The sequence below is a fragment of the Pseudonaja textilis genome, chromosome 1 (assembly GCF_049901715.1).
Source record: "Pseudonaja textilis isolate UNSWEBS1 chromosome 1, rPseTex1.2, whole genome shotgun sequence".
In the NCBI taxonomy this organism is placed as follows: domain Eukaryota; kingdom Metazoa; phylum Chordata; class Lepidosauria; order Squamata; family Elapidae; genus Pseudonaja; species Pseudonaja textilis.
Window position 1 is genome coordinate 239,353,314 of NC_141990.1, and position 274,851 is coordinate 239,628,164.

The 274,851-nt window shown below is 38.9% G+C and overlaps 3 protein-coding genes and 1 long non-coding RNA gene across 5 annotated transcripts; 2 read left to right on the forward strand and 2 right to left on the reverse strand.

Moving 5' to 3' along the window:
* Positions 1-63,003: 63,003 nt before the first annotated feature.
* Positions 63,004-215,395, reverse strand: INSC (INSC spindle orientation adaptor protein). Of its 2 annotated transcripts, none has more exons than XM_087921051.1 (13): positions 215,180-215,395; positions 162,732-162,802; positions 132,450-132,795; positions 129,380-129,432; positions 128,815-128,938; positions 127,010-127,123; positions 118,766-118,891; positions 91,648-91,819; positions 82,777-82,955; positions 68,854-68,920; positions 67,589-67,744; positions 66,586-66,662; positions 63,004-63,281 (listed from the first exon to the last, which is right to left on the reverse strand). In XM_087921051.1, the coding sequence occupies exons 2-13, from the start codon at positions 162,758-162,760 to the stop codon at positions 63,153-63,155; spliced, it is 1,572 nt and encodes a 523-aa protein (XP_087777177.1). In that variant the 5' UTR covers positions 162,761-162,802; positions 215,180-215,395; the 3' UTR covers positions 63,004-63,152. The 2 variants fall into 2 exon arrangements, with proteins under 2 accessions (XP_087777177.1, XP_087777178.1); XM_087921052.1 differs by having other exon boundaries at positions 118,766-118,887; positions 127,006-127,123; positions 215,180-215,317.
* A 29,211-nt stretch (positions 215,396-244,606) lies between these two features.
* On the reverse strand, positions 244,607-250,867 carry LOC113440362 (calcitonin-like). The gene is given in 5 exon segments (XM_026706742.2): positions 244,607-247,095; positions 247,097-247,271; positions 248,299-248,430; positions 249,165-249,262; positions 250,735-250,867. Coding segments are annotated over 4 exon segments (417 nt in total). The 5' UTR covers positions 249,251-249,262; positions 250,735-250,867; the 3' UTR covers positions 244,607-247,071.
* LOC148128122 (uncharacterized) lies at positions 248,577-252,479 on the forward strand. Its single transcript, XR_015740896.1, has 3 exons — positions 248,577-249,438; positions 249,601-249,832; positions 251,948-252,479. It is a non-coding gene; the product is annotated as an uncharacterized LOC148128122 (long non-coding RNA).
* A 7,389-nt stretch (positions 252,480-259,868) lies between these two features.
* Positions 259,869-269,608, forward strand: CYP2R1 (cytochrome P450 family 2 subfamily R member 1). Its single transcript, XM_026706491.2, has 5 exons — positions 259,869-260,221; positions 261,649-261,790; positions 263,406-264,038; positions 265,635-265,964; positions 267,896-269,608. The coding sequence occupies exons 1-5, from the start codon at positions 260,009-260,011 to the stop codon at positions 268,072-268,074; spliced, it is 1,497 nt and encodes a 498-aa protein (XP_026562276.1). The 5' UTR covers positions 259,869-260,008; the 3' UTR covers positions 268,075-269,608.
* Positions 269,609-274,851: the final 5,243 nt, after the last annotated feature.

Consider the following 274,851-nt stretch of genomic DNA (forward strand, 5'->3'; position numbering starts at 1 on the left):
TCCTTTTCAAATAGGTATCATGCTTCTATGGGAACAGTTATAAATTTTACGTAGTTACTTCCCCCCCCATTTCACTTATATTTTAAAACAATATGTAATTAAAATGTTCCCATTCCTTCTTAATTCAATTCTCTCATATTTCATTTCATTTATTTTGTTCAAGAAAAAAAAGGTTTACTGAATTACATTGAATATTTTACCCCATTTTATAATCATATGTTATTCCAATTTTCTAACATTATTTCTAATACAAATACAACAATACAGTCTTATGTACCTTTGTAAAATCTCTTTTTCAGTTATATTTTACCCATTATCTCTAAATAAATCCTGTTTCTTTACATCTTGTTTCAAACCTTTGTAGCTTCTCTTCCCTTCCTTCCTCCCTTGCTTCTTCACTCTGCCCTTTTTACCCCCTTGTCTCTCCATCTCCATTTCCCTCTTCTGTATTCCTCTTTTCTGTTGCTTTCTGACATTATATCCACTTTTCACCTTATTTTCCCTTTTTTGGTCGTGTTTTTAGATCTTAAATTCTCCATTCTCTTTCCCCACTTTCCCCTTTCTTCCCCAGATAAAGTTACTTGTTCATTAAAGATGGCTTCTTCTTTGTCCAATCTTCTTGTTCTTGTAGTTTCTCATATGTAGAAATTGCCATTTTTTAAAAATGAAAAACGGAGCCAAAAGTGCCCTTCCCTTCTTGTTCCTCTTCTTTATATTTTTTAAATTCCATTTTCAGTTCATCTACAAGTGATGCCATTGTAAAAAAAAATTTAAACAACCACCCAAGTGTTTTTAATCATTGAAATATAATTTCCAAAAGTCCCAGAGTCACCAAGCAGTCCAAATACACACAAGCTGTTTCATTTAACACTTTCTTCTTTTTTCACATTCTCTTCCTGGGGCTACAATTCAGTTACAAAGTTCCAATTAAAATGTATCTTTTAGAAGTCTTGTTACAATTTAACTTTAGATTCTTTTAAATTCCAAGCAGTCTCCTCCAGCCAAATCTTACTCTTATTCTTTTCCTCTCCCTTCCCACTTACAGTGAAAAAAAGTTTTTTCAGTGATCACAAATCTTTATTGTCCCCTTGGCTTTAATTTTCCAGTTTAATTACCTGCTGATGCCAAAGCGGGTTTTTCTGATTTCTCATTCATCTGCTGTCACCCTAAGGAAGGAGAGTGAGAAAAAACAAACTTTCCCTTTTCACTTTCATTCGCTGCTTCGGGATCTTCTTTGGGAGTAATTATCATTTTTTTAAATTTAAATTCCAGGGTATCTTGAATGTTATTTCTTATCCCGGTCAGCCAAAACTTTCACTTCTTAGCTTCCTCCTGCACATTCTTTTCCGGATGAGTGCTTCTTTGTGGCACCATTTCTGACCGCCGCTCTACTGCGTTTGGAAAAGGGAGTTAAGCCAGCTGAGGAGGGGAGGTGCAGCTCCCCTCAAGCCCTGCTGGGTCTCCCCTTCAATTAAATCACAATACAATTTACTTAGTTACACTTGGAATAGCAAATTATACCTAACAAAAACCATTTCCCTTTTTAGAAATTCTGTGTACATTTCCAATTGGTGCTATTCTCTCTCTCTCTCCCTCTCCCTCTCTCCCTCTCTCTCTCCCTCTCTCTCCCTCCCTTCCTCCTTTCTATATATTTTGGATAAGGGAGATGAAACAACATATTCTTCATGTCATTATATTGTAGTTTGAGTAAAATAGAAGAACCAGTTCTCCTAGTGGCTTAACAAGGTTAAAAAAAATCCCTTTCACCCAAATGATAAATGCAAAGGATAGAATTTAAAAACCTTTTAAAAATTCAGTAAAGAGTGGGTATTAAAATAAATTACCCAAAAAGAAGAATTGCATCAATTAAAAGAAATTTCAAAATCTCACAAGTACAATATCTCAAGTACCTTAAATTTACTTCCCTACGCAATATTGATCATCCTCTTCATTATTTTCATTCTTCCTTCATTTGTTTGATGTGGGCTGAATGTATGTGCCTCCAACTTGGCCTAATTGTTTATTTGGCAAACAAAACTACATCTGTATAAAACTGTTTTATGTCAAAGGTACATTTCTTAAATTCATATTGGTTTTTCACAAGGAAAGGAGGAGGTTAGGTCTAGTGTATCAAATATTTGCCTTTCACTTGGCTTCTGATGCTTATCATACATGTTTATAAAATACATTTCAAGTATCATTTTCACCATATTGGTAGCATGACATAGTAAATGTGGTAGAATAACAAGTAATATTTATGGAAAAGTTAAACTTTGCTTAAGGTTGATTCCTTGTACCTCAATATGATTATGACCCATGTCTAAGGCTTCAGTCCTATTTTTTTTACCTACATAGTAGTAAATCTCATTGAACTAAATGGAGCTTACAACTCAGTTCATACATTAGACTTTATGGCAACTGTGGAATAGTTTGTTTGAGAAATTACAACCAATTAGTTTATACTGCATGTGTGTTTCTGTGTGCATCTATGTAGTACTGTCTGTATCTCTGTGTATATAAATATCAGACATCTTTAAAATTCAGAACTCAGTAGCCTTGATAAAGTCTTGTAAAAATGTTTTCTTTTTATCCTCAGCCTCTCATCTGAAGCATATTTTTTAATTATGCATCATCACCCATATATAAATTCATTTATGTATATTAATTTTTGCTCCACTTAGCAGAGTGGTCATTTAATTAAATGTCTTCAGTTGTTTTAATGAAATAGAAGGGAGGGGCATGATAGGAAATTTGAGTTTAAATCGACTCTTCTAATGTTGTACATTTAAGCATACTATTTGTTGCCTTTATTTCAGCCCATTTGTAATACTGATACGAGGGCATATGTGAGTGTGAAATTAAAAAGTAATATCCTTTTCTAAAGCCTCTAGACTGTTTAGCAGATTTTTAAATGAAATCAAAATTATACAGATTTTTCATTCTGATAATTTTACCAATTCACTAATTCTTTCATCTTTACAGGTCATTGAACAGTTTCCCATTAATGAGAAGTAGTTAAGGAGAAATTTCACAGATTTTTTTTTCTTCACTTCCCCCCATTTTTTGAAAAATGTTGCATATCAGTTGCAAATTAGAAAGAACTTGTTCCATTTATGGTACATTTATTTAAAATAATCGAAAGCGTGAGATCTGGCAGAACACTATGTGCAATGACACTTTAAAACAAATTACCATTTATTTATAAGGAAGAAATAGACTTTTTAAAAGCACACAGACTGCATTTCATTATTAATGGTGTTCTCCATGCAAAACTGTTTTTTTTTCCTAGTGAAGATACTGCTAGGAAAAGGAAAAACACGTAAAATGTTGTAGGAAAGACTGGAAGAGAACAGAATTTGCACAGACAGTACTTCTGAAAGAAACTATCCAAAATTGTTACAGAAGGTGACAAAACTCAAAGGCTGCATTCACATACTGAAATTACTTAGTTTCCACCCTTAATTGAAGAGTCACCATTTACATTTTATTTTCTACATCTGCCCGTCATTCTAACTAATCACTTCATCTCAAAATAGAAAGAGATGCTCTCATAAAACATCCCTGCTCCCTATTCACCCTCTAGCAGCCAGTCTAATATATTTGTGCATGTAGCAAAAGGCTGTCCAAATTAATCATGGTTTTCTTACCCCTTCATATACTGCAACCTAATTTAATCCAGAAGTCATTTAACACACACACCCCAATAAAAAAAACCCTAATCACTGTATTCGATAGGTAACTAGAAAAGTCAGTTTGATACCATTCCAGTTATATACCATTCTAAAGATGCTTTTGCTTTAGTTTGACTTTTTAAAAGTGGCATCTTAGCAAAGGAAATCATACTAGAAGATGTTCTTGTACAAAAGAAACATGCATTCATCCCACACAATCATTATTTTTCCTTTTTTATTTCCTAGTGCCACTTCTAAAAGTAGTACCTACTAAGATGAATATTTCAGAAATAATTGTAGCTAGGATTGAGGCACTCAGATAAATTGTAGTGCTGTTAAAACATGATAATCATCTATAATTCCAATATCTTTTTTTCACATGTTCAATTCCTAAACTAGGTGCTTCCTGTCCTATTTCCCTTCAATTAAGAATTTTGCATTTGTTGCTCTGATTAATCATTTTTTTAATTATTTTAATTATTTGTTTAATTATTTTAACCCATTTCTAAAATCAGTCAGAAAATTAAAATATATTTTAATGCTGCTACTATCTTTAGACTAGACTAGACTAGGTTTAGGAAAAAGTTTTGTGGTGCCTCACTTGGTTATCTGAGTGCACACTAAGAGCAAGAAAAGAGAAAAATGGAGAGAAGTCTAGGAAAAGAAATAAAGCACATCAAGATATAGTAGGAGTGAAACATCTGGAAGGGGTGAATATTGGTTCCAAGGGCTCATATTGAGATCAACCATAAAAGCCTAAATTTAAACATCAAGCAATTATGAAATATCACACGTTACTTACATATAGCCATTACAAATCTATCTGTTGTTTATTTGTTTATTTTTATATACTGCAGTCCCATATGACCCTGAACACTTTAAAGCGTAACCATTAAAGCATCCATATTCAGCATTAAAACAATAAGAAGCATTGAAAGCGTATGAAATAAATAAATGAATAACTCTAAAATAAATAAGGCCTTTTTCAAATGATAACATTTGCTTAGCTCTACCATTTCAAGTGTTCCGAGATTATTAGCAAATCTCCCAGATTCTGACTGTCAAATTAGAATAGCAGCATTCATAGGTGGAGGGTCAAAAAAAAGTTAACATAGTAGTTGCAGCAGTGTGTCCATTTGTCTCACTTACATCAGTCCTTTTAGGTAGACCATACAATAAATCAATCCAGCAGGAAGGCTAAGATTACCTTTATTGAAATTGGCTATAACAGAATCCTGCAAGTCTAATTGTGTTGTTATCTCCTTTCCTTTTTAATAGGTGAATGAATTAAGGAGTTTTTTTTCTGACTGCTTCCTAATGTCATCTGTCTGTGGTGAACTTACATGATGTTTATCCCTTGTCAACTTGGCAACAGTTCTTTCATATCTCTGCCAAGTTTATTTTCCTTATTTTCTACACTTATAGTTGGATTTGAACTTCATCTGGACTTGATCAAGGACTTTATGAAAAGTTTGAAGATTTTATTTTACAACCCATCCACTACAAACAGCTTTAATTTGTCATTATGAGTCCCTTAATTATGACCTTCATCATTGCTATCACCACTACCAGCCGAAACTTGATCTAGTAAATCACATTCTTGGTCAGATATATAGTTAGAATCTAGAAATCTCTTTCTTCAGTCAAAGGGGATGTCATTTGCAGAAGGGATTGTGCAGAAGGACATCACAAAAGGAAGAGCATTTGATAAAGGCCACCTTATCTAACTGGAACCTGCTGTGAATGCATGCCTAGAAATACTAGATCCAACTCACATGTTTTTGTAATATTTATCAGTTACCAAGTTTCTTCAATTTTCATCCATCCATCCATCTATCTATCTGTCTGTCTGTCTGCCTGTCCATCTGTCTATCATCTGCAATAACTGGAGAAATAATTGCATGTGATAAACCAATTCATTTGAAAAGTATTTGCTTTAATAATGAATAAATAATAAAATAGTGTCTTTAATAGCAATAGCAAACTTATATACTGCTCCACAGTGCTTTACAGCACTTTCTTAATGGTTTACAATGTCAGCATTTTGCCCTCAACAATCTGGATACTCATGTTAATGACTTTAGAAGGATGGAAGGCTAAGTTAACCATGAGCCCCATCAGGATTGAGTTTTCCTGCAATACTACATTCTAACCACTGAGCCACCTGGGATCTTATAATATTGTCTGATAGAACATAAAGAAAAAAGAATCAGTTTAGTGTCATAAATAAGGCAGCAATCTAGAAGTCAGGTGTCCTGCCTTAGGCATGAGGCCAACTGAGTGACCTTGGTCTAGGAAGAAGGCAATGGCCAACCACTTCTGAAATGGCAAGAAAATTGCAAGGACTCATCCAGACAATCCCCAAGAGTCAAAACTGAATCAAAGGCACTAATGCACAGAGAGAGAGAGAGAGAGAGAGAGAGAGAGAGAGAGAGAGAGAGAGAGAGAGAGAAGTTCAATTCAAATCAATTCAAACAGATTTTTAGGAGTTGGGACCAATTAAAAGGGAATGAGATGTTTCTTTCCTTGTCCCTGTGAACACCTTATTGTGAGGCCCCAAGAAGATTGTGCACCCAACAATCTAACCTTGAAAATGAAGTCCACTGTAAAGACATAATATTTTGTATGCTGAAATTGTACATTTAAAATGCATCTATATGATTGTCAATTTATGTACATACAGTATATAGATAGCCATTTCTAAAATAAGCTTTGTTTCAAAATAAGTTATTTTAAGCCATTCAACATGCTACATATTTGGAGAAATGCAAACTCCATTGGATAGCTGTGATTCAGATCACACAATAACCCAGAAGATTTGTTCTGAATAAAACTTGCAAACAGGACATCTCTCAAAGACTTCTGTTGAGGATGATCTGTGCCTTCATCTTCCAGGAGCAATTCCTGATGCAACTTGGAATTCCTGCAGTCATAATTCTTATCAGTGTAGATTGAGAAGAGCACCAAAAAAAAAAAAAAGGACTCTGGAGTCAAGTTCACACAACCCTTTTGCCCCTGCCCAAAGACAGCCCACTAATCATGTCTAGAGAATGTCTAAGTGCTAGTGCCTGTCTTTCATTGCTGACCATCTACTGAAGCAGGGCAAGTTTAGTTTTTCCTTTTCTCTCACCTCCAGATACAGTTTTTAGTTTTTCCTTTTCTCTCACCTCCAGATACAGTATAGGACAACATACCATGCATTGATGAGCCTAGGAGAGGTCTAAAATGAAATGTTCCTACCATTAATTTTGGATTGTAGTTGATTCTGCTGATAGGACTTTCATCTAGTCTCTAGTTTTCAAACATGATTTTGCAGTGAGGCAATCGAACCTGGCTTTTGTACTCATTTTATTTTTTAACACATTATAAAGCAATCATGATGACTTACAATGTTGGTTCCTGCTGTAGTTGTTCAGCAGATCACCGTGGAGTTGGTAAGCATGACATCACCTAACCACAACTCATGATTTCCTGCCAGCTTCCCACTGACTATGCTTGCCAGAAGCTAGCTGTGAAGATTGCAAATGGCAACTAGGTGACCACAGGACATGGTGAATATCATAAATATACAAATCGCAGTCATGTGACTGTAGGGACATTGTGAATGCTGCAACTTTGAGGACCAATTGTAAGTCTTATTTGTCAGAAAGCGAGGACTATAATGGATCTGTCATTTTAAAACGCTAAGCCAAGTTTTGCTTTTTTTTTCTTTGCGTTTTATTCTCTTTTGTGTTTTTTTCCTTTTTCCTTTTTTCTTCTCCTCTCTTTTAAATTTGTCTTTTATTTATGTTTTTTAAATAAAAGTTATAAATAAAATGTGTGACCAAGTTAAGAGTGTAGAACCCTGAAATTGGCTAGAGTATCCATGGTTTAGGGCTGTGATGGTGAACCTATGGCACGTATGCCAGTAGTGGCATGCAGAGCCATCTCTCTTGGCACACGAGCCATCACCTGTTGCTCTTTCAGTTTCCAGCGCATGCATGCATGCCAGTCAGCTGGTCTTCATGCATGCAGAAGAGCCAGAAACAGGAAGAACAGCTCCCCGGCACACATGCGCATACTGAGAAGCTAAGCTTTCAGTTTCTGGCACACATGCATGCCGGACAGCTGGTCTTTGTGCATGTATGTGTGCCAAAAACTGAAAGACCAAGTGGCCAGTGCATATGTGCACACCCAAAACCAGAAGCTCAGCTTCCCGGCATGCACATGTGAGAGAGCATGTTTCCAGCACTCCTGCATGCACATACTCCCGTTTCAGCACTCGGGACCAAACAAATTTGCCAACACTGGCCTACAGATAGTTTATAGTTTCCGCACAATCCGCACAGCTAAAGTCCTTTTTTATACTCCAGATGTTCAACAGTACTTACCCAGTGATTGCTCAAATACAACCAGATGGCAGCCAAAAGATACCACTCCCTAAAAACTTTAACTAGCTGACACTTAGTGGTCAACAGATCAACCAGGAGAGGTAAGGCACTGGATTATTCATACATAAAGCTGAAGAAGTGAGAAACTGAGAAAACAGAAGATTTCTCCATTCTAATTAGAGTTCCCCACTCCTCAGATTTTAATCTTGTGTGTGTAGGTCCCAAGCAATAAGATTGCAATTTATTTAATCCCATGTAGAAACATCTGCAGAGGGAGGGATTTGTATGACACCTCACTGCACTTCATTGCATCTGCAGAAGGGGACCCTTTTTACATGTGGGTATGATGTAAAAAGGAGCAAGGTTTCAATCACTTGGTCATAGCAGCCATTTTCACACCGTTGAACCATTCTACAGGTACTGATTTCTCTGTTCCATCAGCTAAACTTTGAAATAAAGCACAAGGTTCTGAAAATATTTCAGTTCAGTCACTTTTACTGAGGTCTACTGAGGTACTTCCTTACGTGTTTAGCACTAGCGCAATAGCAATAGCACTTAGATTTATATACGGCTTCATAGTGTTCTACAGCACTCTCTAAAAGACTTAAAGAAGTCAACATATTGCCTTCAACACTCTGGATCCTCATTTTACTGACTTCAGAAGGATGGAAGGCTGAGACAACTATGATCCAGTCAGGATTGAACTCCTGGCAGTGGGCAGAGTCAGCCTGCAATCCTGCATTCTAATCACTGCACCACCATGGCTGTGTTTATCTATAAATATCAACTTACTTTATTTATGATAAGAATGGCATCTGGAGCACCAGATCAGGAAACTTTTATAAAACTGAATAGATTTGGTTCTTTTTCAAAGTTATTAGGCTTTCAATAGTTCACTTTTAAAAAAAAAACCTTGTGATTCAGCTTATGAAAAGGCAAATGTGAAAAAGTTAACTTAAATTTGAAGACAGGAATCCTTATGAATGTATTCGTATAGCATTATCTGGCCTTTTTTTCCCAAAGATGTCTAACTTTCAAACCTACAAATAAATGATAGAAGAGATTGTATATTCTATAAGCTACTGCAAATAGCACTAGAGCATCATCTAGTGACAGGAAACCAATACATTACAGCCTATTTATATAGGGAAACAGAAGTTTCAACTTTTGCCTAGGTTATGAAATCATCATCCTGTTAAAAAAAACTTTGTCTGTTGGTCATATTGCATATTAACCAATTAATTACATTTTCATACAAAATCCAATGAATTGTTCTTTAGAATATCTAAAGCTACCTTTATATTATCTTAGAATAGGAATGATGCACCATGCACATTGCCTCCAACTTTTCAAAAGTTGTTTAATTTTTACTTTCTCTGCTCCTTTTTTTTTCATCCTTCTAGTACTTTCTTTCTGTTAAGGAGAAATAAACTCAGAATGAAGGAATGGTGGACATTTTAATTTATGGAAGTCATTTCCCACATATTGGTGGACACAAGCTACTCAGACTGCTTTAAAATGGTACTATACACACTGACGCAAAACAGGTTTTTAATTAATCAGGAAAGCAAAGTGGAATTTTTAGAAGCAGAGACATATTCTCCTGAATACCTTCAGGATAGTACAATGCTACAATTTCATGAAAACCAATTTTCTGGTCCTCAATTGAAGGAATTCTTTGATAAGGAAGGAAATTCATCTTATCTAGAACTTTATTTCAGGAAACTAATAGAAGAAAACAAAATCAAGGACTGGGCCACCTCTAATTTCTTTCTGTATAATCTACAACATAATGTGACTATGTTTTGTGATCATAATAAATTTAAGGAGGCATGCTCGGTCTTCGTAATGCCACCATTAGTGCACATTATGGGAAGAATAACTACACAAAGCATGTTTTCAAATTCTATCTTCTGATTTTTAAAGCTAACAGCAGCTGCATCTACCACTCATGATCACAGATTCGGGAAAAATGAACTGTATATTGGCCTTGTCTTGGTTTTCTTGGTGAAAAGCACATTCCTGAAGCTGCTATGTGCTTTCAAAGTCCAGGGTCTGATGTTTTCCTGGAATGATTGCTTTTGAGGTGTTTTGACTGCTTTGTAACAGAAGAAAACACATGCACTGTTTCATGATGTAAGAATCATCTTTGTAGAGTTCTGTTGTCACCAAATGGTTTGAAAAGACACATGGCATCCCAAGTGTAACAGATAGCTGCCTCTCAAGGGGGAACAATTGTTCATTCATCTGGACCAAGTGACATTCTTTATGCAAGAATAACTCCTGATTAAAGAGTGAGTTTTAATGGAAACTAATTAGGCAACCTCTTTAGCCTGGGCATAATGATCAAATGAGCTGTCACCTAGTACCTGATACAATGATCTCACTTGGTACAAGATTTTATTCCTTAGCAATTACACTCCCACATTGCACTCCATGTGTTTATTGCCTGAAGCACACATGTCAAATTAAAGAGCAGCTTATGCACCTGATATTTAATTATTGCCTAGCACTACAGACAACTGGGAAACGTCAAAGCGAGCAGTCCTCCATAGGAGCTACTCAAACTAATGTCTTCTTTGGCAAATTGAAAAAAAGAAGAACCCTAGAGATAAAATATGTATGAACAATTAAGTTGTCTCCCAATATCATGGTTACAAAATATCCCTTCCCAAATCTGGAATAATTTATGATTGTGACAAAGACAAATGGTTCTGTCATGGCAGAGGCCTGGGCAACAAATAGCTCTTTGTTTTATATCAAAATGTAATCAAAGCCTAGTTAAAGACTTTTTACAAAATGAAGCCATGTCAGAGTTATTTCTGTCTCGGTTGTATGATTTCAAAATTATGGGATTAAGATTATTGCTCTGGGCACAGAGGAATACCTAAGTAAGGCAAGGAAACTTCATGTGCCAGTAAAGATATTTTGGCAAATTATGCCTAGCAGATTACCTTAAAAACACCCTAGCTAATTTAGAAGGGTTCCCAAATTCCTTCAGTCAATTCACTGCTTTGATTCTAATTGTAATACCAGAGAGAGAGAAAAACAGAGAAAATGCCAAGGCATTTCCAAGAAAATGCATAGCTATTAATAGGAAAGGAAGCTTTTAAAACACTGCTGAGGAAAAGGAGAAAGATGAGAAATATCCAAGGATGCCAGTTTAGGGATATATTTTTTTAACGCTTCTTTTTATAAAAAAAGAAAAAAAGGTGTAATCTGTGAAACTTGTCCTTTAGTGTTTTGCTCTGTAGTGGAACTTCATCCAATGAAGAATCTGTTGGTTTCCTGGAAGTAAGAAAGTTGTAGGAGTGTGTTGTCTCGGACACATCCTACTCCAAATAAAGGAATTTAATTAACCATCATCTTAATTGCTCAGTCTAATACTAAAAAGGCTTAATAAGAGTGCTTTTGTATTTACAAAACTGCACAGCTTGTGAAAGAACCCTCAAAACATTTGGCAGGAATCCCAGTTGAGGTATGACTGCCTAGATCCTCTAATGACTACAACATGTAAACAAGTGTTTTGTTTCAAATGATAATCATTAACTTCCAGTGTCAGACTTATCCCACAAGGTTTTGTTCACTGCTTCACCAGACTGCTTTACAAAGGCATCTGGGGCTAAGGGAGAAAGAGAGAGGGAATACTGCAGAGTGTAAAACACACACACATACATAACACAAACCCTTTGGAGTGCTAAAAAAGGATGTCACTCTTAAACTGAAGCGGCACCAGGTAAAGGGAACATGTCCTGAGGTAAACTTTCCAAGATAAGGAGTAAGTTTCCTCAAAAATCCCAACCATCTGAGAAAACCGTCTCAGCACAATGTAGACAATTGTGTCATGGGCTCCAGCATTTCTGGGTTACACTTTTTTAAATCAGGGTTGAGATGCTGAACTGAAGTCAGATCTTATTTTAAGCTATAAAAGGAGAGAAATTACCATGCAATTAGTTTTCTTCAAACATGACAACTGTTTGAAAGATTTGTGTCTCTAAGCTGTAGAATTTTTTTATTATTTATTTTGGTAAATGAAAAGGGGAAAGCAGAGGGTAAGTGAGTGAGGCTGCATGAAAAGTGTGCTGTGTTGCATCCAAGTCAGAAGGAAGATGCCTGCGAGAACAGGCATATTGGCAGAATCTTTATTGTTAACTAATGATCAAAAAGCAAAAACTATATTTAGAAATTTGCCACCTGTAGATTAATACTTTTGTTATGAAATACTTAAAGTTAATCATGACTGTCTGCATTAAACTCAAGGATGAAATTTAGAGTATTTCCACCAAATGCTTCAGAATATTTTATAATATCAGATGAACATTTACTTTATTAGAAGTTAAAAGTGCTTCTTCTGTGTTTTCTCCTCCACCTAACTAGATGTTGATTTTTTAAAAAAATCTAATTTTGCACTTCTATGTGGAAGATCCTATGTAATAAACTGGAATTATTTTTCACAATCTAAACCTTCTTTTTCTTCTCGAATTTGGCAACTTTAAGATGTGTGGATTTCAAACCCAGAATGGTGGGGGACAATAAGTTTAACTAACAGACCTGGAACCGTATATTTAATTTGATTACGATTGAAATTCAGAAGACCTTCATTAAGTAATCTGGATTAAAGTGGCTTGAGAATTCTCTTCAGTGATTTTTCTATTCAATAAAAGAGTTAATTTGTATTCCTGATGGTATGATTCCTTGGAATTAGAGTGATAGAGGAGGAAGGCAAGAAAAAATGCTGGATCAGGCTTTTTAAAAATATATTGAAAGAGCTTAATCTAAAAAAAATCTGTAATTGTTAAAATACCATTTTGATGCAATTTCTGTGCTTCTACATGCATAGGGATATAGTAGATCCATCTCCTGTGGCTGCACTGAATGTGATCCCTAAACTTTCCCACATAGTCCTTACAGTCCTTAGAGACTCCCAAGTTGCTGCCAAAATCCATTCTTTTACAAAGAAAAGCAATCTTTTTAGCTTGATTCAGGAATAAAAGAGTAGATAAGCGTACCCCTTTCACATTGTTTGCCTTTTTGGGTAGCTAGTAGAACAGCTAAAGTGGGTGATACACTGCTAGTTAAGATGAGATTTCAGAGAAGACAAAAATAGTTTATTATGTAGACTAAGATTATTAAACAATGACATAAGACAGTGAGAGAACAGGAAGTAGAAATACAATGAATCCTGAAGGCTTTAACTCACAATTAATTCTACAGGCACACACACAACTGGTAGAATATAATAGAACTAAAGATACAAAAAAAAACCTTGATCAATCCATAATATAAATGTTAATAATGCACCTGGGCATTTATTCACACCTAATTCCTTATTTTCATTTCTTTCTGATTTTTTTGGATGAGGGGCCTGTGCTTATTTGGCAATACCCAGTCTGAGAAGAGATTAGGATAACAAAAGATCAAAGATAAAACTAAGTTTTGCCATCTGCTTTGAAAGTTTACAAGGAAGAGAATTTTCCCACTCCTGTTTAGCTCATAATCTGTGTTTCCTGAGCTCAATTTATTAACATTTTCATATCTGTACAATTTGCGGAAGGGGTTTCTTTCTATCTGTGCACATACAATAAACTTTTTCTTCTAACTGAGCAACAAACCAATCCAGCCTACTTGATGTAACTTAATCAATAATTAATTATTACTCTGAAGAAAAGAAAAGATTAATATTTATATTTATATCAGATGTCAAATTATTAATTATACTAATTATTAATGTAATGCAGTGAGAGAGAGAGAAAAAGAGAGAAGTCAGCAAGCGAGAGCAAATAATTCAGTATTAGGCATGACTAATTCAAAATACTTTTGTTTTGCACTTTAAATGTATGTCCTCGTTGATATTGTATAATTTTTAGAAAGTTTACTTTGTAGGCACTTATATGTGTCTAAGTGATTTTTACCTTATAAAAATATAGTCAAAATCATAAGGAGGCAAAAAAAAAAGATTACATCACATATTGCTCCTTATGTAAGTATAAATATTTGGAAAATGTAATTCTCAGTACACATAGGTCATTTTAACTATAGAATTGGCCTGACCTAACTTGGTGGAGCTGTAGAAGATAAGAGAATTCATACTTTTTAGCCTGATGCAGTCCTTGATTATTTGTTTTGTTTTCTGTTCCATTTTGAATTGATTTATTTATTTGGACCACACATGCTAAGTTGCCAACTTGATAAAACCTGTATAATAGGTGCCTGTGAGTTCTTACAAAATTTAGTTTTGTTTAGTGTACTTCAAGTTTAGTGTACCTACAGCTAAGAAAGATCCAAGAACTAGCAATATTTGACAATTAAATAGGTTTGTGGAAGTAGGGCAGAAACTGCAAACTGAAGGCTTAAACATAACATTTACTTTATAATGTATCTCATTAACATATCTGTATACATTTACATAAACACAGTTTCCATTATTTCAATGAGCATGGAATTATACTGCAATTAATAACTATTGATATTTAGAAAAAAAAAGGTTAATTATTTTAAAGAAAAAACAAAATCAATGTATTTTTTTGTCACTCTGCTTTTTATAAAATAATTCATTTTCTTCCACAATTAAAATGAAAGTTTCTAAAAGTATTTCAACCAGTCAATATGCAATCAGAGTTGTTATGACACATTTTAATTCCCTGGTAGTACAATTGTGCACAGAAGATTATTTGGAAAGATAACAAAAAGGTGCATACACCCTTCTTTCTCTCTTTCTTTTAATCTGAAAACTCTCCCCAAAAGCAGATCGAATTTCAGTCTAAATATTCCACAAATCTCAACAAATAAATCAAGTATACCATACTGTTCGATTATTTTAGAGGATTTGTTCTATTACTATAGCATACTACAGGGGAAAAAAGTCCTAACACATTTCAATTTTTATTTTAAAATGTGGCCTGTGTGTTTGTGTGTGTATGTGTTAGTACACATTTGATGAGGAAACCAGATTTAAAAGGACACATTATTTTTTTTGTTTTAAATCTACCTCAGTTAACAGTCTTCTAACTATATTTTTATTCAAAGTGATTACCACTAGGCTTTGACTTTCAACACATGCTTGTTAAAAAACTTATTGAACAAAAGTCCCTGTAATATTAGCATGATATTAAACGGCCTAATTAATTACACGACTGTGGCACAACTCAATAAAAGTAATAAAAATAGACAGACGTATCATAGGAGCATGAAAACATTTTGGCTCAGGCTAACTAATCATTAAAAAAAAGCTCATGGCTAAATGAGACAGAGGTGTTCTTTATCATAATCATTAAAAACATATTTTTTAAAAGCAGACAACTGTTTGAACTAGTGTCTCAGTCTATTGCGCTGCAATTTTTTCCTAATGTTTTTCAGTCTTATTTCATTCCCAGTGCATAAAATGAAGCCATTGTCTTAATACTAAATTCTCTGATTGTCTGGCACCCCCCAATGGTAACAATCAGAAATGCAGACAGAAATTGCTGTGTACCCCCCCCCCCCACACACACACACAAGAAAAAACACAGTTTTTACCAGAATTATAGATAATTGCCCTGAATATTTAAAGCATATTGCTGATTTCATTTCTGTTAAACCAAGTAGATTTATTTTTAGCTCAGTTTTTACAGAGTTTCAGCAAGGTTTCGGGGTTCATATAAATTAAAGCACCAATATTTGCCATAGTTGCTTTCTTCCCATAAACTACAACCAAACACTCATGAGCTTTTTCTAATGGCTGGAGGTCAAAGAGATGATTGCAGAGAAATATAGGTGAACATCTTATGCTCAAAAGAAATAATACTAAGCACAAAGCACTGTGCTCAAATTCATTATTAGATGTGAACAGGGGCAGGCAGTATTTAAAGCAAATAGAAGAAATTTAAAATATCAGTGAGTGGAAGGGAGAGGACATTGCTTGGGGTCACAAAAAAATCTAGCAAAGATGAAAAAACTGTTTTGTACCATATTTCTTCCCATAGAAGATTTCCCCTCCATGAACTTTAAGTGGAATTACTAGAGGGTGCAACCATGTCCACAATTACTCATATCCTGCCAGTTCATACTAGCCAGACTGAGTGAGGCTGTGTAATTTAACTTATACCTTGTCCTATGTTTAGTATTATCCAATGACATCAAGGAATGAAGTGATGGAGAGAGGGACACAATCTTGCGAAGTCAAATTTCTCCTGTCCCGTTCCTGCCCTATTGTTAGAATGCTCCATTATAAATGAACTACTATTCTTTCCTACCACCCAAAAGGATTTCCTTATCATCTTTATTCCTACCATCACCATTTGAAAAAAGATCAGATTGGCTCTGATGCTGCTAGAGATACTTTAACAAAGACAAGATATTTTACTTTCAACATTTTATTCTCTTTATTCTACTTAGTCGTCTACTTTTTTTCCTTTTAAATAAAATTTATTTTTCTCAGTCCTAAATAAGCAATCACTACCTGCTAAAGTATTTGTTTGCTGACTGTCCTTTTATTTCTTTCATATAAATTATTAATTACCACATTAATTATTCGAGCTTGTCTTTCCTACATTGTCCTTTCCTTCACTGTTATGCTCTTAGATTTTAGATTGCAAAATGTCATTTATTTGTAAGGGGCTTTTTAGCATGAATATGTACTATTAAAATACTTAATGCTGTTCTTAACACTACTCCTAACTTGTAATATTACTAAAGAGAAAAATTAAGCTATTATTATTACCTATTATTTTAAAAAGGGAAAGATAGACAAATTTCAAGAGATGTACAGATGGATTAATGGTGGGACCTTATCCAGACAGTGAAGGCCATTGCTATAAGTGGATGATTATTTAAAATAATAGCTCTATTAATTCAAATAATTTCTTATTTAAGTAATCCATTTCCATTTCCAATCACTGGAAAAATATTTTAATTCTGCATATCTCTAAATGTCTTCTGAAAATCTTTTTATTGACCCTGTATCTTTTTTTCAGAAGAACTGGTTAATTAAAATAATCTTTTATAGTGATACTTTATACTTATTTTAAAAATCACTGCACATTTTAACATTTTCTACCCTGCAATTCCATTTAATTAGTTTTTAAAACTGTGCTGAGAATCCCAAGCCAATACATTTCAACTTTCATTTTTCCATTTCATTTTTTTTAAAACAAGAGAACAGTTTTCCCTTGTAGACTGAAATGTATTTATTTTATTTTTTTTAAAAAAAGGTTTAATATTCATTGATTGTGGATGTCTGCAGAGAAAGCACCGGGGAGGGAACTAATGGCAACATATATGCAATTACGGGTTGGTGTGCTTATTGTCACTACAAATTCTGTTTGTTACAAATTCTGCTCTCACTAATATTTGTATATATCCTTTATTTACCTTGAATATTTATTTATTGTTATTATTTTTATTCTTTGTTTCGGTTTGTAATGTAAGTCAGGCAAAACCTAAAATAAAGGGAGGGGGGAACCCTCTCAGTTAAGTTAGACAAAGAATACACCGTTTTCCTTTCATTTTTTTACAATACATGTAAACTAATTCTTGTAGAGAAAACTGGAACTAAAAAGTACAGTAGTCCAAATTCTCGTTCACCCATATATTTTTTTATTTCTTGTCTTTGTCCCAAAGATACTTTTTCAAGAGGCAACTGGACTTTATTTGTTTTCCCTTGAAAGCGTTTTGCTTCTCGTCCAAGAAGCTTCTTTAGTTCTGAAGAAGTTTCTTCAGTTCTGAAGGAAAAACATCATTAAGGAAAAACAAAGAAAGTCCAGCTGCCTCTTGAAAAAGCACCTTTTCTCATGACCTGAATGACCAAGAATCTCCATAGACATTTCTTGGCTTTGTTCCTACAACACAGGAAGCCAAATTCAGCATTAACTAATTTTTTATGTAAACCATAATGGCTTAGATCAATCTTAAGTTTTACAAGAAATTGGGCTTTACACTTCCAATGCGAATTAATCTGAAAGATCTTGTAAAATGCCACAATATCTCCCATGTGATCTGATATCCATATGATGCTAACGAGAAAGTCCATATAGGATTATGGATTTGGAACAGGTCACAACTAATGCACAGATTCCTATGCACAAATTCCTACTACTTTTCCATACCAGCAAACTCAAGATTGTATATTGCAAATGCCTCAATATACACTCCCAATTGTATAGAACTGGATGTGAGGGAAGCAATTAAAATTGAATCCAGTCATTCAGTCCCCTCTGAGCCCCCTGTTCCTGCCTCCATCATTCTTAGCCTGGCCTACCACTAATATTGACAACAAATTCTGCTTTTGCAAGATAGGGCCTTTATGGTGAAAAACTACTGCAGGAGTTTATATCTCTTCTTATAAATCTCAAAGAGGTTTGCAACTACCCTTAATAAAAATGCAATCATAAAATCAACAAATGTAGGAAATTAACTCTTTGTTTTTTACAAAAAAAATCATTAAAAATTATTCACTCAGCTTTAAAGGAAGAGGCAATTGTCAACAAGCATGAAACTGCTCTGATAAAAGCTGCTCCTAATTTCAGAGGGGAGATTTAGCAGTATGCTGGGGGCCACCCCAAAAAGAGACCTCTTGTGAATAATTGCAAGATGTTTTTTGCCATCTCAGCTCATGCACCCAGACATTCCCTGATGATCTTAGAAATGGATGAGGTCTGTAATGGTAAAGAGAATCTGTCAGATTCCCTTGTTCCAAGTTGTTTAGCATTAATGGAATTGAGACAGGTCCCATCCTTATTAGAGATTTTATTTGAGGCATTAGATTATTTTATGCTGCTACATATATGTCTTATAGGATCATTTTGGTGGAACGGCCACCATGCACATTTGCAAATAAATAAATATAGCATGTAATTGGCTTCATATATTGTGCTAGGCCAAAGCTAAAGTCAAGCAAACTATATTACGTTTAATGTGATAGATGAACCAGTCCACTGAGTATAGTAGCAAATGGCAATTTGCATTTGTGAATCAACTATCACAGATTTATCACCTTCGATAGACCAGAACAAAGATAATGCTTTTGAAAAAGATATTTGGTGTCGCACTTGGGTAGATGTTCGCCATGACATATATCCTTGGAATCAAAAATAGCTTTGCGGTTATCTCCTCCTCCTCACTATATCTGCAATGCAAACAGTATAATGTTAATTCACCTACTCCAGATTTCTCCTTGCCTGCTCTGATTCATTGGTTGTTAGGTAGAGGTGGAAGGGAGTTTGCCCTGAACATAGAATGTAGACTAGGTGATGCAATAGATACATAGTGATGGGGAAAGAAAAGAAGGGCATATAGAGGCTGCTCTTTTGACACCAGTCATGTGCTCTCTGTAATTTTTATTCCATCAAGAGTGATCTGACTGAGTGAGGGGTATGCATTTTGAAGAAGGCTGAACACTTATTATTAGAATAAAGCATTATTTAGGCACCTTGCAGAATGGTAGGGAGATGGCACTGTATTTTGACAGAAAAACAATGTAAACATGCAATTGCCTTCAAATGTCAACACTTGGGGGTGTAGGAAGAAGGCATAGTGCATAGAGGAAGAGTGCAGAAAAAAAGAGTATGCAGGATCTGAAGTAGAACTGGGAATAAATTCTATTCCATCTCTACTACCCACTCTGAGTCTGTCCACCGCCTGATTCAGTTGCTGTTTCAGAATTCCAGTCAAGATTTGTTGTTCAGTTGCTAAGTTGTATCGGGCTCTTTGTGATTCAATGGATACCCCCACCCCCACCCCCAGTCCTCCAATGTCTCCCTGAGTCTGCCCAAATTCATGCCCACTGTGCTGATGACACTATCTAAACATCTCGCCCTCTGTTGCCCCCTTCTCCTTTTGCCTTCAATCTTTCCCAAAATCAGGGTCTATTCCAGTGAGTTCTCTCTTCTCATTTGGTGGCCAAAATACTTCAGGTTCAGTTTCAGTATCTATCCTTCCAAAGAAAAGGCAGGGTTGATTTCCTTTAGGTTTGACTGATTTTATTTCCTTGTAGTCCAAGGGACTCTTAAGAGCCTTCTCCAACACCGCAATTCAAAAGCAGTCAAGATTTAGTTCCTACTTCCTAGATATGTTCATCTAATTTTCTGGGAAGTTTCATCCTAATTCATGCCTATGTCAAGGATGTCTGGGAGCAGCTGTGATCAATACAGATATTTTCTCCATATGCTTCTCCTCTGGATTTAGATCACAAGCAGTTGGAAAGTAATGTTTAATTGTCATTGTGAAACATTCAGAATGAAGGACAATATTTGGAGCTGTATTTATCCATGGCAATTAAATCACAGGAAAATCTGGTAATGTGCTCCAACTTCTAACTTTTTAATAGACTGAGCTTCTTGAACCTTTATAAAAACTGACAAAGTGTTTCTTTACATCCATCAGACTTGCTGTCTGTCAATTTTCCCAGAGAAATGGTTTGTTGTTTAATAGGCAGACATTTTGCTATTCTGTTGTCATAGCTAAGGCAAATTAATCAATTATGGAGGATGGACTGTTTAGAAAGCTTATTGCAATCCATCTTGAATCAAGTAGATTAGAAGCCCAAATTATAGTACCTAGCAAATGTGGCAAATCACTTTTAGAGAGATGACCAAAGCCCAAGATAGAAATCAAGAGTGAATTGACAATTCCAGGGAGACATTGGGAAAAGACAGTTGCCAACTTCACTATGCCATCTTTTCCTGTACCCGCTTAAATCTTCTGATATCATTTATAATACAATGTATTTAATTTACTAACACAAGGAAGATTAGAAAGTATATGCTTCGCCCTACATGAACTTTATTTGTTGGATAGTCCTGAAATGTTAGTATCATCAAGATCAGCATCCCCATCATTCCCAAATAAATATTCTGGGAATCAAAGTCCTACTTTGGAGGGTCCTCTCAACTTGAATGTCCTTGATTCTGTTTACTGAACCACAGTGGTGCAATGGTTAGAATGCAGTACTGCAGGCTATTTCTGCTGCCTGCCAGCTGCCTGCAATTTGACAGTTTGAATCTGACCAGGCTCAAGATTGACTCAGCCTTCCATCCTTCTGAGGTCAGTAAAATGAGAACGCAGATTGTTGGGGGCAATACGCTAACTCTGTAAACCACTTAGAGAGAGCTATAAAGCCCTGCAAAGTGATATGTAAGTCTAAATGCTATGCCAGTGTTGGCAATCCTTTTCGGCACTGAGGAGCGCCGGAAACGTGAAGATCAGCTCTCTGGCACGCGTGCACGGGAGTGCTGGAAACTGGAAGAGCTGGATGTGCTTGGAAGCTGAGCTTCCAGTTTCTGGCATGTGCATGCACGCCGGCCACCTGGTCTTTATGTGTACATGCACATTCCAGAAACCACATGCACGCCGGAAAGCTGCTCTTCCAGTTTCCAGTGCTCCCGCGCATGTAAAGACCAGCTGCCCAGAGTGCATGTGCATGCCAGAATCCAGAAGAACAACAGGCGATGGCTGGTGTACCCAGAAAGATGGCTCTGCATGCCACTTCAAGCACATGTGCCATAGGTTCGCCATCACAGTGCTATGCTATTTAGGTCAATAGCTACTTGGCTATTGACCTAAATCTGGCATCCATTTCTTTATAACATGCATGCTTATACTAGACTCATGGAGTCATCAGGGTAATTCTGGATACATATTTAGAGACATCCAAAAGAACACTGTGATAACCATGAAGAGGAGAATCCCACTTCTATTTTAATGAAACCCTATTAGTTTGTTCTCAGATGCAATCAACTCTTATCATGTTACATGCTGATGTTGCAAGCAAAAAAATTAGCTTTAATTATAATACCCTCAGGATCCCTAAGCATGGATCTGGTTTCTCTTGCATGAGCTAGAGGACAAACAAATACAAAGTGCATACATTAAAGTATGCAATGAGTAAGAAATTAATACACTATATATTCTGTATGCAAATTTTCAGATTGTAGCTAATTATAGTGTTGGAAAGCAGAACTCTGATACTCTGCTATGATGCCCTTTCCTCTGGGAATATGAAGTAAAAAAAGGCTTTTCTTTGTTAACAGAAAAAAATATGAATTAATTCATATTGCATAAAATGAATTTCACATTCTTTGTGTTGAATTTTTTTCCCTTGGAATGAATGTGTGCGTGTTTGTGTGTGTGAATGTGTGTGTGTCTATATATGTATATATATCAGTCCCCATAAGTATGATTAAAATTAGATTATAGCACTCTCGCTGAAAAGCAACTCCAAAGATGTCACCAGCATAAAAAGAACAAAGGGTATCAGATGTTTTCACTGTATTCCCCCTTCCCCCAACAAGTTTTATGGTAACAAACTGTTAATAAATTCAGTGTGTTTTGTTACAACTTTCATGGTATTCAAAAATGATCATAGTTCAGTAGACAGCTGCATAGAAACAAAGCTTTGACAATATCTCGTTGAGCCTATTTTTACTGCTAATAACAGCCACTGTATTGTTGGGCTACTGTATATCTGTATGTATTTCATGGCTGAGATCCAACCAGCCTCATTTGCAAGTGGAAAACATTTCCATGTATACCAGGCAGAGAGAAAAGATGCCAATTCTGTTTTCCAGCTGCATCTTCTCATCCTATGTTGAATGCTGCTCTTGAATGTCCCAACCTTCCAGAACAGTATAGGGGGATATCTGAGTCTACAGGGAGAAGGAAGAACCAAGAACACCATAGGAAAAGGATTCCAACTCACATTTTCAGACTACAATGCTCTTTAGCTCATTTTTCCCTAAACCTGATGCCTTCTAGTTTTGGTCAGTTTCAGCATCCACAATTCCCAGATAACCTGGCCCGGAATAACAGAGTTGAGAGAGAACTTGGAGGTGTTTTAGTCCAGCCCCCTGCTCAAGCAGGAGAACCAGGGGTGGGATTCTACCAGTTTGCACCTATTTGTTAGAACCAGTTGTTAACATTCTAGGCAGTTCGGAGAACCGGTTGCTAGAAGAAATTACTGGCCTAATCCTGTAAGGAAGGCAGGAAGGAAACATTCTAGCGTTGCTTACAGAAACTGCCTCTCCGTTAACCCTTATTACATTCTTGGCAGGACTAGACTTCCTGTCTCAGGAACGTCTCTGGAGTATTTTTTTTCTTCCTTTGCTGGTACTTTGCTTGTGTGGAGTGACCATTCAAAGTTACAATGGCACTGAAAAAAGTGATTTATGACCATTTTTCACACTTAGGACTGTTACAGCATCCCCACAGTCATGAGAGGCCGGGCCACACCCAGCCAATAACATGATCACCAAGCCACGCCCACCAACTAAGCCACGCCCACAGAACCAGTTGTTAAAAAATTTGAATCCCACCCCTGAGGAAACCCTATACCATTTCAGATAAATAATTGTCCAAACTTTTCTTAAAAACCTCCAGTGTTGGAACCCTCATCACTTCTGGAGACAAGTTGTTCCACTGATTAATTAGTTCCAGTTTGTGGAAGGGAAAAAATCTGTATTAGGGAAGAATCTCCAAAATTGAGGGCATTTGTTTAGAATTGCCCTGTAGTTTATCTTATGTTTTCATCTCTTTCAACCTACAATATTAGTCATACAGATTAAAATTATTAAAGATAATCTATAATGGTTCTAACAAGTGAAATTACTTGAAATGAAAACAGCTATAATTAAATAAAAGATTTTTTCATACAGTAAGTGAGGAAACTAAATGATATTGAGAAAATGCTTAAGATCTCTCCAAATTTTTTAAAAATATTTCCATGAAAAGAAAGTTTTAATTTCATGTTCTACGTAGAATGTTGTCAGTATTCCCAATGCAATTGGATAGGAATGTGCACAAATACTATTTTCATTTTGCTACTTCATTTATTATCATTATTAAAACTTTAATTAAATCCTATTTATTTCCTTATTTATTGTTCAACTTGGTTAATCACATTTTTATGTCCCTTCCTTATTTAATACCCTTATTACAATACCTTGTCACATCTGATTATGGTACCTATTCCTGGTTTCTAAGATTTTATTTAACCCAAGTGTCTTGATTTTTCTGTGCTTGCAGGGCACTCTGGAACAAAATGATATTATTGGTATCCATCATTTTGTCTTTTTTGAATGCTCCTATATAATTTCAGATATTCTGAAGAAAAAAAATAATATGGCAGCAATTAGTAACACAAAAATCCACAATGTCTGTTTTTGAATTAACTGATTAAAATCTGCTTGGATTTGGATTTGACATATGTTATTTTATGGGTTTTTTTAATGAAATAATATGGAATTCCAAATATGCGGGCTAAATTAATTTTTTAATTCATATGAAATTTTCATTTAGTTTCCATCTATAGCTTGTTTTAGAGAAAACTAAGTAGAGGAGAGAAATGTGTTGCATATTTAATGTTTTGTAGTACTTTTAAGCTGCTTTCTTTCAGCATAATGTGTTTTCTTTTCTACTATTGTCCTAATATTTTTATAGTAAGCAATTCCAATGCAAGTTGTAGCATGAAAGTACAAAATTAAGTACCAGGAGTATTTAAGTAAGATGGAAGAGGAGGGCTCTCTCTTTGCTACGGAATATATTTAATAAATAAAATAGAAAAGCTTCCAAGTGACTTTCTGTTTTCAGATTTACCAATATGGAGATAACAAACAACTATTCATTCTTTCAAATTCTTTTAGTTAGAAAGGTGTGTGTGTGTGTGTATGAATAATACACTCCCAGTGTGTGTGTATGAATAAATAAAACATATGACTAGGGCTTTCTAAATATAAGACAAAAGAATTCTGGAAGTTCAGCTTTAGTTTCAACTCTTTATCTATGGAGTCACAGATTTTTCATGTTTGCTATCCATATTTTTTGGTGCCAGAGTGACACCATCAGATAAGTGTGATATAAAACAGGCCTTTTCTGTTGAAGAAGACCTATAGTGGAGGGAGAGGTGTTGTTATAAAAATGCCTCTCCCTCCATAATGGATTTGCTATCTCCAAACTTAAGACGAATTCTGCTAGTTTAAACTTTATCACTTTTACAGTGATTAAAGAACCAGCTGTGCACTAAAGTTATTTTGTACCTTATTATAAGCAAATTGCCTTTCGATAATGGATAACTTGACTTATTTGTTTCTTACCTGCCACCCAACCCTGGCATCTTGTTAGATGCTTTGTATTAAATACAGATACGCATATGCTGGGAAAGAACTATTTTACCATTCTGTACATTTTCTTCTTCACATTAGGAATTGCTAATAATATTCTCTATGTAAGTAGTGTACAAAAAGTTTATTTCACTGATACTGAGCTAGTCATATATATCATTTAATGAAGTCTAATTACTTTTCTAAAAAAAAATCAAACACCTATTATAAATAATGTTAAGGTTTAAAAGAGTGGCAACTCCAGTAGGAATTGCTTTATTGGAATGTACTAATTACTTTTTAAAAAATTGGCCTTAATTGGGAATTACATTTGTGGTGTTTTTTTTTTTAAAGAAAGCTTGAACAGGAGGTGGAAATGTGGTATCTTATGAGCCTCTCTATTGTTTAGGATCACTTATTATTGTCCCACAAACGATGAAGCATTGCATATTGTGCTTAACTGTCACCAGACATTTTTTAAATGTAGAAGTGCTCAACAGCTAATCAAATATGGCTACAGACAGCAATATCAAGTCAGCCTCAACCTATAGTGCCATTGCCCAAAGGCAATGGTCAGACATCTTGGATGTGGAAATGGATATAAGAAATAATCAGGAACATAATGCTCATGGCATTCAATTCCACTTAGCCTGAGGCTTCTAAAAATATAGGGGAGATTCGAGCTGATTAGGGACATAGTATGAAGATATGAATTGCCAAAGAGAGTAAAGTTTTGACATGTGAATTACATTTTAAATAAACAAGACTGATTTGTTGTTCTTTTCACCTGAGGCCAACAGACTGTTATAGGAATTGTTATTTTGGGGGAGAAGTATTTTTACACATTATAAATCCATCTCCCTCTATCTGCTTCTCCATGTAGACACAACTATTGGCAGTCTGTATTAATCTGGTTTAATTGGGATGGAATTACAGTAATAGCATGTAAACAACTTCTTCTCAGCAGCAGCAGTTAATTGAAGATATTCCCATATTCCTTAAATCAATGCAGTTCGAAGCAAAATATCTTCAGGGGGAGAAAAAAAGTCAAGATGGTAACTGCAACACTGGTCTTATTTTTATGAGGGTCTATTTCTAGAATTATCAATATGTTCTACAGAATAATCTGTTTATTAGGATAATTGCCATTATGGGTAGCAAGAGAGGTACATCTGTCTAGATTTGGACAACAGCACATATGAAAGCTAAATTCCTTTTTATGCCTTCCCTTTAATGAGAATTTAATAAACAGTCATGCAAAGGCCAACTGTCATTTTTTTGCTTGTGCCAAAGCAAAATCAAAACTAGTCTATTCTTTTAGGTTGTTCTTTAGTTTTGTTTTGTAGTAGTTGAAATATTTTTTAAATAATTTGGGAAGACTTTTAAATCCTAAATAGAATACACATCTGAAATAAATAAATGAAAGAACTGATAATGGTAAATTGATAACACTTGTGATATTAATAACATACTACTATTATAGAAATTGCTAGAGATTTGGATTTCCCATTTGTGAGAAGTCAGGCTAGTCTTAAAGATTTATACTGATTGGGAATAAATCCAGCCAAAAATGAAGACTAAAGCACCACTATTTTGAAGATCAATGGCATGAAAAGAACTATTTCTGACAAAACGGTTTAATGATCAAAGTTGCAGGAGGAGTGTGTGGTTTTCACTTTATGGACACTTGGCTACATTTGGGAGCAGAGCACTGTGGGTTCTATTTTTAGATATGCATCTACTCTACACAAACGAAAATCTGATCTTGTTTTATTTTTTACTAAGATTGAATATTTCACGGCACAATATTAGCCTCTATATGCCACAGACAGAAACAGCAGAAATTTAATGACAGAATACCAAACAATCTGTCCAGAATAGTACATTGCAAATACTGCTAGCATCCAACATATCTGTTTTACTGATTAAAATAACGAATGCCTTGACTTTCCATCTTAAAACACAGGCATATCACATAAAAAAATAATTCATAATTACTTGTAATCCTATGCATAATTGTATGGAATATGTTAAACTCCGAGAACAAATTTCCTAGGATTGCATTGCAAAATAATATTAAAAATCATAACAACTATTAAAAACAATATTATTAAAGCAAAATTAAATAATTTGACTAATAATCATATCAGTCATCTGGTATGATGTCTCTATCTATCTATCTATCTATCTATCTATCTATCTATCTCTATCTATCTATCTATCTAAGAACCTTGGTGACGCAGTGGTTAGAGTCAATGGTGGTATTCAATTTTTTTACTACTGGTTCTGTGGGTGTGGCTTGGTGGGCCTGGCAAGGAAAAGATACTGTAAAATACCCAGTCAGAGGTGGTATTTGCCAGTTCCCCAAACTACTCAAAATTTCCACTACCGGTTCTCCAGAACTGGGCAGAATCTGCTGAATACCACCTCTGGTTAGAGTGCTGTACTGCAGGCCACTTCTGCTGACTATCAGCTGCCTGCAATTTGGCAGTTCAGACTCAGCCTTCCATCCTTCTGAGGTGGATAAAATGAAGACCAAGGGTGAGATTCAAATTTCTTAACAATCGGTTCTGTGGATGTGGCCTAATTTGTGGGCATGGCTTGGTGGTTATGTGACTCAGTGGGCATGGCTTGCATGTAAATATTATAAATATTTAATTGCTCACAGAATTGCTCACAGAATCACAGATTATTTTATATATATATATATAATTAGTTTACACAAAATCACAGATTAATTTAGAGATCTATCTGAAATAGGCTACCTGAGTCTGTCACATAAAATTTGCTTGCAAGCAAACTCATAAATATTATAAATATTTATCTAGGACAGGGGTCTCCAACCTTTTGGACCTCAGGGACCACCAAACTCATAATTTTAAATCCCAGGGACCACTAAACGGATCTGTGGGCATGGCCTAATCTGTGGATGTGGCTTGGTGGTCATGTGACTGCCTGAATATGGCTTGTATGTAAATATTATAAATATTTATATAAATATTGAATTTTTTTATAAAAAATAGCAACTTTTACCCAAAAGCAGGCAAAGCAGGCAGGCAGATTGAATTGCTCACAGAATCACAGATTATTTTATATATATATATATATATATATATATATATATATATATATATATATATATATATATAATTAGTTTACACAGAATCACAGATTAATTTAGAGATCTATCTGCAATCAGCTACCTGAGTCTGCACTGAAAAGCTTCAGTCCTAAGGAAGGTTCGGATCTGCTTTTAGATTAGGTAGAAAGCAAGAAATCCAAGGATAGCAACTTACCAAACCAGGCAAGTTGGATGGCTCGCATGCCAGGTAAAAAGTGAGCGGGCAGGGAGGGGAGGGACCAGCCAGTGGAGTGATTTGCTGATTCTCTGAACTGCCGACAATCATGTGTGCAGCGTTTGCAAGAAATCATCAGCTGTGCCGCCTGGACAGCTGACAAATGCTGCACTCAGGTGTGCAGCGTTTGAAAATCCTCTTGTTTCCTGCTTTTTCAAGCTCAGCTGTGCTGCGCAAAGCAGCTGAGGAGGGAAAAGCAAGGAATAAAGGACAGCCTAGAGCCCAGGCAGGTGGGTGGGCCAAACACTGAACTGGTTCGGTGTCAGCTGCTCTTCACAGCTACAGGTTCTATAGAACTGGGCCGAACTGGTAGCATCCCACCCCTGATGAGGACCCAGATTGTTGGGGAACAATATGCTGACTCTGTAAAATCACTTAGAGAGGGCTGGAAAGTACTATAAAGCTGTATATAAGTCTATGTGCTATTGCTATCTATCATCTATCTATTATCATCTATACTTATCTATCATCATCAACTGTACAGGATTAGACAAACTAGAAAAATGTAAATAAATTATTTGGGATACAAGTTAAGGAATGGAAAACAATATATATGTTCACTGATGCACTGAACAACTAGCTATGTGAAAAAAGCAAAAAATACAGAAAGTTTAGTAAAATGAACCCAGAGAATTGGCAAAGAAAGAAAAAGCCCTGCCAGGTAAAGATATTGTTCTCGTGGAAAAATATAAATCTAGGCATATCAAAGTTGGATCTAAATAGTATCCAAAAAAAAATCAAAATACAATAACACGTCAGGGTTGGATCCAGGGTTGTGTGCCTTCCTTATGACTTCTGCTACTTTTTTTCAAGCTTAGAAAATAACAATTATATTGTGTGACAGTTTAATTAATTGAAGAGAAGTTTCTGTAATGTGTTCCTTTTAATTTAATGTTCAAGTCTAGCATCAGAGTGGAACAATGGAAGGATTGTCAAGTAAATTTTCAAACTTTTATCATGGAGTGATTGCTGTCTTCCATAATGGATCACAGGCAATGCACAGAATATGTTTGCCGTGCAACATTTACTCTAAGATGCTGAAATCCTAAATTTCAATCATTCTATCACTAAATCTAAAAGTTACTGAGGTGAGATGGATAATGTAGAAATTTATTAAACAAAGAGATAAATAAACTCTTAGGGCAGAGGTGGTATTCAGTAGGTTTTGACCAGTTCTGGAGAACTGGTAGTGGAAATTTTGAGTAGATTGGAGAACCAGCAAATACTTCCTCTGACTGGAGATTTTGCAGTATTTTTCCCCTGCCATGCCCACCAAGCCACACCCACAGAACCGGTAGTAAAAAAAATTGAATCCCACCACCTAGGGGGAGGAAGACACTGGTAGAATATTTAGCTAACTCTTCTCTTGAAAATACTTGATGTCTGATGTCATAGTTGAAGTTATAACTAAAATAAAAAGCCATCAAATCCTGATGTTGAGGTATTCAGATTTTGTGCCATCAAAATATAGATATTTCATTTTGAAATTGTAACCTGGTTTTATATTAAGTTCCATTCTAAGAGATACTTGTTCATTATTTTATGAATGATATCAATATATAAAAATGTCTGAAGAATCATTTAGATTGTTTTGCTTTTGTGGTGGTGTTTCATCTTTTTTGGCAATTAATGTCAAGTTTTAGACTATTGTGTTATGATGCATAGATGTTGGCCTTTATGTTGTGGTGTGAGTGTTCATAGCTTGTAGATCCTGACTCACAGCAAATCATTATGCTCAACATACTCAGTTCCATACAACTCAATGATCCTGCAAGTATTGTATGGAATACTACATATTTTGGAAGATATCATAGAATGAAATAATTACATTTTAGGTAGTAATCAGAGTCTTTTTTAAATGGCAATGAGACAGAATTTTTTATTGATATAGTACATTCTACAAATTAGGAAAAATACACCTTGTGAATGGCTAGAATCTTTGAAAGGTATACACCATGGATACATAAAATTATACCTTTGCTTCAAGTTCTTCTTCCATCTTTTGATGGATATGAAGTGCTAGATGAAAGAAAATATGGAAATGAATAAAATGAAAGAAAATGTGAAAAGGGGTATTTTAGCTTTCTTTTTTAACTGGGCAGCTAGATGAATTGTATCATCTCTTTTTTCCCCTAAAATTCACTATGAAGATGCAAATTGGGTTTGGACCCATTTTCTCATGTGACTTCCCCAATAAAAAACAACTCTAGAGCTTCCATTATGAGAAGAAAGATGGGGAACATCAAACTCTAAGCCTCTGGAGTGCTACAGGGCTCAACTTTCTCCCTACTCCTATTTAACATCCATATAAATGCAGTGGGTGAGGTTATCTTTCAGCAGTGAAGTTTATCAGTATGCTGATGATTCATTTGTACGTCTCTGGCCAACCAAGTGATGCTGTCAAAGTGCTTTCCCAGTTTGTGGAGGTTGTACAAGTCTGGATGAGAAGGAATTGGCTTCAACTAAACCATGACAAAACTGAATATCTCTGGGTTTTAAGGATACCTTTGATATGGAACAGCTTTTCCCCAGGGACAGGGACAACCCCAATTGTATTAGCCTTTCAGAAGGCTGTGAAAACCTGGTTATTTTCCCTGCCATTGGGGCTAGGCTGTTGGGAGCTCTGCATGGATGTACAGCATAGGTGTTTTATGTTCTTAATGAGAGGGTCTCAACGTTTTATTGCTGTTGATAAGCTTGCCACTCTGAGGTTTTTTTTTAATAGAGAGGTAGTCTTACAAATCTGTTGTAATAAGGCTAACGACACATGCCAAACTAATCAGAATTTCTGTGCCTTCGAAATTTGTGCAGGAAGGATATTGCAAGAAGTGTCACTTTCACAAAGCCAATGACAACTGCTGAAAACTTCTCATCTGGGATGTTCTAGAATATGGGCCTTTCTGCCACCTGATCATACTGTATCAGCTCCAGAATTTTCAGCCCATCGTTATCAGATGGAAGATCCTAAACAAAAGTCTTCTTAGAAGGTTCCATAATGGTGGAATGGTGGGAAACAAAAGGAACTTTTTCGCTGATCTCCCTTTTCTGTAGTGTCCCAGGGTTGTGTTTGACCTCGGGGGCAGGGGATGGCCCGGGGGGGACAGCTTGATGTCACTAATCTTGTGGGTACCTCTGGTGGCCCAAACACTCAGCCAGCAAAAATGGGCTCCTGAGCTCTGTTTTCAGTTGCAATGGTCTCCTGCAACTCTCTGCCAGTAAAAACAGAGCTTGGGAGAGCTGTGTGTGATTCTCCTGAGCTCTGTTTTCTCTGGCAGAGGAATCATGGGCTGGTCCTTGATTGATTCCAGGGCAGGACCACGGGCCAGATCTAAGCACCTCATGGGCTGGATCTGGCCCCTGGGCCTTCAGTTTGACACCCCTGCTTTACAAGGAGGAGAAATCTACAAGTTTATTTTCTTTTGTTCTCTGCTGATGGGAAATCCTGACTGGACCATACCCCTCATCCTCTCTTGGCAATTTCTGTGCAGATTCCACATTGAAGGTAGCTTTAATTTGTTTCCTGAAAAATCTCATAATCTGACAGGTAAGTTGGGTAGGTTACTCAAGACAGTAGCATGGGTTGGTGCTCTCCAGAAGCCTTTAGACTCCAACTTACTCCTTCTCAGTCAGTATAGCCTGGCTGAGGATGAGCATCTGGTTGAGGATTCACAATGACTGCTTGAAAATATCAGAACTCCAAAGGAAACACCCATGACTACATCATAGTCTTTCTTACCAAGTATTTCATATGTAAACCTTAATTTGCTTGGCATCCTGTTTGGGCTTTCACTTTGTTTCTTTGTGGTTCCTTTCTTAACTATCATTTTTCAATTTTCTGTCCCCAATGCTGGTTTAACTGGAGTTTCCCCTTCTTTTCTGGCTTTTCTTTGTGGAAAATATTTAGTGCTGCTATGCAGAAAATCAAAGAGAATTGCTCCCACTGTAACTATACTGGTATTGTAGATGAATGTGGCTATTATATTTAGACACCACAGTATGCAGCTGCCTCCTGAATCCACTTCATTAGAACATTCTGTTCTTTTTTAGTTTCCACAGAGCAGATTCTGGGTTTGGAAGGATATCATAATCCAGTACAGCAATACCTTATTATTTAGTCAAAGGAACAGGGGTGCAGGAGGGAGCAGCAAACAGGACATCCAAGATGTACTGTTCTAATCAACTGACAAGATCAATTATAATCTTAATGTATAATTAATAGGAGTATTTTACAAATGATAGACAGTTTTCCCTACTTTCCAATCAGTCCATATCATTTCCATTTTATTTAGCTCTATAGATTTCTTTCTAAATAGTGAACGTGGTTATTTAAATGTTTACTGTTATTTATTTTAAAATTATCATAGTCATTTACATCAAGAATTTTAAAAGCAGATGAATTATTGATTTGATTATTTGTCGGGACAATCCTACCTATTTTTTCCATAGTAAGTACATGTCTATGGAGATTCTCAGTCATCCAAGTCATGGCTGTCCCAAAGGTGGTTTTTCAAGAGTCAACTGGACTTTCTGGTTTTCTTTGAAGACATTTTGCTTCTCATTCAAGAAGGTTCTTCAGCTCTGACTGGATGATGGGGAATGGAAGAATTAGTAAATAAGTAAAAAATATCTGAAATATTCAAAACTATTGAGTTTATGCTGGTGCAACATTTATGAGGAAATAACATCTATCCCTTGATTTAGTCTGAACAAAAAAGGTTGCCAGTTTCCCCTTTCTTCTTTTAAATAATGAGAATATGGAGTCCAACTATGAGAATGATAAAAGGCTATTTCATGTCGAAGATGGACATGGCTCTTAGACCTCCAGCCATTTATCCCCTCCCCCACTCCACATTCCTAGCATTAGGAAACAAGGGATCTTTCCTCAAACCAGAGGGTTATCCAAGATAAGACTTTGCAATCCAAATTTCAACAGATGCTTCATACTTGAAGGAAGATATAGTGTACATATTCACAAATATTATACTAAATGTTTTTTCAAGGATCAACTAATGCAATTATAATCTTGGAAATCTTGATCTGCTGCCAAAAGAACCAATTTTTAGCAGCAGAGGCTCCATACCTTCTACACATAGCCAATTGTATGAAGGATTCAGCACAAAGCTCATTTCAGTAGATGTTGCATCTTGGCAAAAATAGATCTTCTGCTATGTCAAGTAGACCACCAAACATAGACAAAGTACCTGCTACATCAGATCAAGAAGGCTGAATAGTCCAAGGATCAGTTACTCTTAAGAAGCCTATAATTAAGGGATGAGGGCAATAATGAGGATAAATAAACCAGATTAAAGAGGAGGACTGGATATTTTAAAAAATCAGCAAGAATATCAGTAGGTACTGATCTTTTAGTTTGTTCCTATGGAGGGTAGGACACTTGATCTCTAGACAGAAGCAAAAAGGAACTTTACTTCCATCTAGTGGCTGTTTTGGCTGCTGTAGCTCCATCTGGTTGCCTGTGGAGTTTCTTCAACGTACCTTAACAGAGGGTGATATCTGAAACACCTCCGGGAAAGTGGAATCAGTTTTAATACTGCTATGACGAAAAGTTCCCCTGTAAAAGAGGGTTTTTTTTATCTTATTCTCAGAGATTTGAGGGTGTGTCTTTTTAATTGCTGCTGTTAATGTTTTTAAATTTGCATTGGAGGAAGAGGTAGAGGATGCTACTGCTAAGAGGTAGAAGATGCTATATACTGGTATGTTTTTCCATCCATTGAAGCCTCCTTGGATGCTTTTCCCAGAAAAACAAAATGAATTCCTATATAAAGATTTCCTTTAGGATTCATTTGAAGGCTGCAAAGCCAAGGGGGCTATACACACTGCTAGATTATAGGGTGAAGGAGAATATACAGAAGAACACACATGTACATATAGACCTCTTACTTCATACCCAATATAGTATTTCACAATAAATAAGGAAAGCATGCTAAGCAAACCATTCCAGCTTGTGGTTTCCATTCCTTATGGCCAACTCTTTGATGAGTATTCAATTTAGATGTGTTGCTGAATGAAACTCTTCTCATCCCTTGATTGCTAGGGCTGTTGACTGATCTGACTTGTCCAGATGAGATACCCCTTTCATATACATTTCTTCCAGAGCTACATGCTTGGTGAAAAAGGACAGCAATCCCAACCACATGGAGTGTGCCATTCTTCAAGATTCATCTGTTGGAGAACAGCAACAGCTTGGCCTTAAAGCTAAAAATGGTCCAATTAACATTTTATTTCCAGGTTTAAACCAACACGGCTCCCTAAATGAAAATGATTTTCTATATGAAAAACAACAAATAGATTTCTATATGAAAGACAACAAACCCCATGCATGTTTACCGAGGACTATGAATGCCATAGCATGTTGTAACTCAGTTGTTCTAACATGTAAAGTGCAAGAGTAGTGATTGTCTTCTAATAACTTCTTTTGCTTATTGGTAGTCATGTGTTCCTTTTGCTTCTTCCTGTCCTGGAAACCATCTCCTGCCTTGGCAATGCCTTCTGATTGCTAGGTTCAGGCTACAGATCTGTTTGCAATATCTTTGAAGTTAAGATACTTAAGATGTTCAGATGAAGTTTTAACTGCAAGGCAGTCATTAATTTTTAGTTGTTTAGCAGCCTTTGGAGCCTGAACATTTTAGGGCTAAATCTCTGCTTCTTATTTTTACCCTTAATAGAAGAGAATTGCATACTCTCTTCAGGCAAGTGAAGGAATAAATGATTGTCTATATGAAAATAGGACAACACAATGCTATATATGTTTATTGAAAACTAAATTCTATGGCATTTTGTAACTTAGGAGGTGTGGCATGCCTCTAGGATCATACTCAAGAATACTACTAACTGTGACAGGCTGATGAAGAAATACATATAGATAGCAAAATCATAATATTATTACAGAAGGAAAACATATTTTCTAGTTATAAATCACTTACCCAGGTGGTGAGCACCAGTAGCTGTTTCTTCAGTTCCTTGTTTTTCTTAAATTAAAGTTAGGTAGTAAACTTATATCCCACACTTTACAGAGGATCATGTCAGTGGAATGTCTCATGGGAATCCAACAATAACTTTTCTACATTGGTGCCAGCTGTTCTTTATGAAGAACACACACTGTGATTTTAAACTAAATAAATCGTTCCACATCTGGTCAGCAAAAAAAAACAAAAAACCCAAACACTTTTTTTTCACAAGCTCAACCTTTTTACTATGCAACAAAATCTTTTAAGCATATGACTTTTAATAAATTAATACATTCATTGTTTGGAGCTGTGCAAAGTGACATAAAAGCACAATGAAGCTTAATTAGACCTGTTCTGTGAAAGTTAATTTGTCAAACCCGGAAGCATAGTTCAGAGATAAATGCTAATATTTGAAAGTCAAATTAAAGTTGAAAAGGTTAGTAATAACAGTTAATTAACTCTTGTTTTGTTTTTGTCACAAAAACTTGAACCAACTGAAATATCGCTTGGTTCATCTTTAACATTTTGGACCACAAAGATAAAATTCAAAGCTTTGAGAGAAGTCTTTGATGTTGGTATTCTCCATAGATTAGATATTATTTTAAGATCTCTTTGTTTAAAAATTCATTTTTATTATCCCTGCATGAAATACATGGCAATTCCCCAAATAACCAACCATCAGGGCAATTAACATCTTCGATCGACACCATATTCCTGATAATTAATACAGACTTTGTATCTTCCCCGCGATAGCTCCAAGGGTTTGATTTTTTTCAGAGCAACTGTTCATTTACAGCATCAGTTTCCTCCTAATGAAAATGGATTGTGAAACTTTAATGAACAAGACTTTGCTGTCATTATAATAAAGACTTTGAAAAAACATGCAGACCTACATAACAAGCTCCTGACACAACACATGCAGCTACAGTCTATCAAGCCAATTAAGTCATACAATGAATATTTACATGGTGTGCATTTTTCTCTGACAATATGACATAAGATAAACTCATAAAAGTGAGTGTTCCATTCCACTTTGACATCTTCTGACATTACAGTTTAATGAACTAGCTCTGTAGAATGATGAGCTTTAACATACTGTGTCTTTGTTTTCTCCCTGTGGTAAACAATTCCCTTTTTTCATTCTAAGGCAGAAAATTCCATTTTCAGACAGGATGTCTTAGCTTGTTACAAAGGAGAAAACAAACTCAACAACAATGGGATGTTCCTACCTACTATTCAGCATCTGTCTCTAGTAACAGGTATTTATAAAATCAAGTAATTACAGAAGACAACTGCCACTGTTTGTAGTCATATTACCAACAAGGCTATTTATTCATTGGCTCAGTGTAAAATAAACCATTGATTTGTTCCAAGGCAGACAACTCCAGTGGGAAATGCTTTTTATCAGCAACATTGCAGAAAGTTATGATAGCAGCTTTGTAATCTTTGTCTTCCCATTCTGTTTAAGATCATTTTGTGGAGTGTTCTTCAGAAAATATCATTTGCCCATGTGTGTGGTAAGAAATGTAATGGGAAACTGGCCACAAAACAATCCTGCATCTGAATCTATCCATATTTGCATGTAGCCAGTATAATTTTCTGATCTGTGTGACTGTAATGCTTGTTTTTCCTTCTCTGATGTTTCTATTACCATAGTGTAATGCAATCCACACAGTTAATTGTTCCATTTGTTAAAAAAAAATAAAGGAAATGTACACTGTCATGTCTATTTTGATGCTGGGTTTTTGAAAGCTAAAAATAATGTCATGCTACAAATAAATAAATTTGAAGATGCAGCGTTCTCATTTGCTAGAGGAGAAATTGAACACAGACATGAAAAGTTAAAAGTTTATAAAAAGTGAACCATTTCTACACCCAGGAATATTTCTTTACAAATTTTAAAGAGGAAGAACAAGGAACATGTATTTTCTGGGCCCCAAAGGGTAGAAAAACATTGCTGTAAGGGTAATATCATAGGAAGGGGAGAAATTGCATGCTTTTATTTTTAAGGTCATATGAAGTAATTGCAATTTTTGAGATTTGATAGAGCAAACTATTTTAAAACATAAAAATGACATTCTTAACAGTGAATTAGTGCTTAATGGCCTCTTCTAGATATGGTGGGACTTGTATTTATAGAGAGGAAAGTCACATTTTGTTTCTTATGTTATCAGATTTCTAAAGAAATCTGCTGTTTCTTATCTGATTAATGGCAGAAGTAGCATATAGAAATATATATAGGACTCATCAATTCTAAAGAGCTTATTAAATATATCATGTATTTAGTACATGTATTTATTTACTTAATCAAATTTATTTAGGCAACCCAGTTGATGCACAACAAATGGATAAAACCAGGGATAGGATGCTACTGGTTTGGCCCGGTTCAATAGAACTGGTAGTTCCAAAGAGCAGCTGACACTGAACCTGTTCACTGCAATAACCGTCTGGTCGTCTGTTTGGCCCACCTTCATGCCTGGGCTCTAGGCTGTCCTTTATCCTATGCTTTTATCTCTTCAGCTGATTTGCACAGCACTGCCGAGTGCTGCTTGTCAGCTGGAGAAGGCAAATGCTCGCCAGAGCAATGCAATATATATATATATATATATATATATATATATATATATATATATATATATATATATATATATATATATATATATATATATATGTATATGTGTGTGTGTGTGTGTGTGTGTGTGTGTGTGTGTGTGTGTGTGTGTGTGTGTTGTGGCTCCGATGCCTGAGCCTGCATTGTTAAAGGAAGAGGACTCGGAAGATGAGGAGGAGGAATTGGGAATGCCTTCCTCCCCAGGATTTTCCTCTTCGGCAATGCCTTCCTCCCTGATAATACCTCAGGTTTCAGCAGATAACTGAGAGGGACAGCTTGAGACTAATCAGGAGGAGGAGGGCATATCAGAGCAGCCTCTAACAGGGAATCAAGTAGACGAATGGTGGCTTGATCCGAGGCAGTGTCACAGGAAGAAGTGTGAGCTGCAACGCAGGAGGCGTGGGCAAATCAGAGAGTGAGCTGAGTTATTGAGACACACCCCACAGGGGATAAAAGTGGGTATGTTTTCTCTGGAAATTACTTTTTGGTCAGACTTCAGTGTGTTTTGAAAGCTTTCGTGATTAATTCTTTTGGTTATCTTGTTGGACTTGGCAGACAGCATTTGTTATACTGCCAAGAACATTATCTGTATAAAGGAATTAACTCTGTAAATACTGAATTTTCTTGCCTGCCCGTTTTTGTCGGAGTTTGAACTTTTCAGCTTCCTTGGAAAGGTGAGACATAACATATCTATATCTATATCTATATAGATATAGATATAGATATAGATATTCTTAAGTTTTCTATATCTATAGATATATAAATAGATATAGATATTCTTAAGTTTTCTATATCGATAGATAGATATAGATATAGATATAGATATAGATATAGATATAGATATAGATATAGATATAGATATAGATATAGATATAGATATAGATATAGATATAGATATAGATATAGATATAGATATAGATGGATCTTTGGTTATTTGGGTTTTCTCTCGCGTAAAATTGGAAGACAGAGAACAAGAGAACAGCAAAGCCTTCCTCCCATATATAAAAGGCACTACAGACAAAATCAGCAAGATCCTCCAAAAGCACAACATTAAAACAGCATTCTGCAAAAACAGAAAAATATCCACCATCCTAAGAAACCCCAAAGACAAAATTGAGTTAGAAAACCAAGGAGTATACAAAAACCCTTGCACTGCCTGCCCCACCACAAACATCAGACAAACTAACAGAAGAATAAGTGCACGCATTGAAGAACACAAGAACTCAGTCAAAGAAGAAGAACCGAGCTCTTCCCTGGTCCAACACCTCAAAGCCACAGGACATAAGATTGACTTTAAAAATACCAGAACTATTGCCAAAACCAAACACTTCAACAACAGAATAATCAGAGAAGCCATAGAGATAGAAAAACGCCCACACAGCATAAATAAATGAGATGACACCTCCCACCTACCAGCCATTTGGAAACCCGCCCTCATGAACAGACGAGTACCTAATATGAAGAATGACACCAGACTCACACCCACGAGAGCCACACAAGATGCTACCACCACACTTCCACATAGAAAGCAGTCTCACACCAACACAGAAGATGAGACACGACCACGGACCAGAAGCCATATCGCAGCTGCATCACTACCCACTTCAAACCCCTCTGACCCATACATGAAGTGAACTGATGCCCATCATGAAGATGCAGCATGACCACGAATGCAAAGCCAAACAGCAGGATCACAGCTCACCAGCTCAAATCCCCCAGCAACTAAGGCTAACTTGAGCACAACCAAGCCCCCACCTGAACAGAACACACCCCCAGCCAATCAGAACATAGCTAACCCCCCAACCAATCAGAACACAGCCAAACCCCCAACCAATGAGAACACACCCCCACCCAATCAGAACACAGCCAAGCCCCCACCCAATCAAGTCACACCCCCACTAGCAGTTAAAAGGAAGAAGCAGCTGCAAGCTCACATTACTCTGAGAAGCACAGAGCTGAAGACACAAGCCTGAAGATGATGAATGAGACGAAATGTCGCCTAGATACTTCCAATTTTATGTGGGAGAAAACCCGAATAACCAAAGATCCACATACAAATACCCACGAGAACCTCAGAAAACATATATACACATACATACATACATACATACATACATACATACATACATGGATCTTTGGTTATTCCGGTTTTCTCTTGCATAAAATTGGAAGTATCTAGCCAAGATACTTCCAACTTTACACGGGAGAAAACCCGAAGAACCAAAGATCCACATACAAATACCTGCTCACCCCCTACAAATACTCACTTAAAAGTAAGTATTATAAAATCAGAGGAAAAAAAAACGTAGGCTTTTAATCCCTAGAGGGAATAAAGATAGTCAGCTCAGAGATGGTATTCTGTCCTCTATAATTACTGACTGAATGTATAAAGGCAGATAGATAACTCCACAAAGCATCCATACAAAGTCTTTCATCAGACATCCTCAATATAACTTACAATTACGGAGATTCATCTCAATGTCCAACTCTTTGCATAGCTGACTTTCTGGTGTAAAAGGATGGTAATATTTTATCCCTTTCATCCCATATCGTAGGAGCAGGGGTAGAGATGCTAGCACGATGTTGGGTTCAGACAAGAGTGAAGGAACCTCCCCCAAGGGTCAATTCAGTGACCAATCAGGATTACAGATGTGGCCACATGACATGGACGGCATTTCTCGGATACCTTAACTACATTTACCATGATGCATTCCCAATTCCTAACTAACTATCCCACTTCCCATTAACTATAAACTGTCTGGACAGCACAGATGGAGCCCTCTAAGTATGTCTCTGGTTTCCTGGAAGCTTCAGGCCTGATAACCAGGTCTTAAGAGCTTTCCATAATATCAAAAAGGATGGCGCTAATTTAATATCAGGGAAAAGTATGTCTCCTGGGACCTACCACATGTAGATCCTTAGCTAATGGTACCCACTGAGTGGCTTTTCTGGCAGATCTAATGGAGTATGTTTAAGTAACTGGGGAGAGTTAGCCCAGTCCCATGCCAATCAGGGCTTTGTAAGCCAAAACCAGCATCTTAAATTGGACTCAGAAGCAAACATGTGCTGTTCTAGGAGTGCACATGCTGCATTCTATACCAGCTGAAGCTTCTGGAATAGATACTGTTCAAGGGCAGCCTACAACAATGCATTGCAACAGTCCAATCTGGAAGTGACTAGGACATGAGGCTGTGAGGCAAGCCTACTGATCCATGGACAGCCACAACTGGCACACAAGATTGATTGACTGATTGATTGATTGATTGATAGCATTTATTGGCTACTCATCTTACCTCAGGGTACCTCTGTAAGATGAAGCTGTGCAAAGGCCCTCCTAACCATGGTTGCCACCTGTTCATCAAGCAAGAAGAAAGGATTTTTGACATCTGCAGCCTTGATAAGCATCTCCTCAGGTCCCTTCCCAAAGTCATTAATAAAAATTAATAATAAATAAATAAAACATTGAACAGCATATGAAAACAGTTATGTGGCACCTCGCTACATATTTCTTTACAACATATGACTTGTAAAAATTCAAAAGACCGTTGGGAAAGCAACTAACTTGCAAGCTTTCTCATAATCAATGAAAAGGTCTTCTTCACTGCATTATAGAAATCCCCTTGGAAAGAAATTCAGGGAGCTCCACTCTATTCTATGCATCAACATCTTCATATAAAAAGAGCAGACCAGTAGCGTGTTGCTACTTTCATTATTTTGACCCTCTCCCTTCCTCCACTTCAACTCTAAAAGTGCATCTCCAAAAACTGGTCCACAACAAACATCCAACTAGAGTTGGATTTCTAATTCAAAAATTAAAAATGGAACTTCTATCTTTTAAAACCACAAGAAACCTCTCCAAAGTCTCTCCATCTTGGTGAAATCTTAACCTAATTGGCATCTTCCACTTTCATCAATATTTTTACAATTTCACTCAAGTTTTGCCTTATAAGAATGATACTAGGGCAGAGTGTCAGAGCTTGCCACATTTGGGCATGAGGAAGGGAAGATGAACTATTTTCTGAACTACTGGTGTATCACACAACTGACCAGCTAACAAAAAAGATATTAGGTTCTTTGTAGTCTCTAGAGCAGTGGTGGTTAATCTTTTTGGGCTCCTGTGCCAAAAATTTTGCGTGTGCTTGCGTGCTTACATGCCAGCACCCAAAAGGCAATGCACGCACGCCCCCACCCCCTGCACGTGCGCATACAATCCCCCCTCTGCCCCTTACCTGCACTGTGCCTCACAGCTGATTTTCGGCTGGTTTGAGGCCTTTTTCGGCTTCCCAGAGGCTTGAAAAAAACCCTCTGCAGGCTTTGCTTGGTATTATAGGAAGTGATGAAACAGGCCTATTATTCATCCTGCAAAGCCTGCAGAGGGTTTTTTCAAGCCTCTGGGAGGCTGAAAAAGGCCTCAAACCAGCCAAAAAAATTGGCTGTGAGGCGCAAGCATGTGCAGTGAGGTAAGTTTGCCTGCGGCTCGCATGCTGGCACCAATGGCTCTGCATGCCATAGGTCATGGCTTCTCTAGAGCCATCATGGCTCTAGAGAAGGGTAGGAATTTCAAAGATTCCATGTGATAATATCATTTATTAAATACCACTACTGTAGACAATTTTATTTCTGGAATTTGAAAATAAATAAATTATTTATTTATTGTTTATTTGCCACCTATCTAACTGTGGGGATACTCTAGATGGTTTACAACAATAAAAACAGAGGAATGAAAAGAAGTGTAAACATGAAGTAGCAAAATTATGAAACAATAAAATAAACATTGAAAATATAGTAATTTGAGATTTAAAGATGGTTAGGGGAAGCAGAGATGCAGGGAGAGTGAAATGGAATCTGCTCTCAACCCAGGCGGATTTCACCCTGAGGATAGGATATTCCAGAGGGCAGATGCTGTAGCAGAAAAGGCTCTTCTTCTGGATTATCTATCCGGAGATCTTCTACCCAGGTTCTCTGATTGATGGTATCTGAAGTAAACCCCTTTGTCAGCACAAGAAGGGTAGGCCTGACCAAGCAGGTTGAGAAGATTCATCAGGTAGCCTGGATCCATGCCATTAAGGGCTTTAAAGATCATAACCAACACCTTGAACTGCACTCAAAAGCAGACCATCAGCCAGTGAAATTTTAGGAGCAGAGGAGGCCTTCACTGTCACACTTTATACCAGCTGAGGCTTCCAAATGGCTTTCAGGGATAGTCCCATGTAGAGCAGAGGTGATATTCAGCAGGTTCTGACCAGTTCTGGAGAACCGGTAGTGGAAATTTTGAGTAGTTTGGAATACCACCTCTGACTGGCCCTGCCCCCATCGATTCTCCTCCTCCCAGGTCCCAGCTGATCGGCTGGGTCTTCTTTTGTTGCCTTGCACAGGAGAACAGAGCTGGAAAGCAATTCAGTGGAGTGGGGAGGAAATGGGATTTTGCAGTATCCTTCCCCTGGAGTGGGGTAGGAATGGAGATTTTATAGTAGAGAGCACTCTACAATGTAGTTTAAAAGATAGGTGACTAAGGCTTGAGTGACTGAGCACAGAGAGTCCAAATCCAGGAAATTCGCCGTTGGTGAACAAACTGAAGCTTACAAAGGTCCACCACCTGCTCTTTGAGCAGAAGTCGCAAGTCTAGGAACACTCTCAAGCTACAGAATAGTACAACTCCATCCAGAAATAAGTATGACAAAAACTTGGATCTTGAGGTTCCTTGCATCCAGAATGACTATCCCTGTTTTTAATATTTAATGGGATTATTGAAATATTAGTTATACTATTTATTAATAAATAACAACATTATTTATTGCAGTCTCTCTTCTAACTAACTCTAACTTGTTCTAATTCAAAATTCCAAGTCCTTCAAGAAAGAACAATTGTTAGACCAGGGATAGGAAGCTATTTGAAAGAGTATTTGTCACTTGAGAATAATGATAACCTCACATGTTTAGTCAGATAATGCTTGGCTATCAATAATATCAAGCAGCCACAAATGCTCAGACTTTAAGCTAGAGGAAAATCAACCAATCCGTAATTCTTTACTTCTTTATTGTCCTGATTCTAGTGTTTCTGAATCATTTGCTATGATACAAGCATAGCAAATGATCAGTGAAAACTCTGTGCATGACTCTGGAAGAACTTCAGTTGTCAAGGAGATTAAAATCATAAAAGATCATTCAAGTTGCTATCTAGGGCAGGGGTCTCCAACCTTTTGGACCTCAAGGACCACCAAACTCATAATTTTAAATCCCAGGGACCACTAATCGGTTCTGTGGGCATGGCCTAATCTGTGGGTGTGGCTTGGTGGTCATGTGACTGGCTGAGCATGGCTTGTATGTAAATATTATAAATATTTATATAAATATTGAATTTTTTTTATAAAAAATAGCAACTTTTACCCAAAATCAGGCAAAGCAGGCAGGCAGATTGAGTTGCTCACAGAATCACAGATTCATTCAGAGATCTATCTATCTGCCATTGGCTAGCTCAGTCTGTCACATAAAATTTCCTTGCAAGCAAACTCACAAAATTAAGTCACAACATACCATGTATGTAAATATTGAATTTTTTTATTAAAAAAGAGCAACTTTTACCCAAAATCAGGCAAAGTAGGCAGGCAGATTGAGTTGCTCACAGAATCATTCAGTGATCTATCTATCTGCCATCGGCTAGTTCAGTCTCTCAAATTTGCTTACCATGAGTCTGCACTGAATAATAGAACCTTCAATCCTAAGGGAGGTTCGTTCGGCTGTGCTTAAAAGCAGAGCTGAAGATCTAAAGACTAGCTAGAAAGCAAGAAATCCAACCATTTTCTACTTCCTAGCTAATCTAAATCTTCTGGAACAGCAGAGCACATGATGGTCGGAAAAAAGGAAAAATAACAATTTAGAAGTCAAGTTTGCCAGGTAAGGAGTAAGTGGACGGGGAGGGTTCCCGCAGGCCATGTGGGCAGCACAGCATTGTGTTTCATTGCTTTGTGGGGGTGCTCTCTTTGTGGCCCACCAAAATTTTCTCATGGCCCTTCCGTGGGCTGTGGCCCACCGGTTGGCAATCGCTGATCTAGGGTACCTAGGGAGATTCAGTGCACTTTGTTGTACATGCTGTGCACTCACACACAAATGCAGTTTTCAGTCCAATGTCTTAAAATTAAAATTTAACAGCTTTCTATCCAGAACTCAGGACAATAGTCCTTGACTTACAACCATCCATTTAGTGACTGTTCAAAATTACAAGGGCACTGAAAAAAGGGACATGATTGTTTTTCACACTGACGACCATTGCAGTATCCTCATGGTCACATGATCAAAATTTGGATGGTTGGCAACTGGCATGTACTTATGTCAGTTGCAATGTTTCGGGGTCATGTGATCACCTTTTGTGAACTTCTGAGAAGCAAAGTCAATGGGCAAGCCAGATTCACTTTACAACCGTGGTGCTAACTTAGCAACTGCAGTGATTCACTTAACCGCTGTGGCAAGGAAGGTCATAAAATGGGGTAAAACTCACTTAAGACCTGCATTGCTTAGCAACTGAAATTTCGGGCTCAATTGTGGTTGTAAATTGAGGTCTACCTTTATTGAAGTGCCAGGCATTAAACTGTCAGCAGTTCGATAGCTTACACCTTCCAGACTACTTTCTTTAAAATAAACACATCAACATTGCTCACATCTATGAAACATCGCTTTCAATGCAGAAAGTGTTAATCGATGGATTTACTTTGGCATTAATGTCGGCCATGAAATTTAGATTAACAGAGGCATAAAGACCGTTATACGCACATATTTTAGAACTGACATCAGCTTCTCCAGAGAGACTGAATGACTCCCCGAAAACACAATTATATAGTAAAAGAAATCAGTAGTTTGCTGATTGTATTTGCTATTACTGGGAAATTACCATGGGTCTAACAGAGTTTGTTGCCTCCTTATTTCACATTTTATTTTGTAAATGTTATTAAAGTGAGATGGCTAAATGATTAGAAGAGCAGACAAATCTCATTGCTGCTGAGAGCCCAGGTTTCTGTAAGTACCTAAAAGACAGTGACTGTCCATTCCCCTCAACAGCCCACCTATGTCTGTGGAGGATATTCCACCTCCTTCTCTGAAACCTGATGCAGAACAACTCTTGAATTGTCATCTCTGCTTAAAGATTTCTCAAGGGGCAACTCCCCAAAACAATGCAAAATGCCCTATGCTGAAGGAGAAGGAGGAGGAAGAAGAAAGTCATCTGAGTTAGAGAGTACTACATGCCAAACTATCCACTGTATTGGTGTTGTGTCCCTTACAGGAACAATGTACTGTATGGTCAAAATGGAGGTAGTGTTCTAGGGCAATTATACTTCTTTTTTCCCCATTCATTAAAAAAAAAAACCCAAATACCACTCAACTTCCCTACTCTCTGCAAACAATTTTGCAAAACAAAAATGCTGTTCCTGATACTACTAGCACTTGAATAAGTTTAGATAATTGGAGTCTACAAGCCATTTTTCCAAGCATGGGCTGATACCAGGTACCATTGTTTTTCAGAATCATATCTGCTTCAATCCAAATCAATGAAAATTACAAAGCACAGAGGCTAAAATTTAATTCATTTTTCACAATTTTTTTTGTTTACTTCTTATATTTTATATAGCGGTTACCTCCAAATGGCTTGAGGTAGTTTGCATAAAAACATAGCAACAATAAAATCACTAAATACTTTCCCAAGAAAACTATCATAGAAATGAATAAATAAATAATCCAATTAGCATATGGATAGCATATCAGTCAAAACACCTGTGAAAAAGTATTTAATGACTACAATTGATTCACTAAGTATCTTGGTCACTAAACAAACCACATTAGAGAGAGAGAGAGAGAGAGAAAGAGATGCTACAAAAATCACTGGTTGCTGCCATCTTAATAAATTTCCCTCATTTTACTAAACCAGACCCATTCTGTGTCCATTTTTGCCTCCTCATGGGGCACAGAGATTGTTTAATCAAGCTATCTCTTCCTGAGCTACTTTTCTCTGCAGCACATGAATCTTTATTACTATTTATTACCGTCATAAGTGCAATTGCTAAACAAGAACTTTCTGAGTTCCTGACAGCAGCAAGTCTGTTGATTTAGATCTGTGGAAGGAAGCTTTGGAAATGGGATGACTTAATACAGCCAACTTCCTGTGGCAAACTCATTGAAGCCAACTTGCCATGGGTGAACCTGCCACCACCAACCTGTAGCAAGATAACTCATTGTGGGACAATTTAACAATTCTATTTAATTATTTAAAATAAATAAAAGTATTTTAATTTTTGCCATTCACATTTCATTCTGTCCTTCCTTTTGCGTCATTTCTTTAATGATTCTATTCCACCATTTCTTTGGTATTAGTGTAATTCTTGTCCTGCAGTAAGTTGTCCTGTTGCAAGATCACCGTGGCGAATTGACTGTGGTGAGTTGGCTGTGGCAGGTTGATCATGATGAGCTGGCTGTGCTGAATTGTCATAGACCCAGAGTCTTTTTCAAAGGGTTGGCATCATAATGAGTGAGAAGGTTTGTTTCTAAGTCCCAGATCTCTTAAAGAGAGAGATTTGGAGCATCATCTCCTGTGTTGACCGTATACAGTAAGTAGATTCAATTTGCAAAAGATGGTCTTCAAAATAGCTGGGTGCCCAACTATGTAGTCATGACCATGGTCATGCAGCATGAATTTTGGAACATTAGCTTCTTGTATATAGCTTTGATATTCTAAAAATAAGAATTTAAGAACTTTGAGAATTGCATGATCCATTTCATGGTACTATAGAGGAATGTGCATGTTGTAAATTAGTCTTCCCCTTCCCATATTTCTGGATTCGTAGAAGAAGGAGAAGTTTGAAATGTTTTAATATAGTATTTCCATATTGATGTTTACCTCAAAGGCAATGTATGTATGATAGCATGTATATATATTCTTATTAGTTAATTGTATTTTTAATAAACCCAGAGTAACAGCTCTTTGTCTAGATTATAAAGCTACAAAGAAAAGAGTGTCGTAAAAGATTAAGTTATATAATAAAGCAATGAACACTTATTGACTTTAATAGCATACATTAAATGATAAACAATAACGACAAATGAAAATCCCACTGGAACAACATGTTATGTAAGATTAGGTTGGCCCAGACTCTGCAGAAAGTATCAAAGATGTCGCTGTGTTCCCACACATGGGATCCAGGAATATATATTTTTTCCCAATTTTACTGAGTTTCAACAATAAATAAAGAATAAAATTTAAAAGGAATAGAAAGGAAGAATCAGGGAGGAAGAAAAGCAAAACATAAAAAAGAGAAAAAATTTCTGATTTTTTTTTATACAGTTACTAACATAAAATATATTAACCTCTTGCTCTAAAATTCACAACAGAACACAATACTTGTACAATCTAGAAATATAATTCAATACAGGACAGCAAAGTATGGTATAGTCCTAATTGTCAAATCCCAAAATTAAAGTTTTGTTTCTTTTGGTTTCCAGCTAAAAGTCCAAAAATGGTTTCCACATACAAACAAAGCTAGACAAAGTTTTTTCTTTAATCAAAGTAGTCAATTTCACCATATCAGCTAACTCCATTAGTTTCACCATCCTCAGTTTTGGGAATGTATAGCTCCTTCCACCTCTCTGCATATAAAACTTTTGCCACTGTTGTCATATATAGAAACAGAATCTGAGCTTTTCCCCCAAGTTGTTGAGCCATCAAATCTAAAAGAAAAACCTCTAGTTTCAATTGTACCCTTGTTTTAAGAATTATCTGAATTAAAGTATATATCTGATTCCAATATCTTTTTAGCTTTCTTAGATTTCCACCAGAGGTTGATAAATACCTTGGCATACCCTTATACACCTTTGGCAACTTATCATATGTGAAATATAAATTAACTTCAACTTATAAAAATTCTCTTTCAAATTGTAATTCAGTATGAATTTCAATTTACTTTACGTATTTCCCATTGGTCAAGCATTATATTATATCCAACTTTTCCCATTTAATCACACAATCTTGACAAATCTTCCATATTAATTTTTAATAAGTTTATACAACTTAGCAATAATATGCCAAGTTATTTTGTAATAAATAAATGCAAAACATTGAGAAGTATAACTCTGCTTCTCCAATTCTTCTCTTGTTTTTAATTTAGGATGACCTCCAAAATAAGTCAGTAAGTCAGCATAGATCAGCCAAGTATACGTAACTATCATTTCTCTTCTAAAAATGCTTCTTGGGGTAATAGCCAAAGAGTAATTTGGACAGTCAGTCTTTCTTTATAATTGCTCCAGATCTTCAAAATGGCATACCTAACAAAATATTTTGAAAATCCCATATGTAGCTATACCACCCAAATCTCAAATCATGCCCTTCCAACTCCAATAATTTCTTATTTCTCACAATCACCCACTCTTTCATTCATACCAGACATTTATAAACTTTTTTTTCAACTATTCATCATTTTTTTCCAGAGGAACTTCCTGTCTCTTGTTCACATTTCAGTAGAAAGCAGTATTTCTGGATCCAGTCAGTTTCACATTACCTGTTAAAGTGTCACATCCCTAAATCTTTAAGATCATTGACAGCTTGCCTCTGGGCAACTTTTCATAAATGAAGCTAAGGAAAAAGAGGTGATCATTTGTATATGAAGGATAGCCTCTCCCAGTGATTTCACATACATGTTAAACTGAATGGGAGATAAAAGTGAGCTTTGAATAACCCTTAGTAAAATTGGCACGTATTGTTAGCAAGATTTAAGTTTAGTTCAAAGGAGTCTTTGTCTTTTTAGACCCATAATCCTCCAGCTCTTCCTTTTGGAAATGACCAGCCAAACAGGAATGAAAGTGCCGCAAAACTACCCCAATTCCCCAAAAGACTGCCAGTTGAAAAGAAAGCATGATTGATAATATGGAAAGTCCAATAAAAACAATGTTTTGCTGTCTCATTCTTTCTAATTACAGAAGTAGTCTTTGTCCAAGAGACCATCTAACCCAAAACTCGTCTTAAAGCAGACTGAATTGAATCTAAGAAATTAATTTCATCAAACTGTTTCAGGGATTAGTCTTCTCCTTTTTCTTTCATGAACACTGAAAACCCATAAATACAGGTTTCCTAAAATGGCAGCACTTGGTCCTTTGCATTTTAATGGACTTTGGGGCCTTCAACACAATGATGATCTATTCACTCATGTATGTTCTGCTAACTGAAATACAGCGACTGAACTGGGGGTGATCTTGAAATGTTTTATTAGAGCCCTTTTAAGCATTCATCCAAACACAAGGAAGCTTCAAATTATGTAGAGAATTGCTCCACCCCTTTTCCATCTCCCTTCTTCACATATTCAGTGAACAAAGCCGAAACCATTTGCTTGAGTGTGATTCTGACTGAGGATTATAATGGTGTGTGAATATGCAAGTATTAACTTCCTTCAGAACCTGGAGAAAAACTACAGGGCTCTATGTACACAGCTTGTTGTCTAGTTTAAAACCCTCTATGAGTGAATATTTTAAAAAGACTACTGCCACTATGCTCGATAGTGAAATTTCCTCTGATTCCAATAGATCATTCCATCCTGGTGATCTTCATCTCCTATCCAGATGTTTGGGAGAATATCTGTAGGTACTGATCTACAAAGCTTCTTACTTCTTTGATCTTAGCAAAAGCTCTTGTATGTTTAGTTGATAAGCTAGTTACAGCATTTTCATTTCCACTGTTTGCAGAACAAATTGCCTATACCCAGAGGAGTAACATTTATAAAATATATATAAGTTCCATCTGAAAAGATACAATTGAGTTCAAAGCAAAGTCTATGAAGGTAGAAATCCTCTTCAGGATCAGCAGGAAATGCAGGCATTGATTTGTATGAGAACATGCAGATATTGTTGAACTTTTTTTTGTGACATGAACAATCAGTGTTAGCTGATCAAATTATATTGATGGGTGGATAAAAACAAAATAGAAAAAAAGTACGTCAGCCCTGCATACAGGTGGCCCCATAGATCTGAAGCAAAATATTGAAATACCTGACTACAGGAGCAAAATTAATTCACAGGATTAAAGCATATTAGCATAAGTAAAACAACCTGTTATGTCAGAAGTTTTCTGATGCTCAATAATAGTGAAGCAGTTCTCATTCTGAATAAGATGTAGCGCTCGAGCCTGCAATCTGTTTCACATCACATATTCTCATGCCAGAGATTCCCCTTTAGAAGATGTATCACTCATATGGAAAATGTGTATTTTTAGAACTACATTTAGGATGAGTAAATGCAGATGGCTAAATAATATAGAGCAGTTATTTCATGAACCCCCGTGACATATTTTCCAAAAGGAGTCACGTAGAATCCTATGACCAGGTCTAAACATATAAAATAAAGACAAGTATACACAAAGGCAGGGGAGGAGAAATCAAGCCAATGCACTGTTTCCTATTACTTTCTCTGCCTTGAAAATGCCACAAAGCTCATCTCACATTTCTTTCCATGTACCAAATCACAAGAAATGCATGGTTTTCTCAACTGTTTACACTTCTCTGCCATGTATTTGACATGGTGTCATACATGGAGCTCCACTGCATGTCACATTCCTAGGCTGGGATGAAGAAAAAATATTGTGGACAAGAATTGTTGCCAGCAATTTCAAATTTCCAACATCCCAACCTAATCTGCAACAGAGTTCCACAACATCTGAGTCCTATGAGTCTGAGTTCACATGCTTACTAGTGCAGAGACCTTCTATTTACTTAAGATCCTAACCACTGACGAAACAGGGGACCTTAGAAAGTCCTGTTCAATCCCCACATGGCAGCTATTGCATAGAGAAAGTGCCAGATATTTCTAAAAAGGTTGGTCCAAAGGTTGGCACTGACATAAAAAGTTAGCATGAAAACTTCCTCTGTCAAACACCCTTGCCTCCAGAAAGAATAGAATAGAATGGAATGGAATGGAATGGAATGGAATAGAATAGAATAGAATAGAATAGAATAGAATAGAATAGAATAGAATAACAGAGTTGGAAGGGACCTTGGAGGTCTTCTAGTCCACCCCCCTGCTTAGGCAGGGAGCACTATATTATGTCAGACAAATGATTATCCAATCTCTTAAAAACTTCCAGTGTTGGAGCATTCACAACTTCTGGAGGCAAGTTGTTCCACTGATTAATTGTTCTAACTGTCAGGAAATTTCTCCTTAGTTCTTAGTTGCTTCTCTCCTTAATTAGTTTCCACCCATTGCGTCTTGTCCTGCCCTCAGGTGCTTTGGAGAATACCTTGACTCCCTCTTCTTTGGAGCAGCCTCTGAGATATTGGATAGAGAAGCAGGAAGCCAAGTGTGAATTCCACATAGCCATCAAGTAGGTAGGGCAAAATTTAGTCAGGGATGAATACTTAGGTGGGGGGGACATTTTTCATGATTTGTTATTAATAAAGTGTCCTGTGAATAAAACTTCCTTCCTAGTAACTATATGCCCATGTGTAGTGGGATTTCCTGGGGAACTCTTACTAATTACTAGCCAGGGGTAAGCTTGCTTCAAAATAATTGAAGGCCAAGTTAACCTATTATTAATAACCACTACAATCAATTACATTTTTTATCAACTACCCTGATGTCTTCCTCCTCCTTCCCCTTTTATCACTTAATTTGGATAAGCACTATCTTTTCCACCAAAAATATTAAGGGGGGAAAAAAAACTCTGAAAGCATACAGTTTACCTGGATTCTATATTCTTAGTGGTATAAAATATTGTATTTCTCCTTATTTTGAACTAGTTGTCTCTAAACTGATATTGATGCAGATAGCATCTGGAATGGGGGCAAAATGATACACAGAAAAAGGCCTAGGAAGCCATTTCTAGCAAGTACCTGTTTGGACATCAGACTAGATGTAATCCAAAAAGATTTTTAGCAAGTTGACTAGTACATGTAAAATGAAATATTTTAAATATCCAGCAGATGTCACCACGTCTCTTCTGTTAAGTAGGTCTAGATGATTTAAAGGAAAGAAGGAAAGCAGTCCTACATTATATTGTAAGGAGTTTTTAAATATATATATTTTAAAAGGTTGGGGAAGGAAAAACATGTGTCTTTGATATGCAGATGATCTCTAACTGAAACCACTATGGAAATAGGTAAAGTGAGAGCCATTAAACTGAGATTGAGTCCTGATTAAATACAGTACTGTGTACTGAGTACTACTGAGAGTGAGTATTATTGCTCTTCTCCAAAGTTGTTGAAGCACAGATAGAGTTTTCTTAGATTTATCTCTGAAACTTGAAGGTAATTATGAGACAGACCTCTGGGAATTTCACTGCAATTGTTAATTATGCCAAGTAGAAATAAGCAAATTTAAATCTGACTTAAATACATGTTAACTTTTTCCCACGATTAGTTTCCATTTCAAAAGAGCCTTTATGTCTTGTCATATTTATTTCTTCTAATATAAGCAATTTTGTCAGGTAATTCTATCAGCTTATTCATTTTCATATATTGGCCCAAATAAACTTTGCCTTATACAGGCCATTTTGGATCATTATGGATAACTTTGTGTTATTCTGACCCAAAGCAATAGGCAAAGAAATGGAGCACTTTGGATTTTTATTAACCCAACTTTATACATTTGGTGGAAGCATGCAATAGTAATGTTATAATATTGAGACAACAGATTAAAGATGTTGGTATCTAATTATACCTGGCATCACTTCTCAACACATTCACTTTCTTTAAGCTCGCTATGTATTTAAATCAAATTATAATCACTAATTATAGGAGACCATTTTCATTAACTTGACTTGGTGCCCTTCTTTATTGCTCTCCTAGCAGAGATATACAAAACTTTCTCATTTGAGCTACAGTTTTGCTCATGCAGTAGGACAAAGAAGTTATCAAAAATGTTATACATGTTTTATTATATTCTCTAGTTTTATGCTGGCACATAATCAGAGTAAATAACTGCAGATTTTAGCAAATTTCCTGGTCATTCTGGCTAATTTTTCTTACAATGTTTACTTTTAGATGTATATGAAGTAACACTCAATTATTCTAACAGTAGCTACATTCTGCTATATACTATGTAAAATGTGCAGCTGGTGAACCAATTGAATTTAATTAATTTATTAATGAATTTAATTTTCTTAAATTAATTAATCTTATTTTTATGATTGGTTCTCTCTTGTACATATGTAGCCTGTTTATAGTATTGAATTTTATTATATACCATTTAATGATACAGATTTGTTTCTTCAATTCACTAAAAAGAAGGGAGAAAGAAGAAACACTCTGAATTAACTCCTCCCCAATCCTGGAGAAAACTCCTCTTGGTTAGTTCTTGTGAAAGAATGATGACTTTTCCCAGAGTGAACTGCTGTCTTTCAGAGCCTTTGAATTAAGAATTATTTTCAAAGCCTGGTACAAAACAAAAGTTGTCTTCCTCTTGATCTCTCCAAGCAGTTTATTAAGGAATAAGGATGGTACTGCAGGGACGCAATGCAAGCAATGTAGAGAAAATGAGCTAATTATTAACCTCAGAGCTTCCAGAAATAAGTAGGCAATATTGTTTTTTAATGAAATCCAAGAGCAGAAGGAAGACAAAGCAAATGGGAACTTTCGTCTGATCGAAGTTATTATTTTCCTGGATTGATTGTTATACACATTTTTTTAAGAAACCAAGAACCATCCATCATGAATAAACTGAAAGCAAAGAAGATGTCTCTTACAAAAGTTGAGGACACGATGGCTCTCAAATGGGCAAGGACAGTAAACCGTGGTGAGGAGCAACGGTACACTGAGAAGGTCAAAGGTCTCCAGAAAGCTATGACTCGCAGCTGCCTCGAAGTGGACCGAGAAAAAGCAGCCCTTCTCAAGTTCCAGAAGAAAGTTCAGATATCTACAGGGCACCTTGGTGAAGGCTGTCCAAGAGCACATATGAAAAAAAGTTGCCTATCGAAATAATTCACTATTCATTAGGTGATATTGCTTGCTCTGGAATTTATATTCACTCTTTGAGATCTTTGGCATCTGGAAGACTTTAATTCTGATACTTAAAGTACAGAAAAGTAGGGCTGTATTTTGCAAACAATAGTTCTGAGATATAGCCTCATTTGGTAAGTTTTGTCTTGGAAATTAATCTCTGACTGAGTTTTTTTTAATTAGAGTAACTGTGAAAGCAGGCAGAAAAAAACTAATAATTATAACTGCAATTTAAAGTTTGGTCTGGATTGTGTATTTTGTGTACATCTATAAAAAGGGCACATTTTTAAAAAATGGTTTTGGAGACTTGGTACAGTTCAAGACTCAAATAATATTTAAAACAAAAGAAATGCTGAAAACTACATTAACATTTTAAACTTTTTTTTTTCTATAAAAGGTACTCTGATCTTCCCAGTAAGCAACAAGGAATAGAAGCAAATAAATTCACAGCTTGTGGTCACCAACATTCAGAAGAAATATTATTGAAATTTCAGACATATAAATATTGACTAGAAAAAAGGAGACAAAATAAACTGTAAGAAAATGGAACTTTCTCAGTGTAAAAACTTTTCAAATTTCACTTCATAATTCTTTTGGGGCTCAGGGCTCATTCTAAGCTCATTCTAAGTGGATGTGCATGGCGTTGTATGGTATCAGCCAGCCACTTCAGAACAGTAATTTGAACATTACACTGAAAAAAAGAGGAGCTGAGGCAGAAAATAAAAATCAAAGTATTAATCCCTACTGGCTTGGTAGAGTATAACAAAGGAGGTGTTTCTGGGCTTTTTGCTTCTTAATGCCAGAAAATCAGCACCACCAACATCTTGCAGAAAAGAGCCCTCCTGCTGGTTGTACCACTGGACTGACAGTAAGGTCGCAAACTTCCCACACCTTTCAATGTAGGTGTATGCTAATGCTCTAAAGCAGGGTGTCAAATTTGATTTCATTGAGGACCGCATCAGAGTTGTGCATCCACATACAGCCCTCCCGAGCTCTGTTTTTGCTGGCAGAAGGTTGCAGGAAGCCATCCCAGCCAAAAATGGAGATTGGGAGCCCATTTTCGCTGGCAGAGGCACTGTGGGGCGGTCCTTCACTGTTTCCAGGACATCCCCAGATCTAAGCACCCCGCAGGCCGGTTCTGGCTCCTGGGCCTTGAGTTTGACACCCATACTCTAAAGCTTCTAGTTTGTAAATAAATTCTTTCCTTCTTTCTTTTTGGTAATGGCTGTTTTTGCCCGGAAAAATTGACAAACTGCGTGGAAATAAAGGATTTGATTCAGTTCCATAACACACCTAGACAAAGCAAATTTGCAGCACTTCTTTGCGTTACTAAGGATATTTTATTGAAATCTGTTCCCATGCTTTTTCAAATATTAAGATACATATGGGCAAATTATGTTGTTCTTTAATAACATGTTTTTTGTATATACATTTCAATTACATCTCGCGATTCTGTTTTAATGTCCATAATTTTCAATCTTGAAAATAGCATTTAAGTATCAGTTTAATTGTGACCAGTTCATTTGTTGCTAGTGACCAGGCCCATGACAGTTAACTTGGCTGGATCCAAGTTAATTATTTATAAATATCTTATACTTCAGAACAAACTCATCATTTATTCTTTCATTTGATTATTTCATTCTTACACACAGTTTTTGTTCTAATAGTTTCTCATCAATACAACACAATGCTTTTCTCCCAAATATTTGCAGCATTATAATTAAATTATAGTAGAATTTGAAGAAGAATTTTGATACTCTAAGCCAAATCCAGAGTTAGGAATACTCGGTGTACTCTAGCAGAGATAACTGAATGCAATGCAATTTTATCTCTAATTGTGAAAACTTTTTTTTCAATTTTAAACTTTAAAAGATGGTCTGATGCATCATATGGTCCAATTCATCATAAAAAAATAGGTAGGGATAGGTAGGAAACAACCAGAGAAAAGATCCTCTCAATAGTACCTTCCATGTACATTATTTTGTCCAAAGAAATTCACCTGGGCTAATATTGACATTAATTCAAAGCAAAGGAAGCTTAATTTTCTTTTTCATATACTTGTCTGTTTTCTCAAGGAATCAGTAAAGGGTAGTAGACAAATATTTAAAATAAATAGATCATTAACTCAGGGAGGGAGGGAAGGAAGGAGAGAGGAAGGGATTAATTCACATACAAAAAATGGGGGAACTAACAATATGTGCAGCCTCTTCCATAGAGGAAAATCAAACAAATGAGACTTTTGTAGGAAAATTGGACATAAAAGGGGAAAATTGACCAAATAAATCCAGTCTTGTTATATATTTCAAGTGATATACATAAAACAAGGATTGATTAGTTATGTTCTGTACATTGCGAACTCTGATCACTACTTGGAAGAATTGGCCACTGGATTAGTTCTGATGATTCTAACCTTTGTTGTGGGTATCTTCTACCTTTCATAAATCTAAATATTTGCTTTTTTTTCCCTTTCTGGTATCTTCCTGTAGCTTGCTTTTTGTAGATTTTGTGACCTGGTTTGGCATCTTCAGAATTCTAGAACCCTGGGCTATACTCATTTTGACAGGTTAATGCAGAAGTAACAACAGACTCTAATAAACTTAATAAAGTGATCCTATCATTTGGATGGTTTTAAATTATCAGGGGATAGCTATCTTATGTAACTCATGCACTGGTGGAAATAGTGTTACATTAGTGTTCTATACGCAACATTTGGCCTTATATATCAAATTTATAATTTTTTTAAAAAAAATTGATGGAATTACTTCTTGATAATATAGTAATGTATGATGCTTATATTAAAAACAACCTGACTGAAAAAAAACTGTTCAAATTGTTAATTCCAAACTGAAATGCCAAAATGATTTGACATATTTAGTTGAATCAAGTGCCTTCATAATGAGTGGAAACTTTGATATGCTTCTGGTATGTATATACACAGACATTCTCATCAACTTGAATATATCTTCAAATAAAATCTGCTTCATTTGACAATTGAAGTTGATGAAGTGAATTAGCTCAACTTGACTCAGAACTGAATCACAAATTTGAATAGAATTAATTGGCTCTGAAATGAAATGCAAATGGAAATAAAATCCAGAGGTTTCTTACAGACATCAGAAAGTGATAAACAGGGGTTCAAGAAAATGACAAACCACTTGGTTTATCAGCTTTCACTACTGTCTTTTTGGACAATCAAGTTATTGAGTGATTTATGTTGTTATCTGAGTATATATAGGATTCAGTGCAGTTTTTTAAAAGATGTGAATCCAAAAGAATACCCCAAGGACAACTGATGTCTTAACAACCACATCAGCCCTTCTCGCAAAAATTGTACAATATCCATTAAAAAGTTGAAGATGTATCTCATAAATGTATTTATCTTTCATTTTTTAAAATGATGTTGCAAGTGATATATGATGACAACCGTCATAAATCTTAGAAGATGAGGGCCTTTTTGTTTCGAAGTTGTAATGGGCAGATATAGTCATTCTCCCATCTCATGGAGAAAATCTATATCAAAGTTTCTCAACCTGGGCAACAATCAACATGGCTGGCTGGGGAATTCTGAGAGTTGAAGTCCATTCAAGTTGCTTAAAGTTGTTAAGGTTGAAAAATACTATATGGTCACTAAGAGTTGATGGCTTATAATTAATCATTCTCACATCAGCTTTTACTATGTTAGGCAATATAAGAAACCTACACTGGGAATCTTAGATCGGTAGTCTATGGATAGCAAGGGATAATGATTAAATCCCTTTTTCATTTTTTAAAATTAGAAATCATAAAAGTTTGTAGATTTCCTATAAGGGAGACATTGACTTGAAACTTGTTCAAAATGGCTGATATTGGTTAGAGACAACCCTGTCATATTCATTATGCCTGTTATCACATGTAAGTGATAATTAGACCTCTCAAATTTTCACCACTATCAGTTTTTCCTGGTACATAATTCTGATTCAGGCTATTCATAAACAAAAGTGAAGGCTTAATTTGGCAAACTTTGATAGAACAAATTTTGAATGCAACAGACAAAAAATTTCTTTTTTATTCCATGTTAGTATTACCACATCTGCAGTCAGAAAGCCAGCAACAAATTAGTTTCAGACTCTGATTTACAGACTTAAGGTATATCCATAGATACCCCTTTCTAACATCAACTCCCCCAAAACAAATAATGACTTTCAACAGTTGAAGCGTGCTTTAATATGGATCAACATTTTTAAAGAGAACTTTACTCAGTTTTCATTTACAACTCCAATAGCATACCATTGCCTTGGTGGGGGGCCATTATGATGGCGTCCATTCTCTCTCATCATCTTTCAAGGCAAATTAAAATTTGGACAGATCCCAGAAGCAGGCTGTTTGAAGTATGATCTGCTGACACTAGTCTCACAGCAGGAGACCTTACAAATGCCCCACGCTTTGATGGAAGCTTTCTCCTAGATACATTAGTTAATAAATAGACGTAAACAGCCACATACCTCAAAGTTTTTCCAAGAAAAAAAATCTGATTAAATGAGAATAAATGCTATACTGAATGTGTTGTATTAAGATCTTAAATTTGGATCCATTGGAATAATACTCCAGGATCAATTTCACCACATAATTTGCTCTGCAGATAGTCTATGTCTGTACGGTAATTCCTGCTTCTCGTTATGTCTGTTAAGAATATCAGTAGCAAGTTTTGTGCCTTGAGGTAATGAATATGGCAAAGACCAGGGAAGGTGACATAAGGAGAAGGTGAATTTGTTACCGGAATGCGTTGATATTGAAATAGAATAGAATAGCGTAGTTCTGCCCTCTTGATATAGATTATTCATGTTCCATTGTGGACAGAATTTTTAAGCATAAAAGGAATAGCATGCAATCGCCATTTTTTTATACTGGTCATTGAATGTTACATAGTACAATATGTTATTGCACACAGATAAAACTATATTTAAAAAAATAATGAAACATCTCATGGCACCTTAAAAATGGAAAAATGGTCCTGGCATAAGATTTGTATGTGTTTTTTTTTTTTCTAAATCACACAAATGAAATTCCTTGGCTGATGGGGTCTGTAGTAGGCAGGATTGACTAGTATAAGTATAACTATATTATTACATTACTAAAAGGCATGTTCTTTGTGGACTTGTCTAGTTCCAAATATAGACTTAACTACAGATCTTCACTGTAATTGCAGGACATGTTAGGAATTCATCTGGATGAATTAATGACTTTCCTGAGTACTTCTGGCTGCCTCAAGAGCTAAATATCTATTTCCAGTCCTAGAACACCAATCCCTGAAGCTTTATGTTTGGATCTAAAATTGGAGATTGGGAGAAGTCCTTTTCCATGCTGCAGATCAGTTAAATCAGTATTAAACCATGGATTTTCTATGCAATGCAATTAATGCAAATTAATTCAATGCGGTTAATAATACTGGAGATGGCCAAATGTAAATAGTACACATAAATGCTAAGACCCCCCAAAAAGGATTAGTTTTCAACCTTACAGTGTGGTGTTTAAATGCTTACAGGCTTGTTCCATGATTATATGTGTATAAGGCTATCAGAATCATGTTAGACTATTTCTGGCAAAGATGTGCCTCAGAAAACAAGAAGTCAGCTAGGAGTTGCCTGGCGATTTGCCACAAGCCTTTGAATCACTGACCTTGAAATGACACTCCTTTTCATGCTTCAGTTCCACTCATCCTCAGTGGTGCTGAATATATGAGCTGTGGGTTGACCATGAGGCTTTTCATTAAAGTTGCCTGGCAATTCCACCAAAGTCAACAAGGCCAGAGGAGATCTTGCAAGGAACTTTTGATTTTCATCATGTGTTCTATCATCCTCTGGAAAACTATCATTACTGCACACACACAGCTTGACTCTTCTTTTTTAGATGAAACCTTGCATTTGCAATTATAAAATTAATCTCTGAATATTAAAAACTGTCCAAAGGTAACCTTTAAAGGTTGCCACTGACTTAAAAGTAAGCACTGAATTTTGCCTATACAATTTTGATTTCTCTTTATTTGTGGAGATTAAAATATTTGGATAAACCAACCTGTGTTGCAATTATATTAAGTTGTTCTTTTCAAAAGCATAATAAATGCTCTTCTTAAATGTATTAATTTGCTTTAGTTCAAATATCAAATCATAAGTATAAATATCAGATATGCTACTACAGTATCTGATTGTTTGAAATCAAGCTACAAATAAAAAGCAATTTATACAAATTCATTTTAAAAAAACTAAAGGAATCTTATAATGCTGAACACTGTGCCAAAGAATAACATATATGTGTATGCATATAGATACATTTTCTTGTAAAAGAAAAACTAGTTTTTTGGTCCTACATATTTTAGAGGGTTTTTTGTGTCTCTATTGCTGTATATAATGCTAATATCTGTCCTATTAATTCCAATTTAAATCTTTCCTATTAATTCCAATTATTTTTTTAATATCTTCATCTACTAGCTTAATTTGGTACATGACTTAGCTAATTCAGCAAAAATTAATAATTCCATATGTAATTCTGTATTTTTCTTGATTGTGCATTTCCTGCAGGTGATTTTTCTTTATTACAAAGTAATCATTATCTAATATATTATTGTTGGGTGCAGAGTGTTCAAGAAATTAACAGGTGCATTTTTATATAGATTTTCATAGCTTTAAGCCAAATTACAAAATTCTTAAATATATAGATTTTGGTGCACATCTATATTGGAGGAGTAGCAAAAGTAAACAACCTGATGTTGTCCAGATGGTTTGCATTTAAATACTCTTTATCTTATCTTATTTATCTTATCAGTTGCAACAGTATGGCTAATGGCAAAAAACTGGGAATTGCACCTTGAGATCCAAACGTATCTGCATCCTCAACTAGTTAAAATGTTAAAAAATCAGACATGTACATAGAAAATCATCTTCCATTCATACTTGCATCCTGCATTTGCTGCAAATATGTAGCTTGTACAGTTTGAGTTAGGAATTCATAACAGAAGGTTTGTTATTCAATCCCCTTTGCCCTCCCTCCAAATGTTGCTTACCACTCTATCAGGCAGAATGATTGTATGTTGTGGGATCCAAAGGTGCTTTTTCAAGAGGCAACTGGACTTTCTCTTTTTTTCTTTGAAGATGTTTCGCTTCTCATCCAAGAAGCTTCTTCAGCTCTGACTGGATGGTGGGAAATTAATCCACCATCTAGTCAGAACTGAAAAAGCCTCTTGGATGAGAAGCAAAATGTCTTCAAAGAAAAACAAGAAAGTCCTTCTGCCCCATGAAAAAGCACCTCTGGGACCCTCCATGACCTGGACGACTGAAATTCTCCATAGATGTATATTGTAGGACTACTTTAAATCTGATTGAAGGAACAGTGCCTCAGCTTTAAAAGCGTCATCTCAAACTCCTATCAAAATGGATAACTATTCTTTGCTTTATCAGGACTGATAATATAAGACCATGGAAAAACCATGGAAAGTTCGGAAGGCATTGCTTCAGTATGGCTTGGCCAAGATAAAGCTTTGGTATATACCTGAGGTTACCCAGGTTTATGTTGCAACCTGAAAGGGCACTTTGATGAGCCTTTGCATATCCTAATGTGCACCCTGCAATCACATTAGCCATTAATTCTAAAATAATATTCTACTTGAGGAAATTCAACTGAATTCATGGTATATACCATAAAGTACCACTTCGCACCATGCTATGTGAACCTGTTCCTTGTTTATATATTAGTTTTCTATTTTCTCTACAAATATTCCAACAATTTTCCACAGTTGGCAAGGTCCCAAAAGATATTTAAAAAGATGTATGAAATCTGTTTATAGCCCCACAGTTATGTGTTACCAATCCCTTTGCATACCTTCCATCTCTTAATCACCCTGCTGTTTCCACCCCAAAAGTAAGTCACTGGTGGCTAATATCAAATTATGAGTGGGGAATGACTGTGGAATGGATCTATCTCCCATTCTGTATAATTTACTTATTATTTTATTTAAATTATTATATTTATAGTGTGCAAACCTAGAAGAGGTAGAAACAATTTTTCATAGGGATCAGAAATGTGAGGTGGCATTTTTTTTTTCTATGTTAGCTCTTTATAATAAATTAATCATAAGCAGTCAATCAGTTACCAATCATGAATAACATTAATAATAAAGTTACATTTGTTTAAACAAAACTTTCTTCCATATTGGTACAAAGCAGGAAGGAATCCACGAGCCTGGGCTTCACCAACTGCTGGAAATCTGATTCTTGAAGACCATCAGGGCTCATCACAGCTAACCGGCGTAAAGCTGCCTATGAGAAAATGTGATGACACTTTAAAAAAAATTAATGTTAATTAGAATGAACCCTGCTTTAGACAATGTTATATAAATCTGAAAACAGAGTCATATTCTGAAGTTCAATGAAAGTTCCTTGTGCTGTTTACCTCCCAGTGAAGGCTAAACTCATCATTACTCCTCCATTATTTTACAGCCAGTATATTTAAGAACCCTGTAAAGTAACTTCAGCCTATCCTTCACTTGGGTTGCGTTGATTATGTGTCAGCATTGTCTACATCAAGGGTGTCACTCAATTTCACTGAGGGGCACATTAGGGTTGTGTTTGATCTCAGAGGGCCAGGTGGGCATGGCAGAGTGGGTGTGGCCAGCTCGATATCACTCATGTCGGGGGCGCCTGTGGTGGCCTGAGCACTCTGCCAGTGACAGCTTCCTGCAACCCTCTGACAGCAAAAATGGAGCTTGGGAGGACTAGATTGTTTCCAGAGAAACCTGCAGGCCAGATCTAAGCACTCCTTGGTCTGGATCTGGCCCACAGGCCTTGTGTTTGACACCCCTGATCTACAGCAACAATTCTATACTTCAAACTCCTTGGCTTAATGATGGAATGGAAAATATCTTGTTCTCAGTAAACAAACAAGCAAACAAATTGAATAATTCTAAGAAAGAAGTATAATGGCTCCGGATTAACGAGCGGCTATGTCCCTGTGAGGTTTGAAACTGTGGAGCATGTCCCTTTATATTGCCCTATGTATAACGCAGACAGATCTAAGTTACTGTCTCTCCTTGAAACAGACCCTTCTAGACCCAATGTTAGTAATTTGTTCTTATATTGTCTAGGGGATGGCTCCTCATATATCATTTCTTTGGTTTCCAAATTTCCTTTAAGAGCTGTAACCATCAGAGGAGAACGCTGTAATTCCCCTTAGTCAAGTTTTTGGTGACCAATTGTTCATGATTAATTTTCCCATGTTCTTCTTTTGTTGCACTTGTGTTTTGGTCTGTGACCGCAAATAAAGGATGATGATGATGATGATGATGATGATGATGATGATGATGAAAGAAGTATAATTTCAAAATTTAAGCCATGTTAAATAAAGATGCTCCATGCCCCAAACCCCCAATGCCCTTTCTAGGAGAAGACAGTTTTGTTTCTAGAGACTTTGTGCCAATGAAGGATTCTAAAGGTGAATCATGGATTTATAATGCGACTTTAGGCAAGCAAATTAAGATAACAATTATTTGTGTGCAGTTATTAACATATAACTGCTTCTATTTGGACGGATGTCTGCAAGTTTATTGTTACAAATAATAAATCATCTGATTTCCAGCCATGTGGAGACAAAAAAATTGAAAGCAAATCTCTTTTGCAGAAACAAATATTGCTTACTTCTCTTCATTAAAATAAGGCAGCTGTTACAGTGATTATTTTACCATATTAAATAGGACATATTAGACAGGACAAGGATCTCCAAACTTAGCCACTTCTGGACTTCAACTCCCAGAATTCCCCAGCCAGTTATGCTTGCTGGGAAATTCTGGGAGTTGAAGTCCACATGTCTTAAAGGTTTGAAGACCCTGGAGAAAGGAAGTTGCTGAAGGCTAGATATCCCATGTAGCAATCTGATAAAATATATTTTCATTGACAAGAAAACAATCCCAGACTATTAAGCTTTAAGAATTTAACTTGGAAACGTCCATTGCTGGTAATCTCCTGAAGACATATGCATTTAGCATTGTTTAAAATTGACCAGTTTTAAGGACAGAAAAGAGCCAGATCACAATAAATTTTGTGGATGAAACTTATCAATACATAGGATGTCAAATGTGCTCAAAACATTATTATATGATGTTATGAAATATATGTTTGCTTTATTGGTAACCACAATAAAGTGTATTTTCTCTCTTTTATATTTATATGCCCTTGTGGAATATAACTGAAGAGAAGGGGATCAATAGACAGAGGAATAACTTTTACTGACAAATACTCCTGCAACAGCTGACAATATGGAACTGAATATACCGTGTTTCTCCAAAAATACAGCCTCCACCAATAGGAAGGCCCAGCATGATTTCTAGGCATGAGGTGAAATTAAGCCCCGCCCCCCCAAAATTAGGCCTACTTAATCCATGCGTTTCCCTGCTATTTCTCCTATCATTCATTAAAACTACACGAGGTGAAGAGAAATGGGGGGAAGGGAGAAAACTTGCCTTTAGGAGCACCTTGCAGGTAGCCTAGGCTAGAATACTCCAATCTACTACCAATAGAACATTGGCCGATAGAAGCTCCCTGAAGGCAGAGTCACCAGCCACTTCTATCAGCCCACGCGCACTCCCCTCACCACGAAGCCATTTCTATCAGCCAATGGAAGCTCCCCATAGGCAGAGTCACCAGCTGCTTCTATCGGCTGTTAGAAGTGGCCTCAGGGTAAGCACCCACGCACACTTCCCTCGCCACAAAGCCATTTCTATCGGCCGATGGAAGCTCCCCAAAGGCAGTCACCAGCCGCTTCTATTGGCTGGTAGAAGTGGCTTCGTGGCAAGGGGAGTGCACGTGGGGCACTCCTGTCAGGAGCACTCCGCGGGCAGCAACACCTCATCCTGAAGCAGCTGGTGACTTCGGGGAGCTTCCATCAGCTGATAGAAACGGCTTCGTGGTGAGGGGACTGTGCATGGGCGCTCACCCTGAGGCCACTTCTACCAGCTAATAGAAACGGCTGGTGACTCTGCCTTTGGGGAACTTCCATTAGCCAATAGAAATGGCTTCATGGTGAGGGGAGTGCATGTGGGCGCTCGCTGCAAGGGCCTTTCTACTGGCCAATTGATTTCCTCCCCCATGCATACCCCCACTTAGAATGCCCCGTGCGCACTCACCTCTCTACGACGACGCTTCTACTGGCTGATAGAAGTGGCTGGTGACTCTGCCTTCAGGAAGCTTCCATCAGCCGATAGAAGCAGCCTTGTGGAGAGGTAAGTGCGCATGAGGCACTCTAGGTTGGGGTGCGTGTGGGGGAGGAAATTAAGTCACCCCCAAAAGACATCCTAGCTGTTTTTTCGAGGCTCAAAAAAAAAAAAATAAGACCCGGCCTTATTTTATGAGAAACACGGTATTACTTTTCAGATTAAACTCTGTTCCTGTCTGTTGCAGATCTGATCTGTATAGCTGAGGGAATCTTCTCAATAGTGAGGGATGTGAATCAGAAGGGTGAAATCTGGCAAGATTAGCTCTCCTACCCTTCCAGTCAACAGGAATATTTGATCATGAATGTCTCACCAGCAGAATAAAGAAAAGAAAAGAGGGAGCAATTAGATGTCCTTACCAGACAAGCAACAAGAACAGAATCACTGTTAGTTCTTTCACCTGGAGACCTGCAAAGTTGTATGAGACGCGGAATACCTAAAAATGATTTGAAAAGAACAATTGATCAACAATTTATTCTGTGTGGCGTATTTTCTACATTTATCCATTTCAGTCAAAATGTTGTAATGCCATAAAAGGTGATGCTAAAAATACAGAAAAGAAAAAACCCAGTTCTTTTTACATAACACAAATGATAAACATTAAGAGAATTCATACTTTTCTTTGCAAAGCCAGTGAGTGAATCTTTACCCAGGCATATCAGTCTTAGTTTATTCAATGATGAATGCCATTTTAAGGGATTCCTTTTTTCCTTTATTTAGAAGAATCCCATTCACATCTTTGAAAGCTAGTACTAAGTTTTCTGTGAACAATATTGTATCATTTTGTTGGGCATCTATGTTAGCATGCACAAGTGCATTGTCATGAGCAACAAAAAAGGTTCATATAGGTAGTCCTCAAAGTTAAAAGGATCTCCCCAGAATTGCTTACGATGGCTGACCCTAATCCTAATTGTTTTTTAGGTGCTTGGCAATTGGCTGTATTTTGGTCATTTGCAGCATCCAGTAGTCATGTGACCAGATTTTACAGGGTTTTGTTGAAAAATGGGATTTATTATCTACAAAACCAATCCACAGCAAACAATTTGGTCATTTAATGACCACCACCAAAAAAAGATTGTAAAATTGGGTTGGCCACAGGACAACTTTATGACTGTCACAACTTACAACTGTAATGGAAAAGCTCTATTACAGTCATAAATCAAGGATTATCTGTACTGCTAAATGAACTCCAAGCTGCCAGTTGGGGCAATCATTGATTGATCCGTAAAACAGAAATCTTTTTAAAAATGAATGACCAGTATTGGAAAATAGACTGGTTCTTAGTTGACATGCAATGGAGAAAAATAGCATTCAGCCAACACTAGGCTAAATATCCCAGCACCAAATCATTTAAATACATACAATTGAGTTTTATGGCTGAATTAGCTACTTCAGGATCACGACTAAGCCGGGCAAGTGTCACTGCGGCTTTTTGTTGAACTTGTTCACAAGCAGCTCTTTCGGGTGAATTCCCAAATGGTGCTTTTTCAGACAGCATTTCCATTAAAACTTGAATACCTACAAAAGCATAAAATATTGCTGTTAATTATCCAAGAACATATTAAAAACAATTGTTGGTACAAAAGTTATAGTTGAAGATGAAGCAACATATAAACCAACCCAACATGATTGCAGGGGACAAAACAAAACCCCAAATATCCTCAATGCTGCTCTTTCAAATTTTGCCTAAAAGTACAATCTCCCATCATTATTCCAAGTATAAAAAGGAGAAGTGGTAATTTTAAGGAAGTAACTTACTTAAACAAAATTGATTTAGCTGCTTCTATTGCCAATCCTTTGCTATGGGATGAAAATGACGTCATCATTTCCCATTTAGGAAAGGATGACCTCCATCACTAATGTCACAAGCCAGAGGTGGAAAACATCCACCAATAGCATGGATGACAGTTCTGACAAATGGCTAGAACTTCAGTGTAATTATTTGACAGACCTCATTCCCTCCTTCACCTGCCATTTCTCCTGCCACACGATCATTTCTTATATGCTAGAAGAGAAGACAGGCAAAGGGGAGATACAGTTCTTTACTGGAGCTGACCCCTGGTTGGAAACCTGGATAAGCCCTAGTTGCTGACAATCCAACAAGAGCAAGCTGCTTCTCTTTGCCATTTCATCAGACAACAATTACAGAGATGGCCAACTGTTGTCAAAGCAACTTTTGGGTGTAAGAGAGCACTCCAGAAGAATGTTAAATCTATATTCAAAAACAGCTTGAATGACAGCATATGAGGAATTCTACAGTGGAGCAGTACGAAAGAAATGGCTCTCTCTGATTCTTCACAGACACATTTCCCAAAATAAGGAGGTATGACAATATCAGCCCTCCATATCTGAAATAGAAAAAAGCCATGATTTTGAAATTGCAGAGTCCTGGCTGTAGGTATTTCAGAAAGAAAAAGACATAAACTTGAATTCTTACACATTTTTGGTCAGGATTCTGAGATTTGGAGAGGTAAAAATGCAGAATTTTGTCTCAAACCCTGATAAATTTAGATCTTTCGTAATCCTGGTGTGTAGTGTTACATTAAATGCTGTTTAGCCGAAGGATGCTATTTCGTTTTTGTTTTCATATGTGTAAATCTTTTGTGTGTTTGTCAAAACATACATACCATTTTGTTGGATTATTTCTGAAGCACACTGGTCCAGCACAGACAGGTTTGCTAATACTGTTACAATCTAAATTTAAAAAGGCAATAGTTTGAAATTTTACATTATACAACTGTTATTATAATGATTTATAAATCATTGATCAGCTACTTGGAAAAATGACTCCTTCACTTAGACCCATTGTTCCTATTGCCATCGTACAAAAGCTCCTGTTCTTATTGTGATTTCCCCATAGCCTGTAATTGTGCAAGTATGATGGGCCTCTGTTGGACACAAATTCAGGAAATCATTGTATCAAAAGGTTTCATGAAGCTACATAATATTTTATTTTAAAGACTGTAGGCAGGGACAGGCAACCAAAATCCTGTATGGTGGTCTTCTTTTCGGGCCCATGTTTTCCCCAGCATTTCACTGGGAAATCTGCAGGCAAAAAATGGTTGAATCTTAACACAAATATAAAAATCTCAGGCTGGGAAATGCGAGGCACCTATCTTGTGTAAAGACACTTTTTAAAGGATGGCAAAATCTGTGTAACCCACTTTAGTGACATACTATAACTGCATCATTGTTATACTTTCTGCAGCTCTCAAAGACTAAAAATATTAATAATAGCAGAACAACTGTAAAAATAGTGGCCTTGGTTCCCAAAAGTATTCCAATCCTATGTTGGAAGCTGAATTTTGTTTTATTTTCCTCAGCTTAAATTTTGTAATACTCACACCAGAGATTTCTGCAGAGGAGGTAGAGATATGTCAACATACCAGTTTCAATTATGCAATCATCATTTTAACTTTGTTTATCCTATTTAGGTGCTCCTGGTTCATATAACCCTTTCAGCATGAGCAACATATAAATATGAAAAAAAAAAATCTACCCAACTGAAGAAATTACTGCATTTTTATTTCTTTTGTTTTTAGTGGTTGGACAAGATATCCTGTTGCATAAGTTAGAAGACATTCTTATCAGAAACCTTTTTGAATAAAAAGGAAGATATCATCTTTTTCTGATATCTCTTCAACTTCTTCCACTTCCCCCTAAACTAGCTTCCTATTGAGGAATCTTGTGAAACACCTGGAATATGCATAGACTCTAGAGAAGACAAAGAGGATTGGAAAACTGTTGTCCTTTCTGCTTACATTCATGGAGACCTTTCTTGAAAAATCTGCCAGGACTAGAAGAACAATACTAATCCAAATGTCTATGGAGATTTTCAGTCATCCAGATCATGGTTGTCCCAAAGGTACTTTTTTTTTTCAAGAGGCAATTGGACTTTCTGGTTTTTCTTTGAAGACGTTTCCCTTCTCATCCAAGAAGCTTCTTCAGCTCTGACTGGATGGTGGGGAATGTAAGGATTTATACTCCTTGCAGACAACTGGACATTTGCATTCTTTTAGCAGGTCGTTAAGGTCACCTGGAGGTTTACGGTCACCTGAGTGGTGCAAATTGGTGTGGAGCCTTCTTGGAACTGTTGAAAGGACTGTGTTGTAGATTGGAGATAGATGATATTGTATTCCTCCCCCTCTGTTGAAAGAGGGCTGTTCAATTCAATAAAAGAATGCAAATGTCCAGCTGTCTGCAAGGAATATAAATCCTTCCTTTCTGCCCGATCCAGTCAGAGCTGAAGAAGCTTCTTGGATGAGAAGGGAAACGTCTTCAAAGAAAAAACAGAAAGCCCAGTTGCCTCTTGAAAAAAAGCCCCTTTGGGACAATACTAACCCAAAAAACCAGAGAATGTGGAGTTCTGGAATTTTTTTTTTTTTTTGCAGCGCCCACTGCTTTAGCACATTAAATAAATGATGAATAGTGTTACAAAGGCATGATTTATACATTCAAAAAGGTAAGACCTTATACATTATCAAATGGAAATAAATACAGATATGCTGCTGTAGGAAAACTCTCACAAAATGTCTACGGGGATTCTTACTAATCCACGTCATGGTTGTCCCAAAAGTGTTTTTTCAAGAGGCAACTGGTTGTTCTTGTTTTTCTTTGAAGATGTTTTGCTTCTCATCCAAGATTTATTTATTTATTTATTTCTCAATTACTTACAAAATAATAGGTATAAACATAAACATGAGTAAGAATACAGCAAATAGGTACGAATAAATGGGGACAATAGGACAGGAACGGTAGGCACGATGATGCACTTATGCACGCCCCTTACAGACCTCTTAGGAATGGGGTGAGGTCAGTAGTGGATAGTTTGAGGTTAAAGAAGTGGGGGTTTGAGGATGTAACAACAGTCAGGTAGCGCATTCCAGGCCTTGACCACCCTGTTGCTGAAGTCGTTCTTTCTGCAATCGAGTTTGAAGCGGTTTACATTGAGTTTGTATCTGTTGTGTGCTCTTGTATTGTTGCGGTTGAAGCTGAAGTAGTCACTGACTGGTAGGACATTGTAGCAGATAATTTTATGTGCTACACTTAAGTCCAACTGTAGGTGGCATAGTTCAAGGTTGTCCAAGCCCAAAATCTCAAACCTGGTGATATTCTGTTGCAAGCAGAGGAGTGTAGTACTCTTCTCGTGAAATACTTCTGGACTCGCTCAATTGTATTAATGTCCAATATACAGTGTGGATTCCAGACTGAAGAGCTGTATTCGAGTATTGGTCTAGCAAAGGTTTTGTATGCCCTAAATAGCAATTCAAGATTTCCAGAGGAGAAGCTTTGTAAGATTAGATTTACAACTTTAATGCCTTTTTGGCAATGTTGTTACAGTGAGCTCTGGCGCTTAGGTTGTTAGGTATGAGAATGGTAGAATTTATATTTATGTTAAATTATTAAATTCTACCATTCCCCACCATCCAGTCAGAGCTAAAAAAGCTTCTTGGTTGAGAAGCAAAATGTCTTCAAAGAAAAACAAGAAAGTCCAATTGCCTCTTGAAAAAGCACCTTTGGGATATTCACAAGATGGAAACAATTCTGTAAAGCCAGAATCTATTTTTTGGAGTGAAACCAAACCAGACTCAGTAATAGATACAAGACACCAAAGACAAGTTGTCTTCCCTTTGGCTTCCTTTTCCCATTTCCTCCTTCCTAGGACTGAGGGAAATATATACCTGATGTATCAAAAGTCAGGCCCATAGACTAATACCAATATGTTTTATTAGTTAATTGTTCTTTATTTTTCCAGAAAAGTTGTTACTGCACTTAGGGAAGTTCAAAAGTGTCTCAGTACTATAAATAACTTAAATAGTTGTTTATTTTATCTACATTAGCCCATTTCTTTTTCCTGATAAAATCTATTATTATTCATATATGAAATATGTAGCTTGTCTTTCTTTCACCAAGTAACTTGATTTCCATGGCAGATCATTCCTCTTATTTTCCTTAGATCAAAAACTGTAATGAGAAAATGATTTTCCGAAGTAATCCAGTGATTCCTGTGGATGGACTTGAATATATGTGGCTCTGGTCCTACTTTAACATGACTATACTACTTGTCCCAAATTTTCTTTTTTTCAGTCTGTGTGTATACACCTTTGGGTCAGTTTTTGACTACGTTGACTGGTTCCTGAAGTTTTCTTGGCAAGTTTTCTTGAAAGTGATTTGCCCTCCCTTGCTTCCTACTTCTGAGAGACAAGGATTGGCCCAAAGTCACCCAGCAGGTTCTCTGCTAAGGTGTGACTACACTGGCTCCTCATCAGTCTAACTCATTCTTTAATTGAAACTACCAATATGAGATATGATAGTCTCCTGTGTCCAAATATTCCATAATAAATTACTTGGCAATCCTAGACTTGCCTATTGTTCCAATTTCAAAATACCTTGATCTAGGAATCCACTTTACTCTCAATTAATTTCTTAGAATTTTCTTTTATCATTTTGTTGGAATGTTTAAGCAGCATTCATTGTGTTTAAGGGTCATTAGGGGTTTCTTTGTCAGTCACGGTACATTCAAAAGCCTCTGATTAATCTATTCTTTGCACTTTGAAATGTTCTGATTCATTTGGGGTTGGGCTTTTCTGAGAAACAAATAAGCAATGACAATACAATAGGTCTACAAGAATAATTTTAGTGAACGATAAGCAGAAGTCTAAGCTTTTAGTAACCAGGTCTCCAAGCAACCATATTATAAGATTTAGTGCCCAGAATAAAGAAAAACCCACAATGTCTTTTCTGCAACAAGAAGACAGAGGATTGCAGAGGTTTATTCTGTTTCTAGCTGATACTGCACATAAAAAGATTATATTTCAAAGAATTTGCAAAGAAGGAGCAAGCAGCTATGGCATGGAGAAAATTAAGGAAAAGAGCAGAAATAAAGCAGAGATATGAGAAGCACAAGAGAGGGAAGAGATATGAGAAAAGCATTTGAAAATGAGAAAAAGGTGCTTTTTTTCCCCCATAGAAGCACACTTCTTCAGAAAACTGAAGAAAAAGTCTTAAATATGGGAAATAACAACTGAGCAGAATTGAAAATGATGAGATTTAGGGTCTCTGAGAGAGAGAAAATGAGAAAAGCAAAAGACAGTTGAGGAAAGCATTTGAAAATTGAAAAAGTAATGGAATTTTCTTTCATCATTACAATCTCACTTTTTAAAGAACTATCCTAGTTTCCTGGTGGTCAGCACAATACACAGCAGAGTACTATATTAATTAATTAATATTCACAAGAAAATAGTTTTTGTGCACTTTTATTATGATTGCTGACATGAGGAGAAAAAAATCAACCCTAAAACAAAAATTATCGCACCATTTTATTAGGTGGCAAAGTACATAAACATGAAAGTGCCAATATTTGTTCATGATGATCTAGATATGCTATGAAACACATTCATATATTTTTTGCTGCGGTGTCTTTTATTTCATTTGATGGTAGAGATTTGCTTTGTTGAAACTTGATTACCAAAGACTATGAGGGATCATTATTTGCATCTAGAAATAGCTGAACTTTGCTGCCATAGTTCCATTAGAGAGGGAGGCATTCAATTAACTGCTTTTATCGATGCAATGGATTCTGTCAACAAAGCAGGGAGAGGGGAATTCCCCCTTCCTCTACTGCTCCTCTTGAACTCTGCAAATGCTGTGTGAGTGGAAGAGAATAGTTCAGGGATGAAGAGAAGGGAAATTCCTACAGCACAAAGAAAAATCCAGTCCTGGCATTAGATTTATCCGAGAAAGACAAAGCTTTCTTTTTAAGGAGGGGGGGAAAAAATCATGCATTTGTTTAATGACCTTTCCCCACAGCAAATAAAGATAGGGAAAAGATGATTTTGCTAAAGGTTGTTATTGTGAAGTCGTGTCCCACTCTTTGCAACCCCGTGGACCATAGCACGCTAGGCTTCCCTGTGCTCGCCTGTCTCCCAGAGTCTGCCCAAACTCCTGCCCCACTGCTTCGATGATGCTATCTAACCACCTCATCTTCTGTTGCCCCCTTCTCCTTTTGCCTTCCATCTTTCTCAAAATCAGGGTCTTTTCCAATGAGTCCTCTTTGCTCATGTGGTGGTTTCCCATTTGAGTTTGAGTTTCAGTATCTGTCCTTCCAAAGAACAGTCAGGGTTGAACTTGATCTCCTTTATGATTGACTGATTTTATCTCCTTGCAGTCCAAGGGACTCTCAACAATCTTCCTCTCCAAGATCACTAAAGATGTCTAAGGATAAAATAATCAAATTCTACTTAATTATTCTTTGAAGAGTCCTCTGTGAAACGGCATGTATATGAAAATATGAAAAAATGAAGAGTCAATTCTTATGTCTGGAAGCTTCTTACATGTTTGTAAACAAAACAATTGATTGCATCTAAAGATACAAACAATTGATATGCCACATTAATTAGGATAAAAAGGTTGGTTCTACATTGCTAGGTTTGGTAAAAGCCAAGTTTCCAAACTCTTTCCTACATTTATTTTTATACCCATTATGAACTAGTGTGCCACTTTTTAATTTCTTAAGTATTTTTCAGAAATGTAATTACACAATTCATCATCTTCAGCTTTGTTAACAGAGACAAACTGATTACCTCATTTCTTACTCTGCTCCTAAAGTTGTTCTTTAAATGCAAGGCCAGTCACTTTGTAAATGACTGTCACACATGCCAGGATATATTATTATGCAAAGCATTCAAGAGAAATAACAAAAAAAGAACTTCAGCCATGCAGTGACGTTTGCAAAACAAAACTAAGCAAAAAAAGAAAAAGAAAAGAATTGTTTCTGGATACAATTCAAGCTCTTAAGTCTCCAAATGCCATATATTGATTGAGAGCTGAAATAAATAAGGGATTGTTAATCAAGATGCTGACTCTTATATGAATAAAAAAATTTATGGAAAACCCAGGGAAAACCCACCACCATATTCTCTCTCTCTTTCTCACTCTCTCTCTCCCTCCCCCTCTCCCTCCCTCCCTCTTTCTCACACACACACATCATCATGCAGAAATCCACAAAATGATTTAGTATATGAAATAGAAAATAATTGTTTCCTACCCTACTGCAATGCCACTTCCTGAGCACAGGTGCCACTATCCATCTTACCAAGGAGAAGCAATAGGAAGAAGCAACATGATTCTGACAAAACACTTCAGGTTACATTAAAATCTCAGCTGACAGTTTCAATAAAAAGAAAGGGCTTCTGCATATAGTTCTCTTGGGTAATGGATTGCTTATAAGAGGTGGAAAAAGCAATGCTAAGGAAGAACTGCAGTTACTTCTTTTTACTAGGAGTAGGAGGTACACCTTGCTTGAACAAGCAGCTTGAAATAATGGCTTCATTCAAGGTATTGTCCTAGTTGCAGGTCTGTATAAGGGCCCATAGAAATTAATTGACTTCACTTCATCCAAGGTTGGGGAACCTGTGGACTTCAAATGTCTTTGAACAATAGCTCATCACTATCAAGTTGACTGCTGATAGAAAGGAATTCCATCTGTACTTGGATGAAGGGTATTTAATGTAATGATTCTGTTGTAGGACCCGAATCAGAAATAGAAACAGTTTGTAGCTCAAATTGTAGATTTGTCCTTCCTAGGTGTTCTGTACAGACATTTGCATACTCGAAATCCGGCAGCCCGGATTGGCTAAAGCGCACGGCCACCGGATTGGCTGAGTGCGCGGCACTGATTGGTCGTTTGGAATCGACCGCGATTGGCTGAGCCGATCGCGGGCGATTCAAAACGACCCGATTGGCCGCAGCACTCAGCAGAAAGTGCTTTTAAGCCGCGCTTCTTCCCCACTTTCCCCACTTGTGTTTTACCCTAATAAATGAGCTGAACCAAGTCACTGACTCGCGTCCTTTGTTCGTATGAGATATACGACACTGGCGACGAGGATGGGATTTTAAAACAAGTCCCACACCGCACGTGGCCCACGGAACCGCAACCGGCAGCATGGCCAGCGGCAACGTGCCACCCGCTCCCTTCAACCAAGCTACAGAAGATTGGGAATCGTACATAGACCGATTCCTCATGTTCCTAGAGAGCAGCAACCTCAAGGACGCGAACGGGCAGAGGAAAAGGGCCGTCTTCCTCACACACTGCGGGCCCGCAGTGTTTAAAATGGCAAAAGCCCTCGCCAAGCCGCTCGACGTAAAGGCCATGGACTGGGCTGATCTCGAACCGCTGCTGAGGAGCCACTACGCACCCGCCGTGCCCACCCTCATCCGCCGGCACGAATTCTACCGCCGCGATCAGAAGCAAGGGGAGAGCGTCAGCAACTTTGTGGCCGACCTCAGAGACCTCGGGGGCCTGTGCGGGTTCACCGATCTCGATGAAGCCCTGCGGGACCGCGTCATCCTCGGCCTCCGGGACCCCGTCCTGCAAAGCCGGATCATGGCAAAGGGTGACATCTCCCTCGCCGACGCCCTTGCCGAAGCCACCGCAGCAGAAGCGACCCGGAAATCAGCGGCCCAATTGCGGCAAGCCGGCACCGCAGAGCGACCCGCCATGACCGAAGCGACCGCAACCCCCGAGAACCAGTCCGGATTCGACCATCGAGCAGCCGCCTCCACACATCACGGCGATCTCGAATCCCCCTCCGACTCAGAAGATGACGAGGAGGACATCCACCGACTGCAGACGGGATGCGACCGGCGCGAACAACGGAACTGAAAATCAAAGTTCCAATGCGCCGGCTGCGGCGGCAAACACCCGCGGTCGGAATGCCGGTTCTTTGATGCCATATGCCGGCATTGCGACAAGCGGGGCCACATCGCCAAGGTCTGCCGTTTCAAACGGAACCACAGCCCCCGCCACCAAGACGGCAGCCCACGGAGGTGCGACAATACCAGACGCGACAACACCCCCCAAGGAACCGCAACTGGGATAGCGAGAGCCGTTGGAGCCGGGAAGCGAGGAGCCGCCGTTTCAACAAAAACCGCCAGCGCGAGAACGCACCAGACGGTCATCGTTGGCCATTCCTCCAACTGGGATGGCCGGAAGGTCCACGTGGAGGTCGCCATCGAAGACCGCCCTGCAAAATGGAAGTCGACTCCGGATCTTACCTATCCATGGTCGCGTGGCGGGAAATTAAGCGGCTAGTACCCTCCATGAAACGGCACGAGCTGGAGAGCCAGAAGCTCATCCTCAAAGACTACCAGGGAATCGCATCCCGTGGTAGGGACCGGGCATTTCAAGGTCACATTTAAAGGGCGCACCGAAATACTACCCCTAACCATCGTCGAGCGAGACCGCCCCAGCCTCCTGGGACTTCAATGGTTCGCGCCGTTGGGACTAGAAGTGACCGGCACCAACCACGTCGCCGAGGCGGACTGGGAGGAGCAGCTCGTGCGCGAGTTCCAAGAGGTCTTCAACGGAAACCTAGGCAAGTACCGGGGCCCCCAATATCGTTCAGCCTTGACCCCACCATTGCCCCTATCCGCCTCAAACCCCGGCGAGTGCCTTTTGCCCTCCGCCCCAAAATCGATGAGCAACTAAATAAGCTCATCGAGCAGGGAGTCCTCGAGCCAACGGAACATGCCCGATGGGAGACCCCTATAGTCACCCCGATAAAGCCAGATGGGTCGGTGAGAATCTGCGGGGACTATAAGGCCACCCTGAACCGTGCGCTACAACAAAGCGCCTACCCCGTCCCAGTAGTGCAACACCTTCTACACTCACTGGGGGGGGGCAGGGTTTTCGCCAAACTCGACCTGGCCCAAGCCTATCAGCAACTGCCAGTCGACGAGGAAACCGCAGAAGCGCAGACTATAGTCACACACCGAGGGGCATTCCGCTGCAAGAGGCTCCAATTCGGAGTCAGTGTAGCCCCGGGGGTATTTCAAAGCCTAATGGAGAGGCTCCTCCGGGGCATAAAAGGGGTAGTAACCTATTTTGACGACGTGCTGGTAGCCGCGGCCGACCAGAAACAATTGGAGGGCCGCCTAAGGGAAGTACTGCAAAGATTCCAGGACTAAAAGTGCAGGACTAAAAGTTAAGAGGGAGAAATGCCAACTGCGCACGGCACGGGTCGAATTCCTGGGGTACCTACTAGACTAGCACGGAATCCACCCCACCGAGGGCAAAATAAAAGCCGTCAAAGAAGCCCCGAAACCCAGAAACAAAACTGAGTTACAAGCATTCCTGGGGTTGATTAATTTCTACAATGTTTTCCTGCCCCAAAAGGCGACTGTGGCGGAACCGTTGCATAGGCTGCTCAACAAGGCAGCCACCTGGACGTGGGGGAGACGAGAAGAGGACGCTTTCAACAAAACCAAGGACCTTCTCACATCAGACGCTGTCCTCATCCAGTACAGCGAGACACTCCCCATCACGGTAACGTGCGACGCATCACCCTTCGGCGTAGGGGCCATCCTCAGCCACACCCTCGCCGACCGGAAAGAAGCACCCATCGCCTTTTTCTCAAGGACCCTTTCAAAACCCGAAAGAAACTACAGCCAATTGGACAAAGAGGCTCTAGCAATCGTTGCAGCCGTAAAGAAATTCCACGAATACCTTTACGGCAGGACCTTCTCCATAATCACGGACCACAAACCGCTGCTGGGAATACTGGCAGGAGACCGGGCCACCCCAATCATACTCTCCCCAAGGATGACAAGGTGGTCCGAATTTCTCGCCGCCTACAATTACCGGCTAATCCACCGCCCCGGTAAGTCAATCCCGCGCTGGATGCCCTCAGCCGCACACCATTGCCCACCCTGGACGCTGACCCAGCACCCACCACATCCACCCTGAGCATCGAGACCTTACCTAACCTACTCGTGACCGCGTCAGACATTGCCCTAGCAACCAATAAAGACAAACGCCTGGCGCAGGTCTTAAGATGGGTGGGAAAAGGGTGGCCGGAGAAGGACGTGGACAACGAGTTCAAAGCTTACCGGAACCGACAAACTGAGCTATCAATGCAGAAAGGCTGTCTACTGTGGGGGGACAGAGTCATAGTCCCAGAAAAATTGCAAAAAGAAGTCCTGAGCATGCTGCACAAAGGGCACCCTGGCATCGTTAGGACAAAAGCCCTGGCCAGAAGTCACGCCTGGTGGCCAGGGATGGACAAGGAGATCGAAGCCTGGGTGGCCTCCTGCAAACAGTGCCAGGAATCAAGACCAAACCCCCCCACTGCCCCGATCCTGGAATGGGAAACCCCTCGGGGGCCATGGTCCCGGATCCACGTAGATTTCGCGGGACCAACCAGAGGACACACCTTCCTGGTAACCGTAGACGCTTACTCCAACTGGCTGGAGGTAAGCAACATGAAGACAACTACCACAGACGCCGTCATCAGAGAACTCAGCAAGCTCTTCGCAACCCACGGCCTTCCCGATGTCATCGTGTCAGACAACGGCCCCCAGTTCACCGCACTACCCTTCGAGAAATTCTTGGCAGAACGAGGGATCTGACACGCATTAACGGCACCAGTGCACCCGGCGGCGAACGGAAGGGCGGAGAAAATGGTCCAATTCACAAAAAAGACCATCCAAAAAATCGAAACCGGGGACATACAAGACAAAATAAACCGGATGCTACTAATTCAGCACATAACCCCGAGCACTACGACGAACAAGAGCCCAGCGGAGCTACTAATGGGGAGGAAATTGCGATCACCGCTCGACCGCTTGCACCCCACATACAACCCGGAAAGACCCCCTGACTCCACCAGCAAACGCAGAACATTCGCACCGGGAGACAGGGTCTACGCAAAAAACCTTACCGGGGACCCCCTCTGGATACCGGCAACGATCACCCAAGCAACAGGCCCACACTGTACCGCCTTCAAACTACCGACGGACGAGCGTGGAAACGCCACATCGACCAATTGAGATCAAGAACCACCACGGGAAATACAACCGACACGCAAACACCAGACACTGAAAGGAACCGGCAAAACACCAACCAAGAGGGGAGGGAAGGCCCCAAAGAACAAAAAGAACAAACCCACCCAAAAAGAAACCAGCAGTACTCACCACCTGAAGAACCAGAGAGCGACCCACTCGAAGCCTCACCTGGAAGGAGCAGCCGAGCCAGCTCAACCGGCCCCGGAAGCCCGAGCGGGAGCAGCCAAGCCAGCTCAACCAGCCCGGAAAAGCCGAGCGGGAGCGGCGAAGCCAGCAGCTCGACCAACCCGGGAGACCAGGAGGGAGCCGCGGCGAGAGGCCTGACTCTGGCGGTTCCATCAACGGACCGAATCCCACCGAACCGGCCGACAGCCAGAGACAACTTGACCAGCGCAAGTCCAGTCGGAAAAACGGAGCCGCCTACTTGTACGGGACTTTGTCCTTCCAAACCAAGAGGGGGTGTTCTGTACAGACATTTGCATACTCGAAATCCGGCAGCCCGGATTGGCTAAAGCGCCGCGGCCACCGGATTGGCTGAGTGCGCGGCACTGATTGGTCGTTTGGAATCGACCGCGATTGGCTGAGCCGATCGCGGGCGATTCAAAATGACCCGATTGGCCGCAGCACTCAGCAGAAAGTGCTTTTAAGCCGCGCTTCTTCCCCACTTTCCCCACTTGTGTTTTACCCTAATAAATGAGCTGAACCAAGTCACTGACTCGCGTCCTTTGTTCGTATGAGATATACGACACTAGGTTGCTGCTTGGTTCCTGGCTCCATAAAGTGCCTTCTTTGTTTTTATAAGTTCTGGGTGATTGGTTGGACAAATCACAGTGCTATTGAATCACATGACTGAATCACAAGGCTGGTTGATTTACAAGACTGTCTCAGAACCAGAGTATGAACCAATTAGGAAGCAGACCATCTGAACCCCTAATCAATGAGCTGCACTAGCTGAATTTCACATGTCACAATAACCAGTCAAAAAGTCACAAGACCAGAACCAGTCTTGTGAATCAACCAGCCTTGTGATTCAGTTGGTCTTGTGATTAAATCAGCCCTGTGATTCAACCAGTCACCAAATCAACTGGCCACCTAGGACCTATATAAAGAAACAAGACACTTCACCCCAAAACCATCCTGCTGAAGATATTACCTAATTTTGGAATGAAACATCTGGGTGCCAAGCAGCAAGCTCGGAAGACAAAACTCTGCCTATATAGTAACAGCTTACTAAGTAAATCTGAACAATAAAAATAAATATACAAAATAGCATTTCTAGGGAACTTTGTATTATTATGGATTTTTTTCCTTAACAGGTCAAACATTAGCAGATTTTTAGAAGACTAGCAGGTTTTCCTTCTGTCTGGCATTTGGGATTATCCTTCATGGAATTGTGATAGAAAACTAGGTTCTGATACAGAGTGCTTGAGTTTTAATACCTCAAAGTTTTAAATGCTATAATAAATGAATAAATGCAAGGGAGAACAGTTTAGAAAGAAAAAGCAAAGAAATATATGTAAAATTAATTTAAATCCAAACATTTTTTGCTTGTGGATTAAAGTGAGAAGTTAGCCATCTGATTTAACCATCATAAAGTGCTACCTGAAATTAATATGATTTTTTTTTAGATTTTAACACAGCCAGCGATGACGTAACAAAAGGAGCAAAACCAAAATAGTATATTTTCTTTTAGAAAAATGTTTATTTATTTATCATCTTTGCAGGACCAGCACTATTTTTGAGAAATACTGAATAACTTCTGGTCTCAATTAAATTATGCCTCTTCCATTTTTGGCATGATGACTCATTGGATAAAAATGTCATTTCTATCTACTTGCTCTTTTAATCATTCCTAATTTACAGTATATTTGGAGCTTGGCATAGCCAATCCATCCATTTTACTGAATGGGGCGATTTGGTTAATCAAAGAGAACACTTTCTATTTAAAAATATTGTTAGCAATAAAGGCTACCAGAATCATATATACTCTCCACTTTCTCACAGAACAGATTATTCCACATATTATTCTATGTGGTACCATTGTGAACAGGGTTTACATGAGTTCCCACAAAGGGGACTTAGAAGAAAGAGAAATTTCTTAAATTTTTGCACAGCATATATTCTATGCCATATTTTTGGTTACACTGACCACCAAGAGGCGTCATATTATCAGTTTGATCCTTACTGGGAATTTCTCCCATATCTTACTCCCAATAAGGATGAAAACTGGTATTATTTTAATTATTCTTAAGTTGATTTATTTTCCTTCCTAGGCCATAACCTTTCAAACTAATAGCATCATGGCATTATATAAAGCTGTTTACCTCTAAATAGATTTCCAGAATGGTTACTAAAGCTATTACATCATCATAAGTGAAGCTGTTACCCCACAAAGCTGGCTTTGTATGAGAACATCTTTAATAAATGCTACAATAAGAAGAAAAAGCCATGAAAGAGAATTCCAAACTCCGAGGACATCAGCATTAAACAGATCTTAATGATAAGTTAATGAATAGGACAACAAGATGAAGCTGTTATTTCAAATTTTGGGTGTTCAGAAGATTTTGTCTATTAAATCCAAAGTCAGCTACACCAAGATCCATTAAATCAGGAGTATTCTGGACTCTTTCCCACATCTATATATTTTTTCCTTATACTATGACAGCCATTCATGTTAAGTTGTCTGGACAAACATTAAATATGCTTACCTGATCTCGAGAATAGGGACTATCTACTTTCTGTTTGTCAGAACAAGCTGCAATAAGAATCTTCATTGCACCCAGCTGAAGCAACATCTCACAGGCCTTTGAGTCCAAAAATGTAATATTGGCAAGTGCAGCTGAAGCCAATAGGAAAACTTCCCCTGAGGCAGCCTCTTGGCACAGTTCTAGGCATTAGAAAACCCAATTAAAATATTAAATTAAAACCAGTTCATTTATTTAACAGAATAACAGTCAGAGTTAGAAGGAACCTTGGAGAGCTTCTAGTCCAAACCCCACTCAAGCAATAAACCCTATACCATTTCAGAAAAATGGTTGTCCATTCTCTTCCTAAAAGCCTCCAGTGACCCACAATGTCTGGAGGCCATTGATTAATAGTTCTGTCAGAAAAATTTTCCTTAGTTCTAGGTTGGTTCTCTCCTTGATTAGTTTCCTTATATGTTTTGTTCGCTTGCATGTTTTAAAACATTTTATAGATGGGAATGAAGATCCTTGAACAGCTGTTTATTTCAAGTAAAAATGCATGATACAAATGTGGTTGTAGCATAGAGTCTGGTTGTAGATATAGATTTTGGTTGCTAGATAAAATGTAACTGAATATACAGATAAATAAAACCAATTGGTTCACAAAAATACGTAATTTTGCAGTGTATCTTGCTATCATTACAGCTATATATTTGATCTAAGGCTGTGCTATACAACTTTTCCCTTCCTGCTTAAAACCTCTTAAAATGCTGCAGACAGAGTTGTTATTATAATTTTCTAAGTGTCTTTTAATTTCTGTACACATCTATTTTAACTAAGGTCTGACTCACCCAGCAATTTGATTTGTCTGTGGTTCTGGGAATAAGTAAATAAGAACAGTAATTAAATTACTTAGCTATAAATATTATAGAGAAATTAAAGATTTATTACAGGAAAGATTCCCTATTGCAGTCTCTTCTTTCTAAATATGCTTAGGTATAGCTGGACCTGAATGTCTAAAGCAGATGCTTTAATGCTAACAACAGATAACTCTCTACTTCTTAATCATAATTCTAATAGCAGAACCTCCTGATCCAATATGACAGTAAGTCAGGTGCTTAAACCATGACTGTTTTCCTAGTTTGAAATATAAAGACAGATGAACAATTAGGATGCATTGTGGAACTTCTTAAGCAACTTCAACATTATTTTCTTCCCTGATTATTTCTTCTATATTTTGGTACAGGTTTTTTTTCCTCAAGTAAAACATTTCAGGTAAAAGCCTTTGGGTCTTATCTATTGCCTATTTCTTTTTATCATAAATAAATGGTGATTCAGCTTGATTGATAGGTCCTAGATTTCCACATCGATGAGATCTTTTTAGCATAGCATTCTTAATAAATATAGACAGGGATAGTCTATAGCTACTTATAGAACTGCTATGCAATGGAGAGAATATATTTAGATTTCAGCAAGGCATTCAACAAAGTAGACCACAACCTACTTCTTAGTAAGCTAGAAAAAAAGTGGAATAGATAGCACCAACACTAGATGGATTCGCTGGCAAACCATACTCAATGAGTAGTCCTTAATGGGTCTCAGTCTACATGGAGGGAAGTAAGCAGTGGGGTGCCACAAGGTTCTGTCTTAGGCCCAGTACTCTTCAATATCTTCATGAACGATTTAGATGAGGGAAGAGAAGGGGAACTTACCAAATTTGCAGATGATACTAAGCTGGCAGGAATAGCTAACACCCAAGAAGATAGGTTCAAGATCCAGATGGATCTTGACAGACTGGAACACTGGGCTATATCTAACAAAATGAAATTCAATGTAGAGAAAAGTAAAGTCCTACACTTAGGCAAGAAAAACCAAAAGTACACGTATAGACTGGGTGAAACCAGGCTCAATAGCAGTAACTGGGAGAGGGATCTTGGAGTCTTAGTGGACAATCAGCTAAATATGAGCCAGCAGTGTGCAGCAGCCGCCAAAAAAGCTAATGCACTCCTAAATTGTATTAACAGAGGGACACAATCAAGATCAAGGGAAGTACTAATACCACTCTATAAAGCCTTAGTAAGACCACACCTAGAATACTGCATCCAGTTTTGTTCACCACATCATAAAAAAGATGTTGAGACTGTAGAAAAAGTACAGAGACAACCAGGATGATTAGGGGACTGGAGGCTAAAACATACAACAAATGCTTGGAGGAACTGGGCTTGGCTAGCCTAGTAAAGAGAAGGACCAGGGGAGACATTTATTTTTATTTTTATTTATTTATTTATTTGTCAATTGTTTACGAGATAAGTAAAAGTGTATACATAATGATGAATACATGAAATGAGTACATATAAGAAAAATAAAAGAAAAATAAAAGAAACAATAGGACAGGGACGGTAGGCACGTTGGTGCGCTTATGCACACCCCCTACAGACCTCTTAGGAAAGGGGTGAGGTCAATAGTAGACAGTCTAAGGTTAAAGTTTTTGGGGTTTGGGGAAGAAACTACAGAGTCGGGTAGAGTATTCCAGACATTGACCACTCTGTTGCTAAAGTCGTATTTCCTGCAGTCAAGCTTGGTGCGGTTAACCTTGAGTTTGTATCTGTTGTGTGCTCTTGTGTTGTTATGGTTGAAGCTGAAGTATTCATTGACAGGTAGGACATTGCAATGTATGATTTTATATACCATGCTTAAATCAGACCGAAGACGGCGTAATTCAAGGTTTTCTAGTTCTAGAATTTCAAGTCTGGTGGCATAAGGTATTCTACAACGAGTAGAGGAGTGGAGAACTCTTCTTGTGAAATATTTCTGGACTTTCTCAATTGTGCTAATATCAGATACGTAATGTGGGTTCCAGACTGATGAGCTGTATTCGAGTATTGGTCTAGCAAATGTTTTGTATGCTCTAGTTAGTAGTGTGATATTACCAGAGAAAAAGCTACGTAAGATTAGGTTAACAACTCTTAATGCCTTTTTGGCTATGTAGTTGCAGTGGGCACTAGCACTTAGATCATTAGAGGTGAGTATTCCAAGGTCCTTTACAGAGCTTGGATCATCAACAAGATCTTGACTATTCAGCTTGTATTTTATTTTCTGATTTTTTTTTGATAATGGTCTTCCAATATCTGAGGGGCTGCCCCAGGGAGGAAGGGGTCAAGTGATTTTCTAAAGCACTTGTAGGCCAAACAAGGCATAATGGATGGAAACTGAACAAGGAGAGATTTAACCTGGAAATAAGCAGAAACTTTCTGACAGTGAGAACAATCAACCAATGGAACAGCTTGCCCTCGGAAGTTGTGGAAACGCCATCACTTGAGACTTTCAAGAAGAGATTGGACTGCCATTCGTCAGAAATGGTGTAAGGTCTCCCACTTGGGTGGGGGGTTGGACTAGATGATCTACAAGGTCCCTTCCAACTCTGATTATCTGAATCCATGAGGTATTTCAGTTATTTTTTTCAGCATTCCACCAGGATGCTGAAAATTTTAATATTTAATGGGTGGGACATTTTAATGTTAATATATTTGTTATTTGTTGTTGTATGCTTATTATTATTATTATTTTCTATATGTTGTTTGGTTGTTGTTTTTTTGTATTTGATTATTTTTCTTCTATTTTGTATTTTAAATTTGGGCATAAATAAAAAAAATATTTTTTAAAAAACAATATTTTCATTCCTGTTGATTTCATCTATATTTCAGCAGGTTTTTTTTCCCCCAGGTAAAACGTGGCCTTTAACATAAGCAAACAAAACTGAAACTTTCTTCCTATCTATAGACAGGAAGTATCCACTGGGTGGCAATTTTTGCCAGAAAGTGTGCCACCAATTTTGTGGCATCCTTAATAACATTTATGTGATACAGACTGCAACACTATAGAACACAGGTGTCCAGTTGCTGTCATTTGACATATCATTACGTTTTTTCCCTTTGCCAAACTGGGGTGGGTGTGGCCTGCATGTGATGCATTCAGCCCACGGGCCAACAGTTTGACACCCCTGCTATAGAGGATATCTAGAAGCCAAGAGGAATTGAAATGATTTAAATTCATTTGAGAGCAGAAACTAATGTCCACCATGAGAAAAAAAAAAAGAAAGAAAGATCTAACCTCCCAATTTCACTTGTAACAATCATATAATTTCATTTCCTCCAATTTTGGAACTCCATTATTTTGAGAGAGAGAAAGGGGAGCTGGCAAAGCATGTGGGTGGCTGATGTAGTGTCAAAATCCAAACATAGGGCAAGCTTTCCACAGAAGAAAAAGTGACTTTGGACTTGATGTACTGTACATACAATCTGTTTCCAACCAGTTTTAACAGAAAAAAATATAGGTCTTAAAAGTGAGTTCCAGCACCAACTTAGATCTTCAAAGCTACACTGTGCTTCTCATCTAAATCTTTATATCATAGGGGTCAATTGGGCCTTCTTAAGAACACAATCTCAGAATTGGGATGCCAACACCAAGAGTACCTTATCTCAGGTAATTTACACCGTGACCATTTCTACTGTTTGAATCCTGGATAGGGCTTCTTATTTAATCAGAAACTATTATTTGTTTAATTTATTTGCCACCTATCACACCATGGGGCTAGTCTAGCTGGCTTACAATAATAAAAAGAAAGTCAACGAAAGGAGTGCAAACAAAGGTAAAATAATAGTACAATAAAATAAACAATGAAAAAGGAATACAGCGAGAAAACATCATTATGATAACCAAAAAGATAGTGGGGTGGAGATATTATCCATGTTATTATATATGGAATACATATAGGAGTATATGAAACACTATAGGAAGGAAGGAAGGAAGGAAGGAAGGAAGGAAGGAAGGAAGGAAGGAAGGAAGGAAGGAAGGAAGGAAGGAAGGAAGGAAGGAAGGAAGGAAGGAAGGAAGGAAGAGGCATCATATCACTTTTGCTCTGAATCCAGTATCTCTAAGAAAGAGGCATCACAGCTAAAGATACGCTGTGTATGTATAGTCTAGTAAAAAGAAGGACTAGGAGCAACACAATAACAGTGTTCCAAAATTTGAGGGGCTGCCACAAAGAAGACAGGGTCAACATGTAAACAAGCTAAATACACTACTAACATGGGCAGCATCCTGCCCACACGCTTTTATCTTTCTTGGTGACTTCAATCTACCTCATATTGACTGGACCCTAAATGAATGTACAACTGAACCCATACACGCAACCTTCTACAATGCTGTTACAAATCTGGGACTGGAACAACTAGTAACCAACAACACTAGACTAAACAACTGCCTCGATCTCATCTTCTGCAATAGTTTGAATTCAATTTACGGAATACAAACTAAAGAACCCTTTTCCAGCAGTGACCACAATATGATTGACTTTTGTCTCAACATACGCGCACACAAAAATCATCACAATGATGTAATTCCCAATTATAACTTCAAAAAAGGCAGCTATGATCTTATAGACAACGATCTCTCATCCCTTGATTGGCAATCTCTATTCACTGGATGCAATACTGTTGAAGACCATTACAACATATTTTTACTTGAAGTCAAAAGAGTCATAAAACTATATGTACCAACAACAACTCCCAAAACAAAAACAAAACACAGATTACCCATAACAATAAGGAAACTTCAATCCAAAAAGAGATCACTCTGGCAGAAAAACAAATCTGGTCACGTTGCCAATTTCAAAAGCCGATACAAAAATTTATGCCACCACATAAAGACTGAATGCACCAATTATCACATTAAACAAAAGGAAAACCTTCTATGCACCAATTCTACCCGCGCTTTTTACAATTTTGTAAACAACAAACTAAAAGAAACAAGGTCCTGATAGGACCTAATGGTAAAGACTGCAACAATGACACCATTAAAGCGAACCTCTTTAACACATTCTTCGGCTCTGTATTTGTAAACAGCAATGGATCATGCCCAGTATTTCCTAGTCGAACCACAGACAACTACAATGATCTAATACGTATTGATTTTACAGAAGGCAATGTTGAAAAAGCGCTATGCAATCTAAAACCATCTCTATCTATTGGACCGGATGGAATATGTGCCTACTTCTTTAAAAAGCTATCCACTGCCATAGATGAACCTCTAAGCATAATCTTTGAAAAATCTTTCAGGACCAGCTCCTTGCCTAACCTATGGTCATGAGCCATGGTCATCCCCATCTTCAAAAAGGGAGACCCCAGCCTAGTTGAAAATTACAGACCAATTTCCTTATGTTGCGTCACTTGTAAAGTCATGGAATCAATTATTAACCAATCCATTATCCTCCACTTAGAGACAAACAACCTACTCTCCAATAAACAATTTGGTTTCAGGAAAAAAACTATCCTGTAATCTTCAACTCTTACACTGCAAAAACATATGGACTACACAACTCGATCAGGGCAAAGCAATCAACACAATCTACATAGACTTCTCTAAAGCCTTTGATTCAGCGGTACACGACAAACTACTCCTAAAACTAAAATCTTATGGTATCTCTGGACAACTGCATAACTGGATAGAAGCATTCCTGTCAAACAGACAACAAATGGTCAAAATTGGGAGCATCCTATCAAATTCTGTACCTTTCAATAGTGGTGTCCCCCAAGGCAGTGTTCTAGGACCAACTCTCTTCATACTCTACATAAATAACCTCTGTGATCATATTAAGAGCAATTACGTTTTTTCGCTGATGATGTAAAGCTGTTCAATATCACAGACAATACTGCTACCCTTCAAAAAGATCTTGACTATGTATCAGAATGGTCAAACAAATGGCAACTTCAAATCTCAACAAATAAATGCTCTGTCTTACATATTGGCAAAAAAAATCAGAAAATAAAATACAAGCTGAATAGTCAAGATCTTGTTGATGATCCAAGCTCTGTAAAGGACCTTGGAATACTCATCTCTAATGATCTAAGTGCTAGAGCCCACTGTAACTACATAGCCAAAAAGGCATTAAGAGTTGTTAACCTAATCCTACATAGCTTTTTCTCTGGTAATATCACACTACTAACTGGAGCATACAAAACATTTGCTAGACCAATACTCGAATACAGCTCATCGGTCTGGAACCCACATTACGTATCTGATATTAGTTGAGAAAGTCCAGAAATATTTCACAAGAAGAGTTCTCCACTCCTCTACTCGTTGTAGAATACCTTATGCCACCAGACTTGAAATTCTAGACCTAGAAAACCTTGAATTACACCGTCTTCGGTCTGATCTAAGTATGGTATATAAAATCATACATTGCAATGACTTACCTGTCAATGAATACTTCAGCTTTAACCATAACAACACAAGTGCAGACAATAGATACAAACTCAAGGTTAACCGCACCAAACTTGATTGCAGGAAATACGACTTCAGCAACAAAGTGGTCAATGTCTGGAATACTCTACCTGACTCTCTGGTTTCTTCCCCAAACCCCAAAAACTTTAACCTTAGACTGTCTACTCTTGACCTCACCCCTTTCCTAAGTGGTCTGTAGGGGGCGTGCATAAGCGCACCAACGTGCCTACCGTCTCTGTCCTGTTGTTTCTTTTATTTTTCTTAAATGTACCCATTTCATGTATTCATAACTATGTATATACTTATACCTATTATCTTGTAAGCAATTGAGAAATCAAATAAATAAATAAAATAAATAAATCTATTTTCCAAAGTATCAGAAGGCAAGAAAAGAAACAATGGACAGAACTAGTCAAGGAGAGAAGCAACTTAATGGTTTCCTAATGGTGAGAACAATTTTACAGTGGAAGGGCTTGTCTTCAGAAGTTGTGGGTGCTCCATCACTGGAAGCTTTTAAGAAGAGACTGGACAGCCACTGGAATGGTATAAGAGTTTCCTGCTTGAGCTGGGAGTTGGACCAGAAGAACTCCAAGCCAGGGGTGGGATTCAATTTTTTTAACAACTGGTTCTATGGGTGTGGCTAAGTTGGTGGGTGTAGCTTGGTGGTCATGTTATTGGCTGGGCGTGGCCAACTCAATATTACTCACAGCGAGGCTCGCATCTCCTCGCCTGGCCTCTCATGACTGTGGGAATACTGCAACAGTTGTAAGTGTGAAAAACGGTCATAAGTCACTTTTTTTAGTGCCATTGTAACTTTGAATGGTCACTCCACACAAGCAAAGTACCAGCAAAGGAGGGGGAAAAAAACTCCAGAGAAGTTCCTGACACAGAAGTCTAGTCCTGCCAAGAATGTAATAAGGTTAATGAAGAGGCAGTTTCTGTAAGCAACCCCAGAATGTTTCCTTCCTGCCTTCCTTATAGGATTAGGCCAGTAATTTCTTCTAACAACCGGTTCTCCGAACTGCTTAGAATATTAACAACTGGTTCTAGTGAATAGGTGCGAACCGGTAGAATCCGACCCCTGATCCAAGGTCTCTTCCAACTCTGTTATTCTGTTAAGATAGAAGCTAAGGAACAATGAAAAAAGGACTTTGATTAAGAACAGTTCTTCACCCCTTTCCTAAGCAATCTGAGATTAGAATATTTGAAAATTCTCCCAATCAGTAGAAATATTCCTGCTAAGATCAGCATGTCAATTGAGGAAGGCTCTCTAAAACAAAAATATAGAAAACTGACAGCAGAAAAAGGCCCTTTGAGGGTTTTTCCTTCTTGTTGTTTTCTTTTTAATTTATTATTTTTAACTTTTTGTTTTTATCAGATGATAGACATGTGTTTATCACAAGCATGTTTAAACTCAATTGCATGTTTAAACTCAATTAACTGACCCAGAATAGGAAGGGGAGGGAATGAAAAAGCGAGAAAAATGATGTGAGTTGAAAGAACAATTACACGATTAACATATCACACATAGCATGTGGTAATTAGTCTAAAAATTTCCAAAGCCTTCTGCACCTTAACAACATTCAAACATGAAGTTTTCATGGATATACATACGGAGAAGCCCGGTGACAATTTCTTCCATGTTCTCCAGAAAGCTGTTGAGATGCTGAGTGAAAGTGAGCTGAGGAGATGTGATCTGGGCTATTACTGCAGCTGCTTCAGCATGAGTAGCTTGGGAATGTATACTATCTGTAAGAATGTCAGCCAAACATAATATTCCATCAACCTAAGGAGAGAAGGTGGTGAAAAAAAAAATAATGGAGCGTAGTTTGACAAAGCAACCATGAGATGACAAATGTTATAAGGAACAATCTGAGTTGAAGGTAGCAGTCCTATTTGAAAGCTAGTCAAATAACATCATATAAAACCCCTATTTTTTTAATCTATCCCTGTGTAAGGTGTACTAAAAATGGACATGTACAGTCAAGACTCTTGGTTATAGGAGTGGATACATAAGTAAACAACATTCACGGTCTTTTAATCGGAGTTTACCTCTCAGTGGTACTGAAATGTTGTGAATGGCGGTAATGCATGCTTATTCTATTAATTGTAGCACTATGGGACAGACAGCATGGATTGCCTTTTTGAATGATCTCCATTAGGAGAGGGACAAGGGTAATATGTCTGTCCTTGCTCTTCTTAACTTTTTGGCAGCTTTTGATATCATCAACCATGAATGGGCTCAGTGAGTAGAGAGTGGGCAGCATAGTACTGATTCACTTTCTTTCTATGAGGCCAATCATCAGCCCTACTATGTGGACTCCTGCAGAGTTCAATACTCTCTATGTAACATCTATAAGGAGCCACTGGATGAGATCATCCATTACCATGGAGTGAAATTCAATCAGTGTACTGATGATACCAACTTATACATCTCTGCCCTTGGCAAATTATGATATCTTGTCACAGTGTCCACTAATTATGATGGTCTGGATGAGGAACAATAGGCTTCAGCTGAATCCTGACAAGACAGAGTAGCTCTGGATTTTAGGGCCTTCTGGATTGGAGTTTTAACATCTTTGATACTAGATGGAGTTGTGTTACCCCTAGATAGACTGTGCACAATCTGGGTTCTCCACCCCCAAATTCATAACTCCTGCTTGAGAAGCAGTAAGTAGTGACTAGGCAGGCCTTTGAAGTGCTTCATGCTGTGTGCCAACTGCATCCTTCTTGGACCATAAGACAGTCACTCACTGTCATTCATGCCCTGGTCATCTCCATAATGGATTACTATAGCTCATTCTATAAGTGGCTACTCCTAAAGAGCATCCAGAAGCTTCAGTGGTGAGAATACAACTATATAGACAATTATGTGTTCCCTAGCATAGCACACATTACACCTCTGCTCCAGGGGTGAAATTCAACCACCTTGGCCCACCTCAGGAGAGGTGGTAGGGACGATTTGAATAGGTAAAAAATCACCCCAATCGCCCCTGGTTGTTATTATTATTATACCAAACCATACCCACAGCCAAGTCCACAGAGCCGGTCAGGAAAATTTTTGAATTTCACCCCTGCTCTGTTCCTCAAGTTGCATTGGCTGATGGTTTGATTCTGGGTGCAATTCAAGACACCAATTTGAAGTTTAAAATCTTATGTGGCTTGGAACTAGATTATTTAAGGGAAATATTAAGGGAAATATTTCAGGTCAAGTAGAAGAGTTAAGCTTTAAGTTCTGCCTCTTAAGGAGTACTATCTGTTGGGAATCCAGGACATGCACTTTTTCTTCTGTGCCCCCAACCTCTGGGACATCATTCCCGCCTAAGGTGGGGATTAGCCCCATACCTGCTAGCCTTTCAGAAAACCCTGAAACTGAGGTTTTTTTCCTCCAAGGATCATTTGTATGAAGTTAAAGCACTGTTCTTCTTCTATTATGGGGAAAACTTCGGGATTTTCATGCCTCTCATACCTTTATTTTTTTTATTTTCGCTTTTATTTTTGGTTGATGTGTCCTGAATTGTTATATAGTTTTAATTGTTGTTACATTTATAAGGGGCAAAAATCACATTTTGTGAGATGAGGCACTGTATAAATTTGCTAAATAAATAAAATATCCAAAATGTCAGTATTCTCTCTAAAATTAAATTATAGAGAGCAGTTTTCCTCCTGAGGATATCAAAAAATATTACCTAATACTTTTATCTATTATCATAATTTTCTATTATCACATTTCTGTTATCAAATGTATTGGGTTGTTCATCATAAAGTATTCAATTCATGTGTTCAAATGTCTTCAGTTCTTGTTAATACTTAATGCTGATGCCTTAAGTGATCTATTTAAAGCTTTTCTGGCTCTCGCTTTTATTATTCATTAATAAGCCATGCCAAATTACCTTACCTATCCCCATCTGGATATAAATTAATATATTTGATTTTCTGTTATCCATAACAGCATTTTATGAAAAGTGCTATCAAGTTCACAAAAATAAATGCTATTATCTTAGAAATAATTATGATTATAGCAAGGATAAATATAACACAGGCCTATTTATTTTATAGAACACAATGTTTGGCGTGTACTATTCAGAAATGAAAGTTATGTACCCAATGTCCATTTTTTTGGACAAGATGTCATCATTGATCCATATTTCTCTAATCAAAGGAAAAGTAACTATACGCTGAGTCTGAGGGAAGGGTCAAAGATGTCATTAGTCACAAGTTTCTGCATACCCGTAAGAGATCTAAGCCCACCTTCATTGCATTGACTCTTATCTACCTCCAATTTGCTTTGACCGTTAGTAGCTCAGATTCTTCTAGAGAGTTTAAGCCTGCAATAAATCTTTATACTCATTTGAACTGCCGGAATCTCCTGATTTCCCTGGCATGTGACAGGAATCATTTGCATAACTCACTTTAGTACAGGGAATATATTTCTTCTGCTTGAACAATATGATTACAAGTCAATATAAATATTTATATTTAAAGCAGTATTTCAATGTGTATTTTCTAAAAAAAAAATTCACTATCAAAATATCAGATTTTAAAATATTTTAACCCTTTTTTTGAAGTTAAACACTGTAGAAATGCTTAGGGTGTGAACAAGGCCACAAATACAAAGTTCAAACTTCATATGAGTTTGATCAACATGGTTGATATCAGAACTTGTCAAGACAGAATTTCTCTATTGGTTTGCAAACGGCATTTAGTTTGAATGTTTTGCTTGAACAGGTTGACATCTTCATACTTACATCGTGGTTTTGCCCAGTTTTGACTGAAAAAAATGTCAGTTACAGGTAGTCCTTGACTTTCGACCATAATTGAATCCCAAATTACTGTTGTTTAGTGTGTTTTGTCCTATGATGCAGATCCTGTTGTGATTCACAACAAAATAGCATAGTGGGTTTAACTCTTCTTACGCAAAGATAAGTCATGTCTATGAAGATTCGCAATCATCCGGGTCATGGTTGACCCAAAGGTGCTTTTTCCAAAAGGCAACAGGACTTTCTTGTTTTTTTCCTTTGAAAATATTTCACTTCTTATCCAAGATGCATCATCAGTTCTAACCAAAGAAGTGAGAACTGAACTGAAGTTAGAATTGAAGAAGCTTCTTGGATGAGAAGTGAAATGTTTTCAAAGGAAAAAAACAAGGCAGTCCAGTTGCCTTTTGGAAAAAGCACCTTTGGACCAAAGATAAGCCATATCTCCTCTGATCATCTTCAGTCTATGCCATTTATTGTTTTACTGCTTCACAATATAAAACTGGAATGTTGTTTACTTTCAGATCTTTTTTACAGTGAATTCCTGCCCTTGATTAGGAGTAAGTTATTAGAAATAGAAGAACGAAATAAAGGCAAATATCTTAGATTTGGAGGATATGACTGAATTTTGAAAATGAAACTACATGAATTTACATGGTTTGCCAGAAACAAAACACTGTGGGTTTTGGAAGTGTTTCATACTATACTGAGACAAGACCCCTATACTCCTCTCACAAACATTTTTTCCTCTCCCTTATCTGCAATAAACCCAGGTGTGCTTTACACAGTTTGGGCCTGATGCAGAAGTATGTGCAAGTGTGTGGGAGGGGGAAAAAACTTTTCAGGTTACACCATTTATAAGTGTCCAATAATAAATTTAAAAAGGACAGGGGAACAATCTAATAAAAGCACTTTAACATCCCAAAAGAAAGTGCTGTTCCAAGCATTTATATAATTAGCTTTCACACTGAAAGGAACTTTGGAATGTTGCCCTGCTTTCTGCTTAATTCTGGAGAAGTAATCAGCTAAAATGTCAAACATGTTCAATATCTTGGCAATACAAGATAATGGGGTCAGCTAGATAATGCAAACAAAAGAATTCTATGAATGCAGCATAATACAAGAGAGATTTTGCATTTGAGGAATACTTGAGTGGTGAAATCATAACTGTAAAGTTTAAGACTTTCCAGTTAAGGAAATTGCTTGATAAAATTTGTCAGGTGTAGCCAGTTGGTGGACAATCTTCTTAGGCATCAATGCAATAATTCACTTTTCTAAGCAGCGATTAGGTCTCTTGCAGTCTTAGTCCCTTTATCTGAAAAAAAGTACTTGTCAGATGTTATATTTCATATAGGCACAATGCCACAGTAATGATGCTGCACACACAAAAGGTTCATTTGACCTAATAGTTTGACATTTGTCAGTCCAATGGGCTTTTGCCCATTGGACTGACAGATATGAAAGTCAAAGTTTTGAGAACATGTCACATTTCTCAAGATAAGGGCACTGAATCATAAAATTCCGATCGAGTAGGAGCAAACTGTTGAAAATTTCATGTCATTCTTCTAACTATTTCCCAAACCTATGTAAACTTCAACTCCCACAATTCTCCAGTGAGCACAATTGATTTGAGAATTCTGAAGTCCGCATATCATGAAGGCTAACCAGGTTAGGAAACCTTGTTCTAGGATTTTCCTATGATCCCCAGTTTAATTTTATAGATTTTTTTTTCAGCAAGTGAGCACACCTCCAAAGTAATACCTGTAGTTCCTAAAGAATCTGTGTGGTATGTAGATGTTGCTAGGAGGTTTTGTATCTTGTTTCATTTTTGTTTGTTTGTTTTGCTTATTAACTTCCATTTAATTTTCTGTAGCTTTAAATCAGGAAGTTTGAAAGAGTTGGTCAGGGGAAGTAAATTGGTGGTCTTAACCAATTAGATAGATATAGATTCAGGGGTGTCAAACTCAAGGGCCAGGTCTGGCCCATGATGTGGTTAGATCTGCCCCATGCGGCTGCCCTGGAAACAGCAACGGACCAGCCTGGCCAGGCCGGCCAGGCACTGATTTAAACTTTGATCTAAACTTTGATCTAAACTTTGGTGATGACCATCCGGGCTGGAACACAGTTAGCCTTATATCTGCTGGGCCACCCTGGAGTGGTGTCCCCACACCCTGGTGTGGGGACACCACTCCCTGGGTGCATGCTGGAGATAATGGATCCACCCACTACCCGGGGCACCACAGGTGCACCCAAAGTGAGCAAAGTTGAGCTGGCCATGTCCATCCCAGCAACACTCACCCAATTGGCTGTGACTACCAGACCACACCTACCCCAGCTATGCCCACCAGCCCTCCCCCCAGGTAACCACAAGCCTGATGCAGCCCTCAGTGAAATCGAGTTTGACATCCCTGGTGTAGATTATAGACTTTAGAGTCTTAAATGTAGATGATAGAACTTTAGATAGAGCTAGATAGAACCTTGGAGAAGGGAATTTATAAAGATCATATCCTTTTTAATAGTCAATAATCAAACACACTGAAACCTGGCCCTAGAAAGGAGAAATTTCCTTTCAGTTAGTCAGTGAAATTATTTACCTCCAGAAGTTGTGGGTGCTCCAACTGTGAAGTTTTTAAGAAGAGCTTGGACAATTATTTGTCTAAAATTAGGGATGCAGAAACATATTCATATTGATTCATATTGAGTGTTACAGTTGATTTTTGAACTGCACGGTGGAGTTGCACTACAAGAGGTCAATGGGCAGCACAAAGAATTGCCAGTCCTAGAGTGGAATTAAATTTGATTAAATTTTCATTTTACTGAAGACAGTTTACTCTTTGTGTATTTATTAATTTCCTCTGGTCAATTAATAATTATTCTTTGGATATCAATCTTTGGAGAGATGTGGGGCTGCCTTTACTACATTGGGGGAGACATTAATCTTTAGGCAGTTTTGAAGTCATCTCCTCTCTTTAAGATGGAGGCAGTTAGCTGAAGATAGAGGTGGATGTGCTTTCTTGAAACTTCAAGAAAGCTTGGAAGATCTTTCAGGCTAACTGCAGAAGCATAGGTTAATGTCAAAGCCAGGAGGACTTTTTCCCCAACTTCGACTGGTAGGCATATAGCCCTAACTTGAAATGACGAGCCTGGTCTGAATTATCCATGCACTCAGTTCCTGTTATTTGATTGTATAATAGTATTATAAAAATAAAATAAAGTTAAGACTGCTTTTAGAAATAGCATAGAGATCATAGCTGACTGAGTATATATGGGAATGAAATAGTCAGAGCCAACCAGATCTTTTCTGCAATAATAATATCCCCAAATTTCCATAGTGCTTCACAACTTTAATAAATTTTACCCTGCTCTCCTTGTTGTCAGCTCTCCCATAACACAGCCTAATATATTCATGCAAACACAGATAAAGCCCTATCAGCAGGACCAGAACCCATCACGTACCCACACAATATCGCATTATTTACAATTGTACAAGATAAGAAAAAAGATAATCTAATGTATGATGTGCATGGGGGTAAATGGAGGAGACAGAAGGTCTAAACACCAGAGTAATTTAAAAGTTACTGCCTTGAAACAAAATAAAGAATTATAATGTATAATAATATATTCTGAAGATGCGGGGGAAAGGGATGGGAAAGAAATAGAGAGTAGTAGAAAGTTAGATAAATGCACCAACTGAAGAATGATCACAAATAAATCAATTGATCATTCACAGGAAAGAATGTCTTTAAGAGAACCTGTATAATAAGGAGGTATGATGATGTTATCTGTAATTTTATCTATTCTCTCCTGCGCCCTCTCTCTCCCTCTCTCCCTGCCTCCCTCCCCCCTCTCTCTCTCTCTCACACACACACACTATCTATCTATCTATCTATCTACTTACCTATCTTTCTCTCTGTGTACCTATCTATAATTTATCTATCTAACATCCATCTATCCAACAATCATACCTCCATCTCCTACACTTTTGCCAAAGGCTGAGAAAGGGGCAAAATCCCACAATTTGATATGAGTACATACCAATACCACTCTGTCTCCCCATTTTGCCATAGTATTATATAAATGCTAAAAGGTATCATTTCATTCATCCATTCACCCCTGTTTAGGGGCCTAAGGACTTAGTTTCAAGCCTGTATTTGAAGGCAAAACTCTATGGAAGTGTTTGAATCATAAAGCTGACTATAGTCAATGACAGGGTGAATCAAAGATACCTGTCCCATCTCAGATGTGGGAGTAAGAAACCACTAGTGATTTCCATTCAACAACTTCTAACTAGCTTATATAGTGCCATTGCGATAGTGCCTTTTGCCCAACATGTACTAGTATAACCTACTATTGCTCAATGCAATAATTGCATCCAATCTTTAATTAAAATTCTCAGATGAGAGAGGCAAGTTGTTACATGTCATGCCCCCAGGCTATTCCTCCCTCCCTTCTTAGGAAGCCATGGAAATGCCACAAGAACACATTTGTCAGTGGCACTCAGGCTATTTTCCTCTACCTCCCTTTTTATTTTAAACTTTGGGCAGTTACACAATATTGGTCTTGATCAGTATTTAGATGGAGAAGAAGCAGGATGAATCCTGGTGTTACTTAATGGCAAAACAATTCCCCTTCCTCAAATACTGTAATCTGCTTCCCTAATTTTAATGAGTATCGGTAAAGGGGGCATGCATAACCGCACCAACGTGCCTACCATCCCTGTCCTGTTGTTTTTTATTTTTCTTATATGTATCCATTTTATGTATTCATAACTATGTTTATTCTTATACCTAGTATCTTGTAAGCGATTGACAAATCAAATAAATAAATAAAAATAAATAAAGGCTTCCTGACTGTGCACAAAATTCCTTGGCAGTTCAGATGCTGTCAGACCTAGAAAACAGGCCAAACTAAGAAACCAACGCTATATATGTCTAAAACTACTTTCATTAAAACCGCACTACTAAGAGAATCTTACAAGTCTGGATGTGCTTCCCCCTTCCTCACTTTGTCTGTATGTATGGAAAGGGGTTGCTGAGATGTTTTCTCAAATTTATTTATTGCATCAGACCTGAGTTCCACTTATCTAACCATTGTCTTGGGAGTGACTCTTCCTCCTGTTCTTCAAGGCATTGCTTATGTCCTCAATAGATACCCATAATGAGAAGATGGCTTAAATTATCAGGCCTCTATATCCATTGGCAGAATTCAAGGATAGAAACTGTCAGGCAATCTATGGAGATTCTCAGTCATCCAGGTCATGGTTATCTCAAAGGTGCTTTTTCAAAAGGCAATTGGACTTTGTTTGTTTTTTTGAAAATGTTTTTTCCTTCAGAACTGAAGAAGCTTCTTGGATAAAACATCTTCAAAGAAAAACAAAGAAAGTCCAGTTGCCTTCTGAAAAAAATATCTTTGTCAGGCAACTAGTAATAATGGGTTTTAAGCCCAAGATGAATACAAGCAGGGGTGGGATTCAATTTTTTTAACATACGGTTCTGTGGGCATGGCTTAGTTGGTGGGTGTGTCTCAGTGGTCATGTGACTGGGTTGGCGTGGCCAACTCAATGTAGTCACGTCAAGAGGCGCTTCTCCTCGCCCGGCTTCTCATGACAGTGGGGATGCTGCAGTGGTTGTGAGTGTCAAAAACGGTCATAAGTCATTTTTTTCAGAGCCATTGTAACTTTGAATGGTCACTAAATGAACTGTTGTAAGTCAAGGATTACCTGTACAAAAATACAAAAAGCTTCTTTGCTTGCAAAAAGCTGCCCTAAATACCAATCACTAGATTAAAAATACCTGCAAGCCGGAGTTACAAATCAGGTAGGGTGCCAGAGCACCTTGAGGGATTAAAATAGTTAAAATGCAATGATAACTATCAGCAGCTAACTCTTGTTCATAAAGTGAAATCCTTTAGCAGAGAGGTCATTTAAGCTCTCCAGAAAGAGCACACCCAAGAAAAGCAATCCTTAGATCCTTTTGCATCACTTAAAGATACCAGCTAGTCTCACTCACCTCACAAGATATCCTAAGGAAATCATTCAGATTTAAGGAAAGGTCACATGCCCCACAGAAAGGCAGTAAAAAATTCAGTGCCAAGCTTGCATCCTGCCTCTTGGAAGTGCACCCCAAAAGGACAGTGCCACATACCACTAAAGCAGTAAAGGAAGATCCCCTCCCCAGATTAGAAAAAGAAACCATGAGGCAGGAAAAAATTCAAACACAATGCAAATTGTTAAATCACAATAATAGCTGTTGCTTGTTAAACCAATTACCAGAACAAACAGACACAAGAACTAGTCAGAGTTCTCAACCCAGTTTCTTTTCAGGAACAGAAAGCAACCCTTCCCCTTTAAGGAAAAAAAATCTCCTTGGAGACAGTAAGTCTAGGCATACTGCCAAGAATGTAATAATAGGTGGAAAAAAACAAAAGGTTCTGGGAACTGCTTAGAAAGTTAACAAGGGGTTCTGTAGAACCGGTCAGAACTGGTAGAATTCCAGCCCTGAATACAAGCCAGTTTTCACATAATTCTCATTTTTATTGTCTCTCAGGGATTGAAATGTTTCTCTGTCTGTGTGTGTGTTTGTGTGTGTGTGTGTATCCATGTGCACATGGTAACTTATGCTCCTTAAATTTAGATGTGTTCACTATAAACATATCTTTTAATATTTCAATTTTAGATAAAACTGTTGATCATTGTTTAATGTCTGATACTTAGAAGTTAGAAAAAATATTCCATTAGCTGATTATAAGATTTTACTTATGACAGGGCTGTCTTAACAGCATTATGGGCCCTGGGCAAAGCAGTGTACTGGGGCCTCTATGACAACTGCTCACAGGAATAAAAATATAAATGGTCAATAAAATTAAACCTATATTTGCATGCTAGTATTAAAAAAATGCAGTAAAATGTATTAAATACGTTGCTGTATTTATATGACACGAGGTGCATTAAAGGGTTAACATATACAGATTAGCATGGGGCCCCTATGCTTCTGGGGCCCATGGGCAATTGCCTATCAGGCCCATGCATTAAGACAGCCCTGATTTATGAACATTATCAGTGATAAATCTTGTTTTATGCCATCAGAAAAAAAAAGTGTATGTCACATCAAGAGATATACTTATCTGTGCATCTAAAGGGCTCTTTTAGAAAATGTGGTATTTCGTGATGTGGAAGAAACAAGCCGCAGGATCTAATACTAACTTTAATTTAACTTGAAAATTATTCAGGGATTATAATTCTGCATATACTCATAAGCAAAGATTGAGTTTCCTTTAATGTTAAATTTTAAAATTCCAAATTTAAAGAAACTTACGAATGGAATATTTCACATTTCCTAAATTGTATTGTTTTTATTGATTGCTTTTATTTTGGGGATTTGTTATTACTGTTGTAACTGACTTAATTATAATAATTGCTTTTAAAGTGCCAAACAGATATATTCTTATCCTTATATACTTCTTAATTCAATGCTAATAATAGAGGAACATTTTTCTTTTCTCTTAACATTTTGAAAATTCTTATCTAATCTTTACAGTATGTAAATCCTTCTTTAGTTCTTTTTATTCTTTTTTTCTCCTCTGGTTGTATTCTTAAGTATATTTAAAAATGAAATAATGTCTAAAAATTCAGAAGAGAAATGGGGGGGTGGAAATGCAATGATCAGTACTGCATCCCACTCAGTTCAGTACTGAAAAGTTAATAGCAATATTCCTGTATCTCTTGTTTTCAATTGTCACTGTCATTGCTTGCTTCTCCATTTAATTCTACCTTGGGGAAAAAGGTTATTTCCTCCGTCACATTTTTTTTAGGAGGGAGGCTAATAAATCTTTGTCTTCTCTTTGTCCTAGGGCCACCCCCTCACCATAGAGCATGCAAGTGAGAGTTCTTGATGTTCTAGGAACCTGGTTATTTACTCGCAGATGTTTCATTATCCAACTAGATAACATCATCAATTTGACTCCGTTCAAGTTTTTTGTCTGTTTATATGCAGAAACTTACCCTGACAGTTTTGGTGGGAGTCTGGTTTTTTTCTTGGTAGTTCCTTAATTAGTTCCTTGCTGGACATCCTATTCATTGTTGGAACAGACAATCCTTGGCTCTGTTTTTATAGTACCCTCATAATATTGTTAATTAGCTGTATATTAAGAACAATTGTTGCAGCTCTCATAACCACTGGATGTCACTATTATACAGTCCTACAGTTTTCGATGCATTATACTGAGTTTTGGGATTGTTCTCTCTGAAACCTTAATCTCTGCTCTGAGAGTATATTAACTAGAATTAATGAACTGAAAAGATTTTTCATGAAGACATAAGACTTACATTTTGCATAATATGGGAGATAATGGAAAACATTGATTAATAGAATGTAGTCCCTTATTTTCTTTGGAGCAGAGCACTGTAATAAGCTTTCCTGCTGATTTAGGTCAAATAAATATATTTAAATGTTCTGACCACACTAGGGGGAAAAAAGAAAAGAATTTGGTACAGAATGTCGTTAAGAAAATACCCTTTTTTGTGTGTTATTCTTTAGTCTGAAAAAAGGGTTTTATTGTTCTACCAAGGATACTCATACTAATAACTTTAAAACCATCTTAAGGATAAAGACAATTATGTAATAATTTCAAACTAATATGAAGGTGATTAATTGCGTGTTTGTGTGCTATTACTTGCATGTTTTATTGTCTATAATTCATCACAGTTCTGAATTACACACCAGATTTAATTGCAGTAGTATAAAAACAAAATAAATCATTTAAAATATTAAAACTAATTATAAAAATAAAACGGGAAAAGAGTGTGATATAGTGATTAAGGTGTTGGACAAGCAGTGGAAAGACTGACTCAGTGCTAGTTTATTGTTAATTTATTTCATGCTTATATACCATCATACCTTTCAGGGTAAGCAAAGTTATTCAAAACACTGAAAAAGAATAAGTAGTAGGAAACAAAAGAATTTAGAAGCAGGCAGTAAGAGAAAATGACAGTTATTAAATCTAGTTTAGATAAACATAATTCAATACACCACTTCATAAGTTCTCTTACTATCTAACCTCTTTTTTCTACCATTTCCATAAATTCTTAAAGATTACTTTTCAAAGGAGTTTTCCAGTTCTCTGTTTTTCTTCACCTCCTTCAATTCAATACATTCACTTTTCCTTCATATATTTGTTTTGCAGTTGAAACCTCATTTGTATATATTTCTTTTATGCTGCTTAATCCACATTCGTTCATCAGCTTTTAATTCTCATCTTTATTATTCTTTGTAAATTACACTAAGTTCCTTTGAGAAGGAAAGTAGTATAGCAATAAACAGCAATGACAGCCTATCAAGAGCATTGGTGGCACAGTGATTAGGATGCAGTATTGCAGGCTAACTCTGCCCATAGACAGTAGTTCAATCCTGATGGGGCTCAAGGTTGACTCAGCCTTCTATCCTTCTGAGGTCAGTAAAATGACGACCAGATTGTTGGGGTAAATATGCTTAGTTGTGCCCATAATGTGTTATGGAGTAGTATTAGTGTAATTAATAGTCTAAGTGCTATTGCTATTGCCATCTGACTCCAAAAAGAAACAAGGGGAATGTTCACGTTTGATCTTAAAATAATGCTGCCACTTATACCTGCAGGCAGTCTTCAAAGACCTTGGGACAAACTTAAAATTTTAAAAATCAAAATGAGAATTTTAACTTGAGGTTGTTTGTTAATGTGATATACATCTCACCTGAACCCTAGTTGACCTTGCCTGACTTAAAAAAATCTTAGGATTTGAACACAAAACACTAGAATATTAAGAACTGTAGAATAAATTAGGAAGTAATAAATATCTTGAAAGAAGAACATGCCAAACTAATTCAATATTTTTATTTATTGATTAAATTTATATGCCATGCACCTCACCCTGGAAATGTGGGAATTCATGTGGCCACAGTCACTGTTGAGTGCACTATGAACAATTTGTCATTCTTTTGGTAGCATCACATACCTGGAAGTTTTGAGAAAGAAGAAAGCAACAGCCAGATGCCTTTAGCTGCTGGTAGATGCTTTGGTGCTAGCAGTTCACAACCACTATTAATTGCAGTAAGTTTAATTGGGGTTCCTTTCCACATCTAGAGTAGCTTCAAGGCTTGCACTTTCCTTTTGCATCCTATTCTTTTTTAAAAAAAATATTGATAAATTACTAAGTCAGCAGCAAGGTTTGTAACAGGAGATAAAGCCAGCGTGTCAGCAAGTCTACTTCATTATAGTAGTGTGTTTGGCTCCCATACAGAATACACTTCAACGAAGAGATTTTGTGCCAATTACCCTGCTTTTTTCTTTATGAACCATTTCAATCAGCCCTGAAACATATTGGCGGCGGCTGGCCAATGCCTGTAAAGATCTGTGATACGCAAGCTCAGGGAGAGCTATACAAGTCTACCCTGTTAAACAATTATAAATCTGTGGATATATGTACACCACTGCAGTCTAAACTATTAGAATAGCTTTAAATGTACATTTACTGCAGCTTTGTTCACACATTACTGAGCTCAGTCATACATTGCATATGGCAGGAGCGTGGTCTTTTTTGCCACAATACTTGTGTTCTGTCTTAAATCTGCAATATGGAGAGAAAGAGTAAACCTTTAGACATCAACAGTAATTTCTGTACAAAACTGGGATTCCTTGTGCAACTGGAGAACTACATGTGTGTAGCATGCAATGCACAGGGGGCAGTGTATATCATGATACAGCCCACCACACAGAGGAAATTTAAAGGACAACAGACAATGTCTGTTTGGGTTTAACATTTAGAGATACATCTTTGGTGGGACAGGAATTTAAGGCACAAACTGAGCTCATTTGAGCCAAATAGCAAGGAAATTATGCTAAGGTAATTTTCTATATAAACAAATGAATCGACATGTGATGATTATATCTGGTTATATACTTTTACTTTATTTAAAGTTAAATGTAATTTATTTTTTAATAATATTAAAAATATTATTTTGATTTTATAAATATTTCAATTCACGGATAAATGACCCCAAGCAGTTCAGAAACTTTCAACACACAAATAAGCAAAACCCTGTTGTGTTTTGGGGTAAGAATATCTAAGCATTGATACAAAGCGATCTATTCCCCTAATTGTCCTTATCTCTTTCAGTTTTCTCTTCTAGTTACGAAAGAGGGATGGGGTGATAGAGATGCTACTGCTGTAAATCTCTTTATTGATTTTCATTAAATACTGCCCTGACTTTGAAAGCTGAGCAAGCTTTTCTTTTCTCTTAAAAAAAACATCTGTTCGCTTCTCAGGTGGATTATCTAGAGTGCAATAAAACAACATTATCATTAGTCTCACTGGAGATGATTTCTCAGGTACTGATTTTGAATCATTTGTCAAATGGGTGCCTGCCTTTCCCTTTGTCTGTCTTTATAAATCCTTAAATAAAACCCAAAGCATTGTCAAGGGATGGTAAGCCTGCTCTCATTCACAAGGGTACATTGTGTCATTCCATAGTACTGGACTTCTGAACATTATGTTTAATGACATATATATAATCTTTAGCATCAGGAAAAATTAACCCCCAGTGTAAAAAAAAAAAAATAGAATTCTCATGAACTTGCGGGTTTTTTTTCCATATCCCACAATCTGTCCAAATATAGTTCCCCAAAATGGGATTCAGGGAAAAGAGAGTTTCATAACAGCCTGCCCAAGGATACACCCCCTTTTAGGAGTGAGGGCTACATTTGGGTCTTTGAATGGGGAAATGTAGGTGGTATCACAACTTGATTAAAGTAACCTTTATATTGAATTAAAATTACCTGTGGCTATATAAGCACTTCCAATATATTGATTTTCCTCTTCACTTACATTAAATATCGCAATGCAGTGGCTAAGCTTCAGAGTGATTCTAGAAGCTATATCCAAAACTTTCAGGGCTAGGTGTGTCACAAGCTGGCCTTGCCCTACCCCGTTTAAAGGAGCAAATGTCACAATATGTCACAATAAAGTAATGCTGCAAGTTTGACACCCCTGCTTTAGAGAATGTACATTCCATCTTATAATAGAGTTGGAAGGGACCTTGGAGGTCTTCTAGTCCAACCCCTATACCACTTCAGACAGATGGTTGTCCAGTCACTTTTTGAAAAACTCCAGTGATGGAGCAACCACAGCTTCTGAAGGCAAATTATTTCATTGGTTGATTGCTCTAACCATTCGGAATTTTCTCCTTAGTTGCCATCCATTGTTTCTTGCCTTGCCTTTTGGTCCTTTGGCAAATAGTTTGATCTCCTATCTTTGTAGGAGCCCCCCAACTATTGGAACACTGCAATCGTATCTCCCTCAGTCCTTCTTTTCATTAGATTAGATATACCCAATTCAGATGGTGGTATTCAGCAGGTTCTGACCAGTTCTGGAGAACTGCTAGCGGAAATCTTGAGTAATTCAAAGAACCTGCAAATACCACCTCTGGCTGGAGATTTTACAGTATTCTTCCCCTGCCACGCCCACCAAGCCATGCCCACAGAACCGGTAGTAAAAAAATTTGAATCCCACCACTGACCCAATTCCTGTCACCATTCTTGGTATATTTTAGCCTCCATCCCCCTAATCATTTGAAATAATTTTTGAATGGCTATAGGCCAATCAAGAAAAAAAACTATACTAAATTGTCTGATTAAGGTTGCACAAGAATTTAAACAGTTTGAATTAGAAAAAAACAGGTTTGAACACAGCTAAAAAGTAATTATGAAATGCATATTTTGTGCCTTCAAAAAAGTTTTGATATCGGGCTACTGACAAGTTCATGCCATTTTCTTAGGAAAGGTTTTGGAAACAGTCTTCCTGTGTCTTTTTTCTAGGTCTAAGAGAATAACCCTAAGTCATCCAGTTGCCTTTGTGCTTAAGGCAGACTAGAACTCACTGCCTTCAGTTTTTAGTCCTGACTACAATGCCAACTGGGAGTCACTCTTAGGAGTGAGCATAAAAGCCTAAGGTATATTGTTCATTCACAGTAAAACTAATGATGAGAATTTCAGAAGCTTTTCAACAACTTAATAACAGCAAATAAGAAAACCAATATATCAAAATGTAAAAGTTATAAGAAGGGGGTGAGAGTTCTGATGTCATCAGAAGTGAACAAAAATCACCAGAGTGACCTTGAGTACAAAGTTTATAAATAGTACAGAATCAACATAAGGAAGCAGTGAAACATTCACTTGAGACTTTCAAGAAGAGATTGAACTGCCATTTGTCAGAAATGGTGTAAGATGTCCTGCTTGGGCGGTGGGTGGTGGACTAGATGACTTACAAGGTCCCTTCCAACACTGTTAATCTGTTCATCTATTGCTCCTCTTCTTTCTCCTCCTGCCACCATGTAAAGTGTCAGCGTGTCTAATGATTGTCACACTGTATCACACCGATACCCACAATTATAGTGGGTATCGTTATACCCACTTTGCAGAATTGTTGGTTTTGCTTTGCAGAACCTGGTGGGTGCCTTTTTAAGGGCCCCAGAGATGAATCTGTCTGCCTATTGAATATGATGCTATGTTCCATGAAGAAGTCAAGTTCAAATGTTCAAGCAAGGAGGATCTCAGAGACATTTAACTTTTCAGTCAAGGGTGAACATTTGCCATTTCCCTCGTAAGATTTCTCCTTTGCGTGCTTGCTCAGTTTCTCCATGGATGAAGTACAGTGTGAAGAGAATGACAATATCAAGTCAGAATGCAATGCATACCTTTGCATGCCAGGAAATTGAGGGAATGGAGGCTGGATACATACTCCCGCACAAACACAAAATATGGTAAATAGATCAGAAATGCATGCCAAAAATCACAGGTATGCGAAGCTGCTAATTGAAGATGACTTCTGGTTTATAATTATCACCTGTAGATATATGAAACTGGATAATGGGACCACCTGTGGTCTTTTTTAAACTAATTATAACAAATATTAAATTATAGCAATATAATTTAATCAGGCATTATAATCAGGCATTCATTCTTCACATGGTACATTTTTAACTGAAATTCATCAGTCATGAAATATAAAGTACTCTCAATTTGGATATGCTGTAATTCCAAACATTCATTTCATAAAGTTGTCCAAGCTCTTTGTGCGATGTCTGTTTTTCCAGTTATAAACATCTGTGCATGTAATAAATGTATTTTTCATTGTATCATATTTCTGTAACAAAAAGATCTGTTGAAGTATTTTCACCAAAATCTTTCAGCTTTATTCCAAGTTAGAAGGATAAAATCTAAAATCCACAGAATCAATGTCTAAGGCCAATCAGTTGTGAAAATGTAGAAATGAACTTCCAGACTATTTAAAGTTCAATAAATCATCACCCCACTATCTGTCAGTGCTAATTCATTGAACAACTTTGGGGAAAGCAGCAGTAGGTAAAGCCATGAAGCTGGAATTTTCACATCATGTCTTTATACCACACATACTCATTCAGTTCTTAAATAGAGTTGTTACATTCTCTTCGTGAAATGTGGTCATTTTAGATCTGTCAGTCTCACTCTTCATTTGCAATTATAATCTATTATTGAATAAAAGAAACGGTGTGATTCATTAACCAGATGTAGATAGTTATAAGAGTGGATGGTTATCGGTCTGAGATGTTCCAGACTTCATGAATATGATCGTGGCAAAATAAAAGAAAGACTTCATTGTAGGGTAATATAACTGACTATTCTTTGTAATATTCTTAGCTTCAGTAGAGAGCAGAGATGATCCTCAGCCATTCCTTATAAAGTGTTATGTGATGATACAAGGTCAACAGAAGCAGTTTGTCAAACTCGGGATATATGACATTGCTTTATTTTTAAAATGGGTTTTAGCAAAAATGTATGCCTGCTCATCAACATGTGTTCTGCAGGCAGCCTGAATTAAATGCAACGATATAATATTTAAATATAGTAATACGATATTGCTAAAAAGCTTTCCTGTTTAATTAATTGGAAAATAAAGCCAACTATAGCTCAGACTTTAAGAGATTTTTCTCAAAACAAATATCCAAGTTGTTTAAAAGGACTTTTTGCATAAAAAGTTCCGGCCTTGAAATAAGCTTCTAAGGAGCTATGTTCAGGAGAATCAGAATCAAGAGCCACCACTGGGAAAGTTCTGTCTTTCAGAGCAACTGAATTTGCTTCAGCTAAGGATTTTAAGAAATGACAGCATCTCAAAGGATCGAATGGATATATGCCTCCAAAGGCAATCTTTTAATTATATGATTTTAAGCTATTAAGAGTTTCATTGGCAGAAAAAAAACTACATGTAAATTATGCAAATAAAGGCAAATATATGTACCCCAGGCTAGAGAGAAGTTCCCTGAAGATGGGCACTAGCATGAGTCCAAAAGCTCGAAAGACAAAATCTCTGGTCCCAGATTGGCTCCTACTAAACTAGATCCTACATGCAAACTAGATCTAGAAACTGACAGTACAGGAAGGCCTCAACTTATGACCTTTCGTTTAGGCTGTTGATAATTCAGCATTCCTGTTGACTGATGAGGGGCCTGTTTCCCAGGTTTCAATCACTCCCCTGGCTGTTTTTGTGTCTGCTCATCCAAGAATCTTAGTAGCTGCAAAATTAAATGTGTGTCCTTGTTCATTGCAATGTGAGGCTACTAATGAGGTTGGGTCTCCTTGTCTGACCACTCACTTAGGTTCTTACAATTTGGATTACATTGCAAGTATCCCTCACCCCCAGGGTTGGGATTCAAATTTTTTAACAACTGGTTCTGTGGGTGTGGCTTGGTGGTCATGTAACTGGGTAGATATGGCTTGGTGGTCATGTTATTGGCCAACTCAATATCACTCACATCGAGGCACGCATCTCTTTGCCTGGCCTCTCATGACTGTGGGGATGCTGCAACAGATGTAAGTGTGAAAAATGGTCATAAGTCACTTTTTTCAGTGCCATTGTAACTTTGAATGGTCACTCCACACAAGCAAAGTACCAGCAAAGGATGGAAAAAAACTCCAGAGAAGTTCCTGACACAGAAGTCTAGTTCTGCCAAGAATGTAATAAGGGTTAACGGAGAGGCAGTTTCTGTAAGCAACACCAGAATGTTTCCTTCCTCTCTTCCTTATAGGATTAGGCCAATAATTTCTTCTCACAACCGATTCTCCGAACTGCTTAGAATGTTAACAACTGGTTCTAGCAAATAGGTGCAAACTGGTAGAAACCCACCCCTGCTCACCCCCCAAGCGATCTTTACAATGCATAATTTGTCCTTTCCCCAGTCTCAGTTGTGGTCATATAAAGGTCTACTTCACATTGCTATAAAGATGTGGTACATAGTTTTATCTGGTTTTATTTGAGCTGAATTTCCTGGGAGCCTAATCAGTGATGGGATTCAATTTTTTTTTTACTACCGGTTCTGTGGGCGTGGTTTGGTGGGCATGGCAGGGGAAGGATACTGTAAAATCTCCAGTCAGAGGTGGTATTTGCCAGTTCTCCGAACTCAAAGTTTCTGCTACCGGTTCTCCAGAACTGGTCAGAACCTGCCGAATACTACCACTGAGCCTAATCCATATTCTTCATTATATTTTAAGCAAATAGACCTTGCCCAGTCTTAATATTAGGAAAGTTGTTTGCAAAAAAAAAATGTTCACAATGGTAAAATGCTGCCTCTTCCTTACTTATAAGTTCCAGAGAAGTAGTTTTATTTAATGCATTGTCTGCTATGACGCAAAGCATAGGTGTTAATTTATATTGCTGCAACTTATACTCAGTACTGGCATGGTACTGCATTCCTCTCACTCTAATTAAACATTATCCCTGAGTAAGAAATTTTCAGTTGAACCCTTCTGGCAACAGCCAGCATTTGCTGTGGCTCTCTAATGCTCTGGACAGATGCTCTCATTTTAATAACAGAGCAATCTGCTTGTCTGCATCCCATCTGTCTGAAAGCATTATAGTCAGAGTACTACATCCTTCAGACCAATTTTGCTAACTTCTATTATAGCTGCTTTCTCAGAATATGAAAGAGGTTAGGGATGCAAGCTGCTTAACTATTTTTTTCTTCTTCTCTTGTATTCCAATCTTACCATTGCCAAGGCCTTTCATACTTATTTAAAGCTGTGAATCTTTTCTGAAGTGGGCCTTTTCTAAAGTCTGTGTATTACAGCTGAAGCCAATATGATAACCACAAAGTGTGCTGTTCAGAACATTAAATGGGCAAATGTAATGTTGAAATGCACCAATATGAAAAATTGGGGGAGGAGGTGTTTTAACTATTGTGAACTTGATATTCCTAGGTCCAGCATTTTACTGTTAAGCTAGATAATGCCTTGTATTAATCATGACCAGACCAAGGTAACAGATAATAGATTTACATGGACAGTACACAACTGTCTGTTTCTTGAGCTTCTCCTTCCTCCAGAATTCAATGTAAGCATACATGGCCAAGCCATTCCAATTTTAGTCTCACAACAATCTGGTAAGATAAATTGGTACAGTCTTCCCTTCAGGTCAGCTTTATCTGAAGAGTTCCTTGATTGGGGAGACAAATCATGAGGAAACATGATTATTATAATAGTAACACCTATACATCCAACATGAAGAAACATTTTTCTACTATTCTCCAAAGTATTTTGAGGTATTCAATAAAAAATAGGCAGCTTACACCTGGAAGTTTTGAAACTTTAACCATCTCCCCATAACTTCAACATAGAAATACAGGTAGCCCTCCGCTTAAGACCACAACTGAGCCCAAAATGTATGTTGCTAAGTGAGAAATTTGTTAAGTGAGTTTTGCCTCATTTTATGACTTTTCTCACCACATTTGTTAAGTGAATCACTGCAGTTCTTAAATAGTAACATGGCTGTTAAGTGAATCTGGCTTCCCCATTGACTTTGCTTGTCAAAAGGTTGCAAAACGGAATCACATGCCATGAGACACTGCAGTCATCATAAATGTGAGTCAGTTGTCAAGCAACTGAATGTAAATCATATGACTATGAGGATGCTGCAACAGTCATAAGTGTGAAAAATGGGTCATTTCACTGTTTTCAGTGCCATTGTAACTTTGAACGGCCATGAAGAGAACTGTGGTAAGTCAAGGACTAACTATGTTATTAGAATTGTACCAGAAAGGTGATTTTTTCCCCCCCATTATCAGAATATGATTTGATATTGGATATATCTCGCAACTCTAAAATCTGTTTGCTTCACATTCAGCTGTGCCTTTAATTGAGGTAACTTGACAAGTAGGGATTTCAGAAAATCGGTTTCATTTCTCAAAGGCACAGGCACACATGCTCGGTTTCCACTGATCCCTTTCATTTCTTCTAAGTAGGTTGAAAGCACTGCAATTACGATGAAAAATAACAAAGCAAGAGTTTTTCATTATTTCAACACTGTTATTGACTCAGAAAGACTTGCTTTTATCATGTGAGAAACATGTGAGAAATATGTTGCTTTTATTTTCTGCAACAAAGTGTGAGTCCCAATTACCGCAATGCAGCATTAAATATCCCACTAGGATATTAAATATCCCACTGCCTTATCCAATGAAATGATGTTGGTATAAGCATTCTTAACTTAGACAACTAATTGATAACAAAATCATTTTGATTGGCTGATAATTGCATTACTTTGCCACCAAACAACTTCAGTTATCATGATGTCATCTGTCCTTTAAAACAGTTGCTGTTGTTGTTGTTTAAAAAAATCTAATGTGCTGCAGGTAGTCCTCAACTTAAGACCACAACTGAGCCAACAATTTATGTTGCTAATAAGAAATTTGCTAAATGAGTTTTGTCTCATTTTATAACTTTTCTTGCCACATTTGTTAAGCAAATCACTGCAGTTGTTAAGTGAAACTGGCTTCCCCATTGACTTGGCTTGTCAGAAGGTCACAAAAGGGATTGCATCACTCCGGGACACTGCAACTGTCATAAATGTGAGTTAATTGCTAATTGTCTGAATTTTGCTCACGCAACAATCAATCACTGCTGCAATGGTCGTAAGTGTGAAAAAAGGTCATAAATCACTTTTTTCAGTGTTGTTGTAACTTTGAACAGTCACTAAATGAACTGTTGTAAGTCAATAAATGTAATAAATAAATGCTGAAATAAGTTGGTTCCTCATATTCAACACTGGGGAATGTCTGTGTAGACACTACATCTGCTCATTTGAGGACTAAAATATGCTGCAGGCAGTGGTGGGATTCTTCCGGTTCGGACTGGTTCATGCGAACCGATAGTTCCAGTGAGCATTTGGCCCCGCCCACCCACCCCCTGTGCTTTATTTCCTGGTTTTTTTTAGCACAGCTGATTCACGCGACAGAGCATTTTGCTGCACCTCAGCTGTTTTAGTCACTTTGTACTGCAGTAGAAGGTAAGTATTAGACTGTAAAATGGGATTTTTTAAATGCAGAGCAGGTGTGTGAAGTGTGTGTTTGGAACGCGAAGCAAGCGCTCACCGAACCACTTGTTACACCAGTTAATCGCACCCCTGGCTGCAGGCCCTTTCATACAAGCCCCATTCCCAATATTCCTGTGAACAGGGTGGCTTTTTTTCCTTATTTTTACCTATTTTATATAAAATAAGTTTAGAGACCTATTTGTGTGAACACATCTACAAATCTCCATGTTGTCAGAATTATTGCCTAATCAGAGTTCTCAGATGCAGGGATTTGATTGCCTTCAACTGAACATGGTTGCAGCTCTCTTCAGTTCCTCACATACTAGGTAAAGACAGCGTCAGCCCCTTGCTTAGAGCTAGTTTTGTTTTTCCATGTAAAACAGGAGAGACAAGAACAATCATTCTTCCTCTGCATAACTTATCTTATTAGAAATACAAAGCCTATGGATTGCCAAGTTAAAATGTGATTGTCTTGTTTGTGGTCAACCATATTTTAACCTGGCAATCTGTCTGTGGGGCTAAGGTAGGGTTCCGTACATCTAGCTGTTTGATATAGAGAATTGTTTTAATTTAGCAAACCACAGTTACAGAAGTAAGAGCTGGTTGGGGCCAGGTGGTTAATGTATGGAAATCAGGAGATTGTGAATTCCAATTCTGCCTTAGGCCCAAAACCAGCTTTAGACTTTGGACCAGCCTCTCACTCTCAGCTTCAGGAAAGAAGCAGTGGCAAATGACTTCTGAAAATCTTGCCATGAGTCAATACTGACTCAAAGTCATTCTCTCTCCACTCCCTACCCACCCGCCCCCCAAAATTGTTACAGAAAATAAGTAAAATTCATGATTTAAAAAAATACTTCTTTTCCCTGGACACTTGATGTCTAGAGGTACCAAGTATTGAAACTGGATCTATCAGAGTACAAAGTATGTATTCTACTGAATCCCGCCCACCTGCCCCACAGTGGTGTTTATTAATGTAGCCTAACCAATATTTTTTTCTCTTCACTGCTGATGCACTTGATTTACTTTATATGCCTCAGAAAAACATTTATGAGCATTGTACAGGATAATATAAAACATACTAAATATATAGAACAAACGTGTCAGCAAAGCAAAAATTAATATAAAACACGAAAATCAAAGCAACAATCAAATAGAAAAACTAATACCACACTACTAGAAGCAAAAGATTGCATTTTAAGTACTAAAAACACTAAAGCTACACACCTAAAAACAAACCCTAGTGCCTATCAACTATTATATGCAGGTATCAGATGATCTTTACTTGGAAGAACATTTTGAAGCCTGGGAAATGCCACCCCAAAACAGTCCTCTGTCTTGTTTCCACCCTCGGTGTACATTTGTAAATAACCATAAAGCAGAATTTATATCTTAAATTAAACTACAAACCATAGAAACAAAAACTAAAACCAAGCGGGGGGGGGAGAACTAGCATCTCAACCCTCCCTTTCCTCAACAACTATCTACAAACTCCCAACACTCTCCCCAGATAAACAGTCAGGTCTTCATGGCCTTCCACAAGGAGGAGGGGAGGGGGAGGGGTGGGCTTCAAAAATTTCAGCAACCAGGTCTCTCCCCGGTTGTTGGGTTGGTGTGGCCATGGTGGGCATAACCTAGTTGGGCATTTTTGTCTTCCCCGAGCCTCTGCCCAGGTCCTGCACTTACCTCACATCCAAAACAGGTCACGTGGAGACTCCTGGGAGTGGAGGGGCAGGGTGGGGTGGACAGGGACAGCCAGGGGTGGGATTTGATGGTTCTCCAAACTGGACATAACATTAACTAGTTTCTCCTGAGTCTGGGGGGAACCCGTAGCAGCCCACTCCTGGGGAGGATGCTGCAGTGGGGGGTTATCAGGAACACAAAGGTGAATGGTTGTTTCTCTTCTGCTATTGTTTCCTTCAGAAACAAAAATGAGGATGGAGAAGGAAGGGAGGCAGTTAGAAAGCAGAGAGTGCCCAAATCAGATTTTCATGACAAATGATTACCAAAGAATTACAAGAACTATAGGTAATCCTTGACTTACAACAGTTCATTTAGTGACCATTCAAAGTTGTAACGGCACTGGAAAAAGTGACATGGACGTTTTTCAGTTACCATCTTTGTAATAGCCCCATGGTCATGTGATCAAAATTCAGATGTTTAGCAACTGTCTGATATTTATGACCATTGCTGTGTCCCAAGGTCATGCAATCCCCTTCTGGGATTTTCTGACAAGCAAAGTCAATGGGGAAGCCAGATTCACTTAACAACTGTGGCAAGAAAGATTGTTAGATGGGGCAAAACTCACTTAGCAAATGTCTCATTTAACAACAGAAATTTGGGGCTTAATTGTGATCATAAGTTGAGGACTATAGTAGAATCATTTACATAACATTACACACATTTCATTATTTACTTTCCATTCTATCAGTTAGTCCTGCTGCAGCTCAGATTCCTAAAATATTATCAACGCATCTTTATAAATCCTTTCATAGGTTACAAGTATAGACAAGAAGGAAAAACTGAGAAATCTCATCCGGTGATTTTCTAAATGTGTGTAAATATGGGAGGGGGAAGGAATTTCCTTTGAAAATTGGCTTGTACTTTGGTTAAAAAGATGTTCGGTCCCTCATCTTTTCTTCCATCCTAACTATTTAATTATAAAGCACATCATTGTAAAGTAGAAATGAAGTAATATTGTTTTGTTGAAGAGACTCATTGTTCAAATACAAGAAGTGTTTTATTATGTATGAAGAATATGATGATTTAGTGAGTGATTGGTAGCCTTTGTTTTCCATTGTTCAAAAATGTATTTCTGAAGAGTTGAACTCTATCAACAACTCAAATGAAAAATGGGGATAACGACATGCTTCAGAGTTTGTCAAGTATCTACCACTCAGAGTTAAAATTAGCTTTTGTAAAAGAAAAAAAAAAGCAGCTTTTCCTGATACTCAGTTGTTATATTTGACTCACAGTGAGTATAAATCTACATATATGGTCAATTTTATGGTGATGAGGTGATATGCCATCTCTTTACCATACAAAGTGACATTTCGGAGATGACCAGAAAAGGACCTGAACCCATATAAAACACTCAACATTTCAGTGAGTTTTTTCTTTCTGAATGCATAAATTTCTCGACAAAATAAACTAACAAATTCATACATTGTAATTTCATATACTTTTTTTCAGACACTCTGCATTTACTTTATGCCAATGCATGGTAAACAACTTACTATTACAGGCAACTCAAGCATACCATTCTAACAGGAAGTTATAAATTATGAAAGTGTTGAGTGTTCAGAAAATAGAATTTATTATCTTCACTTAAACTAAACACGGGAGAGCAAAAACTGGTAATTCACAATTTCAGTTTTGAAGGTAGCCCAGATAGTTGAGAGTACCTGAACTCTTGTTACCTCAAGACCAAGTTCCATCAATGGACGGGGAAAGCTTCGAGATACTTCATGTTTAGAGTCCTCAGAATCACTTATTACAACTCATATGCCATTGGCAATGGACAGCTCTTAAGCAAATGCATGTAGATGTGCAAAAGGCAAGGGAATGTTCAATTAGTACTTACCTATACATGAAATGCTTACTAGGCTCTTGTCTTTTTAGTTACTTTTGCTTAAAAATAATTGGATATTGAAATGCTGCTGAACTATACATCTTTAATACCATATTTATTTTCAAAATGGTTGAAGGCTCCATCCACAGTATACCCCATAGCTATTTCTACCAGTAGAAAATAAATATTTAGGTTGGTTGCAGTTCATACTTGAGAATGCACTCATTTGCTCAGGAAATAAAGGAAAAAAGGAAAGTTAGTTAAGTGGTGACTAACTAGCGGGATTAAACTATGGAGTAGGATCGAGGTGTTCGTGCACCTTGTATTTCTGGGAAGAAAGCTGGGTTAGAAATAAACTGGAAATAATCTCAGGAATATTTATGACCACATATAAACTATGACAGGAACAATTAAACTAATACCACACAGAATACAGGAAACACCCTCTCTCTTGAATCTTATGCTATTGTATTCTGCTATGACAAAAATGAAGGGAAACTTTATAAACCTGCATAGAGGAATCATCATACACAGCAGGATTATATATGGTGCTTAGAATCTGCAGGCACAAACTCGTATCCCAATGAACAGGTTGTTCCCAGTCATTAAACTAAATGGCAAGTTTCATATTGATTTCCTTGGGGCAATATTTGCAACATTAACCCAGCCCATTTGCTGAGAAATAAACCTGAAGTATTGTTTTAAAATATATCACCACCACTAACATATTTGTGAAAAACTCCACTGGATAATCAACAACACATCCCAAACAACATCTAAAAAGCCACATACAACAGGCCCTATAAATATCACACAGAGAACAGCATACACTCTGCTAGAGAGAAGTTCCCTGAAGATGGGCTCTAGCATGAGTCTGAAAGCTCGGAAGTCAAAACCTCTGGTCCCAGTGACTGACTGAGACTGGATCCTGCAATCAATATTTGTCATCAGTGAACGTTTGGGTCGCACGACGCAGCATGCGTTAGCAATCTGCTAAGGACAGCACATTGTTTTTACAGACACAAGAGATGGAGGTGATACCTTTTCCAGCTGTTGAATTCCTTCTTCCACACAGCATACTGAGGCTAGTGTCCGGAGTATTTGAGGATATAGGCATCTGAAGCAATCTTGACGGCAGATTTTAAGCAAGGCAACAATACCTCCTTCCTATAAGCAAAAAAAAAATTCAGTAAATAAGTTGAATTAAGACTACAAGTGAAGAAGAAGAAGAAGAAGAAGAAGAAGAAGAAGAAGAAGAAGAAGAAGAAGAAGAAGAAGAAGAAGAAGAAGAAGAAGAAGAAGAAGAAGAAGAAGAAGAAGAAGAAGAAGAAGAAGAAGAAGAAGAAGAAGAAGAAGAAGAAGAAGAAGAAGAAGAAGAAGAAGAAGACATCGCAACAATACAAGTGGCTCAATAAAAGAAGCCATGTTTTAGAACAGGGGTGTCAAACTCAAGGCCCGGGGACCAGATCCGGCCTGCAGGGTGCATAAATCTGGCCCGGAGGCCTGCACTGGAAATAGTGAAGGACCAGCCCACAGTGCCTCTGTCAGTGAAAGGGGAGTTCAGGAGAGCCACAGCCAGAGGCTGTCACAGCCAAAAATGGGGTGCAGGCAGGCCACGTGCAGTCTCCTTGAGCTCTGTTTTTGCTGGCAGAGGGCTGCAGGAGGCTGTCACAGCTGAAAACAGAGGCCTGGCAAGCCATCCTAGCCAAAAACAGAGCTTTGATGTGTGACATTGAACTGGCCATGCCCACTCTGGTCACAGCCCTCTGGGCCCCTGAGATCAAACAGAACCCTGATGCAGCCCTCAATGAAACTGAGTTTGACACCTCTGTTCTAGAATTAGGTTCCAGTACAGTCCCTGTGTGCTCCAACTTCTGTATCAAAATGCCCGAACAGGCTTTCTAATTGCCTTTTTTTAAAAAGCATTTTAATTAAAAATAAAGGACATCTAGCATTCTGCAAAACAAAGAAACATCCTCATGCATAATTTTTATTTCCAGGAATGTTTCTGGACTACAGGTAAACACCAGAAGCATTTTTAGAAAATAAAATGGTGGTTGGCTGTGACTCAGTACTTGTTTGGCCGTGTGCCTCAAGTTCAGGGGAAAAAATAGTAATAGAAAGCAACTAAGAGATTATATGAAGTGATGGAGAATTACTTCACTATTTTGCCTTCTGCTAAATAGGCATTTTGTAATTGGTTGTACCCATAAGTAGCCATAAAATGGTCTCCAAATTCCAAATGTGTAGATTATTCCAAAAACACCAGTCACTGAAGGAGAAACCAGGCAGCCATTTATTTTGTGTGTGTTTGTGTGCGTGTGTGTGTGTGTGTGTGTGTGTGTGTGTGTGTGTGTGTGTGTGTGTGTTTGATGCAGTGTTTTAAGTGGTTCCATCCAACTCCATCATTTTATTATTGCCCTTTTAGTAGTTCCTGATAAACACCTATCACATCACAGGAACTAAACCATGATGAAAGTTAACCATGCAGGCAAAGTGCTTAACATTGTCCAGGCCAGTTCTTTGTATAGTGACTGTCTGCATAGACCCAGTTCACAATTTATCCAGCAATTAGGTTCTCATCTGTTAAACAAATATTAGTTCCAGTCCTTAAAGTTTGCATCCTAGTATACTGGAAACATAGCTGCTTATCATAGCTTTATCACAAAATATAATTAAACAGTTTCTAGTAACTTGAATTTCTCTAAATTGAATGTCTCTAAATTGATGCTAAAACCGAATGCTCTCTAGAGGACATTGTTTTATTAGTCCTCAAGAAAAGCAAACAACAGAAAAGGAGAGAGAGGTGGGGGGGAGGGGTACCCCAGCTGGGTTTGTGGCAGGACTAGAATTTACTGTCTCCAGGTTTCTAATCCGGTGTGCCCTAACTATTAAACCAATTGGTTGTCTTCATTTCTTTCTTCCACCTATAAAGTCTATGTGCCTCTTTGCCAAATGGTGGCACATTTATTCCTTCCAAACTCCATCGCAATATCTTGGCTGTGTATGTAGCACTCAGCAGTGATTCCATTTCAGTTTTTTTTTGCCATATAGCATCCATGTAAAGCAGGGCTGTCAAACTCGCGGCCCATGGGCCGGTTGCGTCATGCGCTGGCCACACCCACACCTGGTTTAGCAAAGGTGGGGAAAGTCCCAATACATCACATGTTATTTCTAGGCACTTGATTATCTAATCATATATCATGGAGTGGAATGGATTCTTATAATCAATGCAAACTACATTCAGGTTGGTCTTCCTTTTCTTGCAGTTTTCCAAAATCATCTTTTTAATTAAAAGCTGATCTGATCTTTTGTATTATTATTATTTTAAAATCTAGCTTATAACACTGATGTTCCCAGGTAGTCTTTCCTTCAAAAACGAATTAGATCCAATCCATTCTAATCTCCAAGCCAATCTCTGGCAATATACAAGTCTGAAGGTTCAATACAAGAATTGGCTGGTATAGAAATAATCTTAAATCTGCTTAGCCCTACAGAAAGTTTATTACTGACTAGATGGGAATTATTTGCAGATAAATGTAATTAGGATTTTAACCGGAATGGTTTTGTGAAATAATCCTTTTCCATTTATTAATATGGCTACAAAGCAATTCAGAAAGCTTTTATTGGCACAAATACAACCAAAAATGTGAATGAAATTCTATTGATTTCTGGAATTAATACCATAAGCAAAGACTTTATTTTCAAATCACTCACTCTTGAAGTCACTGCAATTGGGCGCTATTTGTAATGGCAAAAGAACATTGATTGTTATAAACATTGATACATATAAAAATAGCTTGATGGTTCTTTTTATGCCACTGTTAATCTTGAAAAATGGAAACAATAGATTATTTAGTGCCTTCAGTCAATCGTTATTCCTGATGATGACTACATAGACAAATAATTTGGAGATTTTTCAGAAGTGCCATTGCCTTCTTCCTAGGTCTGAGAGAAAGTCACTGGAGTCCAGCTGGCTTTGTGCCTACAAACTTAAGTCTTTTGGTTTCTGGCCTGGGGCCTTTAACCAAACTGCCTCTCTATTATTTATTAAGATAATTTATATCTTGCCCTTTCAGAATAAAAATCTTCCCAAAGGAGATTTAAAACAATGAGCATTGAAGAATCTGTTTGCCAGGAGAGACATTATTTTTAATAACTTTCTATTCTGGGAGAAAGCAAATATCTGAGTAACCAACTCATCACTACTGGAAAGTGAGAGGGCACCATACTGCACTGGCACTGCAAACCATGTTCTAGGCCACAGTAGAACTGTGCTTTCTTTCTTCTGATCTGCCTCCACCAAGAACAAGTCTGAAGATTTCAAACAAACATTTGTTTGGCAAATAAAGAAGCTTGAATAACTATCTTTGCAATAATGTTAAGAGAGCCAGTCAACTATACCAGTAGCCAGGGGTGGGTGGCTGGGGTTCTCAGAGGTTCGGAAGAGCCCCTAGCTAAGATTCTGTACAGTTTGGAGAACCCCAAAATCCCACTCCTGGCCCACTCCACCCCACCCCTCCCAGGAGTCCACAAACAGCCCCTTTTGGATGTAAGTAAGTGCTGGATGTACACAGAGGCTCGGAGAGGGCGAAAAACAGGCCTCCTGGAAGTTCGGGAAGGCCAAAAATGGGCCCATTTCCAGCTTCCAAGGAGCCTCCGGAGCCCAGGAAGACCATTTTCGCCCTCCTGGAGGCTCAAGGAAAGCCTCCGGAGCCCGGGGAGGGTAAAAACGCCCCCCCATGGTACAGGAGGCTGACTAGGTCACACCCACCATGGCCACGCCCGCCCAGCAACCAGGCAGAGAATCCTTTGCTAAAATTTTTGAAGCCCACCCCTGCCAGAAGCCCTTTCAAGTGCACTATGTACAGCCAAGTTCATAATTTTAATTTTGTTTAAGAGAGATAAACTCTTCATTCATGGGTAGGAAGTAAGGATAAACATAATTGTTTCATCCCTCTTCATCCTAATCCTCACTGTTCTTTACATGTAGAAAATAAATTAAGTGTATAATCCTCTTGCAATCATCATAATGTTGGAAAGTTGGTATAATCCAGTAAAGGGTTATTATCCCTGCTTTTTTTTTACTTCTTTCTGCAAAAAAAGATAAAACAGTTGCAGATGTTTTAATACTTCTCTATTATAGCCTAAGGAAATTTTTCCCCAGATAATCTCTTTCAATTTCAAAGTGGCTCAAACTAAATTCAATCTTGGCCTTGGTGTTTGCTGATTAGATTAGCTTTTTGTTACAGAAATGGCTAGTATTTACTAAGTGTGTAAAAGTAAAAGGTTGAGACTATAATTGTTGTATTTTACTGTGCTGAAAAAAGTTGGAAGTCAATGCTTTTTTTTCTTTTCTCCTTCACTCTACACTTCTTTTTCCCCTTCCTATTTCCCTACTACCTTTACTTTCATGAGAGAAGGTGAATATATGTGTCCCAGGATAAATGTTGCAGAATCCAATCTGGGTTGGTCACCAGGACCAGAGATTTTGTCTTCTGAGTTTTTGGACTCATGCTGAAGAGAAGTACACACTCTGCTAGGGAGAAGTTATCTGAAGATGGGCTCCAGTACGAGTCGGAAAAGTTCAAAAGAAAAAAATCTCTGCTCCTGGTGACCAACCCAGATTGGAACCTTTATTTTCATTTATATTTTATACTATTAACTAGCTCAATACCCGTGCTTCACTACGAAACTATGTGGTTGGGCTTAGATTTTGGGGAGGAAAATAAGGGGGGCGGGATTCTGCCTCTGCCTATCAGCATCCATCGTTATCCATCTGACTAGAATCCTGTCAGTGTGTGAGAGAGTTGAGGGCTGTTTGGAAACAATATTTGCTGTGTGAGGAAGGAGACAGCAAGGAGCTTGGGCGTGGCTTTGCTCAACTGTTCTGTACTAAAGCTGGTTGCTACTGTGAAACTAAAACTGAAACTGAAACTCCTCTCCTCCGCTTGTGTTTTGCATTTGGAACAGATTTCTTTTCAGGTGGGGAGGTGTAGTAGAACCCCTTAGCATCAGAGCATGAATATACGAAATACTAATGCTCTTTGGATCATTTCAAAAAATCCTTTCTTAGTGAACACCTGGAAGCTAAGAGGAACATACGTACCAAATTTCAAGTTTGTAGGCTTTATGGTTCTGGAAATTTTGTGATGATGCGTGAGTGGTATTTCGCTTTTATATATAAAGATTATCTTAATAAAAAATAAAAAATATCAAATTCAATCTGGGTTTACAAACTGAGTTATGCTCTTTTGAATCTCACTTTCCCAATACTGTGCCAATCAAATGGCAGTTTTAAAGAAAGTAGGTTATGTGGACATAAAGTTTAAAGATGAGAAGAAGCTGGACCTTTTCATAAACCTAAGCCAAAATTTATTGGGAAAAATAAATTGCTTAACATTTTAAAGACTTCTTCTTCTCAGGCTTTAAAAAGGTTGCTGGAAAAGCAGGCATAATAAAGAGGACTTTTAACTATCAGACTAAGAAGGATTTTGATAGTGACCTATTCAATTTCTTTTATTAAACACCATTGATTTTCACACTGTTGCCTGTAATAAAAGACAAATAAATTTATTTGTGCCTCTCTGTGAAAGAAAATAAGTTAATTTCATTTATTTACAATCTATATTTGATCAGCCATGCTTGGTTTGGAAAATATCTTAGATATATAGGCATTCATAAGGCCAGCTTTCACTTTTTTAAAAAATAAATGATTTTGGGAAAAGAATTGTTGGCGATATAAATCATATCCTAAAGAATCATTGTGGGTATTAGAGAGTACTTTGACCTTTCCTGTGATAAAAGCTAAATAAATTTAACAAAGAATTTAGAAGATAAGAATCCATTCTTAATTTTTCTCATTTGTGATCTCAAGGCTTTCGCCATTTTGTTATATTACATTGGTTCTTTAAAATGAACTAATATGTAAATCAGGGGTCCCCAACCACCGGTCCGCGGACCGGTACCGGTCCATGGATCATTTGGGACCGGGCCGCCTACTTTGCTTTGGCGCCATCTTATTCTGACACATCTCACCGACACGCGGCTACAGGCTACTCAGGTGAGCAGCAGGAAAAGGGAGCTGGGCAGCCACAGACCAGCTGTCTCTCTGTCTGATGGCCTCGGCCTCCCAGCACGCTTGGTCCTCCACCCACGGGCTTCCCCAGCCCCTTGCCAAGCGGGTTTTCTACCCCAGCCCAGCAGGGCCCTTGCTGCCTTCCCCTCGCCTGGCTGGCTGGGCTCCTTGGGCATCCCGGCTGCCTCATGCCGAGAAGTGTGCTGCCAGGCGGGGGCCACGCGGCGCAGGGCAACACTCCACCGCCCAGCCCTGGCAAGGGAAAGCAGCGGGCGTTCCCCGGGCGGCAGCCGTCTCTCCATCTGACAGCCTTGGCCGAATCTTCCAGCGCACTTGGATCCCACTAGAATGGGTGAAGACAAAATATTTGGGCTGTAGATATTTTGGAAGAAGGGGAATGTGTGGGGATGAGTGGGAAAGTGTAGCTATCTGTTTAACATTTTTAAAGTGAACAGCGGTGTTTCTCAATTTTAAGAAGTCCGGAATGCTGTCTGGGTAATTTTGGGAGTTGAAGTCCACATAATCTTAAAATTGCTGGAGTTGAAAACACTGGATAGGCAAAGGGTTTCTTTGCACTTACATATGTTTAGTGCAATCCCTACTATGTATATATGACAAATCTTTAAAATGTGTGGACTTGGACTCTCTGAATTCCCCACACACCTTACAATTTTTGAGATTATGGAAAGCTGAAGACCATATGAGAGATCGAACCCATCCTAAATTTAAAATCTGAATTGCAGATTACTACCTTACAAAACGCTTTTGGAGAAAACATATATGTTGCCAAACATATATTTTTGTTTGATCATGATCAACTGAATCATGATGACTTTATTGGAGTCTAGTCTTGCATTTATACACATTTTTAGTAATCCTCCAACATTGGTTAATTTTGGTGAGTTGATAGTGTAATAGTAAATAAAATAAAAAATAAAAATAAATAAATAAATAAATAAATAAATAAATAAATAATTTAAAAATAAATAAATAAATAAAAACCCCTAACCGGTCCTTGAAAAAGTGTTTCTGCATGAAACTGGTCCCTGGTACAAAAAAGGTTGGGGACACTGATGTAAAGAATGAGTAAATGTTATAATGCACCTACAAGAGCTAAGGAACAAAACAGCAGTCGATTTGAGCAAGTCTTTGTCAACAACTTTAATTTCTCTTCCCTCTTTGGGGAGCTAACTTGTTTCTCCAATTCAGCTTTTCCACTAGAAGTTCTCTTATTTAGGCTGCTTTTATTGAACAAATTCTTCTATCGTACCTGTTCCAAATAAACTAAGAGAAAAATCTTAGATGTGCAGTGCAAAGTCACATTTAAAATATTACAACTTCTTTTTGCCTGAATGGAAGTATCAAAATGAGGGTTGATATTTTCACTAAAACAGGAATTATTTTTTTAGCCCCAATTATGTTATTGAGTGTAGAAACAGGTAATAAAATTAGAGCTATGTTTGGGTACAATATTCCTCCTTTTCTGTAGTCCACATGTTCTCTACAAAGATGGGGGGTGGCATTTTGACCCACATTCTCATAAATGAATACCCACATCAAAATAACTTACCTTATGTCCGGCCAGAACGTGAAAATAACATTTAAAGTAGCACAGTATTTAAACAAAATGATTCGATTGAGATCTGCATATGTGGGATTGATTGGAGTAGATTGCAAGGGCGACTCCAAAATATAAAGTTATTATATTTTATCTATATCTTAAATTATTGTACATTATTACAATTTTATTTTGGATTGTATTTTATTACTATTTCATCTTAAATTGTATTTTGCCTAGATTCCATTTTAAATTGTATTTTATCAAGTTCCCTTTTAAATAGTATTTTATCAAATTTCATTTTGAATTGCTTTTATTAAATTTTAGTAACAAATTGTTGCTGGAACTTTGCACTTTGGTATGGCCCAAGGGCTAATCAATAAAGACTTATTCTATTCATAATCGCTGATGAAAAATGAAAAGATGGAGAGATGGGGAATGTACGTTTTGAGATAAAATGCCATCAATGCGGTAGTAATTCTTAAATTTTAAGAACAACAGCCTATATGATGTTGATTATTTTCTCTGGAAAGAAAAATCTACATTTTAATGTTCGGCGGGGAGTGATAAGACATTACGAAAAGAGCCCTCCCCCCACATCTGGATCTCAACAAATAATTGTTCTAGAATCATCCCAAGGGTAACTTGCCTTGGCAATGATGCGACACAAATGGGATCCTTCCTGAGTAAGGCTGAATAAGTTGCTTACAGCTGATTCTACAGAGTAGAGGTTATCTGATGAATCTATTTCTTTCACCAAGTTCTGTGTAATAAACCACAAACAGAGACAAAAAGAAATAATTGTTAAACTTTGCTCTTAGGGTATTTAGAGAGTGAAGCAGACTGAACTGACATTCAAACTGGAAAGGAAAATACTGCTCTTCTTCAAGTACTAAATTCAGAGTACCAACTTTCATAAAGAAGCAACTTTATTAGGACATGTATCTGGAAAGGCATGGAGTATATTCCAGAATTCAGAATGTTTTCTGAATAATGTCAAAAGTATGATTAAATATTCCTTAGCTCTATAGATGTGCCAGACCCATTACATATATCTATTGAAGGGCATTTTTACTGTCTTTTTTCATCTCTCATCCTTTTTCCTCCCCAAATCTTCCAACGATACTCACCGTTGGTGTTCTTAGTCATCATTACGGTTAGCTTCTCAAGACATGGGTAACTTCTCTTTTCTCCCTTAACCAAAGCTGTTTTTTGCTGCTCTAACCCCAGACTGTTAAACTGGAAAATTGCTAGCTCCTTTGAGGTGGGGAAAGAAAAGAAAAGACTCTCCTTTTTCTATGTTGTACTTCCTTCTTCTCTCAGAAGCACCCCTTATTAGGAAATATTGCTGAGCTTTCTAATCCTCTATGGTTCCCCTTCAATGTTGTCTGTATTGGTTCCCAAGACAATTCAGTGTCTGGGATGCTTCAAAGGACAATCTGGGCTAAGACTACTTGTTGCCTCACTATCTTACAACTTTGGATTTCTTGCTTCTTCCTCCTTTTCTTGCCTTCTTCTAACAGCCTTTTCCTTCCTCTCTCCCAACCCTCACCATTTTTTCTAGTCAGCCATTAGTATTATGCCTTTTGAGTCTCAAATGTTAACAACTCTCCCAGGTAATCAGGTCCCTCCCTTTTCTATCTACCTGCAGAATGTGTAAGACCTGAAGCAGATACCTTTGTGGCCTCCAACCAGATTCCAACAAAATCAAAACAAAAAGAAGAGGGGAGCAAATCATTTTGGAATCGTTCAGCATTGAGGAGTGAGCAAACCTCACTCCTTACTAGCACTGATGTTGTGCTACTTAGTTTGGATAATGAAACATCTGCAAAAAAGACAATCAAACTCAGAGAGCATTAAGGACCCCTCATTTCAATCCTGAGTCACAAATATTCTCCTCTAAGAGTGGTGTAGTGGCTAGAATGCAGTATTGCAGACTGACTCTGCCCATAGCCAGACGTTCAATCCTGACCGGCTCAAGGTTAACTCGGCCTTCCATCCTTCCAAAGTTGGTAAAATGAGGACCCAGATTGTTAGGGGCAATATGCTGACACCCACTTAAAGAGTGCTGCAAAGCACTATGATATATAAGTCTAACTGCTACTGCTAAGTGCTATTATTGTTCAGAATTGTTGCCAAGAAAACCGCATGGCTATATTCATATTGTCACTAGGAGTTAACCTGGATGGAAAGAAGATTTTACTTTTATGTGTTTATCTAAAACATTTTCTGTGCTCCAGTAGTTACTCTAACATTTGACTTACAGAACAAATAGTTTTCTGTTGACACTGTAGAGTAGGTTTATGTAGAGAATGTTTATATTTGCAGTCTTAGTATTTTCCTAGTATGAAAGACAATAGATATGTCTCAAAATACTTCATGATATCTTGAGAGATATAAATAGAAGTATTGCCAAAATATATTTTTGCTACCAAAAAGAAAAAAATTACCAACCTTTATTTCATATGTTAGAGCTAGTTCTACCAATTGAGCAAAATACTGTGCCACTGTGGTCAGCGCATCATTAATACAAGATTTCATTGATTTTAATATTTGTTCATCTTCAATCTGTATGCACCTAGAAGGAAATGTTTAAAACAAGTATCGGTCAGTGGCACTGTAATTTATAAAACAAGATCTATTCAAGATGCTACACTAAATAGCAGCTCTATAGTATCTATATAAAGGTAAATTAAAATTCACAATTAATATGATTGCCACCATTTGTGAATCAACAATATATAAAAATCCCCTGGGATTTTCCATTCTTTTCTATTAAATACATACTTTTCCGCAAAACACATATTGAATCCCTATCACAACATTAACTATTAATCCAAAGAGGAGACTTATGTTAATTAGACCTGGTAAAAGTTAGGCTTTCTCTGCAAGTGGAAGAGGCCTATTGGTTTCAAATCTATCATAATATTATAGCTCCTCGACCCATTATGGATGTCCGCAATTTTTAATATAGGTTTGCTAAGATAAAAGTACACAAATCAATAATGTTTAATATTACCTTTCAGTAACTGTTGTAAGCTCTGAGCATTTTTCCACTAGCATTTTTTCATACTGCAAAAGATAGAAATAGAAATGTGTTGCATTAAATTATTTGAAAAAGAATCAAAGTATGAGCTTTATTTTCAGACACATGTTATGAACTCAATCCCAGTTCATGAAAGTAACATGGATAAGCAAAACATAAATGGCAATGGCAGGATGGGCTGAGAATGGAGGATCAGCTCCTTATTCTGGTGGGCAGGGATGGATATCAACAGCTCTGAAGAAACATAAATGCCTTCCAGGTTCATTCTATGTGGGGTTCTGCTTTTCCCTTCCCTTTTGATATCAAATAATAACGAGGAATGAACTACGTGGGATGTCTCTCATTCTCCCACATCTAATCCTGTTTTAGGATATTGACCAGGGTGGGAATGGGGAATTAACTTGTTTGTGATCGCTAAATATTATTCCAATATTCAGAAACATCAGTTGCACCTAGAAATTATACCTTTGTGGAATTGGGAGGGGAGAATTTTATTTTATTTTATTTATTTATTTCTTTTTTCTTTCCTTTCTTTTTCTTTCACTCTCTTTTTTTGTAGGTGGTTAGAGAGGAATTACCTGATTGCTAAATTCATGTAATACCCATTCTTCTGAAAAGTACGCAGAGTAGCTAATTAAAATAAACAAAAGCAAAATTCCATTAAAAACGTGATTTCAATATTCATTTGAAATCCAGGATAGATTAGCATATCCAGGCTGATGTTCTGGATCACAGCACCGACAACTCCTCTGTCAATATTAGGATCACGTTGCTATGTAAATACAAGATGCTATTTTTTCTAGTATTCCTGATATCCAAACTGCTCATAAACATATAGGAGCTTGATCTGGATTGGGATCACAGCTAATCGTTTTCCAAGTTCTCATATTTCTTTTTAAAAGAAAGTCATACTTTCTTTTAAAGTATGTTTTAAAAGTACAGTTTCTTTTACAGTAAAGTTTTAAAAAGTGCATAGCTGCACTTTTTCATTATGAAATTCTATTGAGTGATCTTATTGAAATGAGCAGGTAAGTGCAAAGATAGCAAAGGCTGTATTAAGGTTTCCTGTTCTTATATTGGCAATCTTACTTTAGAACATAAAGGATTAGCAACCATGTAAGAAAAGTAGAATGCACCATAGAAGAATAACACATTTTATACTTTGCAAAAATTGCATCCAAAGCAAAAAGGAATTATAGCATAAAGAGAAGGACCATAGACCCAATATAAAAGTCTATGGCTTACATATAGAAAATCCAGGTTTATTTCTTGCCATCTCCAGCTCAATGGTTCAAGCAACAGATTATGGTTTATTTTAATTATTTATTTCTTATTTATTTATTTAGCACATGGCAAATACATGGATTTATAGTGGTTCAAATGTTAATGTCCAGTCCACACAGCCACTCAAGGACAAGGTGGTCTATGTTGAAAAAATCAGACATTGGGCAGGTGTAAGCTCTTGATGGACATTCGGACACAATGTGATGGATATTTTGTCGAGGAGCACCACAGTCACACTGAGGAGTAGAGACAAGATGCCATTTAAACAAATGAGTCCTGGCAGACAACATATTGGGTATGGATCCTGTTCAGAGTTGACCAATGCTGGCAAGGAAGGTCAAAACCTGGCACCTTTTGTGTAGGGCAAGGGTCTTCAAACTTGACAAGTTTAAGATTTGTGGACTTCAACTCCCAGAATTCCTGAGCCAACATGGCTAGAGGAGGAATTCTGGGGGTTGAAGTCCACAAGTCTTAAAGCTGTCAAGTTTGAAGACCCTTGGTATAGAGTAATCTATGTAACTGCCTGTATCTGGGCGTTCAGCAGCCCATTTGTCTTTCCACAGTGAGTTGATGTCCAAGTTGTTAGACAGCTGTTGAGCAAGTGCCAGAGAGGGCTTCCTGGGTTTAAGCCTGCCAATTGATAGAAGAGGAAGATCAGCGTGCACAGGAAGAAGTAGGTTTCTCATAATTTTATTGTACTCCTTCACTAAGGCTTCCTGCCTTTGTAGAGCTGGTGGTGTAATGTGGCTCAAGACAGGGAGCCAGCAAGTAGGAGTAGATTATGATAGACTATGGGGAAGTCCTTTGAACCAAGTTCCTGATGGGTAGATGCCAATCAAAGCATGCAAATTGAGCTAGCTTTTTTAAACAAAATATAATTGATTTCATTTCTAAGACCTCACCCCCACCAACTTACTCTGAATGGTTTACAAGAAGATTGTAAATCTTCAGTAAGGAAAGAACTCAAAATTCTCTAGCAATAAAAGTACTGTTGGAAGAAATATCCATCTGGGTTCAGTTCAGCTGATTGGAAAGATGGTTTATTGGTGGACAGGACCATATGGGTTTGAAATCCTGGTGCAGCTGAATACATGGGGTTGAGAGGGGGAGATATTTATACCCTCTGTTGGGCCTTGGCCTTGAGCTTCCTGTTCCTGTGGCAAGACCATGTATTCTATTGGCTGTAGTCAGACTCCCATGTGGAGTCATGTTTGTCTAAATCAAGTTTGGTGGAACCTTGGGCTGATGTAATATCTCCAGGTGCCATGTGGTGAGCTCTGCTGATAGATAATCCTATTATGTCCTGGGGGTGAAGGTCTTTTGCCTTGTAGATAGGATGGTACCAAAATATCTGCTGGAGGCAAGGAGCTGAGGCTCTGTCTCCAAGAGCATGTTTCTCAATTTCTCATCCAGGAAAATATAATATTCTGCCTTTTTAATATTTCCTAAAATATTTCACTCTTCTAGGAGAGGGGTGGTTACTAACTTCTTATAATATTATGCCAGACATAAACTGCAATAATTATTATGTTCATAGAATCTGACCTGGTACAAAGCTGCTTCAGAAGCTTCTTATCAAAACAATGGTTCTGACATGATTATATACTGTACATTATGCACACACATAAACACCGACATATTCTTTCCAGTTCCATGGAGTTCTAGACTTCCTTGTTTTTAAAAGTAGTTTTTTTTAAATGTTTATCTAGACTGTTAAGTAATAGTTTCATAATACTACCTGTTCCTAGATTGATTTTACCTGATGCATTTCTTCCCAAGAAATCTTTGTGAGTATATTATATTCATTGATCATTGATCGGACTTGACAATTGACCCGGACTGTCATGCTGTGCACCCTCTGCCATCTATTCTTCTCCAATTTTTGAACAATCCTGGTCAGCTCAGTACTTATAATCCAAGCTCTTTTCAGCAACAACTGCAAGTTGTCACAGGCACCATGTTGTGATGAAACAGGAAATTCACCATGCGCATCTTCTTCCAGACTGATTGGCTTAGACTGAAGAATGCACATGCATTCACTATCAGTCATAAGCTTCAAGTCCTCCATCCAGCGTTGGACTGAGTCCATCTGAATTAAATGCATACTAAAGATAGGGGGAGAAAAGAAACACTTTTAGCAAAATAATATTTAGCCAATTATATTTCTGTTATACTGTATTTGAGAGAAAGAGCAACATGGCATGGTTCTTCACATCAAGTCTATTTGTGTTTCAGCTAAAACATCTGGTTCAGTCGTGGGATTCAAATTTTTTTACTACTGGTTCTATGGGCGTGGTTTGGTGGGCGTGGCAGGGGAAGGATACTGTAAAATCTCCAGTCAGAGATAGTATTTGTCGGTTCTCCGAACTACTCAAAATTTCCGCTACCAGTTCTCCAGAACTGGCCAGAACCTGCTGAATCCTACCTCTGATCTGGTTGCCTACTGATAGAAATAAATTTGGTGGATATTTGGTGCAATCTATTCCACCAATAATTATGAAGGCATGTGCAGAAAGTCATGAGTTGATTTTCATATGCATGGATACGAAGTTTCAGAGAGTTTCAGCGCATACTCTCTTTTGAGCACAGCATTCTATATCAACTCATCTCAATTCATTTCAAAGATAGGACACAAATACAGTGGTGAGTGACGCTCACAGGTTCATTCCAGATAATAGTCTCCAAATGTTTGAGGACTATTCTGTTCAATTTGCTGAATAAAAGCAAGTATATATTACAATGGGTTAACATGTAGAGTTTTTCTTCATTCTATTTTTGTTTGTATTAATTTTCACTCTTTAACTTTCAGTGAAATTATATGTACAATACAATCCTCCTTGACTTCATTTCTTCTGCATCGTAGCCTCCATCCTCCTCTGACACTACCCCAGGAGGAGGAATGGAGCCACTGAAATCCTGATAACCTATTTTAAGGAGAAAAGGCTATTTTCTTATCCTTCAGCATAAAGTTTAAGATAAACAAATAACAAAAAGTTGTATTTCTGCCCAGCTAATCTACTGATTTATTTAGAGAAGCACAGAAAATTGAATTCAGCCATAGTCCAGTTTATTATTAGCTAATATGATTAAAGGTCATTTAATGCTGTGATTCTGTAAGCTGACCAAAGACATTAGTCATGTTACTGGAAGGGAGGGAGCTAACAATTATGCAAGACCATTTCTTTCCCTGCTAAAAACAAAAGGCAGCTGTTAAAATATTTCTTGTATGCTGATATGAAATGAAAGGAATGAAATGGTTATAAATGGAAATTAGGATTTTTTTTTTCAGTTTGGAGATGGTGAAACTATTTGCTAAGAAATTTTTTTGTTGTTGTTGAACTATAACCACATACAACACAGCAGATGAATATAGCATTCTATGGATATAATTTGACATTTGTCTGAATCAAATGAGACAATGTGGTCAAAAGCATCCACAAAATTCCCCCCCTCCCGCCAGCATATTCTAAGTAAGCTCTGCTAAAACACAAATACTACTCCTGAGTTGGGAAGTTGATTCTTCTCTCCCAGGGATTTTTAAAGCAGAATCTCTTCCAGAATTTATTCTCATCAAACAAATATCAAATCTTTCACCAGCAGGGGGAACTCTGTGGAGTGATAACCTTTCCTTCAGGGATATCAAATGGGGGGGGGGGATACCTCCCCAGCTGTAATCTTTTTACAGCTTTAACTTATATCATTAGGAAATGGTATACCGATATAGTATGGATAATATAACAAAGGTAGAGTGCTATCATCAGATGGTTTGAAGCTATTGATCTCAAGGGGGATGACTCCCTCAGTATCTTGTTTAAACAACCCCACTCTCCCTTATCTTTTGGCAAATACCCTCACTGTAATTTACCTTGACATAAAGATTAATACAGTAGTTCAATCCACATTTGAGATTTTTGAGAAGAGATTGGATAACCATTTGTCTGAAATTGTGCAGTTTCCTGCCTGAGCAGAGGGTTGGACTAGAAAACCTCCAGGGTCCCTTCCAACTCTGTTATTCCCTCCCTCTCTTCCAGGCTGCTCCTCTCAGCTTCTGTTCCTCTTGGCCCTTCAGGATTCATTCCCAGCCAAATCCTCTGACCAATTCTCTCAGAAGTGAAACTTCTGATCTCTTAGGTTTTACCTGAACTGAACAGACTACCAACAGCCCAGAATCCTTTGCAGGAAGTTTTGTGCCTTCTCTCTTTACCTTTTGCTCAGGAGTAGTCTTTCTGCCAATGGAACTTCTTGCCTTACTGATCCAAACCTCTTTCTTCTATCCCTCTCTCCCTTGCCACACCCATAGTTGCAGCCTTATGACCTAGTACCCTGTCTCCTCCCTGTGCTACTTTTTGTTTTGCTCAATTCATTATCTTTAGGAACCAGTTAAACTATAACCAGAAGGCAACAGGTCTAGGTAAAGATTCCTCACCCTCTCTCCTCAAATTCTGTTTCTCTATTTACTTGTCATCTCCGTAAACTCCATTTTCTTCATCCTTCAGTTTAACTAATCTATTTTTTATCCTTTCCTGTCTTGCACCAACTACACAGCAACCATGGGGTTGTACATGCAATTTTCCTACTTACAATACAGCTTTTACAACACTCTTGAAAAGGTTGACCTCCAATCTTGCCCCCTCTGTCAAAATATTGGTGGGTTTGTTTTACTTTTATAAAATGCTCTTGTTTAACCTCCAAATGGGTTGACTTAGGGATTTATTGCTATGTTTCTAAGTATTCTAGATTTAGAATCCAAGTTAGCCTTCATATGAAACTGACAGTTGCAGGGTTGCACTTAAATAAGATGAGTTGTACACAAAAATAGTGATACACGGTTTAAGGTGCATTCAAATACTTCTTATCACATGCACATCATGTATTTTAATCCAGACCTGGTGATGGAAAGGCTCATGTTTGTTGATGCAACAAGATCCAATACAGCTCTAGCTGGGAGAAGCTGATGGATGGTCATATTCCCTAAATCCTATAATCTCAATAACTCATCTTATTGAATCCCCAAAGCAGATTTGAGGGAATGAACAAGGGCCTACAAGGGGAAGGGTGTTGGTGAATATTGCCTTCCCGGTTCCTCTAGCAAATTAGTATTTCACCCATATCCAGCTTGAATTGTGTGTGTGTGTTTGTGTAAGAGAGGGAGGAAGAACACAGATGCCCAAAATAAAGACTGAATTTCACTAGTAAATTTATATTTCCCATATATAATATAGCTTCCCTAGCTGTAATTCATACTTCCAGTTGGAATCTTAAGCACTTTTAGAATTCTGCTATTCAGAGCATACACCGTTTTTTAAAAATCTCATTAAAAAAAAGCTACAACTTCATAGCTTAAGGCCTAACTATATTTTATATTACTGCCTTAAAATTAAAATCAATATATGAACTAGCAGTCAGAAACCTTACAAGGGTAGAATGCCTATGATTGTTAGAAGTGTTATGCTAGCAATCATTCTGAGCCCAATCTGACAGCAGTAAAAAGAGCACTGCCATTATTTTCCCTGCAGTAGTGCTCTGGACTTAGAACCTAATTAGGTTTCATTAAGCAAAAATGAAAGTACTCATATTTAAAAATAGCATGGAAAGAGAGGGGGGAAGGGAGGTAGATGGAGAGAGGGGGAGAGGAAGGGGGGAGGGAAGGAAAGAAGGAGTGAGGGAGAGAAGGAAGGAAGGATGGGGAGAGAGGGAGAGAAAGAAGGAAGGAAGGAAGGAAGGAAGGAAGGAAGGAAGGAAGGAAGGAAGGAAGGAAGGAAGAAAGAAAGAAAGAAAGAAAGAAAGAAAGAAAGAAAGAAAGAAAGAAAGAAAGAAAGAAAGAAAGAAAGAAAGAAAAGATTCAATTTTCATATAAAATAATGCTGGTACATTATTGATGGATTTGCACCTTAAATTTTAAAAAATTATTATGATTTTCTTGTCATTTTACATGACCACATCATATGAGGCAGTGAACCATCACATTTTTACATCTTCAATGTAGAGAAGCTAATGTCCATCCTTTTAAATGCATTATTTGAAGAGTCAAACACACTCTAAATACAACTTTTGATGAACCAACTTTAACTTGGTAACTTCAGATCTACAGATATAGGAAGTGTACATTTTAATAATAAAACAATATTGTAATAATAATATATTTATAATCAATCTTCCCTTTCATTTATAACAAAGCTGATATTGTGAGGTAAATTTGATTTGGATATAATTCCAAAGTGCATATCAGCAAGAATATGTTCAGTTTCCATTGACAGATGCCGAGATACATTTAAAATATAACTTTCCTAGCCAATCCTGAGATCTATATGTATTATGCTGTAGAACAGTCTTTAAAAATTTCTATTGTATGCCAAGTAATTCATTCCAAAACAATTTAGTTAACAAAGTAAATTATATATCTAAACAAAGGCAGTAGTTTTCTAGTTGAATTGAAGTATTATTGCTTTTGGCTGTAAATAATTCCTATGTATTGTCCTTTTGTAATATTTAGATTACCACTCTGAAAATAAAAATATAAATATGTTTTAAAATATATAGCATGAAATTCAAATTAAGTTAAAGAGATGGATTGAAATAAATTAGCTAAAGACTTCTTTTATTTAAATATGAAAAAACTACTAGACCAATTTTCTGGTTGTTCAATCTATATATATAAAAAAGTGGAAAAGCACTCATGCGTCATCACAAAATCTCCAGAACCGTAAAGCCTACAAACTTGAAATTTGGCATGTATATTCCTCTTGGCTTCTAGGTGCTCACTAAGAAAGGATTTTTCAAAATGACCATCACAGCATTAGTATTTCATATATTATTATTAACACATTCTGATGCTAAGGAGCTCTACTCCCCCTCCCCACCTGAAGAGAAATGTATTCCAAATGCAAAACACAAGTGGAGGAGAGGAGTTTCAGTTTTAATTTCACAGCACCAAGCAGCTTTAGTACAGAACAGTTGAGCTAAGCCACGCCCAAGCTCCTTGCTGTCTCCTTCTTGTTCACACAGTAAATACTGTTTCCAAACAGTCCCCAACTCTCTCACACACTGACAGGACTCTAGCCAGATGGATACCGATGGATGCTGGTAGGCAGAGGCAGAATTCCCCCCCACTTTTTTTTTCTTCTCCAAAACCTAAGCCCAACCACATAGTTTCAAAGCAAAGCATGGGTATCGAGCTAGTTTAAGAATATAATTCTTTTTTAAAAAAAATAGCTATAGTTTTAAAGTAAGGATAAAACTGGTAGGTCTTAAGACCAATTTTAGGTTTCCACCTTTAATCCAGTTATATCATATAAAAGTATGATATATGTATATAACTGTTAGACTGCTGAAAACATCATAACCTATTATGTTATTAATTAAGACTGAACTTTTCATTAAGGACAACAGCATTAAATCAGGTTATGAGTAATGTCTCAGTTCTAAATGGTGTTTAGTTTATGCCTTTAATCACATAGACTGCAATGCTACATTGACTTTTCTGGGAGCAGAATTCAATGGAATTTACTGATTAAACTCATAAAAAGTGCACAGTCAGGAAATAGGCAGATATATGAGGCAGTAATAATATCTTTTCTCCCTAGTATAATGCTATTGCTTCCTCTAATTCTTATTCCCATTATTTTTAATGGATCGCTAACAGATCCTGCCAATTAAATGGTTAGAGGGTTTTTTCCGCCTGTGACCATACAATTTGTACTGTGATCTTTTATTTGTACAAATCCAAGATGCACTGTATCTCAACTGATCTATTATTTTTTCTTTAAAAGATGCTAGAACATCATTTCCTAGTTATTCATTTATACAGCATTTTCATTTATATTTTGGTATGCTTGACAGTTTTAAATTCACAAATATTTAAGTGACAAAGTCTCATGCTTTCACAGAACTTTCATGCAGTGCTTAGAGCACCAATGAAAAAGATTTCCAAAGCTGCAGTTAATATTAAAAGCCTGGAACTACATTCATTTAAAAAAACATACTATCTCTATGTGTGCCATTTTTCATATATTTGATTTATTGTGTGTGCATCTTAAGCTATAGAAAAAATAGAAAAACATTTCCATTATGGTGTGTGATTGATAGAAAAAGAGAATGATAATCTTCCCTTCAAAGAATTCAGTGTCATATTCAGCCCTTATTCTTTCTTCATAACAACTAAAATAATATATTTTCCTTCAAAAAAGGAAATTGAATTTTAAACAGAATTAAAGTATTGTACTGTATTTCCATTAGCCATAAGCACATACAGTGTTCCGGGGGGCGGGGGGGGTGGGCTTTGGTTTTTGTGCACAAACATCAGAGCTGGTATTCAGCAGGATCTGACCAGTTCTGGAGAACCGGTAGCAGAAATTTTGAGTAATTTGGAGAACTGGCAAATACCACCTCTGGTTGGCCCTGCCCCCATCTATTCTCTGCCTCCTGAGTTCCAGCTGATCGGCTGGGTCTTCTTTTGTTGCCCTGCACAGGAGAACGGAGCTGGAAAGCAGGTTAGTGGGGTGGGGAGGGAATGAGGATTTTTGCAGTATCCTTCCCCTGTCATACCCACCAATCCACACCCATCAGAATCAGTAGTAAAAAAAATTGAATCCCACCAGTGATGCACATATACAAGTGCCTTTTAATCAGTTTTGGACAAGTTCCTGCAATATTCCTAACAAGGGTTTTAGGAAGTGGTTTGCCTTTAAAAAAAACCAAACAAACTAATAGTAGACAATGTATTTGTGCATTGAGACCAGAGGCACCATGGACAGGAGAATTCAAATCTGCAAGAGAATAGGCATAGCATCCCCATATAATTCTGCTTATTAGGTGCCCACCATTTTTCATATTTTTACCCACTCTGTGGACTTTGCTGAATGAGGGATGCATTTCTTCAAGGTTAATTCATTCAGGGCCATATGGTAGGAAGAGAACAGATGGTTTTAGAGTCTAAAATAAGTAGAAATGCTTATTTTCACTAATGCCCTTTTTTCCCTTCTCCTACAAGAGATAAAACACTTGATGTATCCTGCTAGCTTTGGAAATGGAAAAATTAGGTTGGATTTTCTCCATTTGCCAATATTTCTTGAGTAAGTTATTTCCACTACATTATATCCGGTGGAGTTCAACCTCAAAAGATCTTTACACTTACAATATAAGAAGGCAGGTATCTTAAATTATTTCCATTATCTTTGTTTGATCACTGTAAAATTGTCCTTTCATTTTAACCCAGTACTGCAAAAGTTCTCCCAGATACCCAGTATGACTTTGGCACTATTGCAATTATGATCTCAGACCAAGAAAAGAGAAGTCTCTACAGCCATTAATGGAACTTTTAGATACAATATCCCATTTGCCTTTCAGTGTCACCATACTCAAAGCCTCTGGATGCACATTATTTATTTGCAGTTATTGGAAAAGACACTTAAGAATTCCATGGACAGATAAGAAAACAAACAAATGGGTCATCAAACAAATCAACCCAGAGTCAAGGCACAAATGACCAGGCTCAAATTATCCCACTTCAAATATATTATGCAAACATGTAGCTCTCTGGAAAAGAGTCTATTGCTAAGAAAGGAGAAAATAGGATCACCAGGAATAATAGCAATAGCACTTAGACTTACATACTACTTCACAGTGCTTTACAGCCCTCTTTAAGTGGTTTACAGAGTCAGCCTATTGTCCCCAACAATCTGGGTCGTCATTTTACCCACCTCAGAAGGAGAGAAGGCTGAGTCAGTCTTGAGCCTTGTGAGAATTGAATTGCCAAATTGCAGGCAGCAGGCAGGCAGCAGAAGTAGCCTGCAGTACTGCATTCTAACCACTGCGCCACTGCGGCTCAGCAAGATAGACAGACTCATTTACAGTAATGATGAGTGTACCATTGGAAGACCTGTAGGACCAGGTTAAGAACAGATTGTCACAGAGAGAAAAACCTAGTTATATGGTTGTGAGTCAGCATTGACCTGATGGCTCATAATTAATCTAAATTTATTTACATTGTCTATATTAAGTAGTATATAGTTAGGTGGCCATAATAAATTCAAATAAATGAAATTAAATTAAAAAAACAGTACTGGAGGTTGGTTTATTGATTAAACATTTTTCGTTTTCTAATCATTGAATGCTTCACCCTGCACACAAGGATGTTCATAGAATCAATTCAATCAAAACTCCTGTAGGCAAATTTCCAAAATAAGTCATTTGCATATGATTATTATTTTTTTTTGCATGCTTATATTTATAACTTGGTTTTTGTGCGAACCAACTGCTGCAGGTATGAGTCAAAGGATAAACTGCTAATATGTGCTTTTTGCCAAAATGAAAAGATTCCTTTGCCTAAAGTGCTTCAAAATATGTAGGCTAAGTTTATTCTGGAGAGCAGATGTAGTAGCATTGCTACTCCATCAATCTCACTTGGCTCCGCTGGTTTGTTTAGCATTGTGTGCAAAGAAGGAGCTTTATTTTCAACTAAGGTTCATTTAGATTCCTTCCAACATTACCCTGACAGGGTAAACCAAGAAGGAAAACTTGAGCTTGTTCACAACAAACCAGCATTCTTCAGAACTCTGACTTAACATGATATAAGACCTCAATTTATCCGTGCTGTGTAGGAATGTGAAGATCAGTGAAAATCCTGGATATTTTAACAGATTTCTGTTCCCAGAAGCTTTTTTATTACTTTTCTTGAAAAGTGAACATACATTTGCTAATTCAGAATGGTGTTTCATTCCAGAAAGTGTGGCAAAAAAAAAGATCAGCCTTTAAAAATGCATGTATTGCTATGCACATAGCATGCTTTGGCTATGAAAAGAAAAGCCAAGAGGCCCAAGTATATTTTCAAAAGTAAATGAGATTTATTTTAATGGAAAAACAAACACAAGCAAGAGTTTATTCCTGCAAGCGTTTATCTTCCACTGGGACTGGGAAATCTAAGGCTACTCACTACATCATCGGTAGAGAAATTCTATTACAACAAGGGTATGCCAGTCTATCTCCTTTCTGTCTTTTTGCTGTGCTCATTTGTCAATCAGGACTGTCTTCTTAAAGCCATTTACTCTGTTTCTCTCTTTTTACCTTTTATCCACACAACCAGACCTGTCTGTGTCCCAAATCCCTCTATAGAATAGAATAGAATAGAATAGAATAGAATAGAATAGAATAGAATAGAATAGAATAGAATAGAATAGAATAGAATTTTTTATTGGCCAAGTGTGATTGGACACACAAGGAATTTGTCTTTGTTAGATCTGGGAGGACGGTTCAAGAACGGAGGCAAGACTCAGATAGCAACAACAGCTCTTTATTTGTGACTTCAGATCTGAGCAACTAACCCCAGCCGCAGCAGCCCCTTATATAGGGCTGGCTGCAGCTAGGCAGCCAATGAAGGCGATTTGAGTTTGCCGCTCTTGACAGGGCCAATCGCGGCAGCCTGTTTACTGGCCAATCGCATCAGTCTATGGCGACCAATCACGATCAGTTATCAGCAGGCCAATCAGATTTGCAGGCTACGAGCCTGCTAGTCTGGAACACCCCTCCCCTCTCGGTTCTGTTTAAGGGGTGGAGTAATATAGTCTCGCAGGTAGGCAAGTCTTCGCACCTGTCTGCCTGACTTACACAATTCCGCTTGACCCTGTTCAAACCCGGGTTCAGATGGACTTCTTGCTGTATCAAACAGGAACGGTGAACCGGTGCCATGGTTAGGGCTCTCCTCTGGTGCCCCCGGAGTGATAGAGTCCTCAGCCTCGCTGTTACTGCCATGGCTCCCGGGGCTCGCTGAACCTGCCTGGTCACTGCTTCTTGGCGAAGCGTTTGACTGTCCAGTCTCAGCTGCAGCTGGTGAGTGTTGCCAACCATGGTGCGGTGATCTCAGTGTTAGCTCAGAATAAACAGGTGTTGGTTCTAATTCTGAGTTCACTGCTTCCACTCCCCCCCTAGTGTCAAAATTAGGGTCAGGGTTGGAAGATGTGGTTAGTCTGGAGCGCAGTTGGTCAATATGGCGTTTCCATGCTCTGCCATCAGTGGTGAGTAGACGGTAGGAGCAGGGACCCGTAACTTGAGTTACTTGGGCAGGAATCCAAAGGGGATCCCCAGAAAAAATTTTTGCGAAAACAAGGTCTCCTACCTTGAAAACACGGTGCTTGCTGCTGGAACCCAGGGGCTTTTCCGGGGTGTAGGCAGGGTGCAAACGATCTAGAGGCGATCTGAGTTTCCTGGCCATCAGGAGTTCAGCTGGGCTCTTGTTGGTCGTGCTGTTTGGTGTGATGTGTTGTAGGAGCAGCATTCTAGTGACTTTGTCGTGGATGTTGCCTTGATCCATTTTCTGCAGGGTTTTCTTTGTAAACTGAACCATTCGTTCAGCCCGGCCATTCGCCGCAGGATGAGCAGGCGATGTGAGTGCGTGTCGGATGCCCCATTCCGCTAAATACTGTTCAAAGGCTAAGGCAGTAAATTGGGGGCCATTGTCAGAGACCAGGACATCTGGTAACCCGTGTGTGGCGAAGAGTCTGTTCAGTTTTTTAATGACCACCTCAGTAGTGGTTGCTTTCATTTTATTGACCTCAAGCCAGTTAGAATACGCATCTACAGTTATTAAGAAAGTGTGGCCTCTCGTAGGTCCCGCAAAGTCAATATGAATGTGAGACCAAGGACCCCTGGGTGTTTCCCATTCTGCTGGTGGGGCTTTAGGTGGAGCTGAGTGGTTTTCCTAGCATTTGTTACAAGAGGCGACCCAGGTTTCGATTTGTTTGTCCATACCTGGCCACCAGGCATAACTTCTTGCCAGCGCTTTCATATGCACGATGCCCAGGTGTCCATCGTGTAGCATTTGCAAGACCCCTTGTTGTAACTTAGTTGGTACAACAACTCTGTCTCCCCACAAAATGCACCCCTTTTGTGAAAAAAGTTCCGTTTGTCTGTTTTTAAACGGCTTAAACATTTCCTTAGTGCCGTAATCTGGCCATCCCCTCTCCACCCAGCCAAGAACTCATGCCAAACAAGAGTCTTTTTTGGTTTCAAAGGCGATGTCTTGGGCCGTTAGTGGAGGCGATGGCATTGTCTCTATTTGCAGTACCGGGAGTGTGGGAGCTGGGTCTTCCTGTGGCTCAGGTAACGGTGAGCGGCTCAATGCATCTGCGTGGGGAATAGATTTCCCCGGGCGATACTTTAATTGATAGTCGTAGGCAGTGAGAAATTCTGACCATCGCGTCATTCTGGGGGAGAGAATGTGTGGAGTAGGTTTGTCGCCCACCAGGATCCCAAGTAGTGGCTTATGATCCGTTATAATAGAAAATGGTCTCCCATAAACATATTCATGAAATCTTTTAATTGCAGAGACAATAGCAAGGGCTTCCTTATCTAATTGGCTATAGTTTCTTTCTGTTTTTGATAGAGTTCGTGAAAAAAATGCAATTGGTGCTTCTGAGCCGTTTGGTAGGACGTGGCTCAGGATGGCTCCCACCCCAAATGGTGAGGCATCACACGTGACAGTCAAAGGTAGTGTCTCGTTATACTGAATTAGTACTGCCTTTGAGGTAAGGAGGTCTTTTACTTGCTGGAAAGCGTGTTCCTCCCGACGTCCCCAAATCCAGGATGCCCTTTTATTGAGTAGTCTATGAAGGGGCTCAGCAACAGTCACCTTCTGGGGTAGGAAGATGTTATAAAAGTTAATAAGTCCCAGGAAGGCTTGGAGGTCGGTTTTGTTTTTGGGTCTTGGGGCGTTTTTGATAGCTGCCAATTTTTTTTCTGTGGGGTGGATTCCTTGCTTGTCAAGGAGGTAGCCAAGAAACTCCACCCTTTCTGTGCAAAGCTGGCACTTTTCCTTCTTAACCTTGAGGCCAGCGTTTTTGAACCTCTGTAGGACTGTTCTGAGGCGTTTTTCTAATTGGTTTTTTGTGGGTGCTGCTATTAATACATCATCAAAATAGGGTACGACCCCTTTTATCCCTTGTAATAGTCTCTCCATCAGGCTTTGAAAGATGCCTGGGGCTACGCTTACACCAAACTGGAGCCTGTTGCATTTGAATGCACCACGATGTGTGACTATAGTTTGGGCTTCTGCAGTCTCGGGATCAACTGGCAGCTGTTGATACGCTTGGGCCAGATCTAATTTTGCGAATATTTTGCCACCCCCAAGTGAATGCAGGAGATGTTGAACAACTGGTACTGGGTAGGCGCTCTGCTGTAGCGCGTGATTGAGGGTGGCCTTGTAGTCACCGCAGATTCTTATGGACCCGTCAGGCTTTATGGGGGTGACAATTGGTGTCTCCCATCGGGCGTGGTCAATAGGTTCTAACACGCCTTGCGCAATTAATTTGTCCAGTTGTGTTGGGTATATGAATACTCCAACTGGTTTGGGTTGAATAAATATGTAAACCTAGGATTAAGTGCTATGTAGCTTTAAGCACAAGAAACTGCAATGTCATTGTGGGTGCAGTTGCAGGCAGCCATATAGGTAGGAGGGGAAACGTAATAGCCCCGGCTTCTGGATGCAACTGTATGAGCCCGGCTTCTGGATGCAACTGTCTGAGTCTGGCTTCTGGATGCAACTGTCTGAGTCCGGCTTCTGGATGCAACTGTCTGAGTCCGGCTTCTGCATGCACCTGGTTACTGTTCCAGGTCTGTTGCCTACTGTGTTTTGTGAACATCTATCTGCTTTTGGAGGCTACTGTGCCAGATACCATTTCACCTGAACACAAGGACTGTTTGTTTGGTGAGCTGTGGATTCAGCATTGTATTTGAGAGAAAGGTATCTTAAGAAGAAGATATACAAGCAGATAAAGACATTGTATTTACTGTTTAATGGACTTGATAACTGGATTGATATACTGGATACTGACATATGGACTGAATGACTATTCTTAATCTCTGTATGAATTAAATACCTATTTAAACCACAAACAGTGTTTTTGTCTCAAGTGTGTGTATACTCTAGGGCCCAGCCTCTCTCTCATTTGGCTGCCTGGCTTGACTGCTGCTGCACACTCTGCTAAGGGGTTTATCCCCAAACACTAACATTGGTTATGGGCCCAGCAGTGTGCACAGTCTAGCTAACCAGGATATACCAGTGAGAGTTTGGTCAAGAGTTACACATTACTGTAAGTACAAACTGTTTGTTAAATAGTTATTTTTCTGCAGAGCAATGGCACAAATAAATTTGCCAAGTCTGTCCATGATATCCAGACTAGATGGAACAAACTATGTTTCATGGTCAATGAAGTGTAGTTTACTTCTACGAAGAGAAGGTTTGTGGGACATAATTACAAACCCACCAGATGTATCAAACTTAGATCCCAACGATGAAGAGGATTATAAACTGATACAGGACTATGAAAGAAAGAATGAGCAGGCTTTGTGCATCATAGGTCTCACCCTGTCTGACCAGCAACTCATTCATATCCGAGGGGTGGAAAATGCTGCAGAATGCTGGGATAATCTCAAAAGGATTTATGTTCGAGACAGTGTAGGAGCTCATATCAATCTTACACGGAAGCTGTTTAGAACACATCTTGAGATAAATGGAGACATGTTAACTCATTTAAACTGTATGAAAAGCATTTTTCAAGAATTGCAAGAAAAAGAGCTTATATTTAATGAGTTGCAACAAGTATACATCATATTGTCTTCATTGGATCGAAGCTATGATGATTTTGTGACTGCATTAGAGGTATTGCCTAAAGACAGTTTATCAGTAACTGAGATAACCGGCAGGCTATTAGAGGAAGCCACAAGAAGGAGTGAACATGACCAGCTGAGGGAAGATAAGCCTAATAAGGAAGTGAAATTATCTTCAAAGCCTAAGAGAAACCAGCTGTGTAAGGTAAAGCACCAGGAAGAAGAGAAGTTATCTTCGCATACACAATTAAAAAGTGTTTTAATTGTGGAGGCAGAGGACATTTGGCAAGATTCTGCAGGAAAGGAAAAAGCCAGAATGTAAAGAAGCCAAAGAAATCCTTTAAACTGGCCATGTTTAGCAATTGTGATATGAAGAATAATAAGTGCATACTGGAAAAAGATAACAAAAAGGTAACTGCAGCTTTAAATGGAGCATTATATGTCTTGCATGACAGTAAGAAAGGGGAGGCACAAACTGTATTTAATAATATCAAGCCTCATGATGAATGTATCCATTTATTGCATAGACGTTTGGGGCATGTGAATTTTAAAATGCTAAAACGCACAGTAGAGTTATCTGAAGGGATAAGGTTAAAGCCCTGTGATAAGTATTTGCGTTGTAATGTCTGTTGTGAAGATAAGAGTAAAATAATGCCTGCAAATAGGCTAAATGGTTTCAAAACTAAAGAACCTTTAGAAGTAGTATTTGCAGACATTATAGGTCCAAAGAAACCCAGTATGGGGGGTGCTCGATATATACTGAGCATTATGGATCATTACTCTAGATATGGGTTTTGCTACTTAATGAAAAGCAAAACTGAAACATATCAACATTTCTTCAACTGGTTAAAATTTGCTGAAAGAAAAACCAAACGGCAACTTATAACCCTGGTGACAGATAATGGTACGGAATTTGTTGATAGCAAATTCCAGAGTAGATTAAAGGCAGCTGGAATAGCTCATAAGACATCTGCACCATACAGACCACAGCACAATGCATTTATTGAAAGGCGAGGCCAAACATTGCAGGCAATGACCCGTACTATGTTAACTGATTCTGGGTTACCTGATTCTTTGTGGGGGGAGGCAACAATGTGTGCTAATCATTTATTAAACAATGTTGTTAACTCAACCACTGGTGAAATACCATTCACCATGTGGCATGGCAGGAAGCCTGATTTGAGTTACCTGCACACATTTGGTGCACCAGCATGGGTGCATATCCCTACACAACTCAGGCATAAAGGGCAACATAGAGCTAAACAATTTTTCTTCGTTGGTTATCAAGCTAACCATAGGGCATATAGATTTTGGGAGAAAGGCACATCTAAGGTGTTATGTAGTGCTAATGCCCAATTTCTAGAGTACGTAGGATGGGATAAGTTAGAGCAGGATAACAATAACGAAGTGATTATTGAATCATACAGAAATCCCATTAAGTATCCCTGTAACTTTAAAAATAAAGTAAAGAGTGAAGTACAGAAAGAGATAGTGCCGATAGAAGAAGAAAAGGAAGAAATAGCTCAGCAAGATGAGGAAAAGGACCAGGTAGTAACTCAACCAAGCCCAGTAATTCCCAGAAGGACTACACGTATATCTAGACCGCCTGATAGATACCAGGCTAACACAGTGTGCCAGGTAAATAGAGTGCCATCTACTGTGGATGAGATAAAAAGATATCCTTCTAAAGAGAAAGAAAAATGGTATGCAGCAATTAATAAAGAATTGAAGTCTCTAAAGGATATGAAGGTGTATGAAAACGTGAGATTACCTAGTAATGAAAAACCCATTGGCTGCAGATGGATTTTTAAAATAAAAACTGATAAGGATGGAAATACGATCCATAAGGCAAGGTTAGTAGCCCAAGGCTTTAGACAAAGTGCAAAGGACTATGATGAAGTATTTGCACCTAGTCTTAAAGCAGCAACTTTAAGGGTAGCATTAGTGTGGGCAGCAAGCAAGCAATATATAGTTAACCATTTAGATGTGGAAACTGCTTACTTGCATGCTCCACTAAGACATACTGTGTATATGAAAAGGCCTAATGGATTTAAAGGAGACAATAATAATGATAATGATTGTTGGTTGTTAAAGAAGAGCCTTTATGGTCTTAAACAATCGGGCTATGAATGGAACCAGTATATTGTGAAGGAACTGACCAATATAGGATATAAAGCTGGTTTAGCTGACCCATGTCTATTTAAGAGAGAAAAGAATGGGAAGGTATCATTATTATTATTGTTTACTGATGATATTGCTCTGATAACTAAGACTAATGATGAAGCAAATGAAATAATATCATCATTAGCCAAGAAGGTAAAAATCAAGCAATTAGGGGAGATAAAGAGATATCTAGGATTAAATATATTGAAAACACAGAAAGGGTTTAGGATATCTCAGGAAGATAAGATATCTAAATTGCTAATAGATTATAAGATGGAACTTTGTAAGCCTGCAAAGACTCCAATGAGTCAGGATATTTGCAAAATGGATACTCAAAGTCCCAAATGTGATAAGGAACTATATCAATCTTTGATTGGTAGCTTATCATATATTAGCAATTGGTCAAGGCCAGATATTGCTTTTAGTATTAATCAGCTGGCACGACACAATAATGATCCGCTTCAATGTCACTGGATAGCATTGAAAAGAATCTTAAGATATCTTAAAGGAACATTACACCATGCACTGTATTTAGAACCAAAAGGTGATCTCATATTGAGTGCTTATGCGGATGCTAGTTTTGCAGCAGAAAGAGATACTAGAAAGTCGACTTCAGGAATAGCCATAATGCTGGGTAAGACATTAATTGGCTGGAAGTCAATAAGGCAACAGCACATAAGTTTGTCTACTATGGAGGCAGAATTCTCCTGTTTATCATTTTTGTGTACTGAGTTGATCATGTACAAACAAATGTTGAATGATATGGGTATGACTGTACATTACCCTATAGTTGTACATGAAGATAATCAGGCAGTAATTCAAATGGCCACTAATATTGCAGTTAAAACGAGAAGTAAACATACAGATTTGAGGTATCTTAATGTAAGAGAATCTGTACAGAGTAAATTGATACAGCTGGAATACTGTATGTCGGAGGACAATGTAGCTGATCATTTTACTAAAGCCCAAGGTGCCATTAAGCATCTACAGAGTTGTCAAAAATATGGGTTTAGAATGTAAAGGTTATATATTTATGTCACCCAAAAGGGGAGAATGTTGGGTATATGAATACTCCAACTGGTTTGGGTTGAATAAATATGTAAACCTAGGATTAAGTGCTATGTAGCTTTAAGCACAAGAAACTGCAATGTCATTGTGGGTGCGGTTGCAGGCAGCCATATAGGTAGGAGGGGAAACGTAATAGCCCCGGCTTCTGGATGCAACTGTATGAGCCCGGCTTCTGGATGCAACTGTCTGAGTCCGGCTTCTGGATGCAACTGTCTGAGTCCGGCTTCTGGATGCAACTGTCTGAGTCCGGCTTCTGCATGCACCTGGTTACTGTTCCAGGTCTGTTGCCTACTGTGTTTTGTGAACGTCTATCTGCTTTTGGAGGCTACTGTGCCAGATACCATTTCACCTGAACACAAGGACTGTTTGTTTGGTGAGCTGTGGATTCAGCATTGTATTTGAGAGAAAGGTATCTTAAGAAGAAGATATACAAGCAGATAAAGACATTGTATTTACTGTTTAATGGACTTGATAACTGGATTGATATACTGGATACTGACATATGGACTGAATGACTATTCTTAATCTCTGTATGAATTAAATACCTATTTAAACCACAAACAGTGTTTTTGTCTCAAGTGTGTGTATACTCTAGGGCCCAGCCTCTCTCTCATTTGGCTGCCTGGCTTGACTGCTGCTGCACACTCTGCTAAGGGGTTTATCCCCAAACACTAACAAGTTGCTCGTCAATTTTGGATTTGAGAGCAAAGGGAACTCGGCGTGGCTTTAGGCGAATGGGTGCAATGTCGGGGCGAAGATTAAATGAAATAGGGGACCCCTTGTACTTGCCTAGGCTTTCATTGAACACTTCTCGGAAGTCGTGGACGAGAGCCGCCTCCCAGTCATTGTCTTCAGTATGATGGATGCCAGCCATTCCAATTCCTAATGGCGCGAACCACTGAAGGCCCAATAGACTTGGCCGGTCTCGGTCTACGATGGTGAGTGGTAGAATTGCCTTATGTCCCTTGAACGAGACCTGCACATGGCGGGTACCTGCAACTGGAATCCGGTTGCCTTGATAGTCTTTCAGTATGAGTCTCTGACTGCTGAGGTCTTGGCGTCGGATGTTGGGGATTAGCTGCTTGAGTGTTCTCCAGGATACCATGGATAATGATGACCCAGAGTCGACTTCCATGTTGCACGGTTTGTTTTCAATGGTGACCTCTACTCAGATCTTTTTAGCGTCAAGTGATGAAGCGTGTCCGATGGTGATGGTTTGATGAGCCTCCTCTCGTCTGGGGGCATCGTTAAACCTTTGGGGTCTGCTGTACCGGTTCCACTGGTTGCTAGGGCGGTCCCTCTGCGTGGTGGCATTGCCATCATTTCTCTTTGGGCTGCTTCCTCTCCGTCTGGGGCTGGAATTTCTCTTGTTTCTGCATACCTTCGCAATGTGTCCCCGTTTCTCGCAAAAATGGCATATGGTGTCTAAGAATCTGCATTCGGATCGGAGATGGTTTCCCCCGCATCCGGCGCATTGGTAGTTGGATTTGTGACCCCGCTGGTCCCGTTGCTCACGTTCTGACCAGAGCCTGTGGACTTCTTCTTCCTCGCTGTCAGAGGATGACTCGACATCTTCGTGATGGGTGGTCGATGTGTACTTGTCTGAAGGTTTCCCAGCATCGTTGGTGGGTTGGCGGTTGGTCCCGCTGGTTCGCCGCATTCGTGCTGCCAATTTACGAGTGGCTTCGGCTGCTGTGGCATCTGCTATGGCATCTGCAAGCGAGATGTCTTCCTTGGCCATGATCTTGCTCTGGACGGTTGGGTCTCTGAGGCCAAGGACGATGTGATCTCTCATGGCTTCTTCGAGGTTGGCGAAGCCACACAAACCGCCCAGGTTCCTCAGGTCTGCCACACAATCCCCAATGCTCTCACCTTCACGTTGGTCCCTCTGGTAGAACTCATGTCTACGAATGAGAGTTGGCACGGCTGGGGCGTAATGTTTGCGCAGGATGGGAGCAAGGGTGTCCCAATCCATTGTTTTAACTTCAGCTGGCTTGGCTAAGGCTTTAGCCATCTTAAAAATGGCTGGTCCACAATGGGTTAGAAAAACGGCTCATTTCTTGCTGGGCGTGGCATCTTTGAGGTTGTTGGACTCCAGGAACATTTGAAATCTGTCCATATACGAGTCCCAGTCTTCTCTAGCTGGATCGAATGGTGCGGGTGGTATAGCGCTGCTGGCCATGTCGCCGTCGTTGCGCTCTGTCAGCCACGTGCTCCTTCAGCTAGCTCAATTCAATAGCTTTCGTTGCCTCCACATCCCATCCTCGTCACCAGTGTTAGATCTGGGAGGACCGTTCAAGAATGGAGGCAAGACTCAGATAGCAACAACAGCTCTTTATTTGTGACTTCAGATCTGAGCAACTAACCCCAGCCGCAGCAGCCCTTTATATAGGGCTGGCTGCGGCTAGGCAGCCAATGAAGGCGATTTGAGTTTGCCGCTCTTGGCAGGGCCAATCGCTGCAGCCCGTTTACTGGCCAATCGCATCAGTCTATGGCGACCAATCACGATCGGTTATCAGCGGGCCAATCAGATTTGCAGGCTACGAGCCTGCTAGTCCGGAACAGTCTTGGTGTAAATACTCTCAGTATACATAAAGGAAAAGATGTTTGATCTATTTGATCATCATGTGTCCTGTGTCAATTTACCTATGATTTATTTTATTATTCACCTTCTTCACTATGTGTATCCCTCTTCTTGCCTATTTAGGCAGGCAGAAAAGTGCCCAGAGTGTACAAAACTATAATCTCCATAAATTTATGGATTCTTGCCATATGCTTAGCATGTGCCATACACCTATATTTTGCAATTAGCATTAGAGAGACAGCATAAAAACAAACTGATTTTTATTAGTTCATGAAGCTGCCCTCTGCTATGCTCATTTTTAAAAGTCTTCCTGTCAGAGGAAGAGGAGGCTCCAAATCACACACAAAAAAATAGTTTCTTACTGATTTTTCCCCTATGGGAAGGGGCCATAAAATGCCCAGGTCTAATCTAACCTGATGATTAATTTTATTTAAAGAAAAGAAATACAGTTTATAAGTATTAATGATTCTTGCAAGCTCTTAGTAGGCTTACCCACAAGATTACTTACCAGTTCCAATCAGATGCTCTAATACAGGAGTGTCAAGCTTGTTTTTTATTGAGGGCCAAATGAGGGTTGTATTTGACTTCAGAGAGCCCTGGAGTGGGCGTGGCCAGGGTGGGCGTGGCCAGTTCAACATCACTCATGTCAGGGGCACCTGTGGTGGCCCAAGTGCTCTTCCAGGGAAAACAGGCTCCTGAGCTCTGTTTTCAGTTGCAATGGCCTCTTGCAACTCTCTTCCAGCGAAAACAGAGCTCAGAGGGCCACCTGCAGCCCTCATGAGTTCCATTTTCACTGGCAGAGGCACCACAGGCCACCCTCCCTTGTTTCCAGGGTAGCCCCAGATCTAAGCACCCTGCGGGCCGAATCTGGGCCCCGGGCCTTGAGTTTGATACCCCTGCTCTAATATAAAAGTAGTGTTTTTCTTCTGAGAAAACAAAAGGTAGACTCCCACCTGGACAATCCATGGTGTACAGAGGCCATGTGGCCAGGGGAGTAGTTTACTGAGCTACAGTTGTGCTAGAAATCAGTCTGAGCTGTCAGACTGCACCACTTTCAGCAAGCTGAAGAGTTTGGCCCATTGAATCTCATTCTGCACTATAGGAATTAGCAGAAGAAAACACATGGAGGAAATGCAGGTTGAGCCAGCTGACATAAGGCCTGAATCAGCCCAGCAATACCTCACAAGTTAAGAAGAGCAAATGAAGTCAAGTTGTCTACTTGAATGAAAGAAGCGTGAATCAGCAAATTAGCTCATTTAGATGCCAGGGCTATATAAATGTAATGATGGCTTAACTAGCTCTTTCTACCCCCTTACCTGCCTTCATCTCTACCAGTATGCTGCTTTTGATTGATTGATTGATTGATTGATTGATTGATTAAATTTATATGCTGCCCATCTCACTGTCAAGCAATTCTGAGTGGTTTACCACACTGCAAAAGCAAATACAAAGTTGAAATATTAAAAGATTTAAGTATTAAAATGAGCAGATTAAATAAGTAAAAAACCAAAATACAATATGGAGAAGGTGGGATCTTCCTCCTAGCTCACTAACCATTTCCAGCATGGAACACCACCCCCCAAAAAACCTTAGGCCAAATGGCAGAAGCAGGTTTCGGGACTCTTTCAGAAGGCCAAGAGTGTAGGTGTGGATCTCACCTTGTGAGGTATGATGTTCTAGAACAGGGATGTCAAACTCATATTGTCACGGTGGCATCATGGGATGTATCGGGACTTTTCCCCCCTTCGCTAAACTGGCATGGGCGTGACCAGCACATGACGCATCCAGCCCATGGGCCGGGAGTTTGACAGCTCTGTTTTAGAAGGTGGGAGCCAAATGGTCTTCTCCTGCAGCCTGCCAGTCAGAATGCCTTGACCAATGGGGCCAATGTCCCTTCTCCTGGAATGAGAGGGGAGAGTCAATCCCATTGTGGTGAGATAGTTCCTCGGGTATCTTGGACCCACGCCATGCAGGGGTTTCAAGGTGATAACCAACACTTTGAATTTCTTAGAGTATTTGGCTAAGCCTGAAATTTGACCACTCTTGGATCATTTTTTCTCTAAAGTATCTTAAAAATAAGCTTTCATATTTTCATTCTCTAAATGAAAGTTTGCATCTGGAAATATGTTTGTTATTACTGTTCAAGATTTATGACTGTAACAAATTCATAGAGTTAGTATCAGAAATTGGCTCTGTTAATTGTACAAAACAAATTAGCACAACTAGGCTATTGGGGAACCACCCCTTCAGTCTGGTACCTGGGCTTGTTGCCCGCTCTTCAGTGATGCTGTGGCTGCCAGAAAGCCTGCTAGAAACTACAACTACTTTTTCCTCTCCCCTTCCCCACTTTTTAAGGGGGGAAAATCCCAATTTAAACCTAGAAGCTATGGTGCCTTGGCTTGATTCATATAATTGAGATTCGCTATAGTGTTTTGGTAGCCCTTCCTAAAGCTCCTACTGCCCAGAACCTTATACCTCACTTCTTGCCCACACATAATATTCTTTTAAAGTTCATTCCACCATAGAATGTAACATGGTAGAGATATGGCTTCTTAATGCAGTCATATTTTTCACCTCTCCTTTCCATTTGGATGGTCAGAGGTATAGGATTTCTGTAATCTGACATACAAATCACACACACACAAATGCAGTTTCTCAGACTACAGGTAGTGGGTGTTGATAGCTAAAGCATCTGGAAGGATTTGTACTAAAGGAAGTGCTTTCACAAATCCCGAGAGGTATCAGTTATTTTATATTCCATTTATGGCAGATCGGAAACAGAGCAAATGGAGTGACATTGCTGAAGGGAAATTCCTTGGAAAAGAGATTTCCCTTCAGCAATGTCACTCCATTTCTCCTATCCCAGATATACATTTGCCCAACATACACAAAGCAGCTAAATAATATTGAAGTCAATAGACACAAGTTGACTTTCTTATTTCTCAAGAGAAGGCAAGCTTTTGTTTCTACTCACTTCCTTCTGTAGAAGTTCCATTAAAAACTAAGCTTAATAAAATGATTAAGCTGATATAATATACAACCCAGTGAATATGACTTGTCTCCAAATATCTCAATCAGCCATTATTGGCATGCCAGTACCTTGCTTCAGCCGTTGTGGGTTCAATATCAAAATAACAACACAATATGACATTATAGGGATATTGTACGGGACATTGAAACCTTTGTGAATTCTATATTGGATGGGTAGGCAGCGTGCATAGAAAGACTTCACTGCCCCCATTATATTAAAGACATATTAAGTTGCTTATTCCTCCAGAGCCCATCCCTGCAACCACGCAGATGGAGTACCAAGCAGAGGTTGCTCTTCCATTGTCTTGTCTTATGAAGGTTTGCTCAACATCAAGCCAGAACTGCACACCAGCATAGACAGTTTTAGACCCTGCATTTAATTAACTTAGGTACCAAGCTTATTATTTTTAACTTCAATTTTTAATACTGTCCACTTGCCAATGATTCCTGGCAGTTTTTTTTTTAACAGCGCTATTGTGAAAGGAATTATCTATTGTTAAAGTAAAAAAGAATAAAAAAAACTGAAGAAGAATAAGGAGGAGGAGTCCTGTTGCTGGTACATCAGCTCACCTGGACTCAATATACCCATGTCACCATGTGATATGGACTGTCAGTGCTGCCTTCAGATACCTACAATGTCAAATCTCAACTGGAAGACATTTTTATTTTTGTTTCATCACCTATTGTTCCCCAAGAGATTATTGGTAGGGTTTTGAGCAATATTTTCAGTCCCTCAAAACAGAGCTTCAGACTCACAATTCAGCAATAGCATTATTTTTTAAAAAAATAAAAAAAACAGCAGTTGTCAAGATCCTGAGGCTTCTTGGGATGCTTAGGGCAGCAATAGTGATGGGTCATTTTTTGCCATCATTGGATTCTGCTTTTTACATAAAATGAAAAAGTCTTCTGGAAATTGAGGTTCCAGCTGAAAAGTATAGATAAGGATTTTAAAAAGTAAATAACTTCACTACTGCTACCTCATGTAGATGTAACATAGGTCCAATGGCAATCCTCTGAACATAAAATAGGTCCTCTTATTACATATTTTTCTTCATGATGCTATTTTTTTTCCTTAAATACTTTCCAAGGCTGAAAACGTTGAGTCCCTTACATCTACAACAGGGGTGTCAAACTCGATTTCATTGAGGGCTGCATCAGGGTTGTATTTGATCTTGGGGGCTGGGATGGGCATGGCTGCAGTGGACTCGTGTCGAGGATGCCTGTGGTGGCCTGAGCACTCTGCCAGAGAAAATGGATGCCCAAGCTCTGTTTTGGCTGCAAATGCCTCCTGCAACTCTCTGCCAGTGAAAACGGAGTTTGGGAGGAACACACTCAGCCCTTCCAAGCTCCATTTTCACCAGCAGAGGCACTGCAGGCCAGTCCTTTGATGTTTCCAGGGCCAGATCTAAGCACCTCACAGGCTGGATCTGGCCCCTAGGCCTTGAGTTTGACACCCCGATCTACAGCATACTACAGTAACTGATCCACTTAGATGTCACACATACTTCAGTACAGTGATGCTTTAATCAAAAAAAATGGAAGCCATTCTAAGACAGTGTTCTTAATGCCAGAGGTTAAACAGATATTAATGTAGGACAATAGTTTTAAACAGCTTTCTTATATAGATAAATTATCTTTCAAGCAAACTGGAAAACTATTTGAGGCTATAAATATGCATGAGCATATAAACAGATTGTTCTTTTTCACAGCTTTGTCCAAACTTTGAAACTAACAAAGAAAAGGAAAACAATGGGACAAAAGGAGGAAAGATTATAGTAAGTTTAGTGTGCTATATGGAGAAGGAGGAAATCTGAATTCATTTCTGACTTGCCCTATATTTTCCTCTAGGTTTCTGTCAGCTCACAAAGAGCCACATATTTTGAACTGGACAATCACCACTCTGCAGCTCAAATTAGATGAATCAATTAATGAGTCATTTCTCTTGGTTCCTTCCTGATGTTTTCAGTGATAGTGTACTCCTTACTGCATCATTTATGTTATTCTGTTGTCAATTTAAGAATTTCACTTTTCTCAAGTTTCTCATTTAATTTCTAAGCTGACTTTTTTCTTTTTTACTCAGTCTTACCTAGACCTGTTTCTGTTGTATGTATTTATTTAATGTCAAAATATTGCCTTCCAAATCAATAAAGATTCAGAGTGTTCTATATAGCGAAAGGAGAGGATTCATGATTCAGCTTCAGATCCTCAGGAAATACTATATGTCAATTAGTTTTGCAAAAGAAAAAAGAATTGCTAACTAATAGTACAAAAAAGAATTGCTAACTAATAGTACAAAAAAGTCATCTTGCAATGTTAACCCACTCCTTAAATATTAAATGCTACGGCTTTTTAAAGCAAGTTCCCAGTACTATATGCAATCTGTTGGGATATATTTGTTTACAAGATTTGTATAGCAGCCCATCTTAGAACCACAACACAACCCTATAATTATATAAAACTGACATCATACAGACAATAAAAGCCAAAAATGAAATAGAAATAAAGAAACTGGCACTGCAATCCAACTTCTTGGTTGCAGCCAACCGTTTTGTCTTCCAACTCCAACTTCATCCTATCACTTGGGGAAAGAGTTAGCCCTTTACAGCTTTTCAGAAAGTAAAGAAATGCACATTTTTATAAAACATACATACAAATCTATTCAATAACTAAATAAAAAAAGCATTAAACTAATAGATTAAACATTTGCTTTAAAAAAATCACTTCCAGCCAATATGATTTAACTTTTAAAAAATTAAAGTTCAGAGGAAGAGAGAGATTGTAATTGCACTCAATCACTAAGATATATTATCTGTTTATTTAATGGCAACTCATCTTTCCCCTAGTGACTGACACAAAAAGCACTCAACAATAAAAGTAACATTTTATAAAATGCATTAAAACTCTGAAATGTAGCTGTGAAACAAAATATACCCATCCAACAAACCAGCTCATCCATCAAAACCCTGATTGAATAACGACTGACTAAATGGCTGAACGAGAGACTGAATAATTTTGAAATAATTTTTATATTGCTCTTCAGAAAAGGAGCCCCGGGAGGTGTCTAAAGAGATAGGAGCCTCACCTAGACAGAGAGTTCAAAAGATAAGAAACAGCCACTTCACCAGATAAAATTTCTACAAGAGAAGAACATCTCAGCATTCCACTTGTGCTTAATTCCCATTACACAGAAATGTTTTCTTGTTGAGCCACTGATTTGATATTAAGTGGTTCCACTATCATAGTGGAATAATCAGACTTTTCTTTCTTTTCTTTTCTTTTCTTTGTCCATACCAAGGAATTTTAAGAGTAAATGAGATTTTACAAGAGAGGTTGGTGATCTCATTGTTCCATGCAATCAGGTTGTAGGGCTGAATATTGGAAGTGTAATGAATTTATGTGTTCATAAACTCAGCATGCATAACAGAATTCCTGTTATTCGAACAGCTGTTACTAAGATTTTTTAATATACAGAATGCATCTCTTTCCCCGTGTAGTCCAATTGTGATGCTGCTCATACATATTGTTCATTTTCCTTCACCCAACTAGCAAATAATGCCTTTGTTTTCCTAATTATACCACTTACACAAAACGGGTTGTGTGTCATGCTTGTGAGTGATCAACATAGACACCAATAGCTTTGTTCTACTTTCTAACTATAACCTTTCACAGAGTTTCTTTTTTTAAAAAAATTATTTGGGTTTTCACACAAAAAACATAATACAAATAAAACATCTTTTTTTTTAAAATAGCATGGTTACACTTCTTCATACAGACACAAACTCAATTTCATGCTCACTTTTATGTTCTATTCCATATCTTATTACTGTTTTACATTTTCTACATAGTTTTTCTCCTCTCTTAATTTTCTCAATTTTATTTTAATCATCTCAATTCAAATCATTATATTTATACTTTTGTCTGTCCTGTTTCAATTTCATATTTTCTTTTCTCGTTAAACAAATTTTATCCTGTAGTTACTAATTGGAGTATGACACCTTTATATCTTTTAATTTTATCCATTCAACTCTTATTTAAGCTTCAGTATATACCTTGAAGTTATAACATTCAATATAATACATAACTTCCAATCGAATTCTGCTTGGTACATTCTTAAAATACACACTATACTTAAAAAGTGATTATAAATATATGTAATTAAAACACTCATTAAATTCCAATTCAGTTCTATCATTAATATTCATTAAAGTCTTAACATCTTTAACATTTCTTTTCAATTAAATATCATACTTCCTTGGGAACACTTATAAGTTTTCTGTAATTAATTTTTTCCCCTATTTCTCTTCCCTTATATTTTATAAAGCATTAAATAATTAAAATGTTCCCATCCTTTCCTAATTCAATTCTCTCATTCATTTTATTTCATTTATTTATTAACAAACATTTCACTAAATTACAATAACTATTTTATCCATCATTTTAATCATACATTGTTTCATATTTTCTAAAATTATTTCTATTTCTAATATAACAATATGATCTTATGTACCTTTGCAGAATCCCTTTTTCAATTAAATTTTCACCCATTATCTCTAAATAGGCCCTGTTTCTCCATATCTTGTTTCTGTCCTTTATAACTTCTTTTCCTTTCCTTCTTCCCTCTCTTCTTCTCCCTCCCCTTTTTACCCCCTTGTCTCTCTACTTCTAATTCTCTCTTCTGTATTCCCCTCTTCTGTTGCTTTCTAATATTATACTTATTTTTCAAACTATTCTTCCTTTTCTTGGTTGTTTTTTCAAATCTTAAACTTTTCATTCTCTCTCCCCCCTTTTCCTTTTTTCCCGCACATAGAATTACTTGTTCATTAAAGATGGCTTCTTCTTTGTCCCAGTCTTCTTGTTCTGCAGGCATTTCTTGTTCTTTCTCATAGTTCCAGATCTCCATTTCTAAGAATTGAAATACAAAGCCAAAAGAACCTCTTCCTTGTGCATCTTCTTTGTGCTTTTTAAGTTCCATTTTCAGTTCATCTAAAAGTAGTGCCATTTTAAACACTTTTAAACATCCACCCGATTGATTTTAGTCATTCAAATGCAATAACCAAAACTCCAGAGATCAACAAATAATCCAAATACTCCCAAGCTGTTTCTTCATGCTTCTTTCTTCCACTTTCTCTTCCTGGGGTTCTACTATTTTGTTGCCAAGTTTCAGTTAAAATGTATCTTTTAGAAGTCTTGTTGAGGTTTTATTGTCAATTCCTTTTAATTCCAGGCAGTTTCGTCCCTTTTTTCCAGATCCTGCCCTTTTATTATTTTTCTCTCCTTTCCTGCTTTTAAAAGCTTTTAAGTATCCAGAAGTCTTTATTATCCCTTTGACATTTTATTTTCAGCTTAAATGCCTATTGGTGTCAAAGTGGATTTTTTTTTTTCAATTTCTTATTTAAATCTCTTAGCTGTCAGTATAGGAAAAGGGGGAGAAGAAAAAAAAACCAAATCCTTTCCCTTTTCTCTCTCCTTCACTGCTTCAAAGTCTTCTTTGGGAACAATGTTCCTTTTTTTTAGTTTAAACTCCAGGGTACCTTAGTTGTTGCTTTTGCAGTTTAACCCGGTCAACCAAAACTTTCTCTTCTTATCTTCCTCCTGCACATTCTTTTCCGGTCGAGATCTTCTTTGAGGTGGCTATTTCTGACCACCGTTGCAACCGCCTTTGTGAAAGGGAGTAATGCCCAGCTGAGGAGGAGAGATGTGGCTCTCCTCAACCCTGCTGGCAGTCTCCCCCCTCTTCACCACCTCTATGGGTTGGCTTAGCCCTGAAACCAGCCAGCTCGGGGTGCTCCAGCAGTGAGCACGGATCAAAACCGCGCACGATCACGGTTTCAGTCTGTCTGTGAAGAGGCTCAGACCGGAAGTCCCACAGAGTTTCTTTTTCCCTCTGGAAATGTACATTTTTTCATTCGGAATAGAATCATATGCAATTAGTCCAGTCTTTTTTTTTTTTAAAGGTATTCATCTACACTTTCATTTCCACACAATTTATTGTCTATTGTTCATATCATCACTGTATAAGTCCAATATATTAGATTTTATTACAAGGAGTTGATTTCTTCTGTTATGTTTATTAGCTAGACACCAATTATAATTTATAGTTTTGGCAACAAAGGCACTAGACACTGTTGAGGTAATTCCCCGTTAGGAGAATGAGCGCATACAGGGAGACGTAGTGAGAGTGGTGAAGAATAACACACAAACACCACACAAATACACTGTACAGTAAATGTAGGTTTTTACTTCCAATAAATGTTTAAGCACAGTCCAAGATAAGCAGTCCAAGTCATTCACAGATAAAGCAGTCAGTGTTCAGTTCAGGGATAATCCAAATATCAAAGTCCAGTCTCAAAAATCAGTTCGGTAACAGACTTACATCAACGATCAGTAACAGTCGTTTAGGAGGAACGGCAACACTCTCCAACAGAAGAAACAGAGACTCACTGAGACTAAACAACCCAGGTTTCTGGCTCCATTTTATGGCCTTTTGAGGAACCACACCCAATTACACGTTTAGCATTCCCTTAAAGAGACAGTATTAAAATGTCTATCCTGGTTTATATATTTTCCAACCCAACTATTAGGTGACTTACATCCCTAACAGACACAATAATTATTTGAGCCAAGAGTGGACAGATTGCAGTGGGATATATTGTACATATAATAAATGAATCATCATATTTGGAATGAGAAACATAAGGAATTAAAAATGAACCACAGCCAGAGGGGGTATTCAGCAGGTTCCAACCAGTTCTGGAGAACCAGTAGCGGAAATTTTGAGTAGTTTGGAATTCTACCTCTCACTGGCCCTACCCCATCTATTCTCTGCCTCCTGAGCCCCAGGTGATCGGCCGGGTCTTTTGTTGCCCTGCACAGGAGAATGGAGCTGGAAAGCAGGTTAGTGGGGTGGGGAGAGAATGGAGATTTTACAGTATCCTTCCCCTGCCACGTCCACCAAGCACACCATGCCTACCAAGCCATACCCACAGAACTGGTAGTAAAAAAATTTGAATCCCACCACTGACCGCAGCCTGTAAAGCAAGAATTAAGAATTCGTACCCAGTGCAACTAGTGCTTTATTTGAAGAAAACACATCAAGCTTTGGAAGAGGATCATTTTAGGAGCAGAGAGGATGCTTCATATAAAGAATGCCAAGTAGAGTCACATGCCTCTCTAGGTGCAATTCAGGAAAGATTCTATCTGAATCTCAGGAAGACATTACTTGCCAGAATATAAAATAGTAAACTAAGCAGTTTGATAGTTGATGGGCTATCAACTCAATTTTCCTTTTGGTCAATTTCCCCTTTAATTGGGCAGGAGTTTGATTTCCAATTTCTGCAACAGGGTTTTTAATTCAGCAAAGAACATTCTATATGAAAATCCATTCATATTTTTATGTAGATTTCTTCTACTTGATTGCCTTTCTATTTGCAGTTTTGTAAGAGTAACCATTTTGAGTAAACTTTCCTTTATGCATGTTTTATCCTTATTGTCTCCCATCATCTGTACTTTATATATGTTCACTGTTGTGCATTTTAAGATTATGAATAAACATACATCTCAAGAAATGGGGAATGCAGGGTATTTATCTGTAACACTTACCGTTGAACTGCCAAAGCAAGGAAAGCCATGATTATCTCAGCTTTTTTGCATGCATCCTCACAGTCCAAAGCCTGAAAAGCAAAGAAACTATTAAAATTATAATTCCGAAACTTTGACTAAAGGATGATTTTATTTTGCTTGTTTTTTAAAGAATGAACCTGACAAGCAAGAACCAGAGTTCCTAGGCGACAGAGAACTATATATCAGTATAGACCAGGTGTCTTCCAAGCGCATCGAAAGAACATCAAGTACCCACTTTACTAGGTAGGAAGAAATTCCCTAAAATTTAAACCCTGCATCACAGACCTATATAAGGGTTTTGATTTCTGTAGACAGTCTTCTGTATATGGCATCATCCTTGTCTTCAACAAAAAGATGAATCATACTGAGTTGTATCTGAGGGCCTTTTGCCCAATAAGCTTATTCCTGATTAAGAGGTTAAATTCAAAGGTAGTATTCATCAGGTTCTGACCAGTTCTGGAGAACCAGTAGCAGAAATTTTTAGTAGTTCAGACAACTGGCCAATACCACCTCTGACTGGCTCTGCTCCCATCTATTCTCTGCCTCCTGAGTCCCAGCTGATTGGCTGGGTCTTCTTTTGTTGCCCTGCACAGGAGAACGGAGCTGGAAAACAGGTTAGTGGGGTGGGGAGGGAATGGAGATTTTACAGTATCCTTCCCCTGCCACGCCCACAAAGCCATGCCATGTCCACAGAGCCATGCCCACAGAACCGGTAGTAAAAAAATTTGAATCCCACCATTGGTTAAATTATCTGAAGAGACAAGATTTGACTGACAAGTGGATTATAACCAACAAACACTTGATTAAAGTATGACTTATTTTTCATAAGAAAAGAAATTCCAACCTGTAACATAGTTACAATAAATATATATTAACATGTAAAAAAAAATTCCCAACACAAATCTTGGAAGAGTGTTCTTACAAACATTTTCCTTGCTTCGCTCCAAAATCTGCAAGTAAAAAGCCAAAAGTGTTGTCCAATCTACTTAGTCATTTCACTTATAACTCACAAAATAATATTTCTTTGGAAATGCTCTTTCCTGCAAGTAAATTCAGGAAAGAGCATTTCCAAAGAAATATTATTTTGTGAGTTATAAGTGAAATGACTAAGTAAATTGGACAACACTTTTGGCTTATTTATTAAGCTATGTATTTCTAACAACAACAACAGGAATATTAGAAATTGAATGTAATGGTGCCAACTGAATCTAAGCGGCTCTTGTGGTTTAAATTCACATTAGTAAACACTTTGCCAGTCCCATTTCATAATACAGCTAGAAATTTTTATAAAAAGTAATTAAGATTTTCCAGATACGCCATTTTGATAAAATAATACTTCCAATTGGAAAACAAAAACATATTTTTTCACCTTTATAGCTTTGCTTTTCTCCTCTCATAAAAACAAGAAAATGTAATACTTGGATTTTGTTTTTAAAACCAATCATAAATCATATACCCCCCCAAAAATCTTTTTTTTTTCAAATAATTAGTTTTTTCAAAATAAAAAGGAAGGAAAACTGTTTTCATATGCTTTGTATTTGTAGATGTAGGCCCTCTTTAAAATGCTCAAATATAACCAAAAAAATATTTTGGAAAGACTCTTAGCTACACAAGAAGATCTGCACAGATATAGAACCAGCTTCTGTATGTTGGATAAGAGACCACACAGAAAGAAGAAGCCTGATAATGTTCTGGAAGTCTCTAAAGACTTGGTTATGTCATTGGTTATGAACTCCCTAAGAGTTTCCGCCCTTCATCCTCTTTCTCTTGTACATGCTATCTAAACTATGTTGTCTCTTGGTCCTTTGGCACTACTAGAAATCTGTTCTGATTTAAGAGATCTTTTAAATCTAAAAGATGTAAGCTTTATGTAAAGAGAAACCCCCATTTTGGATGTAGTAATGTAGAACTGCAGTCTAGAAATAGTTTTGAAATTGAATGTAAAAAAACAAATCTGTCATAAAATTTAAGAAAGGAATCAGAATCCTTATAATAAGATGCATAGATTATCCTCACAGCAGTTAGCACACACAGGACAAGGCAGGGGAAAGTTACAACCACTGGATGGCTCTTTAATAACTACAATAAATGTTCTCTTAATTCTGCACTACAATACTGAACCACTACATGATAATATAATTTTTTTTATATAAAGAGTTCTGAGCACCATGAACACAGGAGAATGAGGTACATGCCAATCTTGCAAATCTTCTAGTGGAATCATCAGAATTATGGTTATGGAATGCAGATTATAATCAATCAATACTCTATACTGTTTAATGTCTTTTCAAGTTTCAAATGAATTTTTTCAATAATACGATGCCTTGGATTACCGGCAACATTTTCTAAGTAACCAGTAGCCAGTTTGGTCTAGTGGTTAAAGCACCAGGCTTGAAAGCAGGAGACTCAAATCTTGCCTTAGTCATGAAAGCCACCTGGGCGACTTTGGGCCACTCATTCTCTCTCAGCCCAACCCAACCTCATAGGGCTATTGTTGTGGAGAAAATAGGAAGAAAGTGTGTTGGATATGTTCTTACCGCCTTGAGTAATTTGAGTAAAAATAAATTGAAAACATTTTACTCTTATATGAGTTTACAAGTCTATATTTGCAATGGACATATAGTCAAATGGTCAGTTGATAATAAATTACTAGAGAGCTGCAATAACATATTGCTAACTTTGTCTTCATTAGATTACAGGGTTTGAAGAATCTTAAAGAATAGGTGCTGCAGGTTTAAATTACATAATAGCTGTCACTGTAATGCTTTTCCTCAGAATTATGAAAATGTTTTGTGAAGTAGAAGGAGACATTTGGTTTCTGTCTTTGTTATATCCAGGATCCCATTTCACTTGGTCAACCACACAGTACACCACCATTAAATATTATACAGGAGCATAGGACTGATCTCTGGCTAGAAGTTCTGATCCTATCCCAAGGCTCAGTTTGAAATCTTCAGGAAAAAGGATAGATCTAATGAAGTGATAAAGGGCATCTGGGGGAAATGAAGGATATCATGAAGAGTAATCTCTCAGTTTGCTTTCTTGGAAGTGATTATGTTGTAAAAGCAACACTTATCCTGGCAGTACCCACAGTGTGCTCCCAAGATTTCAAATGTGCCTGTCACCCAAAAAGGGAATTTTGGACCAAGTCTGAGTACTGTCTGTCTGTCTGTCTGTCTGTCTCTGTCTCTGTCTCTGTCTCTGTCTCTGTCTCTCTCTCTCTCTCTCTCTCACACACACACACACACACACGCATATAAATGTGCACACAAATAACACATATTTGAAGAGATGGAAAAATAAACAACAAAGAATCAACTTAAAGATCAATAAATTTGTCAAAGGTTTTGAGGATTTTATCATCTGTAGCCTTGAAAATCTCATAATTGGGATAGTTTATTTAGGATTTTAAAAAGATGAAAAATACTGGTTTAATTCCAAGCCCAGATTGCAATTACCAAAGGCATCTGAGAGTATGACCTGGTAAACATTGGTGGCATTTCACATTATTTGCAAGCTGTCACAACTATTCCTCATCTTTCAATCGATTAAACCAGATTATTCCTTTTAACATTGCCCAGAACTTCAAAGCCAGCATCAGCCCTATAGGAAAACTCTGATACTCTGGAAATACATAACACAAGACAGACACATGGAAAAGTCTTAAAAATTATGTCTCTCAAGAGAATAAACAAGATGTTTTTTTTACCCAGAAATACTGTTCCAAAAATATTACTTTAATTTTCCCATGCTCTTTTTATTCAGTGTAAAAGATGGAAGGAGAAAACAGAATGAAAGTATAGAGGGAAGAAATAACATCACTAAAAGGCTAAACATAGGTGTATGTTAATAGGGGAAAGAAAATTACAGTAGGTGGGAAAAGTTACCATCCTCTGCTAAGTGTTAAAATTTATAACTGGAAAATAAAAGAACTACAGTTAGTTCTCAACTTACAACAGTTCATTTAGTGACAGACAGTTTAAAGTTACAATGGCACTGAAAAAAGTGACTTTTTCACACTTAAGGCCATTGCAGCATCCCCATGGTCACATGATGTACATTCAGATGGGTGACAACTGACTCACATTTATGACAATTGCAGTATCCCAAGGTCATGTGATCCCCTTTTGCGACCTTCTCATAAGTGAAGACAAGTGAGGACTACCTGTACATTCAGAGCACCAATTTTAATGACAAATTCAGCACAGCTTAAATGGAAAAATGAGCTGGTTGCGCTAAGAACCTCAAAAAATATTTGTGATGACCCGCGGCGTGGCACAAAGGCAGCACAGCCACATAACTAAGAAAAGTCCCTTTAACCTTTGTCCCTGATATCCAGTTACCTTCGGCTGGAAAAAAAAACCCTCCCAAGAACAGTCTTTAAGTAGAGGAAATTCAATCCAAAAACAAAGTACATATAAACTGTAAATAAAAATCCACACAAACCATATTGCAGCAATTAACTGGACAGGGCAGGATAAGGAATTGCAGATTTCAAAGGCCAACAAAACACTCACAGTTGGGAACATGCCAAGAACCCAGATAAGCCTCAACAAAACAAGATAATACACAATTTGTTTCCAACAAGTTGCTCTGTGCACACTCCCTTTTTAAACACTGTGTTCCCAGCTGCAGCTAATGAAGGGAATCAGGGCCCTTTCCTCCCCCATGAGCCTCACAACTCACATTGCTCCCTTCTCCGTTCCTCCCTGCGTGTCCTAGGATGAAGAAGGGGTGGTCCTGGATCTTCCTCTGAATTTCCTCTGCCTTGCTCTGCCTCTCCCCTGCTCTGCCCAGTCAGACTGTGCCCTTCCCCAGTTTCTTCCACAGCCAACGGAGCCATACTCCTGCTCCCTGTCAGCTGCTCAGCCTCCCACATGGAATCAGATTCAGATTTAGGGGCAAGACAATATTTTTCTTCACTAGCCACTTTTTAAAGAACCTATTACACATTTTAAACTGAAAAATGCAAATAAGAGAAGAGATGGTGAATACCTTGGAAAAGTAAATGTCTCTCCTGCCTCCTTCAGTTTCAGTTTTAATTTGACATAAGATGGCCAGTCATGCAGTAGCTCAAATATATTTCTTACAAATAATCTCTATTATGTGTGATCCTAGGAGCAGCCTATTTTTTTTGTCCCTTCTAAGGAAAAATTCCAAGTTATTGAAGACTTTTACCATTTGACATTTATTTATTTTTGTGGACTCTAAAATGTGAATATGTACTGAGATACTACAGAAAGAAGTAGAGTACGACTCTTTCATCTTTAATAATTGAGCAAGAGCCAGGCTGACTGGAGATTCTAATTACTCGTGCCCAACACCAAAATCTTTCAATGGTTGAAGGAGGGTTGATCTTACTATATTGAAAGATTGGGTAGTAATTAATGCAAGATAGTTTTGCATACAGTCTGAAATTAGATAATTTACAAGGCCAGATGTCCAGGCTGTTTAGCTACCTTGCTTCCCTCTACTTTTTACCCAGAGAATTTAGCCTATATTGATCAACACAAGCTCTGCCTGCAGACACTTCAGGGTGGAGGGAGATAATTAAATTAAGGGGATCTAAAACACAGGTATAGTTATAAACACCATTATTGTATTCATTAAAAACAAAACAGGTGAGGGGAGAGAAATGTCACATTTATGTGATTTTTTTTCTTTTTTTTCTTTTTTTTTTTTTGCAGACTGATTATGTAATTTACAAGAAAGGGGACTTCGAGCTTTAAGTGCTTATGGGCTTTATTCAGCTTGCTGTATTGATGGTCCCATTAAGATTATTCCATTTTAGACCCTTGAACGCATTAAAGCCATGACTTACTCACATCCATTTGGCTAATGATACCCTATTCCTCTGAAAGTAAATGACAGCTATTTACAGTAAATTATTCAATTAGCTGGAGAGAGAAGTGCTGTGTTCGTTTTATATTGTTTGACGTAGCAAAAACAGAAGTGTGCAAGTATGCAGGTGGGGCATTTTAATCTTACAGAACCAATTGTTTAATCTACAACCCGAAAGTAAATAAATATACTCCCACATGTAGGTGTCAGCATCCAATTACCATAGCAAAGAGAGTGGGGGATGCTGAAGTTTATTTGCAATTTAATGCTAACCACAGGCGATACAATCCTCTTCCCTTGTTATGGCTAACAAAATAAACAGACTCCCATCCCATTCACTGGCCATTACAGAATTATAAACACATTTTAAAATGCCATAATGAAAGTGAAATAAAATACAAAAGCATGCAGTAGAAAATGAATTGTTTTCTTTCCAATGCAAAGATCTGATATAATTTGTTTGGGACATGGTGCCATGCCTACCAAGTCACGCCCACCAAGCCACACCATGCCCACCAAGCCACACCCACAGAACTGGTAGTAAAAAAATGTGATTACCACCACTGACAAAGTGGTCATTGGCCCATCCCACCAAATCCATCAGGGGATGTTCTAAAGGAAACAGTATCATCTGATGGGACCCAGAAGGTCGACTTTGTCTGTTATGGGGCATGTTTTCTGAGATCCAGATGGCTCCCAACCTGCTGGCCTTTTATCATAGTTTGAAAACTTAGCCTTGGCATGTGGCCATATCTTTGCGCACATTCAAGCATTGCTGTCTGAGTCGAATGCCTCACTTTATTCTTCAAACCAAATCCCTTCACATTGATTGGCTACTGTTCAGAAGCAGAAGGGTTCTCTCACTTATAATAATGTTTGCTGCCCCATAGTGCTTTAATCTCTGTTGCAGCTGATATTGGGAAATAAACATCTCTACAGAATAGTGGGTGTAATATTTGTCTGACATGCAAATTCTCAATAGTACAAAGTTGGGCAGAGATGATAGATAGATAGATAGATAGATAGATAGATAGATAGATAGATAGATAGATAGATAGATAGATAGATAGAATTTAATATTTTTCTTTTCATGAGCTACCTACCTTCTCACTGGGCTTTTTTATTTTAATAAGTTGGTTAGACCACTATTCCACCATTTTTTTCAGAAAGAAAGAAACAAAAATAGTAATTACATTTTTAAGTACTTACTGCCATATTATGAATCTGACTTTCTACATATCAGATAAACATTATAACAATTACTGAGAATTGTTTTAATAATAGCTGCAACAGAACTTATTGAGCTACATTGGGAAGATATAAGAAACATGGTTTTGTTTTAAAATCTATTTTACATGCAGTCTCTTGACAATGAGTTCAAAGGCATGATGATGATGATGATGATGATGATGATGATGATGATGATGATGGTGATATCTATTCAGTTGTATCCCCCTCTTGGCAATTCAATGGACCAGGATCGCAACATCTTCCAATCTTGCACTGCTTCTTTGAATTTTTCTATGCTCTGGCTGGTAACAGTTTCGATGGAGAGGTGGGCTGGTTGTGAGCATGCGCGCTTTGGGGCTGCAACACAGCTTCAAACAGGCAGCTAATCAACTCAGACTCCGGTGAGCACAAGCTCCAGTGAGTATAACAGGGCGGCACGGAACTCACCTGGGCAGCCCGGGTTGGGGGGAAAGTTAGGAAATTTAGGGAAAGCATAACACAAGGGCAGGTGGGTGGGCCCAGCCAGAGATCACAGCAAGCCCACCACTGCTTTGATGGTGTCTAACCATCATGTTCTTGAGTGGCCTGGTTTCCTTCTACCACTAACTCTTCCCAACGTAATTATTTTTCTCCAGTGAATTCCCCCGCATGACATGGCCAAAATAAGTGGATGCAGTTTTGTGATTTTCCCTTCTAGTGACATATCTGGTGTTATGCATTCCAGTACTTCCTTGTTGGGGTCCAAGGAATATGAAGGAGTCTTCTCCAGCTCAAATGAGTTGATTTTTTTTCCTGTCTTGCTTATTTAAGGTCCAGCTTTCACAACATAGGTAGCTATGGGGAACACAATAGAGCAGATTGAGCTACATTTGTTTGTCAGGCTGATGTCCTTTCTTTTCCATATTTGTCTCACGTTTATCATCTCTGTGCAACCCAGTGCAATCTGATGTTTTATTTCTGTGCTGCATTTACTGCTTTGAGCGACCTGCACCCCTAGGAAAGTGAATTTTTCCAATCATTCTCTTTCTTCACCATCAATTTTTATTTTGATGTTTCCATTCCTTGTATTCCTTGGGTGGCATATACATTTAATAAATAAAACAGTAATAATTTTACCATAATAATAAAACCTCACATGTCAAATAGCATTAAAACAGTCGGTTAGTGGGAATATGTTTTTTTCTAATTTGAAAATTTCTCAAGTTTATTCTTATGTTAACTGTTATAGGACAGATATCATATTTACACAGTCAGATTAATTGTCTTGTGCAGTGCCAATAGAGGCAGCTTCTATATTGTTGAATACATTTTGGAGGCAGCAATTTATAAGCATTAGAGAAAGTGTTTAATAGCAACTTTCTAGTCCTATTCACAGTTACTAGGATGAAAGCAACACTGACCCAAATGAGCCTTTGTTAATCCTGGAGAGGGTCAATCCTATGCAGCTGTGGGTCACAAGATGAGGTCAGGTGGATGGATGGCTCTTCCGATAAGAAAGAATGCCATTCACAAGAAAGGGAAGATTTTATTCCTCTTCTCCAGTGCTATGAGAATCACATTTGTCTCTCACAGCTAGGACACTTATGGAAGAAGTTCAACCTGTACTTTTTTCCCTTTAGTGTTGCATCACACACATTCATTGGCTTTGATGTTACCAGGGAGAGAAGGGTTACCTCTAGCCTCCCTGTTCAATTAGATAAATAATATTTGGCATTTAGCCAGATATCAAGAGAACATCTTTTGGCCCTGAGAGAATGCACGTAAGACTGCATTGTGCACGCAAAAAATAGGTAACACAAAACAGTTTCTTTCCACAGCATTATTTGAAAGCCCGTAGAGCTCCTGTAAAAGTAATATATTATATGTTTAGCTATGGTAATCAATTTTTTTTCAACTTTGAGGAATTAAAAGCAGCTAGTCACATTTTTGGTGCAAACAAGAATGATGCACCAAACTGGGATACATATATTTCCAGCTGTTAAGGAGATTCTTAGATTTTCCCTTGCTCTGTACTGATGCTTTAAATAAGTCTAGTAATGTTCTCCCAAAGAATCTAATTTTCAGTTGAGACAATCCCACCAAAATGACTGAATGTAACTAGCAATCCTATGTTTTATATTAGCAATGTATAATTCCCGGTGGGATTAATTTAAACAAAAATTGGACATCTGAGCCGCAGATCCACAGTGATATGTTTTTAAAACATTTCTATTTATTTTAGTGTTCATATTGATCATGGATTATAGATTCACTGTCATGCACTATTATTTCTTACATTTTATTTATCATGTTAAAATTTATAGAGCTGAAGAAACATTTTCATATGGGAGAAAATGAATCCAATGCAGAACACTTTTTAAAAAATTCTTTAAAATTCTGTTTTATTTAACAAATTGTTATTTACTAGTGAAACTAAGAACAAACATGGCAGGGGTCCTATTGCTTCCTAATCAGAGTTCACTCATTGGCTTTGCCTATCACAGTGACATTTTCCAGTGAGCTCCTCAGTCTAATTTGCTAATTGACTAGTTCTTACGGAGTCTGAATACCAATAAAAACAGACCAAATCAGATTAATAGAAAAGACAAGATGTGAAGAGAACCTGGACATTAAAATGCACTAAAGAGTAAGTCACAGTCTTTGCTAGAGAAATGGTACTTTACAAATTGACTGTCTTCTACATCAGAGTTTCTCAATGTCATTACCTTTAAAATATATGGACTTCAACGCCCAAAATTCACCAGCCAACATGGAGAATTCTGGGACTTAAAGTCAATATATCTTAAAGTTGCCAAGGTTGAGAAACACTGCTAAACGTGATGTGGAGATCTTCATCTGAGCCTACAAAATGTTTGGAGAATCATCTTGGAAGGAAGTCACTGCGTAAAAAACATCTTGGGTCTTATTCTACTCTGTTCAACAAATGACCACAAAAGGTTTTTATCATGAAGTTATACTTGTTCATAGGGTTTTATGGGGAATATGGTAGTTGTAACTATAATGAAAATGATTTTGAAAGTCAAGGTGAAGAGCAGTGGTGGTATTCAAATATTTTTACTACCGGTTCTGTGAGCGTGGCTTGTTGGCTGTGGTGTGGCGTGGTGGGTGTGGTGTGGCTTGGTGGGTATGGCTTGGTGGACGTGGCTGGGGAAAGATATTGCAAAATCTCCATTTCCACCCCACTCCAGGAGAAGGAAACTGTAAAATCCCCATTCCCTCCCCACCCCATTAACCTCCTTTCCAGCTCAGTTATCCTGTGCAGGGCAACAAAAGAAGACCCAGCTGATCAGCTGGAACTCAGGAAGCAGTGAATAGATGGGGGCAGGGCCAACCAGAGGTGGTATTTACCGGTTCTCCGAACTACCAAAATTTCTGCTACCAGTTCTCCAGAACCTAAAAGAACTGGCTGAATACCACCTCCGGTGAAGAGATGCAACCCATGGAATGTTCAGAAAAGAGGTGGAGGAGACCACCATTGCTTAACAGCCACAGGAAAAAGCTTTGGAAAGATCTGCCTTAATTGAGCAGGCTGTAAAAAGAAATAGTATTTTCACACTTGCAAGATTCTGTTAATACAGCCTTATAATAAAGTAGAATTAACTGATTTGATCAAGTTTCCTGTCTGATTCAACTTGGAGGTTGATAGTAACACTCTCAATAGTAACACTCTCACTTCCCCCCCGCTTTAAAAAAAAATAAATGCATTAAATAGAAAAATATTAGCTATCCACTTGGGATATGTAGCAGGGTAGCATTATTATTTCTCTGCTTATGTGACTTATATCCTTCAACACTACTTTTCAGGAGAGGTTTTTCTAACAAGAGCAACAAAGTAGAGAAGGCTGAAAGAGAATGACTGGGCCATTAGGACCCCCTGTTTGGAAGTATCTAACAACAATGTCTTGCTCTGTAAAGCAATCTGGACAAATTCACTCAGGCTGGCATTTGTTCAAATCAAAGGCTGCCAAGAGTTTCAACATTCAGGTCAGAAAGAGTGAGGAATGGCCAGGAATTTCTGTCATGGTAAAAACGAACAAATGGGAACATGAGATGAAGAACCAGGGTCTTTTGGCCCCTAGGGTTTTAAGGGAACCAAGCCAGGAGGCCTCCAAAGCAAAGTGCTTAGTTATTTGCATATTATTTGTTCCTTTGTCATTTGATTTTTTTCCAGAGAGGGCTGAATAAGTCTATCAATTTAACTGCAGTTACAGTAAACTCAGACTTTTCCAAAATTGATGTTTTCCATTCAAAATAGTCTATTTTGAGTTTAGGAGGGCTATAAAAATTGCAATATAGACAAACAAATCAACAAATGCGTATATATGTTCTACCAGCATAAGAGTTTGGATCCAAATCATTTGCAAGGCCGCAATCTGTCCTCAACTATCTTCAGAGAGCCTCTGTAACTTCTTCCCTTAGAAATTCTGCATTAATTTCATTTGTAACATTAATCAATGAAGAGTCTAGTGGCTGTTTAGAGAAAAACAAATATATTATGGGGAAGCTTTTGTGGACTCAGTCTATTTCATCAGATACTTGAACTGTCACCTTGAGATAAGAGTAGATCTGTCCTTATACCCAGTTGGTGGAGGGGGACTATAAACAGTGGAAATGAAATGCAGAAGCTACAGAAAGTGAGAATTAGCTTATTCCAATGGTTACTTCAATAAAACAGGACTTGAGTATGATTACCATCTGCATTAATCAAGTCACCTCTAAAATTTGCCTGTGTCCTATTTGTATCACACTTCAATCATGACCATATAAAGCCTCTGCCAGATTTAGTGTGACAGATTTACAGCAACAAAACAAAATGGCTAAATGCAGATAATGCCACTTACAACTTTTTAAATAAGCCAGTAATTTGTACCCATGCTACCTAATTTCAAAAGTCCCTGTAAGCAATAAACTCAAACCCCTAGCAGTCTACTTTCTGAGAGGGGATGAAATGCATGAGAATGAGAGACAGGCAAGAACAGAATGGAGTCCCACTTACTTCTGAACTCTGTCCCTGCCCTCATCAGCTCCAGACTTCACTGGGCATTGGTTGCACCTACCCTATGTGACCCTCACTAGATTACTTTGAGAGAACGTGATCCTCAGAAGAAAATAGGCTGCTACATGAATGGAAGGCCATAATTACCAAGAAGAAATAAAGGGTGTAACAAAGACATCACTGCTTAAATACAGCTCGGCTACAAACCAAAGCAAATTCTTCTAATTTTGTTTCATGTACCAGCAACCAATATGTCTCCTAAAATGTATTCTTAAAGCAAGTGGCAGAATTTAGCAGGACTGGACTGAGCTTTAAAAAGTTAATTGATCACTGAGAAAACCCAAACTAGATTATTTTTTTTAAAAAAGCCTAAAGAAAGAAGAGTAAACTATATTGCTACCAAAAAAAAACCCACATGAAAGTATCCAAGAGAAACACTCATTTCAAAGAAGCATTTACCAATGTAAATTTTTACTTAATCTCCTCTAGTATTTTACATGAGCACATGTAGAAATTCCCCATATTATTTCATACCTGCCAGTTGTAACCCTAGCTCAGAAATAAGATTGCCATAATTAGTGGTTAATATTCAACATTAACACAAGAAATATACATATCACACATTCCTAAGAACTCTTTTCTCTTTCTAAAACTGAGCACATTCTTCCTATTATTTATTACATATTAGCTATGTTTTATTAACATTGCAGAAGGAATAAGGAGTCCCTCAAATTATAGCCTGTAAATGTTGCTGCTACAAATGTTGTTTTAAGAGAAGTAAAATTCTGTCTTTTAACCTAGCAGATTCCTTTTAAAAGGTGAAAATAGTGTTGAACTGTAAATTTAGCATTATCAGTAATTAGTAGCAAGAGTATGGTTTATTGTATCATTTATTAATTGATTAGTCTTGCAACCATATCAATAAAATAAAATAAAACTAAAAACTAAAATACATAATTTGGATTAAACAGATACGAGAAAATACAGTGATAAAATCCTTATGTGGTAATACAAAGAGTCAGCAATCAGATAAGTGCATCACCTTTACAGGGAACCCCAATTAATTGAATGTATTGAGACCTTAGCTTAACTGCCTTGATTATAAACTCAGCAGTTCTGCTTACAGTACATATATTAGAGCTCAGGAGGAAATAAGGTAATCTATAGTTCAAATCCCAGTGGCTTTTCTTTCCAGTAGGGATGATCAGTAGCTGAATCTATGAAGGGTATGTCATGGGCAATCAAACAAAACTTGAGTAATATTTTTGATGGCTGGTGCACCACATACAGGTAGTTGTCAACTTATGATCACAATTGAGCCCAAAATCTCTGTTGCTGAGTTTTGCCCCCTTTTACAACCTTTCTTGCCACAGTTTTTAAGAGAATCACTGCAGTTGTTAAGTTAGTAACCCAGTTGTTAAGTGAATCTGGCTTCCCTCACTGACTTTGCTTGCCAGAAGGTCTCAAAAAAGTGATCTCATGACCCCAGGAACATCTATCATAAATATTAGCCAGTTACCAAGACTCTGTGATGACCCGGGGCGTGGCACAAAGGCAACACAGTCAGATAAGAAAGTTACCCAACCCACAACTCTGCATCCAACCCCACCCCATCCAATCCAACATCACTCAAAACTAAGCACGCATGGCCTAACTACCTCAGTTCCAACCACAACTGGCCTTAAATGCAAGCTACTTAATGCAAGAAACCTTGTAAATAAAATACCTGAATTTCTCCTCTTACTCAATACGGCTAAATTCAACATTATATTTGAAGAAGGAGAAGGAGAAGGAGAAGGAGGAGAAGGAGAAGGAGAAGGAGAAGGAGAAGGAGAAGAAGAAGAAGAAGAAGAAGAAGAAGAAGAAGAAGAAGAAGAAGAAGAAGAAGAAGAAGAAGAAGAAGAAGAAGAAGAAGAAGAAGAAGAAGAAGAAGAAGAAGAAGAAGAAGAAGAAGAAGAAGAAGAAGAAGAAGAACTTTATTGCCATTGTACAAGTACAATTGTGGATGCACCCCATTTGTCTGTGAAACATGGCTCAAGGCATCTCTCCCTGACTCCATTACCACAGTAATAGACTATCATGTTTACCAATCAGATCGTGAAATCTGTAGAGGAGGCGGTGTTGCTATCTTCTATAAAAAGTCCCTACATCTAAAAAACATCCAAGTTATCCAGGAGCTTGCTATTCCTGAGACCATCATCTGTGAACTGTCCTTAAATATCACATTTTGATTCTTACTATGTTACAGAGCACCTGATTATGACATCGAACATGCAAACAAGCTAAATACACTACTAACATGGGCAGTATCCTGCCCACACGCTTTTATCTTTCTTGGAGACTTCAATCTACCTCATATTAACTGGACTCTTAACAAATGTACAACTGAACCCACACATGCAACCTTCTACAATGCAGTAATAAATCTGGGACTAGAACAACTAGTAACGAACAACACTAGACTTAACAACTGCCTTGATCTCATCCTCTGCAATAGTTTGAATTCAATTTATGGAATACAAATTAAAGAACCCTTTTCCAACAGTGACCACAACATGATTGACTTTTGTATCAATATACATCCACACAAAAATCATCACAATGATGGAATCCCCAATTATAACTTCAAAAAAGGCAACTATGATCTTATAAACAACAATCTCTCATCCCTTGATTGGCAATTTCTATTCACTGCATGCAAAACTATAGAAGACCATTACAACATATTTTTACTTGAAGTCAAAAGAGTCATCAAACTATATGTATCCAACAACAACCCCCCAAAACCGGAAAAATCAAATTACCCATAACAATAAGGAAGCTTCAATCCCAAAAGAAATCACTTTGGCAGAAAAACAAATCTGGTCACGTTGCCAACTTCAAAAGCCGATACAATAATTTATGCCACCACATAAATACTGAATGCACCAATTATCACATTAAACAAGAAGAAAACCTTCTATGCACCAATTCTACCTGCACTTTCTACAATTTTGTAAACAACAAACTAAAAGAGTCAAGGTCCATCTCACCCCTGAAAGGACCTAATGGTAAAGACTGCAACGACGACACTATTAAAGCCAACCTCTTTAACACATTCTTTGGCTCAGTATTTGTAAACAGCAATGGATCATGCCCAGTATTTCCTAGTCGAACCACAGACAGCTACAATGATCTAATACCTATCGATTTTACAGAAGACAATGTTGAAAAAGCACTACGCAATCTAAAACCATCTCTACCTATTGGACCAGATGGAATATGTGCCTACTTCTTATAAAAGCTATCCACTGCCATAGCCGAACCTTTAAGCATAATCTTTGAAAAAACTTTCAAAACTTTGCCAAACCTTTGGTCACCTAGAACTACACTGCCTTCAGTCTGATCTAAGTATAGTATATAAAATCATACATTGCAATTTCCTACCTGTCAATGAATATTTCAACTTCAACCATAACAACACAAGAGCAAACAATAGATACAAACTCAAGGTTAATCGCACCAAACTTGATTGCAGGAAATACGACTTCAGCAACAGAGTGGTCAATGTCTGGAATACTCTACTTGACTCTGTGGATTCTTTCCCAAACCCCAAAAACTTTAACCTTAGTCTGTCTACTACTGACCTCACCCCTTTCCAAAGAGGTCTGTAGGGGGCGTGCCTACCATCCCTGTCCTATTGTTTCTTTTATTTTTTTAAATTTTTCTTATATGTATCCATGTATTCATAACTATGTTTTTTAGTTATACCTATTATCTTGTAAGCAATTGACAAAAATAAATAAATAAATAAAGACAAATAAAAAAATAAATCCCTTTATTAGCTCCTACTTTGCCCCCAATGTTCTGGTTACCTTCTGGCTGGAAAAAAAAACTCTCCCAGGAACAGCCTTTGGCTGCAGAGAATCAAGTCCAAAACGTGGTCAAAAAAACTGTCACTATAATCCAATCAAGGCAAAATGAGGTAATTAGTCTGGCAGGGCAGGAGCAAGAATTCCAGATGTGAAGGTATGGCAATAACACAACACAGTTGGGAAGACACCAGGAACACAGATAATCAAAGTCAACACAAGATAAACTCACGTTTGCTCCCAGCAGCTGCTGCACTCAGCTTGCATCTCTTTTAAACTCTCATTCTCAGCTCTGGCTAATGAAGGGAATCAGGGCCCTCCCCTTTAAGCCACATAATTCACATTGCTCTCTTCTCCGTTCCTTCCTGTGTGCCCTAGGATGAAGGGGGGTGGGCCTGGTTCATCCTCTGAATTCCCTCTCCCTTATTCTACTGTTCCCTGCTCTGCCCAGCCAGACTTTGCCCTTCCCCAGTTTCCTCCACAGCCAATAGAGCCACACTCCCACTCCCTGTCAGCTGTTCATCTTCCTCCTCAGATTCAGACTCTGACAGGGGCACAACAGACTCTAAATTTTGATTGTGTGACCATGGGGATACTGCAATGATCATAAGGGTAAACAAATAGTCATAAGTCACTTTTTCAGTGCTATTGTAACTTGAGGAGTAAGTTGTAAGTTGAGGACTAGCTGTATGCATGTCTTTCCATGATATGGCAAGTGGTGGAAGAAATGTTGAAATAATTATTACAGGAGACATCTGGTTAAGCTGGTTAGCTGCCCAAAGTCAATGGGCAGTTTCTAAATTTGATAGATAAATAAAAAAGTTATTGTTATGTCCTGAGGACTCATGGAGTTCTCACTCAGGTCCACTCACTTGTGTGGGCGTTATTCCCCCATTCCCATTGGTCAGTTCTCCCCAGCAGCCAGCTATAAAAGCAGGCTGCGGGGTCCAACTGACTGCTGATTGCTGCGAGCCAGTTCCAGGCTTGGCAAGCACGGTCAGCCCTTTATTTGTAAATAAAGTACTGTTGCACTCATGCTCTGGTTCAGCCTCTCATTGCTCAAACTTAACACTGGCGACGAAGGTGGGATGGCTACCAGAAGCACCTTGCAACCGCTGAGTCACTAGCCACCGATCTACAGCCCAGAGAGAGCGATCGGCTGGTAACAAGGGAAACGCTGATCCGCAGCCAGAGAGAGCGGTCAGCTAGCGAAACGAGCGATCAAAAAGAGCAAACGCAGATCCGCAGCCAGAGAAAGCGGTCTGAGTCAAATAGTTAGAAGCGTCTGTAGCCGCTTGTTAGCCTCGCTACGGGAAAGTGAGCGCTGCGAGCCGCAGCCGCTCTGCATTTGTGCGAAATTCAAACGGGTGTCATTTGAATTTCGAGCCAGTAGGAATCACAGCACAGCGCTGTAGAGAGTCACTAACGCCCACTTTTGGCGCGAATCAAGACACCTCCAACGGCTAGCAGCCAACGTGGTAACCCAGAGAGAGAGAAAGAGAGGGTAGCGAAAAAACCTCTCCAGAGCTGATATCACTAGTAACTCACGGCGTTCGTAGTCCCAGAGAGATTTCTCCCGCAGGTAGCCCAGCCGTTCCAGCACCATGAGTTCCAATCCAGTATTCCCGGCGTTTAAACCAGACGAAGAGAAGTGGGAATCGTATAAGAACCGTTTCAATCATTACATCGATGCGGTCGGCCTGTCGGATGCGGGAGAGCATCGGAAAAATCCTATTTCCTAATCTACTGCGGAGCCACCGTTTACGATACCGCTGCAGCACTCGTGGCGCCGAGAGAATTAAAAACGTTCCGTGGTCCGAGTTGCTTGAGATCCTCACAAACCACTACGCCCCAGGCCTTCACAAATCGCCAGGAGGTTCACGTTCCGAATGAGGAAGCAATCTAGTAAGGAGACCATCAACCAATATATGGCCGCCTCAGAACAGCAGCCCTGCACTGCGGGTTTGGAACATACCTGGAGGACATGCTCCTCGATCAATTGGTTTGTGGGGTCAAGGATCTCAACCTACAGAGGCGACTGCTAGCTAAAAAAAGACCTCAACCTCGCGCAAGCGGTAGAGGAGGCCCTAGCAGCCGAGCTAGCTACGAACTCAGCCACCGAAATTCAGGGCCCAAGCGCCAAGCTAGCAGCGTTCCCAGTCCATTCCGAAGAGGTGGAAGCGGAGGAAGGCCACAACGATGAGAACGATGTCCATCGCCTCACCAATGACAGACGGTCGCAGGTAGGGGCCAAACAAGAATACACCGGTCCACCCAAGCACATCACCCTGTGCCTAGCCTGTGGGGATCACATCAAAGGGCCACCTGCAAGTTTAAAGGAGCCGTTTGCAACAACTGCCATAAGAGGGGGCACATTAGAGTCTGCCAAGCCCCCAAAGTGCTGCACAAAGACCCCGTCCTCGCACTCGGGACCACAGAGGCAAGTATTAAACTGTCGCACGCACCGCCTTGCCAGGCGTACTTGCCACTCTGTTAGTAAAATTTCTCTCTCCGTTTCCCTAGAAGGTAAACCGTGCCACATGGAGGTTGACACAGGGTCAGCGCTCTCAATAATCTCGTGGAACACCCTCAAGAGACTCCACCCCAGCCTATCTACTACCCGGCTTCAGAGATGCCAGTTCGGTCTGAAGGACTACCAGGGAAGGCCATTCCCGTGATCGGCAGAGGCAAGTTCTTTGTCAGTTTTAGAGCTTTTAAAGGCCACCTACCTCTAGTGGTAGTTAATGGCAATCTACCCACCTTATTGGGGCTCGATTGGTTTCCCACCTCGGCCTAGGGTTAACAGGAGTCCATGCTGTCTCAACCTCAGACACTGACTCCTTATTCGCTGACTACGCAGATGTGTTCAGCGAGGAGCTGGGGTGTTATAATGGAACCCCCTCTCGTTCACCGTTGACCCCCAGGCAGTCCCAATCAGATTAAAACCACGTAGAGTTCCATTTGCTATTCGACCAAAACTAGACGCTGAATTGGATAAACTACTAAAACAAGGGGTCATTGAGCCAACAGATTTCGCCAAGTGGGAGACGCCCATTGTCACACCCCTCAAAAAGATGGTAGCCTGAGAATTTGCTCGGACTACAAGACAACAATCAATAAATATTTACAAGTTAGCGCCTATCCCGTGCCCGTCATTCAGCACTTATTGCACACATTCAAACCGGGCAGTATTTTTGCTAAATTGGACATGTCTCAAGCATATCAACAGTTCCCTGTTGATAACCAAACAGCAGAACTTCAGACCATCGTCACTCACAGGGGTGCCTTCCGATGCAAGCGTCTCCAATTTGGCGTAAGTGTTGCCCGGGTATTTTTCAATCCCTCATGGAGCGGATTTTACAGGGCCTCCCTGGTGTAGTACCCTACTTCCGACATCTTGGTCTCGGCCAGGGACAGACCCCAACTCTTCCAGAGAGTGCGAGCAGTGTTAGAGAGGTTCAGACAGCATGGCCTCAAGTTAAAAAAAGAAAAATGCGCCATTGCCACTAGACAGGTGGACTTTCTGGGTTATAAAATTGACGCCTCTGGCATTCACCCCTGGAGTCCAAGGTCAGGGCGATCCACGAAGCTCCCACACCGACCTCCAAAACGGAGCTACAAGCTTTCTTGGGACTCCTAAACTTTTATGCATCCTTTTTGCCCCATAAAGCCTCAGTAGCCGAACCCCTACACAGATTACTAGACAAAAAGTCACCGTGGCACTGGGGGCACAAAGAAGACCAGGCGTTTAACGCCGTCAAATCACTACTTACGCCAGAGGCAGTGCTCATCCAGTTCGACCCCAACCTTCCTTTAGTACTGGCAGCAGACGCATCCCCTTTTGGAATTGGGGCGGTCCTTAGTCACCGACTTCGCCAATGGCGCCGAGGCCCCCATCGCCTTTTTCTCCAGGACGCTCTCGGCCACGGAGCGAAATTACAGCCAAATAGACAAGGAAGCCCTAGCAGCTGTTGCAGCCGTGAAAAAGTTTCACAAATTCCTTTTGGCCACTTCTTGAACTGGTCACCGACCATAAGCCCCTCCTGGGCCTACTGGCGGCGACAAACAGACACCTCAAGTCCTCTCCCCTCGGATGACAAGGTGGACGCTTTTCCTAGCGGCCTACTCATACAAACTTATCCACTGCCCGGGCAAAACTCTATCCCACGCTGACGCACTCAGTCGCTGCCCCTTACCCGCTCCAGCTGAAGACCCAGCTCCTGTCAATGCCATTTTGAAATCACCCAGTTGGACCTGCCCATCACCGCCCTTGACATCGCCGCCAAAACCAAGGCAGACCAAACGCTCGCCCAGGTGCTCGACTGGGTGAGGAGGGGTGGCCGGGAGGCAATGTTGATAACAAATTCGCACCCTTTAAGACTCGCATGCAGGAGCTGTCCAGTTTGCAGGGTTGTCTACTGTGGGGCACTCGAGTGATCATTCCAACCTCGCTGCGTACCCGAGTCCTGGAGGCGTTGCACGAGGACACCCGGCATTGTGAGAATGAAGGCGTTGGCACGCAGCTACGTGTGGTGGCCGGGTCTAGACGAGGACATTGTCAATTGGGTAAGTTCCTGCAGCATTTGCCAGGAATCCCGTCCTGCTCCCCCATCGCCACCCCTACCAGATGGGAGAGCGCCAGCGCCCTTGGTCTAGAATCCATATCGATCTGGCGGCCCGTGCATGGAAAGATGTTCCTAGTGGTCGTGGACGCTTATTCCAAGTGGATAGACGTGGCGCAGCTATCCACGACCACCACACTAGCAATCACCAACGTGTTAACGCGCCTGTTCGTTACCCATGGACTACCCGACTCCTTGGTCTCCGATAATGGCCCACAGTTCGCATCAGTAGTATTCAGCCGTTTTGCAGCCAACCTAGGCATTCGCCACATTTTCACAGCCCCATTTCACCCTGCGAGTAATGGGTTGGCTGAAAGGGCCGTCAGGACCACCAAAGAGGCCCTCGCTAGGTTTGGCAGAGATGACTGGCACCACAAACTCTCACGGTTCCTGATGAGCCAGCACTCAACCCCTGTGCAGTCACCAATAAGTCCCCAGCGGAACTTCTGATGGGCCGGCGCCTGAGGACTGTATTAGATAGGCTGCACCCACAATACTGCCCTGACTCTCCCCTCGCTTCCACTTCGGGGTTAGACATTTTATGTTACAGGAGCCGATATTCGCAAGGAATTTCGCTGGGGACCCACTTTGGATTCCGGCGAGGTCATCGCCGTCACCGGGCCGAGATCGTATAGAGTCAGGCTGGAGGATGGTCGCATCTGGAGGAGACACATAGACCAACTCAGAAGGCGCCTCAGCAACCTCGCAAACAAGAATCCAGAGTCTCCAGTCGAAGGGGAACCATCCCATCCGCCACCCAGCCCCATCGCACCCAGTGACCAGCCTGCGCCAGCGGTCGCCCGGTCAGCCCAAACCCGGACAACAGCGCCCAGAGAGTTGATCAACCGGATCCAACCCACGAGAGTTTGACTCCAGAAACCAACCCGGTGGTTCCCGAGGATGCCCAGTCCAGAGAGAGTGTTGGCGACACTATGCCAGCTCAACCGTCACAGACTGATACCGAACAGTCAGACAATGTTCCCGAGTTGCGCCGCTCCGGCGCCAACACAAACCCCCATCTACCTCAAGGACTATGCGTGTTCGCATCTGGGGGAAGGGGTGTTATGTCCTGAGGACTCATGGAGTTCTCACTCAGGTCCACTCACTTGTGTGGGCGTTATTCCCCCATTCCCATTGGTCAGTTCTCCCCAGCAGCCAGCTATAAAAGCAGGCTGCGGGGTCCAACTGGCTGCTGATTGCTGCGAGCCAGTTCCAGGCTTGGCAAGCACGGTCAGCCCTTTATTTGTAAATAAAGTACTGTTGCACTCATGCTCTGGTTCAGCCTCTCATTGCTCAAACTTAACAGTTATCTTGCACTATTGAAGTATAGATAGGATGGAAAAATGAGAGGCAGAAGCAGGCGGTAGGCATTTCTACTCAGAAGTATGTCCATTCTCAGGACAGAAAGTTGAATTTTGAGCATTACTTCTGCTTCGCGACAGTTTCTTTTTGTTTTAAGCCAAGGAAGAAAAATATCAATAATCATTACTTTTAACAGAGGTGGGGAACTATGGCCTCTTTGTGACTTGTGGACTTTAACTCCCAGAATTCCTGAGCTCAGGAATTCTGGGAGTTGAAGTCCACAAGTCATAAAAGGGCCATAGTTCCCCACCTCTGACTTATAAGATTAGTTTCTGCCAACAAAGCTTCCCAAAAAGATGATGATGAGGGAATTCTAATCATATCACTTGCAGACATCAAATTTATTCAGTTTACTCTCCTATCTTTTGGTGTTTTTTTTCTTTTGGGATCCTTGCCTGAATGATTGGGCTTAAGGACATTTATGTGAGACATGGTTTAGTACTGGGCGAACAATGGAATGAACACAGTCTTGTACCACATCCCTTCTTCACCCCTCCCTTTCCTCTTCCTTCAATTCTTTGCCCATTTTGTTATTTCCTGCTCTGGCACAACCCAAAGCTTGACATGGCATCTAAGCATTTTTGCCTCCAGAAAAGTTCACCGGTTTTAATACTGTAGCATGACAAACCATGGCCTGTTGTCCAATTGGAAAGTGAAGGCAGAAAACCTGTACCATAGGACAGCCGGAAAGAGGCAAATCCATCTTTTACCCCAGGCCTATTCACTTGGGGCAATGCCTAATTTTGGATTATGTACCAGTATCAATATTTAAATCCTCATATTCAAGAAAGTTGCTGAGAGGGGTTTTTTTTTAAGGAAAATTGGCTACTTTATTTAAAATATTAGGATATGTGGTTCCTTACAATCAAACATTTCAGCCAACACCTTGCAAATCACCAACTGGAAAATACAGTCTCTCTCTGAGTTATGTTCCCATCCATTAGTTCAAGTAAAGTTTTTTATATCAGTAGTTATTGTCCAAATAATATTACAAAGCAGGGAAGTTATGAAAGCTTTCATATGGTTACCATTACCAAGGAAACCATTTCCTTATACTAAATAGTTCCATTTATTTGTCCCATTATATTCTAATCTTAGGAAGGTGTTATTAGAAAGGAAATTCTATCAGATTAGAAGCAAAACTTTCCTATTCACTTTTATATTACTTTTAAATCTCTTTTTTTTTTTGGACCCCAAAGCATAAGTAGGATTGCCAGCTTATTATATAATTGTTTACCCCCCAGCACAAAGAAGCAATTTAACAAGCGTAGGCTATCAGTCTTAGCTGCACAGATTTCAATGATACTTGGATAGAGAAAACTTGTTGTAAGCAAAACTTTACAGTTAAATATCCATGCTCAATTACCCTGCTTGAAGAATTTTGCAGTGTGGTGTAAATCCCCAGTGAAGGTGATTATGGAACTCTGCCACTACTAGACCTCCAAATATTGGAGATGAGAAGGATGAGCCTAAGCTAGAATGTTGCTTGCTACAAAGGACCGTTAAAGGTAAAGATAAAGTTTCCCCCATCCAGTCGTTGTGTCCAATTCTAGGGGATGGGGCTCCAAGATCATTACACATAGAATAAAGCTCCATCCAGAAAGTATGATCACAATTGTCTGAATGCGCCAAGAAAAAGCCGCATCCATGCCTTTTGGGCTAACTAATCTACTCATTAGATGAGTAGATTAGTTAAATGGCTTAGGCAGTGGCATCTGAATATAGATCTTTTTAACACTCATATTTTATTTTATTTTAATCTAGGTGTAATTTTAATAGATATATTGCAAGCTAAAGTATATGCCATACAATCAATCAATCAATCAATCAATCAATCAATTTACTCATACTGCCTCTACAAGGGGTACCAAATGAGTTGGAGCTTTTGGTATCTCATTGTTGCCCAGAGTTTTACAGGCTAGATCCAAGCATTCTAAGCAAGCAAAGCATCTGCTGTCATGCCAAAATTACTAAGGAAATGTACTGCATTACAGTCAGAAGAGTAATGTTGTCAATCAAATACTTATACTATTTACTGGACTTCAGTTGGATTGACACATTATATTGCCCTGATTTGTTTAAACAATGGTTTTATCAAATAAATCACATTGATTGGGTTGCCACACTAAGTCATAAGTGGTTTACCAATTATAGGAACTGAGCTAAAATCAAACCACAATAATGGCTTAATGTGTGGTATGGATCCTTTTATTCTGACAAACTGTGATGCCAAATTATTGTGTACTCTTCTAATAGGAACTAAAGCCAGTGAACAAAAAGCAAACTGCTAAGAGAATATTTCCTCAGCAAATTTGCATGTCAGCATTTTTGGCCCAATACCTCAGCACCAAAAAAGTATATCAACCTAGCTGTCAAAATGAAAACATCATAACCAGATGATGTAATTCTGTTGACTAATTTATTCAGGATGAGTAAAGGTCTTCATTAATATAAATTTTCTGGATGAGAGGTTTTCTTGACAGAATGTATGAGGGATGGGTTTTCAAGAAATAATCATGGAGAAACATCCAGTCTGCTTTTTTTTAAAAAAAGAGGAAAGTAAGTACTTGTGTTGTGAATCATGTATGTATGAATCAATGGTGGAATTCAAATTTTTTTACTACTGGTTTTGTGGGCATGGTTTGGTAGGCGTGGCAGGGGAAGGATACTGTAAAATCCCCATTTCCTCCACACTCCACTAACCTGCTTTCCAGCTCCATTCTCCTATGCAGGGCAACAAAAGAAGACCCAAATGATCAGCTGGGACTTGGGAGGCAGAGAATAGATGGGGGCGGGGCCAGTCAGAGGTGGTATTCCAAACTACTCAAAATTTCCACTACCGGTTCTCTGAATTACTCAAAATTTCCACTACCAGTTCTCCAGAACTGGTCAGAACCTGATGAATACCACCTCTGTTATGAATGCATGTATGTATGCGTGAAGTGTGTAATAATTATATTCCCTTTCTTTTCTTCAGTTTTGGAAAGAAATAGAAACAACATAAATACTTGAACAGCGTATCTGCTTAGGAAGCTTCCATAGCCAGTAGCATAAGCAATGAGTTTCTCAAGTATAAAACAGCAATAAAGATGGCCAAAAATAAACCATTGATGAATACTGTTGTGCAGTGCAGCTCAGATCTATTGAAGCAAAGTTCTCAAGGGAAAGAAAGACATGTTCCTGTGAGGTCCTAATCATGTATCTTCAAAAGCAATGTAGCATGGCAAAATGACAGACAATTTTCTTGTCTTTTATTAAGTTTATATACCTCTCCAATCATTAACTCTAAGAGTTTAGATACCCTATTCTATAAAACCAGATTTGAAAAATATAGAAAAATCAAACCAGAAACAGAGATTCTATAATGAAATGTAGTGTGGATTCTCAGAAAAGAAGAAGTGTATTCCAGAGATGGATAGAGTTCAGATAGTTTGTGTGTGAAAAAGAGGGTGAAGACAACCCTTCCTTAATGGTTCTCAGAGTATATGATAGGTGCAGATAGTGGAATGCTTCAGTTTGGCAAGATTCTGTATATAGATGTGGAACAAGAAAGAAACCTGCTTGGAATAATCACGTGTCTTTTTGGTCTTTGGTCAGATTCCAGTGTTTTGCCACAGCCATAAACAAAGTCAAAACTGAATGCTGTGTTCCAAGGGCAATGGTTCATAATATGTTCCCAAGATCTGCTGGAAAAGCCAGGAGTTAATTTCATTTCAAAAGCCCAATATATTTGGAATGCAGCTTCAAGGGAGGAGAAAACAGCTGAAAGGAACTGCCTCAGAAGTCCTGGAGGTGACACAATCTAAGTGAAGGACCTGAAGGGAGCTTTTTCACTTGCTCTCATTGTACAGGCAGAAACAATTGGAAGAAGGAGATTCCAAAGGCAGTCATGACTTTAAAGAAGACAGCTCCTTGATATGCACTTTGAAGCAAAGTGATAACCAATACAGGTCTTAAAATAGAGGGGTTACATTTACATAATGTGCACATAACTGCTTAAGCCACTGCATTCTGGACTTTGGGTACTGATGCCCTAAACACAGCCCAACAATGGTGTCCAGCAAATTATTTGTAAACAGTGCACAAAGTGATACTTTTGGTTCCATAAAACCTCTCCCAATTTCTTCCTTCCATTCTTCCTTCTTAATCCAATTATATCTTTCACATTTAGCATTAGTGACATTAGGACAGAATATAAACAGCAATGAATAATTTATTAGAAGTCTGGCTTAGTTGAAATGCTTCCACAGTGACAATAGGACATTATATTAGAAAATGTGTCATTATTGTTATTGTTTAAAATATTGATTACTTTAGGCAACTTTCACCATTTGTGAAGCACTAGAATTTCTGAAAGAGTTCAATTTTTCAAGTGTTGTGAGCATTATGGTTGTAAAAAGAAGTTGTGTAGCATATCCAGGAGTTCTCAGCACTTAAGTTCCAGATAATGCATTACTAACTTGTCACCATCTTGAACAGGTTTCCCCTGCTGCTTTTCAGAAATCTCTAGCATATTTCATATCAGTTCTAGAAAAAGTCTGGAAGGTAACAGATTACTCTTCCATATATTAAACTTGCCTCTTCAACTATATTTGTAGGATTGCCCATTGGGAATGGCACAGGATCTCACATCCCAGAAAGTCCATGGGCAGCTCTATCATAATGTCATAAGCCAGTGTAAATCAACCTTTCTCTTCCATTTCAACATGCATAAATAAAACACTATAATAGATAGGATCTCAGAAATACGTAAGTATAGGTAGAATTTGTATAACGTAATATACACAAAAAAATAAAGGGAACACTTAAACAACACAATGTAACTCCAAGTCAATCACACTTCTGTGAAATCAAACTGTCCACTTAGGTAGCAACACTGATTGACAATCAATTTCACATGCTGTTGTGCAAATGGAATAGACAACAGGTGGACAGCATAGGCAGTTAGCAAGACATCTGCAATAAAGGAGTAGTTCTGCAGGTGGTGACCACAGACCACTTCTCAGTTCCTATGCTTTCTGGCTGATGGTTGGGTCACTTTTGAATGCTGGTGGTGCTGTCACTCTAGTGGTAGCATGAGACAGAGTCACACAAGGGCCTCAGGTAGTGCAGCTCATCCAGGCTGGCACATCAATGTGAGCTGTGGCAAGAAAGTTTGCTGTGTCTGTCAGCATAGTGTCCAGAGCATGGAGGTGCTACCAGGAGACAGGCCAGTACATCAGGAGACCTGGAGGAGGCTGTAGGAGAGCAACAACCCAGCATCAGGACCGCTACCTCCGCCTTTGGGACAGGAGGGACAGGAGGAGCACTGCCAGAGCCCTGCAAAATGACCTCCAGCGGGCCACAAATGTGCATGTGGCTGCTCAAACAGTTAGAAACAGACTCCATGAGGGTGGTATGAGGGCCCGACATCCACAGGTGGGGGTTGTGCTTACAGCCCAACACCATGCAGGACATTTGGCATTTGCCAGAGAACACCAAGATTGGCAAATTTGCCACTGGCATCCTGTGCTCTTCATAGATGAAAGCAGGTTCACACTGAGCATATGTGACAGACGTGACAGGGTCTGGAGACGCCGTGGAGAACGTTCTGCTACCTGCAACATCCTCCAGCATGACCGGTTTGACAGTGGGTCAGCAATGGTGTGGGGTGGCATTTCTTTAGGGGGCCGCACAGCCCTCCGTATGCTCGCCAGAGGTAGCCTGACTGCCATTAGGTACCGAGATAAGATCCTCAGACCCCTTGTGAGACCATATGCTGGTGCGGTTGGTCCTGGGTTCCTCCTAATGCAAGACAATGCTAGACCTCATGTGGTTGGAGTGTGTCAGCAGTTCCTGCAAGACAAAGGCATTGATGCTATGGATTGGCCCGCCTGTTCCCCAGACCTGAATCCAACTGAGCACATCTGGGACATCATGTCTCGCTCCATCCACCAACGCCACATTGCACCACAGATTGTCCAGGAGTTGGGGGGGTGCTTTAGTCCAGGTGTGGGAGGAGATCCCTCAGGAGACCATCCGCCACCTCATCAAGAGCATGCCCAGGCATTGTAGGGAGGTCATACAGACATGTGGAGGCCACACATACACTACTGAGCCTCATTTCTGACTTGTTTTAAGGACATTACATCAAAGTTGGATTAGCCTGTAGTGTTTTTTTTCACTTTAATTTTGAGTGTAACTCCAAATCCAGACCCCCATGGGTTGCTAAATTTGATTTCCATTGATAATTTTTGTGTGATTTTGTTGTCAGCACATTAAACTATGTAATGAACAAAGTATTTAATACGAATATTTCATTCATTCAGATCTAGGATGTCTTATTTTTGTGTTCCCTTTTGTTTTTTTGAGCAGTGTATCAGTAGTTCAAGGTTACATAAGAGATACTCATGCAGGCAATAAAAATGGAATATAATCTAAAAATAGCTATGAGTAGTACTATGAAAGCACTTTAAAACAATTTAATTACTATTGAAAATCTGCTTATATCAGACAAAAAAGTTGGTGACGGTCCTGACCAAAATCCAATCCAAATTCCTAGTTGAAGGAAAGAACCAGAGGCACAAATGTTATGCAGAATCACTGGAAGTCAGGTGACACATACAATTAAAAATTCAATCAATTAATTAATTTAATTAATTAAATGTGGTTATTCCATCACACCCAATCAATCAGGGTTAAACCTAGGAATTAAAAATTAGAATTTAGTTAGAACCCAGGAATTTGGTAGATGAGGGTGAAAAATATTAAGCAACCATTAATGGCACTCCAAATTTCTAGGTTGCAATTTGCTGCATAGCCTAGAGTGCTCAATTTAAAACTGAAGTATAGTTTTTTCTGAAACAGAACAAACTAAATAAAATATAGATCCATATATTTACTGTGACTGCACAAACTCTAATATCATTCAAGTTCCAGAGCAGCAGTAAAAGTCATTTACCCAAGGCTGAAGAAATCTCCTTAATCAATATTTCAAATTAAAACATATTTACAAAAATCCATTGCTGAATTAAGACAGTAAGTTATTGGTCAATCTGACGTTTGCTATTTTAAAACATCCAACTTTGGCCTAAACATTTTTCTGGTTTTGCTTAGCACTTTCAGAGATAAAAAATCGTTTTGTGTGACAAGCTCGGCTCCTGGTTTTAAGGAACAAAATTGTGAACAATGCAATAGTATCATGATTGCACTGAGAAGACAAATACTGCAGCACCCCTGAGTCCTATAAATTATATTATTGAGTGGAATAGATGTACTCTACCTATATGAGTATTCATATGTATCAAAGCCCCATTCACATAAACTTCAGTCAAATAGAATAGAGCTGGAAGAGACCTTGGAGGTCTTGTGGTCCAGCCCCTTCTCAAGCAGGACACCTATATCCAAGAGGATTTGTTCTTAAAGCCAAATTGTCTTCAAAAAAGGCAACTTGATTTTAGCAAAAACCCATCTTCCTCCAGGATGTCAAATGTTACTACTTGTTTGCTTGGTTGGTTTTACTCTCTATTACTCTGTAGGTAACTGAAGATGGTGAACGCATATAATGTTCCTTCCCCTTATTTTCCCCACAATAACTCTGTGAAATGGATTGAGCAGAGATAAAGTGACTGGCCCAAAATCACCAAGCTGGCTTCCATGCCTAAGGCAGGAATAGTCTTCTGGTTTTAGGCCAGCACCTTTACCACCATTTGAGAATATCCATCCATATTTTGATATTTTTAGGTCTAAAATTGACCTAAGATTAGAATCTTTCCAGATGACGAGAACTTTTTATGTCAGACACACCTACTCAGAATATACAGTGTCCACAAATCAAAAATAAATGTCTAGCATTAAGATTACATATTTGCAACCATAATGACGGGGTCATTGGTGGGTCATTTTGCAGAATTTCTGGTTGGAATTTAAACAACTGCAGAGCTAGCATATTGTATCCCTTGCCTAATACTACTCCTGCTATGGTGTTATATTCGTTACATATTGTTATTGTTATATATTGTTATATATATATTTAGATACTAGAGAGCAGAAATGGGATCCGACCGGTATAACTACCGGTTCTGTTGCTCTGCGTCACACGCACATGCCCGAGTCGTGTGAGTCGTGCAAGTGCAATTTATGACCTGCTAAGCTGCCCGGACACCTGAGCAGCGCTGCATGCAGGTGCACAGTAGTTGGAAAATCTCCTTTTTCCTGCTTTTTCAACCTCATCTGTGCTGCGCAAAGAAACTGCAGTTGAAAAGGCAAGAAATAAAGGACAGGTAAGAGCCCGGGCAGGCGGGTGCACCAACAACAGCAGACACAGAACTGGTTCTCTGTCTGCTTCTCTTCAGAGCTACCGGTTCTGTAGAGCCAAACAGAACTGGTAGAACCCCACCCCTGCTAGAGAGGTGTTTAAAAGTTGCGTCCTGGAGTATTCACAGTACATTGAAGGATTAAGAAGGATTTCAATCCCCAGTTCATAGATACTTAGATTTTGTGAATCAAGGACTGACTCATAGCACATGGAAGATGGCTCTTAACCTCAGCTCTACACAGGGAATCTGTGCCCTGGCCCTGCCATTACCAACACATGGGGATAGTTTATAGATGGAGGCTATAATCCAGTATTCAGCAGGTTCTGACCAGTTCTCAAGAGCCAGTAGCAGAAATTTTGAGTAGTTCAGAGAACTGGCAAATACCACCTCTGACTGGAAATTTTACAGTATCCTTCCCTGCCATGCCCACCAAGCCACGTCCACAGAACCAGTAGTAAAAAAAATTTGAATCCCAGCACTGTTTGGCTGCAATCATGGAACTGAGTCTTCAGGTAAAATGCAAGAACCAACCACAAGATTTTAGCTGATACATGTACAATTGAACAGACCGCTACAGGGGTGTGCAAATCTGTAGCTAGGGCAATAGCACAGTATAATCAGTTGAATCAAGCCCTTGAAGCATTGAAAAAAAGAGACCTTGAACATTCTATGTATAGATCACTAGATTTGAGAGAGGCTTCCTGAATCTTCTGAATTAATAGGCTCTTTTCAGAGTACTGGGCAACAGTGAACAGAATCACTGGGCTGCAAAAATTCAGACAACCATAAATGTGCAGCAAAGAGGGGAGGGGGTTATATGTCTTTGCTTCCAGCTAATAATCATCTGGATTTTGCAGCCTCAACAAACCCAGATTATTTTTTTCTTGTGGCCTGTCTATGTCTCACTGGGCCAGCTTGCTTCTATTGCCTCTGCTAACTAAGCAAATGAACAAACATCAAAGATTGCCAGCATACTACAACCCTGGCAGCTGAGTTCTACCACAATGAATGGGTGTTTCCCAAGAAGTGCCAATCCTGCCAACCCTTCTGGCATCAAAAAAAAATCTAGTTTCAATAGCAGCAAATGAATGGATTTTTTTTCCCAGTGCCATGCCAAACCTGGCACCCTAGAAAAGCAAGTAGAAAAATAAGAGCTTATTTTTAAACAGTTTTTAAAGCATTTGTTGTTCAGCTGGAATAGCACACTTTCTGCATCAGTTGAAGACAATTGAGGCTCCTTGCTGACAGTTCAGAAACTTTGCACCATTGAGTTGCTTCTCTTCCTTGTTGACGCCAGTTAGACTTTTACAAAAATGTTGTCCAGACTGGGATGCTTTGGCAGCATGTTGCCAAATGTCAGGACTACCAGCTTCTAGGGCCCCTGACTGGGACAATTGCATGATGCAATGTCTCCTCAACTTTCTAGGCAAGGATCTTTCTAGAAATATAGACATACACTCTCTTCCTCTCTCTGGCATGTCTGAAGATGTGTAGGTGTATAACTGTAGAAACCCATAAAATATATGTATGCAAAATTACATTAGATGTATGCATACTGTATAAAGTTGAAGCATCAAAATGTACATATTTTCAGGCACAGCAGCCAGTTTTAAAATTTCCCTCCTTACATTTCTGTAGTTTTTCCACAAGATCTGCTGCTGCTACTGCTTTTGTTATTGATATTTCAATTATCATAATTTATTTATTTAGTATGGCATTTATAGTGGTTCACATGTTAATGTCCAGCCTACCCAGTCACTCAAGGACAGGGTCACATTGAAAAAAACAGACATTGGGCAAGTGTAAGCTCTCGATGGACATTCAGACACAATGTGATGGATATTTTGTCACACTGAGGGGTACAGACAAGACCCCACTTAAACAATGAGTCCTGGCAGATACCATGTTGGGTATGTATCCTGTTCAGAGTTGACCAATGCTGGTGAGGAAGGTCAAAACCTGGCACCTTTTGTGTAGGGTCATCTATGTAACAGCCTGTATCTGGACATTCAGCAGTCCATTTGGCTTTTAAGTTGTTAGACAGCTGTTGAGTGAGTGCCAGAGAGGGCTTCCTGGATTTAAGCCTGCCAGTTGACAGATGAGGAAGATCAGCATGCACAGGAAGAAGAGGGTTTCTCATAATTTTGTTGTACTCCTTCAGTAAGGCTTCTTACCTTCGTAGAGCTGGTGGTACAATGTGTCTGAAGACAGGGAGCCAGCAAGTAGGAGTTGTTTTTATGCAACCACTTATGATCCTCATTGGATCATTATAATGATTATAATACTTGTCTGATATGCAGAATATCTTTGGAGGAAATTCCACCAGAAGCATTTTTTAATATTTATCCTTTCCTGGGCGGCTGAATTTTTCACTGAGTTTTTGTCAAAATCTATTTGTGTATCTATATAGTAATAAAATGAATACTTCTTCCAAAGCTGGGCTGATAAGGTGAAGGGGCATTCCTGCCTCAACCCAGCAGCTTGTCTGGGAGAAAGTAAAGGATAGCAGGCAAACTAATCAGCAGCAATACACCAGACAACACAAACCAGAAATCTCTATTTTCACAGAAAAGCAGAAAAACTCTTCTTTCAGAGCAGAAAAATACAGAAGAAGCTGTATTTGTGGTGGACTGTGAGCAGAAGACATGAATGTCCATTTTCTGGGTTAAATGAGCCTAAGTTAAAATAAGTGCTTTTGAATTTTTGAATATTTCAAAAGTTACCAGCAATCTGAAACTTTTCAAGAGAGTCAGCTGAAATTTAATGGCTGAGGGCTTCCTATCTGTGTTACATTCATCCCATTCTCCCTAAAAAATAAACCAGCTGTAGATACTGTGATGCTTCTTCGCCTATGGATGTGCACATGTTTAAAAACCAATCTCAAAGCAGCTCGAATCAGTTCGGCCACACAAACAAGCAAAGCTCCATCTGCGGGATACAGGCATATGAAACCACACCCTCTCTGGTCCGTGGAAAAACTTCTCTCCACGGAACCAGTCCCTGGTTCCTAAAAGGTTTGGGACCGCTGGTATAACTCTTGCCTCATCCCCTTTTCTTTACCCCTCTCTCTTAAGATCTCTTTGTCCTTAATGCTCAAATTGAGGCAGGATTTTGTCACTCTCTTATACACTGGATAAAGGCACTCCCTGAGAAAAGGATAAGAGGACAGCAGATACACTCAAGGAATAACGTATAGCAAAATGATCCAGGCAATCATCCAAGATACTGCAAGTGTGATTGTGAGACCTGGGTGGTGAAAACAGAGATTGTATAGGAATAACTGCAATTATTCTCAAGGTAAAGATAGCACTATATTTTGTTCTTCTATTCATTTTAGTATGTGCCAAAATTCTTGCATCCTTTTCATATTGGAGTGTGTGTCCATTAAGGCTCTCCTGAGAATTATTATCAAAAACCAAGGAAGTAACTCCAAAGGAGAATACATGGTGCAGTTTTCTTTCTCCACTTTTTAGTGTATAAAATAGTTCTACATGATGGCTTCTTAGCTTAACCTTAGTGTGCCATAACATTCATCTTTCTCCTAGGTGAACAGTTATATCCTGTTGCAAGAGAGTCTCCAGGCTGCATAAAATAAGGTCAGCATGCTTGAGTAATCTCAGGCTTTGGTTGTGCTTGTACAATATTAGCCCTTTTACTATAACTGGTTTATATTGTGTTTCCCCATAAGCAGCTCTGTCTCCTCACCCAGAGGACTTTGCATTTTCCCACTTAAAATAATGATCTGGCCATTGTTCCAGCTTGTCGAGATCCTCCTAAATCGTTGTCCCTTGAGGTGTTTACTATCCTGTCTGTGTCATTTCCAAATCTGATAACCATCCAAATCATAACTATGACTTACAGCATATTTCCTTCAACAGATCCCTGTGATGCACCACTCAATACTTATTTCCAGCTTGAAGTGCACCCATTGATTTAAATGAAATCAGTGGTTCATCTATCTGGTGGTTGCATAACCCAGCCCGCATGTTACCAGGGAAAGTAGAGAAAACTGGATCTAATGGCAGGTTTTATTGAATGCTTTACTGAGATCAAAGCATACCATGAGTACCATATTCCCATGTCCAACTAAACTGGTCCCTTGATCAGACTGATCGTGTATATCTTACTCTTGATAAACCCATGCTTGCTTTTGCCAAGCAATGCATTCTTTCATCAGTGCTCAACACCATCTGTTCTACAGTTCTGCCTGGTATCATCATGAGAAATGAATAATGATTTAGCCATTTGCCAGAGCCAGTGAGGTCTCATAAAAAGCTGTTAGCATATGGTCTCATTGTATTTTACAGATCCAAGGTCATCAGGCATTTCCATTTCACTGCATGCTTAATGCTATTTGCTTGCTAACTATTTAAACATCCAATTAGTGAGTATCTGAGTTCCATTTGGACAATTATTATTTATAGAGATTGACAAAAAAAATTAAGAAAATACGTACCAAATGATCCAGGTGGAAGTTGTATCTAACAGAAAGAGGTCCAGACATAAAATCACCTGCAGCACTTGCCTATTAACCACATCTTCAAAACAATAAAATGTAAGAAAGTCAATTCTAGTGTTCTGTTCTCATTGTGTCCCCCACCAGATAAAAGCCCATAAGTAGGGCATGAATCACCCTAACATGTCTTATGTCCGTACTTCCAAGCAAAAGTGCATGGTCAAACAAGTCAAGAGCATCAACATACAAGACAATTACAATAAGGAGAGTCCAACCCAGAATTCCAAATATATTTAGCATTATTGTTAAATCCAGAGTATTAAGCATACAATTCAAGATCAAGCTAAACCTTAGAAGCATATTGACCTTGGTATATAATAGAGCAAATGCAAACGACATTGTTTACAGCATTGTTTGGGTTGTTCCAAGGGAACCTTTTTGATTGTGTGAAAAAAGTACTTTAAACATATTGAAGGAATTGCAATTACCCTATTCATATAAAGGTCATTCAGCGAGTATTGTAGGCCCAATTGGCAAAAAAAAGCTCAGGACCATATTGGTTGGAAACATGCAGAGGAGACGTTCATCCTGCAGTCGCTATAGCTAAAATGATGATGGTGATGATGATGATGATGATGATGATGATGATGTCATGATATGATATGATATGATATATGATATGAATATAAATGTTTGTTACACTACATTACATTGTTAATTTTTCCAAAAATCATATTATCTGTCAAAAATAGAACAGGGATGTCTTATTCTCACTTATTTCTAAAAACTTTTAGTAAATCTGAAAATGGAATTATGGAAAAAATGAGTCTTCAAAGCATAAGAGTTATAGAGCCTTTTTTGGCACACAGTTACCATATGTAAATGGTACTAAAATCCAGTATGCAAAATCATTCCTAGAGGAAACAATTTTATTCATAAAATAATTGCCTTAACGGCTTTTCATGAGATTAGACTAAATACAGCTAGTGTTTATATCTTCGAGCACATTCAGCTGAATATTGTACATCAATTAATGGTACAATCTAATAATTACATTGCTGTTATTCTGTTTGCAATTATTTTTGTGGCTTTTAAGTATTAGCTGTAATTGCACCTAACAAGATTCTTATTGCAGTAAGAAAGCTATCATCATTATTGGTATCATTTAGAAGAAAGATTGAAGGGAAACAGTTTTAGATAAAGAAAAACAACCTTAAAAAGTATGAAAATAATGTTGTTATACTAGCTTAGATAAGTATTGATTTCAGAGGGTACATAGGCTAACAAATTTATTTTCAAATTGACTAATGGAAAGTTAATTAATTATTGTCATTTATTTAATCAATTCAATGTACTTAAATTGTTGACTTCTTTAAAATAATTATTTTTAGGACAATAATGTGGCTCATGAGATAAAACAATGTAAACAATACATGCCAAATTTACTCAAACCCTGTGACAGGAATAGCATAGACATTCTACCCATCCATCTTTCCAAAGTGTAAAAACAACAAAACTAGTGCTATAACAAGTGCACTAACAAGTGCTATAAAAACAAAGCTTATAAGAAGGTTATACAGAGGAGAAGGAATGCTTAGCCCTCTTGTAGTCTATAACTTCTTTCCAATAAAGAGCACAGTGGTTAATATGGCTAGGACATAGATTGGAGGTTAGCAAGCCTCTGTTTGAGACCTGGATGAGCTTCTGTCTCTTGCTTCAGCTCCTTGATGGGGTCATGAAACGAGTCCCCACAGACAACCCTCAGGCAACAGTGGTGTCACTGGCTAATCCTTTCAATCTGGAAGCACCTCAATGTCTCTGACATGAATGGTATGGAGGACTTTTTAAGACTACCCAATTGCCAAGTGATTCTGAGTGCCTTGCAGAGGGTTTATAAGAAAAGATATGAAAAAGTAAGTATTACAACAATTCATGCGATCATGTTGGAGACCAAGACAATCCAAATACAGTGGAACCTCTGGTCACAAATGCTTCTGACCACGACCAAATTGGGTTCTGACCAAAAAATTAACAATTTTTTTCGTGGCCAATTTCCCCTTCCATGCCTTTTTTTTTTTATAAGCACCAAATTTCCAAAATTAAGTTTGGGTCACGACCAAATTGGGTTGCAACCAAAGTTATGGAATGAATTATGGTCGTGACCAGAGGTTCTACTGTACACACCATTTAGCAGGTTCTCTGCTGATCCAGCCTAGCAGCTGTGGAAAACTGGATCTTTCAAGTCCTCTGAAAAGAGTAGAGCTATATGAAGTTCAGGATGGATGATCTTTCTCACACATACCCACAGTCACACAATCACTTTTCTCTTATTTCTTGTTGTTATTCTTTTAAAAATATATTTTAAATGGTTTATCCTTGAGAGCTACATGGAAATCATCACAATATCTTTTTTACCATGCTATTTATTCAGTCCCTTTAAAACATCACAGAAAAGAGATCCCTAATTATGTTTTGAAACATTGTAATGTGAAATGTGTGAGTACGATCCCCTTCCTGGATTTGCATCCAATGGGACAAGGGAAGAATTTCTCTCCTGTCAACAGGTTCCTTACCTGAGAGGGCAGGGGTGGAATCCGACCAGTGTAACTACCGGTTCGGTGGCTACATGTCATGCACACATGCGTGCTTCATGCATATGTGCGCCTGACATGTACTGGGTGCGCATGCAATTAACAAACTGCTGAACTACCCAGTCAGCTGAGCAGCGCTGCGCGTGGGCGTGCAGCATTTGAAAAAGCACTTTTTTCCTGTTTTTTTCAACCACAGCTGTGCTGCGCAAAACAGCTGAGGTTGAAAAATCATGAAATAAAGGTCAGGTAAGAGCCCGGGCGGGCAGGTGGGCCAAAACAGCAGCAGACACAGAACCAGTTCTGTGTCTGCTGCTCTTCAGAGCTACCGGTTCTACAGAGCCGGACAGATCCGGTAGCATCCCACCCCTGTGAGAAGGGCTTCAGAAAGCAGGTGAAGTCACCTGGGCCTTGGGTTAAGGGGAGAAAGAAAATAACGATATCACATGATTGTATCAACACATACAACCACAGTTTCTTCCAGAAAAGAATAACACCAGGCTTTTGAACCTTGCATGCACATAGGAATACATCTTTACTCTACTTAAACCTTAAAATGGTACTTATGATCAGTACATGAAAAAGAATCTTACTACATCCTGTAGTTTTTTTATTAAAGTGAAAAGAAAAATAGTGTTGAATGTGAAAGAAATGGAAGTGTGGTTAAAGATAAAGTGGGGGAGGGGACCCTGATACTTCAAAATTATAGGCCTATGTCTGCCAGCACTCGGCTCAATAAAAAAGAAACCCCCGAGAAAACTGCCTTCCACAAACAAACAAACAAACAGCACCTAATCTAGTATTTTCTTCCAGAACAATCCTCTTACATGGTACAGACAAAGTCTTACAACTTTACAAGCATTAGGGCTTACATCATGCATCGCAATCGGACAAAGCATGAGTATTCCTCCGATCATATGGCAGTACAGGCCACTAAATAAGAAATGAGAAATATCTTACATAATTATAATTTCAGGGTATTCCAGTCCAAGGCATTAAATCCATTTTGTCTGTTGTCCAGTCAAAAGAGAGCCAAAGCCATCTTCCCGTCAGAAGAATAATGAGGATAAGGCAAACATATTTTCTAACATTAACCGTTGGAACATTTGTTCTCTGCTTGGTGTAAAGTAACAGCAAGCTGATTAGACCTGATAGTGATCCTCCCTAGAGGATTCCAATGAACAACTCACAAAAGGAGCAGGTCAGAAAACTAGGGAAGTAAATGATGAGGCAGAGAAAGAGATGAAAAGGAGGGTTTTAATAGCCTCATCTGCTAGACTTGCCATGATAAAATATGAGGGTTTCTTCTTTCTTTTCTAATATTTTATCTGTTTAAAATATAACAGTTTCATTGGGTAATTGGCTGCAGATTCACACTTTCTGAACAGTCCTATCAACCTAAATTATGAGTAGAAAAATGTTTAACCAATATGTGCTATTTTTTAAGTGTCTTAATATTTTTTAAGTGTTTTAATATCTCTTTCTCTCCCTCTCTGTTTCCTTTTTTTCATACAGTTTAGAAACCTTTTTGAAACTGCTTGGGATTGTGTGAATTATTGATATCATATAAAAGCCCAGAATGGACTATCCTCTCCTAAATATTCCTCTAAGACAGCCTGGTCACTTCTCTAATAGCTGTGCTAGCTCTGAAACCACCATAAGGTATATTATCAAGACTTTCTCTAGTCTACATGTATAATGTATATCCAGATCTCCTCTAGAAGATTGAAACCTTGCTGAACCTGTCAGAAATAAAGGTGTAATTAAACACCTACACACATAAGAATGCCTCATTTGCTTTGGAGATGTTTATGGAAGAATTTCAATAATAATCTCTAAAAGCCTGATAAGAACTCCCTTTGCAGAAGCCACACTAATGCTGAGGTTTGACCTAACAGTTATTATATTTACATGTCTCCTTTTTACAAAAACCAGAACTGAAAGCAGTTAATGATAAAAAAAAATGCACATTTAAAATATTGCACATATGGGTTTTGCTAAATAAACTTGAAAAGGAATTATAGGCTAAACAATCCTGCAATTATTTTATCCACTTCTTTTTAAAAAAAAGCATTTTGTCAATTTCTTCCCAATATTCTGATAAAATGGATAATTTTAGCAATAAATGCCCTTTTTGTTAGACAATCTGCTGTTTAATCTAAAGGGCAGCAGCCTGGGACCTTCCAGATGTTTAGACCACTGCCCTTTTCTGCCTCTCAGACACAAAGGATTGTGAGAGTCACCAACTCAAACAGCCAGAGGGCTCCTAACAAACAAGCTTATTCTGTTTTCAAGGCCACATTCAGCCTCCTGTAAAGTCCTGAGATTCACACTCTTAGAAACAGATGAGGCTGGTGTAGGGGTGGGATCCTAATGGCATAATAACCGGGTTCGGTCAGTGTGCGCATGTGCGCAGTACTTGTAAATCAACTTTTCCTGCAATGAATAACCTTCTCCTGCTGATGCAAGGCACTCAGCTGTGCTGTGCAAAGCAACTTAGGTTGCTTTAGCAGGGAATAAAGGACAGCCTAGAGCCCAGGAGGGCGGGTGGGCCTAAATAAAGACAAAAAGATCTTTGGAGCGAATCGGTTTGGTGTCAGCTGCTCTTTGGAGCTACCGGTTCTATAGAACCCAGCCAAACCAGTAGAATCCCACCCCTGAGCTAGTGGAAGAGTGGGAGAGACGGTGAAGATACAACCTGATGTGTGATTATCTATTTCTCTGCATCTGATTGGGTTCCACCACATCTGAGTCCATTACCCTAACCTTCCATTCCCACTTTTTTATTTTGCTACTTTATTTAATAATACTAATTATATTCATATCTCATGTTAATTACACTTAAGAATTGGGTGTTTTCCATGTTAGAGAAGTTTGGCATTGTTTATCACAATGCACAATGCCTTCTTTAAAAGCAAGGAATCGATATATTATTATTATTATTATTATTATTATTATTATTATTATTATTATTATTATTATTATTATTATTATTAGACATTCTCCCAACTACAGCAAGACATTTTCATCAATCAGTCATTATTAATCACTAATAAATAATTGGATAATTGATGTTTAAACTATTTCTGTCCTGGCCTTCATCTTCCAGGGAAGCCTTCAATAGTAACTGCATCTCTTTCTTTAAGCTGCTTCTCTTTCCTTAAACTGCACAACTGGAAGACAATTTAGAGGGGGCTATGAATGCTTAGCTCTGATGCCTGAGAAAGAGCATTTTGCAACCTGTCCATCTCTGTTGCGATGTATGTCATCTGCAGTTAGTGATGTCATCTCTAATTTCTGTATCAGAACTCCTAGAGTCTGATCAGTCTTTCAAATCAGAGACAGAAGAAATATGTCTGTGTAACACATGCTACATTGCCCCAGTAACGGGTATGAGTTCCATTTACTGCTCTTCCCACAGATAAATTTCAAAAGTCACATATGAACAACCTGTTCTCACATACTATAAATATCCTCAAAGTTTATTATCTGCTAAGCCAGCAAGTAAAGTCGAGCTATTAGAACCGTTCCACATTTGTTATGTGTTGCACTTTGCTTCCTGTTGAAATTATGGGGGGGAGGGGATTTCTCTGAACAGAGGACAGCCTATATCCATGGACATAGGCTTTTATTATACAGGTTAACGTATGTAGCTATGGAAACCTACAATGGAATGTTTTTCCGCAATCTCAAATAAGTGAAATCTCAATTCTACTTTTGTTACCAACATCTGCACATTTCAGGATCTCAAAGGCTCTACTGTCTTCCATTTCAAAATTCAAAAATTTCATAGCATGATTCATTGCCATTATTGTACAACCTACTCCCTAGAACTCAAACAATATAGCAAGTGTTCCTCATAAAATTATGTCGTTGTCTAGTAAGAAGCCAAATTATGCAATCAAGACAAGATGCAAACAAAATTTATACTAGTAGACAAGAAAGGGCGGAGATATTTTAACGTAATCTTTTGAATTTTATCGTAAAGCTGATGGATTAGTACCACTCACTCTCAATTTATTGGTAAAAAGCAGAATAATATAGATAAGATTAATGCCAGAGCATATTTGTTTAGTATAATTTAGTTGTACTCTTAAGCTTCTAATAGATTATAGTTGGCGGGGGCGGGGGGCTGAAATTATACCCTAGCAGCAATTGCAATACTGGCAAAAAAGTCATAAAGCCAAATCAATTTCCAGAATGAATGATCAAGGTTGAAGTGAACAAGAGGGTATATTTGGAAAACACCACTTATCTGGATCCATTTCAACTGGGCTTTCAGCCAGCATGTAGAATTGAGACTGAATGTTAGGTGACCTGTATTTAGAAACAAAAGGGAATGGTGTAGCCCTATTAATTCTCCAATATCTCATTGTCACTTCCAAATGCCATTGATCATCCTGGACTACAGTCATCACACACATCCCCCTCTTTCTTTTTTTCAGTTCCCAGAGCATGCAACATTATAATGCCAAAATTTAGCAATGGTCATGTAAAAATAACATTACTTTATTGGCCAATTTTCTATATTTTTGTAGGAAAAGAACAACAATATTATTTAATTTGCTTTTTAACTGTAGTATGTTTATTAAACTTACTTGGTTTTTAAAAACACTCCCAACCTCCCAAATGGGGAGAAAAACCCAAGTTTAATTTGTGTTCCCTTTAATAACATTATCACGTTAGGACATGTCAAATTTTTCAACTTTCCATTTCCGAACACTAGGGGTGTTCAAAAATTGTGACATGCCTTAGGAATTGTAAAGGTATTGTTATGTCCCTGGACCTTGAAGAAGTTCCCACCCAGGTCCGTTCACGCTGCAGGGGCGGCTGCCCCTTCTCATTGGCTGGGTTTCCCCAGCAGCCTGCTATAAAAGCAGGCTGCTGGGTCCAGCCCTTTCGCTGTTCGCTGCGAGCCAGTTCCAGGCTGAGCAAGCACGTTCAGTCCTTGTAAATAAACCTTGTTGCACTAAGCCCTGGTTCAGCCTCTTATTTCCCATACTTAATACTGGCGACGAGGGTGGGATGGCTACCAGAGGCAAGCTGCAACGCTGAATCACTAAAACGCTGATCTGCAGCCCAGAGAGAGAGCGATCAGCCAAAATAAGGGCAAACGCTGACCGCAACCCAGAGAGAGCGATCAGCCCGAAATGAGAACGAACGCTGATCCGCAGCCCAGAGAGAGAGCGATCAGCCAAAATAAGGGCAAACGCTGACCGCAACCCAGAGAGAGCGATCAGCCCGAAATGAGAACGAACGCTGATCCGCAACCCAGAGAGAAAGCGATCAGCAAACAAGCTAGTGAAAGTGAGAAGCGCCTGTAGCCGCTCGTTAGCATAAGCTACAGAGGAAGTGTAGCGCTGCGAGCCGCAGCCGCTCGTGCCGTTTAGGCGCGAAATTCAAACAGCTGTCAGCTGAGTCACATTCAAATACAACACAGCGTTGTATTACGAAATCGCTAACACCCACACAGGCGCGAATTTCAAAAACGCTGCCAATGACCGTTGCAGTCTAAACACCTTCTGATCCCCAGAGAGAGAGAAGGGAATTGCGAAATTTCCCCAGAGCTGAAGTCACTTGCCTAGCACAGGCACTAAACCTCTACTGCTACCCCAGAGAGAGAGAGCACTTGCCTAGCACAGGCACTAAACCTCTACTGCTACCCAGAGAGAGAGCATTTTCCCCAACAGGTTAACCAGTAGACCCACAACATGAACTCCAATCCAGCCTTCCCAGCGTTCAAGCCGGATGAGGAGAAGTGGGAATCATACAAGAATCGGTTTAATCATTACATCGACGCCATCGGATTGGCTGATGCAGGGAACACCGAAAGAAAGCATATTTCCTGACCTACTGTGGAGCCATCGTCTTCGATACTGCCACAGCTCTTGTGGCTCCACGTGAGTTAAAGAATGTCCCCTGGACAGAACTGTTAGAAATCCTTACTAACCACTATTCTCCTAGACCTTCACAGATTGCAAGATGCTTCACCTTCAGAATGAGGAAGCAGGGGGACAAAGAGAGCATCAATCAGTACATGGCTGCTCTCAGGACTGCAGCACTCCATTGTGGGTTTGGCAGCTATCTCGATGACATGCTCCTAGACCAGCTGGTCTGCGGGGTCAAGGACCTGCACCTACAAAGACGGCTGCTTGCCAAAAAAGACCTTAACCTCGCTCAAGCCATCGAGGAAGCCCTGGCAGAGGAGCTGGCATCTCATTCAGCCACCGAGATCCAAGGTCCTGTCACCAAGCAAACAGCAGTTCCCGTCCACTCAGAAGAGGTGGTCAACGAGGAAGACCCAAATGACGAGGCCGACATTCACCGCCTCACAAACGCCAGGCGCCCACAGGTAGGAACCAGACAAGATAACACCGGGCCATCCAAGCACATCACCCTGTGCCTTTCCTGTGGTGGACCTCACCTGAGGACCACATGCAAATTCAAAGGAGCCACTTGCAACAACTGCCATAAGAAGGGGCACATTGCAAGAGTATGCCAAGCCTCACACAACGCAGCACAAAGGGCATCTTCATTCGCACATGCCGGGCCCCAAAGGCAAGTATTAAACTGTCGCACACACCTCCGCGCTAATCACACTTGCTATTCTATTAGTAAAATCTCTCTTTCCGTCTTGTTAGAAGGTAAACCTTGCAACATGGAGGTTGACACGGGGTCAGCGCTCTCCATTATTTCCTGGAACACCCTCAAGGAACTTCAACCCAGCCTATCAAGAAACCGACTCCAGAAGTGCCAGCTTAGCCTAAAGGACTGCCAGGGGAAGACCATTCCTGTAATCGGCAGAGGCAAGTTTTTTGTTAATTTTAAAACCTTTAAGGGCCACCTACCTCTAGTGGTAGTGAGCGGCAACCTCCCTACATTTTTGGGACTTGATTGGTTTCCCCACCTCGGTTTAGGGCTAACAGGAGTCCATGCTACCTCAACCTCTGACACGGACTCCCTGTTTGCTGATTACGCAGACGTATTCAGTGATGAGTTAGGGTGTTATAACGGCACCCCTATCTCATTTTCAGTCGATCCCCAGGCAGTCCCAATTCGGTTAAAACCTCGTGGAGTTCCATTCGCCATTCGGCCTAAATTAAACCTTGAATTAGATAAATTACTAAAACAAGGGATCCTGGAGCCTACAGACTTCGCCAAATGGGAGACGCCCATCGTCACACCCCTCAAAAAAGATGGTAGCCTGAGAATTTGCTCAGACTACAAGACCACAATCAATAAATTCTTGCAAGTTAGCGCTTACCCAGTACCCGTCATTCAGCATTTATTACATACTTTTGAACCTGGCACTATCTTTGCCAAATTGGACATGTCTCAAGCATATCAACAGTTCCCTGTTGATGACCAAACGGCAGAACTTCAGACCATTGTCACCCACAGGGTGCCTTCCGGTGCAAGCGTCTCCAGTTTGGCGTAAGTGTTGCCCCAGGCATTTTTCAATCCCTCATGGAGCGGATTTTACAGGGCCTTCCTGGAGTAGTACCCTACTTCGATGACATCTTAGTCTCGGCCAGGAACAGACCCCAACTCTTCCAGAGAGTTCGAGCAGTCCTAGAGAGGTTCAGGCAGCATGGCCTCAAGTTAAAAAAAGAAAAAATGTGCCATTGCCACTAGACAGGTGGACTTTCTGGGTTATAAAATTGACGCCTCAGGCATTCACCCCTGGAGTCCAAGGTTAAGGCAATACACGAGGCACCCACTCCAACCTCCAAAGCGGAACTGCAGGCCTTTTTGGGGCTCTTGAACTTTACGCGGTCGTTCCTGCCTCATAAAGCCTCTGTGGCAGAACCCCTCCATAGACTTCTGGATAAAAAAATGGTTTGGCATTGGGGACACAAAGAAGACTCCGCTTTCCGCGCAGTCAAGTCGCTACTCACATCAGAGGCAGTGCTTATCCAGTTTGACCCCAACCTTCCATTAGTACTGGCAGCAGACGCATCTCCCTTCGGAATTGGGGCAGTCTTAAGCCACAGGCTCCCCAACGGCTCCGAGGCCCCTATCGCTTTTTTTTCCAGGACGCTCTCTGCAACAGAGCGCAATTACAGTCAGATCGATAAAGAAGCCTTGGCAGCTGTTGCAGCGGTGAAGAAATTTCACGAATTTCTCTTTGGCCACTTTTTCGAGCTAGTCACGGACCACAAACCGCTCTTAGGGTTACTAGCAGGTGACAAGCAGACCCCTCAAATTCTGTCCCCAGAATGACCAGATGGACCCTTTTCCTAGCAGCATACTCGTATAGACTCGTGCACCGCCCAGGTAAAACATTGTCCCACGCAGACGCCCTCAGCCGCTGCCCCCTGCCTGCCCCAGCTGAAGACCCTGCCCCGGTCAACGCCATTTTTGAAGTCACCCAACTGGACCTCCCAATCACTGCCCTTGATATTGCCTATAAATCCAAAGCGGACAAAACGATCGCCCAGGTACTGGACTGGGTGAGGAGGGGGTGGCCGGGCAGTGACATTGAAGCTAAATTCACTCCATTTAAGACCCGCTTACAGGAACTGTCGAGCTTACAGGGCTGCCTGCTGTGGGGCACTCGAGTGGTCATCCCGACATCTCTGCGTACCCGAGTGCTGGAGGCGTTGCACGAGGCCACCCGGGCATCGTCAGAATGAAGGTGTTGGCGCGGCTACATTTGGTGGCCCGGCCTCGATGAGGACATCAACAAATGGGTAAGCTCCTGCCATCCCTGCCAGGTTTCCGTCCATCTCCTCCAATTGCCACCCCCACCAAGTGGGAAAGTGCCAACGCACCCTGGTCCAGGATTCACATCGATCTCGCGGGCCCATTGCATGGCAAAATGTTCCTCGTGGTCGTAGACTCTTACTCAAAGTGGATTGATGTGGCACAACTATCCACGACCACTTCACAAGCAGTCATCAAGGCATTGACTCGCCTATTCGTTACGCACGGTCTACCAGACTCCATTGTTTCCGACAATGGTCCCCAATTCGCGCCAACCAAATTCAGTCGCTTACGGCCAACCTGGGCATTCGTCACATCTTCACGGCCCCCTTTCATCCTGCCAGTAACGGGCTGGCAGAGAGAGCTGTTAGGACCACTAAAGAAGCCCTGGCCAGGTTCAACAAGGAAGACTGGCACCACAAACTATCCTGTTTCCTGTTGAGCCAGCATTCAACCCCTTGCACGGTAACCAACAAGTCCCCGGCCGAGCTTCTGATGGGCAGACGCCTGCGAACTGTATTGGACAGGCTTCACCCACATTACTGCCCTGACTCTCCTCTCGCTTCCACATCGGGGAGTAGGCATTTTGTCTTGCAGGAACCCGTGTTCGCGAGAAACTTCGCTGGCGACCCATTGTGGATCCCGGGAGAAATCGTAGCCATCACAGGACCCAGATCATACCGGGTTAAGCTGGAAGATGGCCGGGTCTGGAGACGACATCTGGACCAGCTTCGGAGACACCAGGGCACCCTCGTCAGCCGCGACTCGTGGGCACAGACCGGTGAGAGTCCGCTGCAACTACCTCACAGCAACATCTACCCCGATGACCTGCTAACACCTTCAGCCGGACCAGAGAATCCAAATGCTGACTGCGGCGACCTAGCGTCCAACCCATCCGAGCCAGACGGCGTGAGGACACTCCCAGCGTCCAGCCCTTCTAGCCCCGGGCCTGCTCCGACCGAGGGTGGTACTCGGGACTCATCATCGAGCCAACAGTCACCGACGGACTCTGATCTACCAAACAGCACACCAGAGTTGCGCCGCTCTGGACGTCAGCACAAACCTCCCGTATACCTCAAGGACTATGCGTGTTCGCATCTGGGGGGAAGGGGTGTTATGTCCCTGGACCTTGAAGAAGTTCCCACCCAGGTCCGTTCACGCTGCAGAGGCGGCTGCCCCTTCTCATTGGCTGGGTTTCCCCAGCAGCCTGCTATAAAAGCAGGCTGCTGGGTCCAGCCCTTTCGCTGTTCGCTGCGAGCCAGTTCCAGGCTGAGCAAGCACGTTCAGTCCTTGTAAATAAACCTTGTTGCACTAAGCCCTGGTTCAGCCTCTTATTTCCCATACTTAATAGGTATCTTGGTTACTTTAATATAATTTAGATATGCTTGGTAAATAAGTACATAAATATCATAACTTTTCAGACCAGCAATTCCCCAGCAAACAATTCAGACCACCAATTCTCCAGTACCATCAAAGAAGAACATTGTTCTGTGTGCAGTGAGCTGGGTGGAAGATATCATTATCATTTCACTCCAGAGAAAGGCTCAAAAACAGGAAAACCTGCTCAAGTGATTGCAGATAATCTGGTGTATTTCATGAAGAAGAAAGGCATTGACAAAAGCTTGAAGGCCTTTGGAGGAGATTCTACAAATGTTAATAATTGGACAAAAAGCAATGGGTGGAAACTAATCAAGGAGAGAAGCAACTTAGAACCAAGGAGAAATTTTTCTGACAGTTAGAACAATTAATCAGTGGAACAACTTGTCTCCAGAAATTGTAAATGCTCCAACAGTGGAAGTTTTTAAGAAGAGATTGGATAACCATTTGTCTGAAATGCTATAGGGTTTCCTGCCTAAGCAGGGGGTCCCTTCCAACTCTGTTATTCTAATACTGGCTATGAAGGTAGTGCCATGCACTGGGTAGAGGTCACAACATCCACTCTACTGGAGCTGATCGATTGGTCTGAAGGTGTACATGGAGCCACCTTTGACGTGCAAACTGACTACAGCAGAAATAAAGAAGTTCATTGACAAAACAGTGCAAGTACCACAGTGCAGGGGTGGGATTCTACCAGTTCACACCTATTCGCTAGAACCATTTGTTAACATTCTAAGCAGTTCAGAGAACCGGTTGTTAGAAGAAATGACTGGCCTAATCCTGTACGGAAGGCAGGAAGGAAACATTCTGGTGTTGCTTACAGAAACTGCCTCTCCATTAACCCTTATTACATTCTTGGCAGGACTAGACTTCCTGTCTCAGGAACATCTCTGGAGTTATTTTTCCCTCTTTTGCTGGTACTTTGCTTGTGTGGAGTGACCATTCAAAGTTACAATGTCATTGAAAAAAGTGACTTATGACCATTTTTCACACTTATGACTGTTGCAGCATCCCTACAGTCATGAAAGGTCAGGAGAGGAGATGCATGTCTCGATGTGAGTGATATTGAGTTGGCCACGCCCAGCCAATAACATGACCACCAAGCCATGTCCACCCAGTCACATGACCACCAAGCCGCACCCACCAGCTAAGCCACACCCACAGAACTGGTTGTTTAAAAAAATTGAATCCCACCCCTGCCACAGTGGCCCTGTCATGCCCAATCAATAGAGAGAGGTGTGAAACAGGTCACAGAGATAGCAGAGTGTATACACATGAGAAATGTGAGAGTTATATCAGAGGCCAAGAAGCAAGTTGGCAGCTGATGTCGAAGAATGAATCAAAACAAGATTTGATGAAACTCGCTTAAACATTTTTATAACTCAGATAATTGCTTTCTGATGTTAGTTTATGATTGCATGGATTATGTTTTGCTCAGCTAGATAAGACTTGTGCAAGAAAAAAAACTTCAATTTTTGTAGTACAAGATGTAATTTTAATAAGAATAAGTTAACAGTATTTGTGGAGTATAAGATCAGATGTGGATTTATCATACCAAGCTAAATGTTCTGCAATGGCAAAAATAACAGCAGATTTGTGTATAATCATATTTTTAGAACCTTCACACTGAAAAACAACTGCAAAAAATATTTTTTTACCCCATTAAATGACACGCCCTATTATCACATGACCACAGCATCATAAGAACTTTTGAAATAGTGAAGCCTTTGACTTAAAAAGAATTTCCACCAATAATGTTCAAGAAGCATTAGGGCAAATTATCTAGAGTATGATGTCACTAGTATGCTAACAACATTTGGCTCTATACTGTTTTGCCATTTAGTTGCATACCACAGTTAGAGATTAAGTTTGATAATGGGCTGGATGAGTATATGCAAGGTTACATTGCATCTAGCTCGCGTAGGAATAAGGTTGGTCAGGAAGAAGCCAGACCAGTTTTAGCCTATTCTAGATTAGGATTTCACTTCTACTGAAAAAACAGTGCACTTTTGGCAGCACTTCCTAAAGTTCAGCTACCTTTGAACTTCGAGAAACAGCCAAGAGATATATTTCCATCACTGAATCTGATGGTTTTGCTGCAAGCATTAAGAAGCAAGATGAACCTAACAACATACTGCATGTCTATAGCTTAATGACATGATCAGACTAGTGCAACGTGCTTTATTTGAAATAATCCTTCAAGAGAATTCAAAGGCTTCAACTGATGTTGAACCGCTAGTTACCACATGATCACTGGAATATATTGAAAAATCACAAAGAGCTGCCAGTTATTTTCCAGGCACAGTTCATGAGATGGAATGTGCACCTGCAGCAGCAGACAGGGAAGGTTTTGCCAATTCAGAGCTTTCCCAGAAAGAGACCCCATTCAAGAGACTTTGCAACCCCGAGTTGGGTAAAGGAGAAGGAAGAAGATCACGGTAGCCACACCTTAGAATCTTTGAAGATGTATCTAGTAGCTTAGAAAATTGGAACTTTAGTCTGGCAAGATTCTGTCCAAAAGCAAATAGAGGATTGGACTCAGTTGGATCTCACCATCTTTTCTCTGCACTTGATCCTGACAGTTCAAGATTATGTTTAAATCTCTGAAGTTCTACAGAATTGATTTTTGCCACACTTTAAAGAAAACCTTTTTAGCTGAGATTCATATCTTATTACATTTATTACAGATAACTCAGTTGGAATCTCAAATGATACTGACCATTGCCTCAGGTAACAGATAGGACATGATCACACATGCATATTTGTTCTTGACTACCCCTTGGTGCCACACAGTTCTTCACCATACTCTAGACCCATGATGGAGAACCTATGGCAGACGTGACACAGGTGGCACACAGAGCCATTTGTGATGGCACACGAGCTATAGGCAAACTTACCTCACTGCAGTGCCTCACAACTGTTTTTCAGAGGGTTTGAGGCCTTTTACGGCCTCCCAAAGGCTTGAGGAAGGCTTCTGCAGGCTTCTGCAGACTTTGCAGGCCAAAAACTAGCCCCGTTTTGTCACTTCCTATTTTTCCAAAAATACTGGAAGTATTGAAATGGGGCTAGTTTTCGGCCTGCAAAGCCTGCAAAAGCCTGCAGAAGCCTTCCTCAAGTCTTTGGGAGGCCAAAAAAGGCCTCAAACCTGCCCAAAATCAGCTGTGAAGTGCAGTGCAGGTAAGAGGGCAGCGGGGTGGTGGGAGGGATGCGGATTGCACGCACATGTGTAGGAGGTGTGGGGGGGATGCTCATTGCCTTGTGGGCATGAGTGCAAGCATGCGCACAATTTTTGGCACAGGAGCCCAAAAAGTTTAGCCACCACTGCTCTAGACATATCCAAATTAGGGCAATAGAGATCTCACCATCAGCTGGGCATTCTAGCCAAGGTTGGTTCTCTGCCGACCACACCTCTGAAAATCTGGTACCAGGTTTTCTGCTACTCCTCAGGAAAACCAAGCCCTTGCCATCTTGCCATAGTTTTTTTGAGCAGATAGCATCACTAGGTGAGTAAAGGAGGGAAAAGGATTGAATGAAATAATCATCTTGGATGGGAAGAATGGAAGGGGTGTTTTTCCCCTTGAACAACAGAGGGGCAAATTACCTAGGGAGGAATTAAAACAGAAAGGCTGAACAAAGCAAAAATTAAAACAAAATAGACATTCAATATTTTGGTCAGGACTTGGGTCGAGTACTTTCTCATTTTCCTTCTTTAAAAACACTTCTGTAGACTCAAGAATGGATGTCTGAATAGAACTAGAAAGAAAAAGAACTGGATGTTATCTGAAGTTCTGAAAATGTAACTCCCACAATCAGCATTTTTAAGTTTCTCTTTTCTAGGGAATTAGCTGCATGGAATTTTAAACACTTATTTGGGAAAAAAAGATAGGTACTTGATTATAATTAGCTTCTTTTCTGTTAAGAATTTCTTAGAGAAATAGTGTCAAACTATTATCAAATTATAAGTAGGCTCAAATGACCCCGCTTACTTTTCTGATCATCTGGTGCTGAAAGATGAAGCACGGCAAAGAGATAAGATGGTGGCTGAATCGTACAAAATTCTCTAAATATATAAATATATATGTGATTTGTATAGGATATTCCTTTTTGTTTCCGCACATGCCTATCTTATTTTCACACATACAATTCGAAACTGTCTGTCACCATACACATGGTGGCATTTCCGACCTAACACATAACCTGTTCACATGTTCACATTTCTGCATTATCTTCAGTTGGTCAGAATATAAACTCAGTTCTGTACATATGAGTAAGATGACTCTGACAGTTATTTGCTTATGTGAAAAATAAATAAAGCATACTGCTGTTTGATTCTTTGACTCCTTCATAAGAATTTACCACATATGGTATTTCAAAACCAATTTTTTTTCTGTTGTCAATGAAGTTATAAGGAAATACATGTCAAAACAAGCAGATTTAAATGCCTTTATCAAAAAGACACCCAAATACAGAAAAATCAAATTACAAATGCTTTTGAAAAATCAAATGACCATCTATTCCAATACTGATAAGTATTTAGAAAGGCAGAAAGGGGCAGAAGTGGTTTGTAATATTGCAAATCTTTTCAAAATCAGCATTTTGAAAAGATTGTTAACATTAACTGAATTTTTCAGTATATTTGTACATTTTTATCAGGAAGTTTTGTATTAAATCTTACAATAGCAAAATACAGCTGTTGCTGATCTTTTAATCCTTTTCTTTTAATCCATCTTTTTAATTCTGCAGCTCATCTGGAAAAAAACCTGTGTTTTCTTTGCCCTCCTAATGATTCAATTAGCTTTATGAGGCTTTTTATGCCACTGGAGCCCAGGCAGATATTGACACTGTACGGAGCAATTGTAAAGTAAAAGACTCTAGAGAATCCTTAATCAAAACTTTTCACAGCAAGACTTATAACTCATTTCTGCTCTTTGGCTCTACTTAAGAGTATGTTATTGACAAAGCTGAGGAACGGTAGAAAGATACACTTTTAGAAAAGCAGCCGTAATCCAGAATTGCAATTTTATAGCCAAATTACTAAAGGATGTTTGTAAGTTTTCCAGCTGTACATTTTTTCAAGAAAACCAAATAAGAAAATGCTCACCCAACTAAGAAAAGGCTGGTGTGTTCCACAAGTACGGGAAAGCCCAAACAATCGAATGATAAGTTAGAAAAACTCAAGCAGAAGCAACAGATGAAAGCAGCCACAGGGCAGGATAAACCCCCTTCTTCGGACACTTGCTTGAAGATTCTTGAAGACTAAATGCAGGGTATTTTAAAAGAAATGGCTTTCGGTAAAGGCTACATCCTCCTGTCAATCAAACACTGCATAGTTTCTCCTAGGCATGAATCCAAAAAGACGTGGAATCGTTCTATTTTTGTCTCCCATTGCAGTGGAAACATTTTTACAGATTTGTGGCAAGGGCTTGAATTTTTAGGGTGGTCAGTTAGAGGAGGAGAAATGTAATTAAAAGCTCGGGTAAGGTTAAGCCAACTGAGGGAAAAAGGACAGAACATATTTTTAAAGAGCAAGATAAGTAAAAATGCAAGTTCTTTTCAATAGCCAATAGAAAGGATGGACTTCATTGCTAAGAAAAGAAGTCTGTTATGAGATACTTGTATAATCTGTTATTGTAGCTATAATCCCAAGATATATAGAACTGTCATATAAATCTTAAATTTCAATTTGTTTAAAATTATATTCTTGGCAAACTTACATACACAGAGTAAGAGATCATGTTATAGGTGAGTCTTTATGAACATATTATTTTGTCTTTTTTTCTAATCTCTGTCTTTAAAACATTAAAACTTTTATATCTTTGCAATGTATTATGTATGGGAAGAAGGCATTGGGAAATGTTCAGAACTAATGAAACAGAATCTGATCAGTAGTAGTTTGTCTACCACCATTTGTCTAGTGTGCTAAATTCCTGGACTTGGAAAATGAAATGCAAATACACAGGAATGCTTCTTCCATTAATATCATCACCCTTTATATTCTTATACAACAGGAAGAGTGATCCTTTACTTTATTGGACTGTAATTCCCTGATTCTTTTCTAGTCCTACAAAATATGTTTTCCAACTACATGAAGCTAAAGTTTTCCTGCTGAACATCACTTGACAATTAAGGTCCAAAAAAAAAAAAATGCCCATCAAATGTCCTATCCATCTGGGCCTATGCCAAGTGGCAGGATTTTGGAAGCTCTGATTATCTGTCATTCTTTCATGATGTTTTATCTACAAAAGGACTCATCATTTTTACTGAGTCCTAACAAATACTGTGGGACTAATTCATTACTTCTGCAATAAATAGCTATTATTATTGGAAGCTCAGAAGTAATTTAGTTTCTCTGCAAAGACACTTGACATTACTTTAAATGAATTTTAGAGTTCACTTAAAAATGAAGGCAAATATATGTATCCCAGGGTAATGTTGCAAGACACAATCTGGGTCAGTCACCAGGACCAGTAAAGAGGAGTTCCCTGAAGATGGGCTCCAGCACAAGTCCAAAAGCTCAGAAGAGTAAACCTCTGGTCTCAGCGACCAGCCCAGATTGGATCTTACAAAGTTCACTTAGTATGAAAAATCCAATGACAATTCAAAATAAAATAAATACTTTCTGATCTGAAATATATTATTATATATTAAATATATTATATTATTCCTCTTTCAGTGGTAATTCCAACTCTTTTGATAAAATCCATACATCTTACACTTTTGTTTGATGCAAATGTGTCCATTGCTTGTTTGATAACAGCAGCCTTGGCACTGAAGCTTCCCAGAGAAACATAGTGAAAACAGATATTTCACATACCAGTATGATGCTTGTTCTGAATTAAAGATTTATGTATGTTACACATAGATTACACCTATGATGTGACTCTGTCTCCTAACGTTAAGGAGGATCATTGTGTCTTTTGACTGGTTTTTCTGAAATGGCCTGAAACTCAGTCATGAGAGTGTGTTCATCATTTGTGGTTCATCCCTTAGCAAACTAGGGTAAACAGGCAAAGCAAGGCAGCTCTCTTTGTCAAGTTCTAGCAGTAACTGAAAGAGCCTTTATTTTCTAAGCAGCAGTTGTCTGTCTCCACTGACAATCACTAGTTATGGCCACAATATAGTGCATTTTGGATCAAAATAATATGTAGTTGCTAAGGAACGACAGCCCATGAAAGTTCTTGTCCTCAAGTCCTGTGTGGGTTTTTTTCTATGCATATCTTAGTTGCCAACAGTGGGAAACAAGATACCTTTACTTAATTCAGCATAGTTATTACTGTTCTCATTTGCCTTATTTTTAAATTTCCTCTTTTCTAGCCTGAAAACAAGTCTTCTCTGGTCTCTGTTTTGACTCTGCTGAGTGCTTTTGCACTGGGGGAAAGAAATTATTATTTTTTTAGTCCTCATTCCCACTCTTGAATTTATAAAAAAAAAAAATCAGTCTCAGAATGGATTGGTATATGCACAGGCCTTATAAATGTTTGTCCATGGATTCTGACCTAGATGCCCTGCAGCAATAAGAACTTCTAGTTACATTTTTCTTACTATGGCTTCAGTAAAAAATAATGTCTCTCTTGGATTTCAAAATACTATCTAGGGAAGAGCAAATAAACACGACTTATAAAAAATATATCGTACTTTCTATCAACACCATGCTTGACCCACAATTCATTTTTCCCAACTTTCCACTTTATATTTCTTGTCTGATATCCAAGGAAATAGAATAACTGAATTATTGCCCTGCTTGTTGGGCCCCATCCTGTCTCCACCAGAAAAAATGTCATGCCTAGGAATATATACTTGGAAAATAATAAGTATTACTTCTTCTTTTTTATCCCTGCCCAGTAATCTACAGTTTGAAGAAAAGGAAATGCCACCCTTTTTCTTATCATCATTACGGATCCTGTTTTACACTTCAACAACTGAAAGATGGAGAATTAATTAATTGCCCTTCATGCTATTTCTTTAATATAACCACCAAATGATCACCAATTACAATAACATATATTGAAACAAGACTGTTTACTTCATGTATGCAGCAAACAGGTGAGTTGGACCAGTCAATTTTTATTGGTGATAAAATTTGGCTGCTACCAACATAGTGCTTGCCGCAGAAGACTTAGCATCACTCTTTGTTATTCATTTGACCAAATAAGCAATTACTATCCAATTCAAACTTTTTCACATAATAAAGCAAGAAGGGTGAATGTCACTGCATACTGGGAACCCAGAGCTTCATCCAAGATCTGACTAGAGCTTAGATAGCTTCAACTCAAGATAAACCCTAAATCAGTACAGAATTTTTCCCACAATGTATGTTCTGGTTTACTGCCCACAGGGCAAAATAGAGAAACTATTATTTGCTGCAAGCGAAATAGAGTCTCTAACACAGTTTGTCTGAATTAAGAAATGTCCAAGAAGACCCAAGTCCTGATATGTCACTCCATTCATTTCCAAAGAACTATGCCACAGCAGCTATGCTATGGGAATTTTTAATTAATGAATAAATGATGCTTCGTTAAGTAAAATGCTTTGGAGGGGGGGAGGAGGAGGAGGAGGAAGGGGAGTGGGGAAGAGATATAGCCAATTGAATGATTTACAGGTTAGCCTTAAATGCAAAGTCTTGTTTGTTTTAAAACACTATTGGTTGACCAACATTTGAACAAATGGGGAGATTAAAAGTTTTCACCATCCCCTGCATTTACTGCTGACACTTGGGTCATGATTTTCTCGTTCAATTCATAATTTTGACTAATTTATTTTTCACTCTCAATCCCATTCTTAGTTATATAGAGCAAATGTTGAGATAACTCTGATTAGAATCCATCAACCCAGTCATTGAAGTCCATATTTAGCAGAATATTTGTTCTATAAACTGAAACACAGCCATCAAGTGGATCTAGAAGCTAGATGTTTAAAGGGCAAGTAAAGTTTTCTGGAAAATAACATATACATGCTTTAATAGAAAATCTGCATCACTGAGTTTCACTTCTCATGAGGGAAGAAGGGAGGGAAGAAGGAAGGAAGGAAGGAAGGAAGGAAGGAAGGAAGGAAGGAAGGAAGGAAGGAAGGAAGGAAGGAAGGAAGGAAGGAGGGAGGGAGGGAGGGAGGGAGGGAGGGGAGGGAAGGAAGGAAGGAAGGAAGGAAATAATGTTTTGGTTGTAATTCTCCAGCTCATTTACAGAAGTCAGTATTTAGCAGACCATCTATGCTTTCTATCTAAAGAATAGAATACTTCCATCTTTTCCTTTTCTCTCCTTGAGAGAAACCTCAGAGGTACTTATTTTTCTTTATCTGTTTTGCACTTTAAACTTCTGTCTCATTGGGCTTTATTCTGCTTCCTATCAGAGGAATAAAGATTGACTTTGGATACTATCCTTGTTTTCCTCAAACCTTAGACTAAGAATTTGAATTAACTCAAAGTTAACATTTAGTGGGATGAAAAGAATTTTCTCAAGTTCTAGATAGAGAACTTACCCCACCCCCCACTTTTTAAATAACGTTCTGTATTTAACCTGGTGGATCAATATTTTTCCTTTGACTCAGTATAATTAATCAGTAAAGCATATTGTCAAGAGTGATTTCAAGTTTTTTGATCCCTTCACAGAATGGACAATTCCTTCAATTGGAGAGGAGGAGAAAGAAGACAGAGAAAAAAAGAATTACTATGAAAGAAGAAGCAATACATAGAAAAGTTAGTGAAATTGGGGTCACCAGATACTCTTTTTGATCCAGGTGTCTAACCATAAAATCAAATATTATCTGTTTTTTTTTCAATGTTCTCGTGTTTCTTTTGTTGGTTTTGGGGGGTGGGAGAGGTTAGACTGTTTTCACAATAGTTGTTCAAAGTGCTCTTCTAAATTGTCTGCTTCTTTCTTTACCTGGACCATCAACAGACTTGACAACCTATTTTTTTTTAGGTTATAGTGTTCAGATTTATTTCCTCATCCCAGCTTTAATCAGCTTCCAATCAGCCTCTTCAAATCTCTGATCATTCCAGTCCTGTGATGGCGAACCTATGGCACACATGCCAGAAGTGGCACTCAGAGCCATCTCTGCAGGCTTGCGAGCCGTCGCCCCAGCTCAGTTCCACTGCGCATGTGTGCACATCTCCCGCCAGCCAGCTGATTTTCGGGTATCTGCTGTGCATGCATGGGGGGGCAGGGCGCATGCGGGAGACACGTGCGCATGCACAGGGGGGCAGAGGGAGCATGGGGGAGTCCCACACGCATGCTCAGGTGATGGGGGAGTGCAGAGGGATCACGTGTGGATTGCATTATGGGTGCAGGCATGCATGTGCGCTTCTCGCGCAAGCACGAACGTACTTTCAGCATGTGACAACAAAAAGGTTAGCCATCACTGTATCTAGTCTGTAGATCACATGACTCATCATACATTTCTGTGGTGACATTTGAAAAGTACATTGTCCTCAATCCTATACTTTTGCTAGCATAGGTTCTTGAAAATAAACATTTGTTGGAAAAATATTGTGATTTTTAAAAAACAGTCCATTTGATGCTGGAAAGAGTAATTTCATATACACATAGGCCTGAGGAATTTTTGGCAGCTTTTTCACCATAATTTTTGTTGTATATGCCAAGAAAGCTAAATAGTTATTGTGTCCAGAACCTATTGTGTCTCTGCCTGTTCTGATATCTGGTAACTCTCAGTGGAATGAGCCTTTTTGCTCTTACCTCAACTCAGAGAATGGATTTACACACCCTCTTTTCCCTTATCCACCAACATTTAGGTTACACTGCCTCTGAACACTTCACAGCAACTTCTGTAACTTCTTCCTTTGAAGCAATTACTTTCCTTGTTCCTTCGTATACCATTGCTATGTTTCTTAGCAATTACTGCTCAGTCTTTCCTTATGCACCCATTACAAATCTGGCTTTCTCTGGAATGCTATCAGAACTTACATCAGCTATACCCACCAAGGCCAAAATGATGATTGAAGACATTTGGTTTCTAGAAAGCCACTCTGAATGGGCAAAGGATCAGAAACTCTTGGTTATGTGGGCCATTTTTTCCCACTTCTCCCTCTTTGAGCCTTCTTCTTTTCTTTCTCTTAAAAGTAAGGTAAAGGGAATCTCTGTAGAAAATATCTCAAACATCCACAGAAAGAAACAACTCTGAAGCCAAGACTCACACACTATACTGCAGAGGTATGGCCCTGCAGCTTTATCTAAATTTCTTTTCAAGCATGTTCCACAGCATACTTGTTTTTGTAACTTTTGAAACAAGTAAATGATACCACATGTGGAAATTCTAGGTTTCCAGCATAAAGGCAGACAGGGGCACACCCAATGGTATTTTTAAGAAGTGAAAAGCCCAGTCTCAAGAAAAAGAAAAAATAAAAGTACTAAGTATATAATTAGAGAAGCCAATATAAATGCATCGAACAGCATTTTCTTTTCTTAGCTTAGTAATTGTCCCTTGAAAAATAAACTGTCTCTCTACAAGATGTTAGCCTAGTAAAATTACAGGCTTGGGCTAAAGTCATTTTATTTGTCAGACGTACAAGGCATGAATGCAAGAACGAAACAAAATCTGGATATATTGTAAAAAATAGCTCTGTATTTTAAAACTTCTTCGTATATACCCATTTTCATTGTACCATTGTTAAGTAACAGTAGACAGGACCATCTTATTTCCACAGTAACAATGAAACCATCTTATCACTGCACAAAAGTTGGTTTTTGAGTCAGAAAATGGACGTCCAATGCACACCCGGTTTCATTCACCCTCATTTCACAACTTCCTCTGCCAATCAGCATCTCCTCCTTGGAGTAACTGCCTCACTTTCCTTAATGCTGGAATCAGCCTGAGTGGAGTGTTATATAATAAATAACGTATCTTCTGCAAATGGAGTGGAATATGGAATATGGAAGTGATCCTTATAGACAAGAACATAGACATGGCAAGGAGCCCCATGAGCTCCAAACTGAGTATCTCAAGGTCTACCAAAAAAACCTCCCTTTATATCAAGGGTCTTCAAACTTGGGAAGTTTAAGACTTGTGGACTTCAACTCCCAGAATTCCTGAGCTAACATGACTGGAGGAGGAATTCTGGGAGTTGAAGTCCACAAATCTTAAAGCTGTCGAGTTTGAAGACCTCTGCTTTATATGCACAAGCTAAGCTTGCAATCCTACACCTCAACAGAGTCCATGGAGGCCTCCTGTTATTGTAATCATGCAGGAAGAGCCCTCTGAAAGATAGTGGAATGAAAAAGCCAAGAAGGAAAACACCATGATCAAATGGGAACTCGAACCTGAGTCTTCCTAAACCTGGTCCAATATTTTAATCATACTAATATAAGATTGAAATCTCAAAATATGAGAGTTTTGTGTTCCTTAGCAGCTGAACTTGTTAGCAATATGTCCCATTAGTAACTACATATCATAAACACACAAGATGAAATTTTCATCTTAAAAAGTTGCCTGTTCTCTCAAGCTTTCGGGACAGTATGCATGTGGAGCCCAGTTTGTCTTGTATTGACTGGGTATTTTTACTTTTTATTGTTCTTTTAAATTCTTGTATTGTTTTTTTTACCATTTTTATGTTTTTGTTTTTGCATTTATGCCTTTGCTAGCCACTTTTTTATCTGCTTAGGATGAGCAACACAAAAAATGTAGAATAAATAAACTTTTGGATAGGAAGTGTTTTAATTATCTGCATGCCTTAACACAGATTTTTCCATGAGAAGCTAATTTTCCATTTTCGTGGAAATTATAGTTTCTTTGGACTCTATAATCTGATATCCTTAGCATTCCTATAGGGTCTATTTCATAGTGTTATACTGCAATATTTGGAGAGGAACAAGAAATAAAAGCTATATCATAATTGCATTTCCTTTCAGGTTTTTTCTCTATCTTGTAACAAATAAGACATTGCTGAAGGTATTTGTGTTTATAGCTTCTTGTCTGATGCACCAGTGAGACTTCCCGGGCCTTTTCATATTAGCATTCCTATCTTGAAATCCTTGTAGTCTTCCATAAGACATTATGGTATCTATTAATTTTATATTCCTCTTTGTTTCATAAATTCTACAGAGAAGTTAATTTTCCTACTATAATATATTATGTAAATTAAAAAATAGAGAGAGGCTTTTTCAGATATCAATAGATAGGAGTCTTTAAAATCTATTTTTTGAGGATAAGTGTACAAATGTAAGGCCCCTTTCACCAATGAATTGAAGGGCTGATTGTACTTATTACTTATGAGTGGATTGTCTGGGTATTTTCCCACGTCATTATAGTTGTGCTTTTAAAGTTGTAGCAACGTTTTGGCAGAATCTCATCTGCCATCATCAGGCTTCTGAAGCCTAATGATGGCAGATGAGATTCTGCCGAAATGTTGCTACAACTTTATATATATATATAATCACCTTTTTTCTTGTATTTTTTCATTTAAAAAACCCACTTCTTTTCTCTGATAATCTATGTATTTGTCCTTGTGGTTTTTTTTCCCCATTTCTCTGTCATTATTTTAAAAGCAATAAAGCAATAAATATAAAAAGAAACTTATTCTACTATTACACTGCCTGCCTTCAGAAACTAAAGGGTCTGTTTCATAGTATCATGCTGCAATAATTGGAGAGGAACAAGAAATAAAAGCTATACCATAATTGCATTTCCTTTCAGGTTTTTTTCTCTATCTTGTAACAAATAAGACATTGCTGAAGGAATTTGTGTTTATAGCTTCTTGTCTGATGCACCAGTGAGAATTCTCAGGCCTTTTCATATTTGTGTCTCAGTATGAATGTGCCACAGAATATATAGACTCCAAGATCTGCTTTAAGTCATCATGAATTCTTTACTTCTCAAACCCTGCAATTCTTGGAGTAACTTTGAAGGCATCAGGCTTGTAACATAGTGAGAAAAGTTTCCATTATCTGCTGAGTTTGTGAATAGAATCAGTTTAAGCATTTTCTGAGGAATACATTCATATTGTTCATAGACTTATATCTTTACACACACAAACAAACACACAACAGAAAGAGAGATAGAAACAGAGACAGAGAGACAGGTACAGAAATAGACAGAAAAAATGTATTGCAGGAGTACTTAGAAAATAAATGTTATGTATAGCTACCAGCTGACTAAATGAAAGCCTTAACCTGCTGTGGTAACTTCAGCTATATCTGATTCTAACAAGACAAGAGATAAAGCTTTTGAAGGCTTGCATTTAATAAGGCCTATCACTTATTAATGACTATAGAGAAAGCCATTGTGAAGGAAGGAAGGAAGGAAGGAAGGAAGGAAGGAAGGAAGGAAGGAAGGAAGGAAGGAAGGAGAAAGGGAGGGGGAGTAAGAGAGAGAGAGAGAGAGAGAGAGAGAGAGAGAGAGAGAGAGAAGAAAGAAAGAAAGAAAGAAAGAAAGATCTTAGTTCTGTCTTAGTATAGTTTTCTTTGTCAAGCTCCATTTCTAGTGAGGTCCTGGAAAGATCCATATATTGGTAATTTTGGAAGTAGGCTGCCACTCTTTGGCTTCCTGGATTACTCTGCACTGTTCTAATAGTCTCCAATCGATATCCTATCCAGGCCCAATCCCATTTAGCTTCCAAAACCACACAAGATCAACTAGGGAGCTCAGGAGCTGGCTGGGAGAAGGAATCCAGAGACAATTAGGGAAGCATCAGGTGTAGAAGGAACCTCTCCAGAGAGGTGGGAAGTCATGAAAAAGTCTCAAGCAACCCTCCCCCACCCTAGCTTTGTGGGATGTAAAAGAAAGAGAAAGGAAAGCATGGTCAAAGATTCTGTAACTATACAGTAGTCTATTTGTCAGATATCTGGTAATCACAGTGCTACATAACTATGCTTGAAGAGATTAGTGTTGTAGAAACCTGATACGGGTTTGAATTATTTTTTTTAAAAAAATCTTAGGGGTAGAGAAGTACTTTTTAAATTTGTCAGTTTTAAGACGTGTGGGCTTCAGTTCCCAGAAGTCCCCAATCAGAATTCTGCAAGCTGAAGTCCACATATCTTAAAGTTGCCAAGTTTGCAAAACACCGGTGTTACTATGTTATTATGTGAAGAAATTCATATGGGGGGAAAAATATCAGGGTCAACTTCGTGATATCTACATCAAAACTGCTCACAAAATAATAAATATATAGTATGGCCATACCATGCATTTGATCAGATATGCAGCGTATGATTGATTGATTTATATTTCATATTTCTAAACAATATAACAGATGAGTAAAACAACATAGAAAAATTAGCATTAAATTAAAATTAAGGTTAGTTTTTTTAATGATACAATAAAGTCAGTTAAACTTCGTAAGGGGGCGAATTCTAGGATGGCATTTTAACATTGGATTATTACAGGGGGCTCTCAAGAGACTGGCCAATCCCATGGTTATTTGTTCCTCTGTACCTGCTATATATTCTAGTGATGCTAAAAACTCAGAAATCAGAAATACTCTTACATGACTGAAAAATTGATATGCATTAATTTTTGTATGAAATAGCTTTAGATCTCTGTATCTCTATTGATTAAAAAAAGTGGGGGGGAATACTTGGCAGTACCCTCAGTCTCTGCATCCCTGTACACAGAGCTTCCCAATTAGTCAAGATTTATATGGCAGAAGAGTCTGGGGAAAATTTAATATCTCCTTCCTCCATTTTATGAAGTAACCCTTTTAATCCTTTTTACAAAGTGTTCCTGGCCTATAATAGTAGTTCAGAATCTTTTCTGATCAAATACAGCCAAGCAACCCTGCTTATATAGAATTTAGGATTACATAGAACATAGCACTACATCAAAAACCTCAATGCAACATAGGATGTTGACTTTTTTTACTGCATAGGATAAGATAGTTTAAAATTCCAGAAAACCAGTCAGTGCATTTTTCTCTGGAAAATAGAATGTCTTAACTATAGTATATAAGGTATGTATGATGTTCTGAATAAAATCAGAAAAGGTTCATAAGGAGCCTACTCAATTTGTTTAACTAAATATTTCTCTCATACATTCTGTGTCTCCTATGCCCTCTAGCTTTAAGAAGCTGCATTTCTCAATTCTTAGCATGCACATATAAAATCTGGATGATTGTATGTAATAAAACAGAACTGGATAATACATTCAGTAAGAGAAAGCCAATCTAATATCATAACTTGGAACAAGAGAGTAGTGGCAGTCTCTAGTCCATGGGCCATCTATGACCACATATGCATCTTTCGTAACTGTGGCCACCTGGACATATCTGCAATGGACTCTAAAATAGCAGGTGCTCTTTGGAGGGGAAATCACAATCTACAGATATAACAAAATTAAAGTGAAATGTATGATCCTTTCAGATTAATGCCTCCTTGTGTTCAAAAAGCTTGAAGACAATCAGGTTGTCTAACCCTTTCTGCATGTAATTATTTAGATCTCTTGGAAATCATCTGTCATATTTCAGCACCTTGCATGATTGAAAATGTTCTATTCTGCTTTTCTTTACACACACACATGGAGAGAGAGAGAGAGAGAGAATATCAAGGCAACCAATGATAACAGATCAACCTAGTCAAAAAACAAATCAGAATTTGTAACTGGCTCTGCCTCACACTTTCAATGTTTTTTACAACTTGAAAACAATAAAAAGCATTTAGCTAAAAGGAAATATGGAAACTTAATCAATGCAGTTAAATTAATCAATAGAAGATGTAACTCTCTTGGGGCAACCTAGCCAACAATTGAGATAACAAACAATAAAAGAAGTTGAATCCAACTTTGTGAAGGCACAAAGCTGGAAAAGGTAATTTTTCGAATAATATCTTTAATCTGTAAAGTATATTAAAATACCAGTAAAATGGACATCACACATACATATGCATTAAGTAATAGTGTATATTCATACACTTTGTAAATCTCTTTTCCCATGAAAAACCATTAAGTGTCTACATCCTTGGAGATGTGATCTTTATACTGCTCAAGAAACTGTCCCACCTCTGTGTTCTCACACTGTTGTCCATTTTTAGGACCTGAGCATATTTATTTCAGACACCCAAAAGTATTTTTCCACTTGCATTGCTTATCAGCTGCCAATTTTCTGATTGGCAGTTTGTCTTATCTGATACCCAGCTTCAGCTAAGACCTCCCCATCCAGGTCAAGTGCTCCATGAAAGTGTTTCCTGGTAGCAGCTGCTTATTTTTCTTCTCTTTTTCTTTTTTAGAAGGTACGACCAGCCAATAAATGGAGAATGGGATTTTGACTGAATTGGGATGTGGAATTTGTAGAAATGAAGAAATGCCCTCTGTGGTGCAGAAATGTGGGGTCTCTTAGCCCCCTCCACATACACACACACACACACACACCAAGAATAGCAAAGATAATATTTTAGGAGACAGAAAATCATTCCAAGTTGTTATTTCAATTTTTTGGAAGCAAGTTTCGTAAAACAGATTGGGAACATAGTGTTGTTAGTGTTTCTTTTGCATCACTGAATTGTCCCAAGAAAGACATAGCTCACCCTGATTTAACGATTGTGAATGGACTGCTTTGGCACAGAGTTAAGAGAAGAGCTGTCTGGCATAAGAGGATCAGGTAAAATAGATAGCCACAATTGTCTTTAGTATTTTGATTGGATGTAATGATTTTGTTTAGTTATGGTGGCTTGCTGCTGCTTTTTATACATAATGTCCAATTGGCGGAGGGGTGTCTTCTGCCAACAGATCCAATCCTGTTGATAGATTAAGTTCTCCTGAATCCTGAAGCTCCACAAGTCCGCCTAAACCACTATGGAAAAATTGACCACGTATGACAGACATACAAGGGGCTACAGAGAAAGAAGAGGGAAAACAACCTTGTAAGCATAAATTAAAGATTGTTTGCTTACGGTCATGGGAACACCAGCTTATTCGGGAGACAGGTATCCATCCAAGTCTAAGAGTAACAATCTCTTGCCTGCCTTTACTTCTTCCTGCCTTATCCTGCCTCTTCCTCTGCCTACCAGATAGGTGTGAATGAAAGACAGAAAAATAGGGGTGGAATGTGTCTATCAACTAGAAGGGAAGGAACTGAGCTCATGAAACGTTTGCCTGGATATTAAACTTTAACTGTTAAATAATTATATGAGGGTTTTCTGTTCAATGTAATCCTACTTACTCTGGCCATGCCTCAATTCAAGAAAATTGTGCACTTCTATCTTGTGCTCTAAGACAAGGGGATTGTAAGCAGTGCATTATGAAATGGCTTTGTCTGGCATGAGCATCAGAGATTCCCACTTCACTGACTTCAACATTTACACCATCGTACATTAGCATGATTGGCATAAATGCCTCTATTCCCCAGAGGCACTCATAAAAATAAAATGACAGATGATTGCAATTCAGCACTTCCTTTTCACAAACACCCAGCGACATACAAAAATGAAAAGATACTCTGAAGTGGCAAAGAACATCCTGAGGAATTTTTTTAAAAACGTTGGGGGAAGTAAGGTATGATGGTGGCAATGTGAGAACCAGCAGTTCCAAGCTAGAGAGAACCTTAATAAAAATCCATCAGTTGTGTTCAACAGTGGCGGGATTCAACTTATTTTACCACCAGTTCTGTGGGCGTGGCTTGGTGGGCATGCTTTCAGCATGCCCGCATATATTGTGCATGCACACATTGTGATACTGACCTTCTCCTGCAATCCTGCACTCTTCCTGTGTCTTCAACAACTGACACGCGGCAATCCGCCATGCCGCACAAAGCAGCTCAGCTTCAAAACCAGGAAATAAAGGTCAGCTGGGAGAGCCCAGCAGCTGATCATCGGAGCAAACTGGTTCACTCATAGATGATCCTCGGAGCTACCGGTTTGGCCAAACCAGACCGAATCAGTAGAATACCACTATTGGTGTTCAAAGACTAAGAAGATACCCCTCCCAAGCTGCTTCCCAGAGCATTCAAAGTCCTCTCATATTTAAAACTGAGATTCAAAGCCAGAAATAAACTATAAGTTGGGTCCCCATGGCATCATTACAAGCTAGAAATGAACCAAGATAGCTGTCACATTTCTATCCCATTGATAGAAATATAGAACTAAGTTCTAGACAAGTTACCTTTTCTGTTTATTTGTTTTTACCTCTGGCTACAGAAACTCCAGGAATATTTCACAACATTTTAGCCACTACATTTTAAAACGGGACACTAACAGGCTGGAGTGCATCCAGAAGAGGATAAAGGGCCTAGAAAGGAAATCATATGAGCAATGGTTGGATAGTCCAGAGATGAGATCAGATCTGATGAAATCAGATCAGATCAAAACCAGATTAAAAAACAAGACTATAGGGTGGGGTTGTTCCAAAGTATCTGAAAGATTGTCCTTTAAAAAATCAAGCAGGCACATTTAATTTTGCTCAAAAGACAATTAAATGATAAATAAATAGATTTGAATTGGATATCAAAAAAAAAAAAATCCCAGTTCTAAGGGCTGATCAATAGTGGAATAGATTCCCCTGGGAACTGATGGACATTCCTTCCCTAAGAAGTATTTATACAATAGAAAAAAAAAATCAATAGAGGAGAATATATGTAGCCCAGATTGAAATGAGGGGTCCTTGGTGCTCTCTCACTTGGCTGTTTTCTTGCAGACACATCATTAACCCTAACTATGTAACATCATTAGTGCTAGTAGAGAATGGAGTTTGCTCTCATTTTATAGTCTAGACTCTCGTGTCAGTACTGGTAGGAGTGATCTTGATGGTTCGTTGGTTTGGCTATTTATTGTTAGATTGTTTGATAGTTCCTTGAGTGGGGTATTGTTATTTCTTGATTGTTGGTCTAATGTTAACCTTGATGTTAATCTCAGCTCATCTGGTGTTAATTGCTGGTGAGGAGGTGTTCTGGTCTTTTTGTTCCCTTTTTGGCTTTTTAATTGTCTTTTCTGAATGGTGTAAAGATGTTGTTTATGTCTATGTGCCTGTTGATGGCCGATTTGTCAGCATGCCAGGCTTCCAGGAATTCTCCAGTATTTTTTAGACTTGGCTTGGTCTAGGATGCTCACAATTTCCCAGTTGGTACTGTAAGAGCTCTCCCTTTGCCTTTGTCAACTAATTTTTAACAGGCTTTAATTATTTCTTTAATTATTACATTTAAAAATAATAACTCTAAAATTTTAACTCTTAACATTTTAATTTTTTATATACTGTTTTATATTCTGGCGTTGCATTGCATATCACCCAGAGTCCCTCTTTGAGGGAGATGGACAGTTCACAATTGTGAAATATAAATAGATAATAAATAAATAAATAAGCTCTCGGCATCTTGTAACCCAAAAATAACAACAATATATACCATATGAACAATGAAATGAAAACATCAAAGCAACAACAAAATAAACCTGGCATAAAGTTTCATCTATGCAGTGAGTTTGTCCCATGCCAATCTCACTCTATATCCCAGCTCTTGAAGGAAGAGTCAGGTCTTAAGTGGTTTTTGGAAAATTTAAAGGGTGAGAACCTACCAGATCTCAGGGGGAAGAATATTCCAGGGGCAGGCAGGGGCTGCCACAGAAAAGGCATAAGTGCTTCCTTGTTCCTATAAGATGCCAACATTTAAGGGAAGGTATGTAGTAGGACAGGCAGATTGCATTGCGGTGTGGTATGCTGGGTTGAAGAGTGGTGAGCACAGGACAAAACATCATGGGCTGTTCCCTGATAGCACTAGATGACATCACTAGGGCTCACTGCCTTAGAAGAGTGAGAAAAATTCTCAGGGACAACTTGTATCCCGGTTAGCACTTCTTCACTCTCCTACCATTGGGTAGGAGATATAGAAGCATAGCCAGCCACACCAACAGGCTGAAGAACAGTTTCTACCCATGGGCTGTCAGACTTCTGAATGGAAAATAACTTCATGTCAACATATGTGATAGACTTGCAGGGCCAGCATGTTGTGCAACAAGGTCAAATAGCGTAATAAGATTGGGACTGGGTTAGGGACTTCTGTCCTCACTGTGAGTTGTGTTGGCAGGGGGTATGCAGGAAGGGAGGCTCAGCCAATTTCATTGTTCACATGTTGTACTCTGACAATCAAGGCAATAATTAGATGTTCTTAAGGAAAAGCAGATTTATAAATGCAAACATAATCTCTGGGGTGCCCTGATGAATGAGTTAATTTCATATTTCATTTTTTAGTTTTGTTGGTTGAGACTAATTCACATCCTGCATTAAGAAGTGAAAATCAGCATATTTCTACACGCATACATACCCCTTTAGTAGAGGAGACAAATTGAGGGCATCTTCCAGATGCTGAAAACTAGAATAAAGCTGTGAATGGATAGGGAAGGGAGCAAAAGAAACATACAAACTAGGCAACAAGTTCAGGAAGTAGATAACCAGAATTGGTAAAGTACACTTAAGGAAAAGAATAGGGAGCTGAACTAACCAGCCAGTTCTTTGACTTTGAGTTTCTAGTGTAAATATTGGTGCTTTATAGGCGAGATCCCCAGCCTTTTTGGCACCACAAACTGGAAGCAGCAGCAGAGGCAGAGGCAGTGACCAGGAGGAGGGGTTTCACCCATGCAACCTACCTCCTGCACACGTGCAAATGAAGACTCAGCTGCCACATGTTCCCAATGGGCCATGGGCCAGTACCAGTTCCCAGATGTTGGGGACTCCTGATTTACAGAACAAGGCTAAGAGCCTGATAGTAACATTCATTGCATATATTCTGTAGCTTTCAAATATATTCTCACTGAATTACTGATTAGGGACCCACAGATAGACTTATCAAGGTTAGGAATAGGTTAGTATAAATGGGAGCCTGCAATTTCATGTTAACTAGATGAAGTAATGGCAAGAGTCCCTCTTCTCCATGTGTCCAGTAAATGCCTTCTTAGATTAAAATGGACATATATTTACTGTTTGCATAAGTACTCAGACTGAAGCAACTGTGTATTGTTGGACATCTGCCTTTCTCAAATCTAGGATAGCAAATACATCCTTAACAAAATTTACCTACCGTACCGTGAGATATGAGTACTGAGTGAAATCCCGACCCCATTAAGGCAATGGCCCCATTTTCATTGATTTCAGCGTGGTGCAATTTTCAACTTATGGCAGTGGTATAATTATCTGATTTCATCCAGGAAATAATAAAAGTATGCATAGCCTTACATTATCTAACCAGTTTTCAAAATTGCACTCTTCATGGAAACATTTCAACAGCTAATTGTGCATGGTAGTTCTGAACTAAATAATAAATCCTAAATTTTACTTGTTCCTGTTGGATTCTGGTTTCAACAAGGTACTGTGAAAGAAGCCGTTCTACTACTTGTGTTCATTTCTGTCCAGAAAGATAGGAAGAAAAATGTGGAATTTCACAATGATAACTTTGATTCTATTGCCCTATTAAGAGATAAACAAAGGAGAGTAATAATAATAATTACTGGTTCAAGTGTATAATGCTTGCTTCTGCTAAACCATTGAGTCATAAATAGAAAGTAGGATGTTTTCTCTATATCTTGTATGTCATTGTGACATATGTCTGTTCTGCAATTATTGACTAGGACATGATGGGAACGTTCTGTGGAATTTGTGAAATTGGGAAATTGCCTTTTTTCATCTTCTAAGCCGTACAAAAGAAAAGATGCCCTGCTACTGACTACAGGAACCCAAACTTGCACTTTTCTTGACATCAGTGCATTATGCCACTGTCTCCTTCCAGGAATGTGGTACTTTGCTGTTTGTGTTGTTGGTTTTCTTTAGGTTTTTTACTTTTTGGTCTAGCCTACAACCCAGAGATTTTCTAACAGTCTCCACTTCAACTAGCACCCAAGTCCAACCAAAGCCAGACAGGAGCTACATGCTTTATTTTATTTATTTGATTTGTCAATCGCTTACAAGATACAGGTATAAGAATAAACATAGTTTTGAATACATGAGATGGATACTTATAAGAAAAATAAAAAGGAACAATAGGACAGGGACAGTAGGCATGATTGGTGCGCTTATGCACGCCCCCTACAGGCCTCTTAGGAAGGGGGTGAGGTCAATAGTAGACAGTCTAAGGTTAAAGTTTTTGGGGTTTGGGGAAGAAACCACAGAGTCAGGTAGAGTATTCCAGACATTGACCACTCTGTTGCTGAAGTCGTATTTCCTGCAATCAAGTTTGGTGCGATTAACCTTGAGTTTGTATCTATTGTGTGCTCTTGTATTGTTATGGTTGAAGCTGAAGTATTCATTTGCAGGTAGGACATTGCAATGTATGATTTTATATACTATATTTAGATTGGACCGAAGGCAGTGTAGTTCTAGGTTTTCTAGGTCTAGAATTTCAAGTCTGTTGGCATAAGGTATTCTGCAATGAGTAGAGGAGCGGAGAACTCTTCTTGTGAAATATTTCTAGACTTTCTCAATTGTGTTAATATCAGATACATGATATGGGTTTCAGACTGATGAGCTGTATTCAAGTATAGGTCTAGCAAATGTTTTCTATGCTCTAGTTCAGGGGTCGCCAACCTTTTGGACCTCAGGGACCACCAAACTCATAATTTTAGATCCCAGGGACCACTAACTGGTTCTGTGGGCGTGGCCTAAATTATGGGTATGGCTTGGTGGTCATGTCACTGGCTGTGCATGGCTTGTATGTAAATATTATAAATATTTATATAAATATTGAATTTTTATAAAAAAGAGCAACTTTTACCCCAAATCAGGCAAAGCAGGCAGATTGAGTTGCTCACAGAATCACAGATTCATTCAGAAATCTATCTATCTGCCATTGGCTAGCTCAGTCTGTCACATAAAATTGCTAGCAAGCAAACTCACAAAATTAACTCACAACACACCATGCATGTAAATATTGAATTTTTTATTTTTTAAAAAGAGCAACTTTTACCCAAAATCAGGCAAAGCAGGCAGGCAGATTAAGTTGCTCACAGAATCATTTGGTGATCTATCTATCTGCCATTGGCTAGCTCAGTCTCTCAAATTTGCTTGCCGTGAGTCTGCACTGAATTTGCTTGCAAGCAAACCTTCAGTCCTAAGGAGGGGAGGTTCAGCTGTGCTGAGCCGAAAATCTAAAGACTAGCTAGAAAGCAAGAAATCCAACCATTTCCTGCTTTCTAGCTAATCTAAATCTCCCGGCACAGCAGAACAGATGATGGTCGGAAAAAGGAAAAATAGCAATTTAGCAGGCAAGTTTAACAGGTAAGGAGTGAGTGGGAAGGGATGGTTCCCGCAGGCCATGTGGGCGGCACAGCTTTGTGTTTCTGTGCAGCCTGGATTAATTGCTTTGTGGGGGAGCTCTGGGGGTGAGATTTCTCTGCGGCCCACCAAAATTTTCTCATGACCCACCGGTGGGCCATGGCCCACCACTTGGCGACTGCTGCTCGAGTTAGTAGTGTGTTATTTCCAGAGAAGAAGCTGTGTAGGATTAGATTAACAACTCTTAATGTCTTTTTGGCTATGTAGTTACAGTGGGCTCTAGCACTTAGATCATTAGAGATGAGTAATCCAAAGTTCTTGACAGTTTGGATCCTCAACAAGGTCTTAACTACTTAGTTTGTATTTTTTTTTCTGGTTTTTTTTTTTTTTTTGCAAATATGTAAGACAGAGCATTTATTTGTTGAGATTTGAAGTTGCCCTTTGATTGACCATTCCGATACATAGTCAAGGTCTTTTTGGAGAGTAGCAGTATTGTCTGTGGTGTTGAATAGCTTTACCTCATCAGCGAAGAGAACGCAGTTGCTCTTAATATGATTGCAGAGGTCATTTATGTAGAGTATGAAGAGAGTTGGTCCTAAAGAGAGTTTATGTAAAGAGAGTTGGTCTCCCCCCCTTGGGGGACACCACTGTTGACAGGTACAGAATTTGATAGGACACTCCCAATTTTGACCATTTGTTGTCTGTTTGACAGAAATGCTTCTATCCAGTTATGTAGGTGTCCAGAGATACCATAAGATTTTAGTTTTAGGAGTGGTTTGTCGTGTACCACTGAATCAAAGGCTTTACAGGAAGTCTATGTAGATTGCGTCTATTGCCTTGCCCTGATCGAGTTGTGTAGTCCATATGTTTTTGCAGTGTAAGTGTTGCTTCAGATTCAGACACAAGTCCTGTTTAAGCTGTTATCAAAAGTGCTACAAACTTAAAATGAGCAGAGAATAAGAACATATAAGATATGTGGCCTTATCCAGAGGTCCTCAGTGGCATAGTAGTTAGAATGGAGTATGGCAGGCCACTTCTGCTGACTATCAGCTGCCTGCAATTTGGCAGTTCAAATCACACCAAGCTTAAGGTTGACTCAGCCTTCCATCCTTCTGAGATAGGTAAAATGAGGACCCAGATTGCTGGGGGCTGTATGCTGACTCTATAAAACTGCTTAGAGAGGGCTGAAAATCACTATAAAGCAGTATATGTCTAAGTGCTATTGCTCTTGCTATCCTCACTTTTTTCCACGAGGTCTGAAAGGAGGTTTGAGCTTGAATGTGAGCTTGAATTGGCATGGGATCTTGATGGTTTGGCTTTCAAATCACCCAGATAACTTTACTCACATTCAACGTGAATGTAGTTTTCTTTCAGGTTTTCTGCTAAGCATATGAAGGCTGAAGAGAGACAGTAGCAAGCAAGGCTGAACTGAAAGCTTTCAAAAAGAGACTGGACTGCCATCTGTCAGAAATAGCATAGGGCAGGGGTTTGGACTAGAATTTTGTCCAGTTGCAACACTGATGAACTATAACGTAAATTTTCAGGACTTTCCTGGAGGTTCAGTCTGGCTACTGAACAAAAGCAGAGATAATGTGTTTCTTAACATCAGTTGCCAAATAGCAAAAATGGCATTTAGTCCATTTAGGAACTATGAATGTCTGTTCTTTCAGAATGCTCTTTTCTAATTAGACACATTCTCCATTCTTGTGGTGTTTTTCCCCTCAACTGTCTTTGTTTCCTTTGTTTGTTCACAAGAATCACAACAATGGGAGAAAATGACAACCTGACAACATAAAGAAGATATGCAGACAGGCAAGGGCATAATGGCAGGAGTGGATTTATTTTTATATACCATAAAATCTGTTGTGTATGAAATCCTGCTACAATTTTCAACAGCTAAAATCCAATAACTGTAATTATTCACTACTATCTACTTTTTTCGGTTCCTACAGTGATGCAGAGGTGGGATTCTACCTGGTCGGTCTGGTTCTATAGAACCAGTTGTTATGATTCTTCCCAATTCAGAGAACTGGCAAATTGCACCACTGGCTGGCCCGCCCCTCTCCTCCCTGCCTTACCTGACATGCCTGTCATCAAAGATGCCTGCTAAGTTGTTATTTTTCCTTTTTTCCCCCCAACCTGTTGTTCTGCTGTGCTAGGAGATTTAGATTAGCTACAAAGCAGGAAATCATTGGATTTCTTGCTTTTTAGCTAATCTAAAAGTAGAGCTGAACCTTCTTTAGGACTGAAGCTTCTATTTTTCAGTGCAGACTCAGGTAGCAGATGGCAGAAAGATAGATCTCTAAGTAAATCTGTGATTTGAGCCTTTGAATGAATCACTGATGAATTATGTCAAACTGATTTTATTTAGAATGTATTACAGCCTATGGTTGCTAATTTTGAAATGTGCTACTGAACTCAGTGAGATTATCATATTAAATAGAAATGCATAAAATTGCAACACTGAACACATTCCTAAATCAGGAAGGCTTCATGAAGTTCAGGTTATGTTCAGTTGTATATATGATCATAATTCATTAATGAAGCACAGAATTATTTTAACTTTCTTTCAAAATTCATCAGAACTTGCATAAGTGTGCATAAGCTCACAACCGTGCCTACCGTCCCTGTCCTATTGTCCCCAATTATTAGTTCCTATTCCTTATATTTAAACTTATGTTTATTCTTATTTCTATTGTACTATAAGCTTTTGACAAAATAAATAAGTAAATAAAACCAAGTTTGGGAACATCAAAAGATATGTTAATAATCTGAATTAGATCCAGATATTTTGCTCTAAGCTCCCTAATAAACAGATTGGAGAACAAATAATTTTCGAAAAGTTCAGTGGTTTTGAATATTATTCCTGATATTCAATAGTAATAATAATTAAAAATATTAATTAATAATCAGCCACCAAGGACTTGGGGGTTGTGATGTGTTTGGCCCTTTCAGGATTCCACTCTTTGTGATAGATAGTTTCTTTGGTGACTATAAATTGGCAGAGTAAGGTTAAATCTACATTATACAAAATGACCAGATTTTATGAGGCAAAATGACCAGATTTTATAATACATGGGTCTCTACATAATTTGAGAATCGCTGCATGAATGATAATCTTGATGACTGTCCAATTTCTAGAATTTATACTCCTAAATATGGCAGGGTAGTCCTTTTTCAGGACCCCTTAAGATGAATCACTTTTTTCACTTCTTCTTTTCAACTAAATTGTTTATAACAGAGCAATCTCTTTAATTCGGAAAGGAAAATGGTGTAGTTTGTGACGGTTTTCACCTGCTCAGAGCACACTATGCTCAGGCTAGTATAAATTTATTTTTAACAGTGTAACTGTTGCACTATTGTAACTGTTAGTAAGATAGTTGATACTTGGAAGATACTGTCTTCAGAGAATAGATGTGATTCTTCAACACAACTAGGAGAGGACTTTATCTAATGCAGTTTACAACTTTAGAGATGCTTGTGAACTACAGGAAGGGAGAGAGGGAAGAAGGGAAGGAGGAAAGATTCATGTTACAATGCATCGGCTTGCCAGATTTTGGTTTTATTCCTCAGAGACTTTCATTCTGTTACCTAATAATGGGACCTCCACTTTTTTTTTTTTTTTACTTTTTCACTACTCTTTTCTTTTTCACTCTCTTCTCTTTTCCTATGTTGCCTATTTTATCCTTTCTATATTTGTTACTTAAATTGGTGTTGGTATGATCTGACAACCCACTATTCCTCTCTGACAGCACAAGATCAATTAAATCTAATTCCCAGCCCAGAATAAAAACATTGTCGCTGTCATCAGATTGTGGCTAAAACAGGGAAATAGTTGTATCTGCTTTCCCTTACCGGACTTTGGCTAACAAGAAATGTTTGAGAAAGGTTATGGATTAGTGTTTTTTACTTAAGGGATGAACCATGGGGGAATACAGATTATATTCTATTTAGAGATGGTGATAAGCTATTAAAATTAATGAGGAAAGTGAAGCAAGAAGTTATGTTTTCTGTTTCGTTTTTCCCTTCTTTTCACACATTTTTCAGTTTATACTTTTTATTTTGTATTTGCTTTTATTTATTTATTTTATAATTCATCACAGTTCCACTGCAGGATAAAATATTTAAAATCTATGCCACTTTGCAGCTTTTTGGGAGTCTGGAGTCCATACAAGTCTGAGCGTGGAGAAACTGCTTTCTTTTGACCATGGACTGGTGTAAACAACAATTATTTCTCTTCCGGTGTTTGCCCTCTGTTGGTATTGCATCTCATGAGCCTTTCAATCAAATTACAATATTTAGCTGCTCATAGACACCTTCACTAATACCAAATTACCTTTTTTTCTGTTCCCAGAAAGTATTAATTACTGTACACATATGAAGAACAGTCCATTGCAATATTCTCCAGAAGAAAGATACTTTATGAAGCAATTAGTCATAGAATTGACACAACTTGAAAAGAAAAACTAAACATTTCTGTATATCCGAAGATTCTGTTTCAGTCACTTGTCTTAAAGCAATCTAAAATATTCTTGGGGGCGGGGGGGGTTGGCTCCCAATCAGGATTAAGAAATACTAATAACAAAGGAGGAGTGGTTTGTGATTTACATAAAACTGAAATGGTGCAAGTCTGAAATGGTGAATTAAGAAATAATTTTCTCTTTTGACAGTGCCCTGATTGGTGCAAGTTTCCTGCCCACAGGTGATATTGACAAAGCAAAAAGGCAACATAGAAAAGGAAAAGAGATAGGGATGTATTTTCACAATCAGCAATGAGGACTGTGTAAGTTAGCCCCAAGCTCTTACAGTGGCTGCAAAATCGGGGTGCTGTAGATAATCAGTACTGCCTCATTTATGTTAGAAATGGTAGCACACAAAGCACTGTGAAGAGGTATATAAGTCAGAGGTGGGCTTCAAAACTTTTAGCATAAGATTCTCTGCCCGGTTGCTGGGTGAGCGTGGCCATGGTGGGCATGGCCTAGTCGGCCTCCTGCACCACTGGGGGGGGGACATTTTTGCCCTTCCCAGACTCCAGAGGCTTTCCTCGAGCCTCCAGGAGGGTGAAAATAGCCTCCCCAGGCTCCGGAGGCTCTCTGGAAGCTGTAAATGGGCCCATTTCTGGCCTTCCTGAACTTCCAGGAGGCCCATTTTTCTCCTCTCTGAACCTCCATGCATGCCCTGCACTTACCTGCATCCAAAATGGGTAGCATGGGGAGTCCTGGGAGGGGCGAGGTAGGGTGGGCAGGGCCAGCCAGGAGTGGGATTTGGGGGGTTCTCTGAACTGCACAGAATCTTAGCTAGGGGCTCTCCCAAACCCCTGTGAACCCCCAGCAGCCCCACCCCTGGTGTAAGTGCTATTGCTGTTATCCTGGCCTGAAAAGGAATGAGTAGAGCTTTAAACCAATCAGGAGGCAGTAACCTTTGAGGCAAGCGATTATTTGAAACCGCAAGAGGCTGTGAGCACATAGGAAGAAGAGAAGGAATTGGTGCTTTATTAACAAAGCACTCCAAACTGAGAGACTATGATATGCAAAGCCCTTGACCCAAGAGTTTGCTGCAGGGACTTCACCTGCAAAGAAGCTTTTTGTTTATATTAAATTTCCCACTGAAATAAATATGATGGAAATTAACTTGGGAAGGAAGCTTTCTCCTTCATTAGTTCCCATATGGAAGAAGTGGGAAATTCCAAATCAAGAGGCAAGTATGGAAAATGTTTGCTCCAACCAACCTGCACATTTTTATACAAATGTAAAGTCCAGGACTTACTACGTAGTTTATGATTAAAATATTTCATAGTTTGATCCTAAGATAAGGACATATACAGTAGAATTTTAGCTAAGAGTTGATCACGGAAGCCTGCATTTTCCTTCAGTATTTCACAGGCTGCTCTTTATTAATCTATGCTCACAATACTGAAGGGTTTTTCTATATTATCACAACAGAACACTTTGTCTTAGGGTAGCACATAATAGTTATATGCAGGCTTAAGGCTTTTAAACTGAGAAGTCGTGGAATCAAACACCTGGCTTCTTGTATGCAAGCTTCTACAAAAATAAGTATGTTTATTCATTCTGTACATTCAAATATTATAGTCCATTACCTTCCTGTAGCACCAGTGATTTCATAGAAAAACCCAAATTCCGTACTAGACTTTATCTCAATGCTCTTGAACCCAGGTCCAAAGCTGCAGAATACCCTCTAAAGAAAGGTTTAAATAAAAGATCCATTTCTCAATCTATGTGTATCTAAAATACTTTTTTTAATCTTGCATAAATTCACAAATAAATACAATATTGTAAATGTATTTTAAACATATTATACACTCATGTCAGTTAAATGTTTTACATCAAGGCATAGCACACCGCCTCTTACACATATATACCTTGAAAGGCAGCAATTTAGTGTAATCCCCGAGATTTGGCAATACATTTATTACCAAGATAAATAACATGGATCAATTTCACAGATATGCTACAAGATAAATAAATAAATAGATGCTATCACATTTTATTTGAAATAGAATTGCTTATCAAAAGAATATACAATAATTGAATAATTATTTGATATAGATATAGATATATTATATAACCTAAGTTAATTTAACTTTAAAACAAAACATTTCTTCAATAGTGGAAGGATGCGAAAATGAATCATTTATTCAGCCATACTGGATGATGAAAAGAAGTTGCTTTCAAGACAAATTAAAAGGTGTTCGTTGCTCGGTTTCATGGCATCTGGAAAACACAAACAAATCCACGCTTAAAAGTGCATTTTTATTTTCTTTGCCATTATCAGGTCATTAGACTTATGGTTCTCTTCAATTATGTCCTGTAATTAAAATAGGTCAATCCACTGAGTAAATAAAGAGGAGCAGAATCACTTTGTTATGAGGTAAGGACAGCATAGGTTTTTCAAAGTTACCAAATATATATATGTTTTAAATAAGGTTTTTAAAAGGGGTCAGAAATTAATGTTTGGCTCTATTCCATATCAGCAATTTCTCTTAAGAAGACCTCTTCCCAAACAGTATAATTGGGCGGTTATAGTAGACAGGATTGCATTATTACACAAAAAAAATCCACATTTAAGAGAGACTATCCTAGAGGCACATTTCTGTCTTGCAGTCTGAATGGACATAGAGCAGACCAACTGCAGATATCTACGAATTTGTTCACTTCTGCCAAATTTGGCAAAGAGGACATCTCATCCCACTTCTGCGGTTCCCATCACAGCTTCAAGTCCATCATGGCCTCTGCTCCAACTGGGCTTAAAAAGGGAATGAAGTGGAAGCTTCTCAAAAATGATTTCTGCTCTCCAGGGTTCAGAGAAAAGAAGAAAGCAAGAGGAAATCCCAAAGGTGCTTTTTCAGGAGGAAACTGGACTTCCTTGTTTTTTATTCGAAGCAGTTTTGCTTCTCATCCAAGAAGCTTCTTCAGCTCTGACAGGATGGCGGGGAATGGAAGGATTTGCGGACAGCTGGTCATTTGCATCCTTTTAGAGCAGGGGTCGCCAACCTGTTGGATCTCAGGGACCACCAAACTCATACTTTTAAATCCCGAGGACCACTAATACGATTTTTTTTAAAGCTAATATTTTTAATATAATTTTTATGTTAAAGATAGATAGATAGATAGATAGATAGATAGATAGATAGATAGATAGATAGATAGATAGAGGTAGAGAGATAGAGATATAGAGATAGTTACTCTTAATCTTACATGGGAAAAAACCCAAACACACCTAGACCTATATATATATATATATATGTATATGTATACGTATACATACACGTACATGTACACACACACACACACACACACACACACACACACACACACAAACACTTACAGACATATATATATATATATATATATATATATATATATATATATATATATATATTCTTAAGTTTTTGCGGGTACTTACATGTATGGTATTCAGCTTTGTTTGGGTATTTTCCCACATCATTATAGTTGTGCTTTTAAAGTTGTAGCAACATTTCAGCAGAATCTCATCTGCCATCATCAGGCTTCTGTATTGTGTTCACTGACTCACAGATGAACACAATACAGAAGCCTATGATGGCAGATGAGATTCTGCTGAAACGTTGCTACAACTTTAAAAGCACAACTGTAATGACGTTAAGTATAGCAAAAATGTAAATGCTTAACGATAACAAAATAAAATGTTGCAGGTTGGAAGCCTCCCCCCACCTGGCACCTTCCAAAGAGACAGAAGAGCAGGTGGGGTGTGTATGTGTCTGAGCTGAGGGCCCTCGGGGAAACTGCCGCTGGCAGAAGCAGAGGCAGAAAGGGGGCTTTGCTCTCTTTGGGAGGCAGCACCCCTTGGCCGCCACTCCAGGGGCTTCTCAGCAGGCATCTGCCTGCAGAAGGACTGCCGCTCTTGGTGATTAATTGGGGGAGGGGAGGGGGAGAAAGTGGGAGCTCCTTTCAGATCCCGGGTGGAGGATTGAGAGGCTCAGATCTGCAGCCGAGGAAAAGCTGGGCGGGGGGTGCTCTTCCAGCGTCACCTGGAGACAGGCAAGGAAAGGTGTCCCTGGGGGCACTTCGCTCACTTTAGCACTTCGCTGCCAAACCCAGCCACAGCCAATGATTAATTGGGGGTGGGGTGGAGAGAGAGAAAGCATCTCTCTCATTACCAGGGGAGGAAAATAGACAAAACAAAGCTCACTCTTTCACTGAGACCTACAAAACGCCAATCTACCGCATTCCAGTTGTTCTTTGAAATCATCAAATGCTCCCACTTGCAGTTCTTGCGCCTCTCAGCTCAAGTCCCTGAGATGCACATTCCCACACACAGTGGCGGCGGCAACAACAGTCCCCTCCCCCAGCGACCGCTGTCAGCTCTCCCCATTAGTTTTCTACGTTTGAATTGCTCCCGGCTCTCTCTCTTTTCTCCCCCCCACCCACGTGCAGGCAGGAAAGGAAAGGGAGACGCAGGTGTGCACAGCTCTCCCCTTTTCCAGCCCTTGCTTCCTCTCCCAACATCAAAGCCTAGGAAATGCAGGCAAAGCTGCCACAGCGGTAGCACCCTGAGTTGCTTGCTTCTCCACTACTGCCTCTTCTTCCTCCAGCACCACTTCCTTCTCTGGGTAGGGCGATTCTTAACTAACCAAGCATACTAAGGCAACTCAGGACGCTACCACTGCTGGGGCTTTGCCTGTGTTTCTGAGGCTTCGATGTTGGGAGAGGCAGCAAGGGCTGGACAAGGAGAGAGCTGTGAATGGCTCCATCTTCCTTTCCTTTCCTGCCTGCACGTGGGCGGGGGGAGGAAAGAGAGAGAGCGCCAGGAGAAATTCAAAGCTAGAGAACTAATGGGGAAGAGCTGACAGCAGGAGCTGGGGGAGGGGACTGCTGTTGCCGCCGCCGGATGTAGGAGTTGGTTGGCACATGCATCTCAGGGGCCTGACTCCAGGCTCCCTCAGAGAGCCGGGAGGCGCAAGAACTGCGCAGCCCAGATTAATTGCTTTTGGGGGCCATTTCTTCTGCGGCCCACCAAAATTTTTCCACGGCCCACCAGTGGGCCGCGGCCCACCAGTTGGCAAACGCTGTTTTAGAGGGTCCTTGAAGCACTTGGAGGTTTATCTGTGCTTCCTGAAAAAGCACCTTTGGGACAACCATGACCTGGATGACTGAGACTCTCTAGACTCTAAGAGGAAAATGCCTCTATAAACAAAACATCCTAATGGCTGAAGTTGCAGAATCCATTTGCTAAATTTTAAAATGGCAATAAAATTAACACGGTGACTGGAAATCAAATTACAAAATGGCACCGTTACAAGGCTGCATACATGTTTAAGATATACAAGTGAAAGAACTCCAAATCAAAATAATGCTGGTTTACGAGTGACATGTTTAATACAATATTCACTCTTTTTCCGAGTGAAAAAAATAATTTGGATTCCAATCCCAAATCCAATTGTAAGGAAGAAAGCCGAGTCCAACAATAAATAGCCGGTTTTCATAACCTTCATTTTCAATTATTTAAAAGGAATAATTCTACTCTGGTAATACCACTGAAAGAGCTTTCTCTACGCCAGAGCTCATGTAAGTTGGATTTCTGCACTCAGAAATGAAATTATGGAGTTGAGGTTCAGTACACTGAGAGAACATGAGGTTCAGCAAGTCTGAACCAAAGGTTATATTTTTTAAAAAAAATTCTCTTTGCTGTCTTCTCTCTACACTAAATGTCCTCTTAAAACTTGCTAATAGCCATAGGTTTACGGGAGGATAGTAATTCCTTTAAAAGAATCAGATGAAATCACAAGTCTGTTCCAACAGTTGTAAAAATAACATATTCACCGAGGAAATAGAATTCCAATATTATTTAGCCCTACACTTACCATATCCCAGAAATCATTCAGTGGATTAGATTTGTATGTTTCTTCTTCGCCTCCCAAAAGCATGGGCTCCAACATTGGTAGGTACAAATGTGTTCTTTCCCACACCTCCTGATCTGTTCAGGAAATCTGCCAAACGATGGGTCACACATGTTGCCGTGTTACATGCTCTCTTTTCTGCTGTTATGCTGTTGTTGTTGTTGTTTTAAAAAAGAAAAGAAAATAGAGTTAAGATCTTTGATGCCAGCTTCTGAATGCATCGTGCTGCCCACTGTTTAATCCCAGTTTTCCTCAACCTCTTGTTGGCAACATCTCAAGAATGCCAATCTTGGAGGGGGGAAGGGAAGAGCAATTTTATGTTATGATGAACGAAAAGGACTTTTGAGGGCTCCTTGGAGCTCTCTGAGCTTGCTTGTTTTCTTGCAGATGTTTCATTACCCAAACTAGGTAACATCATCAGTGCTAGTGCTAGAAAAAAAAACTTCTACTCCCTTAACGTAACCCAGAATATAGAAAAAATGAACCATTGCACATTCTTCCCCAACCTAGCAAAATCCACAGAACTGTGGGGAGGATAACCTACACTTTTTCTAAGAGTACCCAAAGCCTGATTTACAAGGATCACCATCCTGTAGCATCAGGGTTGGCCAATGCCACTACATATGAGGACTGTTGCCTTCATCTCCTGGGTCTACATTTCCTGATGTAATGCCATTTCTGGATATATAAGCTACTGGGATGGTCTAAATCAAGAGTCTCCAAACTTGGCAACTTTAAGACTTGTGGACTTGTGAATTCTGGGAGTTGAAGTCCACAAGTCTTAAAGTTGCCAAGGTTAGTGTTGTGGGCCGCCAGGGGCTAGCAGAGCTGGCAGCAGACTCGGACAGTGAGGAGGTTGGGGAAGAACATGGACCAGTCCTGGAGGCCGAGGAAGGCTATGACAAGGGCTCTGCATTAGAGGCAGAGATGGGGCCAGGGCAGTCTGGCAGTCATCAGCTGCCTTTGAAGTGGGACAGCAGTGAGGTGTGGAAGCAGCTGGAGCCAGTTCCTAGCCTGGGCATGAACAGAGCTGCCAAAAGAAAAGAACAATAACAAACTAAGGGCTGAGGTGGGAGTGAGGCCACAGGTGAACAGTATATGTCTCCTCCCAAAGGGATTAAAAGAGGAGCAAAAGGGGAGGGGGCTTTTGCAGGAAACAATTCATTCATTCGTTTGTTGCAGCAGTGTGAAGATCTGCCTGTGCATCTCAGACACTCTGTGCCAAGCCCTTCCTTGTCAGCACTGCATTTGAAAATATTTATTTGGTACCTTTCCAGGCTAGATAAGGTCTGTGCTCCTAATTAAACCCTTGAAAGACTGTTTGCCAGGCCTTTGGCTGAATGTGAATGCAAGAAATTCACCTTCATTTAATAAAATGGGTTTTGACAGGACAAAGAGTCAGTTTAGTGCTTTTGGGGGAAGCCTAGGTCACAACAGTTGGAGACCCTTGGTCTAAATGATATACGATATATTCATCTGATATCAGATTGGCCATGGGTGTGATCCAACTTGTTTTTTCTGTTGTTCATCTCTGACAAAAATCAGGCTTTTTACAATAAGTCTCATTGATTTGAATGTTTAACTTAACCTACATTGTTCCCACAAAGAATACAAGTCAATGTTTGAATTACAGGCAATTTTGGATTCTCTTGCACCAAATTATCTTCAGGCTGATAAGTCAATCAAAATAAGTGACGTCTTCAGGAACAAATACATACATAGAAATATAAGATTAAAATTCTTACCTGGAGGAAGTCAAACAGAATAAAACTTTTTGTAACTGAATAACATTGCTCTCATTTGGAAACCAGTTGTTGTGTTTCTACACTTCTGAACAGATTTGTAAAGTTCATACTATCAAACTCAGTGTGAACCTTTTCACTGACTTCATTGTATGAAAGTTATCACTTTACTGATTCATCTAATACTAATCAGACATGTAACTCTTTCAAAATACTCTTAATTAAGCAAAAAAAATTGCAAACATCCATACTGACCTCCTTATAAAACTCATTGCTACAAACCCCACATTTTAAAAATGGTATAATCTGTAATCAGAACATAGACCTATTCCTTATAGAAAAATAGGTTTATTGAACAGTTGCATGAAAGAAACATTTATTTATTTCATTTTTTTTTACAATGAGTAGCCTCAAATAAAAAAAGGATGCTCCTTATTATTCATAAAATAAGAATCCTAAAAAATTAGTTGAAAATTCAAGGCAACGTTTTATTCTGATCTACTTTGAATTTGGCTTCTGCTTTTCCCCAGTTCCCTACAACAAGTGTTATGTGTGTGCATTTCATCCTTAATTTCCTAACTTGGATTTTGCTCTACTACTCCAAGCACTTCAGATCTAAAAGAACACAGCAAAGTTAGCAGTGAAGGTTAGATCCACATCATGCATCAAGTTAAATAAAAGAAGAAAACGAAAGAGGGGGGAAAAAAATTCAAAGGAAACTGAGCCCATCTAGTTGCTTCCGAGGGCTTCCTCAGTAGTTTGCATAGCGTTCATTTTCCAGCTCACTCAACACATTCCTTTTCTTGCCAGGCGTCCCAGCCCCGACGTCAGTACGAGGGTACGTTTGCAACTTGTGCAATTCTTGAGACAGTTTGCCCAGCACACAAGTGCTCAGGTTGGCACAACGTTTGGAAATGGGTCTATCCAAGCTGCAAAGGGGGAAAAACATGCCGAACAAAGTAACCGAGGGAGGGAGAAAAAGGAGCGCAAGAAAAACACATGCGTAGTAGTCATGCCTTATCCCCCCTCTACCCCCCGTCCCCGCGTTCCACCCCCCCACAAAAAAAAGAACTCCCCCCGAGCCTTTTAACCAACACAAGCCCATCTCAACGCCGTGCCTTGACCCCATGCAATGTCAATCCGAAGAACCGTCGGAGCAGCGGGTAGGGGGCGCCAGTGAGCCATTGCCCAGTCAAGCAAACGAGTTGGCGCGGGGGGGGGCGTTGCGACTGTTAGCAATTCCGGGGTGGGGGGGGGAGGGTATTGCATGCGTCGCTGGGGCTCAACCATTCCTCATGCTTCACCAGGGGAGTTCAGTAGGGAACCGCAGGTGCAGCTGGAAGCCTGGGCTGGTTAGGGAAGGGGGCGCTACTACGTGCAAAGGATCTCTTTCCTTCCTCCAATGTCAAAGGACCTTCTCGCTCTCTGCCGCCTCTCTCTCCTCCCACCCCCCCCCCCACCCCCACCCCCACGGGCACTAGGGCGAGGGGAGAAGGATTGAGTCCGGCGGGTTCGGTTCTTAAGAAAATGGGCCGAGAGGGATGGAGGACAAAAGAGAAGGCATCCAAGACCTACCTTCTTGCTCTCCCATGTTGTTGTTTTTAAATCAAAAACCCTCCTCCTCTTTGCACTTCAAAGTCTTTCCTGTGTATGTGGCTGCATAAGTGTGTGTGTATGTGTGTGTATACACAGATGCGTAAGTTGTATACCCATAGTCAATGGCTAAATGGATATTCTTAAGTCAGTTGGGCGAGCAAAACGAGAGGGCAAGCGAAGCCCTCCGCTCGGATCGGCCGCCCCAGGTGGTTGCAAGGCGCCCGGTCGGATCTCGAGGGAGGATATCCTCCCGTCTGCTCCGATGCCCACCAGGAGAGGCGCTGTGCCCCTCCCCCCCTCCCCCCCCAGCTTGGCGTCCGGGAGGGAGACGAGGGGAAGAGGGTTTTGGAAGCTTCTTACCTACTGCCTTCGCTGCCCTGGTCCTGGTCTTCCGCGGTCATCTGGATGTATTCCTTCACCAGGGCGTTGAGTAACCTCCGAGCTTCATAGTCCCCCAGGGCGCCTCGGTCGGTGACCGGTTCGAAGCCCGTTCTGCGTGAAGACAAGCGCCCCCTTGAAAGCGCCGCTTTTGGGGGTGGGGGGAAGCAGCGCTTCTCCTCCCCGCAGGCAGCCTGGGGCGGGTTTTCCAGCCAGCGCCCGCCGGTCATTGCCCCACCCCTCCTCCTCCTCCTCCTCCCTCGGGGTTGGCGTGGAGTGCGACTCGCCTCTCTCCCAAACCAAGGGGTTAGGCAGGCTGGGGGTGGGTGGGTGCTGCCCAATGTATCTGGAGGGGCTTCCGATGGGCGAGCGATCCGCTTTGCTGGCCAGGGGAAGAAAATCACAAGGCGGGCCAACGGATTGGGCTTGGCTTGGCTTGGCTTGGTTTGGCTTGACTTAGCTTGGTTTGGTTTGGCTTGGCTTGGCTTGGCTTGCTCGCTTGCTCATTTGTATGCTTGCGTAATTTCTACGCCGCTTTCTACTTTCGGGTCTCGCCACCCCGGGGAGGCGAGGCAAGTGGCGATGGAGTTGGTGTTTTTGAAATTGAAAAGGAGGAACGGGGAGCACCATAGTGCTCTTAAAAGCTGGTTGGTAATCCGGGCGAATGGTCCCCACGGAGCCAAATCCGCGCCTGCCGAGCGCCCCTAACTCTTCTTCTTTTAGCCCTCTCCTAACTGAGCTCCTTCCCGTCGGAGGACTTTTCTTCGCTTCGCCGCCCCCGCCGGGAGGAAACTTCCAGGCTCTCCTCCCGAGAGCTGCAGGGAAGTCCGCCGTCGGCTGCCTCTTACCTGAGCGGGACTGCCTGGCCGTTCTCCATCTGGCAGGCCACCAAAGCGTAAACGGCGAGGAGCGAGGAGATCTTCAGCACAGCCATGGTCTTATCTCTCTGCAAGGAGAGGAGCCACATTATCTCTCTGCAAGGAGAGGAGCCTCTGCGGCCCTGCCTACTTCCCCTCCCCCCCATTCCCCCGCCGCCTATTTAGGCTGCGATCCCATCGACAAGCATTCCAAATGGCGTAGATAGGATTCCCTTCTGAAGGAGAAAATATATGGCTGGCTGTGGTAAGTCCAAGAAACAGCGACGCATCCTTCCCGGACAAACGTTATGCACAGGACCAGGTTGGCCTAAAGTGGGAATTCTCTGAGGGTAATAAACGACCCGTTAATCATGCGCGTAAAAGAAGTATTTGCAGAGAATTTACCGGCCTTTTAATATCCATTTAGGAATTCTGAGGGCTTCGGCAGCGTTCTAGATGGACTATCCGAACAAGGCCAGAAGCAACTCAGAACATCGGTGCCAAGAGATGAGAACCAAAAATAGAACCTTTCTTAAAGAAAATGAGTCAAAGTGGCGAGATGTATTTACGCTTAAAAGAGAGGCGGCCTCTTTTTTATGTTTCGTTTTGAAGTAAAAATTAAAAAAAACAGCTGAAACAAGTGGACCTCTGAAAACGTGGTAAGGCAATGCTGTAAAATCGGAGTTTGAGTCATTTATATACTGAAAAATAAATATATTACTGGTTTTGTAAAATGCAGGAATAATCGTGCACATAGAATTATAAGCTATTTTTCCACATATGATTTCTTTGTCCTCTTCCCCTTTGGTTTTAAGCATTTCCGTATGTTCAAAAATGTTGAATATATAGCATCTCCATAAATATGAATTTCTTACACTCTTGAATTTCCCTGTCTCCAACCTGTTTTACAGTGCATCCCTGATTCTAAAACCTCTGTATACGCCTGATACACATACACACACAGAGGTTCATCTTAAATTCTTCCTCCTGTAGACTTTTTTTCTTGCAAAGAAGTCTATAAGGAAGTTCCGGATGCTATGAGATATTACTGTCTCGGGACTGGAGGGGATGGAGATAGAAGGATGCTTTAAAAGTTATTTTAAATTAATATATATTACCTTGGTTAGAACAACCTTTAAGATAACCCTTGCTTTAAAAAAAAAACAAGATAAGTCGCACATCGATATTAAATGCATCTTTAAGGAGTTATCTCCAGCAAAATAAAAGCTTTCTTCTTTGCAAAGAAATTTTGTTTAAAATTTGCAGGATGAGTATTTCCTCTTATTCCCTAACATCCTAAAATGCTAATTCTTATTTTTTTAAAAATCCAGAAAGGATTAATTCCATCTATTCCAAAAACTAGACGAAGCCTATCCTTGAAATGTAAAACTGAGGAATGCAGGACACTAGCAGCTCAGGCTGCAACACTCTCTAACAGATCTGGAAGTAAATCATCCTGGACTCAGTAAAGACGTTAAAGAAAGCGTGGCCAGGATTTCTGCTGCTGGAGTTGTAGGGCTGTTGTGAAGAGCAGAGCTACCAATAGTAGAGAAGGGCTTACCTTCAAATGCCAGCCTTTCTTAGGGAAGAGTGAAACGTAGTGGAGGTTTCCTCAGAATGATTTTCAGAGTCGTGGCGGTCTTCAATGGTCAACGACCCCCTTTTATACATATCAGCAGGACAAAAATGTGTAGGCGTTCAACGAACACTCACTCGCCAATCAGCATCTCCTTTATCACTATAAAACCAATCCACGACTGACCACAAAACTCCCAACTCCTGAATGACGTCATTCCCAGTCACTGAGTATTCCATTCACAAAAATATTGCCAGTCATTTAGGCACATCCGATAGGTTTATTTGCATTTAGGTCACTGGACGACAGGGGATGGGGGTGGGGGGGGGGCGGCAGGAAGAGACATAGAAAACGGTTAGTTAAATGTAAGGGAGATCGCCCCAAGTCATTAATAATACTTAGACCTCCCCCATTGTCTTTTACCCCCGCCAAGATCACCCGAATCTTTTTGATGAATAAACTCAAAAGGGCAGGATATTTACTTATTAGAGGCGACATCTACTGCAAAAAGTGTTGCATTGCAGAAAAAAAAAAAAAGACTTCAGTCGGCATAGAGGCTTTCTCAACTTTGCATCTTAGCATTGACCCCAGCAGTACGAGGTGGCGATCAGTCGACAATTCCTTTTTGAACCTTAAATTATTGGTTTTGGAGTCAGAGAGATGCACCGTCTTCTCTCCCACAGAATCGGGGGGAGGGGGCGTGTATTAAATTCACATGCCTTGATAGGTTCCTTTACTATGCTTGTGTAGCCTAAACTTTCTCAAAATGAGTCGGCATTGGAACTAACGGAATTCAATGCCCAGGTAAGGATGCTTAAGGTTCCTGCCATCGTGGGATGGAGGAAAGCAGGGAATGGCTGTTTGGAAGAGCCTGACCAATCTGATCTCCTTCCGATGTGATGACAAACTCCCAACAATTCCAAATTGAACGAAGATGGGAAGCTATATGTCAGAGGTCTCCAAACTTGGCAACTTTAAGACTTGTGGACTTCAACTCCCAGAATTGCTGGCTGGAGAATTCTGGGAGTTGAAGTCCACAACTCTTCAAGTAGCCAAGTTTGGGCACCGCTGCTCCATGTGAAAGCCCTGGGCTGGGAAAAGGTGGTTTGCGAGGAGAGTTGCTGAAGGAGTCGGTTCTGCCTGGCAGGTGGTCCCTTCTCCAATTCCGAAATCTAACCATCCTTTCTTTTCTTTTAAGGCAGGCTAGCCAGTCAGCAACTCCTTGGAAACATGAAAGGTTTCAGCGAGGACTGTTCGAGTTAAGGAGACGAAGGCTCGGGCTGCCTGGACATATTTCATTTGCTAACAACTGGATTTTGGAGGCAGTGCAAAAGGCTGGGTCGCCTGAGAACTTCCGCTCTTGGACCTAGAGATGGTCAGTCCCTTGCAAAGCGTGCGCGGATAGGTGGGAGCGGCTTAATTTCAGCTCAGTGGAATTGCCCGCTCCTCGTTTAACCCCTTGCCGCAGAGAAAGCAGCGCCTTCTTAGTTAGCCTCTTCAGCTGACCTTCTGTGCAAACGCATCCAAGCACCAAACGTGGAAAATCGGAGGTCGCTGATTTTCGTAATCCCGTTCAGCCAAGCCCTTCGGAGGACCTGGGTTCAAATCTACTAACATCCAAGCGCTTTCAGCCTCCAAGGGCATCCCTCCCCCCACCCCAGCACCCGTCAGATCGGGAGACCGGGACACGCCGGGAAGACAACATGGGACAAATGAATGAACGACTTCTTTCCTGCCAGTATTTATTTCTTTGAGACCCGGCGACAACCAAACGGCAACCGGGGGAGTGGGGACGGGACGAGGAGGTGAAAAGCAAAAGCAATCTCCCCAAGTAGGTGCCCTCAAGATATAGCAGACTTAATTGCCCCCAGCCCGCCCCCCAAAAAAAGTTTCCAATCCTTATGGCCAAGGGAATTACGCAAAGAATCCAAAGTAGTATTAATAGGAGTATTAATTGCTTCAACGATTGATTGGATTTTGATTTTGGTAAGTCGCCTAACGCAAAAATAAAGTATCTGAAACGTGCCGGTTTGGGGGGAAGTCTACTGTAACCCCTTTGAAGAAAAGCCCCGATGTGTCTTGCTAAGTCTTCACCAAGTGCCCCAAAGCCAGGATCCCGATTCCTTTCTAGCAAGGCTGATTTTGGGACCCATCCTTGCTTTGGAAGGGAAGCTATTCAGCATGTTCTAATTTTTGGAAAGGCTTCTCTGGAGGAGGAGAGGGGAGATGAGGTTGGGGAGAAAGAGAAAGAAGACCCATTCGCAATCGATCGCAACCGATCCAACGAGATAGCCTCAAGCCCGCCGTTTGATGATGGAGGGCAAAACGGAGAGAGAAGCTATCTTCTTCCTAGCTGGGAAAGTGGCCTAAGGAGGTTCCGCAGGAGGTTGATTGGGGGCTTTCCCCGTCCCACCTGTCTAAAGCTCTGGAATTGGGAGAGGCTGGACAGTCACGGCTGCGTGTCTGGGATTGAGTGTAATTCACTTCTCGGTGCCAAGCGCCACGGCTGAACCGATTATCTTAATGGGGAATTGCATTGGCAAGGGCTGGGCTGGGCTGGGCTGGGCAGCAGCATTCGCTCGCTCTTCCTCTCTCTCGCTCTTGGAGGCTCTGCTACAGGAGTCCCGGGCTGGTTTTCCCCTGCCCTCCGGCCGGCCCCTCCCAATCTGCCCCCCCCCCGCTCCCTTTTGTTCCTGGGTTGAAGTGGTCACGTTCTACCCGGCAGATCTCCAGCTGCTTCGCTATAAGCCCCTGGCATTCGGGGCGAAAAGAACGATATCCGCCGAGGAGGTGGAAAAAAACCTCTCGTGGAGAGCTACAAGGGCCCAATCCATCACTCTTTTAAAGGACTCTTAGTCATTGTCTAGCAGCTGCGGAGTCGTGTCTGGCGCTCGGACACCTGCTCCATCCAGGATGTTTGGATTTGCTATCTGCACTAGTCATATAAGAAAGTACCTTCGGGCTCCCGCCAGGACCAAAAAATAAATAAATAAGTAAATAAAATGAGGGAGATTGATGAAAGATAGAAGAACTTTGGGAAGGTGGGCACTTCTCCGAGAAGTATTGACTCAGGAAATTGCTGTTTCGCGTGTAAGCTGGTGTCCGTGCTTACAATACAAGCGCGCCCTGTTCTTTTCCCCTACCTGCCCAACCCAAGGAACGGTGTTTATTTTCTCCCTCTTGAATGAAGCGGAGTTTAGGCGCCTTCCTTTCTTCGCCAGGAATATGAAAACTCTGGCCGTTCCCCTGGAAGGAAGGTGAGATGGCTGGTGCAAGACTAAAAGGGTGTACGCTAGCGCTCTCTCTCCCTCTCTCTCTCTCTCTCTCTCTCTCTCTCTCTCTCTCTCTCTCTCTCTCTTTCTTTCTTTCTTTCTTTCTTTCTTTCTTTCTTTCTTTCTTTTTTAAACAATTACCCTGGCAAGAGTGCGTCAAAATCTCCACCAGTTTCTAAGACTGTAAGTCCGGCTTCCTGTCCCACTGAGCAGAGGAGAAACCTGAGGAGCGGGAAGGTGATGGCTATGGTGTGTGTTTGTGTGTTTGTGTGTGTGTAGAGTTTAGACAAAACTAGGCAGGAAGAAAATCAACTTCTTTGCTTCTACACTGAAACACACACACACGGGGGGGGGGAGGGGGGACTGGGGGGGCAGGCTCCCTGGAGGAGTGAAAACGCTGCCCTTGTTGCTTTCCCCTAATTGAGTGCAGAGGCGAAGTGGTTTTATTCCGCCAGCTTGAAGGCACTCCACTCCTTTGATGGCGTTCTGGACCTGGCCCCGTCTGAAACGGCCAGAGCCTCAGCTGAACTAACAAGGGAAGGGAAGGGAAGTAATTAGCTAAGTGGTTTCGCGCCGCGAGAGGAATGGCGAGGCGCTCTGCCGTTCTCCAGCTCCCTGGCAGCCTGCCTCCTTCAACGTGTGGAACTTAATTTGGAAACAAGCAGGCAATTGCGCGTTAGGTTCCAATGCCTTACTCGTATTTACTCTGGAAAAACCCCATTCGAAGCCGCCGGAATTCTCTGGCACTTCTGCCTTGCCGATTTGAGGCTGCGTTCGACCGCAAGAGCCAATACACGAATTTGAAAGTAAATTGCGCTGCATCCTAAACTAGCTGCTTCTAAGATCACGCTGCCTAGTCCGAGGCGTTATTCTCTCGAAGAGCCTAATAGGATTGGATGCCTATCCTAAATTTGAATGGACGATAATTATAGTTCCTATTAAACAAAATTGCCTTTGAATAAATCTGCATAGGACTGAGTACAGCTAAGGCTTTAAATGGTTAACACGAAACCACCACATTTGGAGGCGACACGTATTTACAAAAAGCCGTTGTCACAGATCCAGGGAAAATCACTGGGAGTCTCTCTGGTGTAGTTGGCCAGGTACTGCTGCTCTCAGCCCAATTTCCCTCAAAGGGCTTCTCCCGTGGAAGCCACCCTGAGTATCTGAGGAAAACGTGGAATATGCGGTCAACAAGAAAATACTAATGGTTTTGAGAGGGCCAGTAAAGCAGATTCAGGTAATTTCACCTGGGCAATTTTTAGAAAGACAACGTGGTTGTGCTTTTAAAATCTGTGACACAAATAAGAAAAGCAGCAGGCTAACATTTTTCATAGGTGAAATAATGAGTTTCTTGAAGTTGCGAAAGCCTGGGGTGGGGGGAGTTCCCTAGCTGAATTCATTTGATGAATAGACAGACAAATAGAGTGGATGGATGGATGGATGGATAGGTGGGCAGGTGGATGAGTGAATGGGTGGATGAATGACATGACAAATGGATGTTAGGTAGGTAGGTAGGTAGATATGGTAGATAGACAGATATACTGTGTGCAAGAAAGAGAAGAGACAGAGATAGTCAGAGGTAGAGAGATGGCAATTTTTGGGTGGTATATTATCTCAAGTGAATTTATGAAAACTCAGGGTAGTCATGGTAAAAAAAAAGTTTAAGGAACTTTTAAAACCATACCTCATATTCCTCTCCTAAACACTTCTAGTGCTACTGAAACTTAGATCAAAACTCACCACAGTGTACAAAAGGAATCCTATAGCCAGCACTATAGTAATATATCAGTAATGAAATAGCTTTTACATTGTCACAGCACTTTCCCCGGTGATATTATCAATATCCAGAAGAGAAGTGCTTATCTGGTCAGATGGCAGCTGTCCAGGTATACCACAGAATTTCAAATTTTGATTGTTCATTTGATTGGGCATTAAATGGAGTTACTCAATGCTACTTTGTTTTGTTTTCTTTGTTTTCTTTTACAGAAAGTGTCTAGCAGCACATCTAATATATTGAATATATCTGTACATTATACCTATACCTATACCCATATCTATCATCTAATAGTATAAACTATTATTTATTGTGTATTGTGATATAGTATTTATTTATTAAATTTATACGTTGACCATCTCACTATTGAAGTGAAGTGACATAATCTAATATGAGAACCAGTTTAAAGGCTAAGTTTCCAGTCTAGAAACCAGGAAACTCTGAGTTCTAGTCCCACTTTAAGCATGAAAACTGGCTGGATGACTTCGGGCCAGTCACTCTCTCTCAGTCCAATTCACTTCACATGGTTGTTGTTGTGGAGCAAATAGGATGAGAAAGGAGTATTAAGTATGTTTGCCACCTTGAGTTATTTATAAAAATAATAAAGGTAGAAAATAAATAGATGATAGATAGATAGACAGATAGACAGACAGATAGACAGACAGACAGACAGACAGATAGACAGATAGTAAGAATTTCCAGTAAATCCAGAAGGTGGGATAACTTTCATGGAAGGTTAAAGTCCTGGAAAGAGTTTATATCTCTTCATAATTAAATCATTAAAGGAGAGCCAGGAAAGGGAAAGAAAGTCAGGTAGATTTCATAATAATTAGGCAGCCTCATGCTGAAAGGAATCGTGGAGCATTCATTAAATCAAGATGCAATTGTGCCAAACTAAAGAAAGCCGCAAGGTCCCTGCAATGAATTATTTCAGTTCATTGATAAGATGTAGGAGCAACATCTAATCATTTAAATAGAAAAGAGACACTGTGACTTTTGAGAGTTTCATACTGTATTTCTCTGGACAGATTAAGCACTTTTGCCAAGATGGCTGGGACAAATGTAAATATTCTTTAATTTAGATTTTTTTTTCTTTGAAGTCTGGATATTAAGTACCTCTGGTTTCTTGTAACTCAATTGGTCAACCTTGCACATGTCCTTTTAGAAGTATATTCACAGATAACTATAGTTAGCAGTTTGGACACAGAGACTTCAAAAAAAATGCAACTTTGGTACAGGTAGCCCTAGTTTTATGACCACAATTATGCCCAAAATTTATGTTACTAAATGAAACATTTGTTAAGTGAGTTTTGCCTCATTTTACAACTTTTCTTGCAGCAGTTGTGAAATGAATCATTGCATTTATTAAGTTAATAACCTGGTTGTTAAGTGAATCTGGATTCCCCATTGACTTTGCTTGTCAGAAGGTTGCAAAAGGTGATCACATGACCCCAGGACACTGCAATCGTCATAAATAGGAGTCAGTTGCTAAGCATCTGAATTTTGATCATGTGACTATGGGGTTGCTGCAACAGTTTGAAGTGTGAAAAACAGCCATAAGTCACTTTTTTTCAATGACGTACCTTTGAATGGTCACTAAATGAACCGTTATAAGTCGAGGACTACCTGAATGTAGTTATGGAAGCACTCAAACAGAAAATGAACGCTCTTCAAAGTTTTGCTTTTGGATTTAATCCCTTCAGTAGGAGTTCTTCATCAGTGCGCATGTTGTGTATGAAATTTCTTCAATGATTAATCAAAATAGTGTACCACAATATGGAACAGTGACTTACATAGCTATGAAGAGGCTTTTTAAAAAAACAATGGCTGTCCTGCAGTTTTTGTTACATCTCATTATTCATTACATTGTCCTATTGTGTTTCCACCAGGAACAGTGCTCAGGGTAGCTATACAAATCATAATTAAAACTTGTAAGAGAAAATGAATAAATAAATAACATCCACAAAATTAAACCTCATATCAGCAACAATCATGGTAAACAGAAAAAAGTGTCTGAATAAATATGCATATGCTTTTATTCACTTTATTAATTTTTTTATGCTGTCTGATCCCAACAGGTCTTGAAGATTGTCAACAAGTTGGGCCATTGGAATAAATCCATAAATAATAAAAAGTTAATATTTTCTATTTAGATCAAAACTAAAAAGCAGTAAGCAAGGATTCAAGTTGCTAAAAATCCTCAATTAGTAATGATTATGTCATTATGAAGCAGTAATAGTAAATGAAGCAAACATGCAATGAATCATTTTAGAGCATCGTTTTCCTTCCTTTTTTTGTTTCAAATGAAATTGGGTATTTTCCTTCCCTTCCTATTATGAAATTTAGCGGAGGAATTCAAATGAGCAATATTTACTGAAATGCATTTCCATTTTTTCTTGAGCCTAACCAATTTTAGCCTCAGATTCTGATAGCCCCCAGACACGGTTCAAGCTTTCTATGGCATTTCCAGCCTTGACTGAAGTTTTCATGTGCGAGTGTCATCTGCATCCCTTTAGGCAGTCCAACAAGATGCTATGGTCTCAAAAGCTGTCAAGAGAACTAATAGGGCAGGAAAGGTGTAGTCCTCCTTCAAGGACCACACAAGGTAGTCTACCAAGGTGACTAATGCCATGACACCTGACAGCTCAGTCACTTGTGCCTAGGTCCTGTTTTCTTTCCATACATTTACAACCTCAATTTTTTTTCACCTAATTAATGCACCCGCTTCCCAAATTGGTTTATGTGACTCAAAGAGGGTCACATTTTATTGTTGCCATAAACATGTTTGTAGACTTTTCTAAACTTGCTTCAGAATGTTTAACTATCATTTTTTTCTTTAGCTTTTTTCCCTTCCTTTTGCTTTTACCCTTTTTTTCATTTCCTTTTGACTGATGTTTTTTTGATTATTTTCTGACACTTTCCTTCTATTAATTCTCTCTGAGTTCAATACCAATAAATGCCAAACTCTTTCTTGTCATCAGATTCAACTCTGACCTCTAGGTCTTTGCCAGTACTTTTTTTTTCAAGGTTGCCTTTGATCCTGTCTCAGGGCACTTTCACAGTTTAGAATGTTTATGTTCCTTAATCCCCTCTTTTGTGTGAATTGGATACGCTAAAACAGTGGTCCCCAACCACCGGGCCCCGGACCGGTACCGGTCCATGGATCATTTTTTACCGGGCAGCAAAGAAGTGGGCGCCACCATCTTGTTTTGACAGCGCTTGAGAAAGTGCTTCCGGGTGAGCTTGTCGGTCGTTAATATTAATATTTTAAATAAAATATATTTGGGTGCCATTAAGCTGTTCTCATTTCAATTAAAAAATATAGCATATTTCTTTCATTCACACAAGAATTTCCTGTGCTTACCCACAGAATAAATGAAACATATTCTGTGTTATGGCTGAACTTCAAGTGTTCCACTTGAAAAGTGTAGCCTATTTCAAGGCTGTGCAGATAACATGTCACCAAATAAGAAGTTTGAAAGATGAAGAAACAGATTTTTTTTTTTAAAAAAATATGCATGTTGCGATTTAAAACGGTTTCTTGAAGAGGGGCAAACATTTATTTCTGCAGCCTCGTTATTTGTATCCACTTCGAACTCACAAAAGAAAATGGAATTAACAAGAACTACGATTAAATTAGGCAGGAAACAGCACACAACCACCATAAACTGACCACACTATTAGCTGCCTAAAGCTCTTCGGGACACTTCAGAGACGTCCAAAACCCAAAGAAGTGAAGCTGTTGGGAAGTCTCTAGATTTCAAAACGAGTGGTAGAAAGATGCATCCTCTCCTTGCATATGTTCTAATCTAGGGCGTTCTCCACCCTATTTCAAGAGGTTCTCAGAGGCGCCGTAACTGTTACATAAGCCGCTTTGTTTATTGGGAAAGCCTGTCCAAAGTAAAGGGGCGGGACAGAGGGAGAGTAGCTTTGGCATTGGCTTGGAGGGACCTTCACTCCATTGCAACATGTGGCTAAGATGTCTCAGCTTGATGAAATTCCACGGGTAGAATTTGCAATCCGGACGCCGAGGTGGAAGCGGGAAAGCAGCGCCACCGGGTGAGAAGAACCGACCAATCCGGCTCGCCATGGCTTGACAAGCAGTTCCGGCCTCCTATTAAAAAGGAGCAAGAAGACATCTAGGGCGTTCGGAGGTTGGACTCTTGTGTTGACAATTAGCCACAGCCCTGGGAGAGGTCGGGTGGGAGGAATGTGGTCCGAGGGGATGCTGGTGGGTTTGGTTACCGGCGCGGCTCTCCTCTTCCTCTCCCTGGTGCTGGTAGTGAGGCAGCTGCTGAAGCAGAAGAGACCCGCTGGCTTTCCGCCCGGTCCGGCGGGGCTCCCTCTCATCGGCAGTATCCATTTCCTGGCCACGGAGCAGCCTCACGTCTACATGAAGAGGCAAAGTCAGCTGTACGGGCAAGTAGGTTCGGAGGGACCGCGGCGGATCAAAAGGGTTAGACCGTCAGCCCGTTCACCTCTCGTATCGCTGCCTTTCAAGCTTTCTCCGGTCAGCTGCACGCCGCATAGGTTGGACTACAACTCCCATTCCTGCTTATCTTTTTGACTTTGCTGGTGATGGGAGTTGTTTTGCAGCCAATTGGAGGATGCCCGGTTTGGGTTTGCATGTTTGGCGAAATTGGGCTGCTGGACTTTATCGGGATTATTGCGTCTTGTTTCTTAGGGCAACGAAGCTGAAAACAGTTGTTGCAAGGACAAGTGAGAAAGTGAAGAAGAAAAAAGCTTAGGCTGTTATGTCCGTGGTTTTTGGTGCATTTTTATGACTTTTTAGCTGGGGGTCCCGAGGGGAAGAGGGAATTTCAGTAGTAACACTGGACAGTCTATATATGATTAACTTGCTCGTTCAGCCAGGACATAATTCTGAATATGTCATTTTATAATTGCTGGTACACACATGTCAGAATGTAATTTCTTTGTACTTCGTTATACAGGTAGTCCTTGACATATGACCTCAACTGAATCCAGAATTGATGTTGCTAAGTGAGAAATTGGTTGAGTTTTGCCCCATTTTACGACTTTTCTTGACCCATTTGTTAAGTGAAGCACTGCAGTTGTTAATTTAATAGCACTGCTGTTAAGTGAGCCTGGCTTTCCCGTTGATTTTGCTTGTCAGAAAGTCACAATAGCTGATCACATGACCCTGGGACACTGCAAGGGTCATAAATATGAACCAGTTGTCAAGCATCTAAATGTAAGTCATGGGGATGCTGCAACAGTCATATGAAAAATTGTCATAATAAATCACTTTTTTCAGTGCCATTGTAACTTTGGACAGTCACTAACTGAATTGTTGTAAGTTGAGGACTATCTGCACTCAACATGAGAGACTTACTAGACTATGGTTTGTTTTGTATTGTATTTCAGTAATAAAATAGAACACACTCATAGACTGACCATCTGTTTCAATAAATTGTCCTCCAGACAGATTTGTCCAATATAAAGTTAAAACTGCCAGCTACCGAATTCTCTAGATTTTTTTAAGACAAAATCCTATTTTCTTTCAAACTTGCTAAAGTATGCAATAAGGATCAAACAGCTTTTCTTCTCTGCTGATGCTTTGAATGAACATTTTAAGCAACCAGTTGAGAGCTGGGATACAGAGTTGTGTGGGGGAGAAAAAGTCAAAGTAACTTTTTACTGGAAGATAAAAACAGATAGGACACTCACTGTGTGTAGTGTTTGTCTTTCTGTGGTGATAGTAATCTTAGGGAAAGAGACGATTGGCTGAATAATTTAGTGTTTCTAGAAATTATCTGTGGAATTTGGAAAATACAAATGAATGAGAATATTAAAATATCTTTTATATGCAGTTTTTTTTAATTTCTTAAGATCTTTAGTCTTGATCTCGGAGGCATATCAACTATTGTACTGAATGGCTATGATGCAGTAAAAGAATGCCTTGTTCAGCAAGGTGAAGTTTTTTCAGATAGGCCTTCTCTGCCTTTGTTCAAGAAGCTGACAAAAATGGGAGGTATGTCCGTTGTCATCAGTGATTTTTTTTTAATAGAAGTTTATTGCATAACAGAATTGTTTTGAAATCTGTCTATAATCTTTTCTTTTATTCTGAAAAAAAAACCACAGTCTTGAATATACGTATTTTGTTGGCACCTTGATCTGAGATACCAAATTAGACCAAAGGCTTACAAGCAATGCAAGTTGAGGTTGCTGCAGTTGGAGTTCCCAAGGCCAGGGAAGAATAATCTTGATTTGAGTCACAAATAGGTCCACATATGCCAAACAACAGTCTTTCTCAAATATGATTTCCTCACAATGCATACATATCCATGGAACATGTGCATTCTTGTGTTGCATCCCACTTCTCTTTGACATATGATCCCCCAAATTTCATAAGATATATTGAGTAAAAGAAAAGTTAGCTAGATAATATGAAACCTAACTCACTTTTGATAAAACTGTAAAACTAAAAGTTAAAACCCAGTGGATAGGTGGAGAGTGAAGATAGACTAGAAAGATAAAATGTCAAACTTGGCACCCAAGAATAACCAGGATGTGCTTAGAAAGTAAGCAATCTTTCAACCTAAACACACATTTTCAATCCTTCTGAGGTCTTTACACCTTAAACCTTTGGGCTATTGGGCATAAACAAATAAGTTTTATGGATTCCTAAGCCAAAAGAACCAAAAGGATGAAGATACCAGAAGTCAAACCACAAAAAAACAAAAAGCCACAGTTTACAGTACGGCAAAAGGCACCAAATTGATGATCATGAAGAAAAAAGAGGAACAAAGATATTGAGGACAAATGGCAGGAAATTAGAGTCATATACAACTCACAAAGTTGTATAAGTTGGGTTAGCCCAAAAGGGTTACTAGCAGATTGGGTAGGTTATGGATTCATATGAAGAAACAAAGTTAAGGCATGCAAATACATAGTCTTATCAGAAAATGAATAACAAAACAGACTCTTCAGGCTAGCTGTTTCTGACACTATGGCCAAAACTGCAAACCGTAGTATATGTGGTACCTCGCTATAAGGTTATATAAGAACATCAGTGTAGAAACCCTTCTCTAATTTAGTCCTCAAGTAGAATCTACTTTTTCTCTTTTTAATAGATGCCATGTATTTGGCTGGCATTGAATTATAGTAATGCATGATTTTAATACTATTGTCCTCCTGTGTATTAATTGATTAGAAGTATCATTTCAGGGGCATGCATTTTTCCATATGATCCTGGATCAAAAGGATCAAAAATCCTTTTTGATTTTTTTTTTAATGGGACTACTTTGTAGACAGTAAGTCATTTTAAGATAATTATTTAATGAAAGAGATTTCTTCATTGAAAATGTCCTCTCTTTTTTTGCAACTTTATGGTACATTTATTATAGTAATTGCTTAAAGATGCCCATTTTCCCCCCAGAAACAAAGATAGATACAAAAAATTGAGTTGTTGAGTAGAATGATTTCAAATCAAAACATAGAAATTATGTTCCCAATAGTTAATAGTTTGCTATTTTTGGCAAAAAGAACCTGAAAAAATAAAGGTAATAGATGATAATAAAAAAATAAATTTATAACATATATTTATGAATTATGAGTTAAATATATAAATATGTTGCATGTTTCAGGTTTGCTGAATGCAAGATATGGCAGAGGTTGGACAGAGCATCGCAAATTAGCAGTTACTAGCTTTCGAAATTTTGGATATTGTGAAAAGTCCTTTGAAAGCAAAATAACAGAAGAATCAATTATTTTTCTTGATGCCATTGATACTTACAAAGGCAAGGCTTTTGATCTAAAGTACTTGATAACAAACGCAGTTTCAAACATTACTAACTTAATTATTTTTGGAGAACGATTTACCTATGAAGACACTGAATTTCAGCATATGATGGAAATATTCAGTGAAAATATTGAATTGGCTGCCAGCGCTTCAGTATTTTTATACAATGCTTTCCCATGGATTGGTAACTTACCCTTTGGAAAACATCAACAACTTTTTAGAAATGCTGCTGAAGTCTATACTTTTTTACTCAACCTTATTCAGCGCTTCTCACAGAACAGGAAGCCTCAAGCACCGCGACATTTTGTAGATGTATATTTAGATGAAATGGATAAGAATAAAAATGATCCCGAATCTGTATTTTCAATGGAAAATTTGATCTTTTCGGTTGGAGAACTCATAATTGCTGGAACAGAAACTACAACAAATGTTCTAAGATGGGCGGTCTTGTTCATGGCTCTTTATCCTAATATTCAAGGTAAGTAATAATGCAGTTGATATGATGAAAAATTTGCATGTAATGATAACTAAGAACATCATTTTTCTACTACATCTTTTAATACAATTTATAACCATACTGTAGCCCACCTTCAGTTTAAAAATTTGGGTTTCTTTTTTTTTTCTCTTAAAATTTCTGAAATTTGGAGGATATATTAAAACAGTAACATGTCTAATTATTGAACTGGTGAGGTTATTTTGATGAGAAGTTTGGGCTTCTTTGGCCACCATTAATCAGTTCTTGCTGGTATTTTGGGGAATAAATTGCAGTTAATATTATTTGACATAAATTATTGGCCTTGTATACTAAACTTGACATATTATATGTGTGTGTGTGTGTGTGTGTGTGTGTGTGTCTTCCTCCGCTACCTTGACATATAGCAAAACAAATTCTGACAAGTGCAAAATGGGTCCAGATTGGCTATGTAGGCAACTTTGCATTTCTTTCTTGATATGCTAAGAAGGATATACAGAATTACATGACAGAAGGAATATTGAATTACAATCCTTTACAGATTATAGAATAAATCTGTCAGGAAGCATCAAATTTTAACCAAATTTTGAGATTATGAAATATTTGAAATGTTAAAGAAAACCTGTGAGTGTTATAAGAGCACAGGTGGTATGTTGTCAGATAATTTTGCTTGTAGGACTAAAAAAGGTTAAAAACATAAGATCTCTTTAAAGTTGATTACCTTAGTGGAGGAAAGTATTTGTGGATAGCAACCGTGTGATGAATTTTGTTTTTAATATTACTAAACTATATAATATTTGTAGACAAGATGTTGTCTAGGGATTCCTGTGATATATATGTTACAATATGAAAAATGGTTTGAAATGATTTCTTCTAAAGTTTTTTATAATAAAATATATGATTTAATATATTTATAAAGTAATAATAATCATGTTTTAAAACATTGTGTTGAAACTTCTGTTAATAAATAATAAATCAAAATAATGAGATAGAAAGAGGTATACCAGTCTGACATCACGTAGTTACTACTGTATTAAACAGAATGACTTTTAATGAAGTAATATGAGAATGGACATTGTTTCAGTCCCAAGATAAAATATGGATGAGCTTATAGTCCCTCATGCAATATTTTTTTAATATAGGAACTGGAAGAAAGCTCATAGCTTGATGATATAACATATACTTTGTACTCAAAGGTTCCAGGGGATACTCCATGAAATCTTTAGTTAAAAGTATCAAGGAGCTGGGGATCAGAAAGACAGAGTTCGTAGAGAGACTTTATTAATGCAAGAACACAAAATGAGTCTGGAGTTTTCAACATTTCTGAATTTTCAGCTATTTCTCAAATGCATAATTATTTTCTGGGTTGATTATATAATCTACATAGAGTTTATATACATACCTGACTAGAGAGAAAAAGCTTTAAAAGTAAGAGAAACAACAGCCATGCAGTTCTGTAAAGTCCACAAATGTTCAAGTGACAATCTTTAAAAAAAATCCTTTGTTAATCTTACATTGAAATTTCATATGTAAGTACAAATGTTATGGGGTACATATAATGTAGATGCTTACATACTGTCTAAAAGCTTTTTCTTTTAACAGGTCATGTGCATAAAGAAATTGACTTAGTCATTGGTCCCAACAAAACAGCATGCCTAGAAGATAAGTGTAAAATGCCATATACGGAGGCAGTGCTACATGAAATTTTAAGATTCTGTAATATAGTTCCATTAGGTATTTTTCATGCAACTTCTAAGGATACAGTTATTCGTGGTTATTCTATTCCTCAAGGCACTACTGTAATCACAAATCTCTATTCTGTACATTTTGATGAAAAATACTGGAGTAATCCTGAAATGTTTTGTCCTGAAAGATTTTTGGACAGTTCAGGACAGTTTGTCAAGAAAGAAGCATTTATTCCCTTTTCACTAGGTAAGCATAAAAAAATGTGTCCATAAATTTAATGATGAGCAAATACATAATGAATATGATATAATATGTAACAGTAAAATGCTTTAAATATTCTGCTTTAATAAATTTGTGTAAAAGGGCAGTTTTTATTATTAATCTGAGAAATCAGGATAATAGCTCACAGGTGGTGACAGTGCCTAAATGAAAAAATGAATTAGGATCTGCTTAGTAGAAGCGGATGGAAGTTCATACGGATATTCCAGAAGTGAAAGTTGGGCTTGAAAGTTGGGGAAATCCCACTTATTATTGCAATAACATCTACTTGAAGTCACCAAGAGTCAAGCTTGATTTGAGTGGGATTTTATTTTTACCTTTGCAATGCAAGAAAACAATGAAATTTTCACTGGTAAACATTTCATGGTATTATCATTGTTTTTTATTTGATCTTGGTACACAATGCAATGGTGAAAGTTGTGGGGTTTCTCATAGATGACTGGCTGCCTATTGGTTTCTTATATCTCTTTTCCTCTCAGTTTAAGACTTGTGCAGAAGATTTCAGTATATTTATTTATTTATTTATTATTAAACAAATTTATGTATCTGCCCAACTCACACATAATGACTCTTGGTGTTCAGCAATGAAAAGCCACAATTCAAAACCCCTAGATCTCTCCCACCCACCACAGCGGTGACAAATATCTCTGAAACCTCTTTTCATAGCTTTCTACTTAACAATCAATAGGTGTAATTTTTACCTTCTACGGGGCTTTTTATGTGAAAAGGGAGAAATGTGTGTTTCCAGGATTGAACTGGACACAGATAGATTAAAGAGGTAAACTAAGGAGAATGACTTTTTCTATCATTTCAGATCTTACTTCCTCCTCAGATTTTTTTTTTCATTACTTCTCCTTGGTTAGTTTTGTTACATGAAATCTTGTAGAGTATTCTGGCAGGTGTAGTCTTCCTGAGTTAGAAACAGTTAAAAAGAAAACTAAACTTTGCACAGCATTAAAAGCAAAGAGAAAAAGAATAAACACTTCGGAAATAAACGCCTGAGTTTTTCTTCTCTGTGTATTTGTATGTGTGTGACCTGCAGGGAAATACAAATATTTTAAAGATTAATATTCAGTATTCTTATCAAGAATGAATTTGTATAGGTAAAACTAATCTCCCAGGGAAGATTTGTTTGTTTGTTAATATATATAACAAATGGTAATCATTTTTTCAGTTTTTCAGTCATAGCAATTAAAAAAAAAACCTCTTTTTGAATGAACTATATTTTAACCTCCCAGAATTTTTATGACATGAAACTGTCAATTTACAATGGGAATTGAATTACTTTCTTAATGTTATATGTTTATGTGATTGATAAAACATTAGCTGGATTTATTATGGGAAAAAACATTGAACAAACATTGAACAAATGGTGCATTCTTTCCAAGGATGCAATATGTACCAATTTCCTTACCAATTATCACAGTCTGCTGAAGGACTGCTGAAATTCCTGTGTACAACTTTTAAAGTGCTGTGCCACTAATGGATTATCTTCATAGTGAATTATCAATGCTGAAGTAAGATATGATATAAAATGAATTCAATATTAAGATTTAATTTCATCTTTGGAAAGCATTTCCAAAATTAGTAGCTGAGAAGCATATCTATGAAAATTCATTCTGTTTTATAAGAATAAGGAATATATAATGTGGTTATAATTTAAAAATCAATAATTATTTACTCAAAAACAAGTTTGTTGATCTCCTATTTTCAATATATAATCTATAAATATACATAGATTCAAACTGTAAATACATACTTTATTTGGTATAGATCGATTCATTATTAATGATAGTTTTTTTTTTAAATGGGCCCTTGTTTTGCTTTATTTCATATGTAGTTCTTGATTTAAAAAAACAAACAAATATTTTCTCTGCCTTCCCATCCCTCCCTTTTAGGACGAAGACACTGTTTAGGAGAGCAGCTGGCCAGAATGGAAATGTTTTTATTTTTTACAGCATTACTTCAAAGATTCCATCTACATTTTCCTAGTGCTTTGGTTCCAAACCTTAAGCCAAAATTTGGTATGACGCTGCAACCTCATCCATATCTCATTTGTGCAGAGAGACGATATTAAATATTACCATGACAGCCACAGAGGCATGGGGAAATGATGAGCAAAGCCCACTCCTTACTATCACTGATGATATTACTTAGTTGGGTAATGACTCCTCATGTCAACCCTGAGCTACAAATATTCTCTCTAGATATTGTAAGCCTATCTTGTTTTTTTTTCTTTGATACTCTCCTATTAAAAATACTATCATATTAGATAACTGTTAAAAATAGAATGGCAATAATGTTCAGAATTTTACAGCTTGGACCTCTTTCATAAATAAAAGAAAGATGTATTTTATATGGAGTATTTATTAAATACATATAAGGGAGTATTAGAAGGAAGTGTAATCTCTTATGAGATATTTTAAATATCACTATTAATATATTTAATTCTGTTTTTGTAAAATAAAGGAAGCAATAAATTGTACAAAAAAAATCTTATGTCTACAAATTTAATGATTGGCTGAAATAGCATTAAAGTGTGTGTACATGGTTTTATTATTTGTATTTCACCAAAAAAGAAAGTGAAAGAAGAAAATTTGCGGGAAAGTATTACATTTTTGAGCAGATGTGCAAGACATCCTATATCCATATTATATAAAGTTCTTTTGAGTATTCGAATTGAATTTTCTCTTCATCAGATATGTAATATCCATTTATAATATAAAGCAAAGATACTGCAACTGAGGGAAAGAAATGCTGTTTTTTCAATTGAAACAGTTACGCTATAGCAAGGGTCTTCAAACTTGGCAAGTTTAAGACTTGTGGACTTCAACCAGTGGTGGGATTCAAATTTTTTTACTACCGGTTCTGTGGGCGTGGCTTGGTAGGAGGGGCAGGGGAAGGATACTGTAAAATCTCCATTCCCTCCCCACCCCACTAACCTGCTTTCCAGCTCTGTTCTCCTGTGCAAGGCAACAAAAAAAGACCCAGCCAATCAGCTGGGACTTGGGCGGCAGAGAATAGGTGGTGGGTGGGTCCAGTTAGAGGTGATAGTTGCCGATTCTCTGAACTACTTAAAAATTTACACTGCCAATTCTCCAGAACTGGTCAGAACCTGCTGAATACCACCTCTGACTTCAACTCTTAGAATTCCTGAGCTAACATGACAGGAGGAAGAAATCTGGGAGTTGAAGTCCATAAGTCTTAAAGCTGTCAAGTATCATTTCTACTAGTTGCTCTTCCCCTGAAATGAGAAAATGGCACATTTAACCTGCCAAGGTTTTTTTCAAAAAGGGAAGAAGTGAATGAGAGCTTCCAGTGACAAAATGTGGCTTCTTTCTTACCCCATTCCTTCATAATATTGTCTTACATCAACACACTCCTAACAGTCTACCAGGCATCATTCTTTTAGAAAAGGGAATAAAATTATTTCCCCCCAAACAATCAAATAAGATGTGCTGACTGCAACATTAGAAGGTCAGCTTGGTGCCAGGTTTTTGGTTTTAATGTATTTAGTTTTAATATGGTTATTATGCTGTCTTTAACTTTTGATGGATTTAAATGCTGTAAACAAACAAAATAAAATCATAATGGAATAGGTTCATGAAGAATGTATGTGGCTTCTGTCTTTTTTTCCTCAGATTTTATGTCTGTCTCAAAAGTAATTTGATGTTTGATTCATTCAAGGCAGTAGCTAGTAAGCATAAAGGAAGGATTCTGCCTGAGTAATTTCACAGGCGGTGGTGGTGTTACTTTGGAATGCAGCCACGATGAAAAGGATGCACACAGAGGTATTTATTATAAGAGTTGTTGGCAAGTACAAATCAAAGGCATTATATTCCATTCCATGCATCTAAAGGGCTTTGGGTTTTAGGGAGGGAATGGATAACTAGGCTTTTCAAAAAAACGATTTAAGGAAAAGTAGGACAAGACAGGATGCAGGATTTAGAAATGATAGAAAAGAAATTCAGCTTAATGCTTCCCTAAGTGTTGTTAAAAACAACAACAGCAAAAATAGTTTCAAGAAGTTTTATGAATTCTGGTGGAAAACTTTTTTTAAAAAAACTACCCGGTGTATATTAAGGGGTAGCTATTAATATAATTAACATGGGTATCTATTAATATTAAGATATGGGTAACTTATATACTTATAATTTAATGGGTAGCTATGAATGTTATTAATAAAACAAATTATTATACTGGGGAAACATAGCATTCCGTTTCTCTGGTATAATTATTTTATTTTTATTAAGTACCATCTTCCTGATACCATAGCTGAGCTTTTAAAAGATTAACCCTCTTTTATGGCATTAATATTAAAAATGACAAGTCTTGAAGGTTAGAAAAAGAGGAGAATGACATTTTGCCTAACATCCATACTACACCATCTCTGTCACCAATTTTCCTTGACCAAGCCAGATCCATTACAATAATTAAAGACACCAATAGAACAAGAATGGATAACTATTTTTCTGACCATTATAACAAATTCTCCCTACCATATAACAAACAAAAACTGATAAGAAACAAAATCATAAGACCATGCTGAAGTATATAAGGTGAATCACCCTTTCAATCAATGAGAACAATGTATAACAGCTGACTTGGCTTTAAGCCAAGGAAAGATAAATTGGTTCCTTAAAGCAGAAAGCCAAGCATCTGACCACACCCAACTATTAACTATCTTGCATCCAAAAGACATTTCTCCACCATGATTGTGTATTAGAATAATTGTGGTTAAGAAACCATCTACATACATACATGTACAACCATTCATGATGTGAAAATTTTGATCTTAGTGAATTATGACCTTTGGTAGTGAAATATTGTGCCACACAATCCATCTAATGCCTAGTCCTCTGCTAAATCTGAGAAAGGGATCTTATAATTGGTGTGTGTATACATACACACAAACACACATTTTTCAGAGTATAAGGTACACTTCTGTGCATCTTATACAGCGAATGTTGCTGAAGCCCCGCCCAACCGTTGGCCTCCGCCTCCCAGCAATTTGCCTCCTTGCAGTAAACAGCAAACAGCCTGGTCAGCTTCAGCCCAGCCTGATCAGCACAAGCTGCTGATTGTCAGTTGGATCGGCCTCCTGACGACCAGCTGTTTCAGGCTGCAGGGATCGCCATTGCCTATTGCCACCTCCGTGCATCCCATTTTCAGCCTCCACATCCCATTTTTGACCTCTGTGCACCTCATTTTCTGCCCGTTCTGATCCCTGTTACCCAGAACGGCGAAAATGGGGCGTGTGGAGGCCAAAAATGGGGTGTGCGGAGGCTGAAAATGAGATGCAGAGACCAAAAATGGGGTGCACAGAGGTGGCAATAGGCGATGGGGATTCCTGCAGCCTGAAACAGCTGGTCCTTGGGAGGCCAATCCAACTGACAATCAGCTGCTTGTGCTAATCAGGCTGTGCTGAAGCTGACCAGGCTGTTTGCTGTTTGCTTCAAGGAGGCAAATTGCTGGGAAGCAGAGGCAGATTTTTTTTTTCTTGTTTTCCTCCCCCAAAGCTAGGTGTATCTTATACTTTGGAGTGTCTTATGCTCCGAAAGATATGGTATATACTGTACTGTATATTGCAGCTTCAGCAATAGTTTTGTGAACTTCTATAAAGTGATTTCCTGATACAAAAGACATGATATCTGGTTGAGAAGCTGTCAACCGTAGCTGTCATGATGCAAGTACTAAGTTGAATCCCAAAGGTGCTTTTTCAATAGGCAACTGGACTCTCTGAAAAAGCACCTTTGGATAACCATGACCTGAATGACTGAGAAACTCCATAGACATTTCCTAAGTTGAATCTTTTGGGCAATGGTGTCATAATACATAGTATGTTCATTTGCTGTCATCATGACTTATCACAGACACCATTGAACAGCCGAGATCAACTCAGTTCCTTCTGCCTGGCATAAATCTATAAGTCCTGGTCTTCAAAGTAGATCAGAGGATGATTTCTAGTCTGACGCTCCATAATGGACAACTTTCAAGACGGGGCTTCAGCTATTCTGATCACAGCCGAGCAAAAGAAATGCACTTCCTGATTCTCCTGATCTCATCTAGCAGTGAGTGATTCTGAGGATAACACGGATGGGAGGAGATGAGTCAAAAGTCTGAGTCATTCTGTCTTTTGGCAGCATTACTGGAACACAGGGAAAGCACAACAAGAGTGGTAGGGGGACTTTCTAAAACATTTCACACTCTGTGTATTCCTCTTTAATGCATCAGTCTAAATAATGATGAACAATAATGTTAATGAAGAAGTTTGAGTTATTCTTTCATTTATTCCTCCATAGCTGCAAACTGTTTCCCCCTTGGTGGGTTTTCGTTAAAATATGGTCAGTATTTTTCCTAGCTTTTGGAATAGTTCAGTTGGAAATAGGATTTGTGATATTTCCAATTGACAAAAATGTATTGCAAACTCAAAATTAGTCATGAAATCTTAAATGCTTTGTAGGCATTTAAAAAGTCCTTAAAATATTTTAAAAACAAACATGATGATTTTAACTTATTTTTATTCATTTTAATTGATATTGTTTATGCTTATATTGTATAGTTGACCACTAGGAGACTAAAGTCATCAGCAGTATAAACACTTAATGGGTGAATATATCGGTATAATGTGTTTGTGTGTCATGCACAAGGATCATGGGTGAGAGACCTATTTTATTTATTTATTTATTTATTTATTTATTTATTTATTTATTTATTTTGTCAAGCGATTATAAGATAACAGGTATAAGTATAAACATAGTTATGAATACATGAAATGGATACATATAAGAAAAATAAAAAAGAAACAATAGGACAGGGATGGTAGGCACATTGGTGAGCTTATGCACGCCCCCTACAGATCTCTTAGGAAAGGGATGAGGTCAATAGTAGACAGTCTAAGGTTAAAGTTTTTGGGTTTGGGGAAGAAACCACAGAGACAGGTAGAGTATTCCAGACACTGACCACTCTGTTGCTGAAGTCGTATTGCCTGCAATCAAGTTTGGTGCGGTTTACCTTGAGTTTGTATCTATTGGGTGCTCTTGTTATGGTTGAAGCTGAAGTATTCATTGACAGGTAGGACATTGCAATGTATAATTTTATATACTATACTTAGATCGGACCGAAGGCGGCGTAGTTCTAGGTTTTCTAGGTCTAGAATTTCAAGTCTGGTGGCATAAGGTATTCTGCAACGAGTAGAGGAGTGGATAACTCTTCTTGTGAAGTATTTCTGGACTTTCTCAACTGTGTTAATATCAGATACGTAATGCGGGTTCCAGACTGATGAACTGTATCCATGGAAGCCCAGCAGAAAATCTGGAAAACCACACTTCTTTGCCTTCTTCTCCAGTCATTATCGTAGCATTCCTTTGAGTGGCTCACCAGCTGGTCCTTTCATCTTATTTTTATTTTTTTATGTTTTGGAGGTTGAGAGCCAAGTGGAGATAGAATCTCACCAGATGGGATAAAGCAGGGGTGTAAAACTCAAGGGCCACGGGCCAGATCTGGCCTGTGGGGTGCTTAGAGCTGGCCCACAGGCCCACCCTGGAAACAGCAAAGGACCGCTCTGCCAGTGAAAACGGTGCTTCATTTTCACTGGAAGAGGGTTGCAGGAGGCTGTTACAGCCGAAAATGGAGCTCGGGAGCCCATTTTCACTGTTAGAGCGCTCAGGCCACCACAGGCACCCCCAACAAGAGTGACGTTGAGCTGCCGACGTCCACCCTGTCATGCCTCCCCCCCCGGCTCCCCAAGGTCAAACACAACCCTGATGTAGCCCTCAATGAAATCAAGTTTGACACCTCTGGGATAAAGAAAACCTAGTTATTTTCTTGGCAGGAATTTGACCATGGATATTCTTGCAAACAGGGGTGGTATCATGTTACCTATCTGAGAGCAGTGGTGTCTCCTTTTTTAATTTTTAATTTTTGTTACTTTCTGAGGCAGCACACAAACCTATGTTGCAATAAGCAACCTTAAAACAAGCCATGGTTTCAAATTTTGGTTAAAGTTCTTTGCCTGAAGTAAGTTTGAGTGACACACTGTTCTTATTATTCCTGGATGTGTCATGTTAGCCCTGAGGAACACAAGTGACTCAGGGACATACTTGCCAACTTTGTGAATAAGCAAAAACAGTCTTTCTGCTCAACGATGGCCTTATGGAAGTTTCATAAACAGTGCCAACAAACTTGAGAGCCACTGAGATATACTGATTCAGAAGTTGTTCCAAGATTGGGGAGAGTCAGCTTCTAGTCTACCCTACTAGCCTTTGGGTGGTTTCTTTCACTCCAACTCACGTTAAAAGTTTATTGTGGGCAAACGTAGAAGGAGGATTATGTCCAGTGCCCTTAATTCCTGAAAGAAAGGCTCCAAATCTAATAGATAAATATCCAAAGTTTATGTTTACTGCAACATAAATCCCAGTGTGGTTTGCTGTTCAAACCTCTCAGAGCCCAGGTGAAAGTATCAAAAACATCATACTTTATCATTGTATCAACTGCTGCTCTTACAAATCAAATATAAGTCAATAATAACTATTATCTCAACATTTAAGCCACACAGAAATGAAAGGCATGTTAAAAACCACAAAACGTAAAATAATAATGCTACTATATCTATTGTATGATAAATTTCAGACAAACTGTCTTTTAAAACGCTTTATTGAAAAATTTAGCAAAATTCATTTTAAACAAAAATATTCTGTGATATCAAGGTAAATTAAGCCATTCTTCAGGACACAATATAGAATTGCCATTTCTTGGGCAAAAGGATTTTATGGTGTTTTAAAGTATGTTTTTAAAGTATTTTCAGCAGAGTCCTAGAATCAACTCTATAAAAACCAGAAATAAAACTGGTTTC

Coding starts and splice junctions, on each gene's coding strand:
- INSC (XM_087921051.1), bottom strand. CDS start 162,760: ATGGCTTTCCTTGCTTTGGCAGTTCAACG. Junction 128,939..129,379: donor CTTACAACAGTTACTGAAAG/GTAATATTAAAC, acceptor ATTTCCTTCTAG/GTGCATACAGATTGAAGATG. Junction 82,956..91,647: donor AATTGTCACCGGGCTTCTCC/GTATGTATATCC, acceptor TCTAATGCCTAG/AACTGTGCCAAGAGGCTGCC.
- CYP2R1 (XM_026706491.2), top strand. CDS start 260,009: ATGTGGTCCGAGGGGATGCTGGTGGGTTTGGTTACCGGCGCGGCTCTC. Junction 260,222..261,648: donor AAAGTCAGCTGTACGGGCAA/GTAGGTTCGGAG, acceptor TAATTTCTTAAG/ATCTTTAGTCTTGATCTCGG. Junction 264,039..265,634: donor TCTTTATCCTAATATTCAAG/GTAAGTAATAAT, acceptor TTCTTTTAACAG/GTCATGTGCATAAAGAAATT.